The sequence below is a fragment of the Nymphalis io genome, chromosome 1 (genome assembly GCF_905147045.1).
Source record: "Nymphalis io chromosome 1, ilAglIoxx1.1, whole genome shotgun sequence".
Taxonomy (NCBI): Eukaryota; Metazoa; Arthropoda; class Insecta; order Lepidoptera; family Nymphalidae; genus Nymphalis; species Nymphalis io.
This window is the reverse complement of record NC_065888.1, coordinates 7857244-8070066: the sequence shown is the minus strand read 5'-3', so window position 1 is coordinate 8070066 and position 212823 is coordinate 7857244. Positions and strand designations below refer to the sequence as shown.

At 32.2% G+C, this 212823-nt stretch overlaps 12 protein-coding genes across 28 annotated transcripts; 6 read left to right on the top strand and 6 right to left on the bottom strand.

Moving 5' to 3' along the window:
* Window positions 1-5009: 5009 nt before the first annotated feature.
* On the top strand, window positions 5010-16849 carry LOC126780262 (uncharacterized). Its single transcript, XM_050504612.1, has 4 exons — window positions 5010-5191; window positions 7229-7399; window positions 10243-10345; window positions 16551-16849. The coding sequence occupies exons 1-4, from the start codon at window positions 5074-5076 to the stop codon at window positions 16675-16677; spliced, it is 519 nt and encodes a 172-aa protein (XP_050360569.1). The 5' UTR covers window positions 5010-5073; the 3' UTR covers window positions 16678-16849.
* Window positions 16619-18000, bottom strand: LOC126780193 (uncharacterized). The gene is made up of 2 exons (XM_050504494.1): window positions 17716-18000; window positions 16619-17571 (listed from the first exon to the last, which is right to left on the bottom strand). Exons 1-2 carry the CDS (start codon window positions 17789-17791, stop codon window positions 17093-17095), a joined length of 555 nt encoding a protein of 184 aa, XP_050360451.1. The 5' UTR covers window positions 17792-18000; the 3' UTR covers window positions 16619-17092.
* An 8546-nt stretch (window positions 18001-26546) lies between these two features.
* On the bottom strand, window positions 26547-31110 carry LOC126778837 (mucin-4-like). The gene is made up of 3 exons (XM_050502582.1): window positions 30961-31110; window positions 27082-30240; window positions 26547-26733 (listed from the first exon to the last, which is right to left on the bottom strand). Exons 1-3 carry the CDS (start codon window positions 31052-31054, stop codon window positions 26720-26722), a joined length of 3267 nt encoding a protein of 1088 aa, XP_050358539.1. The 5' UTR covers window positions 31055-31110; the 3' UTR covers window positions 26547-26719.
* A 4175-nt stretch (window positions 31111-35285) lies between these two features.
* Window positions 35286-45639, bottom strand: LOC126779083 (serrate RNA effector molecule homolog). 3 transcript variants are annotated; one of them, XM_050503034.1, is made up of 16 exons: window positions 45350-45639; window positions 44592-44843; window positions 44235-44420; window positions 43368-43434; window positions 42945-43134; window positions 42689-42774; window positions 42449-42602; window positions 41452-41771; window positions 41133-41273; window positions 39442-39651; window positions 38946-39233; window positions 38693-38806; window positions 38464-38607; window positions 38260-38384; window positions 38086-38187; window positions 35286-36159 (listed from the first exon to the last, which is right to left on the bottom strand). In XM_050503034.1, the coding sequence occupies exons 1-16, from the start codon at window positions 45487-45489 to the stop codon at window positions 36084-36086; spliced, it is 2595 nt and encodes an 864-aa protein (XP_050358991.1). In that variant the 5' UTR covers window positions 45490-45639; the 3' UTR covers window positions 35286-36083. The 3 variants fall into 3 exon arrangements, with proteins under 3 accessions (XP_050358991.1, XP_050358910.1, XP_050359080.1); XM_050502953.1 differs by having other exon boundaries at window positions 35286-35562; XM_050503123.1 differs by lacking the exons at window positions 44592-44843; window positions 45350-45639 and adding an exon at window positions 43735-43903 and having other exon boundaries at window positions 35286-35562; window positions 44235-44354.
* Window positions 45640-46844: 1205 nt separating this feature from the next.
* Window positions 46845-62855, bottom strand: LOC126779735 (atrial natriuretic peptide-converting enzyme-like). Of its 4 annotated transcripts, none has more exons than XM_050503909.1 (5): window positions 62650-62855; window positions 48642-49748; window positions 47900-48100; window positions 47631-47750; window positions 46845-47176 (listed from the first exon to the last, which is right to left on the bottom strand). In XM_050503909.1, exons 2-5 carry the CDS (start codon window positions 49696-49698, stop codon window positions 46947-46949), a joined length of 1608 nt encoding a protein of 535 aa, XP_050359866.1. In that variant the 5' UTR covers window positions 49699-49748; window positions 62650-62855; the 3' UTR covers window positions 46845-46946. The 4 variants fall into 4 exon arrangements, with proteins under 4 accessions (XP_050359866.1, XP_050359958.1, XP_050359908.1 ...); XM_050504001.1 differs by lacking the exon at window positions 62650-62855 and adding an exon at window positions 52705-52870; XM_050503951.1 differs by lacking the exon at window positions 62650-62855 and adding an exon at window positions 51811-52171.
* Window positions 52965-76601, top strand: LOC126779417 (sphingomyelin phosphodiesterase). 4 transcript variants are annotated; one of them, XM_050503613.1, is made up of 13 exons: window positions 52965-53229; window positions 68737-68826; window positions 69071-69555; window positions 69657-69888; window positions 69964-70124; window positions 70453-70625; window positions 72383-72577; window positions 72937-73190; window positions 73265-73374; window positions 73489-73673; window positions 74660-74851; window positions 75505-75566; window positions 76269-76396. In XM_050503613.1, exons 2-12 carry the CDS (start codon window positions 68763-68765, stop codon window positions 75524-75526), a joined length of 2073 nt encoding a protein of 690 aa, XP_050359570.1. In that variant the 5' UTR covers window positions 52965-53229; window positions 68737-68762; the 3' UTR covers window positions 75527-75566; window positions 76269-76396. The 4 variants fall into 4 exon arrangements, with proteins under 4 accessions (XP_050359570.1, XP_050359308.1, XP_050359480.1 ...); XM_050503351.1 differs by lacking the exon at window positions 75505-75566 and adding an exon at window positions 75301-75387 and having other exon boundaries at window positions 76269-76378; XM_050503445.1 differs by lacking the exons at window positions 52965-53229; window positions 75505-75566 and adding exons at window positions 62340-62409; window positions 75301-75387 and having other exon boundaries at window positions 76269-76378.
* A 2602-nt stretch (window positions 76602-79203) lies between these two features.
* LOC126779960 (F-box only protein 43-like) lies at window positions 79204-81296 on the bottom strand. 2 transcript variants are annotated; one of them, XM_050504295.1, is made up of 3 exons: window positions 80973-81296; window positions 80044-80654; window positions 79204-79957 (listed from the first exon to the last, which is right to left on the bottom strand). In XM_050504295.1, the coding sequence occupies exons 1-3, from the start codon at window positions 81097-81099 to the stop codon at window positions 79682-79684; spliced, it is 1014 nt and encodes a 337-aa protein (XP_050360252.1). In that variant the 5' UTR covers window positions 81100-81296; the 3' UTR covers window positions 79204-79681. The 2 variants fall into 2 exon arrangements, with proteins under 2 accessions (XP_050360252.1, XP_050360172.1); XM_050504215.1 differs by having other exon boundaries at window positions 80044-81296.
* A 5295-nt stretch (window positions 81297-86591) lies between these two features.
* On the top strand, window positions 86592-91503 carry LOC126779582 (zinc finger protein 43-like). Of its 2 annotated transcripts, none has more exons than XM_050503817.1 (11): window positions 86592-86861; window positions 87088-87288; window positions 87513-87546; window positions 88007-88229; window positions 88485-88622; window positions 88701-88874; window positions 89210-89413; window positions 89839-90009; window positions 90216-90405; window positions 91084-91245; window positions 91359-91503. In XM_050503817.1, the coding sequence occupies exons 1-11, from the start codon at window positions 86733-86735 to the stop codon at window positions 91410-91412; spliced, it is 1680 nt and encodes a 559-aa protein (XP_050359774.1). In that variant the 5' UTR covers window positions 86592-86732; the 3' UTR covers window positions 91413-91503. The 2 variants fall into 2 exon arrangements, with proteins under 2 accessions (XP_050359774.1, XP_050359698.1); XM_050503741.1 differs by having other exon boundaries at window positions 86593-86861; window positions 88368-88622.
* A 3767-nt stretch (window positions 91504-95270) lies between these two features.
* Window positions 95271-108695, top strand: LOC126779271 (neurogenic locus Notch protein). Of its 2 annotated transcripts, none has more exons than XM_050503309.1 (12): window positions 95271-95433; window positions 96357-96953; window positions 98607-98797; window positions 99052-99224; window positions 99608-99726; window positions 99808-99961; window positions 100831-101085; window positions 104437-104579; window positions 105010-105132; window positions 105776-105878; window positions 106722-106900; window positions 107270-108695. In XM_050503309.1, exons 2-12 carry the CDS (start codon window positions 96453-96455, stop codon window positions 107477-107479), a joined length of 2151 nt encoding a protein of 716 aa, XP_050359266.1. In that variant the 5' UTR covers window positions 95271-95433; window positions 96357-96452; the 3' UTR covers window positions 107480-108695. The 2 variants fall into 2 exon arrangements, with proteins under 2 accessions (XP_050359266.1, XP_050359208.1); XM_050503251.1 differs by having other exon boundaries at window positions 95271-95466.
* A 272-nt stretch (window positions 108696-108967) lies between these two features.
* LOC126778908 (protein grainyhead) lies at window positions 108968-199009 on the bottom strand. 3 transcript variants are annotated; one of them, XM_050502695.1, is made up of 15 exons: window positions 198918-199009; window positions 196539-197167; window positions 146555-146758; window positions 137543-137705; window positions 136761-137177; window positions 133640-133797; window positions 128080-128242; window positions 118824-118935; window positions 115591-115685; window positions 114347-114403; window positions 113418-113516; window positions 112935-113269; window positions 112613-112814; window positions 112017-112081; window positions 108968-111653 (listed from the first exon to the last, which is right to left on the bottom strand). In XM_050502695.1, exons 2-15 carry the CDS (start codon window positions 197069-197071, stop codon window positions 111512-111514), a joined length of 2745 nt encoding a protein of 914 aa, XP_050358652.1. In that variant the 5' UTR covers window positions 197072-197167; window positions 198918-199009; the 3' UTR covers window positions 108968-111511. The 3 variants fall into 3 exon arrangements, with proteins under 3 accessions (XP_050358652.1, XP_050358709.1, XP_050358775.1); XM_050502752.1 differs by lacking the exon at window positions 112017-112081; XM_050502818.1 differs by lacking the exon at window positions 136761-137177.
* A 7296-nt stretch (window positions 199010-206305) lies between these two features.
* Window positions 206306-208553, top strand: LOC126771568 (probable elongation factor 1-delta). Of its 4 annotated transcripts, none has more exons than XM_050491526.1 (7): window positions 206309-206389; window positions 206869-206958; window positions 207226-207306; window positions 207438-207632; window positions 207820-207949; window positions 208044-208285; window positions 208473-208553. In XM_050491526.1, the coding sequence occupies exons 2-7, from the start codon at window positions 206872-206874 to the stop codon at window positions 208509-208511; spliced, it is 774 nt and encodes a 257-aa protein (XP_050347483.1). In that variant the 5' UTR covers window positions 206309-206389; window positions 206869-206871; the 3' UTR covers window positions 208512-208553. The 4 variants fall into 4 exon arrangements, with proteins under 4 accessions (XP_050347492.1, XP_050347483.1, XP_050347475.1 ...); XM_050491518.1 differs by having other exon boundaries at window positions 206359-206507; XM_050491535.1 differs by lacking the exon at window positions 207226-207306 and having other exon boundaries at window positions 206306-206389.
* A 1323-nt stretch (window positions 208554-209876) lies between these two features.
* LOC126769765 (cytoplasmic tRNA 2-thiolation protein 2) lies at window positions 209877-211574 on the top strand. Its single transcript, XM_050488687.1, has 4 exons — window positions 209877-209893; window positions 210447-210796; window positions 210980-211255; window positions 211328-211574. Exons 2-4 carry the CDS (start codon window positions 210575-210577, stop codon window positions 211559-211561), a joined length of 732 nt encoding a protein of 243 aa, XP_050344644.1. The 5' UTR covers window positions 209877-209893; window positions 210447-210574; the 3' UTR covers window positions 211562-211574.
* The last annotated feature ends 1249 nt before the right edge of the window (window positions 211575-212823 follow it).

The following is a 212823-nucleotide window of genomic DNA, read 5'->3' as shown; positions in this document are numbered from 1 at the left end:
GTTTCCTTCTGTTTTCTCTTTTGAGCAATGTCCTTAATGTATTATATAAGATATGTTCTGATGATAAAAATATCCCGCAATAATGAATTTAAAATAATGAAATGTCATTAACATAGAATTAGAGATCATATATGCACAAAAATTAAATTGCGTTCATAATCATCCCCTGCGAATCACCCGTTTTTAGCACACACCCAGAAAACTTATTCCCATTTATAAAATCTAGTTGAGTTCTTGACCCACGTATGGAGCAATTATATAAGAAGTTTTCTCTTAAAGATAATTTTGTTTTGGCTTATATAATACCTTCTCCTCAAAAAGAGGAGAGGAGGCCTTTAGCCCAGCAGTGGGACATTCAAAGGCTGTTACGGTACGGTAAGGTTATATAAAAGCGTTTCATGTGACATATATATTGCTTTAGATATATTACAAAATATACAAGTAGCAGTCTGAGATTTCTCCGATGGCTCGTGTACTTGTATGCCTAAGTAAGACAATTATGGTCGTTTTATGCAATTTAAGAACAAAATTCAAGGGAATTTTGTAAGAAGATAATATAAGTAAATTAAGATATTCTTATAAAAGACAAGATTAATTCTACAAATTCTTTTTAGTTATTTTTCTATTTACGAATTCATACTTCATTCATGCTTTTTTTAATACTTAAAACTATAAATTTGAAAGTAACTGTCTGTCTGTTATACTTTCACGGCTCAACCATTTTGATGAAATTTCCAATAAATAGAGATGAAACAATAAATCAAGGAAGTTTAATTTTTGAAAATAGTATTTGTAGATTTATTTATCAAGGTAACAAAACCTTTAAAGTGATTTAAAGGTTTTGTCTACTTTACTTATTCTTCGTTTTCAAAGATAAAAATGTATACCAGTAGGTACTTTTATTGTAACAATTTATAGATAAAGAAATTTTTTTTTCAATGCCACGATAGTAAGAATACTTAAATAAAAATAATAATATTGGCACTTCCTTATATTTTATTATAATTTATATTACAGGGAACATATAGGCACATATTATTACTGCTAGGTCTCTTCGAATGAAGAGAAAGACCACTTTTCGAAGTTAAGTCTTGCCTTCAATCCTATTCCATTACGGTGGCTTAGTGCTGAAAACTGGAATAAACAGAAACTGAGAAATGCCTGCCGTAGGGTCGAACTTATGCGTGTCAATCCAATAATGGCTACATTAGACTACTGTTATTTCTTAATAATTGAAATATTCTTATATCTACAATTTAAATATGCATTATTATAAGAAAATAATAATACGTTAAAGTTAAAATGACACGATTTTAGATTTTAACGTGACAAACTAAATTCCATATAGGGGAAAGCCGCGGTTTTGCTCATACTATAAGTATGGTTTGTACTAAACAACAAACCTTTCGAGCATTGGTGTTTTAATTTTGAACTGGCTTCATCAGGTGGTTTTAACCAATAAAACAACAAAGGGATTTATTTTTATAGATATAGTCTCGTCAAATACATATTATAATAAGGTTGAATGCCTCGACCGATCACCAATCGGTCTAGTAGCTTATAAGGCTACTGATCCCGACTCCAGTCCTGTTATAAGGTTTTTGCTGTCAATAAATTCTAAATTCATTAGCGGTCTGCAGTTTAGAATGGGCAGTGTATGCGTCTATGACTCGGAAAGACCTTCCTGCGTCTAAAATCTTTCTGGTCGTGTCGTCTCAACGTCCCTTCCGCTTTTGAGACCGAGGGAACATAGATTGATTGCGCACACGCTTGCGAGAATTTATTAAAGCTATTAAGATATACGAGAATTTATTTAAGCAACTAGCAAAGTTGGTAAACCAATTAAAAAATTAAAATCTTATCTTTAACAAAAACATAACTAAATAGGCGTATTACTCGATAAAAAATAATATAGATGATGAAAAACGTGAAGGTTATTACTTAATTTTCATGTAGGTTAAGTAATAATTTAGTTGTATTTAATTAACATAACTATTACATGTACTATTTAATTGGTGGTAGGGCTTTGTGCAAGCTCACCTGGGTGGTACCTCCCGCTCATCAGATATTCTACCACCAGACAGCAATACTTGGTATTGTTGTGTTCCGATTTGAAGGGTGAGTGAGCCAGTGTAATAACAGGCACAAGGGACATAACATCTTAGTTCCCAAGGTTGGTAGCCCATTGGCGATGTAAGCGATGGTTAATATTTCTTACAAGGCTAATGTCTATGGGCGTTGGCAACAACTTACCATCAGGTGGCCCATGTGCTCGTCCGCCTACATATAAAATAAAAAAATCAAAATTGTAATTAACTGTCAAAAAGTAGTAACTATTGATTTTCTCGCGGTTCTTCGCGGTAGAATCTATATTGCAAACCGATAACTAACGTACCTTCATATTTTTTTTAATGACCATTTAAAAATGCCTGTAAAAGTCTTCTCGAATAAAGAAGATTTAGTTTTTTTTGAAGGAATACACGGTTTTCCGCAATTTTGGATAATGCATTTAATTAAAACTTTATCAATTTACCCGTGCAATTGAGCATCTCTTGTGAAATGCTAAATCTATTGGTCTGTTACGCAATTGTAAGTATTGTAACGATTAGATCATGTTAATGAAAAGTGATTTAGGTACGTACCAATAAAATCTAGATATCACGATTTGACGGCATGAAAGGTGTCTTAGAATATATTGTATGAAGTATTTATAATACCTAATTTAAAGCAAATATGTTAGTCTGTGTTTACTCTGTGAAATATGTACTGAAATGCTTTACGAGACAAGTGACTTTATCTTTTACTTGTTAATTATTAGAAGTCACATGTTAATTATTAAATGTTACTGTTAGTTACTGTTTAATTTTATAGTTCATTGTTTTACAGTTATATTCAAGTTGATGTTTTTTACGTATTCATATAACGATACCCTATGTCTACTAAGTACATAAGTTTTTCCAGATAACTAAGAAAAATTTCATTACTTTTTGCAGAGAATAATTCGAGTTAATTTGGCTTTCTGGTTTCAGGCCTACTTAGTATATCTGTCGAGCTTTCATTGATTTAAAAACTAATCTTAAAAAAGAGGTATAGTTTGTTATTATTGCTACGTTTTGCTAAAAAAAAAACGAGTGCGCACTCGCATCGCGAGAGTGGCACGTATATGACGCACAAGCGAAATCTAAAATTATTGCTAGCTTTAAGCTCGCTCTACCTGTAATTTAAGCCAAATTTATAAATTAGGAATTTTATGTTTGAGAATATTTAAAATTACATTATAACCACGGTAAATGGAAAAGCAAATGACTCCACCCCACTAATGGTAAGTAATAGTGGAGTCTAAACGCGACGACGGCCAGTACAGTCGGGAAGAATGTTCTGCACTAGTCGCCCCCGCTTTGCTGGCCCGGAAGATGCCTCTTCACGCCTCGTTTGAAGGAACACAGGTTGTAAGAGGAGGAGAACACCTGTGCTGGTAAAGAATTCCATTTTTTAGTGGTGCGACAAAGAAAAGAGTTGACAAATTTCATCGTACGCGATGGAATTGATGTCACAGTTAGGCGGTGACGTAGAGAGCCAGCACGCGTAGGCTTGTGAAGGAAAGAGGAAGCAGGAATGAGGGAAAATAAATCCACAAGCGCACTCGCCTTGATATAGTCGATAAAAAGAGCTTAACGCTGCTATCTCTCGACGCAATTTTAAAGGGTCGAGGTCGATGTTTGCGACCTTTACGTCGCCAATAATGCGAATTGCACGTCCTTGCAATCGATCCAAGACCTCCAGTAGGTACTTAGTGGAGCCATCCCAAAGGTGCGAGCAATATATAAAGCAAGACCGCACCTGCGTTTTGTATATCAGGATATTGTTGAAGCGTGAAAAAATGCCGCACTTTGTTCAGAACCACGAGAGGTACCTACATCTACAATGTGTGTTTTTTGTAGCACTGTTTGTTTTAATATTATTAAAGCAATTAAAAAATAATAAATTATTAAAAAAAACAATCATAACGTTAATGCTTTTAATTTTTTTTATTTACTCGGAAGTAGAAGTTTATCTTTACTTAATCGAAAATAGCATGAAGTTTTTTATTGTTCTGATTGCTGCCGATTGTTAGTTTACACAATTATGCATAACATTTATAACATCTTTTTTATGTTTGATAAAGTCACTGTAAGTATCTTTTAGCGTTAAGTTTAATGAAGGGCTATACTGTTAAATATTTGAGTAAAATGAAAATTAATAACATAATTTCTATATCAAATGTAAATAAATACATATTAAAAAAGATATAGAATAAAATAAAGGATACATAAATGTATAGTACATATAAATATTACATTCCTATTCAAATACACACGACTTAGGATCATTTGCACAATTGACAATGAAACATACATTAATTATAAAGATAATTTTCTCGCATTTCTATCGCTCAAGATAATATATGTTCAGTTTTATTACATATAAACTAGTACTTTATTAACAGAGTAGTAAAATGTTTGTTTTATTACGTTTATGGCAAAATAAATTATTTCGTTAATAAATCTACAGCGTCATTTTGGTTTTATAAAATAAATAGGTATATCTGTTTTAATTATCCTCAGATTTATTATTATAATATTAAATAAAAATAAAAAGGTTCACACAAACCAACAAAAAAAATGATATCATAAATCCGTAATTGTATTTCAATATGCATTTATGTTAAATAGTTCCTTATTTTTCTATTTTCTTTTTATAGACAGACAGAAATTCGAAAAAAAATAATAATAATTTCAGTTACGATTTCAAAATGATTACTGATATTTTTTTTAAATACTGGAAACTACAAATAGTTATATACATATTTGTATTTAGTTTTATTGGCTTAATATGTTTTATATCATTAATATAATATCGAAGATATTTAATCTAACTGTAGAAATTTGTATACTAGTTAATTGACTATATTAAGCTCTAAATTTTTTATAAGTTACATTTTAATTCTTAGTGGCATGGACCGTTATCACGGGTACTTACGAAAATGTTCGCAGCCGCGCACATGACTTTAAAGTTGCTAGGTAAAGTATATAAATGCTAAGTATGGACTCGAAAAAGCCAGTTCTATCCCGGCATCTGTGGAAGTACAACGTCAACATGCAACGCATCACTCTGTTTGTGTTCGCAGCCATCGTGGCCATGGCTATGGCAGGTTAGTGCACCCCGGTTTTTTCTATCACTAAGGCTGATTCAACGGTTGTGTTTTCCTTTTTATTTGGAATTTATATGAGTAATATCCGATTTAGTTTAGCTAAGGCTATTGTTATCTTTGTATCCTTATTCATTATTTTTTTATTGAATAAATATTGAATTATCATGCTTGAGGTGTTACTTGACTTTAAGCTTAGCTGGTCTTAGATTACGAGTTCAGTATTTTCAGCGAAGTTCTACATTAATTTCTCAGTTTAGTAATTAAGTATGCATAGGCAAATGATAAGTATTATTAATGTAAATTCAAAATGAATCCATCAATAATTTTAAAGTAAATCTGTGTAAAAATTAGGTATTTTATTTTATTGAAAATGCAGACAAAGATTTTGATATTAGTGAGTTCAATGTCATTGATTTCGCGGGACAACGTCTGGGTGAGGCTCATTCATTTTTAGGAGGATATATTATTTGATGCAGTTATTTTATTGGTTGCTTCCGACGACGAAAAAAATGATAATTAAGATTGAAATGTTTAGGTATTAATTAAAATAGTTTGAGCGCTTACATATTGATATTCATTTTATTAAAAAGTTAAAGCTACTACTACCAATTATGCTAAAAAAACTTATTATATTTTCTTTTCTTTAAAAATGTTTGTTTTCCATCGTAAAAACAAATTTCTAAAAATTAAAACGTAACAAAACTCACATAATTATTTAGTCAATATATGTATTTATTAAATAGTGTTAACACTTTTCGAAAACGACACCTATCTAAAAGCTTCCACTGGTGACAGAAGGCCTAGTTAAATTTTCGCCCAGAGAATAGGAATTGAGATTTAACGTGGAAATGCTGTTAGTTTTCTTGCTACCGTTCCACGCGTTCTTGATGTGTAGAGTAGCTTTTTTAAGCTTAATATACTTATATTCTAATCACAGTCGTCATTATAAATATTTTTTTAAGCTAATAAATTGTTAAACTTCATTATAACTTGCTGTAATTTGTTCACTATATACTACATAAGCCAAATGAGCTTTGTTGTATAATACCATTTATACATTTAAACAACTTGGATTATGCATTAATTTAGTAAGAGGATTTGTATAAAAGTTACTAAATTTAAAAAAAATTGAATATTAAGGAAACTTGAGACTTAAAATTATTTTAATAATTAAATATAATTGGATATCGATTCGTCAGTGAAGTCATTATAGACTGAAGGTCGTAATATTGAACCTCACGAATAGTCTGTTGTTAAGTTAGTGATGATCTCAATGGCTTTGCTGATTGCCACATCCTTGGATGGGTATTTATGAAGATCTAAGTAATAAATTATGCCTACATTTTCTTTTGATAAATCATGTTTGTTATTTCTAAATTTGAGCATAATATCATATGTGACTGATTGTCAGTATAAAATGAATCACCGTGGCTCACGGTTGATAGGCATAATAAGAATTAGTTAAAGAATATTTATTGTTTAACAATTTCTTCTAATATATACATACAAATACGGTTCTTCAAGATATTTTCGTTTAGTGATGATTACGACCGTCAATTAAACAAATTAATCATGACCATAATTTAAGTACGGAGCCGTCGCATTCGGTAAAGATTTATGTGTTATTTCTACTGAGTTGACTCAACTCACGTTAGGTTCATTTATTTTATTTAATAGTCACCACATTTATTCGTTAAGATTAAATGAAGAATAATAACAATCATTATGATAGGTACGTAAAACCGTCAAGATAAAAGTCACAATAGAGAAAAACTAAAACTAAATAATCCTTAATTTTTTATGATAGGTATAGGTAGGTAAATTTAATTATTTGATTTCAAATAAGCTTAGGTTACCTATTATAATAACTATTATGATTTTCAAAATTGGTACATCTGTTAATAAAATACTTATTGTTATTTTATAATTCGATATATTTTTATAGATTATAATAGAGGAATGGTGTTTTATTTTTTAAAAGTATTAAAATCGGTGTGAATATGGAATTTGTTAATTTTTTCCATTTATGTATTACAGAAGGCCAGTACTATGTTCCTCGTGCGTACTACGTAATAGATGCTGAGGGTCACGCGTCTGCCCCGGTGCCCCTGCGCAGGCTACGTCGTTCCCTGAACCCCTACCCGTACCCCTACAATGGCGGTAGCAGTGCTAATGCAAACGCAAACGCTCGCGCTGACTCTAATGGCTGTAAGTATACGTTATATTTTTAAAACACATAATTTAAATTAGGAGTTTACCATTTAAAATAATTGCTTATAATGGTTGATAGTTTCATTTGAAGTGAACATATTTGAAACTGATTGTTTATTTAGCAATTAGCAGTCAGAACTTTTAAAACGAAAGTGAAAAAAATAAAACAAAATACATTAATTCATACTTAAATTGTATGCTTCTAGTATTCATCGCATATGATGTAATAATTTCTTACGGAATAAAACACAAAATATCTGGATTATATTATTAATACTTGCAACTTCATCTAACGAAAAATATTATTTACATATATTAATATCTATGCTTCTCTACTATATTTGCTCGCACAAAGGCCAAAGACCTATAGTATATGTGTATTATGCATGTTTGCAATCCACTCTACTACAAGTCATGTAGTACAGTGTCCATTCACTTTAGATTATCTTCCCGTTGGGTGTTAATAAGCTACAAGAATTCCAATGTCGGAACATGCAATAGTTTGATACGAATCAGAGATAAAATTGATTAATATCATAAAATGTTTTTGTTTATAATAACATTGAAAAAAATTAACTCATAGGAAATATATCTTACGGTATAAAAATCGCTTCATTACTCTTTTATTGAATATAGATGTATCTTAATTGTGATAAAACGTAAAATTGGATGCAGTAAGTGTTTCAGTGTTTGAAACATTATTTCTGAAACTAATTGATAATGGGTTTTTTTATGCATATATTTGTAATAATCGTGATACTAATAGCTTTTTTTACAATACACAACTTAATTTATAAATATATATTTATGTTCTTCCGTGTTTGTAATGGTACATCGCTTATCTGACTTTACTTGTGTTGTTTTACTTAAACAATGGTTTTCAAGTACAATCTTATTTCCGTTAAGTTTATTAACTACAGGAAATGATAAACGGAAAGCTTGATTAGTTTTTCTTCGATGGTGACTATTTTGTTTAATGGAAATTAACAAATTTGGATATATTAAAATATAATCAAGTTAATTAACAAACACGTTCAGTTTTTTCTTTAAAACTAATTACGCATACCACGCATGTCTCAGAACATGGCGTGAAGACAGCTTTTAAGTTTATATATAGAATGCAGTTGTTGCAATTCATGGTAAAGCATTCGTATTCGTGTTTGAATTGTCGCTTGAATTGCTGTGCGAGTATAATGGAGCAGTTCGAATAGAAATATGTACAGCAGAAATGTCATCAAGAATATTAATGCTGAATAAATGGAATTTAAACTATTAACATAAGTATTCAATAAATCAATTTGTTTGTAATGTAAAGTCGTAGTACAATAAGAACGGAAGAACTAGTATAGACCTAGATATTTTTCAATTGAATTTTTAATAACAAATTAGTTAAGAGCTGTGATGTTTATAATTGCATACAACTGCATATGACATTTCTGTTACACTCTATTCTGAGGTTACACTAACAGTAGAATAGAACGTGGAGAGCAAGTTCAATCGCCGCCGGCGACGACCGTCTCCGTTCAACTAACGGTTCAAAACCACCGGTCGCCGTCTATTAAATCTAAGGCCAGCATAAAAAGTGTTTGCTCTCGTTTAAAGTAGACCAACGTATTGATATCGTTGTTAATTTACTTCACATTCTATACCTATAAAAAAAAGGTTAATGACGTTGACAAAAAAGTCAAACTCGACAATTGTGTAGATTAGGTATAGTATATAATAGTAAATAGCTATAACATATACTTTTAGTAGCTGTCTAGTCTAGTTACTAACAAAATTAACGCAAGTGGAAAGAGTGGAACATCTTTTTTTTTTTTTTATAGAATAGGAAGGTGGACGAGCATATGGGCCACCTGATGGTAAGTGGTCACCAAACGCCCTTAGACATTGGCATTGCAAGAAATGTCAACCATCGCTTATAGCCAATGCGCCACCAACCTTGGGAACTAAGATTTTATGTCCCTTGTGCCTGTAATTACACTGGCTCACTCACCCTTCAAACCGGAACACAACAATATCAAGTATTGCCGTTTTGCGGTAGAATATCTGATGAGTGGGTGGTACCTACCCAGACGGGCTTGCACAAAGCCTTACCACCAGTAATTTATATTTCTTTATAAAAGTATTCGTTTTCAAAGTTGTGTGACTCTTTATATAATGACGCTGTATGAAAAATTAACATCGATAATTGCTATTATTTCTTATTGTATAGAATAATTTCGTAAAAAGGTGATGAAATGATAATACTACCCTTTCTTTTATTTACTCGAAAAAAAAACGTATTTTTAATTTGTAAGGATGTAACCATAAACTCATGATTTTTACTGTACACCCTGACTGGTCAGTAGTCATTGGGTGGGTTAAAACATTAAATACTAAATTTACTCCAAGAAACAAACACTTAAAACTAAACTTAAGTAACTTATAAATAAGTACGTCGAACTTAAATACTTATGTCGTTACTTCATTAATACAGGAAGATTGTTTCGAAGTAATTGAAGGCACGTGAACCAAGTAAAGTTTTAATGTGTTTTTTGTACTTAAAAAATAAACTAATAATTATAATATATAAAAAGTTTAAGTGTATTTAGAATTTGTAAGTTTTTGATAGTGTTCTTTAATTTGAACTGAAATATTTAAATTTCTGTTTGCTATTTCGTCTCTTAAACTGTAAGGTCGCTGATTGATTACGTACAACGTAATTCAATTATTCATTAGTTATACATCTTCTAGGTATATGTCCAATAAAGAATATATTTCTAAATTAAATTCAAGATTTGTTTTTATTAATAAATATTTATTTTTTATATTATTCAATTATTTTTATATATTTTCAGCGGGAGCTAACGCTAATGCCAATGCGAACGCTGACGCTCGCGCCAGTAGTGGATGGCAATTACCTACCTGGGCTTACGGCTCTGGAAATCCCAACGCTCTCAGGTTGTTTTTATATTTATTACTTTAAAAACTTTCTTTTATAAGCATATACGTTTTTCAGAAAAAAGAGCATATAAAAATATGTACAGCTCGTAAATGTCCCACGGCTGGGCAAAATTATCATCTCCAAAGATTTGGAACTAATTCCATCCTATCTTAGCATTTTGTTAAAATTTTTTAATGTCACATGTCGTATATATCGTAATTATATCTGCTTTTGAGTACTTAAGCAATTTTTAATCTGAAAATTACAATGCAATCATCTCTTGTAACGATTAAATACGATCATTTTTATGAGTAAATAATAAATGCATATATAAACAAATTTCATAAGTTTTGAGTTTAGTAACAGACCTCTACATTTTGTTTACCTTACTAACGTATTATTGTTTGACTTCCATAGGCACTAACTGAAAGCGTTATAAAGAACAAACTAACTACACGGTGTCGGCTCATCCATCCAGACGTATTTTCCACCAGTTGCAAGCGCGCGCCGCCTTTTCGCCTGCGCATCGCCGTGCAACTGCCGGAAGATCTATTTATTGTAATTAATATTCTGTACTAATAAAGGTGTTTTAACTGTTAAATGGCATTATTTATTTTCATCTAAATCGACTTTGAAGCAAATCATCAGCGCTTACTAGATATGCCTACCCAGGTCAGAGTAGTAACTAACATTTATGTAGGTAAGTAGTACATTCTTGTAGTAAAAAATTTTATTATTGTTTCTAATAAAGTTTTCATTGTTATTTTCTGTTTTCTCTTTTTCTTTTTTAATTTGTCAAAAATATGAGTGTTAAAGCGATACTGTTTAATTTGTAACTGCAGTTTGTGCGGCTGCCTATTATAATCGGGTAAGACTCACTAAGGAAAGTAAATTAAATAGAAAGAAAGTGCTTATGATAGTATGCAGGCATAATTTATTATAACATGTTAGATTTATAACAGCCATAAATGCTGGCTGGTTAAAGAATTGTAAATATACAATAGACCAGCTTACTCCCCCTGAGGAGAGCTCCGCCAAGCTACGAGCGGAGCAAAGCACGGAGAGGCTGCGGATGCGTTATATCAATACAATCCCTCAGCCTCTCCGATCCGCGCCGAGGACGGCCATAGCAGTGGTTTTAGTGGGTAAGAATCCCACATAACCTAGTTCCTCCCCCCCCATGGGAGCTGGGTACCTTTCTGAAGGTTTCCACTGCGTGAAAAAAAAGACCAGCTTACTATTAAGTAAACAAGGCTCCTCAGTTGTTCTAGTACACTTCTACTTGGCAATGCTCATTGACCTTCTTCACAACAGACCCTCTTATTTGTTCGGAATTTGGATAACTTTTTACAAGTGAAAAGTTTAATTCGATTAGGTGTTGAACATTATAAGATAAAAAATCGCAAAAAATATTCCTGGCTATATTTATATATTGCATTTAACCCATCAAAAACATAAATGTAAAATGAGAGCCAAGGTCAATATTGTTATATGTGCCTTGGTTGTTGACTTTAACGACAGAAGAAGTGAGATCTTAATGGGTGCCAAGTTCAATGGTCAGACATATTTTTATTAAAAAAAATTAAGGGTGGTATTCCACTCGTTATATATATATATATATATATTCACTTGAAGACCTTAAAATCCACATAAAGACCGACTGTCATCAATTTTAATTGCTGATTCTTATATTACATGTACTATGAGTAAGTGTTCCTAATAGAATCAATGAATTGAAAAATTATAATAAAATGATAAAAATTTACTACTTTCTGATTTATTCCTTTGTATTCATCCGTAAGTAACTTCCTATCTGGATGCCAAATTTGAACTTTCTAGGTTATCTGGAACTGGGTTAGAGTTTTGATTTATAGGTCAGTCAGTGATTAAAATGACGATTTTTGGACGATAATATCTAAATAACCGTTTGAGGTGTGTTTATGAAATTTAGATTTTTGTTTCTCACGGAGACGCAAATACTCCGCCCTGCCGACACCAGCTACCTTAACTATCCCGGCTACATGCTTGAAGAATCTTTTAAAGCGAAAGCCGGAGTATGCTTGTTCGTCAGGGCGGATGTTTGTTGTCACCGATTGCGCTGCTTGGAGGACCCCTCCTTCTCCATGTTGGTGGTACGTGTGGACCTGGTTCGTCAGAATCGAGTCTACGTGTGCCTCTACAGATCCCACAATGGTGACTTGGAGACAAGCCGATTATTCGACCATCTTAGTCGGGTGGCAGATGCTGCGCAAGAGCAGTTTCCTAACGCGGAATTGGTTTTTTTTGGGGGTTTTTAATGCTCATCATGAATCATGGTTGAAATCCCTCAAAACTGACCATGCTGGAAGAACTGCTCATGCTTTTGCTTTCACACACGACTTGACCCAACTGGTTGATCAGCCCACCAGGATCCCAGACATTGATGGGCAAGCGCCTTCTCTACTGGATCTTCTGCTGACTTCTCACCCGGTGGAATATCAGGTTGTGGTTCAAGCTCCACTTGGTTCTTCGGATCACGGCCTTATATCTACCAAAGTGCCACAGGCCAAGCTGCCGCCATCAGCGGTATGCAAACGTCGCGTTTGGCACTATAAGTCGGCAGATTGGGACGGTATGCGCGATTACTATGCGTCAGTCCCTTGGAAGGAACGTTGCTTCAGTGGGAATGACCCGACAGCTGGTGCCGCTGCTGTTGCTGATGAGATCATGTTAGGAATGGAATACTACATTCCTAGCTCAGATCTCATCAATAGGAGTACGCGTAACCGTTGGTTCACGCGTGAATGTGCCGACGCTGTATCATCTAAGCAGGCGGCATATCGCGCGTGGATCAACGGCTGCATTAGCGGGGCATCTAACATTGACTCACTGAAAGCAAACTACAATAAAAATTCCAAGTCCTGTAGGAAGGCATACACGAGAGCGGATGCACAGCGCATTGTACAGATTGGTCATGACCTTATTTCGCATCCTAGGGGCTCCCGTAGCTTCTGGCGTCTGACCAAGTCTGTGCAAAACAATTTCTGCCAACCTTCGCTGCCACCGCTCAGAAATCCGGACGGATCGCTAGCTCACAGTCCGCAGGAGAAAGCCGACCTCCTGGCTAAACTCTTTGCCGACAATTCTGTGATCGATGATTGTAGTGCGCAGCCACCAACAATACCTTCATGTGGCCACACGATGCCTGACATCAAAATCAGGCAACGTGATGTGCGTGCGGAGCTGCAATCACTCGATATACGGAAAGCTAGCGGTCCCGATGGAATACCAGCCATTGTGCTGAAGAAGTGCGCGGCGGAGCTGTCTCCTGTGTTAACGCGCCTGTTCCAACTTTCTCTCTCTTCGGGATGTGTGCCGGAGGCTTGGAGAAGAGCTAATGTGCAAGCGGTTCCCAAAAAAGGGGATCGGTCTGACCCGGCAAATTATCGGCCAATAGCTATCACCTCAGTACTTTGTAAGGTGATGGAACGGATTTTAAACAACCAACTGATCCATTACCTAGAAGATCACTGTCTAATTAATGATCGTCAGTACGGGTTTCGACCAAAACGGTCCACAGGTGATCTTCTAGCGTACGTAACGCACCTCTGGGGTGAAGCTATCGACAAGCATGGAGAATCGTTGGCTGTCAGCCTCGATATCTCCAAGGCTTTCGACAGGGTCTGGCACAGAAGTCTTCTCTCCAAGCTACCGGCATATGGTCTGCCTGCTCAGCTATGCACCTGGATTGCCAGCTTCCTACACAAGCGTAGCCTTCGTGTTTTAGTAGATGGTTGCGCTTCACAATTCTATGTAGTGAATGCTGGCGTCCCCCAGGGATCTGTGCTATCTCCCACACTCTTTCTTTTGCATATCAATGATATTCTCTCTTGGGAACATACATTGCTATGCAGATGATAGTACAGTGCATGGTGGATACCACGGACGCGCAGTGGCTGGGCGGGCGGAAACTGAGGAGAGGCGGGAGAATCTTGTTATTGAACTCGATAGGACATTAGAGCTCATCGCCAAATGGGGTTCTGATAATCTTGTTGAGTTTAATGCCAAGAAAACACAGGTGTGCGCTCTCACAGCGAAAAAGTCACCATTTTACCCTCATCCCTCCCTCTGTGGCATACCGCTGATGATACAAAGCAAAATCGCCATGCTGGGGATGGACGTTCGCTGCGACCTTAGTCCAAGGGATTACATCGAGGCTATTATAAAAACAGCTTCACGAAAACTCGGAGTTCTGAACAAGGTGCGGCGTTTTTTCACGCCACAACAACTGTGCCTGTTATACAAAACACAGGTACGGTCTTGCGTTGAATATTGCTCGCACCTTTGGGATGGCTCCGCTAAGTACCTAATGGAGGCCTTGGACCGGTTGCAGCGACGTGCAGTACGCATTATTGGCGACGTAAAGGTCACAAACACCCTTGAACCTTTACAATTGCGTCGCGAGATAGCAGCACTGAGCGCTTTCTATCGTCTGTATCACGGCGAGTGCTCTGAGGAATTATTCTCTCTAATTCCTACTTCCCTCTTCCTTCTTAAGTCCACGCGAGCTGGTTCTCGATGTCACCGCCTAACTGTGACATCAATTCCATCGCGCACAAAGAAATTTGGCAACTCCTTTCTTTGTCGCACTACCAAAAAATGGAATTCCTTACCAGCTCACGTGTTCCCCTCCTCTTACAACCCGGGTTCCTTCAAACGAGGCGTGAAGAGGCATCTTGCGGGCTGGCAAGGCGGGGACGGCTAGTACAGAACATTCTTCCCGACTGTACTGGCCGTCGTCGCGTTTGGACTCTACTACCACTTACCATCAAGTGGAGTAGTCATTTGCCATCCCGGGGCATATAAAAAAAAAAAAGAGCGCATATGTATTTCGCTAATCTCAATATATGAGTCAAATTTGACATGTTTATGTGAAATAGTTTTTGAGTATGAGGGGGTCAAAAGTAGCTCCAAATGGTTCGCGTAATATTACACACGGTGCGGTGCGGCTTGAGCTTGGCTTGACAGACTACCGCGTGTCTAGATATATTCGTGAAAAATAATATAGCAATTACACAACAAACAGTTCTTACGGTAAATATTTAGACAGTATGAAAAGGTCCATCCGGTGATGTAAAATAAAAATATAAATTCTTGTAAACACTAGAAAGTAAATAAAAAAATAAGAGTTTTTTAGACTTAACTTCCTGACGTCCGTCTATTTCGGGTATTATTTTTTATTCGTTTTGTTAAAAAAATATACTGGAATCTGGCGTCGCTATCCACCATATATGAAGAATACATGTTAAATTAGGTTCACTAAAATTTACAGGATGTTTTCATATAATTACTACCTAATTAAAACAAAAAGTTAAGTGAGTGTACTTGCAACTAACTAAGCCTTATCATTTACTAACTGTACTGCATAAAGAAAAAGCACAATTAATATTATTTAATATTACATAGATCTAGTGGATAAACTGATGATCGCACGGTTCTTATCTAAGTGCTTGCTTAGAAATGAACACTGAATATTTTTGATTATAAAGATAAATGTCGTGATAAAATCTGAATGTGCCGAATTGCATTTTTAAACCCTCAACCCATCATAGGAGCAGAGTGAGTGATAAAATAAGTACCAAACCTTTTCCTTGACAAGAGAGGAGACGTTTGCTCAGCAATAGCATATTTGTGGCTTATTGCTGTGCATGATTATTATTATATGATATGACATATCGTGTTAGCGTTGAATCAAGCGGAAATAAAAACTGTTTACTGTTTATTATCTCTTTTGTTCTAATTCTAAACAATAGTTTAGAATTAGAACGCCTTTTCAAAGCACAAAAAAATATAATGCAATTATTAAAAAAAATATAAGCTCTGATGCATTGAAAACGTTTTTTTTTTGTAAAATTATCTTTAATTGCCGTAACAAAAGCGTGGATTTGTAACTTGCTACTTTTACATACATTTTATTACTCGTGTAAAACTATTGATGAAAATTTAAAACAACTGATATCACATATTTTTTTCACAACATCATTCATTACATTTCACACAACACATTCATCATTCACCTTTCATGTGGACCAGAGGCGAAAAATAATCTTAAAATATGGAACCTTTTTCATGTCTAATATTAAAGATTATTTAATAATTACGTACAAAATTTTATCTAGATATTTAAAGTATGTATTTAAGATATAATCTTTAAAAATATTAATAACGGTACTTTTGTTGCAGCGCTGGAAAAACTCGACGGCAGTATGGTCCTATATTGAGCGGACGCTCAGTCAGTGCTAGCTCGTCTGTAGGTCTCGATTCATCTGGCAAAGGATATTATGACCAGTATGCGTCTGTTACCAACTAAAGGAATACTTTGTAATACATTATTTTAGGGTTCCTAAGACAACTGTGACTGTGCCGTTTAAAAGTTCGTATCTTTATGTACATTGTTTTTATCAATAATTTATGATTAATTATCTGTTATAAATATAAACTCTGGATGGATGTTATTTAGTGATTAAATAATACAAAAAATATTTTTATATTTATTTATTTATATTTTAATTAAAATTACAGTGCAACTAATACTGCTAAGAAAGCCTCTAAACCATACCCGTAATATATAAACAAAAATGACATACCTTTCTTATTGAACTGTCAGTATTGTTATGAGGTTGTGCTTTAACATGACGCAAAATATTGTTTCATATTAAATAATATTAATACAAAAGTACGCACGGGCGTTTAATTGGGTAGCATAACATATAATTAAAATAAAATTACTTGCGCGGTAATTCTAATCTGTACTGTGGCTTATTGTAACTGTATCCAGTTGAATGGTCAGGAGAAGGTTGTCCTACCGGCTGCGGGACAATGGGCACGTGAGGTGGAGTCACAATCACAGCATCGTCAGTAAAACCAATATCACGTCCAGAAGGCAACAATTGCTGATAGTATTGACCATTATAGAATTGTTGCTGATAATTGTCTGGAACTCCATATTGTTGTTGAAGATTTGGTACTCCGTATTGCGCTGGTAGCTTCATGCGTCCAAACATGTTTTCTAAAAATGGAAATTTATTAGTAATTTTGGACCACCAGCCGTTTCCACCGACTTGATTACTGCCACTTCCACTGCCCCAAAAAATTCGCTGCGATGGTTCCAATCCAAAATCGGGGTTCACATCCACAACGTATGGATCATTTGGTCCTGTATTGTAGACTAGTTCCCTCTGGACGTTGTAAGTTACAACAGTTCCTAAAATAAAAAATAAAAACATTATTTTAATTGTTATAATTGAACGTAAACAATAATATATAACGTAAACGTATAATCATAATAAAAGTTTTAATTAATTTCCAAACATTGCTTAATACAAATAATTCAGGCACGTGTACATACCCACGAGACTACAAAACAAAATGACGGCAGATGCATTCATTTTCGCACGAGTTTCTGAACCCCGACTGTGTGTCATTGTTGCCAGTGATGGCCTTTATACTGGCTCTGTTTACTCCTAAAAGAGGGCCTTGAAGAAAAATTCTCGTAACCCAATATTGAAAGTATGAGGTAATGCATGGTGAGGTAGCGGCTCACCCAGCGGCCGGCGGATGGCACGCCGTGGACAATAGGCGCGACATCTAGGTGACTCGTGCGCCTTCTGCATGCACAGGCTGTGACCAAAATACACTTTTCGTGATCGATACGCAGAAGCTGTCATGTACATAATAAAAACGGAGAGGACCAGTTTCGTAACTTACGTAACATTATATTTCAATACATATAGGTATGTTATATGTAGGTAACCTACAACATACTATTTTTTATGTGAATATATATGTGAAATTGATAAATTCTGAAATATAACGCTAAATAGATTTTTTCAGAATATTCAAAACTTGCATCGGAAAATATATTAATTAAATTAAAAATTAAACATATTTATATAAATCAACGTCAATTATAAATAAAATAATATAACTTACTTATAAACGTTTGCCGCACAGGCTGTATACGATAACTTGTGAAAAATTCACTCAAACGCGTTCGTGCGTGTTTACCCAACATTATCGACATTATTCATAAGATAACAAGTATTTGTCTTCGATAGCTGTCACGGTATTGTCTTACGTAGCACAGAAGCGTTTTGCAAAACGTTGCTTAATACCAGACCTTTATTCAAAGTAATCAATGGAAAAAGGTACTAATTAAAAATATTACGTATTAATTATTAATACTAATTACATACAAACAGTATTTAGCACAAAGAGTTATAAAAAATATGTAAGTAGGTATGGTAAGAAATTGTATTATATAGAGAAATTCATATTTATATTATTTACATATTTCAATATTATATTTGAATCCATTCAAAATTAATCAATCAGAATTTATCTTAATATCTAACTTAAAGTTCTACATTGATTAACAAATTAGGAAAATGCTCAATAGGTCAATCCACAGCTGGTTTAACGTCACATTACAACAAATTGAATACAAAAAAGTCCAGATGTTACTCATTAATTATTTATTTCAATATGACCTATTGCACCAATAATATTATTATTACAGTAGTGTCACATTAACATTAAAATTGACCCATGTTACCTTTAAGTGATTTTAAAAAAGAAAAAGTTGCAAAGTTATGAGACTAAAGATATTATTTTAATTAATATTTTGATGTCCTGTTTGTGTCATATTTTCACCTTAAATAATTTACTGGCTTACATAGTTTCAAGATAATTATTTTAATTGTAATTTATGCAGCTAATAAGCGGTAATCTTAATCAGGGTGTGTTTCCCAAAACTTCAGTATTACCATTATATTTAAATTTATTTCCATACAACTTATTAAAATTCATTACAGACTTTAAATAAATTAAAGCATTCAAGTACGTGATGCCCAAGCTTTGAAGTATTGCAGTGTCTTGCTTTTTGCTCGAAAGTTCAATGTTGTAAAATAATCTTCAATTAAGTATGAATTATTGCTTAATGTTACAATGATATTTAAAAAGCCGCATATGATAATAATTTTAGGTACTTTGTGTAATGTGGAAAATAAGCGAGTCTCAACTATGTAAGTTGCCAACTGCTTATTTATGAGTTATTAAATTCAGAAAATATTTGCAATATTTCAATTCGTTTCTCATTATGCAATAGTTGTTTTAATGTACATCTCCATGAGTTAAAAAACAGGTTCATGTCGTGAATAAATACACCATTTCGACAGGAGCAGTATAGCGGGTAAGTAACAAACTTTTCTTTCTTACGAATAAAAAAGTCATTAACTTTGATTAATAAGTAAGTATATAAGTATTTAGTGGTTTCGTAAATGGTTTTTATTTTTTTTAACCGACACCGCATCCGATTGCGGTAGTGTCGACCCTTTGAAGATGATTAGATTTCAAAGCAAATCTAAGACAATTACAAAAAACGTAGACAACCAAAACTGATTTGTATATTAGGCATATATGTTGGAGCGTTTTGTTTTTTTTCAAATAAGAATTTTGTTTATATCCAGACCATGACTGTTATATTTTGCTTATTCTTTTTTCGAGTGCAATTTAAATATTTCCGCACACGGTTAAGTAAAATATACTTTTATTTGTTGACTTTTTATAATTATATCTCAAAATTAGGTACTTATATGAAAAGTCAACTGGTTAAGTGGCCGTCTTATATGGCCGCAGTTAAAATTATCCTAGGTTCAAATCTTTGTCCGAACTAATAAAAAGTAAATGAATAATCTGCCTTGAGATTCTCAGTAGTAACTTGAAGTGAAAGAGTTGGCACAAGTGTTACACTCTGAAGTGAAGTCCGTGCCTCGGAAAGAACGTAAAATATTTTTTACCTCTTTTTTACTAGTGCGAAGCTGGGATGATCATCTAGTAATATTATACGAATGGAAAACGAAAACAAAATTATCTATATTTACTATATTATAAAGAGAAAAGATTAGATTTTTTGTAATGGATAAACTCAAAATCTTCTTCACCGATTTTGAAAAAAAATTTCACCTATAGAAAGCTACATTATCAGCAAGCAACAAAGGTTATATTTTATTTTCCAAAAAATGTTTGCCCTATAAAGTCATTACCTAAAGTAAAAAAGATATTTCAACGCGGACAAAGTCGGGGCGGGCCGCTAGTATAATTATATATAAAAATCTCATAAATAGCGATAGTGTACTTAATACCTAAGCGGTGACGAGTAATATCTGTAATGTTAAAATACGTGACATAAAGTATTTTAATAGTATAATTTAAACGGATACCAAGATGAGATGAGTATAGTGATTATATTTTAACGTAATTATACGTTAAAACCATTTTAATAATAAATGATACGAGAAATATTAATGAAAATATTTAAAAAAATGTTCACGTTTTAAAGTACACGGACATTCATATCACCTAAATTATCACAAGTTACGATAAAGTAAGTTTTAAATTCCTCATCGTTCAAATGCTTCTAAAAGTTTCCAGACAGATGTAATAATAACTTAAACAAGTTATTCCATGGCTGGAAAAGCTACAAAAAAATAAATGGTATAATAAAACTTTTTAGTTCCACCTGTTTGCTGTTTTTATATAGTTGCTGTTGATGTCATGTCTAATTTCAAAAACTAACTATATTTATATATACATATGCAACGATGTATTTAATGAACATAAACTACAAGATCTTGAAACAATAAGAGACTGGGCGTGACCTTTGATAGGAAACTGACGTTTATATAGGTACCACATTGATAAGATGAGCACACAAGTTTCTAAGATGTTAGGCTTTGTGATGAGAAATGCAAAACCATTTAAAAATGTTAAAACTAAAATGTTTCTCTACAACAGTATCGTCGGGCGACCCCACTATGCCACACATATTCTAAGATTAGAAAGAATACAAAAAATATTCTTATGGCATTTAGCTTTTAGTGAGTTTTAAAAAAGAACTTCCTACACAGACCGCCTAACACGTCACAAAATGACTTCGTTGAATAAACGCAGAGATCTGTTAGATCTGCTGTTTTATATAATATTATCAACCATATAATTGACTGTCCAAAATTACTCATAAAAATCCAACATAGAGTTCCTGCTAGATATCCTCAATCTCCGATAACACCCCTCTGCCCCCCCTTGCTAAGAACTGTTCTTGGTGCAATTTCACCGATTCCAAGACTGTGTAAACTTCTAAACCAGGTGTGTTCTTTTGTCGACATTCACGCGGATTCTATTCGAAACTTTAGGAAGTATGTAGACAGGTATTTGAATGATAAATAGTTATGAGTATCACTTATTGGATATATTTATAAAATTGTTTATTTTCTATTTTTGTATTCTGTTTCTTGTGATTTTTTAAGCTTATTCTTTTTGTATTTATGAAATGGTTTCCATTTTTCATTCGCATGTTGTGTTTATTTTTAATTAATCTCTATATTTAGATAATAAGTTTGTATTAATTGTTCTTTACATGTTTTAGTGTAAGTGATTGTAAGTAAACCTAATAAATAAAATAAAATAAAATGTATGCTAAAATGGCATACGATTTTTGCTATATTTGAATGTCTTTTGAAATATATGAACTCGATTTTGTTTGAATGATATATCCAGGTCATGTTTTTAAAAGTACGCGTTTATTGAAATTCCATGTTATTATTGATTGCTTTGTTTGTTTGGTGGCTAGATGTAAAGCGGACCCAGAGTTCCTATGTTCAAGTCCCAGGTCTGGCCAATAAAAAGTTGTTGGAGTTTTCTGTCGAAAATTCTCAGTAGCACACTCAGTACACACTCCCGTGCCTCAGAAAGAACAATAAAGCGTATACCGTACCGTAGGTCCTACGCCTGAAATCTTTCCGGAAAATGCACTGGAATATCATAAAAAGTACTTTGTGATTATATATAACTTGTTAATTATTTTCTTTGTAAATAGCCTGCCATTAACATGTCTAAATTATAATTATATATAGTCACGATAAATTACATCAGAGTTGAGTTTTAGTTTAACATCAACAAATATACAATTTAATTGAAATTAATTAAATATAATATTTAAATAAATATAACATTCATAATGAACTACAAAAAAGTAATATCAATGCAAGATACTGACAGTGGGATTTTACATGACGTAACTTGAAATGTATTTTAGTAGACAATGACAAATACATTAGTATTATTGAATTCAATGATCGCTTATCATGAATCATTAATCTCTCGGTAGAGAGTACTTATATACTTTGATAAATATATTGCATAACTAAATACTAACACCTATTAAGCGCATATTTTTGTAGTACATTCGAAATCCGGAACTAAAGGTTCAAAAACAGTCGTTATTAAAAGTCAGTGATGCAAAAAGCGATACGCCTCTAATTTAAAAATCCCGTAAAAACTCAATGACTGTATTTAGAAAAGCTACTAACAATATATTAGGATGAATACTCCTCGTATTATCATTAATAGTTGAATGTATTTCATATCGGACATCATTTTTAGCATTTACATAAATACAAGATAAGTATTTTATCCTTCAATAAAATAGATAATTATTTCTATAAAACTTGAACTAATGCCTATCTCAAATAAAACAAACGGCTAAAAGTAGGGTTAAACCTGTATGCCATTGAAGTAAATATTTATATGAAAAAAAAATGTACTAGTATCTCATACACAATACATCAGAAAACATAATTTCGACACTTCCTATTGTACGTGAATTTCGAGTTTACGTAATTGATCAATTAAGTATTCACAGACGAGAAGGCTTAAATAAGAAACGATGTACTTGTGTATGTGTGTGTAACAATACACTGCCATTCATAGCAAATGTCATGATGAGAAATATATTTGTAGGGCATGGTCAAGTTTAAACACCTAGCTTTTAAACTTGACTTTTGCCTAACAACAATCAAGGATATGTAAAAAAAAATTAAGACCATTTCTTTCTTTCTCATCGATATGATCTCTTAACTTTTGTAATAGGTATTTAATATTCTTAAGTCTAGCTGTTGTTGTAGATACAATGCGTAGGTGACGAGTTACATCATACTGGTACAACAATAGATGCGACGGGGCTAGAGGTGATGAATGATTTTATCTGCATATATTAACCGACCTGACTAATTTACGGATATGATTAGTGTGCAGGACAACATAGTTAAGTCCTTACTGGGATATTTCATGAATAATATTAGTAAATATTAAATTGCATTAAACTGTAAGTATATAACACTTTATAGACAAGGAAATCTCGAGACATTCATAAGATTTTTTAGATATAGTATAATCATAGATGAATTTAGTTGAATCATACGTTGAATTAAAGTATTTGTTGATTCGTGGTATGATATCGCCATCTGATTTACATAGACAATAACCTGTAACTCTGGTTATGCATACGAATGTGTTAGAATGGTAATTTTCGAATACAATTCAGATGACATATCACGCGTGTGCACTCTATTAAATATTCGAAAGCAAATACAAAAGTTTATTAAATACTAGTTGTGCCCGCGTTTTCACCCGCGCATAATTTTAAGAAATTACTTAGAGCAAACTTATAATATTTCAGTATATACAACATTTTTAATTTTATTTTCGTGGGATATTAGTATTTATTTGTTTTTGCCGCACCCAGGACAACAAACCATTGGCCACGAGAAAAAAGCATGCCTTTAAATCTATTCCGATATATTTAAAAGTCTTTTCCTGTGCTTCATTTAATGTGACTGCAAGCGATACCTTCATAAGAAATTGTGTCCTTTTAACACTAATAGGTAAATCTGTGTATTTAAAAAAGTATTTATTATCAACTAACCGACTTAGTATAAATTTAACAAAACAATGAGAAAAAAAGATAAGCTGCGACATACCTGTCTAAACTATAAACTTTAACTTACAAAGTTATTTACAAACCGAAAACAAATACTTAAGTATGATTATTGTCAAACAACCTACTTAACTACTTGTTGAAATATGTCAAAACTATAAAAGTAGGTACTGTAAAAGTACAAACTATAAAAAAAACTTTATTATTATTAATGACATGCTTATAAAAACGTAAGTATGGCGATGAAAAAAAACCGCTATAATATACTTTTTTTCTAATCAGAATGATACAACCATTACTTCTTTACCTATTACCTACAGCGAAGTCGCGGGCAATAGCTAGTTAAATATATAGTACAGAAAAACAAAAGAATTGTGTAGTATACAAAATTTTAAATATATGTATATAATGTATATTAGATTAGATTAATATATAATATAAAAAAAGATATGATTTTTCAAAATAAAATATAGCCTATGTTACTCACTGATAATTAACTTTCTGTAGGTGAAAGAATTTTTAAAATCAGATTAGTAGTTTTTGAGTTTATCCATTACAAACAAACATACAAACAATCAAATTTTACCTTTTTATAATATTAGTATAGAGAAATAATTATGTTTTGCTATAAGGTAGCCCTGTTCTTATTTGTAATTTCTGTTGAACTTTGTGTGTCCTTCTATATTATTCGATTCTATTACATTTTTTTCGACTTTTCGATGAAACCAAGCGAATTATTGTTATGTTATTATTGTATGAGAGTTATTATCGGTTGAGATCGATTGTGACCTCATTAAAATATAGACTGCACCAACTATGTTTTTTTTTTTAGTAATAACTATACACAACGACTGAACGACGTTCGTGTAAGTGCGGCGTTAGTTTCCTCAAAATCTGTTAATTTAACATTAGGTTCAAATAAATAAATATAGGTAAAATTAAATAACATGAGCTCCTCCTCCGGTAAAATGGAGCCTATATGTTATGTTAAACCTCTAACAATACATCGGTGAAACCGCATTCAATTTTGTGCAGTAGCTGTTGCGTGATGTGGGACAAAAGTAGATACAGGCAAACAAAAATTCAAAAAACTGATGTTTTGGCTTTTGTTGCTTTAATAAAGACCCCGTTTCTTATCTTTAATGTACAGTACAGTACATCGGCCTGTTACAATTTTATCATATGTATATTATATATTTATAATATACATATATAGTATGGTTTACATATATGTATATTTATAGTTGATTATTTCGTGTTTTAATCAGCAAATGAAATCACATCAATTTTATCTCGTGATTGAATGGTGTGAATAAAAAAAACTTAATAAAAATGCATGTAGGTTTGCAGGAGTAATAAAACAGGAGAAAAATGAATCCTATTTATGGTAGACATTGTTGACATTGAGTGGTGATTAGATACGGAACACGGATGTAAGCGACTCAGGTCCTTTACGGATCGAATAATTTATTTCATAGTTAACACAATGCTTGCTTACTTTAGCTGTATGTCTCAATAATATATTCGTTGTGCTATTTTATTGTGGAGGATTACTTAATAATGTTTAAGGTTTAGTTAATAGGTTTATTCAAAATATTTTCTTTCACTACAGATAATTTGTATGTAATGTGGTCTTTAAAACGAACTTAGTATATTTATAAAGCTATGTAGGTGTTTTTGGTTTAATAAAAATATAAATTATAATGCTATATTTCCTTAACTTAAAATGTTCAAGGTAACTTAGATCAAGATAAGGTTACAAGGTCATGATCAATTATGTACATTAGTGTGAAAAATCTGCTTCACATCTGATCTAATTACGTATTAAAATAACTTTCAATTAATATAATATTTAATACAGGTATTAGGGACTTAAGAGCGAAAAACGAAATCATTAGAAACATAATAATTAGAAAAATAATAATCAATCATAAAATTTGATCAGTCAGTCTCATATACATGACTTGAATGTTTGAAGGCTATTTGTTGATATATTTTGTTGATTTCAAAAGTAATCGTAGGCGACCTGACTTTGACCAATTATCATATATTTGAATTATATTAGAAGTATGAAAACGCTTTAATACTATGCAGTCGAAATGATCGAATGATATTCCTTCTGATGAGCTCATTCTGATTGACACGACATAAATATGCTAATTATATTATTCATATAAAAATCCCGAGAACGTTTTTTGATCCGTGAAATTTTAAGTTTCCTGAAGCTTTTAATATTTTTTATCAAATGCCGTGCTGTAACAATATATATTAAGAAAAAAAATTAAGTAAAATTAACGTTAATTAATTAAATTTTAGAATAAAATTTTATAAGTAAAACCCTTTTAAAGGTTCTCTTTATCTTTTATACATCATGGAAATTATTATTAGTATACTAAAAATAAATATCAAGTTATAAAAAAATAAAAATATATTTCTTTCATATTTATATTAACTTATTTTATTCACACACAAAAATATCACTAATAAGTAAATAATATTGCAGCAAAATTTCAAAGTCTTGTTTCGTTATAATAAAATATGTTTCGTTATTTCGTATAAGATTCATCTCGATAGAACTTCATCGTCCATAACCTGAAAGGAAGTAAATTCGAGTTAGTATACATATACCAATGTTTTCTTTTTACTACACAACTGATTTAAATATGTAATACGGTATATGTTTGTGCAAAACACTTATGCTTCGGAAATAACGTAAAGCTGTAATAATAAGCTCTCTCCGGATTTTTTTAAGTATATTTCATGCACAGATACTCTCCGTTTAGAAAAGCTACTGGCCGAAATCGGTGGTCAAGTTTAAAACAAGTTAAATGGCAAATAGTCAATTGTTTAAGTCTGTAATGGCATGCTTTATTTTACAATAAATATTATATAGTATATGTTTATAAACACTATATCATTTTATGAAAACTGAAAAAGTACCTCCTTTTATTGCAGCACCGGCGGATGAATGAGCTGCAGCTGAACTGCTGGCAAAACTATGACCTGCTCCGAACACCCCGGCCCCTGCACCAGCAATACTCTTTGCAGATGCTACAGCACCAGCACCATTATTATGTATATCGCGAAGGCCACCTGCTTGCGATATACCTAAACTCCTACTGTTGGCAAAACTGTGACCAGTACCAGGGTTATAGTTAGCTTCACAGCCGCTTTTGCAACCTGTTCCTGTGCCTTGATTTGCGCTAAATGTACCAGAGCTGGCAAAAGCATTGGCATTAGCTTGTGCTCCGGCAAAAGCTTGTGCTCCAGCAATAGCCTGGGCTCCAGCAATAGCCTGCGCACCAGAATTAGCGTTTGCTCCAGCGTTAGCCAGTGCACCGGTATTTCCTTGGTTGAAGTCACTTGTGTGATGGTAGGCCGATTGATCTTTTTTTTCATTTCCGTTATTTTCACTTTTTGAAGGCTTACCATCATCAAATGGTTTTAAGAATCCTGACGGGCCACCGAAACCTCCAGAGTAAGCAACGGCTTTAGCATCAGCCGAAGTACTTGATATACCAGACAATCCATTCGTCATTTGGTGAGCACCATTTACATTTGGCACGACTTTTGCATTACAATTACCAGATGTGCAAGAAGAAGGAGTATAATTGTTTGGAGGTATTTTTGGGACATCATATTCATTAGGTTTTAAAATTCCTGTTGGACCTCCGAACCCACCTGTATATTGAGGTAATTTTATTTTATCTATTGGCTTTGGTAAGCTTGCTGATCCCGTTTGCGAAACGGTATTTGGTCCATGTGATTCGACAAAGTTTCCAGGGCCTGTAGGAATATTTTGATTAGGAGGAACAAGACCACTACTTGGTTTGGATAGGCCATGTGAGTCAGGATATGAATTAGATCCAGAATTCGCTCCTGCTGAACCTGTTGATCCACTACCACTAGTATGAGGTAAGTCACTATTAGATGGTACGTTTTCATGGCTTGGTTTCGAGGCAAACTGTGTACCTGTGACAGTATCAAATGATCCTGGTGATCCACCGAATCCACCTGTATATTGAGGTTTGGTTTTATCGTCTACTGGTTTTGGTAAGTTAGTTGATCCCGTAGGCAAAACAGTAGATGATCCATGTGATTCAATAAAGTTTCCAGGGCCTGTTGGAATATTTTGATGAGGAGGAACAAGGCTACCACTTGGTTTTGCTAAACCATGTAAACCAGGATATGAATTCGATCCAGAATTCTCTTCTGGTGAACCAGTTGTAACACTATTATGAGGTAAATTACTAGATGGTGCTTTGTCATGAGTTGGTTTTGATGTAAAGTGTGTTCCAATAGTAGAGCCTGTGTCAAATGATCCCGGTGATCCACCAAAGCCACCGGTATATAAAGGAGTATTTTGAGTCGTAGAGCTTACATGAATATGTGGTTTAGATGGTCCAAGAGGTTCTAGTCCTGTAGGTTTGCTAAATCCTCCAGTATATGTAGGTTGATTTTGACTAGAGGTTTCAACGTTTATCTTAAATTTGTCATAATTTTTTGTATCATATGACCCCAGCTGTGATCCAGCGTTATAAGACCCTGTATTTGCTGTATAACCAGCACCATTAATTGGATGTACATTAGACATAATAGACACTGAACCAGGTTTTACTGGTACACCCTCATACCCAGGAAAGGTATTGGGATAATGAGTTAAATCAATTTTTGAAGCTGGTACTGGAGTTTTGAATGACTCAGATGGAGATTGTGCACCTGTGTAAGAAGGTTTTGTTGAATCAAAATTTGAAGGATATCCTGGAGCACTACTACCAACTGCAGGATAATAATCACAGTCAGGAGTTTTACAATTATTTGTTTGGACATGATTAGTGGGGATTTCAGAATCTGGTGCATTCGGTGTTTCACAATTAGGTCCAGTACAACTTGAAGCAGGTGCAACTGGTAATTGGGATGGATAATTTCCATGAGAGTAGGTTGATGGTTTTGAAGAAATTGACGCAGTATTTACTGGTAATGAACTATCAGTGGGACAACCGGCAGAACCACAATTGCTTTTTGAACCTTTTGGTAAATTATATAAATTTGCTGTGGGATTACTGTTTGTACCATGACCAGAATATGTTGTACTTGGGTTCGTACCAAGTATTGGGACGTTATAACTGGTTGGTAATTTGCCGTTAATTGAATCTGGACCGCTAGGGGCTATACTGCAACTGTGGCTTGAACATGCTGGGCCTAGATTAGGAGTAGTTAAATGTGTATCAGGCTTAGGATAAGTCGGTGTGGCTTCATTACCTGAAGGTGCGAGAGGAATAAAAATATCATGTTCACTTGATGGTGACGTCGCACTAGACGATGGACCGGACCCACATTTTCCTTGAGAACAGTCTGATTGTGTATGGCTGCTACCGCTGTTACTGTTAAAATTAGGTGAATCATCATTCAGTTCATACGTCGACTTTGGTTGTGTTTTACCAGTAGAGTCTACATCATAACCATAAGAGTTGCTGGCGGCGTCTGTGTGTTGTTGTGAAGTTGGAGAACAATTTCCCGAAATACATTTATTAGGTGACTCGTAACCATTTTGAGGCCTTCCATTTTGTAATTCTGTGTTACATTGTCCGGACGCGCAATTAGTGCCTGTATTATAATTAGCCTTAGAGGAAGGTAAACCATAAGACGCATCTTGTTGATTGCCAGTTATGCCATTACAATCGCCCGTCGAGCATTTATTGTTCGTAGTACTATGACCGTCACAGTGGTTTCCTATGCAAGGTGTACTACCACCATTATTTGAGTAAGGACTTACTCCGGCTCCGGCTCCATTTCCGTGTATAGCGATACCACCGTTGTTCTGAGCCGCATCATTGTCTGATGAACTGTGCAATGTAGTTGGCGCAGAATTTCCACCGTGTTTGCAATTGTTAGTTTGACAATCAAATCCTGCAATTCCGTTGGTACCACTACCACTAAAAGTATAAGAGCTTGAACTTGAGCTTGCACTTGAACTCGCCGAGGCAAAACTTGATGATGATGATTTGGAAAAACTACCCGAAAAACCACTACCACTGGGTATACTTAAAGGAATAGCTGGATGAACGCCGAATGTCCCTGCTGCAGCGTTTGCCTCAGCTGAAAGAAAAGATATGACTAAATTAATAACTAAAAAATTTGTAAAAGCGTATTAATTATTGAACAACTTGGGTACTTATTATAATAATTATTGTTGGTAGATAATTCTTATAATTCATAAGTAAATATTTTACAGGTTATTTTCGGTTGCAATTTTCAGTATTAGTATTATAATATACATAGTCTTGTATATATATTAATAGATTGATCTATACACTAACTTTGAATAAATATTTAAACTAACATAAAAGATAACATTATATCCATTTAGAAGATTCTAGGGACCAATATATGATATTGTATTTTAAATAGTTTTTTATCTATACGGCATTTCGCAGGATTTGGTTTGATTGATGAATTGACAATTTTCTAATGATGCATTAAAATTTTTTATACATTATTTCTGTAGCCGTCTTTCAATATTTAAAAGTGTTATAGGTATTAGTAAGTAATTTACTAATTATCATTCATCATTACTAAACTAAAATATAATAAGTTATGGATATGTTATATAAATAAACAATTTATTACCTACTAATTATAAAATAATAAATATTATATTATCCTAAAGAACATCTATTTCAATTTCTTGTTTTAATACTATTTTATAAATAACTTCTGTTGACTACAACAAAACTATTTTTTAATTATAAATATAAAGTTATATCATATCTATGTGAATAAGTAGTCTCTTTGATAATTATAATCTAAAATACTGACCTCTTGCCACTGCTCCACTTTTCACACCATATCCATGTGGTGTTCCTGTCACAAAGCTCACAAGGGCTAGCACGAAAACACCCGAGAGCTCCATCTCGGTGAAGCTTACCGGTCACAATGTTATTGTTTTGCCAACGCTTAGCCTTTATAAAGCGAAACACAAATAGACAGTTGTATATTAAACAAAAAACCTGTTGTCATTTACTGTGAATTTGAATTTGTGTTCATGTGACGATAGCTGTGTATGATAGCTGACGTTGTTTCTCGTACTCGTAATACAAGCGCTTTACAATTACTCACACACAGCAATGGACTAGGGAGCATGAGAAGAACAGCCAAAACTTATTACTCACACCTTTTAATATTCACTCGAGTTTTAGACGCTCATTGGAATATACTATGTCAGTTTCGAATATCCGGAATGGTATTTGCAGCGGTATTATTATTAATATTGAGGTATACATATATGATTGTTAAACTAATATAATCAATTTTTCACATTCCAAATTGGCTTTGTTGCCATGTCTTTGTGTTATTGTGTTGATAGGTATATTATATTTTACCGAAAACTTGATTCTAATTTCAGTTTCAAATTAATATTTTATTGCTTCGCGTTAACGACTGCTATAAATAACTCGTAGAAATTTACGCCCGGCCCGACTTTGGATGTGTATGCCTTAATCCTGATCTTTTTTATTTAACCTTTTAGAAATATCATAATAAAATAAGTATCCCATCATGTTTTATAATTCCCCTAACCAGCCAGCTTTATCATCCATTAAACAGAATATGGCATTTGCGTTTTACTCGTTTCTTTGTCTTTTTTTATTATTTGTATTGAAATATTCATCTCATTCATTATAATAAGTAGTACCTAATGGTATAAAGAAAGCGAAAGTCAGTGTTTATGGTAACTTACAAAAGAAATATTTTCATAACTTCGAAGAAAAATCATCTATCTGTTGGGTATTCTTTATTTTTCTAAGAGCATAGTAAAAAGTTATATAACTCAGTGAATTTAAATTTAGTAGGTAAATTGTATTGAACCCTAACGTCTTGCTTGAGTGATAAACTTTAATCAAATTATAGTTTTGAGGATATTATTAGTAAGATGGTTTATAAAAGGAAAAAAGTTATCCCTACCTAACAATATTTGGAGTGCGATTCTAAGGTTTTTTTTAGCTTTTAGGAAAACAAATTAATGTTACCGATTGTCCTGACCTATCGCTATAAATCGATTTAAAATAAATCTATGTTCGACTATGACTATTTTATTAATCGCCTTTTTTATTTATGAATTATAAATTACACCCAATTCCGAATCAAAAGCTTAAAGTCTATAATTCAACATGATTTATTATTAATATTGAGATGTGCTAATAAAATCGCGCAGATTCAATGCATTTTTTTCATACGTCTATTCGAATATCTTCTAATTTTTAAAACTTCCGACATAAATATTGTAGCGTTAATAGCATTTTAATATTTACTGTAAACACTTTATATTTATATTTTGATAACTATTAAAATTATCTACCGCAACCGCAACAGCCTGTGAATGTCCCACTGCTGGGCTAAAGGCCTCCTCTCCTCTTTTTGAGGAGAAGGTTTGGAGCTTATTCCATCACGCTGCTCCAATGCGGGTTGGTAGAATACACATGTGGCAGAATTTCAGTGAAATTAGACACATGCAGGTTTCCTCACGATGTTTTCCTTCACCGTAAAGCACGAGATGAATTATAATCACAAATTAAGCACATGAAAATTCAGTGGTGCTTGCCCGGGTTTGAACCCACGATCATCGGTTAAGATTCACGCGTTCTTACCACTGGCCCATCTCGGCTTTTTAAATTTTTTTATTTAAAATTATTTAATTAAAATTATCTAACAAATAAATAAATAAATAAATTGAGTTAATGTTATTTTCCCCTATTTTTTTTTTTTAATTAATATGGTCACAATACCTCATTTAGAAAAGATAGATCTGTAGAAATTTTAGAGACAGGCAAATATAAAAATACGTAAAAACTTTTTACTATATTTTAACTGTTTAAATTCTATCTGTTATAATTTTGGATAGCGATCGAAAATTCTGTCCGAATGCACTTAAAATATAAGTTAGATCTTTAAAAAAAGTTACCTATTCACAGGCATATAGTAGGTATGTTATAATATAGCTTGTCTGTCCTGGCAAAGTAACCTACAATAATGTCGGATCAGTAAATTTTACGTGAATCCATTAAAAAATATTAAATAGAAATAAATATGGAAGTAACCTTAAGTTGTTATAATTTTTGATAGACTCGACTGAAGAAATAATACTAAGCGGAACCTTAACCTTGAAATCTCCTTGTACTCTTTGAAGATTACCCCGTAGAAACACAGTCGGTCTGTTTGTCTGTGACATAAAGTAAGTTTGTTCTTGTTTAGGTAACTTTCAAATAGCTCTATTAATATAAACAAAAGGCAGTTATTTTAAAATCAATTTAATTTTATTTAGGTGTATATAATTATAGATTATGTGTAAATTTATTATAATTATCAGTTATAATTGAAAAATATAATATCTTATTCAGTCTATTTAAAAATACCAGCAATATAAAGCATGCTGAGGCGGATTTGATACCTTGGTTGCCATAGGCCTACAGACGATTGACTGCCTCGTTGGTCTAGTGGCAAGATGTAAGGCCGCAGACCCGGAGGTCCTGGGTTCAATTCCCAGAACGGGCCAATCTAAAGTTATTGGATTTTTCTGTCAGAAAATTCTCAGTAGCAGCCCGGAGTCTAGAAGTTGGAAGTATGTTGCACTCCCGTGCCTCGGAAAGCACGTAAACCGTTGGTCCTGCGCCTGATCTCTCTCCGGTCGTGTGATTGCCATCCCATCAGATAATGAGAGTTAAGGAATAGAGAGTGCACCTGCGTTTGCGCACACACTTGTGCACTATAATACCTCCTGCGCAGTGGGTTAATCTCTCTTGAGAAATCGCCGAAATCGGTCTGGAGGACATTATTATTATAAACGATTGCTGTTACCCTATTCCTTAAAAATTTATCGAAAATAATCGTTATCTCCATAAGAGTTTTTCTGCAAGATGCTGTGAACACATTTTTTAGTATTTAAACGTTGACGTGTGGATTACTAAAAAAAATCTCACCAAGTTATGCCACCCCCTAAATTTTATCACTTTCGGCCTATTAGGAAATCCACCCCTGGAAGTTATTTGGTAATAGAATAAGCTTCTTTTTCCAGAATAAAAATATTTTATCGATCGAGTATAATAAGGACGTGTCATTATGTATGCATAATGTAAATTTTAAACGGAAAACCATATTAACTATTAGATCCGATATTATTAGATGCGTGTGCATATATGTCGTGAGACCGCAATGTTTATAAAAAAAACACACTGGATGCATAAGTACCTACATCCGGGTAACACATCGCTTAAGTCTTCACATTCCATTATATAAGTGCTCAAAGAGATACATCATGAACTTGATATTCACTTAAACGGCTTGGACTATAAAATATTAACACAATTTTCCACTTTATATCATACCTGAGTGGTAGTTTAGTTAGGTAGGAAAATATATGACAAATTTATATCATCAATAATAACAATGATTGTGCGCAGACGGAACATAACTTAAGCTATACGTTCATTTTAGAGGTCAAGGATTCGTAACTACCTGCCTTGTATAGGACATGATATTATTTATGCAGTCATTTTAAAATATTTTATATTATTTCCTTCAGCAATTAATGATTATAACTTTGAGATCTTAAATTGACTCAGTAGGATGTAATAAACACAAAATTGTAGAAATGTTAGTAATAATATTTATCTCTATTTATTCCTAAAGATAAGTTCGGAGAACTCAGTACAAGGTTGTTTGTTACTCACTAATAGAAAGGATTGCACGATTCTAAAGTTATATGAAATTAATAACGTCCACGAATCAATAATTCGATGAACTTGTAAGTAAAAACCCTAGTGAAGACTGGCTACCAATAAAAGTAGTTTTTTCCTTACCCTAAATAAAGTGAAACTTGAATCAGACTTATTTTGTATATTTTAAAACATTTTTCTTTGTGGGCCGAAAATACCAAGTGCTTTTTTATTGATAAGGCAAATTCATTTAAAATACTTACACGTCCATGGTACACACATACACGTAATTTTTGTGGTAGTGTAGGTTTTTCGTAGCTTTTTTTATATTTTAACCTCAGCGATGTGTATTCGGCTGACATACACGTTCTTATATAAAAGGAAAAAATGTTAATTTAAAGTATTGTTAGAGTGTATTCGAAGTTAAACTACCAATGTAATCATAAATCTTTATTAAGAGATACTTCATAAAAAGTTACTAAAATATATATCGTTTCTAGCGGCTCGGAACCTAAATATTCTATAATTAAAACTAAGCAAAAAGTAAGGTTAGTCTAGAGACTATTTACAAGTTTCGTTTTCGTCTACTATGACAATAATAAGTACACTTCATCGGCAAGTTGCGAGTCCAGGTTAAACGAACTCGTCAGGTTCTCTCGGGGCGTCCAAGTCTCGGTAGTGTATGACCGGACGGAACTCGGCGCCGCCGCCCCTTTAACAATCAACACCCACGTTAGTGGCGACACTTCACAATGGGGCACTTACACTCGCCACGCACACGCCTTTACTATGGTAATTAATCTACGGATATAATCTCAGCTTCCCGGGAGACTTGTTCGTAGGGCTTTTATGAGGAAAATTGAAGAAAATTCGTATGTTCATTTTCGGACACTTTATTTGATAAATTATTATTCATACATTATGTATATATTGATTTCGGTTTCATATTAGCATGAAATATTTAATGGTTAGGTATAATTAATTTTATTCTTAGGTATACTTATTACAAGTGCAGACTGAACTTAATAAAAAAAAATACAATTTTAAATAATAAAATAAAATAATTTGTAACAATTCCTATTATATCAATAAAATCCATACTAATATATATATATACTATTATGTATTTGTAAATAACAATGATTCCAGCAATGTACTCATTTAACTATTATGTCCGAATGATTTATTTTACAATTGTTTTACAATGTAAATTATATCGTTACATATTATATCTTAAAAAATATCACCGCTATCCGGGAAGTCGAGATCGTTGTAAGCAATAATAGGCCGGGACCGATCCACGTTTTCCCTGTAAATTTTTTCCTTTAACTCAAAATTTCGTTTTCAATGTTTTTTAAATATTATTATTTTTTGTTTTTATAAATATCATAAATACTCGATATAATAAGCTAAGCAGCATAAATGGTACAGTGCATAAACAATACATCTGATCAAGCAAATGTTAAGGTCATGCGATACAAATAAGAATAAGCCGGTCGTTTGGAGCGGGTCACGAGAGTTGGGTGGGACTGGCTGACAACCGCGATGCAAAATATGCAAGTTATTACATAAAATGTATTTTGTCATTTATCTTATTGTCTTATTTTGTCGTTCCAATAAATTTCATCGTTAATTGAATTATTCTTTTATTTTTTAAACGATAAATTCTTTGTATATTGTGCACATAATATAATTAATGACTTTCCATATACAAATTAAATATTTATAGAATTTTCTATTATTTATTATTTTATTTTTTTTATAAACGAGTTCTATTACAAACAAGTGTATTTAATTAGATTCATATGTATATTTTTAATAACTAAAACAAACCAAAACCATAATTGAAAATTTGAGTATATAAAGAATGAATTTGCATTTTTCAAACATACTTTTAGAACTTTCATTTCCAAATATTTTTTCGTTTTTGTATTGATAACACTAAAAGCTCATAAATAACTTTTTACTTTTTTATCTTTGCCAATATATACATAGACAATAAATGTGAAATAGTGTATTAAAAATATGTAAAGGAACTCTTGTATGTAAAGAACGGCAAGAACGTGTAATATTATTATTATTTTGCCAGTTTGCCGCGACACAATGAGTTAAATATGCGTCATACATACTCGGCAGCGTTACTTACACCAAACGAGTTATCTTGTTAATACATTCTAATCATACAAAAGAGAAACAGGCATTGACATTTAATTATAAGTTCCGAGTTCAATTAAGTGTTATTCAACGCTTGTAATGTACATTGTTACTTTTTAAGCAACTAAGCAATTAAAAAATAATAATAAGCAAATAATAATATCCTGGGACATTTTTTACATGTGCTGTGGAAACAAGACAACTGATATACTACATATACTACTTTTCTTTTGTAAATACATACTTATATAGATAATTACACCCACAAACAGACATGTTCATGCACGGAAATGTCTGTCCTGGGTGGGAATCGAACCCACAACCTTCGGCGTGAAAGGGAAGTATCTACCAACCACGCCAACCGGCTCGTCAATATAATATGACCACTTAAAAAAATGTAAAACCTTTTGCATCGATATTAATGTTAAACATTTTACTATGTATTACTTTTATTTCTTTCATTTTATTATAATTTCATTCCCTTTGTTAGTGACACAAAATTGACTCCGTGGTAGTGAACAGCTAGCTTTTTATTTTATGATGGAACATTTATAATATCAAATGTATATGATTTATCGATGTAAAAGGAATAAGTATAAATAGTCATAAATGCATATACCTACTTATCGTATAATTAATTTAATTTAATTAAAATAAGACAAGAAAGCACATGCTTTGTGAAGCATATAAAAATAATATTATAAAGTATATATAGGTGACTTAAAAAGTGATAATAATTTAAAAAGCATATATATTTCTTTTCAACACTACTTATATGTTATATCGAGATTGTGGCGGCCGTAAGGGTTTTAGGGCTCGGGCATTACAAACCTTTTTTTGATTTGAATTTGAATATCATATTGCTTAGCACAAATGCGCTTATAATAAAGTTTTTTGTATTACAAGTTTAGAAACTGAGCAGTGTTCTCCAGGTATATGTGCAGCATGGTAAGTCCCTTGCGCTTAAGCCATAGTTATAGCTTATCAACATGCTTGTTTATTTATGACATTCATATTCAAATTAAAAAAGGAGCTCTCAACGCCTGCATCACCGTCACGGCCGTCAGGTTTCATGGGTCACCTGGGTCGCGAGAAGCGCGGGTGTCGTGGCGCGTAGGGCTGCGGCGGCGCCCACCCGCCCCATCCCCAGCCGCGCGCGCCTCCACCGCCCGAGCCGCCATACCTGCACACACGGACACAATACCATTAGAATGACGAGGAGGCTCCGACACGACACGAGCGCACGGACACGCACGGGTGCGGCGGCGGCGCGTGCGCGGCGGGGGGCGCGGCGCGCGCGGGTGGCTCGGGCTGCTGCGGGCGCCGCACGTCGCGCACGTACGCATTGAAGTACGACACCTCGTGGCGCACCTCGTCCACCTGACGGGTACGATAGACATCATTATGCTATAGCTATGGATTAAATAATAAATAAATATTTTAATAAAATAAAATTTACCTTTTCTCCGTGTTTATTAAAGATATGCTTTCTTATAAAATCTGGCCCCTTGAATTTCTTTCCACTGAGTGGGCAGAGCCATTTATCTTTAGATAGCTCTTGTGTATTAGCTTGTATGAATTTTTCTACCTCTGCATCTGGATCCTGTATAAGTGAAATAGGAAAATAATTAAATGTACACAATACTGATACAAACTATAAAATAATATTGTTTATTTGCTGCATTTACTTTGATACCAAGTTTTTGCAATTCATCTTCACTCAGTGGTTTGACGTCTTGGAGAAAAGCGGACATCTTCCCTTCGAAAGTCTTGATATAATCTTGAATTTCTTGCTGAGTGGGCTATGAAAAGAAGGATTTAGTATAATATATACATATCAAGTTTATAATGGCATCTTGAAAATAAAGACAATAATTTAAAGATTATATTTTTTTGCAGTGAAGTAGAACACTATATTCAGTAATAAAAATAAGATTGAACCTTATTAGCGGGTGGACCCGAACGTGCGTGCATAATACCGCAACGGTTTGGCATTTCATCTTCATATGGGTACTCGCAATGGTTATAATAATCCACCGAGTGTACAATACGCAGGTACAACACAAGGCGGTCTAATACACGAATCAACTCAGGGTCCTGTTGGTCCTGTGTTGTGGATTCAGAGGAAGCTTCCAAGCCGAGCAACTCTTCCTCTTCAGTGGAGGCTTCTTCTATCAAGTGTTCTGTGATTTTATGAAGTACTGGATTTTTGGAGTTGAGGCTAAAATTCTGCAAAATATGTTTTTTTTTTTAGATTTTTACATCAAAAGATAAAAATAAAAGATATTTTTTATTCCAACTGATAGGAATTGTTCTAGCGATATAGTTAAATACGAATTTAATGATATCGCTCGTGCGAAGGAAGGCGCACACTGTGACGCGGACTAATTTACTAATTGTGTATTGACTGCGATTGCTCAAGTGTAACGCTGAGTACCTGGTCGGAGCGGTCGGCGTCGGCGCGGGCGGCGTCGTCGAGGCGCGTGTCGTGCCACAGGCGCGTGCGCGTGTCGAGGTGGTGCGCCAGGCGCGCCGCCAGCCGCGCGTCGGCGCGCAGCACGGCGCGCTCCAGCGTCACGCCCGACACCGCGCGGATGCGACGCTGCAGGTCGCGGTTCACGATCGCGCCCAGCTCGCACTCGCGCAACTGGATAGTGCAACGTATATTGTTATAATCTATTCCAATCACAATAAGAATAGATAAAAACAAATCGTATTTTTAAATAAGTGATTTGCTGATGGCTCCGCTATATTTTGCACTACAAACAGTTCTTTATTAATATATCTTCATTTGTAATATAACAATATTCCACTTAACTACTTAATCTACCACTCTCTACTACTTAATCCATTTTAATTTTACTTCCAAGGTTCTGAAAACAGTTTTGCCGACAATCAAGACGCCATTATTCGATAAACTGACAATGAATATGGTCTCGACCAAGGACGTTCGCTAAACGAATGGAGAATGAATGAATTTATAAAGATAAAAAATATATTATTTTAATTTTGTCACAAATTTTAGATTTTTAAAACAGATATATATGTTTATTAATTTGTATATAATAAATAAATAACGTCCTCCACACCTATTTCGGCCACAGTGGCCAATCTCAAGAGAGATTAGGCAACTACGCAGGAGGTATTATAGTGCAGAAGTGTGTGCGCAAACACAAGTGCACTCTCTATTCCCTAACTCTCATAATCCGATGGTGACGGCAATCCGATGCGACCGAAAAGAGTTCAGGAGCAAAACCAACGACTTTACGTGCTTTCTGAGGCACCGGATTGTACACACTTCCAACTTCTAGAATCTGGGCCGCTACTGAGAATTTTCTGACAGAAAAACCCAATAACTTTTTATTGGACCGATCTGGGAATTGAACTCTGGACCTCCGGATCTGCGGCCTTACATCAAAAGTTTTAAAATCTCAAAATGTAGTTTTATGCATACTAACACTCAATTTATAATTTTCAAAATAATACAATTATTTTTAGATTATTTGGAATTAACAAAAGTTTTTTAATACGACCTGGCTTTGTGTAAGCGGAGTTTAATTAAAAGGGGTTTTTTTATTTATTTTTACCAGCAATCCATATAACATATATCTATTAAAATTAATATGAAATTACTTTTAAAACCAATAAAATATATCGTTTCATACTTTATCATTCATTCATTCATTAACCCACTCATTCAATAACCTTCTCTCACTAATCACTTAAATGTCATGCCAATTGAAGGTCAAAGTTGTTTATTTACCTTCTTTCCTACTTCTATTATAATTGATTATAGAGTACAAATGAGATTTTAACACCCAGATTCTATAATATATTCGTACTCCTAATAATGCAGTAGATAATTCCGGACCACTCAAGTTACAGTTATGTCTCTTAAACCACGCAATTTTTGTTTGCTTTAAACAACGCCTGGTCAAACTTTCGGTTCACTATTTTTAGTTTTGTTTTTTATATTTTATTGCAAGAACTAATTTAAAAAACCTAGATCGATTGAAAACCTGTATAAGGACTGTATAATTAATTAAGTATGGCGGAATGTTTTATTTACTTATTTTTATATAATTATGATATTAATACATTCGGTAGCGAAATTGTAGTAAACGTTACCCGTATATTATTGAGGTTCCAACATATGTCTTTGATGTTGACTTCTCTGCGGAAAGTGACCCAGCCGCGTCGGAACCAGCGTCGCTCGGGCAGCGGATCAGCCAACGCGACGCGAAGAAATCCTCCATAACGCTTGCACATCTATGGAGATAAATAAAAATACATAACTTATTAATATATAAATATTGCAATAAAATATACTTAAAAAAAATCTATTTCTCTATAAAATAGCACAAACGCTTTGTGTATATTTCGTGCCTTTGTTGTATTTATTTATTTCTATTATTTGGCTAGATTAGTAATTTATAGCAATACGTACAGCTTCTACTTCTGCTTTTGTTATAGTAGGTGCTAAATTTCTTAAGAAAATGGAAGTTGTTTTGTGTAGAGCTCGGGATTCTTTCTTCTCCACAACAACATCATTTGCTGCTTCAGATTTATCATTGCTTTCGTCTTTTTCCTTGTTATCATCAATTTTTTGAACTGGTGACTTTGAGCGTTCTTTTTGTTTTGGAGCTTTTTCAGGTGTTTTTGACTTCGATTTTGACTTTTGGCGCCGATTGGTTGTTTCACCTTCGTCTTCTGAGCTTGATGATGAAGAACTGGACGACGAGGAACTTGATGAAGATCCGGGTGGAGCTGTCGATTATTTAATAAATAAACCTCGGTACAGAGTACACAACCCAACTTATGAGCTGAGATGGCTTTATCTGATCTCAACTCTGCAGGAATTGCAGTTAATTGTAAATGTTTTATGAATATTGTAGATATTATATAATTTTTATCATTAATGTTATAATTCATATAGTTATCTATGCTATCAATCGAATTTATAATGAATTCGTTTAGAATAACTAATTATAGAGTTTATTATTTTAACTGTCTCGTTGGTCTAGTGGCTTAATGTAAGACCGTAGACCCGGAGATCCTGGGTTCAATTCCCAGGTTTTGGCCCAATAAAAAGATATTGGGTTTTTATGTCAAATAATTCTCAGTTGCAGCTGGAATCTGGAAGTTGCATGTGTGTACACTCCCGTGCCTCGGAAAGCACGTAAAGCCGTTGGTCCTGCGCCTGAACTCTTTCCGGTCGTGTCGGATTGCCGTCTCATCGGATTATAAGAGAGTGCTCCTATGTTTGCGTACACACTTGTGCACTATAATATCTCCTGTATAGTTGGCTAATCTCTCTTAAGATTGGCCGCCGTGGCCGATATCTGTCTTGAGGACATTCTTATTATTATAGAGTTTAACCAGCCAAAAACTTAGAACAAACAAAATTTGTAAATTTATATTTGAGATTATATTAATATCCTTACGAGGTTCTTTTTCTGGTACTTGTTGATCAGGTTCTGTTCCAGGAGCAGAGTTGTAACGACAAAACAATTTGGCTTGTTCTTGTAGTTGGCGGAGATGGGGGTCTATCTCCATAGTAAGTGGGGCTGTTGGCTTTGGAGACTCCGACTTTTGCTCCTAAATCAATTTGAAAGATTAATATGGCTTCCTTTATAAAGAAAATATCAAACCAACATTTATTAAAATCGAAGATGGATACTAACCTTGTCACTGGCGTGGTTCTCCTTTTCATCTTTGACTTTAATTTCATCAACGTCAATCACAAGAGCTTTGTCAGAATGGTTTTTATCTGAAATTAAATAATACATTTTGTATTAGATGATCTTTATTACATATAAAATTCTAGATATATATTAACATATGGCCATAACTAATGCTACATATGTATTATATACTTATTTATATATATATATATATAGTGTTAATTATTGAAAAGACTTAAATAGAAATTGAACTTGCCTTGCTTGTCATTAGTAATTTCTACAGGTGCAGGGTCATCAAGAACTTTTAAATCTTCGTCAGTTCCACCTTCTAGTTTTATGACCACAGTATCTAGTAATCGTATCAACTTTTCAGATTTGTCTACATCCACAGAGACCTTGTCTAGTTCACCTTGCTCTAAAAGCTCGAGAAAAACATTGAGACGATTCTGAAAATTATACAATATTAATTTTAAAGTAATATCAATAGTAATATTATAAAGATAAAAAGCAAATTTGTTTGAGCACATTAGTCTCAATTTGAAAAAAAATTATTGTATGAGATAGCCCATTGTATTGGGAACGGTTTTATTATATCAAGATACAGTCTCAGAGCAGTAACATTTAAAACTGGCGATACATGGATCACCTAGTAATATAATACAAAACAATATGATTTTACCTTTAATGCAGCCAATTGTTCTTCCTTACGCTTCACTGATTCTTCAGGGTGATATTTTATCTTGAACCTACATAACAAATTAAAATTTCCTAGTATTAATCTTACATAGCAATGAAGTATGTTCTAAGAACAATAATCCATGTAGGATAGACCAATTTCTACATAAAATATTAAATCAATTATTTGACATCTTTTTCTCTCCAACGGTAGAGCAATTATAATATATAGTTTCAAGTATTGATAAATATTGATGTCTTTATAATGATGTTCAGAATTTGGTCCAACATACCTGTCTAAATAAACCTGCCAAAATTGGTACAAAAATAAAAATTGCTTATGAAATATTTAAAAAGCTTCATAATCTCACCTGCTCCACATTTGTGGAATAATAAAACCCTACCCCTAACAGTAACGAAACCCGTAGCATTGCGCGCTACGGGTCAACGCGAAATTAACTAGCTACACACAGCATTTTAACATTTGCATAAAGTTTGAATATTTTCTTAACGACGTCCAGCAATTCCATACGCTGTAGACTGTAGGGAAAAAAGTTTTCTATTAAAATTTGCATATTTAAAAGATTCTAAGCATAGTCTACTATTAATAAGTTTCTGTGTTTGATATATTGATTAATTTAGTTTTTTTTTTATGGCATAGAATCTTTTAATTATTAGCAAATCATTGAAACTGTCTAGATGTTATAATATTACCATGAATATATTTGAACAAATCTAAACCTTGTTCTGTTATATTTATCGTTGTTTTGTTATATTTATAGTTGTTCAATTTCAATTGTATTTTACATAACATTATTTGCTTTTCGAAAAATAAATAATGAAATATAAAAGGAATTTAAATGTGTCTTACCACTCTTCTTCTTTATGAGCAACAAAAAATTCATTCAGTTGCTGCCTTCTGAACTCAAGTTTGTATTCATTATATTTCTGAATTGCATCATCAACAGTTATGGAGTCATCTTGAGCTGCTAAGAATGCCTTGAAGGTCATCATTGTAGGAGGACCATCTGTTGGACCCATTGGAAGCACTGCATCCCTAACATTATAAAAAGTTTTTATTTAAGAGCCCTTTATTTCTAGGTTCATATTTATTAATAATTACAAATTGATAGTTCTAGTTTTAAAAAAACCTGATAAAATCATACTATAAAACTATTGTATTAGGTAAAAAATATGTATGTTTTAATATGAAGGTAAAATATATTACCTTGCTGGTACTGGAGGCATTGGCTGACCATAGCCTTGGTGTGTTGGGTGAGGCCCGAAATGGTCATGCGCCCAACCATATGATCCATATGAATCATGTGGCATTCCTCCATATCTTCGGTCATCTACAGGCCAATCAGGCCTGATACGTTTGCTCGGTGGGCCTTCACCCCTAACTGGGGAATAGCCTCTGCTAGCACTGGCGCCTCCACGATAATCTCTGTAGTCGGGACCAGAACGACCTCCACGGGACCTTTCATTAGCAAAATTTGTAATGTTATATTAAAAAATATAAATGCATGATTGATGATGATGAAGTAAAAAATCTAAATAAGATAATACGTACAGATCTTCCAGACGCGTCTAAATGAAATATGTGAAGAACGTAAATAGTATAAAAACATATGTTAATTTTGCCAACTATAGTAATGAATAGTGTGTAGATAATTAATGAAACAATGAAGTGATATATAATGCAATATTTATTGATAAGTCTTTGAGATATCGGTAAAAGTTATATGCTTGAATTTCAAAATTAGGTACCTATTTTTAAAGCAATTTTGTACCTCGCGTTAAATGCAAATGAGCCTCGTTTCATATTTTTATTGACTTGGTTAGGAAATGTGGAAGATTCAAGGGGTTGAATATGGGATCTGTAAAAGGATTTTAGAAGCTGATTGAAAGGAATAGCAAGATATAGGTACATGCATTTCGTATCGCTATTTAACAAATTGCTTAAACTCAGGTCAAACAAAATACCTCTCAGACCATTCTTCTCGACCCCTACTTCTTTCTTCCCGCCTATCACTACTTCTGTAGCTGCTTCCTTCAGCAGCACCTCTCTCACCACGAAACTTGTCGCGCCTCTTGCGATCATATTCATCATCACTATCAGCCATTAGAATAAATTGATGGTTTGCCTTACTAATTTAATACAAAGACTTAGTAAGTTCCTATAAAAATGTATTATAATTTACCACAAGTAGGTAATATATAAAAGTAACGAGAATCGTTATTCGTCACGATAGGTACGCATACGTAGTACGTACGACACGAAAAAAAGTTATAATAGCAAAGACAAAACGTTTGATGCTGAATTGCTGAGATATTAGTGTCATAGACAATTGATGATGCTAAGTAAAAAGGAGTGGTTATATACTCTGTTATGTCAAGCAATATAAGAATTTTATACATTGTTGTACCGCAAAATAACTGAAAAATTAAGTACAGAGTATCGCTATTCTGATTCAGAAATCAGAATGCATTTGAACTTGATTTCTTTGTCTACGATTTACGTACAAATCGACAAACCGCAATAATGTGCGATCCATTTTATTATTTTAAATACGGAGTTAATCATGTATTATACTTTTACAAAAGGGTTCAAGTCAAATAAGGTCTTATATCTTCTCAAAAATATTTGCACAAAACCTTTTAAAATAATGTTTGCAACATATTCATTATTAATTTAACACATTAAATGTGTTAACCATTATTTATACTCTGCTTATTTATGTAACTGTACCTTTATATTGCTTGTAGTTTTTAAGATTAACATTTATGCGTTTATAAATTATTGAGATGTATGATTTTGTGGTTATCAAATTTATAAATCCCAGTAATTAATAAACGAATGTTTGAAAATAGCGCTCTTTGAGTAAGCGCTTGGCCTCTCTTTTTTATTTCGTAATTTAACTTTACCGATTATTAGAGTGTTCCTTCAAATTACGCCCTCCAGTAGCGCCATCTAGATTTCATTCATTTTGGTTGAACACTTTTTACACACAAAATTACTTCTTCTTATATTATCACTCCATAAGCTGTGTTTTGCTATTTACGCGCCTTTTACTATTCCCATCTCTAAGGCGGCAAGTTTTGAAACGAGGAAATACTAACATAAGCCAAGTAGTGTGACTGTTTGATATCCTAACTTGATTATAACAATATAATTATTATGTATATAGTTTTTTTATCTATGCAAAGGAAAATCATGACTAAAGATTTTATAAAATTTTATGAAAGCCAAGATATGTAATATACTGTATACTATAATACAATTCTTAAAGTTTTAGAAATTCTTCATTTTTTAAAATATTTATAAAATTACCATTAATTATTTTTAATGATTATGATTTGTTCATGTATACAGGTGTCTATGTACCTAATAGTTAAAGTCAAATTTAGCCGGTCTGCAACCTCAATACAACGATAAGTAATACCTATTGTGTAAATAAAAACATTGAAATTATTTAATTTCTTTTATTTTGAATATCAAAACTGTAATAAATATGAGAATTATCTTAGAAATAAATTCAGAATTAATGGTAATTAGCTAAAAATAAAAAACTTGTTCTTATCAAGAACAATGTATTTCGTCACTGTCATCTCCACAGTCGTCGCGGCCATCGCACTTAGCTCCAAGTGGTACACATCGTCGATTTTTACACTGCATTTCATGAGTTCTACAAGCAATATCGCAACCCTGTGGTTCATCGCTTTCATCGGCACAATCTGCTAACCCGTCACAAAACCTTGACGAAAGTATACACTGTCCGTCTGTACATGTAAATTGATCTTCCGGACATTCTGTAAAACAAAACAATATTTTTTTTATTTAGATATAATTTCCTTCAACGAAAGTGCCAAATTTTTTATAAATTTTAATAGGTATGCCTTATATTTCTATATTTATCAATTTTATAGGAAGTAGCAAATAAAAAGCCCCGTTAGGTGAGCGAGCACATTCGTAACCCAGTTTTGTGGGTTACTGAACGGTATTACAATGCTTTACATTACATGTTAAATTCAAGATTAAGAACCTTATATTTTATAATATATTAAATATTATATTTATTACAAATAATGTAATAAAAAGATAGATAGGCCTTTACAAATACATATTTATATCATCTTCTACAACTTAAATCATGCAACAAAACATTTTTTTTATCACAAAACTACTTTTTTGTTATTAACAACTATTTGACAATACTAAGCTAAAAACCTATTCGTCGTGTTAAGGAAATTAAATTGTTCGCACCCATAGTACAATTGAGTTCATCATATCCATCCCAGCAATCAATAAATCCGTCGCATTTTTTTTTCTTCGGAAAGCAAGATATGGAATGGCCACATCGGAATTGTTTGGTTAAATCACATTCTGGAAATGAAAACAAAACTTTATTGGTGTAAAATTACTTACTTATTTAAAATATTAGCGATAGAGAAAGATAATATTAATTGCATATACCGAGTTAAGATAAATGTAGTTTATAATTCATTAAAAATATATATGTATAGATTTTATACCACAATGCATTTCATCAGAACGGTCATAACACTGTATGGATCCATCGCATCGCGCTTCTGAAGGTACGCAAAAGCCATTCCGGCAACGCCAATCTTGAGACGAACATGACACTTGTGTTATTAAACGGCAAACACGTACTCCACGACTTTTATCAACGAGTTGGCAAGCTTCTGTTTCCATTGCACATAGTCCACCACAACCTAAAAAAATATATAAGTTAAAGCAAACATAACGTAAAGGAACTTATTAGTTTTATTAATCTTTAATTTATGTTTTATTTAATGTCTTAGTACCATCAACCAACCGGATCACCCTTCAAACCGAAACACAGTTATACAAATTATTAATTTTTGGTGTTCGAATTAACACTAAGTGCTATGGTACCAGACTCAGGCCTGAATAAAGTATGAATAAAGTGAAGTAATGAATATTTTTTTTTATTAATTAAAAAAATAAATAACGGTATCGTATTGTGAACACATTAGATTTTAGGCGCAGCAAAAAGTTTATTTTTTATAATATTTTCCCTGTAAAATAAATTATACAAACTTCCTTCCTTTTTCGTGTCATGGCCAAAAAAAGTGAGTAAATTAAGTACCTTGCGATAATACATATTTAAATGGCAATAAAATTGTCATTTATTACCTATTCGGATTTTGCGACATTTGATTATAATTGAATACATTGTTAAGACCTAAGATTTATATGATTACATAAATATTACCAATATCTTATTATTACCTGTTGGATCATCCATGTCAATAGCCTGTTTGCAAATCGATGTTCCACTTATCTCGTCTAACATACATACTTCATTTGTTTGGCACGAACAAAAACTATTTGATATATTTCTGTTTAAAATTTCTTTCTTACTACTTCTTTCTTTTATCTTTTGATAGTCCTTCGGATACATTTTAATATTTTTTCGTATTTTTAAAATGATATTGCTTATAATAGAATTATTTTTTGTTGTTGACCATAGGGACGCTTCAGTTGTGTATATTTCTTCGTTAGCTTCTGTATCGAGGGGTACAAATAAGTCTGTATAAAAATTCACAACAGCCGACGAATTTTCATTTTCATTAATATCTATAGTATCTCTTGGCACTAAAGTTGTACTGTTATCATTTTTCGCTTGGGAGAAATTTAATGTAGTAAAATTGACTAAAACCAAACTTATTATTACTATTGCTATTATCATCACAATAATTGAGCAGGCTTGTATTTGTGTCCGCCTTTTTTTTGTACTTTCAGTCAAAGACCAGTTAACTACACACCCAATGCCTTTCAGGCTCTTTCTCAGTCTTCTTTGATTTATATTTGTAGTTCTCATATCATGTTGAGCACTTCTATATTTATGGCGAAAACTACTATCGATTTGTCTAGATATTGTTGGAATATGTTGTATAAAATCATCACTGTTTATGCTTATGTCATTAATTGATGCCTTTATATTAGAACAGTTGCCTAAATTATTAGAATCATCTATATAACTCTTATAAATATTGTTTCTCTGTGTTTCTGACCTTGTTGGTTGTGCGTCTAATTTTGGTGTGGAATAATTATTTGGTAAGAAAATATTTTCTGGGGGCGTAATTCCATAACTTCTTATCTTGCCTCTACAAGTGTAACAATATTTTGCTATTTTATTATCCTTACAAGGTGCGTTTATAATGGCTTGTCTTAGATTGCTATTTGCCCAAAGATGCGAACAATATAGTGTATTCCAATTGGAAGATTCATCAAGCGCACAACTTGATTGAGCCGCGTTTTCGCCAAAGTTACTCGTTAATGTCATTGTATCAAAATAAATGGCATCATTTTTTCGCAAGATTTTCTACATGCCACCTGCAAAATAATTATTATGAATTACAAATACACACATACAAATATACACAGATCATTGGTGTATTTGATATTTTGAAATGTATTCAATTAAAAAAAGAAAAGAGTCGAAGACATGATTATATGAATTAATGTTGTACACGCTATTTCCTTTAAAAAAACATCACTCGAGTAATGCCTGTTTTTTCTCATTGCCAATATTTATATTTCCACTTCCAACTAGGCTTACAGCTTGGTCAAGTATAGGTCAAATGACCGGGGTCTTACATCGTTTGGGTCTTTAGGGTATTAGGGTGAGTATCTGTAAGCCTAGGATTAAAATCGTCATTTGAAAGTGATTATTTTGTTTTAAAATATGAAAAGATATTGAGTAATTATTTATACTTTTATTTTCAATAACAACTCAAATAGAATAATAATAGTCATAGCTTGTAGCAACACTTTTATCTAAGTATTTTAATAATATATCGTTTGATATATTTATCGCACGCGGCTACTTGATATCGTCTTCATAAAAGGTAAACGACCATTTGTTTCACTTTGCGTGTCCACTGTTCGTAATTCGATCTTTACAATTTCAATTAAATGCGTAAGTATTTATAAGTCTTTAAGTAATACTGCTCTAACCGAGCAAGATTCTTAAATATATTTTTACTTTTAAGTTTCAGAGAGATTAACATTTTAGAATTAGCTATTTACTCATATTAAAAATAAAAAAATAATTATAATAAAAGGGTTTTAATTGTAATGTTTTATTAATACAATGCTTTTTAAAGCTCAAATAATGTACCTACTGTTATTATGTTATGCTTCTATGCTAAATTCGTATGTACTACTTCTATGTTAATATTCGCTAAAAATACATAATAATAATAATAATGTCCTCCAGACTGATTTCGGCCACGGCGGCCAATCCCAAGAGAGATTAACCAACTACGCAGGAGATATTATAGTGCACAAGTGTGTGCGCAAACATAGGTTCACAATCTATTCCCTAACTCTCATAATCCGATGGGACGGCAATCCGACACGACCGGAAAGAGTTCAGGAGCAGGACCAACGGCTTTACGTGCTTTCCAAGGCATGGGAGTGTACACGCTTCCAACTTCCAGACTCCGGACTGCTACTGAGAATTTTCTGTCAGGAAATCCCAATAACTTTTTATTGGCCCGACCTGGGAATTGAACCCAGGACCTCCGGGTCTGCGGCCTTACATCAAGACACTAGACCAACGAGGCAGTCAAAAATACATAATAAAGATAAAAAAGTATGAATGTACCAGTTTCAAATTCTAAAAGGGTTATGTTTGTTTTTATAGTAATAAATGAGGGCAAGCGAATTATGCCATTATGGTATTGCACAAGAAACAGAAAATTATTTATAGATAATATTTCACACCATAAAAATACTTTTATGTTCATTAGCTTTTTGTTAAAAAACAAGTTGTTACTTACCTTCGTTAGGAGTAAACAAAAATTCAAAAGCTCTTAATATATTAAAAATAAATAAAAATCTATATGCCAGGGACTATTCGAACCTGACTAGCACTTTATTGATTAAGTTAATAAATGACAAAAAAAAGCAACAAAAAAGGTTACAAGAATATCTTCATGCAAATTTATCTATTTAATCAATTAATTAATTATATATGTAATAAGTTAAAAAAGTTTAGACTGATCTTACATTTCATATTTTTTCAATGATATACCAAATGTGAGGATAACAACGGTTGTTCCAAATAAACGGTGTTCATTTAAATAATGTTTTCCACTTAATGCTATTTACATTTGTTTTGTAAACTTTAATTTTATATTTTTTTTATAATTTATTTTTTATACTACGAACGAACGAGTGTCATTACTTTATGTTTAAATTAGGTAAAATTTATACTACAAATATAATAATCTACGTCGCTTCTGGTGATCGAGATAAGGACCCTAATTTATTTCAATACTAAAAAGCTTTCTAGGTCATTTAAAAATTTGGATATTTGAATATCTAATTTTTTAAATGTGGTTTCTGAAATTTGCATAATAATAATAATAATATTAATTTTATAACTTACTTGCATAGGGATGAATGGGGTCAATTCACAATATTGAACTCATATAAACGTCTTTACAGAAAGAATACTTTAAATACGATAAGGTGCTGTATAGCGGTGTGCCATGTATCGGACTACCGTTGCCGCTGACAACGTCTAAACAACTTTGAACCAACACCAGCACCCTGAGTACCGTAACCGATGTGTAAAAGAGACGTAAACATAATTCATTATTGGTTAGATAAAGAAAAATAATAGGGTTAGCAGCGTATGGTGCGCTCTAAGTCCTCCCGTGTTCACCCAAGAGTAACAGTCTGTAACTGAACGAACATCTGCTCCCTTCACAGCCCTTCTTAATGTTCTTACATACACAGGTATATAAAGTAGTTGCAAGATATAATGGACAAAAGTGTCTAACTAACACAACTCGTCCATAAAAAAAGATACATATATACTAGATAAAACATTACTATATATATACTAGATAACTTGAAAGAATATGTTTTTTTAAAGGAATAGTATAAAGCATATGTATTTTGATTACAACATTTGAAAACATAAATGTTTTTATATAACGCTCTAAAAATATTTATATGGATTCCAGAATTTTATATATACATAAATGTGAAGCCCTAATGCCTATTTAAATTGTTATGCTATATATTTTAATAAAAATATATTTTTTAAATGTGTCACTGAAGTAAATTATATACATAGTATTAGAAATAATAAGATATTATAAAATATGATAAAAACATTTTGTCTCTTAGTTTTATCTAAATCTGGAAGAATTATCTTTTGCTTTTGAGTACTAATTCAAATAAAAGAATATATATATGACGTTTTAATTCGTGTTAATTTTTAATATGCTTATGATTTTCTAACTACTAGATATATTATAGCTATATTACGTACTTAGACTTTTATGTATGATGAGCATTGGACACCGAGAAGTTGAATTATTTATCTAAGTATATCTGAATTCATTTGCGTGCCAAGCAGGCGTATCTTAGTTCGTTGTTGCCACGAGGTACCACCGTGGCACAGGTGCCTCTGCGTTATGCATCCCGTGGATGCAGCCGCAGTCTCCATCACTGTAATGCGACTGGTGCGTCGGTGTCTACGACACGTAACCGAAGGTAGGCACAACTCTCACTGCGCGCGCCGCGTGCGGTTGTGGACGCTCGCCCACACTTCGACAGTTTTACGCTTAATAAAGTCAGTGTTCTGGCACATAGCCATCCGTATGCGCGTAACTTCGTAAACCGCGCAAAATTTCTCTCGAAATTAGTATGTGAATGCGATTTTTTTAAATTGTTCTACACGAAAATCAGTGAAATGTTATTGTTGGCGTACTGATCAGCACGCTTATTACTTCTCTACGATTTCGAACAACCTTCATGAGGAGATAATTGGTTGTTTATAATTTGCTAAAGTGAGGTGAGCATAATAGATTTCATAAAGTAATTTGTAATTTCATTTAACTGAGTCTGCTGACAATTGTCGTGATCGTGACTGTCAAGATGCTTAGTGGTTAACATAACTTAATATAACATATCTATTTTCCAGGCAAGTTAAAGTTATTGTGTTGATTTTTTAGAGATCGTATTCGTTGTAACTTTCAATTAAATATAAAACACTATTTATGTTAAATACATGTATGTATATGAGCGATTTTTTTAATATATAAATACAACAGTAAATTTTATTAGGTTTTTAATATTAGTAGTAAAAATATGTTGCAGGTTTTTAAAAATAAAAAGTCATGTAATTACTTCCTGAAACAATAAATATGATTTTATTATGTAAATAGTACTAAACAAATAAGTAATTAAAATTTTAAGTATGTTTTATATTTTGTAAACCAAAAAAAATGTGAATTTATGATGGCAAAATTTAGGTTATTTTGATTTTAATATAATATTTTGTAAATATACTTTAAAAAAGTGTCATCAATGTGCGAGTAGGCCAGTAGAGTTATGTCCTACTTTTGATACTAATCGAAACGACATCAAGTGACGAAGTGAATGAAGGCTTTCCGTGTCGGTTTATTGCCTGATGTTTTTTTTTTTTATTTTGACGTTGAAGTAACAATTAATCCATAATGATTGTCATATATTATAATAGACTAGTTTACCATCACACTTTTAACGTTACGCATTTTAATTGTATACGCTTGGAGTTTTTTTTAATATGATTTATAAAAATTATATTGATTCTTTATATTTTTTACATATAAAGTCTTATTTATTTGACATATTTATTGAATGACATATTTAGATGAATGTAAAAAAGGTATAAATTAACTTTCAACCGCTTTATTCGAGTATATTTTGGAATTACTTAGAATATTTGATCATAACTAAAATTTTCTAACAGTAATGTAGTTTACTTTTAATGTGAAATTTAAACATACCTCCTTAGAGTATCGTAGTTTAAAGAATGTCATTATGACTGTCATTTTCATGAAGAAAAGTTTCGCTTATTCAGTATATAGTTAAAGTTAATAAATGAGTAAATAAATAAATAATAACAATACATCTTCGAGGCAAAAGATTCCACTATTTCCATTCACTTTTGAGGTCATGTATACAGTTGATTACATTGTTTAAAAAAAATGTAAATGTAAAAAGTTGTGTAAAATCATTTTCTTTACACAATCCGAATTTCCGAATCGTTTGCTATTTAATTAAAATCAAATCTTTATGTTATACATAACACATTACAATCTCTTCTAAAATATCCGTTATGTACCTTGCCGCAGCCAGGAACCTATTATCACTGATGTGTAGGTCCATGCATGCTCCTATGTAAATACCTAAACAATACATTACTGACCTTATTTTATTAGACTCTCTTTTAACGAAATCACACTGAGTGTATATCACGGTTCGTCGCCATATTTTGACTCTAACAACTTTGTTTATGACAAAAATTTGATTCCTCAATGAAGAGTAGGTATTCTTCACTTATCATAATCACAATTTAGATGAAAGCCTATAAATGTCTGCCAAGCTTCTCGATGATCTGTCTATTGTAGTAGACTTTTATAGGGCCAGGGGCATTAGAAGGGTCGCTATTCCGCATTAAATCTTTAACTTGAAGTTTTGGTGCCCAATGTTAATTGTCAAATTTTCAGAAACTTATTCCTCATCTTAGAATAAATCAAAAAGAGATTTCTCAGCACTGTGCTCGTAATAAACCACGTATAAGGTATAATTTATTTATTTATTTATTTATTTTTTATATAGAATAGGAAGGTGGACGAGCATATGAGCCACCTGATGGTAAGTGGTTACCAAACGCCCTTAGACATTCGCATTGTAAGAAATGTCAACCATCGCTTATAGCCAATGCGCCACCAACCTTGGGAACTAAGATTTTATGTCCCTTGTGCCTGTAATTACACTGGCTCACTCACCCTTCAAACCGGAACACAACAATATCAAGTATTGCTGTTTTGCGGTAGAATAGATGAGTGGGTGGTACCTACCCAGACGAGCTTGCACAAAGCTCTACCACCAGTAGATATAGTTTACATGAGCGAAATTAGGCTTAAAATTTCAAAGTAATTTTGGGCTTAAATAATGAAACTATGGTGATTTCTGAAATCACATATCTAAACGTCACATAATTTTAAATATAGTTTTCCTAGAATATAAATAATATTAAGAGAGTATTGAGAGTCATTAGTAACAGTAACAGCCTGTTAATGTCCTACTGCTGGACACATGCAGGTTTCCTCACGATGTTTTCCTTCACCGTCAAGCACGAGATGAATTATAAACACAAATTAAGCACATGAAAATTCAGTGGTGCTTGCCCGGGTTTGAACCCACGATCATCGGTTAAGATTCACGCGTTCTAACCACTAGGCTATCTCGATTTTTTCGTCATTAGTGAAAAACTAAAAAGGCTCCGAAAATTTTCATGATTTCGTATTTGGTTCTATAGTCAGAATATAATGCCAAATACGCTCAACTTTTTTGCATGCAAATTAATTAATTTTTTTTTCAATAATTAACTAGCCCATAAATCTTTTATTGTTTTAATATAATTTAAACTTGGGGGTCACTTATGATCGAAAGTTGCCTAACATTTTAAGCAAATATATGATTCAGTTATAAGTTTCGTACCCAGTATTTTATAATAATTAAGAAATAAAAGTATTAGTAAAAGTATAATATAAATTACCTTATTACACTTGCTTTGTAATATTAGTATAGAATCTATATTAATAAGTTTGGAAAAAATCGATTTGAATGAATCGTTTCGTTACATTTTAGCCTATTAGCCTATTTACTGAGAAAGGCTCTATAACATTACGCTGCAACCCACGGAGGCGGAGTAGGTTATTGAAAATGCAGGTCCACTGTTGATATTTTCGTATTAACAAATTATTATTTATTTATTTATTATTATTATTTATTAATAAATAGCATATTAGGTGCCATCATTCACTTGACCTTTTTCCATTTATTTGAAATACGTTTATGTTATTTTGGCCAGTTGCCTGCCTGACGCCACCCGTCCTTGGGAATGTTTTTTTTTTTTGGTTTATTTATTTCCCGCTATCATACATTGTTCAGTTGGATAAATGGCAAATACTTATTTTTATTGCGATGACGTGATGTGATTAATAAAAAAAATAGTTATTACTTGAATAATTAAAAATATGTCTAGCCTACTTCGTCAGTAGATAAGAATAGCAAAAATGTTAAATACACTTTACTACCAATTAATCATACATTAACCCAGATAAACGAATAAAGGGTATAATTAAATCAATTTAGAGCAGTTCTGATTTATTATAATTATCCTTACACAAACATGAATGCGGGCCACATGAAGCACGTGCATTTCAACAATAGAGTTTTTAAACAAAAATAACTAATAATTTTTCGCTTGTACCTTGACTGGTAGATGAAGCGCTAATGTAGCTGTTAAAATATTAAATTGTCTAAAAATAATTTACATTATAACTAAACAGAAAAAATATTCTTATATTTTTTTTATTATTTAACGCATTTTTTATTATCTATATAAGAGCTATACCGCTCAAAATTATTTTACTTTATAAAGGAAAAAGGTTAGAAAAGTAAATTTTGTATTATTCGCAGAATAAAATGTTGTGTAATTATTTTAAGTTATAAAGAGAAAAAAATACAATTTTAGGTAATAATGGAGGTAATTTTGTAGAATTGTTGTAGAATAGATGATAGTATGTGCGTTTGTCACACAAACTACCACCTATTTCACTGTAAACGGCCTTTTACTTATCAATTACGAATTATATGTTTTATTTTATCTTGTTTACGCTTTAAATAAAATATCGGAATCGAATGATACATTTTTTAGAATACAATTTGTGAATGCCTTTTTCTCTTAAAAATAGCAATGAATATACGAACGCTGACTAAAATATGAATTAAAATAAAGAAAACGACATAATGTCAATAAGTAATATAAAACAAATACGGGAATTTAATTTGTTTACGCTTATAAAGTAACAGTAGCAAAAAGGTTTAGCCCTTAAAAGAAACTGCTTTAATATATCTGTCTATTTATTTTTTTCCGGAGGCACTGAGAGAAATAAGGATGCCATTTATCAATAATTTGTTTTCTTTTGATATAACATTTATCTATATATTTAGCTCGTTTCTTTGGTAGTAACAAATAACTATTTTTTACTGAGATAAAATGTCAAGCTCGTTTGTTATTAATCGTAAAATAAAGGATCGATTGCTATTTAGTAAAAATTTACTAAAGTATCAGAATCGAAATTTAAAGTAATGATAACTTTGTTTTTTTTTTATATATGCAAGTCAAGTTGTTCTCATTCCGAAACCTGTAGCCAACAGTGAATGTCGAATGTGCTACTTCGACTCCGCATTCAAGTCCTCTAAATATATTATATAACATATTATATTTAATAATATGTTTTTTTTTTAAATTAACTTGCGTCAAAGAAGTCTAAAGTGTTTTTTTTATTGTGCCATCCTTAGGCGAACCTACTTTCTTTGGCAGAACAAAGGAGGTTAACGGCGATTTTCGATGACTACAGAATTTCAACTAGGAATTGACTTTTAGTTATACATATATATCGCATCAAATGGGTTAAGCACGTAGTACAAAGGATTTATTATTAAATTGTTTTATTTCTGTGTTTACACAATATGCTTTGAAGTACTGTTTGCGAGGACATTGAAATTAAAAATATACTGTTGACTATCCCTTGAGAAATTTTTAAGTAAATGTTTAAATTTTTGCTGGCGGTAGGGCTTTATTCAAGCTCATCTGGGTAGGTACCACTCACTCATCAGATATTCTACCGCAAAACAGCAGTACTTGGTATTGTTGCGTTCCGGTTTGAAGGGTGAGTGAGCCAGTGTAATTACATGCACAAGGGACATAACATCTTAGTTCCCAAGGTTGGTGGTGCATTGGCGATGTACGCGATGGTTACTATTGCTTACAAATTGCTGCAAATGGCGTTCCACCATCACGTGTCCCATATGCTCATCCGCCTACCTACTCTATAAAAAATGTCATTCTTTACGAATAATATCACCTATTACAAGGTCAATGTTATTAGTTGTTGCAATCGAATAGTAATAGTAGTTATTTTTTATTCGTATTCCGTCAGATAGTTCATTATTGTCCGGTCTCAGGACTTGTTATTGAAACCATTACGATTAATTATTTTGAAATGTATTATATATCAGCAGTTTCGCTAGCGTGGTACATCATATTTTCCTTACAATTATTATACTTTATCTAATGAAAATCGTATGTTAGACTTTAAGAATTCATTCTATTTAAAGGACGTCATCCACTATTCATACGAATTTGGCCCAATTGTTTATATATCATAGAGTAGTTAATGATATGTTTAAGACAAGAAATCTTATAAGCTTTCAATGTATGAATTATGTAAAATCAATAAATATTCTAAAATTCATTAAAGTAACAATAATCACGAACTTTATACTCGCCTCGGTGGATTTTAGTAGAATTCGTCATGGTTAAAAAAAGTCACAAAATTGTTTTTACATTTTTTTTATTTATACTTCTAATGTTGTAGGTTATTGAGTCAAAAATTGGATCATTAATTACATTTACAAATGACTCTAGTACTGACTTGGGATTTTTTGTAAAACACATGCATTTTTTTATAATGATATTAAGATTTTGGCGCTCACTACATTGTCTTTTCGCGAAAATTCACACTCATTGTCGTTGCGGCTACAACGACTACGGAAAAAATAATTAGACGGCGGTTTAATTATTTATTACCATATGATAATTAAAAGACCTAGATACCAGAAAAAACTGTACTGACGAGCCAGTTGGCGTGGTTGGTGAATGCTTGCCTTTCACGCCGAAGGTTGTGGCTTCGATTCCCATCCAGGACAGATATTTATGTGCATGAACATGTCTGTTTGTCCTGAGTCTGGGACAAACAGACATGTAATTATCTATATAAGTATGTATTTACAAAAGAAAAATAGTATATGTAGTTGTCTGGTTTCCATAATACAAGCTCCGTACAAGCTTAATTTGGGATCAGATGGCCGTGTGTGAAAAATGTCCCAGCGTATTCATATAGCGATCGCGCACCGAGAGGACCGTGTAAGGGACGAGCGGGTGAAATCTATTTTTTTTTTCTTGTTCTTTGTTTATTATTACAAGTTTTTATATATGAATTAGACTGAAAGTCATAATTTCATTTCATTTTAAGTTTATTTACTCAGGTAGATTTGAATTTCTGCTGTTCTGGGATTATGTTGTAAAATAGTATACTATAGTATACTTAGCACCACAATAAAATTACTGATTCTGCATACTCAAGTAATAGGCATAATAAATTTGTATTAGTTTCATATATCAATGTTATGTTCATTATTCATTTTTTCATTGAGTGATTCATATTTTTTCGAAAATTATACTGTAGATTAAGTTTTAAAAGCAGTATTAATAAAAAGGAAAATTGCAGATAAATTACTTTATATAAAATCTACTATGCAAATTCACGTGCTACGGTTCAATGTGATGTCCTCTTGACCGACTTCGGTCATGGCAATTGCGCAGGTGATATTATAGTGCCTGCAAAACTTGTCCCTGATTACTTCTTGATAGTAAAACCTAATATCCTTTTATCGGGGCTTGAACTCAAGACCTCGAGATATGTAGCTTTATAAGCTAGCCACTAGACCAACGAGTCAGCTTCAAATAGCTGACAGTAGTATAGTAACAGTAGACTGTTATAACAACACAGATATAGCTACTATTAGTTTATGATAATTTAAAACTATATATGCATTGAGACGTTAATATGTATATGGCCACATGATTGCACATATAAAACGTAATCGATCGTCATATAAGACGAACTGTGGAACATAAAAGGTTTCTTTAATAAGCTTATGTTATGTAACACATCGGCGGCAAAAGGAAAGCGTATCGGAGGTCAAGCGTTATTAAGATCACAAGTATATAATGTTGATGGTCGCGCACCATTAATACTGAAATCGGAGATCTATGCACTAATACGCTTTTATGAGAACTATCGAGTTAATCTTACTACATGAGGAAGTCGAAAGTTCAACTTATTTCAACACGTTTATTTTTCTTTGATACATAATTATATTTCATTGTTTTGTTACAATCTTCTATTGTTTGTAGAATCATTACAAGGTCTTAATTATAGTCGTACATATCTTGAAATAGTAAGAATAGCAATAGTTTCAAGAGATTTCTTATTGTTGTTTCTAAAAAGAAAGGAAAACTTACTGAGTAAACACATAAATTTTGTGTGGTTATTCATCACGCAATACTTTCAAGCGGATTTCGATCATATTTTCTCTATTGCACAACGAATTCAAAATTTTAATATTAATAATAGTTTTAATAAGTATACCGTTGTGTATATATTATAGATACTACCGATTAATAATATATTATTTAGAAAGAATATATGCAGTAATATTAAAAATATTAAATATTAAAAATATTACTGCATATATTTTTTCTCACAGGCTCAATATATTATCCAGGTCGTGACTGTAGCATGCGCAAGCTATCCCGAGGCGCCCGAACAGACGGAGAGGATACCGCTGGTTTTTTAGTGGGTATTCCGACGCCTTTAGCGCCGGTGAGCCCCATTTCTTGTGTGCGAAATGCGTAAATGCGATTTACCAGCGACAAAAAAAATTATATAGCTCAATATTATTGTTGTTTATTGTGTTTACTAAAAGTTTCCCATGAAGCCAAATAGAAAGATATATATTTTTGAACGGCTGGGTCCTTCCTGGCTTAATTTTTGTTATAATATTTATCTCACATAATCAATCATCATATTATATAATAAATGAATGTGATTAAAACTATTTTATTATTCAATATATAAATTAAATAAAACAGGTTTGGTACGGTAGAGCACTATATTTATTTATAACTTACCCATTTCATTTATAATATGGTATAATATTAATTTAATTTAAAAGAAAAACACATTATGATTTAAAATGGTAAATTTCAATTTGTTATATTTATAAATTAATTTACAGCCAAAACATGTAGAAGGAAAAAAGCAGCTACTTTATTATAGAAGGTTATGAAACAAAAAACAAATATTACTGAAACCTGTAAGGATCTCTAAAATTTACTCAATTTAATTAATAATAAACATGTAATGAATAAAATATTATAATATTATCAAGAAAATTCCTAGGTATGTTTTAGTAGGTAGCGAACGATTTTTATGTTTTAATTACAAGCCATTAATTATTGTTGACTATTACAATGTGCCTAAGCTATTTTTCTCGGTAATATAAATACTCATTCATAATCATTTGCAATTTCCTGTTATAAATCTTAGAACTTTATAATTTGTTCTTTGTACAATATTTTTATTTTTTTTCAACAATGGTATCAACTTGAAAAAAAAAATACAGAAACAGTAATTTATCGATTTACGCAATCAGTAGTATTATAAAATGTTATCTTAAAATTATAATGCTTTCGATTCTTACAAAAATACAAAACAATAAGTATTAATAAGTACTTTGTAGCATACCTCGGACAGTACTTAATGAGTACTAATAACTATGGAAAAATACTTAGATAATTAATTATTAATTCCACATAATATAGGTTAGTCAGCAGATTGATGTTTAATCCATTAAGAATGACATACATCTCTTTATAAATTGATTATATTAATCAAAAACATATTTTATTATATAATTAAATTTCAATAATAAGAATCATCACGACGTCGAAGTGACCTTATTTTAATCACATTTAAATTAATGTTATTATTAGAGCAAATAAAATAATAAGATTATTCGTATTTTTGTGAATGAATGCTTAGCTATAGCTTATAATTATTTCGAGGCCAATATTCTTTTATCAATTTTACAGGCCACTTGGGTCAATTATCGTCTCATGTTCTTAGAGCGTCATGAGTATTATTCAATTATTGCTCGTATTTATATGAGCGCGATTTTAACCATTATTTACGTAAGTGTAGTCGCTTATTATTTGTATGTTGTTTTGTGCTTATATAAATATTTACTTTAAATTAAAAAGTTATTTATAATAATTTCACAAGTTTAGGTAAGCATTTAGTAATTTTATTAGCTGATGTCTACATTTTCATATTTCGATGTTATAAGATTTGCTTAGTGAAAGTATTACATTTGAATATATTATACGTAGAAGTGAACATCAATTAATAATATCACGCTGTATATTGAATACAATACTTCGATCATAAAGGGAATGCGGCAGTGTTTGTTATTAGTTATTGTGCTTGAAGTGGATTCGTTATTCCTGATTTGATAAAGGACATCTTACCTTAACATTCGGATCATAGAATATTTGCATTAACACATCATTAATTCACTATTATCTCATATGCGGATAAAAAATATATGAAACTAAAATTTTCCTTGGCGTCCAGAGCGGGAACTAACACTATTAATACACGAGTGGCAAATGTTTTATAGATAGATTGCACAGACCGTCCTGAGCAGTGAATATCAAATGAGAAAATCTACGTACGTTCAGTGACCAGCCTTGCCCCTTACCAAGTCTATTAAGGCGTAGGTATTCTAAACAACTACAATATATCTATGCATTATGAGTAAAACACATCCAAGTACTCTATTTGTTAAGAATTAAGTAAATACTACTTTCTTACGCAGTATTATTTTTATACTATGAAGTTCAAATACTCATAAATCAAAAGAAAATATTTGTAAATGTTAAATCGGTATTTTTATGTCAGTATCAATCAGTAACCTATTTGTATATTATGACATTACTTTGGAAAGTTCATAGTATAGGAAAAAACGTACGTATGGTGAATGGTGTTTTGTGACGTTTTATATTCAATTACTTTATGAAATGTGGAAGCTGCTAACGAATATAATAGAAGTGCATTCCGATGAGAGCATACGACAATGGTTGTTTTGTAAGGAGGTGAAAGTGAGTTCGATGAACCAAACGAAAGTACATATATATCCAAGAAAGGAGACCTGGATTAGTAGCTATTCACATATTTTGGGATCACCGTAAAAACGTAGTTTCTTTGATCCCTAATTACGATTGTGGATGTTTATTTTATAATTTAATTTCGATCTTAATTCGTAGTATTCGTTTGTAATTAATGTAGGTAAGGTTTCCTAGAAAGCTTATTGGGCTACAAGGAAAATTTGCTATAAGGATATCCTACCCTCAATCATCATAATAAAAACCAACAATATAAAAGCTTTGCTATTAATTAAATATAAACAGACGGCAAACATGTGAAATTCTTTTATCATTAATACTGCCCGCGTTGTCAACAATATAATATATTTTATTCTAACGCAAAATAGCAGTACTTGGTATTGTTGTGTTCCGGTTTGAAATGTGAGTGAGCCAGTGTAATTACAGGCACAAGGGACATAACATCTTAGTCCCTAAGGTTGGTAGCGCATTAGCGATGTAAGCGATGGTTAACTTTTTTACAATGCCAATGTGTATTGGCGTTGGTGACCACTTACCACCGGGTCGCTTATAGGCTCGTCCGCCCTACCTATTCTATAACAAATAAAAGTTTGTTTATTTAAAGCCAAAATAAATAAATATTCGCAAATTTCGCATTATTTATCTCTCTGTCTTCATAATGATATTGCGCGAACGTGAACGCTTTATGTTTTGCAAAACATAAAATTTTGGTATATCATGAAATAAAATGTATGTAAGTCGAGTTGGTAAAAACTATGGCTCTTATATTTCTTTGAATTTCACATCCGTATTAAATATAAACATTAATGTAGCAATCATAAAGTAATTTTCTCATAATAAATACTATATGTAAATTGATACTGGAACTGACAAACTAGTTTCCCTAGGAAAAAGAAAGGGCTTAAATATATATTGACTTGTTTTAAAACAACAATAATAATAACAAAATTTCTTTACAATAAATGTTGAGCTGTTTTACACGGACCTCTGACTGGACATGACGCGTGCGATATGTAGGTACTAAATATGCACAGTATGGGCGAATAGATATCTTGGCTCGACAATACATATGAAATAATATTATGTTTATATGTCATTCATCATCATTATCATATCCAATCGCGGTCCTGGGCACTGGTACGGTACTGGGAATAGGTCTCTCCCAAGGTTCCCCGGCTTCCGCATCCAATTGGGTGTCATCGGTACAACTGGCTATAAGTCCATAAGTTTAACGCTGCATTTGCCGATCCGTGGTCTAAACTCTGCTTCATCGATCATCGGTTTTTCAATACACTGCCACTTCATTCCATAGTGACTCTAATTCTTCTCCAGATAATCTCATTTTGTATTTTATCCTTCAAAGATTCTTCAAGTATGGTCTATTCAGCTTCCTTAAATTAATGAATTAATGCAGCAGTTACCTGATGGCAGTTAAAATGCATTTGTTCAGGCACGACATTTCTGTGGAACAGGACCTCAGTCTTATTCAAATTCATACCGAAACGATAAAAGACTAAGTTTAGGCTACGCATGATGCCTATTCGGCTAGCTATCGCACATTAATCATCATAAAGACGTCCTCCAACGTGGTGATGAATAGTTTCAGGCATACGAGTACACGCCTTGGTTATACAGTCCTATATTTTAAATGTTATTCTTACGGCGTTATAAATATGTAAATTTGTGCTACCTGATGGTAAGTGGTCACCAACTCCCATAGGCATTGGCATTGTAAGAAATGTTAATCATCGTTAACATCACCAATGTGCCACCAACCTTGGGAACTAAGATGTTAAGTCCCTTGTGTCTGTAATTACACTGGCTCACTCACCCTTCAAACCGGAACATAACAATACCAAGTACTGCTGTTTTGCGGTAGAATATCTGATGAGTGGGTGGTACCTACCCAGACGAGCTTGCACAAAGCTCTACCACCAGTAATCTATATTATGTATTATATCTCATTATAAAGTAATATATCATAACTTAAAACTAATATTATGTACGCGTACGAAAACTAGAACCTAAAACTAATTATATAACGAGTCAAGTAACTAACAAAAATATCTGTTCCACAAAATAATTCCAAAATAAGGTTTAAAATAAAAGAGAAAACTGTAGTAAGTGTAATTTTATAGACTTAGGAATCAATTAATGGTCCAGCAATAATCGCAAGACTACAAAGTAAACAACTATTAAACGATAAAAAGTGTTAATTTTCTTGTAAGAATAATGAATAATATCTTGTAATAATAATAATAATTGTAATTTGTAATCACAAGCTTTATCCAAGATACGTGCTTCAAAGACGCATTCTGTTATTTTATTTCTTATCTATTTGTTTATTTCTTAGAACATATATTCAGTTACTTTTGTTCTAAGCAAATAACACTTAATATTGTTTTCAGCTCAATAATGAAACTTAGAGTTGTTATTTATTTATCAGCTACCTCAAGTCAGCATGAAGGCAAGCAAAGGTCTAGAAAAACACTCGTTGCAGCCTTGTCCGTTATTCTGCGAGTTGGCCCCTTTTACGGATGACTTACTTGACTTTGATCCTAAATATACCGTTCCTTAAGTGACAATATTGTTAAGTAAAACTTAACAAAATTATTAAAGTTGTAATGTATTGCTTCAATAACTAATGTATTTTTTGGCCTTAGAGCTTGACCTTATTATTGAATCATAAGTCTATTAACTTGATAAATATTATGACGCCGTATACGTACACGCACACGTAACAGCCTGTGAATGTCCCACTGCTGGGCTATGGCCTCCTCTCCCTTTTTGAGGAGAAGGTTTGGAGCTCATTCCACGCTGCTCCAATGCGAATATTATTATTAATATTTGGTCGAATACACATGTGGCAGAATATCAGTGAAATTAGACACGTGCAGGTTTCCTTACGATGTTTTCATTCACCGTAAAGCACGAGTTGAATTATAATTACAAATTAAGCATATGAAAATTCAGTGGTGGTGGTGGTCAAATTTTGATTAAGAGAATGTATGTATTAAATAGTTTGTCGCAGATTATGGCAATGGAAACATATGAATATCCGGTTAACTGTTTTTGTCTCAAAACTCGCCTATAAGTGATATTATTGCAAACCAGTTTTTGCTCAAGAACCTATTTTAGAAATCTAAACTAGAATAGGAAGCGAAAACATCGGGCCTCATTTCACTAGAAATCCGAATCATAGATAGTAGAAGGGAAGATAAGTAAAAAAGAATATCTCGTACTTTATGAATAATTTATATATAAACTAAAGAACCAAAAATAAATGATAAAATACAAACAAATCACTTGTGTAATAAACGTTAATGAACTAATATTTATCATAATATTAATGTTTTTTATCCATTATACGATACTCGAATGTAAAATTAATAGCGAATGATATCTCGGTAAATTATTAAAGTACAGGACAACGTGAAATCCAGTGAAAGTGGACGAGATGAAACGATTTGGTATCTTAGCTGGCAAGCTGCCGAATGAAAGTGGTTTGAATGAATACTTCTTTCTAGTTACCAATGTGATGTAAGTCTTTTGTAATCTTCTTTGTATCCGGTCATTTAAAATCAATCCATTTATAAATAAATGTATGTAGATTCCGTTTTAAAATATAACAAGTTCAAAAGTATATTTTATGCTATCGCCACAAAAAGGAAGTTATAAGTTAATATTGTAATGAAAGTCTTGATATATTTTTGATAGTAGATAGATAGATTAGTATTATTTACCATACAAGTTCAATGATTTATTAAATCATGAACACTGTAAGTCTATATTTTAATAGTATATATAAGATAATGTACTACATTAATTTGATTATATCTATTTTTATGCACAATACGAGTTATAACATATACCTATTACTTACCGTTTATGTCAAAACTAGTGAAAAATAAATAAGTTATATTAGGTACATATACCTAGACAGATCGAGTCATACTAATTATATAGAAATAAAAAAATCACAAATAAAAACTCTAAGATATGCTTAAAAAAGCAAAAGAAAAATTGGGGCGTGCGCTAAGACGCTAAGCCATTTTGCAGTGTAAACAAATTTCTAGATATTTAATGTATAAAAATATTCGTATTTAATTTTTTTTAATACCTCGAGCTAAGCCCTTTGTCGTAGTTATGCAAAGTCAGTACGGAAAGTTTTATACGGTAAAATATAGAGATTCGATATCATTTAATAGCATGAACGAGCATACGAAACGACTTCACACCATGATTATGCTTATTTTAAATATTGGCTGTATCAATTTTTGTGCACATATTTTACGAACTGCAAAACATGTGTGCGATACCACCGTCACTTTCTTTCCAGTAAAGTCAATGAAGCGAGGAGAAAGTGGCGACCTCCACGTCCGTGTACTCGCTGTATCTGTAAAAACCGCTGACTCACACTCCTTGTACGAAGTCGAAAGAAATGACTTCAAATAATACTAGGTATAAGATAGGAAATTAAATTATAAAATTCAACATCGCATATAATACAAACTTTAGAAAATCGGTTATATAGGCAATTTTTCGCTCTGCAATTTTGCGTTAGTATTCTAGCAATCGATTTGTAAATTATTTATGTGCTTGTACTTATGAAAAATATTTATACTATAATCATTGCAATAAAATAATAACATTATTTATTGATATTATCAAACAAAAAAACAAAGAAAGTAAAAAGTTTACCTTTACATTAGGTTCTTCTCATACCTAGTCTTTCAAATTGCAACACAGCAGCAATATCTTATTTTATACAATATTATATCATACATATGTAACATTAGGTACTTTATAAAAGAGAACGTATACCTACCGACAAAATTTTGCCTAATAATGTTGACATTAATCATATTTTTGTAGATAGATAAAATACCGATACAATTCCAAATAATTATTTTGTGACGATTCCGCTTAGATTCCATTTTAAATTGCGTTTTAATAACTTAAAAACTTCAACAAAAACCTATTTCCGTAGGTAGCTATTCCAAATAGGAAAACATCAAAATAACTCTCACCTCTGGTTATGTAGTATCGTTACTAGAGATGAAAATAAAACCTACAGTATTTTGTTTATGATTATCTTTTATGTCAACTATCATCATTTTGACCTACTTTCTCTAGGATTTTTGTTCTTGATGAATTCAATACTTTAAATGTCTCTACAAAAAAAAACTTTATGAGATTTTTATTACGTATCTTATGTGAAAGGCAATAAGTTTATGACGAACTTTATTATGGATAATATTTTAATGTGGACAGTATTGGACATTCTTGAAGTGAAAGATCATTATGTTGCATTAAACACAGTAAAACTTTTTATTTATAGTGTTGTATTTTGTTCGGAATAAAGGATTAACTTACACTAATAATTAACATAATATCATGTTTATTTTATAAATAATTTCTTCTTTACAGATCATCTTCCTTCATTAATTTCAGTGATGATATTAAGAATACCATGGCGTTTACAAATAGTAATCGTTTTTTCAATTACGACGATATCAGGTAAGTGGAAACTTTTTTACATGAACTAGAACTTTATTCTCGTTACTTCAATAAAAGTAAATTTACACATTATTTTGAAAGTAATTTAAGGACTAAACCTAATATTAAAAAAATATTTTTATTACTGAAATTGTATTAACGATGAGTCCTTTTATTTAAATCGTCAATATAAGAGATATAGAGTTATTAATTATCTTAGTTAATTTATTAAGATTATCGTTCAATATTATTTTAAATTCCGTAGGTAATCCGTTGTTTCTGCAGCAACAGTCAGGCAGAAATATTAAGCCTTACATAAAATGGAGACCACCTATGGATACTTGGAATTGGACCGAGACACCTCGTAATGAAGAACCATTTTTCAAGCCATCAAACTTCACCCACAAACTACCTCCATCTGCTAATGAAACAGAACTTATTGCCCATATGGCAGCCTTAAAACGAAATTACTCCCGACTTCTATGGGATAGTGACAAAAGTTCAAATTTACCCCTGTTTGTAGATAAAGCATTAAAATTGCTTAATTTGAAACAAGTTTACTATGAAGTTGAACATTCCGTTATGTCAAAAGTATCCTGCACTGCATGCAAAGCTGGCGCTGGCTTATTACAGCACTACATAAGACTCGGTAAAAGCAAAGAAGAAATAAATAAAATGATATATCAATTTTGTGTCTCATTAAATATTCAGTCTGCAAGAGTCTGTGAAGGAATCACAAGACTATTTGGGGTAAGGCATTGATAATGATGATTGTGAAATTAATATTATTATAAGTAATAATTTATTGAACGTTGTTTATTTACTATTAATAGTATTTTTCCTAAATTTAGAGTGAAGTAGTTTACGTGCTAAAAAGAATCACAATCGGTCCGGACGAAATATGCAGTTTTGTTATTGGAGATGCTTGTGGCGACGTTTATAATCCCTATCACGAATGGGAAGTGGCCTTTCCGCCAGTACCGAAGCCGGCAGTGCGTGCCCTCGAAGCACCTATTGAAAAGGCTCCAACCTTCAAAGTTCTGCAAATTTCTGACACTCATTTTGACCCATACTATGCTGAAGGTAATTTATTTAAAGTATGAGTGCAAGTGCTATGATTTTATCAAGAATTACATTATTTATTCCTAATTCTCGTAGGTGCAAATGCCGAATGCAACGAGCCACTTTGCTGTCGTGCGTCTAGCGGTCCCGCGTTGACTCCAGGAGGTGGAGCAGGCCGTTGGGGAGACTACCGCAAGTGTGACACACCTAAACGCACCATCGACCACATGTTAAAACACATAGCTGACACACATACCGTAAGCTAAACTCAATAACTTCGGTTACCATTTTTCTACTTTAAATCAAAAGTAATTTAAAGAAAAGTTTAAAGTGTTAAATTTTCCAATGTAATATTAAATTTGATAAGTCTAACTAACAAACTTGTTGTTGTTAGTTATAAATGTTTATGATTAATAAGTATTATTTGGGAAAATATATGTGACGATGTTTTAAATACGTTCATAATTTTTGTTGTTTGGATAAAGAATCGTTGTGATATTACCATCACTATCATATCAATATGTATCTGTTTACGTAAGTTATTTATTCGTTATGTAATTTAACATAAACACATTGTTACTTTAGGATATAGACTACATATTATGGACCGGAGATTTACCACCACACGACGTCTGGAACCAAACGAAGGAAGAAAATCTTAAAGTTCTTCAAGAAACAGTAGCTCAAATGTCAGATATGTTCCCTGGTGTACCGATATTTCCTGCCCTTGGTAATCACGAATCTTCACCGGTAAACAGGTATAATACAGTATTTTTTGATACGTTTTAAATAAATATGTTATTGTTTTAAATAAACTTAAATTTGTTAATAACACGACAATTGATATTGCGTATTTGAATCAAGATTAAAGTTACCTGAAACCTCATACTAAGAATTTCAGAATTAATAATAAAAAAAAATCATGTTTTTTTTCATTTTGCTGAATTAATTAAGGAATGCAAAAGTGTTTTTCGTTGTAAAACGTTATAAATCTGCAGATACAAAAATATTAAGTACCGGTTTGATTTTTTTACTTATTATTTATTACGCTATTAAGGTTAAATACGAATATACCTACAACAGCTGTAGTATTATTCGGTATTCCGTAAACAGCCGTATGAAGAATGAATCAGATTATTTAAAAAAAAATGCAACCTATAAATGTTGTTGTGCTAGGCAAATCCCTACTCTCCTCTCGAGGAAAAGGTTTAGAGCTTATTCCACCACGCTGTTCCAATAAGGTTCGCTGAATTCATTCGTCACATGTGTATCACACTACTCATAAATTTCGACATAAGCACGAGATGAATTACAAACACAAAATAAGTACTTGAAAAGTCAGAGGTGCTTGGCCGGGCTTGAACTCAAAATGTTTCATTAAGATTCATGTTTTCTGGCTACTGGGCCATATATAGAAGTAATATACATATTGTTTCATATTTATTGCTGAAATTAGACGAGCCGTTTGGCGTGGTTGGTAGATACCTGCTTTTCACGCCGAAGGTTGTGGGTTCGATTCCCATCCAGGACAGACATTTGTGTGCATGAACATGTCTGTTTGCCCTGAGTCTGGATGCAATTATCTAAATAAGTATGTATTTACAAAAGAAAAATAGTATATGTAGTATATCAGTTGTCTGGTTTCCACGGCACAAGCTCTGCTTAATTTGGGATCAGATGGCTGTGTGTGAATAAAGTCCCAGGATATTATTATTATTATTATTATAATTATTTAATACGTTCCGAAAAATTCAATTTCCTGACACGGGCAGTTCAACCAATAATATAATACTCGTAACAAAATAAATTTGTCTCGAATTAGAAATACTCCATATGACTAGAAATAAAGTAAATGAAGTCAATTCACGAACGATAACGAAAACACAATTGTTATAATATTTGTTACCCGCACAATGTTAGATTCCAATATAATTTACTAGTAAATGTTTTCATACAAAATGCGGGTAACAGTTTTTCATAAGTCAATTATTGATACCATAAGCCCACATTACGAGTAATTTGAGTAAGTACGTTGGGAAGTAGGTGGGTGGTAAATTTTATATGAATTCAAATCTACACAATTGTGTGAAATAACATGATTACTGCTGACTTTAGTATTCGTTGAATTTTGACAAGCAGAAACCACTAACAATATAAAAGTATAATATGTAGCCATTTTCTTAACCTACATTTTTTTCTCATATCATATACATTCCTAGGAATGGTTTTTGGAAGCCCAAGAAAGTAATTGACAAAAAATGCTTCATTGTCGTTCTAGGATATTTGCATAGGTGGAAACGAAAAATACATAATCGATAATTGGAATTTACTTATTTTAGATTTGTGTCCAACTACAACAACATAATTTTTTCCTTGCTCAGCCTATAGCTTACTATTCCCATGCGATAAGATTTAGTTTTGACTGTTTTTTAAAAAGTATTTACTCATCCAAAGAATACGAAGTTAAACAGATTAACATTTTTTTTAAATTAGTATGGAAATAATTATGTTCCAGTTTCCCCCCACCGTACATCTCGTCTTCCGAGTCGAACATCGCGTGGTTGTACAACGAGCTGGACGCGCAGTGGCGGCGCTGGCTACCCGCTGGCGTGTCCCATACCGTCCGTCGCGGAGCCTTCTATTCCGTGCTCGTCCGACCCGGCTTCCGCATTATATCGCTTAACATGAACTATTGCAATAACAAAAACTGGTAATTATTTAACAAAGAATACATTATCATACATCTGTAAATGTTCTACTGCTAGGTAAGGTCTTCGAAGTATATTCGCCTTCAAAGTATATTTTAAAGTTTATTTCACCACGCTACTTTACTAGCTGATGATTATTGGATATAAATTTGGCTAATTTTCTTTTACCAGACAGTTAGTTTCCTCATTACGCATTATTTGCCACCAAGCATGAGATGAATTACATATATATATATACATAAATTTAGTTGACATAAGACAATTTAAAACTATGAATCAAAATCTATGAAAGTAAACAGTGAATTGCCTCTCATATAGATATATAATGCCCTAATAATTTACTGCCCGTCTTTGATTTCAGGTGGCTGTTACTAAACAGTACAGACCCAGCAACAGAATTGCAGTGGTTTATTTATGAATTACAATCGGCTGAATTTAATGGTGAAAAGGTTCACATAATTGGCCACATCCCACCCGGACATTCCGATTGTCTTAAAGTTTGGAGCAGAAATTATTATGCTATAATTAATAGATATGAGTCAACAATAACCGCTCAGTTCTTTGGTCATACGCATTTCGATGAATTTGAAGTGTTTTACGATCCAAATGATTTAGGTGTGTATAATCTTGAAGTAATAAAATAATTTTGATAGTAAATAAAAACACATTAATATTTCCTATTATCGTAGGGAGAGCGACGAGTATAGCTTATGTTGGACCTTCTGTATCACCGTACTATGACTTAAACTTAGGATATAGAATATATTATGTCGACGGTGATCACGATGCTACAACTCGAGTAAGTATTAATAAAATTATATCAAGCTCAATAAATTTTTTTAGTTACGTTCTAACGAACACCTTTATTTAAAAAACCTAAAATGTAAGCAATTGACATATTTCTGTATTTCAGTTGGTAGTTGATCACGAAACCTGGATAATGAATTTAAAGGAAGCTAATCTGTTTGGTTATCCAATATGGTATAAATTATACTCAACGCGGTCAGCCTACATGATGCCATCACTTCGCCCACAGGATTGGGACAAGTTTATAGACGACATGACTTCTAAAGAAGACGTCTTTAACTTATATCACAAGTAAGTACTCATATTAGGTTAATTTTTATTTATATATTGTAGCTACCGATAGTAGTGACATATAAACTGAAATTATCATCGGTGCTATCTATTGCTGCGTGTTATGCGTCGCGTTGTCATCCATTATGTAGCTAAATTATTTAGTGCATATAACGTAAAAAAACAGGTTGACAATATTGTTACATATTTGTCGTTTTTGTACGTGTTGTTTTTGTTATATTATAATTTAATGTTTTCGTATTTATATTAAGACAATACATTTTATTACAACTTCTTACGTAAACTACTTTGCTTAATATATTTTTGAGAGAGAGTAAAGACATATTAAAGATAATAATAATTTATTATTAATCAAAATATAAACAACCTATATTACTAATTTTTAAAAGTAATATATTATTAATTTTATTTTGTTAGGTTCACTCAATCACTAAATCACTCAATTCGAATGGCTTAAAATGTCTCGTAATATATAAATATGTTACCTTTATTTTTATTTAAACTATTTAGTCAAACTTTTATAGCTTTTGAATAGTAAGTAGGTATAAGTTACTATCAAATGCCCATTAGTCTAGCATCATTCTCATTATGCTGCAGATCCCAAGGGTTCAAATCCTTGTTACAGCTTACTAAAAAGTTATTGGGATTTTTTATGGGTTTTATTTAAAGGATTTTTCAATAAGACCCTGGAATTCGGATGTATACCAACTCCCTTGCTTCGAAAAGTTTCCGAATTCTATAAGCTACAAAAATTCTGAAGAGAGTTATTTAAACCCGGGCCAATGACTTAATGTTTATTTCATATACAATGACAAAGAAATGCATGTATTTTGATTTTAATAAAAAATCATGAATTCTTATTATTTTTATATTTGATTTACTTATTATTCCTTATATGTGACCAGTAACATACAACACCAAGACATAAAATCTACAGCATTGCATATTTGAAATTATGGTATATAAAAGTTGCCTTTAACATTCAGACACTACTGGAAAAACAGTCCGCGGCGTGGGACATGCGACGGAGAATGTCGCAAGCGCCTGATTTGCGACGCGCGTTCCGGTCGGTCACACGACCGGCGCGCGCTCTGCGGACACATCGAAGCGCGAATCGACGGCGCCGTACCGACGCCACAGACGTGGCGCGCCTGGCTCTACAATGGCCTGTCCGTCTCGTGAGTTGCTAACGCTAACTCGCCAATCACATTAGCTTTCATTACATTATTATCAATTCATCAGCAGGCAAACAAAAATTGTCAATCTTCGTTAAAAACGTTGCCTTGCAGTTTAATTCGATCTTGAAATATTACCTCCTCTTCTATTTGTACCTTACATTGATTGGGGAAGTTATTGACTTAAGATGTTATTTATAAAACACTAGTATCTGCCCGCAGCTTCGCCCGCCTGTGAGTGTATTAGGTACCCTTTGTCATTTTCTATACCACTGACAAAGTGTATGTAAAATTTCATGAGGATCAGTTCAGTAGTTTAGACGTGAACGCGTAACAAACAATCAAATAAACAAACTTACTATTGTATTTATAATATTAGTAGGGACATGGACATCACATTTATTTTACTTTAAAAATAATAAAAAGTACTTAACTTATGCCTAACATTACAGTTTCTCTTCGCTTCTGGACTTCTGCATGACCATTTACCGTACTCTACTTATCACTCTCTGTTCGCTTCTTATGATTTAGATCTAATGGTACTTCAAAAGTGTTAGATTAATACAATTGTAAATAGTTTTACAATAGAAACGCTACTATGCTTATAACCGCTTTCAATATTCCTGCTATGTATTAATTCTTTTTATATCTCACAGACCTAGTGTACAGCAAGTTTAAAGGTGGTGGAACTATTTATATAGATCCTGCTTGGACAAAGGTTGGTGTGTCGAGGTTTTTTATAAAAATACATTTAGATACACATTTTTCATGTCTTATGGCAGGCTATTGTAATATAATAATCAAAATATTGATAGCTTTTTGTTTTTATTACCTACGTTCAGTAGCGTAGCTAGACGGATAAAGACCCCGGTGTAGCGTTACATTGATTGGTACAGATGTCGATAAAGTATAGAAATATTAGATGATCTTTTTTCTACTTGTAATGTAAATTATAATGAATTTGGAATAAGAATAAAATATAGTATTGCTAGTATGAAAATATAATCTGATAATAAAATTTCAAATGTAGCACCTAGGGGCCAGCGCACCGCACCGCTTTACCCTATGATTGCTACGCTACTGCCTGTCCTAAATCTTAAATGACTAACAAACTTCTGCTTTTCAAATTTGTCAAATAAACCTAAAAATACTCAATTGTACTCAACGATATAGTATAAACTTAATTACTGCTTATTTTGAAGCAAGTGCACGGTAAGTTACATCACCAGGTCGACCTCGCCAGTTGTGAAGCAACATGCTAGAATAATGTCTTTTATTTCTATGGTGATGATTGTTTTTCGAAATTATATTAATATAAAAATTTCATGTCATATTCATCATATGTCCCGTAAATATCCTATTGTTCAGCTTGTCTGTTTATTATCTTTAAAAAATTAACTTTTCCTTTTTTTTATTACAGAGTATCAATGTTGATGCAAATACCACAAGTCGCTTATCAAATACCAAAGTTTGTTATGGGTCTCGGTTGAAAATTAAGAAAAATATTATAAGGCTAATAGTATCCACGCCACGGGATTGTACTAGAACAAAGAATTTCAAGTACATATTTATTTTTATAAAAAACAAAAGTTAGTCTTGACCTAACCATACATTATTTTTAGTCTTTATTACTAGTTAATTTTGAAAAGTAAAATGTCATCGATAAGGTACTGTAAATATCTTCTGTAAATTGTGTAATTAAAATTTTATACGTAGGAACTTTTTATCTTCATAATAAATGATACAAATGAAACATTTCTTTTATTTTATTTTTAATTAATATTTATAAGAGAGCTTCTTAAGCAATTCATATTTAATTGCATTCAAATAAAATTAAATGTCATGTACAAACATTTTTAAGCAATTAAAATTAAAAAGAGATACATTTAAGAAAAATAATACAAATTTGAGGCAACATCAGTGATCATTATCTAATATAATTATCAAGAATAAATTAAAATACCCGGTCAATTACTACAATAAAAGTCGAACATTATGAGTGACCGAACGTTTCATTATAAACTTATTTCAAATTAAAAGTGCTGGTGACACATTTTAAAACATGTAAGCTGCTAATTATGAGGTGCCGTTTTAAAATTGCTATTGGCATCATTAAAATAAGTTTACATTAGCAGTTCGGTAGAAAAATAATATACCTAAATGAAACACGTCTTTAAAATTAAAATATTTGAATTTCGACAAGTAGACAAACGTTGCACATCTAAAACCTAAATTAGATTCTTTTAACAACAAAGGCACCAAAAATTCTCAAGGCATCATAATTGGAATGGACAAATAACATAAATTACTACAAAATGTTTCTATCGTGGTGTGTAAATTTTTCATGTATAAACATTTTTATCAAAATAAGCTATTAAACCACGATAAATTTTTTTTCATTATATGAAATATGACATTTAAAATCTCAATAATAAAAATATAAACTACCTAGAAAAATTGGTCCTAATACGTTTGCAAAACATTATATCTAGTTCAAAATAGATAGCATCAAAAGTGAAGATGCTAAACCAAAAGTTTTTAAATTGGGTACGTTAGGAGGTACCAACCCCTAATTGTAAATCCAAGTATTTGAAATGGAATGAGGGGAGCGAACTTTAACGGCCATCGTGAATAAAACAATTTCTCAAATATCTTACAAAAGGTGTCTTATGAAAAACAAGGACCTCGTGTCTTGGTCGGTTTGTGTATAAATTATATTTTCTACCTTTCTCGTTTTTGAAAGACGAAAAGTTATACTTTAAGGGGGCACCATATAAAATTCGAATTGAAAAATCGATTGTGAAGATTTTTGCTTCACGAAAGTCTTTATCTTGGACTTATCCCCTCCATCGAAGAAAATTGAACTGAACTAGATAATTACAACTACTTAAAATAATTACAATTAAAAACATTAAAACTACCTGTATTTAAAACTAAAACACTTCGAAAATTATCGTTATATATTTACGATGAGAACCATGCAATCGAACCGGTTTCGCGTGTATGATTATGAAATAAGAACTGAGAAGATAATGTGTTACTTTTTTAAGTTTTTTGCGTCTTTAAATAACTTATAACATTGCCTTGAACACCTTAATAATTTAATTCATATATTTGCGTCTCAAGAGATTTTTGTATTTAATTTATTGTAATATATTATAGTTTACACGAATAGTTACTGTTTGTAGCCTTCATTGAATTTGAAAAGTAATCGAATTAAATATTATGAACGTTTTTAAGTAATAGATAAATAAGAACACAACTATTTGAAAAGTAATATTGTGGAACAATTTATGATGTTCTATTTATTTTCGGTTAATAAGTTTTTTATTGCATTGTATTTATATGATTTAATTTTTGCTGTGCTGGTTAAGTATAGCCGTTTCAAGAACAGGTTTTGATCGTGATGAATATAAGTAACCAAGCTGGTTTCCCGCGCTACCGTTCTTAAAGCTTCAACGTATACCGAAGTTGTTAAAATTTGGCGAAAATATATTAAGATTCCAATAATATTTTAAAAAAATTAACTTATATTATGTCAAAGCGGCATTTAAATAATGATTACAATTTTAAAATGATAATTATTCATTTTGCAGTTACATTGGCAATAACTGATAAGATGTAAGACTAGAAAAAATTAAGAGTATTGTCAATTTTTTGTTTACTTTTGTATTAAAACGATATTTAATTATTGTATACAAATTTTTTTAGAAATATTTTTTACTATTACTTATACGATGTGATAAAATCGAAATACTAGCTAAATCTATTCATAAATGGTTTGGATGAGTACGGACATTAACTTATACTTAGAAATTTCTTATTTATTAAATTCTAATAAATGCAATTGCTGTGATGTCGCACTTAGTAGTACCATTGTTATTTCCTATGAGTAAATTAAACAAAATGTTTACAACTGTATCATGGCCTTATGACAATCTTATACATTTGAGAATGTAAAAAACCTAAAGATTATTTCAACATGCAAAAATATGGAAATTACTGAAATATTATATTTAATATCACAGTTGATGATTCTTTGTACTTATTTTAAACACTTCTTATTGATAATTAATAAGGTTCAGTTACTAGTAGATTTCAGATTAAAAAAATAATAATGAAAAACAGAAATTCGAGATTAAAACACTAAGCTCTCATTCATATTAAACATAACATGGACAACCTTATTTAAGCAATTTATTGCTATAAAATATCAGTCTGATACATTACTCTAACTTGAGTGCCATCAATAAACATAAAGTTAATTCTTAAACAATCAAGTTTACTGACTCAAAGTTAAATTCAAGAAATAATTTGGAGTTTTATCTATTGTTCTTGTGTATCTTAGTGTTACTTTACAATAACAGTAAACATTATTTATTTATAATGTAAACATTTGCATTATTAATTGTCAACAATGTTAATAATATTTATTTTATTCTACCAAAAATGCTGTATTTTGTAAAAGTTTTTGTCATATATTTGATGGTGTTAATAACCAGAATATAGAAAAATATAGTTACATAATAACTAAATGAACAAAACAAAGTAACCATTAAGTAACAGCAGACAGTTCTAAACATAATAATGATTTACAATACAAAAGTTACCATTTTAAAAATATTGTGACTTGATGAGGCATAAAATGAATTTTAATGCTATATATTATTTATTATAAATGGCACATTATCAGACCATAGTTTTTCTCAATTACTATAAATTTATATCATAGTAATCTCTCACGCAACGATTTCATAAATCATATCTTTGGATATGAAATGCTGACATTTTATTACTAGAATCACTGGTATAAAAGTTAGGTATCTAAGAATTTTAAGGGCACAAGAGTCTTTTTAAGTTTTTTCTGCTCTTTTTTGTACCAATGGAATAAATATTTTTCTGTCTTTTTGATGGACTTGGCCCATCCAGGTCATATTGAATACACTTCTTATCTGAATGTCTTTCCCCCATACAAAGCCTACAGAACTGGTGACAACAGGTAATACTTGTGCATTCAACCCACACCTCTCCCGAGCTTTCCTCTGTTACTTTGGCAGGTCGTTGACACTTAACGCAAGGTAACTGTTTACGTGAATCCAATGCAGCTGCCTAAAAACAAAGTGGTATCATTTATAAATTTGATTTTGATTTGAATAAAATCATAATTTAACACATAATTTTGTTTAAAAAATTACCTTAGCATATCTTTTGAACTTAATGGTTCTGGGTGTCCCTGGAGGGCTTTTGTGAGAACTGGCTTGTTGGTTATTATATTGAATATTATGAATCTCCATTAATGGCCTCATTTGATGTTTAAAACCATTTTTCGGTGTGGACATTTTATTTTCCTGGTTTTCCCTAGCATTTTTTAGAAAATGTACATATTCCCGTTTTATTGTTTTTACCCTACTAACATCTTCCCACACTTTTTGCCAAAGCTCACTGACCATAGTGAAATTATGAACATCTTCATGTGACAGATATTGAAATATTTTCATTATTGCAGGCATCACATTTGCATACTGGTATAACATCTTAATCATATCAAACTTCTCATTTGGTTTAAATTGAAACACATTTACTTTGTTACTGGTCACAAGAGATTTTGTTAATGGTTGCAGTTCTCGTGTTTCACAAGTAAGAGAATGTATTACGAAATTATCTCTATCTCTCCAAAGTCTTCTTGCATTGAATGGACTTAGTTTACAACTATTTCTGCATATCTTTTTCACTGGTGTTGTGGGGTATGTTAGATGTATGTGATCATTTATTGAGAGTAATTCTGCTTCTAAAATGTTTGTATGGCCTAAATTTACAGAAGAAACACTTACATTTAATGTATGGTTATCACTACATCTAAGCATACGTAATCCACCAGATATTATACTGGTAGGAGTTGGAACAGAGTTATGACTTGTTTCTGTGTTCTCTGTTTCGTCCTGATATACCCTCTTAATGCCTCTGCGGTTTTGGGGGGAATCATTATAACTTTCATTTGATCTTATTAAACCAGTGCTATACTTCAATCTCGGACTATAGTCTTTAGAAATATTTAAGCAATCAACTTGAAATTGGCCCGTAAAACTTAATTTATCATTAAAGATTGCATGATTAAAATTTTCACCTGATATTTCTGAGCTTTCTAATGATCCCGGGGTGTGATAACCACTATCTTCGGTCTTCCAATAGTTCATATTTTCGTATGATAGGCATGGCGTAACAGTTTCAACAATATCTGAGTGAAAATCCATTTTGTTAGTAACAAGCGCGAAACGAAATTCTTAATCAAATATATAATAGGTTTTGACAAAATAATTTTCTGTGTAGAGCCATATTAGAAACTCCATATCAAAATAAACTCATTATGTATCTGGGATTAAAAGAATAGCTTTTATAATATGTTTTTGATATTTTATAATTATTTACGTTACACTTTAGAAACATCAACTCAAGCTATGACAGTTGGAAGTTTGGAAACTTTGGAACGACGCAGATCAAATACACAGATTAAAGATAATATTACCTATACCTGGTAAAATATTTTGTTGCCGCTCGATTCAAAACTTGACTAACATTTTGATCTACGGACATGTTGGAAAAACATTATGTAAATAAATTCTAAATAAGGAATCGCACATTTATTCAAAATAAAATTTAGTAAGAGAAGTAGAATTTAGTAATTTACCTCTTAATAATATGCATATTAGAAATTTTGAAGATTTGACACATTTGTTCTTTTCCAGAGCATAAACTCATCATAACTTAATTTAATAATTTACTTTTAACTTATATATTGTAACGTCTCCATAAGGTTTTATAGTAGGAAAAATATCTACTTTTTTCATAAACAATATTAATGAAGTTTGTTTAACAAACGCAAAGAACAATTATTTAAAAAGTATAGACATTTTAATGTCAGCAAATGAAATAATTATTGAGGATTGCATTTGAAATTCGCATCTCGAATTTGGGGTTGATAAAGATTGTTTTTAAAGGGGTTGGTTGCTATTTTCAAACGACACCTCCCGAAACCTGCGGAGACGCGTAGTTCTTTTATTGCATGAGTTTGAAGTACGTGGAACGTCCTTTTGCGTTCACTTGTGCATTTTTAAAGTTCTAGATTACGATTATTTTGTTTTATAAATATTTATTGTTGTTTTAAAATAACTTATTGTTATTTTATAACAGTTCATTATTATTTTGTAAAATAAATATATCTTTTTTCTATTAAGTTCAAGACTAGTTTTAAATTTAACAAAACAGAATCATCAAATCGTCACATGTCAAATTCCAGGGCAAAGACATATAGGTCTAGAGCAAAGACATGTAGGGTTAGTTTTAACTTTTGACCACAATAAAGATGAGACGTACTATGTCGCAATACTATTGTGATCCTATCTTGAAGTCAGACTCGGAAACTTTATATTTAAATGAAATATATATATAACTAATTACAATACTAAAACCATTTTTAATCATAATCATGTATTAATTCATCAGATAACAAAGAGAACTAAGTCCACAATTGATTTCGTCTTTTTTACCTATGATGTTGATACATAAAAGACAAAACCAAAAGAAACTTGGCTTTTATTAACTTAAAGAATTGTACATAATAAGCTGACAATATGTAACATTTGACAGGATAAAAGAATAGTATAATTTCTTCATAAATTATACGTCATTCACCCCCTCTATCTTTTTCTAACACACAGCTGTAATCTTTTAAATAATATGGAGTTCTTCTTGTCCTTACGGATCTCCTAGTGCTTGGCGCTGTAGATTGTATATTGTCTAGATCCTTATCCGCCGAGCTCAGAACTCTATATTCAGTCATAAAAAACATCTAAGATGTCCTCTTGTTCTTTCTGACTTTTTGTATTTGAGTCATTTAATTCTTCTTCTATATTTTGATTCATAGAGTTTTCAACAGGAGAAGGAAGTGGAGCTAAATTTCGATTTGAAACTGTTGATTCGCGTCCATTTTTATGCTTTACAAAAGAGTAATAGGGGTTACTTTGTAATAGTTCAACCTCTTCAACATATGGATCATATTTATTACGGATATTTTTTTTCATTAACACAGGTCCAGGAACTAACCAAGAAGGTAAAGATTCTGCATTAGATGATCTGCGAGGATGATTAAATAGCCGTTCGTGAGGAGTTGTATTGATTGGTATACACAGAAGTGAACGAATTGCATGTTATGACATTGGCAGAACTTGCTCCCAGTTTTCAATTGGCATTTCTCTTGCGCGAAGAGCAAGTTGAAAAGTTTTCCACAAAGTACCATTGAGACGCTCGATTTGACCATTTCCACGTGGATTATAAGGTGTTGTTCTGCTACAAGCGATTCCCAAGGCACTTAAAAAATCTGTAAACTCTTTAGAAATAAAAGCAGATCCTCTATCGCTATGTATATAAAGAGGTGTTCCGAACATGTAAAATAAATCTTGTAAACATCTTATAACAGTTGACGTTGTCATTTCCTTACAGACATATGCGAAAGGAAATCTACTGTATTCATCAATTATTGTTAATAAGTACTTATTTGAAGTATTCGACGGTAAAGGTCCTTTGAAGTCAATGTTTAGTCGCTCAAACGGTGCTGTTGCTTTTATTAGTTGACCTTTAGATTGTATAAAGCGAGGTTTAACTTCGGCACATATTGGGCAAGACAGTGTAACAGACTTTATATCATTTACCGAATACGGTAAATTTTTCATACGAATCCAATGCATCATTCTTACAATGCCAGGGTGGCAGAGAGAGTTATGCAACTCACGTAATTTATCAGTATTCATGTGAGCACATACTCTTGATAAAGCATCAGCAACTGTGTTTTCTTTACTCGGACGATAACTTATGTCATATTTAAAACAAGATAATTCGAGACGCCATCGTTCAAGCTTTTCATTTTTTATTTTACTGCAATGATTTTGATTAAATATAAATGCAACAGAGCGTTGATCTGTTAAAAGTAAAAAGTGTTTACCAGCTAAGTAATGACGCCATTTGCGAAGACTCTACAATGGCACATGCTTCTTTTTCAATTGAAGGTTGTCGTTGTTATGAATTTGAAAGGGTTCTAGAGAAAAAAGCTATAGGACGCCCCTTTTGAGAAAGAGATGCAGCAATGGCAATTTCTGATGCGTCAGTCTCTACAATAAGAATCTCATTATCATCAATAACTGTCAAAGTAGATTTTCCTATTTCTGATTTCAATGACGCAAAGCAATGTTTTGCAGTATTATCGATGGGAAAAGACTTAATACCAACCAATGGATGTATTTTCTGTGAAAAATTATTTATCCATTTCGCGTAGTGAGCAAAAAAACCTAATAATCTTTTTAATTCAACGTTATTTGTAGGAATTGGCAGGTGTAACAGTGGTTTCAATCTATCAGAATCAGGTTTGACAGTATTGTCTTTTATATTGTATCCAAGCAGATTAATAGAATTGACACCAAAGATAGATTTTTGTTCATTAATTGTCAAATTGTACTTTTTGACAGCAGCCATAAAACAATTTAAGTTTTGATCATGATCATCTTTGTCCTTTCCACACGCAGTAAGATCATCTAAATAGCAAAATATACCTTTCAGGTGTTCTGTGTTAATTATAAAATATAAAGCTCGTTCAAATGCTGCTACTCCATTTGTGACTCCAAACGGTATTCTTGTAAATTGATATAGATTACCACAGGCTTCAAAAGCAGTTTAAAGTTTTTCTTTTTCTAGTATTGTAATCTGATGGTAGGCACTTTTTAAATCAATTTGACTGAAATAGTTATATTTTGCAACTTTAGATATTATATTTTCTATATTTGGTAAAGGATATGCATCTAAAAGTGTAAATCTGTTGATAGTTTGAGAATAATCTACTAATAAGCGTTTTCGGTGTACTCCTCCAGTAACAAGGACTTGAGCACGCCAAGGTGAAATGCTAGGTTCAATAACTCCATCTGCTAGAAGATTTGAAATTTCAGTATCTATAAAATCGCTATCTGCTTTACTATATCGTCTAGATTTTACCGCCACGGGCTTAATATCCAGTGCCAAGTTAGTAAATAAAGACACAGGCGGAATAGATGCATTTATAACATCGCATATTTTTAAAGGCTCTCTATTACCTCCAAATTTAAGTTCTAATGTCGAATGATCTTTCAGTATTTCATGGCCTATAATGACATCCGCACAAAGATTGTGAATTATTAAGAGTTGACGTTGTTCATAGACATGGCAATCTAGTTTAACCGAAGCATAGCACATACCTTCTACGAATGATACATGTGCCAACGATGCTAAAGTAATTAGTCTGTTTGCAGGGTCGTATTTTTAGTTTCATTATTTCCACTAAATTTTTGTCTATAAAACTAACAGAGCTTCCTGTGTCTATTAATGCATCAGCGCGTATATTATTTATAAAAACTGGTATAGTAGCTTTTAGTAAACTATTAGACGACGCAGCTAAGAATTTTTTGTTTAAATTATAATTTACGTCTGAGTCTGTAGTTAGAGCATTTGCAGTTTGTTGTTTATTGCTTCGACAGACCTTAGCAAAATGACCTTGTTTAGAACACAGTTGACATGTCACTTTAAAGGCAGGACATTTTATTCTTTGGTGTATATTTCCACCGCAAAAGAAGCAGCGTCTTCGCTGTAAAGTGGATACAGCCACATTTGGATTCAAATCAGTCACATTATTTGAGGAAGCATTTAGTTGTAATGAATTTGTATTCCCAGTAATTATTTCTGAGCTTCGTTCTGCAGTTTCTAGTGATATAGCTTGATTTAAAGCCTCATCCAAAGTAATTGTATTGTTCTCCAAAAGACGTTCTCGAATTTTCTGAGATGTAATGCCAGCAATAAATGCTCGTCTAATTGTCTGCTGTTCATGTTCTTCGGCAGTAACATTTCGAAAGATACAGTCATAAGCCAAGAGTTTCAATGCTCTTGAATATTCAGAAATAGATTCTTCCGGACGCTGTTTTCTAGAAATTAGTACGTGTCGTGCTAGAATTTCATTAGATTTTATGTATATATTATAAAGTATTTTTATTGCATCTTCGTAAAATTTACAATCTCGAATATATGAAAAAATAGTTGGAGCTAAATGATTTACCAATAGCACAGCTTCATAGAATCAGGAGTATTAATAGTAATTTCTTCGGATAAAAAATTTATAAACGTAAACCGCCAATGCGTCCATTTTAAATCAGAATTTTTAGAACTCGGTTCTACATCAAATCTGTCAGGTCGGAGATAGCGAGACATCGTGGCTTGAGAAAAAGAATGTGTAGTATCGACAAAATTATCTTGAGACATATTTTAAGTTAATAAAATTGATACATAAAAGACAAAACCAAAAGGAAACTTGGCTTTTATTAACTCAAAGAATTGTACATAATAAGCTGACAATATGTAACATTTGACAGGATAAAAGAATAGTATCATTTCTTCATAAATTATACGTCAGATGTCACATCTGCACATACATTGTAATCTATGTTTGGATATGTGTTTTGAAAGTAAAAATATTTTCTGTCTTTAAATAGAAATACACAAATAATTTTATGTATTTACGTGTGGTATGAGATTTTATGGTATGCATTTATGGCAGCATAGATTAAACACTATTAGTTTGAGTGTCAATAGCCTATAATCTATATCATATAAATGTATAATATTCTGTGATGTTTTTATTATCTGCAACCTGCATTAGTGCTTTAAAACATTTTACAAGTTACAAGTACCTATTGTATTATGTTATTTCTATTTTTTATGTATTAACTAGAAGTTGAATATTCTCATCTACTGATTTTTGTAATGTTATTTTATATTTTCGTTATTGCTCTGTGATCATGTATATTTATTGTGAATAATGAAAATGGCTCTGAACATAAAAGAATTGTGTCGATTATGTGGAAAAAAGGATGAGTTTTCTAAGGATTTAAAAGATGAAAATAATAAAAATATACGCAAAATGATACATGACTTTATGCAAATATCTGTAAGTGTGATTCTATAACTGTTTTTTAGTATATAGAAAAAAAATGTTATTAAAGTTCTAGGATAATCTACTTTGTTTTAAATCTAAACAATATTTTATAGATATAGAAGGCAATTTATTCATAAAGTTAATATAGATATGTATCAATTATATAAGAATCTGAATGGATACTTAAAAAAATGGATTTTGATAAAAACAATACTCAACAAGACATTTTTAATTTCAGGTTGCTGAACATGATTCTTTACCTACTAGAGTGTGTCTAAATTGTGAAGAAAAGATGGTTTCTTTTCAGCTCTTTGTTTTTGAATGTTTTAAAATGCAAGAAACATTAAGAAAAATGTATTTAGACACATGTGAAAAGTACACAATAAAACTTGAGGAAGATATTGGACTTGATTTTAATGTACAACCAATTAAGTCAGAGGTACTTTAAATTATTAATTTAATTAATAAGAGCATATTCTTCAAAGCTTTTAATGTACTTAATATTTTATTTGGCTTTGCTTATGACTGAATATTCATTAGACTTAGCTTAATTTAAGGAGAAATTTACAGCAATAAATATATGAAAATATAATTAATATTAAATAGGAAATAACAAACAAAAACAATAAAATATATAATAATTTCAATAACAATTTTTTACAGGTTAAACATGAATTAACTGCTGACGATTTAGTGAGTAAGTATAAATAATTTTGTGTATTATTGTTTATAAATTACATATATTTGAAATTATAAAATATTTAACTTTTACTGTTTTCATTTATACAAGTATGTTTTGTATTTTGTTCAAAATATCAAATCATAAACTATGTTACTTATAAAGTAATTCTGAAAAATTGATGGATTTGATAAAAGCTTATTCCTTTTCATTTATAAATGAAGTTGTTTGGGCTCGAAGGACCATTGTTGGATTTGATGGCTGTCATAGTGGTGGTAAAAATAACGAACTATTGTATTATACTAACTATTCAACTATTGTATTATAAATTACAAAACACATTAATTAATGTGTATCAAATACAATTTCAGATGACAAGTGACCAGTGAATGATAAGGAGCGCCACCCACAGCACTTAGCATTCACGGTGAAGCGAAGCCGCAACAAACATAATATAATTATGTGTTTAATTTTGTAGGTGCGATCAATAATGACGAATCTATGTCAGGTTTTGAAGCTGAAGATTATGATAATAAAAATGAAAGTGATGATGATGAGGATATGAGTGACGCTATGACACTTGCAACACTAAAAGAACTAAAGGCGAAAAAGAGTAAAAGAAAAGTATTAAGTGAAACAGAGGAAATTGAACTCAAAAAAATATTAAAGAAATCCAATCTAAACATTAGAGATTTTGTTAAGTAAGTAACTAGCAAGTAAGTTTTCTAAATATTTATTATAATAAGTTTTTTTTTATATTATGATTTGAATATGAATGAGTTGAAAAAATTATTAGTCTTATAATTTATAAATATGTTTAATAATAAATTACATTTAAGGTTAGAATGTAGTGTATGTGAAGAAGCTGTGAAAACGTGGAGTGGATTAAGAGTTCATTATGCCAAAATCCACAAAAGTAAACCAGTGTTGTTTTGTATATGTGGCTTTATCATCAGGTCGAAAAGTGTTCTTTACAAACATGTGTCGGACCACAGGATAGAAAGCAGAAAATTAAAAAAGGATACAGAAGAATCCGAATCAGATAAACAGAATGAAAATAAATATTCAAGTTTAAATGTAACAGATTTTGTAAAGTATGAAATATTTTTATATGCTTTAAGTATTATAATGTGTAATGCTATTGACAATAATACATATCCGATTGATTGCAGTTTCACATGTTCGACATGTCAAAAGCAATGTAAGAGTTGGTATAATTTAAAATCACACTCTGAACGGGAGCACAAGATAACACCCGTTGTCAATTGTATTTGTGGTATTACTCTTAAGTCTAAATCGGTTTTATATAAACATGTACAAGATCACAAGAATCCTAATGTTATCTGGTAAGTGAACAACAGTTATTTTATTTTTACAAAAATTTATAGTACATTTTACGTATTAGGTTATTACGTATTATAAATGTCCATTGGTGCAGATTCTGTAGTTGTGGGCAAGCAATACAAATCTGATTTGAATATAAATCAAGTTAGAATCTCAATTCATAGAATTTTACAAATAAATTTCATATTTATTATCATCCAGCTAAGTTTTTGATAAGATTTAACAATAGTTAGTAATTGTGATTTGAAAAAGCGAGATGCTTACTTCGCAAATGCATCATGGATTTCAAGGAATATAGAGAATTTGACCCAAGAGTTAATAACAGTTTTGTTTTCAGCTGTGACAAATGTCCACGAATAACAAAAACAATAGCCGCCATGAACAAACATAAAATGAGACATGTGCCAAAGTCAGAACGAAAGTTTTGTTGTTCTTCCTGTGATAAAATATTCACTTCAAAAGACTCATTAAAATCTCATATGCGTGTACATATACCTATAGAAGAGAGGAAAATATATAGCTGTGAAATATGTGAGCTAAAGTAAGCGTAAGACATATTTAATTATTATATAATATATTTAATTATATGTAGTATAATTAACTGTTAGAGTTTATTTAACTGTTCTGCCCCTATGTAATTTGATAAGTATGAGTGATCAGGTTGTCTTGGCTTTGTATTAATATAGTTTAATAATTATAAATAAATACAAACAATATATATTTTCAAAGGCAAAGTTTCTTACTCTTTAATTGCTCCGTATGAGAATCGATCTCATTTAACGGGCCCTTTCGGCTAACGCCGTATGGTACCGGTAGAATATAATAGACTTATATCATCTTTATCATGCTTGGGTCAGCCTGCCTTGTGTCAACCCGGCCGCCTGCCGCATCAAACTACGAATTCCTTTACATACAGCTTACACACAGCACCAACTCCAAATAAATATGATGATGACTTCGTGTCAGGTTCACGACCCCGTCTGCGGCCACGTCGCACAAGCGCGTGGTGCACGACAAGATCAAGAGCTACGTGTGCGACTTGTGCGGGTACGCGTGCGGCACCAACGGCGAGCTGCGCCAGCACCGCGCCATCCACAGCGACGACAAGCCCTTCGTCTGTCGGAAGTGCTCCAAGCCGTGAGTATGCTCTTTGTTAATAACCAGTCTGCGAGTAGTAAAATTCCCAAAGTGCGTCATGCGGTAACCGCTGAGCGTATTTTGATCGAAATGCTAGCTCATTCTTAGCCTAACTTTAATCATTTAACAATTATTTGTATCACGTCAGTTTTGTTTGCTGTTTATATTTTGAAACGACTAGTGCAAAAGTCTGAATTATCTCTTAGATTCAAAACGTATTCGAATCTGAAGACGCACATGGACACGCACGAGGACACGTCGTACGCGTGCTACGTGTGCAACCGCGTGCTCAACAGTCGGCGCACGCTGCGCAAGCACCTGCTCGTGCACGAGGACAAGTGTCGCCACGTGTGCTCCTACTGCAATAAGGCTTTCAAGCGCCGGCAGACGCTCAAGGTAAGCTCTCCCGGCTGCAGTAATACTGAAAGCTATTATGATATTTGTATGTTATTTGCTTTAAGTAATTTTTACCTTCGTGGATTTAAACGTAACGTAGGAAATTCTTCGTCACATGAATTGAATTTTATATTGTTAGTGAAAAACCATATTGTTTATATCAGAAATATAACACCACAAATAAAATTGAAAATAAGCATGAAATAATTCGTTGTTGAAAATCTATAAGTAAAAAAACTGGGCAAATTGCTCTTTTTTGTTTTCGTTAATGTTAGAACGACATAATGATTATTATAATCATTCATTATTAGAAAAACAAATCATGCGTGCTATATTGTTTAATTTACCTTATATTTTAATACGCAGTATATATTGTAGTACAAAATAATATAAATTGAAATCTTTTAAACTGAAATTATTTATCGATACCTTTTTTTTAGTATCATCGACACTAATATTATAAATGTGAAAGTAACCTGTCTATCTGTTACGCTTCCACGGTTAAACCACTGAACTGATTTTGATGCAATGTTATATAAAGCAAGCTTGATCCCCAAGGAGACCCCCCCAACATGCGGGCGAAGTTGCGAGCAAAACTAGTTTTATATAATTAGGATTGTGGTCACCCTACACTGGGCGTACCCTACACCCTACATTATACTAAATGATGCGTTGTAGGTTCACATGTACACGCACACGGGCGACAAGCCGCTCACCTGCAAGTGGTGCGACGAGCGCTTCTCGTACGCGTCCACGCTGCGCTCGCACCGCCTGCGCTGTCATCCCGACAAAATGACGGTCCAATACTGCTCCTACAACACACACGTCTCCATGCAAGAGGTGATTAAAGGTTTCCTACTTGTAATCCACTATACCCATATTTAACAAAAACGTACTGACACATTATATTTTTTAGTTCACAGATTATATATTTTATTAATCAAATGTTACAGGGTTATCTGAAAAATGATGCAGTTCCCGCCAAAGCTGACGTGGAAGCGCTTTAATATATGTTTAATGTATTTAAATTACATTTCATTATTAGAAAAATATCTTTTATTATTTAATTGTTATACATATTATGTTCAAAATCCAAATAAAAATTATTTGTAAATTTAACTGGTTTTTTTATTATGTCATTTTAAGTGAGTATTTTATGCATTTAAAAAGTTAATACGATTTATTTAAAACACTGTTTTATTGCCTTAAAGTATCGATCAACTAGTTTAAATTATTTATTTTAATCGAGGAAATAGTATGAAAAATTGTCATTAAAATGATTTCAAAAGAAATGTTTAAAACATAGCACAACATAGCTTAATTCCCAATTAGTACACGATAGATAGAAATTAATTATCTCCTGTTTATTAATTGAATGATATGTAATTGCAATTTTAAATAACAAATTTAGAGTTTAAGTTAGCTTATTGATACTATACGTAACCTAACATTATCAGAATGCAGAGAGTAAAACATCTTATCCATACTAACTTAGCATGTACTTTTTGTTATATAATACATTATTATTATATGTACAATATTAAAAAATGGTATGTTTTAGTTGTTGATTTCTACAATATTTGTGTATTTGGTTGATTGGTAAAATTCAGAATATAAATTAACGTGTAAAATAAATTCCAATAATTCGATATAAATGCAAAAGCTTTTATTTTCAGGTGTTTGTTTCATTTCGTTCATTTCTCATTACCTATCTAAATAGTTGCAACATTTTAAACTGAATATGACTACAACAAAGACCGAACTATAGAATAACTTAAGATATAAATCTACTTGTCGAAATAATTTCACCAAATACAATTTCATCTTTTTGATAATAACTTAAATTTCTCAGTTGCTTTTAAAAATCCAAATATAACAATAAACAAGTCGTGCAAATCACAACCTAACTGTGTAAGTGCAGAAACAAAATGGCGGTTCTAAGATTCAAACTCAAACTCCTTAATCCCATATAGAAGAATTGCACTTAGTTATTAATTGTCAAATTAAAAACTACTACTTTAACGCTTTTTTATCAACGCTGTTGTTGGGATAAAGAAATCTCCTGACTATAAGATAATAGGTGTCTTCAATACTTCAGTTGGTCAGTGGATTTAAATATTTAAATGACTTTAAAGTATTCGCTAGTATATTTTATCCGGATAGCGACGCTAATTTTTTGTTATAAATGAACGCGCTTGACGAATGACACATTTTCTATGCACTTTATGCGAAGCATATAAAAGGTCTAAATGAAAGACATTTTTTATACGTAAAGTAAAGCTATTCGTATGTACCTATATTTTATATTAATAGATGAACATTGATGAACTTTTTTAAATACAGTTTATTATTACATATATCTTAGGCCATCCTAGGCGATTCCTATGAAAGAGAAATTAAAATTATATAATTTTAATATTTACTATGCATGCATGCAAGAGGTGCACAATTTTTTTCATAGAATGTCATTAAAAAAGTGTTCAATTTCGAACGACGAAACGATACAGGGTTTTTTTTAATAACTATTAACTGCCGTTGGAGTACGTTTCCTTTTGAATTTCAATATTCGTAAGTTGTTTGAGTGTGTATGTCTACAATATTTACAATAAAAATATAATTGAATATATGAATTAAATGTATATATACTCTTTATATTAGGCTCTCCCAGCTTTGTGGAAGTCCGTCTGGGTAGGTACCACCCACTCATCAGATATTCTACTAAAAAGCAATACTTATTGTATTGTTGTATTCCGGTTCGGAGGGTGAGTGAGCCAGTGTTATTACAGACACAAGGGACATAATATCTTAGTTCCCAAGGCTGGTGGCGCATTGGCGATGTAAGGAATGATTAATATTTCTTACATCACTAATATCTATGGGAGGTGCTGGTGACCGTTTATAACATAAAAAATATATATAAATTATCTAACTATAATAAAATGCTTTACCTCCTAGTCTAGCTTTCGTAAACAATTCTTCCTAATGTTCAACTTACGTTAGTTTGCCGATTCAATATTTATATAAAAGAATACTTAGCAGAAACATTCAAGAGAACCACTTATTTTATTGGATACTAGTTTCTGCCCGCGTCTGAGGGAGAAGTATTAGGTAACCTATATTAATTTAAATAAAATTTTATGACGATCGGTTGAATAGTTAAAATGTGAAAGCGCAATAAACAAAAAAAAATGTATATAAACAAACTACCTCACTTTCGCATTTATAATTTTAGTTCGGATCTTTTATGGATTATGTATTTACATATCGATTGTTTCGCCACATTGTTTTTATTTTTGATACTTTATACTCTTATTTATAGTTGATCGGTTACTGAATTACTTAACAATAACCTGAAGATATAACTTCTCTCTTGAAATCATACTTGCATCATCAAAGGCTTTCACTTTTTGTTACAAGCGTACACTTGAATCAATGAAACTAGAACGCTAGACTATTCGCAATATATAGTTAACCACGTGAACGGGAGAGTGAACTGAATGAGAAACTTCAAGTAATGTGAAAGAATATTGGTGGTGGATCCATGCAGAGATAAGGGTAGTCGTTCGTCAGGGAGTTGGCGCTTAGCCAACATCCAACCGTGCCGCACCCCCAACCCTCCATTTAGCAAATTACATAACGCCGTAAAAACGATACATTACGTCATGAGTTTTATTCTATAGTTTTTTTCAAGCCCTAAATATGTACTGTGCCTAGTATTTTCGCTTATTACAAACAAATTAACTTCTTTGTTAAGAGTAGGTAAATGTATATTTTTTCGTCTTCTCTATAATCATTTTAATCAAAATAATGATAGATTTCTCACAGTTTTATAAAAATAAGTTTATATTAATAAAGCCATTAGGGCCTGATACATTCTTTAGAATAGATTACATTTAGTAACCACAATAATTATGCTAATTGTGTTTAATATTATCTAAGTACCTATCGTAATTCGTAAAAAATAAATTAAATAAACAATCTTAATAAGTATATTTTTTTTTAATTGTAGTTTTTTTTTATTTACTTAACTTTATTTTTAAAAAGATTATGCCCATATTTATTGTGTTATGTACAATAAATATGGGCAAATAATAATGTCAGCAACTGTAGGTAAGTAGATAATCTACGCGTTACTTAAAAATAATTAGAATAATAAAAAGAAAACATTTAAATTCAAACATAAAAATAAATGACTAAGAGTGCTCATTGTAAATTAATAATTGTAACAGGTACTGAATAGTTAATTTGGAAGAATCGCATACATTTGTATTTGGCAGATTGTCTTTTTTTTATTGGCGCCGCTCGTTTATCAGCTCGGCAAGATCGCGTCTCTTTATTGCTTCACGTGCCGAACAAATCTCTGGAGACTATTGTTAGCCTGATTTAAAAAAAAACGACTTAGAAAATATTAAAAGTAAATATTTAATAATATTATCTTTTATAAAAAATACTTTGAACGAAAAAGGTAGTCTTACAAATTATATTTTTAAATATATTTTTTTTATTATTTAAAGAATTTAGGTACTAGGACTAGATTAGGTACGTCTACAATATTATCTATTCAAGCTTCATCTTCCATATTACCTACGTATGCAATTGATTGACATTACAATAGTAAAAAATATAAAACGTTTATTCATAAGTTCACTATCTAACCTGTGTGGTATAACTTAGAAGAAAGAAACTTTAAGCCTAGAAAACTTAAACGTAACAGCCTGTGGCCTTGAGTCCAGTCACGTTAAAGAAATCGTTGATATTACGGGCATGGAGTAAAACTAAGTAAAGATAGAGGAGTAGCGGGGGCGCAAGGACGCGGCGGGGCGAGGCGCGGGCAATCCGCCCTCAGTGCCACGGAGGCTGCAGACTGCGACGCCGCCCGCCCTGTTCGCGTTTTCAACCTGTCATAACAATTCTACACTAACTCATTGTTTTCTTCTTACTGACTTTCTTTAATATAAAAACAAAATTTAATCAAAAATATAATATTAATAAGTGATGTGCAAAAAACGGTTGTTGGCGATTTATTCTGTAAGACTGGATGATATTACTATCATTTTAGATGTAAGCTCGATTTAAGTTACTTACATATGTATTTTTATATGATTACTTATTTTATTACTATTTTAATATTATAATACTTTTAATTTACAGAATTATATACCAGAGTTTTTTAAATATATGTGAATACATTAAATATTACCATTTATAATATTATCAATGTAGGCTATATCAAACTATAGCCTATATTTACCTAATTTTTATGTAAGGAAATTTGAATATAATTGATAATTATTTTATATGCTATTTATTATTTGTATGCTTATCGTATATTAAGCAGTATGTAGATTAACAAACAATAATTATATATGTTTACTAGGCTTCTATATATAAAAGCTTATTACAACATTAGGTTTTCGAGATCTCTTTTCGGCTTCCTCGCTTTGATTTGAAGAGGGTCACCACTCAGATGGAGACTACAGCTTTCCAATTATATATGTTTTGGTTTAGAATGGACACCTTTTAAATCCTCATTATAAGTATTTTTGATTAAGTACTACTCTGGTAAAACAAAAAAAAGTCTATATAATATAAAGTAAATAATAAACATTATATAAAGTAAAAGTAACAGCCTGTTCGTTTGACGAAAAGGTTTGGAGGTAATTCCACCAGGCTACTCCGATGCGAATGGTGGAATATAATAAGAATATACACATGGAAGATTTTCATCTGACACATGCAGGTTTCCATATGATGTTTTCCTGCCAAGCAATATTTGATTTATAAACACAAATTAAGCACGTTAAAATTCATTGTTTTTCGCCTGGGTTTAAATCCGCAATTATCGGTTAAGACTTCCTCCCTGTTCTAGCCTTTGGGCTATATCGACTAAATAATCATGACTTTTATTAATTTACCATAATATAATATAGGTAAATGGATTGTTTTGGCAGGTGATGCCGTCCACCGTTTACCGTTGAAGCAGTGCCAAACAAACCTTGGACATTGAAAATCTTGTAATGACCAATACGTGATTTAATTATACAGATATGATTTATACAATGAACGTTGTGCCAATCTTGTTATTATTCTTTTCGATTATTGGAACCTGTTTTGGTGAAACAAAAGTAAATTTGACAAATGAAATAAATTTAGTGTCTACATCACAAACACCGACCACATTGTTACCCTCCGAGCTTACGCACTCTACTAACGCAAGCGTAAAGCTATTACAGACTACACTCAGTCAGCCACTCAGTCTAGCTGCTCTGACAACAAAAGAAAACGTTAAAACAACGAACGTTACTACTGAGAGCCCAACCACGATTCGCAAAGTAACAACTCCAGTGTACGATAGCACAAAAGGCTTGCTGAAAAGTGCAAGAAGGCAAAAGTTAAACACTACATCTAGTGCTCTTGGGAGTTCAGTACATACTTCAACGCGGCTACAAGATCGCCTAGGGGCTTTAGACTGCGATCTACCGGTATTGCCAAGAGAGTCACGTTTGTGGCGAGGCAATGAGACACACGAGCTTAATTTACCAGTCACCGTAAGTTTTAAAGCTCTTTTTAATTGTTATTAATGTATAATGTTAACTGTTTATGTGTTAAATGGCTTATTTTATTTTATCGTTTTATAACTATCTTCGTTAATCCAAACTTTTTTGTATCATAGTTTTACGATATAAAAGTAGGATCATATATGTATATGTAAAATAGATACCATTAACACAATATATATAAAAGCTTTGTACATAATAATTAATTGACATATTTTTAATAGGTGATTCAACTATTACCATAAAGATTAATTAAAGTAGGAAGGAACGAGGACAATGGGCGTTCTGTTTGTAAGAGGTCACTACCGACCATAGAGTATTTGCACTGGAAGAAATGTTAACTAGGTATTCCTCATACCGTCATTGCGCCACAAGTGAAGGGAAATAAGTTGTTATGACATTCGTTCCTTTAATCATACTGGCTCATTAACCCTTCAAACTGAATCACAACAATACAAAGTTTTACTGTAGACCTGTACAAATAACTTATGCTTATAAGCATAAAACGCTACCAACTGTAAATATTATTGTCTCAACAAGACATCATACGAAAAAACAGTATAATTATATTTGTTTAGTTGACAAAATAAAATTAGGTAGGTTGAATTTTTAGGGTAGGTATATTTAGTAGTATTAAAATTTTAAAGCGAAATTTAGGTAAAAACGGTTTTCTACCTCAATAATTTTAGACTTTAAAAGGAAAATGTCATGTCCTCCTTTAAGTTCATAGTTCTAAATGTGGTCTTTTAAGCTTAAGTAAATGCGCAGAATTTTAAGATATGTTTACATATCATAAGATATGTTACATATATGTATATAAATTCAACATTCATGTAAATTTTAATAATGCTTAAAAAAGTATTAACAAGTAGTTTGCAAGGTATGGATACCTAATTTTTCTGTTATTGTCTTACGATATTTTGGGTATTTGCCTAATTTTTATAAAGCAATTTATAAAGAGCCCAGAAACTAATCGACATTAATTTTGTATTCATGTCGATTAGTTTCTGGACGTCTATTACATCACAGTTTTAAATTTGTCGCTGGACCGACTAACTAAAATAAAATGTGTGATTTCGCTTAGATATAAGTTATTTATTATCATATTCTAACTTTAACATAATAATGCTACAAACATTATTTACGCATTAGAAAAATGCGTCATGAATAAAAGTAATTAAAAATAATAATAACAAAAATTAAATGTCCTTTATGATACAGTATTAAAATATATTTATAATAAGTTCATTTAAATATCAATTATGTATGCACGAGAATTGAAATTGATTACCCGCTTTTAAACGATATAATAGATTTTTTTTCTATTTTATATGTAAGTGTACTCTTATTTATCTACACATTGATCCTTTATAACAAAGTTTAATAAAGTTATAATAAGTACGAGGATTTATAACAATTATGCGCTACAAAATGAAATTAACATTGAACTTTAACATTAGCCAGAGACGGAGTATAAATAACAATATTATGTTGCCCACGCTCCTATTTATAAAACAAAATTGCATAAACATTATAAAATATGTATTTATATGTATATTACTTATATATATGGCGTTTCTAATGTGTGGTTAACTTTATCATGACAATTAATATTTGTGTAATTTTGTCGTATGGATGTCGGAGGAATGTATGAGCGGTCGTGAACGCGAGGAGGAGTGTTCTCCAGTTATCGTGTCATGGGAGGGATCTGCTGACATTCAAAGTGGTGATATCCTTATCGTCCGCATCGCATACTTTACTCCAGTTGATACTTCAGTTCACACCGATGGTGCAAATGAAACTACTGACACGAACTCTTCACACAACGACGATAGGTGGGTTCATACATATTAATAGAATATCTGTAACTCGAACAGAGGATTAGTCAGTGACCCGTAGCTGTCGCATGACGCTTTAAAGATTTATAAATATATTTATGATAATGTAAGAAGTATATTTAAATTTATTTATTTCATATTTTGAAATATATTAAATTTTAAAATCTTATCTAATTTTAAAGTCTTAATATAAAAAAAATATAGAGTCATATCACTATCTTTTTCGTTGTTCAAAAATATGTTTTTTATAGATCACACCATACTATACTTCAACCTGCAGTGTATCAGGTAACGCGGCAAGGTCATGAACACTGCGATGTGTCGGATGGGATGTTGCTTGACATTACACCACTTGACGAGAAAGCTGCGAAAATTTTCACACTTTACGATAAGGATCTCACAGAAGGGGTGAATTTGTTAATAGGTAAGTAAGTTAGACGGTGTACCATGAAGTTATATTGTTTTGCACAACTTACATTTTCATATTATGCATAAGTTTCAAATTTCAGTGTGACAGGAATCTGAATTACAATTAAGCAACCATCTAAATTTTTATTTCAAAAATATAAATTGGCTTTATTAAATAATATTTATTGATATTGATAACTTATATTACTATTAATTAAAAAACTGATATTACTATTAATTTAAAAAATGTGTGAGAGTGTGAGTGTGTAGCTATCATCAGGCGATAGTAATACTTACTTACTTTAATACTTTTATTGTACATCACACCACAAAAAGAAAAATACAAAACATGTATATTGCCTAAATAAATATAGTATTAATAATAATATTTTTTTTTAGTTGTTTCCGAAAACTGGGGATCCCATTGCGTCCGATTAAAAGTAACCGTAAAATCTGATAACTGCGGCGAATCTCAGGACTGTTCTGGAAAAGGGGTTTGCTATACTAATGTTTCTATGGTAAGTTAATAAATCATCATGTGTTTCATGGGTCTTCATTTATCATAATACTATGAGAACATTTATAAATGTCTACTATAGGAAGGTTACGAGTGCCAGTGTTGCCTAGGATACGTTGGGCCGCATTGTGAAGACAGGGACGTGTGCTATCCTTCACCATGTTTGAATAATGGCATATGTGTCGACCTCACGCAACCTCTAAATGGCGCAAACTATCATTGTTTATGTCCATATGGTAAATATCCCTCGATAAAATATTTTTGAAGTTATACACACAGCTATATTGTATCGTAACATTCTTTAGACAGACAAATCTCGTAGCAAGGTTAAATTTTGCTTTTATAGATGGTCTTACTTCATAAAAGTTTATGTAAACGTTACTTTCCTAACCATCGTTATATTAACAAAAGCGTAGGAATTAACAAACTTTAAGGGCATCTGAGCACATTAAAAGCGATTGGGTGTAGCTGTAATTTTACCGATTGTAGCTTTTAGATACAAATTATTACCTTATAAAATGCTTTGGAATAGATGTAGGGTATACTTCAGATTGTTTTTAAATTGGTTTAAGAAATTGTATGTTTGATATAAATATTATTTCAAATGGTACATATGAATATAGTAGATGGAAGCAACAGTCATCGAACGTCCGTAGTTTTTCCATTTTCAATAGTTATATATATTTATAATTCTTCATTTGTATTGGAATTTGGAAAAATATTTTATTCAATTTAATAAAAAAAGCTATAAAATTTATTTAATAGTAAGTTAAAACTTTCAATTAATTAAAAATAATGTGACGTAATCAAAGAATTGTACACATAATGCGTTCTTGCATAATCGTACACCCAATTACCTACTCGGTACCCTTAAAAGGTTTACTTGTATTCGAATAGCACCAATAAATTTATTTTTGTCCATATTAAGCTGAACGTTAATTTTATCAATTCATTCTGGGATCGAATTATCTTTAATTAGAGCTTTTATTTTGTTTTCACTATGTTTTCGTATTAAATTACAAATTGAAATATCCAATTAAAATAATTTATTTTTGTTATAACACAATAAGAAAAAAAAATTGAATAAAAATATAATTTTATTTAGGTTTTACTGGAAGAAAATGCGAAAAAGATCCATGCTATTCAGGTCCTTGTATCAATGGTGGATCGTGTATGAGTATGGCGATGAATGGATCTACAACTTTCCACTGCGCATGCACTGAACAGTGGACAGGATCTAACTGCGAACTTCCCGTTACCGGAGGCGCATGCGCATCTAACCCGTGCAATAAGGGTATTTGTGTTGAACAAATTGATAATGAAATAAAGGAACAGAAATATCGCTGCTTCTGTAAGCCAGGTAAGTTGGATTATTTACAAAAAGTATTATTTTTTCCACGTCTATTTAATAATTAATTATTAAATTACTATATTAAGTAAAATTTAGTATCATTAAAAGAAATGCAATGTGTTTATTTAATCTGTTTTACTCAATCTAAAAATAATGTTGCATTCATATCGGTGTTAAGTATAGAAGCTGTTGGATGGATTAACAAATAATAGAACAGTTATGCTTATTATAACTTATTTACTAGGCTTTTACATTACATAAAACAAAACCCTTTTCGTCCGATTTGATTAGATAATACAATAGAGGTGATCTTAAAAAACAAGTACGGTATCTGACAATGGACGCGGGTAGATCTCATAACAAAGGTGGTTCCTTAGATATCTATTTGTGGAGCTCATAACCACCCATCCTTATCAGTCAGTCAGTAAGTCAGTAACAGCCTGTAAATGTCCCACTGCTGGGCTAAGGCCTCCTCTCACTTTTGAGGAGAAGGTTTGGAGCTTATTCCACCACGCTGCTCCAATGCGGATTGGTGGAATACACATGTGGCAGAATTTCGATGAAATTAGACACATGCAGGTTTCCTCACGATGTTTTCCTTCACCGAAAAGCACGAGATGAATTATAAACAGAAATTAAGCACATGAAAATTCAGAGGTGCTTGCCCGGGTTTGAACCCACGTTCATCGGTTAAGATTCACGCGTTCTTACCACTGGGCTATCTCGACTTTTTTTCCCATCCTTATAAAATTTATCAATTTTTCTCAAAGCGCATCCTTAAAATATATTTGTGCTAGAATAAATACGTCTTATGCTAAAGAATAGCTGCTGTTGTAGGAGATTTCCTGTATTATTATAATTATTTGCATTCATTTCATCGCTCCAATATTGTATCGTAATTTTAAAACTACTTAGTTTCTACGGAGGAGAGTTAAAAAATGGCAATATGCCAAAAACACAATAAGAAAGCTTCATATCGATTGAACGTGGAGGGTGAACAGAATATTGGACGGTGGAATTATGAACTTAAGAACAATTTGAATAATTGTCTATTAAAATTTTAAATAAACTCTGAATACTATGCATTTCCATTTTATATTTATTTCATTACAAGTACTTGAATAGTTAAAATACAAATATACGACATTCAAATGAAGACAATTTTAGGAAGATTGAAATCTTCACTACGAAATATATGGCTCCCTTATTTTCATTTAACTTCATCTATAAAAATTAGCATTTAATAATTTAATTAATAAAATAACTAAAACTGACACCCCATAAAATTCGCATAAAACAAAAAATAATACAACCAAATTGAGAACCTCCTCCTTTTTTTGAAGTCGGTTTATAAATAAGAGATTATATAAAATCTCTTTATATGCTTAAACGTATTTTACTTATAAACGTACTCATCCTTATTTACGTATTCATCCCAAAAAACTGTTTGCCCTCATTCTTCATAAATTTTCTTTGCTGGCGGAAAAACAACTGTCTTGATTAATTCACCCCAGTCTGTTTAGTAATGGTAAAAACATTTTTGCATATATATATTGTCGGAGGGTAAAACTGTATGTACGTACGGTACGGTGTTTCATACCTAAGATGACAACATCTATTCTAGCCGTTCATGAAACGATAATTAACACTTTAAAAAATCACTACAACTATCAAAACTTGCAGACTGATATTGGTAATCATGTTGTTATTTATAGGTAAATATATGTGTAGGTAAATAAGAAAGAAAGTATGTAAAATGTTTTGTGATATTTTTATTACTTTTGTTAATAAATTTGTCTAAAATGTTACTTTAAAAGACGTTTAATGAAGAGTTAAGCAGAAAGAGTTACTGGGCAACCTTCCAAAAGCGTTTCATATTAATCACGAAAATAATATTGCTCCCCGGATCTTTGTCGGTTTGACTGTAATTGACCAAGTTTGAACAATTTATTACACCGTCATATCCTGACCTTTTTGCTTTCCGTGGTCTTATTGTCCAATATTATTTTCAAATGATCACATACAAACAGTACTGGTTTGATTTGCACTGATATTGGGTTTCCTAAGATTAATATTTTGAAAGAGATTTAAAGGAGTAGTGGTTTAAGCTTAAAAAGGATTTCACATTCAGAATCCGTCCGTCAGCTTCTTATTTGGTCATCATGTTACGTGCAAAATATGGTGAAAAACACTTCAAACCAACCAACTAAGAAGTATTGTTAATAAAGTTAATCAATTTTAGTAGAAGTAGTAGTAAGTAAATATGTATAGGTACGGTAACTCTAATAATCATGACCAGTCCACAGTACCCGAAGACATAAATTTATATAAAACATACAACATGTAGGTATGTATACGATATGGTGAATTTATATATGTTATGTCTGTATGTGTGTAAGTGTACTTCGCTTTACTTGACGGTTTTCAAAACTATGCTCAAGTTAAAACTACAGACAAAAGTTGATAACACTTGGTATCTTTATACCCTCAATCTCTGTTTGTATTGTCTGTACATGCTTTACGCGGACTTCACTAAATGTATATCAATTAAACTTCGCGTGGAATACTCATCTATGGCGAAATGAAATGTTAAATTTTAATACGAATAAAGTCCTATTACTATCCAGTAATAGGTTTAGTTTTTTAGGACATGTGGACTGTAAAAAAAACATGATCTCAATTACGGCCAAGCTTTTAGTCTACCTTTTCCGCTTTTAGCTTTGCAATTCTAACATAATGTGTTTACATAGAGCGCTTTTATGGGCTTCTGTATTAAGCCGCGATACCCGAGCCTGAGATATCAAGTCTCATGGGTTTTATTTATGGCGTAGTTGCCTTAAATGTTATATTTTCGCTATAACTTCTAGGTTTTCCGTTTTTATAAACTTAACGACTAACTTATCTTTATATATAATAATAATATAAATATTTTTACTATATATATATATATATATATATATATATATATATATATATATATATATATATATATATATATATATATGTTATATACTCTTGTTCTTACGATAATAGATTTAAATATATGAATATGACCTTCTCAAAAAAGGGAGAGGAGGCCTTAGCCCAGCAGTGGGACATTAACAGGCTGTTACTGTATGAATATGATAAGTTAGCTAGGTATTAAAGTTAACCGATTAAAAATTGTTAAGATATATATTATTTATGAATTAATTTAAAACTGGCCGTTTAACATATTTGTTATATAATATAAAAAAAAACTTTTTCCAAGTTTTTACAGCTAAAACATTTCTTATTTAAAAAGTCTATATTTATCACTGGGATAGTAAAATATGAATGTGTATTATCTATTTACGAATAAAACCAGAACGTATTATTTAGGATATACAGGCGACCAATGCGAGTTGGAATACAATGAATGTGAATCGTCACCTTGTGTGAACGGCGGCACGTGCACCGACCGAGTCGGCGCATTTGAATGTTCATGTGGACGCGGTTATACAGGCGACACGTGCCAGTTGAAGGTAATTAAAACTCTAAATCTAATCTAAATATAAGGCGTGCTTTCTGGCATCCATTAATCTTCAAACTATTTTAAGTACACAGGTTAATTCTAAACGATGTTCAATTGTTTAAAGCTCATGTTATAAAACATTAAAAACCATAAATACTGAATGATTATTGAAAGTCTAGACATATATAATATTTGTGAGTTCATCTGACATATTAAAATCAATCAATCATATATTATAATAAAAATGGCTACGTAATATATGCATTTAAAAGTAAAACGATGACATTCAAAAGGGTATTTAGTATTAAAATAAGGTTTATTGCAAATACTCATTAATATAAATTAGAAGTAAAAATCTATCGCAGTTATATTAAAATAATGTAAGCTGAATTTAATGAACGCCTTATACACTTATTGTTTAGAAATATTTCTATATATAGGTTGATCTATGTTCTCCTAATCCGTGTCCTGCACAACGCTACTGCACGGACCATGGAAATAGTTATTCTTGCGAATGTCCCAGTGGTTTTGTTGGAGAAGAATGCCATATACCAGCTACATCGGTAAGGTTTACGTGAATTTTTTTACCGCGATACTTAATTGCATGGTAATTAAGAAAAATATTAATTTGTATGTCAAGAGTTTATTTTCACTAAAACTGTGTCGCATTGCCTATAACTGTTACAATTTTAATTTCATTTAACAACTCAACTCAAGCGCAATTCGCTTTTCGTTTTGCAAAATAATATTAGTTATAATTTTGCGAATTTATAAAATATTTCATGAGGAAATGAATGTTTAGCAAAGTTTTATTTCATTATGTACCAGTCCAATGTAATTAAACACAATATCATATATGTGTTTCTGTATTAGAATTGTTGTTTTACAATAACTCAAAATCAAAGCACGTTAGAAATCGAATACCCTTACGACTGAGAGTTCCACACGCCACAGCGCCCACGTTTAATATCATTATTGCTTACTTGATTGTCTATTAGTTAATAAGAGGGCTTTCACGCAATAATTCAGCGTATAAAGCTCTCTCAGAATACTGATATATAAACATGATTATTCCATACTTACAAATACTAATACATTTTACAGTCAATGTATTTTATAAAGATATCAAGTTTAGTAAAGCCAAATGTCTCTCACATTTGGCTTTACTATTCGGCATTAAACCATAACGTACTATTTACTACACAGGCTTGCGATAATAATCCTTGTGCTCATGGCGGTACGTGTTGGAGTGGCGTGGATTCCTTCTACTGTTCCTGCAGGCCAGGATATACTGGGAGACTTTGTGAAGGTTTAAATTACTTTATATATTTATTTTGTGTAATGATAATTCAAAACTAGTTTTCCCAAAGTGCGTATTGAATGCTCCTATTGTATTCCCTTTAACTTAACGGTCTCGGTAATTTAATAAGTTAGATTTAAAATGAAACACTTAAACCTTTCCGTAGTAATTATATAATAGTGTTGTTAAGAAGAGGCATCTTGCGGACCGGCAAGGCGTTGACGGCTAGTACAGAACATTCTTCCCGACTGTACTGGCCGTCGTCGCGTTTGGACTCTACTACCACTTACCATCAGGTGGAGTAGAGTCATTTGCCATCCCGGACATATATAAAAAAAAAGACTTAAGAAAATCGTTTCTAACAATAATAGATGAAAATTGTTCGAGTAGAAATATTTTCTATATTTCAGGTTTTTTTTTCATATATGAGTTTGCCAGAAATAAAATAGAATATAGAAAAAATTAAAAGCAACGTTCAGCAACTTAATCGCGTCTGTATTGAAATCGCATGACGTGTTTACTTTTTGTTATTTAGCTTAAGTGTTCTTGATATTAATATTATATTTTTATTAATATAATATTTTACAACTATTTGTAATTACAGGCACAAGGGGCATTATATCTTAGTTTACAAGGTTGGTGGCGCATTGGTGATGTAAGCGATGGTTAACATTTCTTACAATGCCAATGTCTATGGGCGTTGGTGACTACTTACCATCCGGTGGCCCATATGCTCAATACATTTCAATTTTTAAATTCAATGTAAAAATATCTTATATAAGCGACTACACCAGAAGTTATTAAACTTTCATATGAAACTGCAACAATAATAGCAATAACGGAAACTTTCAGAGGACTTCATTCTAGAATCGGTTGTGGATGGTGAGAGTGAGTTAGGAGCGGCCTCCCGCGGTAGCGGTGGTTCTGTGCGCGAACTGCACCTGCCGCTCGGTCTCTACCACGACCGTCTGCACAATGTCTACATCGCGGCGGGAACCCTCGGTGCGGCTATAGCTATTGTTGGTGTTGTGGTAAGAAGAACGGAAGATTATATTATAGATATACAAGAGTTATTTAGTGCAATCTTAAAATATTGCAATCAAGTTCTGAAATGCTAAAATGTATATTTTTTTATTCATGAATTAATATTTAATAGTATAGTTAGTTTGGTTGAAAAACTTGACAATACTAGTAGGTACTACTCTTCTAATATATTATTCATATTATTATGCTATTTTTAAGTAAGCCTTCAAATAATTATTAACATTTTTTTTTAATATTATTTAGCAGTTCTTCCGGCGAAAGTTAAACATGAATTTTCTCCTCGAACTGAAACGTATATTTTATGTATCGAATATTTTTTAGATGTTTAATTTTTCCTTGATATAATATCACTTCAGGTGACAGCATGTCACTGTCGAGTCAACAAGACATACTCACGTCTGCTATCCCGCTTGTCCCGCGCGTCGGAAGCGGGTCCGCCGCACCACTGGCTGCAGGACAAGCGCGCCCCATCTGCACCCTTTCACCCGCCCGCCGCGCTCGACACCACCGACATGTACTACACCCTCGACTTCAGTGATAGCCAGAGCTCCCCGCTTATACAATAGCCATCACTTGCGAACTGTTCCGACGGGGAACGGTTCAAAATACAAATATAAATGTCAAACGGTCGGAGAATTGGATTTGACGTTTCGACATAAAGCAATAATTCGATGGTCGTTTGGAATATTTTAATGTTTAAAATCATTCGAGCCATTAGATAGGCTCCATTCAATGTACAAGATGGAAATTCTAAAAACATGTTATAGATGTGAAATATTTTGAAGTCCTATAAATGTTAGTGCTGATATGTTTTTAAGAGCAATATCTACACGAACCTTTAAATGAACCGACAGTAAAGTTATTATTTTAGTCTGTGATTATAGTAATCATGCTACATAAAAGCTCAATAAATTGTTGCTTGAAATGCTTCTAGCGATGTAGCGAAGCCATTAATATGGAGTGAGCTTGTGTGTGAGTAGAGTGGAGCTTGAAAATATAAGGATAGAACGTTCTGACTTTGATGTAATTTTAGAATATTTAGCAAATTAATTTACGATTTAAATGAAAGTTCTTTTCAATATGTGTCGTGTTCGACTTTTACATATATTTTTAATGTAAAACACATAAGTATTTTAACATTTTTAAGTACAGGCTTCGACGTACGATAACAACCTTTAGTAATAGAGCTGCTTATGAGATTAAAATCAAAATTCCATAGAACTAATGAGTGCAAAGTTTAATAGTTTATTCTTGTGATTTGTAATAGAGAGGTGGAATATAATTAATAAGTAAAATACATGTCTAGTTCTGTTTTGTTTTTCTTATATTCGTTTATTATTAATGGACAATTGAAGTGCCTGCATAATACTGAAATATTTGGGCTTATCGCACCTAAATATTGTATGTGTTTATATACGTAGACGGTGGTACAGATATTTGTGTACATCTTAGTAACTGTCCACTAAGAACGCACAAAGTATATATTACATCGTAATATAATAGTTAAAAGATATTAAAGATTGATAATTTTTTATATTTTCTATGTAAAAATCGATTCATCTTTGAAAATGATTTCTTAGTGGATAGTAATCGAAACGAAATGACTGACCTTCAGCATAGATGCTTTTACTGAACTTATCTTAAAATCTTTTTCAGGTTTTCTTCTTAGTCTAGATTTAAGAAAATTCTACCTTTTTCTTTATTCACTCATAGATTCCAAAGAATAGATCAGATTTGTCAAATATCTTCATCTTTATGCTTTTGTGGACTAAAGCTTATTAAATTTGCGATAATTGTTGTTGTAAATCGTAATGAATAAAGTTTATTAAACGAAAAACTTTAGTATGATTAGTAGATATATTTTTTCATCCATAGTAAACTAATTAAAATAAACAATAGGCGCTCATGATAATTTTTACCTTATGATATATTTATTACCTATTTAATGACATTTAATGTAATTTAATCATTTTATTTTTTTATTCGATTATATCATGATTTACTTTTTAAGAATCATTTGTTTTTTGCAAAGGTAACCGAGAAAAAAAATACCATTTTATGTTTTGAAGAAAAACATTTTTATTTAGATTATAAACTTTGATAAAAATAATTATATTAATAATATTTTTATGACAACTTACAAATATTCATATAAAAGAATAACGTAACATCTATTCAATTTAAACTTAAGTAGATTAAAATTTTATAACGAAAATGTGCTACCACTTTCGGCATGTGTATAATAACTAGTGTGACTATCTCCACGAGGCGGCGGATCGTGCGCGTGCGCCGGCGCGCCCGCGTCCATTTACTAAACCGATTTACGCCATCGTCCACTCCAATATACACACGTTTTTATAGTTACTCTGATAAACTTAAGCATTGCACAACAACGCCGCGGCGCACCGGCGACGCCCCGAGAACACGCCCATTGAACTACTATACTGAATTACGTATTTTATTGCTACTGACGTTTGTGACTTATGACGAGATTCAGAATCACGATCTAACATCAATGTGAGTAAACATTAAAGCTGCACAATTTATAACCATAAGTACATAAATAAATATCATTATGACGATACGTATAAGTAAGTACAATATAACACAATGATAATCTTAGAGTCCGCCCCGCTCCAAACTAAATGCAGACTTTGAGCAATGAAATGCATAAACTTATAACATTTATAGAGATTCCAAATGTCTTAAAATAAAGTGGGAAGATATCAACAAGTGAGTAAAAATGTTAATATAATATGGAAGATATACAACATGCGTCGGACGGATGTTCCGAAACACCGAACGCGGTTCGTTTTAGAAAACAAAACAACACAATACATAAAATACGTAAATAGCGAAATACGTACCAAGTTTTAAACTAATAAAATTCGATTTTACTTGCAACATGCGTGAACAATAAAAGACCTACATTAAAATTCTTAACACTAAATCATCAAGTAATCTAAACTATGTCATAATATGGCAGTTATTCGAACCGTCCGCACTAGGCACAGCACTTAACATAATAACTATCTTGGGTGACTTTGTCTACGACCAATCCTTTTAAGGAACAGAACCTGGTTCTGAATTTTGAATTAATCGGTGGAGAAACCTAACGTATCCTCTGAGTTGTCAGATAATAAAATATATTTTCTCAAATCGATCATTTAAGCTATAGCTTTAGAATTCAAAGTCGGCGCGGATCGAAAATTAAAGTTCTGTACGTGATAAATCTTATAAATACCTAAGTCTTGAACGGTTATATTCTATTCACATTCTCAGTTGTCATGGCCCGATGACTTATGTATCGTAAAATAAAATATATCTATTATGAATAAAATTGTAACATTGTATGCAAACCACTCCCGCTTATAAATGTTAAAGTTGTTCTGATGGTCGACAATGAGACTGTAAATGACAAAATATTATATCTAGCGTTTATTATGCGAAGTAACAACATTGTCTCATTTAAAATTTTAATTTGCCTTTACTGTACATTTATTATTCTTATTAATCATTTTCCTTTTCGGATTTAAAGACAGTATTACAAGATCGACCTACATGACGCCAAATTAGATTGATTTAATATCATTGTACTCTATATTCACACCTTGAATATTTCATGCAGTACTTATAACATGTTCTAGTTATGATAATATTTTTAAAATGGAAACAACATTGTGACTGTTCTTACAACTAATATCAACTTTACTAAATGAATGAATTGAGCGAGCTTATAAAGCAAACTTATCCATATAAAACTTAACAAAGTGGATGGCATTTAATTTGACTTAACTCACTTACATTAAGATATAAAAATTAATTATGACAAAGGCACATTATTTTTCTTGTTTACTGTAGTAATCTACAATATTACATTTGTGACAAGAACTTTCCTACTTTATCATCATGGCAAGATTAAAGGTACCTGTTAAACGATAACTACATAAATCTAGAATGATAACCGATTGAATGGCACACACAATTTAATTCGAAAGCTGATCATTACATCCTTTAACAATTCGTTTACATATTTGTAACGATTATTTCCAAAAAGAAGCCAATGTTCACACTACCAAATAAAACAATCGTTTTTCTCGGCCATTACTATCTTTTAGAATGTTTCGTAAGGCACTAAGAGATAGACATATATATATATACAAAATGGTCCCATTGCCGTTTATGAAACGGTCAACCACTATTTGTGACATTCGTTTTCTTAAAATAAACGTATCGTTGTTTTGATGTTTTTTTTCCTTAATAGTAAATTTCAACCTGAGATCGACACTTTAGAGACAACCTTATTTATAAATAATGAGCACATAATACGGAATGTTATGACACTGAATTTTAACGTTCACCACATTTGACGTTACACTTCTAATTTTAAGACAAGATAAATTAAGAACACGGATAGTGGTGAACATTGTCCGATGCAGACGAATATGTTATTACTAGAAAAGGTCAGTTATAATCCAGAAGTATGCAATGATAATGTATTATAATTTGCACAGTATACTGTAAAAATTTTGTTTTGTAAATTTTCAATTCGTCTGCATAGGAATTGGGTAAAATTAAACGCGAATGCAGCACTAGCGTTAATGTTCTAGAGGCAACTCGACGAAGGTGATGTCGTAGAGAGGCTCGTCTTCACTGGAACTCGCCGGCCGCACTTCCAAGAGAAACAGGTCCTCGTTGCAATAATATGCCAACATCTCGTCATCAATTTTGGCCGTAATCCTACAATAATGTTTTTTAATAATTAGTCCTGAGAATACACACTTCAATAATCAAGATAATAAAGAATAATTCCATTACAAATTAGACAACTAGTTAAGATATTAATATTGTATTTATGTAAACATTATTAATAAAAGGAATATATTACTAATGCCACTGCAATAATTAGGGGGAATTAAGGTCAGCTTGGGAAACGGATGATGATATTTAATACTAAGCAAACATGAAGTCCTCAAGGGGTCTCTTTTATATTACAAGCAAGTGAAGTTAGTGGCGCGCCCTCTGATCAAGCGAGGCAATATTTAACGCGAGGCGGCCGGTATTTGTCAACAGAACGCTTAGAGGCCAATGAAAACCACTTACCCTTTCTTGTTCTTTCGATAAAGATTATTAATTGCCGAACTTGAAATTTTGTACTTATTCTCAATCTGAAAATGAGGAGAAAATAAAACAAATTACAATGGGCCTTCTGTTTTTAAACCGAGACGTCTCGTCTAACGGATCTAAAGATGGCTCGTAACCGGTCTAGTGGTTTCACAAGAACAAAAAAGTAAGTCGCGCGAGGAGTGCGGGATCCGGTACGGCGGCCGCGCGGGTGTTAATTACAACATGCAGTTATGATGATCGTGTGGATTGTATTAGACGGGGTTATGAAGCACCACATCGGTAAGAGCGCGTCGCGGGCGGCGGCCGCGCAGCCGTCGCCTGCGACGCGGACGAAGCGTCTCGATTCCTTTCGTTTACGTTATTGCGGAAGTTAAAAGTCTTCCTAAACGAATATCGAATTACGAGTAAACGAGAAAATTCAACATATCTCGTTTACTCGCGCTCTGCGGTTAGCCGACATCACCAAGGTTATTCTTGTGCTCACCGAGTCCTTGATACGTAACTTTGACTTAATTGTCTATCGGTCAATGTGACGTGTCAAGTGTTGTTGAGTGATATGCGGTGGAACTTACAGCGTGCAGAAGACCCTGCGTGGTGGGCGGCACCACGTGGAGCGGCGTGTACACATCGTCGGTGTCCTGACGGACATAGAGCATTACACGTTCGCTGAGCGGTGGTGTGGACGTGCGTGCGCGCTTTCCGAGCACGCCTTCCAATTCTAGAGAATCTTTTCTGTCGCTGTATGGTGATAGTCCGCCTACATCTGATCGGTACCTGCATTAGTAAAAACAAAATATCTCATGAAAACGTTCACAAATATTACTATCAAATAAGTCTCAACTTTTATTCTTGAATTAGTATTTTTTATTTTGTATATGGTTGTGGTATACTTACGCCGGTGCATCTGGCGGAAAGTGATTGTGAAATTTAAGCGCAGGTGCTTGAGGTTTTGCCGCGTGTAACAGGAAGGGGGAAGCACCTTTGAGATGAGCTTCGGCTAGAGCCGCTTCGTCGTGTCCATAGAATCCTTGTATGTCCATTCCTGTTAGCTTGTCAATGTCTTCAGCCGGACTAAACAACACTGGAGGTTTTGTTAAGTCAGCCATAGAGTAAAATTCGCTTCTTTCGGTCACCGGATGATAAATCTCATCCAACTTTTTTCTATTTGTAGCCGACATTTTTCTTTTCGCTGCTCTTCTTTCTTCGTCTCTTGTTTTTCTTTCAGCCCCCTTCAACGTACACATTAAATATGAAATGCTGATCATTACAATTAATTCAAAGTAAAATTAATTCGATGTAATAATATAATGGAAAAATAATTAAAATGTCATATTTATATGCAAAATACCAAAAGTGACATATTATAATGATTCTTACTTTGTCGCAAAAAACTTTGATTTGGCAATATCCTCTGTGATAAACTTGTGAATCTCGTGGATCTTCGAAAGTGTCGATCTGAATATGTAGTGGTAAGCCCTGTAACCAAGAAATATGTTTTTAAATAAAACGCCGTTATAATACGTTCTTTTGTACATTATAGTAAACAAATAACAAATGCTATTTCACGCTTAACATCTATGCCTTAGCATTGAAACAAAAAAACAGTTTTAATAAACGTACATAAGGGATAATTGCGTAAAATTCACGAATAAGGAAAAAATATGCACGTGTCTGAATCGAATCGCTTTAAGACGTCTTAATTGCGTTTCTTCGAGGTCGTCGTTACAGCGTCACCACACAATCACGCCAAGTCGAGAGATGACTAATATCATAGTGTGGTGAAAGCGGAAACAGGGGTAGAACAATATTAGCTATCGATTAACGAACGACATGAGTATTTTTGTGACGCTGATCACCTTACGTCACTTGCTAGTTATCGGGTAGTCGCAGGCGACAAAGCGGTTACCGACCCCGAGCCTTGATGGCGGCAACGACGTTTCGTTACGTTAATTTAAATACTTTCAGTGCCGCAAATTCAATTAAAATTCTGCTTTATAAAAAATGTTATTACATTTGTAGTATATACGTATATATAACTTGCAACATATTTAAGACAAATATTGCAAGTTTCGGAACCTAACATCGATTATATTTTAAGTTAAAATCTGTGAGCTCATTTTACTATGCAATTATGTTTGTATATGATTGTCTTCAATTTTATGCAAATGCGAACGATTATTTATTAAATTTATGTTCCTTCATAACATATATTACAAACTAGTAAGCATTTGCGTATATTTGACGTATAGTTTTTTATATTTGTTATAATATACTAAGTATGAAATATAAATAATAACAATACGAACCTTAACTCCCTTTTGGCTACTGAAGTCCGTACTTAAACACTGTACGGCAATATTAATCTGAAAATAAGCATAAAAATATGGTTATTCATATAGATTATATGGAATTAAACATAACATGATAGCTTGCAACATTCGCTATACCTAGAGGATATAACATCATATATGATAAGCACCTATAAACGAGTTTTCTACCTTATACACTTAGAATAAGGCGCATAATTAAAACTTTTTATGCGAAGGGCAGTAAAAAGCTTTAAGTGACAAGTTGATTTTAATGAAACTTATTGAAGGTTCGACGTAAGTGTGTAATAGCGTAGCAAGTCGACGCCGGGAGGCGGTAACCGAGGCTGAACCGAGGCAAACTCATTACTGTGGTCTATGCAAATGACCCATCGCGTTTTTCCTCGCCGCCGCCGCTGCTACCGATCACTGTCAGGGTGCATATTATATGTCGCAAACTACTTGCATCCGCTACGGCTATTCTCAGCAATCGTAAATAATTATGAATATCGATAACCGATTATTTATGCTTGAATAATGTGCCCGAGTAAAATCAAAACCAATTTTAGAAAACGGCTAGCAGCAACAACAAACACAATTTCCGTTTCGCGCCTTAAAGCTAAAAGGTACTAAATTAGCGTGTACTCATGTTGTTAATTTTGAAGCAAAATAAAGCTATTCCGCCTAAATACATTTAAATTAATTTTCAATTCAAGCCTTTGTCTTGTCTATGAAATGAATGAAAAACTCATATTTAAGAATTTATTCTTAGCCGTACAGTTTTAAATCAAGGTAAATCAATTATGATTAATGTATCACCGGCACATCTGGGTACAAACACGTTCATATAAATAAATGTGTCTGCTTATTAAAATTCAAATATATTAATTTTTGTTAGTTCAACACAAGACATTTGGCCATATATAAACAAAAATAATTAAAAAATGTATTTCGAAACCGGAGGCTATGTCACGTATATTCAAGAACGACAAAATTTTTTGCTTCATTTGCAGCAAACCCAAATAAGGTTGCAGGATTTTATTCTTTTTTCAATTAGTCCTTAATAAGTGTAATCAAATTGTGATCTGAATTTAAATTTCATAAAATAATGAGCTTTTTATAAATACGCGGTGTATTTTATGTCTATTTATGGTCTGTAAGTATTATAGAATTAATTATTCCATTTAGAGAAAGCACGTAAATGCCAAACAAAACATCGCATATTAATCCTCATGATTGTTTACCTTGGCTGCACTTTCAAGTGGGTTCCAGTAGACGGCAATAGCATTATGAGCTACCTCCTCGATGCAGCCGGCGAGTCCAATGCTGTTCTTCGTGTCTGTAACAAAACCACAAGTTGTCATTAATCTTGTCTTCAGGTAACTGTGTACTAATGCTTGCGGAGATTTCGATTAAGATATCAACGCACAATACGTCATCGGCGACGGAAATTTATTTGCGGGGCGTGAATAATCATGTGATAGGATCGTTTCATCGGCAATTGCTATGTTTTCATTTCTGTTAGTATGCAATTAGTATGCGCGGACCTAAATTCCAATCAGTCCCACCTAGCTAAACGACGATAAATCCACTTAATATGAGGGTTTAATTTTAAAATCAAATGAAAGTCTACATTTTCCAAAATGCTGTGATTTAAAATAAAATATGTCTTTATAATGTTTTTTGCGTTTAAATACTCCATAATCCATTAGTTCCACAATAGTAAGTTATCTTTAAGATTTGCAGGTGTTCAGGTAAATCAGCGCGCCGCCTTAAATAAGTCACAAGTAGATTTGTATTTTGTTACAGTTGTTTATTGCATTTTGGAGTACGAGGGCTGCATTAACAGACAGGCGGTGGTCGTTAGTGAGTAATCGTGGTGCGGCGCGGCGTGGCGTGGCGCGGCGGACGGCGCGTGGGCGCGCTATCAGTCGCTCTGCAATCTGTGCGGGCGCGCGCCCCGCTGACGTGTTTACGAGCAACGGGAGGACCGCCGCCCGCCCTCACGCACCATATTGTTTAACAGCTTCTTACAAATTTATGAGTTGAAATGACAATGTTCTTATAAGAATTTACGTCTCTCTGCAAACTGCATAATGGTCACTTAGAAATTTTGCGTCTGTAATTTATTGCTCATGATAGGAGAGGTAAAATTCCCTCTAATGGGAAAAGTCACAAAGGACTAAATTTTGTCTAACTAGTTATAAAGCAATAAGATTGTCTCAGTTGTAAAATTCTTTAATTTACTTTTAGGAGAGAGAAAGAACACAGTGTAGAATTTTTTTTAAATGTGATTAAATAAAAAAATATAATGTGGCACAACATTAATCAGCAATAGTAAAAAAAGATAAAGATCATGTGTCTTATGACATAATTTAAATAAAGTTTTACATGAAATGATTCACGTTTAGTTAGAGTAATTTATTACGTATTATGTTTAAAAAAAGCAATTGATCTTTATCTAATAGAATAAAATAGTTCCAGAAAAAGGCAGTCTGTTTTATTATTTTCAAAACAGTATGTCTAATCAGTAATCACTGAAGCGTAGTGTAATGAAAACTGACAAAAGAAATAAGTGGGTAAACCAAGGAGCTGCGCTGCACTGAAACGGCCAGTGGACACGCGATACAAGAAGACACGTACGTAATCGGAGAAGGTATTGTGTAGAGGCACAGTGCGTTGCGGCGCAGGACCTCTCCCCTCTTACCTCTCCCCTACGATTGCGAGTCTCCGCGCTTTCACACGCCTGCGCACAGGTGTCCAATATCGCCCTTGACGCTGCTTCCAAGTTCGTTGCATTTGTTAGACGTCTCCTCTAATGTAACATCATATAACTATTTCCATTGGATTTTAATAAAAATAATAAGCTTATTCAACTTTACGTGTTTTATTTACAAGTGATAACTAATTTTAAAATAAAAGCAATAAAGATAAAGTTACGTCAATGTTATTTTAATATATGCAAACAACCTAAGTATACTATGACGATATTTTCTATAAAAACTTTACTGACTACAGTAAACAAACATTTTAAGCTATGTGGATGCAAGTATATCCAAAAATGAACACGAAACAACAGAAATCCTACGAGTTTAGACATCATTATTCTATACAATAACACTACAAAGTAAAAAATAAAACTTGACTAACATCGAGATAAGCTAGAAACCTTGACATTAAACTTGGCCCGGCCGCGCGAATTAATGGCTTCCATGTTTTTATTTTCCTTGAGATTAAATTTATAGGCACTGCTTGTGGCCGCAGAGTCACTCATTACAAATGCTATGAGTCTCAGCTAAGTAATGTTAGATCGTATAAAGTGTCATATATCAGCGCTGTTTATTTCAATAAGCATGTCAGAAGATTAATAAGTCGCTTATTAATGCATGCTGTGTATTACGAAATATTTTACCTAACTACTTAGCTTGAAATTTAGGTCAATTTTCATTTAACTTCACAAGTTTATTTATTTACATCTATGATCACAATACACAATGCTCAAATTTCATTGAACATTTTACAAAATCTTAACATACTTATTTGCTTAGTGTAATACAAAATTATTATCATCGTAGCAAAATACGGTATGCGGGCGCGGGAGGAGGTTCGCCGCGCAATTAACATGCTAATGAACGCGCTCCTCGATATCATCGCGGTAATTACGTCCGCGCGCGTCTATATCGTACCCTTGCTTATATCTTGACTCTTCATTTTAGACAACTCAGCAGATATCATGCGATCAGTTGCCGACTGACGGCCTTAAAATGCTCGTTATATATTATATGTTTAAAGTTTATGTCGACTAATTCAATGGCCGCTTTAATGTCGTTACTAGAACAGCGATTTCTAACGATTTTTTACGATTTCCTGTTAGTCTTTTCTCGAGTTCATAAAGTCAGCTATCTATATTAAATATCGTTTTACTGAACCACACTACCGGGAAATGGGAATGCAATGTAATATTTTTAATTAGTTATTATGAAATGTCATTAAGAGAGTGCTACGTTAGAGAGTAATAGAGACGATGTTATTCGATACCAAACGCGGCGCCACTGGTTTTATTTTTAGACGTGAGAATTAATAGATCGTTGTGGGGTGTGGAGGATCCACTCGTTGTGCGTTATTTATGCAAATGGCCTAACGACATATAATGGTGGGTAGCGTGGTGCATTTGCGTCTCCGCGGCTATCTGCCTCGCAGCACGGTAATTAGGTCCTGCGTGGCGAGCAAGTGCCGCCGCCCGGGCAGCCGAGGCCACCGCACGCAACTTCTTCTACATGTTTCTATGTCGCCTCGAGCATAGCTATGTTTTTGTGTATATATATAGTAATTTGAGCCCTTATATTAGCTACCGTTTTAACATTTTACTCGCACACGAATCATTGTTTTCCAATTAAACTTTAAACATAAACTTAATGTAATTATTTAATCTCACGCAAAAATACTGTTGTAATGTTTATACATAGCTTAAACTTACCGGCATCTAGTATCCTCTGCTTGACTGAATGTTGTCTTCCATGCCAAAACTGCCAGGCTTTTATTTCATCTTCTGGTGATTTTTCTTCGCGGAACATAAGCATTACGACGCTCTATAATAAAAATAAAAATATATTAACATCAATAATTTAGTGCAAATAGGTAATATTTTAATTCGGTATGATTGTTTTTATATAAATAATATATACATTTGTCACAATTATGTAGTCCCTACGAATGTTTCACTAAAGCTGTCGATTGTGGACTGAACGCCGCAATCTTTCGCACATGTCATCATTTGTTAATCACATTACTATACTTTACATTAAGTGAATTAAATAAATATGACATGAACTTTGAATACTATTTACCTTTAGTCGGTAGGTGAAATATGCTGCTAAAGCGATTTCTATAGACAGGTTAGAAAATAAAGTGAAAAAGAAATGGCCTACGCCAGGCGTGGTGCCAGGCTGGCCATATAGGGCTAACGACGAGAAAGCACCTCCGATCGTCGCATTTGATTGATGGATCGGTACGTTGTTCGGCGACGGTCAGCCGCGCCCTGCACCTCTATGCCAGGAGGATTTACGTATGTACTAATAGTACTTATAAAATTATTATAAGTCGAAACCAGTTTGCTGAAAAATTTTAATCGCATAGGTATGTATATGTACGGGCAACAAATTGGATACAGAAATATTCAGAACTGGCGTTGAAATTGACTATTACCCAGGACCGCAATTAAATTACGCAAGGATACATGGTTACAGTGTTAGCAACGGGTAATAAACACAATGTTTTATTGTAGATAGATGAATTTATGAGTAATTTGCGCCGGCGAATAGCTCTGCGTTTCAATAAGGGGGACACGGGCTTTCTCCGTAGATCGAGCGCTGCGTAAACTCAACGGAACCGCGCATACTAATAGATACTCCACGTATAAAATTATAACGGTATATTCCGCCTCTACATAAGCACATCACATCGATATTAATAAATATAAATATTTACTACTTTATTAGAATTCCAAAGAGACATGAGTATTTTTGAAAATACATAATGCATGTTTAACTGTAAATGAGATTTAACTAGGCATATAATTCGTTCCAACGTTTTCAAAATGTCATTCAAATTTGGGTTTATTGCTTGTAATAAATATCTTGTTTATTTGTTTTGTTATCGTTATTCATTCTGTTATTTAAGATTTGTATAATAATATAAATATCGACCACGAATAAATGATTCATAACACTTAGCGACTAATTTAGAGGCCAACTGGTAATGCTTTACGTAATTTAGTGTCTATTTTAAAGTTGCGATTGATAATGAACAATGTAGCTATTGTCGCCCGACAGAGATACATTGCTGTAATCAACAATCTTAAATGTCTGAATTAGGTAACAATTTCAGGCAAGTCACCATTGAATTAAAATATTATCGGTATTTATTATTTCATTGCATATTATTGATATGGTAATGGCTTGTTATAATTAAATAATAATATTTTATTTACCAAAAGACATCTTGGCGTAGGTATTTTATGTTGATTAAGTAAACATGGGACCACATAACATATAAAAATACAACTACTATTAATTACACTTTTTTTGACATTTATAATCATTTAATGTTATAATATTATCTTTAATAAACAAATTTTTATTAAATTCTTACAAAAGGTGGGAAGCTACATATTGTACATATCTGCATCTTTATTATTATAAATGTTTTATTCTTAAAAGTTTTATCACTCATCGATCAAAGTTATATTGTATCCAAGAATTTATGTTCTTTAATATTAATTAAAAAAAACCTTCATTTAAATAATATCGTATTTTTTGTGTTTAATTTTTTTTTTTATTACTTTAACTTATATATAGGTATTTTTTATTAATAAAGGTTTCTTAAAACAATTCTGGAATAATGTACCATATTAACCGTATAAATTATGAATGTATTTGCTCTGTGACAAGAATGTCGTCTTGAACAAAAGTAAAGCAATACTGTCTTTGTTTTGTGATCTATTACCGTTTGTGTTAAACATATTTAAACATATAAACGATTTTTTATGAGATATATTTTGTGTACCTACATTCAAGCAATTCACATGTTTCACAACAGTTTTGCCTTTTCGGACCAGTTACTTCCAAGTTTTCGGACCGTCAATTAATTAATCGAGTGTATCGACATTCGACCCGATTTCAGGAGCCCGAGTTCGGTTGACAATCTGAGTTATCTGATTAAGCACGCTTTCTCTTGCGCCCGCGCCGTGTGTCGCACACGAGCGACCGCGTGCCCATGTCGCCCATTACGCTCTGACAACCCGAATTCATTTCATCACTCTACTTAAATAAATAAGCATTTGATACAAACATTTCTTATTTTAGCTACGTAACCGACTTGTTTTAAAACTATTACAAAACCTTTGGAATGACTTTGGTTTTCAGATTGTTAATGACATATAACAAACCTTGAAACTAAACTACCAGCAATTTAATGTGTAGCAAAAAATATTTTATTATTATTAATTGCTTTTAACATTCATGAATATGAAGTGTTTTTTTTTCTTACTAGCACTAGATATATATATGTATATTAGCTAAGCTGAATTCATATCCCATAAAATATTTTTGACAGTTAAACTAAATAAACGGCGCCAGTGAATTGTTTAAATATATATCATATCTTATGAAAATATATAATTTAAACAATGTTTTACTCTTGTACTAAATTCGGAGATAAGACTTGTTTAAGAATATGTTACGAATATCGTAATGGACATAAAAACATTAACATGTTTTTTAAAGTTTTAAATGATTATCGCCACAATTCAAAATATAGATATATAATAGTATTATTACGTTTCTTAAGTCGAGAAAGAGCAAAAAAGTTAGATTACAATAGCTTACAATTACATACAACTAAAAACTATTAAATACATGAATTATTTCTGTAATTTACTCATACCTATCGCGTTACGCATTCGTGCACCTTCGAATCTGTAATAACAAGCGTAATAACAATCGTAGCGGAACGTAGTTGTGTATCGCATCATCTGCTTATCAACTCGTTTATGCGCAATATACGCGTAAGTCATTAAATAATAAGTTACGATGCAATGTAAACAGTATTGTCGCTGATCGAGATTTCTTTGTGTTCGCTTTTTGTGGAGCAAAGCTTCCTCGTTAGCGCCGTCCGCCCATCTATCAGATCTATCTACTTTATGACAATTATTTATGTTTACTTCGTGGTAAAACTATTTCGCTTACAGTTGAGCTTTATCGATAGCGCTAAAGTAATGCTCTGCCGTCTCGATATGCTATATCTGATACGGATACGTCTGTTTGTTAAGTGAGCCAGTTGTTTGTGCTAGTTGTTTTAACGCCTAGGTTATTTGCTGCGAATGTTCTTTGCAGTGAATGTCGGTTTCGACATAAATTCTGAGCGGAACTGTGGGTGTAACTGCTGTGCAGTTGCCTACGGTACGTATAAAATACGTGTCGTTATTTATTTCGTTTCTATCCAATACATTATATCATTTTAAACAACTTCATTATAGTTCTACGCATCAATTTAATGGAGAAAAATCTTTTCTCAAAAGTATATTTCGTCAATTAACGTGTAATCTATAAATTGTAAATTTTTCCCGCGCACTTTGCCATGTAGGCAAAATGTGCATAAAAATTACATATCAATTTTACTTACTGATTTATTTTCCGCTTGCTAATAATTGACTTGTATTATAAATTTTAATAAGGGAATTCTACTAAATAAACTCAATTTATTTTTTATATTAATGAGTATAAAATATTTTCAGGTATATGTGCATCACTAAACCAATATTTTGTAGGACCTGATTGATTATTTTATTATTTCAAAACTTTAATAAAATTTATATTTCGTTAGTGGTTACTCACTCATTGATTTTGCTTTGGTATCCGGTAGCTACCTTAGTATTTATAAAAATATTATCTTCAACTCACTTATTAAGTAAAATTCAATAGCATTATCGGTGTCAGTCAGTGAACACTAAATCTCGATTAAATGGAGTGATTCTTGCGATCCATCCAGCGTCGGATTAACATCCGAAGTCACGCTGTAACGCTAATCTGCTTTAATGTCGAAAGGAAATGTCAGATTGTAAAGTGCAGGGCCTCGATGGAAGCGAGATGCGGCTTAGAGTCGTACCTACCACCTACAGCAGATACCTAAAAATAATATTATTATCAAAGAATTGTAACTGTTTTTATACTTGTAATAGTTATTTTAGGTCCCACGTTGCCAAGAACTTTGTACAAGATTTACTTAGAGTTGCACAATAGCATCGAGATCGCCGAATGTCGCTGATTACAGTTAGCTGTCTGCCGCCGATGCTATCGAAGATTGACGCTAAATACGCGTGCACTGTGACAGTTTCAATATCGAAACAATGACGAACTTTGCATTACGTAACGCCATTTGCGTCCACCTAGCTGTCACTCATTGATGGAATTAAACCAAAGTGAAAGTTAATTTAAATACGAGCATGAATTCAATTTTCAAATGATGAATACGCAGCGCGTGAGTGATCTTTAATGTAAATATGTTACAGGAGTGATTATAGTTTCATAATTAGTTTCAGCTGTTACGCTGATGTTACCGAATAATACGTAATATTTCGAAAGCGTAATAGTTATCGTATGGCGTTACGAACCTGAAATCGAACGTGGAAAATTCACGCTTCGTCGAGCGGCGCGGGCACGTACATATGCTTAAGTCATCTACATATATCATAACCCACTATAAAGATATATACATAAAAACGAACCATTGAAAATTGTAAAGAAAGAAATGAAAGTTCATTTTGGAAATATTTTTTCCCGAAACTGTATGATAAATTTTATAAAAAGTGACATTATCTTAATTTAAATTACTCCGAAAAGAAAAAGGAAAAAAGTACATTAGTCAGTTGCGAGCCGAGTACAGACCGCAATTTTTTACATAATATATGTCATATTAAGAATATGTAAATGATGAGCGACAATATAAATAATTTTATATTCGTTTACAACATTTAGTATGTTAATTAATGATTCGTTTGATAGATTTTAATTCCATTATTTAATAAATAACTTTACATAATTATGCCATCATAAATTCATTTAATCCGTCATCTCAGGATTTTTAACCATATCTATACTAGTATATGATTACATGTATATTAAGGCATATAAAAAAATATCTAAATAATTACAAAAATGTTTGAAAAGGATTATGAAGAATTCATATTTAATGTTAATAAAGAAACGCCGTTAGCAAAGACTTTCCGTTGTATAATTTCGCAATTTATAATCATTAGTGTTTTTCTGCGACAAGCCCAAGAGAGCGGTGCGATGCAGTGCGGACGAGGGTGCAGCTAAATTGAGACATCTCAACGTGTGATTGATTGCGAACATGATTGGCGTCTTCCAACTATCAACGGAGCGTATGCTAATTTTTATGTTCGATTTTTTTTAAATCCTTTATACTTATAAAAGTTTTGAAGCTGAATAAGAAAACCTTCCACGTGAACGCACCCTGTGAGAAATAATCAATCTGTCTCATATGACAGCCCTTCACTTGCCGGCGTCCGCGATGTCGGTCGAAAAGAACGCGGCGGTAGGGTCTACTCGCTCCGAACGAATGTCGACCGTTATAATCCCTCATCAAGCGTAACATGTTAAGTGTAAAAGGCATCATTAACGATTACCTTAAAAAGTTTAACCGGAGCAATCATTAAAATCGTAAAATATTGCAAAAAAAATAAAATAATACAACATGTCTCGTTACTCGAGTTTCCGTTGCTACGAAAGTGAACAACAGTGATGTCAGTACAGCGATAAAAACTAGAGTAAAAAGTGTTCTGAATAAGTGTGCGCTTTATTCGTTCAAGATACGGTTTAATAGAAGCGAATTGTATAATGATTAACACATTAAGTGTACAAAGAAATCGTTTCTTTGTTCCTGACGATATAACAATTACAAAGTGAATATACATTTCTTTTACAAATATATTTGTAGTTCTAAAAGTAAAATAACAAATATGATATATGATTATAATATAAGACAAGAAATTTATCGAATCCGTGAAAATTGTTAAGTCAACGGATATTAACTTTTAAGTAAACTAGTAGTAGGTATTTATAAGGTATGAAATGACATTCGTATTTAAATTACATCAATAACTCGCATGTAAATGTACCGTATTTCTTCATGTAGGTGGCATATTTATGGTATAAATTTAAATATAAGCTGTATACATACTTTTTCGACCCAACTTTTACAATTCTATTTTTAGACGACAATTAAGCAACAACTTGTTTCATGCAAATAAAAAAATAGCCTGCGTATTTGTTTATTAATCTTAAGATATTTTTTTAAACGGTTTTAACACAATACAAAATAGCATTGCAAGTTGTATTGCTACCCTTCAATACTGCGAAATATTTAAAATTCACTACCTGAACTCAATGAAGTTGATTAATTACTACAATATTTTGTGATTGATGTTTTGTAGAACATTATTTTTCATTCAGAGCCCTTAACAGGACATCCTTTCAACTGCACAAAGGGATCATCTTAATAATGTATTTGTCATTTTAGATTCAAATGCAAATATTTGATAACGTTGATATAGCGTGCGAACGTTATACGCGAATTTAGAGCGTCCTACATGCAGTACGTACCTACGTACGTACATATATACACCAAGATGGTTCTTAATTAGGTGCAAAATTTCCAGTATAGGTTGTGTGTGGACGGAAATCGGCTGATGATATCGCGAGATGCAAAGTTCTGCCGAAACAAGGCGGTACCATACGTAATTACAGTCGCGCCACGCACGTCTCTCACACCAAATCTCTCTTTTTACAAAATTTTCTCATATCCTCAACCGCTTTACGGCACGCAAAACATATTTGCATCGCGTGTGAATTTTAAACTGTCAGCTACGCTGTATAACAAATGATCATAATTGGTCGTATAGACATATCTGGTGAAGATTATTCAACATTTTTTAATAAACAACATTTTTTAAGTCTTACAATTCATTTTTATACAAATACAATTTTGTTTTATTTCCATAACGCTTGTTTTAAGTGTGTATATTACTAACTATTAAGCAATAATAGTTAGTAATATATTCTTAAACGTCAGATAAAATCCTTATCGTATATAATAATTATGTCTTCTCATACTTGTGTACCTAATATACATAGGAATGTGTTGATGTTTTTCTCCTCTCATTGAAAATTGCAAAACAGCTCGTTAAGGAAACACGATGTTTGCCGCATTGAAATTATTTTATCATAATACAGTAAGGTTATTGTTTAAAGAGAGCGATACTATCCGAGGAGCGGGCCGGGCTCCCGCGGCGGTCATTGTGTTCCTATATGGTGAATGTCAAAAGCGTCGTCTTAATTATCGGGCGCGGCTATACAATGCGGACTCGATTGCGGCGAGATAAGCGCTCTATATCTATCCGAGTGGTATTGAATGCGCCGGACTCGCGGCCCACTTACTGCCTTAATAATAACTTCAAACGTATGTCGCATTGTATTTCTGATTATTTCGATCTAAGCCCATTGAAAAGAGATAAGGCATGTTTTCATGTTAGCTATGCAAGTAAGACTAGTGAAATGTAAATAAGAAAATGTTAGTCATTTTAAAAGACTAATAGGAACTAGGTAGTTGCTGTAGTCAATTAAGTTTTTTTTAATTACGAAATGAAATCGATGTTTGTTAGGGATTTCCACCTCTAAACAATAACATTTATTTTCGTTATTAGCGAAACAGGATTAACCTGATTGACGAAGCTTGACTTTCTGGTTTTACAAGATATATTAACAAACTATAAAATTAATGCAATTTCATTGTACCGTAAACTTATTTATTATGTCATTTTCTCGGGAAGTAATAAAACAAGGGGATTTCCGATTTTTTTTAAATAATGTGTGACTAACAATCTATTATAATTTATCTTTTGTTATCTTTAAGTAATTGTTTTCTTAGAGGACGATAATATGTTTCCCATCACGCTAGATTTACGCTTCACTAACCGGTAACCGGTCTCATATGCTTCATTATTATTGCAAATAGTGAAAAAAATATAATTTTGTTATTTTTTAATATTGCTATTTTATAAAGCTGAAGCATAGAATACGTAGATCTTAACCGAGTTATATTCTAGCATAAGTCGAAAGCTAATACATGCATGCATCTACGATAGCAATGGACGCGCAAAAATTAAATTATACATCTACTTACTTATAATTGGCTATTGAATTACGACGACGTATATCGTTGTCCTATCTACAGTATTGTAAAAAAAGCATAATGAAAGTGAATGTTCCGAAGGTAAATAAGAAACCTTAACCGGGAGCCGTGTGAAATGAAATTGACACGAGGATTCTGCGGTCAGCAACTTGCTGAGAGCATGTAACTACACTAAAGTATTTCTACTAAAATGTAATCTTACGTCCTCCATCGCACTTATAATATACATATTGATTTCAATCCGCACTTAAAATAATCTTGGCTATTTTATTCGTACTGCGTATTAAACATAAATTAAACAGAGACATTACAAGAACATGCATATGCGACATGCGTGTGTGCGTGTTTTACGATTGCTCATACCTCTAAAGTACGTGGTTAAGCTTTCTAAGGTCCAAACGAAGTAAACATCCGGCCACTAACCGTTAACTGGCTACATGCTGCAGCTAAATCAAATATCTATGAATCCCTTGTGTTAATTACATATTAATATTTTTTCCATAATATGGTTGTACACATGTAGAAGCTTTTTATAAATTAAAAAACAATATTGAGTTGTTTTAATTTAATAGCAGAATAATATAAAATTAGTTTTGTATAAAATTACCACTTTTTTTAAAAATATTTCTATATTTTCAAATTTCGTTCGATATTTTATATAAATTGTGACCAATATTGATCGGATTGTAACAAATGAATGAAAAAACGTCAAAGATTGTTTTTTGTAATCTAAAGAGAAATTACTCTTAAAAAAGACAGCACAAGTCCTCAGCCATCTACCAATACTAATAAATTTTGTTTACATTGCTCAATAAGTCACGAATTTTAACATGAAATACAACATAACGATTATGGTAATAAGCAATGTTTGCATTCTTACATACTATATGTATATAAATCTTCGGGTTTAATTACATTAATCACATAGACGTAAATATTACAAATGCATCCGGTTGTTTACTTACCTTAACGGTTTGGTTCTTAAGTGGTTTGTCTGGATCATGGATGTATTCCAATGTAATGCCATAAAACTGGCCCTTATTGATGTAAGTAATACGGTCATCTTCACGGCGTTGCGAACTGCTACTCGCCGTCTCCAGATGATACTTGAACCCATATGGAGAGAACCTGTCAGAACACACCAAACATTAGGTAAATGTATGTATATAATATACTCGGTTTCAAAGTACGTAACAAAAAGAAAATGCCATTTTATTTTTAGTTTAAGTAGTCATATCAGATTTCTAACAGTGGAGTAAGAAAGTCATTGCCGTTAAAATTTGGTAGAGACGTATAAACTGCACTGTAATCTTGTTTTTTAAGCATTTCGAAAGAATGAGATTTCTTCTTTGATGTTATCTACAGATACATACTCTCGACAATAAAGTTTCCATGAAGTAAAGTAATAAAGTACGCAAAAAGTGGAAATCTTAATTGCACAGCCGGTAGAGCTTGTCACCAGCGTCGTTACATAAAGGCGTGGAGATCCAGTTCGTTGCGCGCAATGAAAAACTGCGTTTTCTCGCGATTTCCTGCGCGTGGGATCAACGGAAGGAAAACCCCGCTAATTTAACTGCATGCATCGCGTGCTGTGGCTCGTTAACGGCGACGCTCGTCGTCTTGCGACATCGCGACACGACTCTACGTGCCTCTCCGTCTTGTCGCCGCCGATCTCTACCCACGCCCGGACAAATTCACGCACCCTCACTATTCAGCCGGACCAGGAAATAGCAAACGTCATTATCAAAGCACTCCATTGTACCACACCTCTACTTTGAGTCATTTACTTATGTAACTAGATAAAAAGCTATAAATTGTTACAGAATATTTAATCCACCAATAAATCTCTACGTGGAATGTAAATAGCGAGTTAGGGTCGGCTCAATAGTTGACTTGCGGTCGGACCATTACTTTAAGCTTATTGAAAACAATTTGGTAAACAGTCCTGCTGATGTTAGCGATTTAAAGCGAGCACAAGCAGATAAAGGCCGTGTAATGCAAACGCAACCGACATTGACGGATCGGCCGCAGCGGTTCTCGCCTATCTGATTCTCTCCGAGTTATTTCAAAAGTAATTTCCATTTGTGACGTGACTTGGTATTGTCATTTCAACAATTCTGATATGCTTTGTTAGATAGTGCACAATTACATCTACCAAAGTTAGATACTAACAGTAACAGGATTGTGATATTTTTCCGAAAATTACACAAGTAATTTTAAATATAGCAATATTATCGCCACCTTTAAATTTATGGAAAGCTTGAGATAAAAACCTACAAAAACAATAGTCTGTCGTTGCTCTTTATATTTGTTACTTTTTTTAAAATGCGAGGAAATTAAATATATTTTCAAACGTATTATTAATAACAGATAAGTTGAGTACCAACATATATATACAATTTTAGTTTATTACATAAAATTTATTTCTTACAGAAAAAATATTTTATATATTGGCAAGAAACAAGCAGATATTTTATCACCTGGGAATATACGGTCGAACCGTACTCAATAATAAACTACGCATTGTTTTCGAATGAGCTTCATTACAAATTTCAGCAGCGCAGCATCCGAAAAAAGTCACTTCCTGCGTGAAGACGAAGGCCTTTCATGAATAAATCAATCGGTGAGGCGCGGAAATTGATGAGTGCACAAAAAGCTTCGGATCGTAGCGACAACAAAGTGCTTGCAATAAAAACGCATGCCGCGATAAGAGTCCGCTGGCAACGAGCGACGTCCCGCGGAGCCCGCGCTGCACCGCCAAATTAGATGCGCATAAATCTGACCCTTTTATACTTACAATACTATTACTGACCACGATGCTTTGTGTTACGAACACCTTGTTAAGGGAGTATATGTTAATAGTCGGCTATTGTCATACATTATTTAAAGTAGGAATCTACTTCGTCTTGTCTATTATACTTATTTAATAACATTTAATGAAAGTATTATAACTTTATATATATTTTATTACTACACCTACTTTTAAGAAGCAGTTCGTTAAATATAGAATAATAAATTTTCGGCAAAAATATATTAATTAAATTATATTGTATTATCCATTAATTTCGAAATTAAAATGCTCCTAGCAACTTCTATTAGTTTATCAATTTAAACAAATGTAGTCTCGCGTCCACATTGTATTTTGATTGAAAATAAATTGTTATGTCGCTATATACGGAGAAAAGTGCGTGCATGTCCATCGTATCAATCGCTGATGTAAATTGAAGGACCATTGTGCGCCTGAGACGAATGCCAAGACTGATGAAGCGTTCTGTGTAGTCAGAAGACCGTAAAAGTAAAATATATTTGTGTTGGATATTTTGTATTATAACACTACTTCAATCCTATATACTTAGTTTTTAAATTAACGTTAAAGATATTTCATTATTTTTTTCTTCTTACTTTAAGATTTTACAAAACATACCAGTAATTATGATAATTAATAGTAATTAATTTGGATCTGTTCTAAGAAAGTTATGTATCACGATATGTGGTTGCGGTGTTAGTGAGGACGTTCAGGTGCTGTTATATAATAGCAGGGAACAGACAGCCGATTGCGACCGACGCGACGCCCGACACTCATCGTCAATCGTCACACTTGACACTGTACTATTATTTGATATAAACATTCTATTTAATGAGTCATGGAAGTGTTTTCCGCAGTACATTATTTACTGCAATATATTCAGATTCAATGAATTAAACATCGTATAAGTTAAGACAACCAAAGCCATTTAAAAAACAATGTTAATAACATTATATTACTAAACGTTGCGTATTTAATAATGACTAATAATACGTAACTAAAATAATTCTTAGAAATTAACAACGATTTTGAACTAACTGAGACTTGTCTCGACTTAGTACTGCTTAAACTTTTCTGATGATATTATTTAATGTACATAGGTGTTATTTAATAATGTAGGTACAGCTATATATCTGCGCTCATACACCGTATCACTGTTTCTTCGCTTATTTTACTTTTGTCTTCTTATCATTAATGTTTTATCATTTATAAATACTGCTAAAAAAACAAAGCTAAAACAATGAGAAATTGAAATACCGGTGAATACATTTTCGGTATTTGTTACCATTAGCAAATTGTAGTTAATGGTAAACAAAAAATGTAAATTGAGTTTTTCTAAGTGTTTTTTAAACCGAACCAAAAAATAATCTAATAATTTTCTATACAATCTATTAGTCATATTTATATGTTATTCGTAAATGTCATCAGATAATTTGTAATTATATCGTTAATATCACTTAGGTACGAAATTAAGTATTAACACTATAAAAATCTAAACAAATGTTAAAATAGCGTGTTAACAGATATTCTACTAAATTCTACAAGGTATAACTTTTGCACTTAGAATGTGTCATGGATAAACGTACAAATTACCTAACAGATTAAGGCCACTAGGTACATGTACATTACCTGCATTTATAGCTTAGATATCCGACGATGTTTAAATTTGAACTAATACGAAACACAGTAAAAGTAATGTAGATACCCCATTACTACAGTGATATAGCTCTTTGAAGTGATAATCATAAATGTATACATTAGCTGATTAGGCTACAAGTTGTAAACTGTTCGATCCTGTGTTGAACATGTAAATAAAGTGGATATCGGGGGCATCCAATAACCAAGTGAATATTCGTCGGCTACAAATGCTTGATAAATAGTAGTTCAAACATTTGAGAAGAAATTCTGATGCGTCAAAACAAAGTTGAGAACCAGTAATTGACTACGAGTTAATATAACTCAAGACCATAAAAAGACGTAGAAACGATCGAATTTTTAGGCCAAATGCAAGCAAGTAATTATCGAGATAATAATGCTAATGCACTTATCAAGTTGACGACTGTTTCCGTCGCAACATACAAGCTATTCGAATAACGATTTTGGAAGTTCGAATTTAACTCGCTTGATGAAGATTTGTTTTATTCTACAAATATTGATTTGTTTAACCTAAAGCAATAAACTGGAACCGGGATGCGGTACTAAGTAATGTTACTTCGCAGGGCTGGATTCGCAGTTGTCAATACATAAGCGCAAAATAGTTATAATACGTTATATAAGAATAAGAATAACATTAGATGTAAATACACACGTACAAAATATATTTGAGATTAACAGAGCGAAACAAAAAAAAACAAATATATAGAAATATGGCAAGGACACAAAAGTCAACAAAGATATAATGTAATATAAAATTAATTATTTCTTTAATAATAAATAGGAATGTTGTCAAAGTATAAACGTAATGTAAACTTAAAGTAATTTAGTCTAAATACGATACTCACATTTCTTATAACGCCTTCCAAGCATGAGGCGGCGTGGAAATAAAATAATTTTCATTATTCAATAGTTACCTAATAAGGTGCGTGCAAAACGGTTCATTACTGGATTCCAGTAGTAGAGTAAATCACTAGTTAGTAATATTTCTTATAAATTACGGGAGTTTCTACTTTATATTAGCTTTACGTAACGTATCTATTAAAATATCATATTGATAAAATTAATATTATATCATATTGTTTCGAAGGAAATCAGGAATCCATATAAAAAGTGTTTAATCTATACAAAATTTCTACTGATAAAGCAGTTATACTATATTTAATGACTGCGAATGAGGATTTCTAAGTACCTATAGAATTAATTAAGTCGTATAAGTAAATAAGTGAAACGTATACATATAAATGAATCAGAAGAAGGAATTTGAAAAGCGTTTCTAGCTCTATACGGAACGTTGTAAATAGTTTTCAATAATTAAACCGATGTCAAATGTATTTTTTTATCATTCAGCTTTCTGTTGATACCGAACAAAAGATGGTGAGGTTCTTAAACCTTATCTCACTTTAACAAAATTAACTTGTTACGAGACAATTAACTTCAAAAAAATAGGAAATTGACAATTAACACTCACTTTCTGTTGCATTCAACAATCACGAAGTTTAACTTAGCACCTAGCATAATCAAACAAGTTACAAGATGTGCGTACAATGATCCTGCCTTTACCTCTAAATTGTACGCATATCTACTATTATTGAAATTGATACTACGATAAAAACTTCAGATTTACTCAAATTTGGTTTTAAATATTATGTTGCAATAATTCAGGTGTATGCATTATTTTAGTATTAATATTATTTTTACCGTTGATTAAAATTTTACATGTGTTTCGAGAAAGGGCCGCTTTATCACAAATTCGAGAAGTGCGAAGTGGTAGGTCAATATAGTTTCACGGGATGTTTGTTGTTTTCATCTATTCACACTAGAGACACGCACGTAGGTAGGAAAGTATACGGTAATAAAATCATTTTTACAATTTACACTAGCCATTAGACTTATTATTTCTAAGGCAGCAAAAAAACACATTTTTTCCTACCGTTAATAATCACTAAATGCACCTACAACGCAGCAATTCTTTATTTCAAACAGTTTGCTATTCTTTATGCGGTTGCAGAATATGATCTTATTAACATTAATAAGAACAATAATTACTAAACGAAATTACTTACAACTTAGCGATTTGGATCTTGTCAGCGTCATTTTGCCGTCCGAAGTCGTGCCAGGGGCGCGTGCGGGGCGGTTGCGCAGGCGAGTGGTGCGCTGCGGGGGTGCCACGGCCGTCTTCTCCCACGCCGGGCTGCTGGCAGATTACCGTGTACTCGAACGACTGTATGGATCACAAAAAGTCACACATACAATCTTATAAATACACATATGTAAATCTTCCTTTTTTTGCTTACAACTAATATTTTTGAATTTGAAACTGTATACACAAATAAATAAAAATTGTTTTTAACAGAAAGAGTTCATTTTGGATTTTAAGCGTCAATGATCTAATTGAAATAGAAAAACTATATAGTCTTAAAATTAATAATTTAAACTCAACATTTTTTTATATATTTAAGTACCTACACCTAAATAATGATTGCATCAATTATTAAATTACAACTTTGTTCAACGTACTTGTTTGCTTTTCTTACTTTTTTATTATTTTACGTAATATTCATTTGAATAGTCTTGGCTATCCAAAGAAAAAAGGACAACTGTTAGAAAGTATTTTTAAGTTTTATAAAAAACTCTCCAAATTGTTTTCGTTGCCAGTAACATTCCAGTAGCATAGAATTATAATAATTCCAAAAGTCTGTAATGATTCCGATCATTACAGACTTTTGCAAGCAGTAATTCTCAAATACTAATATGATAAACAAACAACTAGGTATCCTAAGCTTAAAATTCAGACCAACTATACATTTGCTTAAAATAATAGTATAAACATACGTTTTAATAAATAATAATAATTATATCATACGGAGAAAGGAACAATCAGGCTACTTATGTAAACATAGATAATAATAAAAAAATGTCTAATGTAGGCTAATAAAAAACGATTTTACTAAAAACAGGTGATCATTATTTGAACATTCTCCACATAAATAGTTAGGTTATCCATTCATTTTCGAAATAATTTATAAAAGTTTTCAGATTTTTGTACTAAGACAACGAGTTCTAATTGGTACTTAATTTGAAAATTGATTAGATTAGGTAATGATTATAATTTAAAGCGTATTTCCCCAATAAATATATAAATAAAAATAATTAAATCATACCACTACTACATATCAATGTAAACCATTTAGAGTAAATCGTTCTTTTGATTGTTCGAGGTCACCGCTGCTACACGTGTATCCAAATTTAGCATAAATAATACAATATTTGTTAATGTATCTCCGTTCCGCAAAGACTTAGGAAGCGAAACAATCAAAGTTTACTTTTTAACCATTACGTATTATGGCCATAAATTAATAAAACTTCTTGAATCTATAATGAATTACATACAAAATAAACAACATCAAAAATGTTACACTTACGCGATTACAATGATGATGGTCAATCACTTGCGATGTTCTATTTCAATTATGTTCGTTGTTCTATGCAATGTTTGTTGCACAGATCATAATGAATGAATTGATACGCTTTTGTTTTGTATTGTTTTGCATTTTTTTTTTTGTTTTATCGTACAATACTTTTTGCGGAAATCTCATTCAGCAATTGGTAATCAGTTACTAATAAAGTTCAAATCATTGCGTCTTATTAGATTTTTTAAATGTTAATTTTGTTTCGTTTGTTTCTAACTTGTTTGTGATCTATATTTATACCATTTTATTTTCACAAAAACGTATCATGGCTGCATATATTACGAAATGAATATGAATAAATACATGTGTTTGATTTCAGTTAGTTCAACTTGAAATAAAAAATAAAAACTAAACAACAAAACATTATTTATTACACGATTAAATGTAAACGAAGTTGCGGAAAAAAATATGATGTAGGTATTGGAACTGTTATTTTGATGAATGTGATACCTGCTAAAGTGTTGTCATAAGAATTTTATAGTTTTATACAACATAAATAAAACTATAAATTGCCTTTAATATATGTAAATTGTTTTAGGAGATTTAATAAAAGACGCTTAATTTAAAGTTTACCTACGTTTTGATTAGATTTAAAATAATAATAGGTATATTTTAACAAGACTGTTGCTATCCAATTACATAGTTCTCTTAGATATTTTCCATGTTTGTGTGCAGCACAATACAGATAAAATAATTAGATTGACACAGTGGCCAGCTCGTGAGCGCCACACCTAGGAATGACAAGTCCTTCAAACGCACTTAGTTCTGAGACTGATTATACAGTAGGAGTCATGTCAATTTGTTATTTGAATTATTCTAACTTATAAATTTTAAGACAAAACATAAGCTGTTCCTAGTCATGTCGTCTGACGTTGCGTCACGACCGTTGTTTCCAAGTACTAACAATTAATAAAGATAAGTTCATTTATTATTGAACAATCTCTGTTTAAAACACTTTACAAAAAAACCGTTACAGAGGCCTAACTGACATTAGTAGATTAGTTTTAGAACTTGTTACATTAATGTAATTTACTGAATCTAATTAAATAAATTCGTTTAAGTTTAACCTAGTTTAATTGTTATTAATTACCCCAAATGATTTAATTTAACAAAATTCAGTTTTATCTACATAAATGTTTCAAATGTAAGTTTTAGTTATACTTAATATTTATTTTTGGTGTAGTCCATACATCATAGGCACAGAAAATTAAATTTTATTATATTTTATCAATATGATATGAATAATATAATTAAAACATTTTTGAGGCTGTAATTAATCAAACACATTCCTAATCGGAAGGAGTACAGGCAAGAATAAGTATTACATATTAGATAATTAAAAGATAAAGAGCGCGGGAGGGCTTCTGTGATAGTACTGTCTTAATTTAAGAGTAAATTAATCATGAGTCCCAAGCTGATATAGGTTCTCTGTTGCTATACATGTTCAGAAGCCTAATTGTTATTGAATAATAGTTCATACAAAATTGTATAAGCATTTACAAAATCAATGTTTATAACAAGTCCATGTCCATTCCTTAAATGAAATGAATATTTCCACATGCATGAAATGAATGAATGAAGTGTTCTAATAAGACTGAATAAATCAAATGTGAAAATGGATATTTTGAAGCAAGTGTGTAGTGTAAAAATGTGCGTTAGTAAGTATCTAGTGAGAAGCCCGCCAGCCCGCGCCCTTTTCTCTCGTTGAACCGACCTGCTGGACAGTAGTGTGATCACGAGGTGTGACGGCATCTGCACCGATGCCGCTGTCTGGTGATGGCAGATCCACAGTAAGGCCTGCGGCAGCGATCACGCTCTTGCTATGGTAGCGAGGCGCTGAGTATCGATCACCAAAAGCCGATGCTGATGCAGACTCAGTGTCACTGTAGGGTGGAGCAGCCCTTTGTTGGTAGCCTTCGCCGACAAAGTATTCTCGATAGTAGGGCTCGCCAGCAAAAGATGCTGTTTGCCGTGGATACTGGTCTCCATACGGTGTCGGACTTGGCGTGCCTGGAGGTGCAAACATTTGCGCTGCATACATTGCCGCGTCAGGCAAAAGCGAGCCAGCTGAAGAGGCCCGTGACGGTACCGGAGACGGCGATGCTGCTTCGCCAGGCTCGCCGACCGCCACCTGCGGACACACGCGTCTGTTACACGCGTTCTCCCACGACAATTGTCCGCTCCGTAAAGTCGACGCGTACATACCGCGTCGACACAGTCACTGCTTCACGTACACTAGATTTGTTCGTTTACAACACAGTCACGATATTAAATCCCGATATATTTATGTGGTCCTATGGTTCACCTAAAACTACATGCACAGGGCGGGCAGCGCTGGCCGGCCGTTTTAGGGCGCGGGCGGGCGCGGTTATTGTGACTCGAGCGAGATGCTCGGCACATCGTACGCTAACTGCGATAAATTATACATGAATAACCGGTAAGGAAAGTGTGTGAGTGCGTGCGCGCGCGGCGGCGGCGTGCGAACGTGTGACGCACCTTATGTCGCGGCGGCTTGAGCGCGTGCGGCTCGGGCTCGTCGACCACCTTGCGGCTGAGATCCTCGGGCTCGCGCTTCACGAGGCCCGCGTGAAGCAGGCCCGAGAGCTCGCCCAGCTCCGCCCCGTGCGCGCCATTGGCCGCCTTCAGAGCTCCGCCGGCCCTGCGGAGGGGAGACAGGCGTGATTGGCGATAATGCGCGCGCGCCACTATTTCTACGGCCGACCTCGATGTGCGCGCGTATTATCGCTACACTATCATTTTGCTCTATGTGCTACTATATACAAACAAACAAATAATTTTAAGACGTACATACTATAGTTTTATTTTTTTCATTCATATTAAAATGTATGAAGTGTTGAATTTATTGAACATTAAATTAAGTTTTCCTTATAAATCACAAAAAATCACAACAATCCAATTGCCTATCTGTATAAAACAAATCCTGAAAACTAATTACATATAAATGTTTAAAAATTGACAGTTATTTAATCTAAAATATGTGTAACTTTTTATATTATCTACTTGTTAAAATATAATATTATTATGTTGAACATACCCAATATAAAATATAATACCTACCTAACTTAAATATTTACTGATTGTGGTGCATAATTATAATTATTCATAAGCATTCTGTCGCCTTGAAGTATTATGTCATAGGTTACCTATTTGCGAAAATATAAATTTAAATAAAAGTTTTTATTTATAATATTTAATATTTTTCTTGTTTATATTCAAACATGGTCTAATCATCATCGAAAGCCTCGATAGGTATATAAGCATATATAAGGTAACACAAACTCAATATTTATTTTAAAAAAAATACCTCGTCGTTATAAACACATATTCCTAATTTTCTGCTCCTTTAATTAAACAAATCTTTTGCGTTCATAATAAACCTTTTTTAAAACAATATTTGTATTTAAGTCGTGTACATAGAGGAGGTACCTTTAAAACTAATTAAAATTTAGTAAGCTAGTGCAAAATTTCATCTCAAACGCTCGAGTAGAAAGAAGTTTTAAAATCTTATTTTATTAAGTATGACTAATCCACTCGTACACATACACCTACTTACCTAAAATATAGATACCAAGGACCTGCTAATAGCTGAAGTTAAATAAAAGTATAGTTTTTTATTTCTTTGCACACATTTTAAAATCAATTAAGAAGTTTAAATGAATGTATTTTAATTAAACATATCAAACAGCAACTCTACCGATTTATAATCATACAATAATTTATTTACTCATTTTAATTAATTAAAAATGTTTAAAAAATGTTTATTATTAGTAATAATAAATAATATAAGTTATTGTAATAATTTAGATACAAAAAAGTATAAAAAATTCGTATATAACAATGAAGGTAAATAGATACCTAATATGTAAACAAATTTGGTGTCGAAATATATTTAAAATAATCTATGGAGAATTCACTACCGTTTTTTCGATGATCCTTTATTATAAAATCTCAAATGAAAGCAAATTAGACTATTTATTTTCGCGAAATACCTATACCAATTAAGGTACATTCCATGGTCGAATATGACCTGAACCGGCATATAGGCCCTTCAATCAAACAGTATAATATGTAGGTACCTAAAAAGCAACATATTTATTGTGTAGATCAGGGTCCCAACTGCTCGAATCCGTAAACCACATCCCGTTTTTTTTTGTTGTAATAGATACTTATAAAATATTGTTTTCTTTTGTAAATTCATTAACTTAAATGTGTTTAAGTAACACTTTGCACCCATACCTTAAAACCTTAGTAAGGTTAGTATGGGTGCAAAGCTCACATTTGGGTAGAGTTCATTATTTAATTCAGTTTAAAAATGTATTAATATTATCAACACAATATAATCTGGTTGGTGCGTATTATACAACAGTTTTTAATGTTTGTATGTCTATCATGGGTGGAAAAGTATCTGCTCCGTTTGGTATTATATAGTTAACGACATAAATAAAATTGATCATAACATTGAACATAATCCAAAAGTTTGGGAACAATCTGTTTAACCTTCTCTTTTATATTTGTTTGGGACTGCATTTATATTTCAAGCACTCACACTATTGTTTACATGGACGACCTTGTCACCTCATATGCTAAAGGATCACATTTGAAATGACTGGTGATAAAGCACAGAGATAGAGGATACAGCGTATCCAATCGAACTACACTCGCTGCTCCCTCAGCGCACCTGCAGGTTCTTTAAATTTCGTTAAAAAAATATATCACTGCACATAAAAAAAATTGAAAACGTTGTTTTCAGATTCGGGTTTTTTATATGTGATGTTGTATAACTTTTTCACAAGAGTAGACACTCAATTCATGTACCTAAGTTTTTAATTAAACTTAAGAAATAAGCGGTATACCATTGCATTGCCTAATCCTTAATTAAAGGTAAGTCTATCTAGACTTACTCTAAAACGTTATTTTGAAGAAATAAGTGGTGATAATATTATTTTTACAACGACTTGTTTATTTTTCTTAGTCAAAAAAGGTCTTAATGTCCATGTAAATATGCGAATCATTCATTCATCGTATTTAAATAACGGAGATATTATTATAATACTCATTAACCCTTATATGCCCATGTGGTCGTTTCCGTCCCACTGAAAACGTACAAATTACTATTACACGCCATATTATTAGTCTTTTAATAAAAAAGTGTCTTGTTTTAAAAATATATATTTTTAACTTTTTAGCTTATTTTATGATGTTCAATGAATAACATTTGTTTGATAATTTTAAAATTATAAAAAATGTGTTAAAAATTCATGGGTTAATGAATAACATTTTTAACGATGTAATGAAAACTCTACAAAAGATATCCTGCATCTGCTTCTAAAAGCCCATTAATAATAATAAAATTAATCTATTTTTATAGGTTTCAAACTTTGAAAATTTTTATTGATCTCACAGTGTAACAATAAAGATAAGTGATGATAATTTATTATGTTTTTATTTATTTCATTATTACGAATTGTTTATTGTTATTTTATTTTATATGTTACCTAATAAATAAATATTCAAAAACGCCTCGAGCAAAAATCTAAATTAAAAAAAAATGGCGTAAATATATTGTCAGTATTCCTGCTTTTGACAAAAACATCCGGAACAGAAAACATCCAGATCCGAACATTGAGATTGTAATCAGTCTTTCTCTAACAAGAATCATTTTTTTGATCAATTAATGCAGTTTCTTTGTCAAAAATGTTACTATACCACGCATCATACTGTGAAAATAACCAAAGTATACTTCGAGAAGTGTCAGTTAATCTAAGATTACTGGTTAGTAATCTTAGATTGTTAGCTGGTTAACTAACTAACGTAAATATTACTGAGCTGAGTCTAATTAGATTTGCACTGACTTTTTCAGTGTAAAGTATTTTCTAAAATACTATGGTATCATTTACTAACATTTGCTCAATATCTTGTTGTTTTTTACTGCTTGTGCACAACAAATTTAGTTCGTCTGGGGCTTAAAATTAATCAGTTTGACACAAATATAAATTGATATTATCGGTTACATAACAACGCTTTGCTTGTTTTTGGTAAATTTTGTTGAAAAAGTAATCAGAGGATAAATTGCCCAATACATTCGCATTGAATTCACCGTATGTGAGGTGTTACAGAAAACAATAAAAGCTAAACTGTTAAAGTTCGGTAATGCACTGTCTAGTCAACTCCACACCTGTCAAGGCAAAGATTTGAAACTTATTCCAAAACGCTTTTCTTAGCGACTTAGTACGAGTCTACTAAATATTTTATAGAATTTAATTTAACGCATAATTTATTAGTATTTGAACGGACTTAAGATTGAGATCGTCGGGTAAGATCAATATTTTTGATCCACAAGACCATCTCGAGTGGTACTGTGAGTAACGTAAGTGAAAACTGCTTTCATTAAATACATTTATGATTCGGACTGAGTTAAATAAAGTCAGCAGTGCACACCTACTCTTATTCGGAATTTACGCGTTGTCGCAACATTCCTAATTTAAATTTCAAATTAAGCAATTAATTATTCTTGATTTATTTTTATTTACTTTATAAAAATAAATAACAAGGTTAGCACAACAATAAGCAACTTAACTATAGTTAAGTTGTCCCTACTTATTCAGTTTTAATTTAAATAGACACGGAAAGCTAAATCGTAAACTTTTACCAGTAGTTCGTAATTATAAATCTTAAGATTTAATTATCATTAGAAGATATTCGTTATGGCTATTTATATGTACCTCGGAGACAGCAACATTAAATTCGTTTGATTTGTTCGAATGTAGTGAACACAGCCACCTCCGCAAGTGGCGCGGGGCGCGGCTTTCGTCGGCCGGTGTCAGTGCGCGCCGATTTATGATAATTGAAGACATGTTTCATTGGCGCTCAGATGTTTATTTTAGATAAGAGTCTCTCATGGCACTATTTCATGCGTCCGAATTGGCCGGGATGCGCGACCTCCCGTGAGCTTTGAGCTGCGTCCGCGTCCGATTGCGATACTCGTATTATTTTTACAACACGATTTTAAAACGCAATTTTAAAAAGATCGCAATAAGTGCAAAATTTTAAAACAGATGAGATTTAAGTTCAATACTATTTATATTTTGTCCAATATTGCTTGTCGATGCTTGTTTACGGTATATTTTGGCAAGCACAAATAATTTTACGGTTTGTTATGACATTGAAATTTATGCCAGTGGAGTTTTAGACGGCATGCAAATTGAGTTTGCACTAATCCGAGCACGGTGTGCCGGAGGCGAGGTTGAGTAGATATCGTTATTCATGTGCTCTGAGCACAATGACTTGTTTACTTGTCGACATTCTTTGTATGTGCCCAAAGCGTTACGATGAAAAGCACGTTATACTAACAGCTGAGCTGTTTAAAATTCTTAGGTGAAATAGCTTGTAAAATAGAAAAATTTTTACATGTTATAGTTTATACTAATATTAAATAACACTTAATAAATGGTGGATATTAACAATCAAGTCAATATTATCAAGACTTTCTCTTTTTTGCACCTTTATATTATAATTCCATTTTCACTGTGGTAAAGTAAATGACATTACCAGATTTATTCAATTAAAATACCTATTTTTCAAAACAAAATAAAATATATTGTTACACAATTTGATCAAATAATTTAATAAAATTAGTGATACAAGGTATAACCAGATGTCTAAAAATACGTTAAATATATCAAACTTACTTTCTCAAGCATCTATAATCTGATATTGGTGTCATGCTGCCTCGAATTAGCATAATACTGTCAGTAATAGTGATAAAAACGAACTCCATTCTTAGAATCCGAGCCAGGTTTCGTGTGCAGATATAAATTTGAATTAATACACATTCGAATGTACCTTCTCGTATATCACTCATATGCAATCGGTTCTATAATTATTTGCAATGTTTACTTAACACCCTTTCACACATGACGAGACAACCATAATGCAAAGCTTAGAGGGTAAGCTACCCTCGTTGAAATGATACCACGGATCAAGAAATTATCAACATTTTTCATAACAACTTTAAGTTAGTAATAAAAGTTTATGCATATAAAATGTTTATTTTTTATTAAAATAAATTGAGGTTAATAGATACTGACGCAAGGCAATAAAAATAATTTTCTTAATAATTTATACACAACATTACTTGTTGATCGTTGTCTTATACAGTTATATTAAAGACTTAAGTACTAGGCACTACCTACTCGTGAACGTTATAGGTTAAATGTCTGAATACTTAATTAAAGCTAATATTAGTTGAAGCATATATATACCATGTCTGTTATCGTAGATTGATAAAATCTGATATAAATAATTATTTCTTATTCTACGGAATCATGAAATAGGCAGTTTAACTTGGGTTGCGCTATCACGATTAAAATCAGAGGCGACGACAGTTTATACATCGTTTGACGAATAGATTAAAATCTATCGGGGCATTAAAGCGAGATGAAGAAGGCGCATGCAGCGGATGTGAGAAACGTTATTCCATTCTATTTGAATATATCATCCTACCAAATGTAGGTTTATTGCTACTTTTCTCACGGAACTAATACATTATCAAAAACTTTAATTGAAAACGATTTCGCCATTTGTCTCAGCCATTAAATGTTAAACGTCTGATTGCGTACATCGTCTATAACAAATAGCTAATAAGTTATCAGATCGCTTTAAGCCGTATGTAGTCGCCATACACTTATGCATGTAGTAATAATATTTTAAGCCACAGCTGTAGGTAACAATTCGCAACGGATACTATAACGGTATTAATTGTAAATTTAACTTGTCGTCATTTGAATAGGATACGTGCGTTGATAAAGACTGGTCAAGAAGAATGGTCAAGCCCCGTTTTGATATTTCGCTATACGATGGGTGATGGCGAAGACTGTCAGGGACATAACGATGTTTCTGTCTTTTCATGCATTATTTTTATAAGAGGGTCGGATGTATACTGGGGAAATGAATAGTATTAACTGTTGTGGCATTAACAATGCAGATATATCTTCAAGAGGAAACCGGTTTAACTCCTAAATGGGTCACACGGTTCCTTTCTCGACTTTTTGCTAAGCAACCGCTACCATGTAGAGTTACCTGCCTAAATTTGCTTATATCATTTAAACATGCAAAAACATTAGAACAAAAAAATGTATATTAAAATAAATTATGTATTTGATTGTTCTGTTTGTCATAGCACTACGCTCAAACATGATTCTAACAAAGACTGGTAGCGTTATCTGCTGATTAGAATCACTTTATATGTAATAACTTATCAAATATTAATAAATAAAGAGTTTAATGAAATAATGGTAATTAAATATTGTATAGATATTAGAAGATTGTTTAGTTACATGTATAACAAATAAAGTAAAATGTTATACCGTTACTAGTGAGCTTGGACAGTGACAGGGTCGCGAGGTCGAGGCCCTCCCGGAGCCATCCTAGCGCGTTTCTATGCTAATCTTAGTGTTAGCATTAGAGAGACGCCGACAACTATTAATGGTTATGGCCAACGATTTCACTCAATATGCCTATAATTTCCGTCCTCTCTGGTCCTGAATATACATACATAGGTGGCGAGTTGCGTTCGCGCTCCACGCAATGCGTTTACGAAACATGTCTACGCCTACGGATTGGAAGTAACATAATATACAAACCAAACTAGTTAATTTCTACATCTATCGTGCATTCAATTCAAATATTATGAGCGATTTAGACAACAAATACAGCGTACCGAAACTGACGATGCTATGGCACTGAACTATATATCGGATTAGCATACAAACGCGAGCGGCGACACTGCGCTCACGGATGGGTGCGGGCGAGTTGGAGCATTCGTTATAATTTTGAATGTATGAATGAGAAATAGCAGCGCACGTCGCAGTGGGCGCGTGGGACGCGTGCCGACAATGCGCCGAGACAAGTCCTGGGCGTCCTTGTCAATGTGAGCCGCTTCCAGCCACATCCGTCTATTGTCATTATTTGTGTTTGTGCACTCCCGTAAACATTGACAAGGATGATAAGGCAAAATCTCTTAAGCGCCCGATGGCAGAGCAATTGCAGGAATACAGATATAATTATTTTATCTAAAAATGTAATATACTTATACAGATATGAATTATGAAGAATAGTAAAAACGTATTCTATTATAAAATTAAATGTCATGACAATAAAGCGTTGGCGTCCTTTTATGCTGAAGTTTTTCACTCAGATCTGTCGTAAAACGCTATGGCCTGATATAATTAAGCGTATCTATCTAACGTAAAAGTTATAAGCCAATGAATATATTTAATATTTTCGAGTATTAAATGTTTTGTTTGTGGAACATAATAAAATAAATAATAAATGTTCATAAAAGAATACCATAGTAGCGTAGAGTGTGAAGTTAATATTATGTATTCTTTACAAAAATGTGACACGGCGTTTGCTCATTTTTGTGCCATTACACAAAGGATGCTGTTAACAACCTCTTTTAAAGAGCGAGCATAATTTGATCGGGGTCGCATTTCTATGGGAATACTGGTGAATGCGACAACTATCAACTCTTTTTACAGAATAAAGAAGATAAACGTTAAGAACATTGCATATTATTTTATTTCGTTTTTTATAAGAAAATAGTAAACTATTTTTTTTACAAATAAATGAATCTATGTAATTATTTTTAATTTACATTTTGTTTCTTATCCAGTGCCTAACTCACTTTATACTTATAATAAATTTAAATATTTTATTGAAAAATATATACCTACTTATTCATTTAATCGATAATTCAATCGAAAACATAGGTTTTAAACTTTTTTTATAAAAAGTCGAGTTGTTTGTGAGCAAAATGCAAAAAATATGCAAATTTTAATATGATATATACAGAGGTTGTAGGATAAGGGGACAAGATGTTCATTGCAGTAGCGAACTCTTATTTCGATAATCCCGCCATACGTATTCAAATGAGCGCCTATGATTTATTGAGTGGAACATTAACATTTTTATTATTTGTTATTCTTACACCTTTCTTTGGGGCGGAAGCCACGCGGGTACTGTCTCTGGGTACTCGGCCGTGAGACTCGGCAACATTGCACCCTGTCTGAAACTGTACTCGTAAAAAATAAAAGATCCAATATTATCATAGTTTACATATAAATTTTACGCGAATTCATTTCGTATTCACTGCGCTTCGATATTCGTCGATTATAATGATAATTGCCTCTATACACGAACATCGACGTAATATACGGCCGTGAGAATCGATGATTGATTTTCCGGAATCGACTGCGGTTCAGTCAGACGAAGATCATAAACGTTTAATATTGATTTTTCGACTTTGATATAATTATTTTTTCCGCATTGATTTAACATTTATAAAAACCAATTTATTTTTACAATTTTGTTTATTGAGTAGAAGTTAGCTACTCCGCGATATTTCTTGGTGTCATAACATTATCATCCGAAATATGTATTGTCATAATAATGATAAACAGCAATAATAATTATACAGATTATACTTACGACCAGACTTCCTTGTGAATACTGAGGTGTGTCTCTTGCGCTAGCGGAGGCAGCTTGTAGTATTCAGTGACGAGGGGCTGAGGTTGTGAGTCGTCTGCCACGCCGAGGACCGCAGAAGTAGCAGCACTCAGTGGATGTTCTGCTCCCCCAGTATAATAAGCGCGCCAAGATTCACCACTGACTTCCATCATTTCTTTGCGTCTTCTGTGAACAAAAGAAATATTACTATTAAAACTGTATTTCACTTATATCTTAGGAATATAGGAATAGGAAATTAACTAACGAGTTTTACAAAGTGTTTAGTCAAGAGTTTATAAATATTTAAATTTTGCAATAACCTCAAACATACCTTTCGCAAACATTTGTGTTAGTGAATGTATATGGTTTAGATTAAGTCTATTAACTTAAAAAAAAACTTGTAATGGGCAAACCTAAGTCAACTATTGACGTCACACATGAAACGACAGACCAATTTTCATTGAGTGTGTCGTATCAATGAAGTAAACGTAAAATACTGGTATCCCAAGCCTGTAGTTTTACAACTGGATCGACTACATCTGACGAACCAGTTATTAGGCGTGACCATTTTGGTACGGATACTGACCTTTGATGGATACATCAGCGGGCGTCATCGCATAATACAACTATATAATACGTACGCTAATTGTTGCACACAATCGTGAGTCAGCGACCCGGGTGTCCGGTTCAAACAAGCTTATTATCAGAAAGTAATCTGGCTCAACAACCTCTCGATCTAACGAAGAGCCTAATTCGGAATTTCGCCATGTTTCAGCAACAATTTGAATGGATGGCCATACGTCACACGGGTCGGGTCGCTCTCTGCTGCACAACCTGAATGTAGAACAGGTCCAAACCACTTGCAGAACCGGAAGGATACAAGGCAAATCCCTGTTCCTTCGCCAACCAGTTTAGGTTGTCTGACGTCACAACCAGCGGTATCCGACGATGCAGACAAATAAATAAAAAATGTTGGAAGCACGCGTTGGACGAGTTTGACCGGATAGTAGTTCTACTCTACCAGATTCCTGTTCCTGGTGGTTTGTTGATATCACGGGAGTTCAATACTTATTGTTAATTTTATAAATAAAACTAATCAACTATGATTTAATAACAAGACCACACCGTTCGAAATCATGTTACGTTTTCTGTACTTTATAAATGCAGTACTTACAAAGTGATCTCAGATAAATTGTCAAACTCCATCAAAACTAGCTATTTCTTACAAATCGAGGTCATTTCGTTAGTCACTAAACCGAGTTGATAATAAATATCTATATTTGCGATATTGTTGAGTTATTTATATGCTGAAATCAATTCACCGCTGGCTATTTACTAAATTTTGTAAAGTATAATTGCAATTACAAAATAGTGTAATTAAATTTACATTTACTTATACTGATTTTATTTCCCACTAATCATTTCATAAAATAGAAACAAAACATTGATAAAAATTGTAAACAAACACTAGGTAGGTCTTCACATAATTATATATTCATAGGCTACTTAAGAATTTACGTTAGTGTTAAAATGGAATAGAAATATGCGAATTGGTTCAGAAAACTGGAAAAGCTAGCTTCTGGCATTTAACCGGCCAAAGCGTGAGTCATTTGACGAGTTAACTGGCAGGCGGGCGCTACGGGGCGCGGGCGGCGCGGCTGCACCACGTGAATGAGATTCCGGTAGGTGCGCACGTAAAAATCGTGCAACGAATCTAACAGGTTTGCTGGGGTCCTTGCGAGGCCATCGGGACTGGTCTAACCTGCCCTGCGCACATGAACCTCCAATTTCCGATCGTTTCCTATCACTTTTGCTTGCAACTGATAAGAAAACTAAGTAATGTAAAATAATCAATCAAACTACTTACTCGCATGTATATCTATTTCAGTATCAATAAATAATTAAATGATCAATCTTTTGTCAATTGTTCATGCCATTTATGTTTCGTAATTCGCCTTCTTGTGTATTTGTTTGGGTTCACTATTGAATGGAGCGATTAGAAAGTATCACGCGCAGCTGTCACCAAGACGTGACGTATGCTAGAGCGGAACGGATAGCTCCGAGAAAAGGGTTGAAGGAAACATGCCGTAATGCAAACAAAACATTCGATACGGCCATTCATCTTCGAACGTAGGTCTCTCAGACATCTGACATAACCTTGGTTAAAAATCATTCCAACATCTCATCATTTTATTTTATTCAAGATCTGTCGATTTCGCATCTGCTTTAAGGTCAAATGTCATGATCGCTAGTTTTATATTTAAGCATTAGCACTGATCATGACATCCATCAATGTCAATTTATATTATATAGCATTCGTATTGCAAATACTTTAATGGTATCTAAATTAATATTCATTAAGACATGACTAGGTTAAAAATTTAAAAACTATTTAATGTGAGATAGCTTAATCGATTTCTTACTTTTATTAATAATAAAAACAATAATTTTCGAATGAAATGAAGCATGAGTCATTTTTATCTGTGGTCGCAACGAGTTGTGAACGAAGTGTCGGCACTCCACGGCGGTGTTTCGAAAGGCGCTCGTCCACGTCGACGTCCGGTGTCGCGTCCAGCTATCGATCATTCGGTTCGTTAATAAATAACACGTTGGCGTCGTTCGTCGCTTATCTCGGCTGTTCGGGCATGTGGAAAAATTTGGTGTAGGTGTCGTAACGGAGCGACACGCATGTCTCGTAGGGTTGCGTGCGCCCGCCTGGCGTGCTTATCCTCTCCGGTCGTTGCCTCGCAACTCGATTGCTTCATTATTAATCTTTTAATTAAAACAACCACAGCCTCGATATAGACTTAAGTATCAAGAAAACAGTTTTTAATTACTCAAGCCCCTTTATTCTGTTAAAAACGACATTTTTTTAAATAAGAAGATTAAATAAAACTTTCTTTAGTAAATAAAAGTACAAGTACCAACTACAGAAGAAATAACATATTTTATTTCAGAAACTACATAAATACAGAAACAGGGTTGTTGTATATTATATTCATTAAAGTAAAGAATTGCATTGCGATATTGCAGTTAGTTGAGTTGAATTACGCATTAGCCAGGGAACTAGCTTTGCAGCTACAACTCGCTCGGCCGACAGTAAGGCGGCAGGTGCAGCGGGCGCGAGGGAAAGTGCAGGGAGCGGCTAAATCTACGCACGTTTTATCATCTATGATAAGAGAAACCGGCGTCGATCCCGCTAATGACTCATTAAGCCGAACCGACATTAAAACTTCTAATGCTCTAAAAGACTATTATTATTCTCAGCGGATATCGTAAATATCATTACATGATTACATAAACGGATTGGATATTTATTAAATTCGTTTATAGCGTTTGATTTTAATGAAGTAATAGAATTTAAGCATAGTTAATTTTCAATAGAACAACTTCATAGTTACATTTCTAAATATTCTCGGTAAACATTAACAGAATCTAATTAGATACGATAGTACGCAAAATGAATATAGAACTATATTCATTTTGCGATGTTGACATTGTGTCATTATTAATGCATTTTATATTCCCACATTGAAGCTATCGATCCGAGATGGAATGTAGTATAACTGCATTTTGTCAATTAAAGAATTCGCTCTTTCGAATTGTGGCTGTATTGGACGCACGCTGTTATGGTACTACAAAAAATTGAATTCTTCATACCGGGATAAATAAATAAGGGATGAGTACCTACTGCTTGCGAGCTGCATCGAGCACAGGACAAACCAAATGAGAATCATTTTCGACAAACCTTTTTTTGCGCAATGACGAGGAACGCATATGCGATGATTCATTTACGGAGTTCTTCACCGTATATGTATGGCTAACATTATTACTTCTGTTTTCTTGGCAGTATTATGTACGGACAACAAGAAATGTTTTCTTGGAAATATGCGCCCACGCAGATTAAAGATGGAAACGCAACATGGGCACTAAATAAGTCATGTCTCCCGTCCGCGTAACTAGTAGATCTTAAGGATTTTAAATGTTATAAATAAATACAAGTGAGTAATTACGAATGATCACATTAAGATTTTTTGTAAAGGTTATTGTTCTAAGCTAAATACGTGTCTACTTTATGGAAATATCGTTCCAAATTTAATAATAAAAATTAGAAAGAAATTAATCAAATAATACAAAAATCAAAACCTGATTGTAATCCCCTGAGTCCTTAAAATCTTCGATGATTTTTTTGTATTGATCATTATTTTAATATTGTATATATAATATAATATATATATACAAACTTATTAGTTAAATAAATGAACACATCGGCACGTTTGTATGTTTTAACATAGGTAAATATATTGATCTAGATTTTACATTAAAATTAGTAAACTATCGTAACTATCGGGAATGTTCCCAATTTTAGTGTATGTAATTATTATTATTATTATATTAATTTATAATAAACAATAATATATTATTTAAAAAAAATTGCTAACAAAATGCACATATTAAAAATTAACATAACACATTTTGAAGTTACTTTTGAATTACATTTATATAAAACCGTTGACCATTGATTGACATCATTCACGAATTTGACGTCACGTCAACGACTATTTTGAGGATTATTCGAGGAATTTTATACAAGATTCCGTTTTATTCGCTCTGCGTACTCTAAACCAGAGACGTGGTCGCGGTTGCTTAAATCTGAATAGCCACTTCACTTCAAAGGTTTTATTATCATAAAAATCTTTGTAAACTTACAAAACGAATGACAAAAGATTAACTTATTCAAGAGGAATATTTTTTTGAATGTAATACTGAATTAAGTAACTATTGAAATCACTTGGATTTGAATTCGACTTCAAGCCTAAGGAAGTTTTTATAGCAAAATATAAAGCTATCCAATGATTGATATCTTGTATGTTATGATATTCAAGTTAGTAAAAGAGTAAATATTTTTTGCGATTATTTATAATAACAATGAATTAAAACGAGGAAATACAATTAGTATCGAAGGTCGTCAGTGCCTCGTTGTCTATTGATCGAAGTTGAATGGCTCAACGCACCCGCTCCGCTCTTTGTACTTGCAATTACTCCAACGAGTAAACTAGACAAAAACTACCAGACGTTTATCGCAGATCAATTTAAAACGACTTATCTTAAGCTGCCGTTAATTCTACTGAATAAAAAACTTACACGATGGAATTTAATTTTTATTGCAACTACTGTACTGTCTCAAATATAAAGTTATCAGTTGATCTTTAAAAATAAAATAAACTTTATGAATAGTAGTCCTTTCAAAAGTTATTATCGTATTTACGAATGAAACTTGAAACGTAACTTCTTGGTTACAAATCAAAATAAAATATTTGATCGATGTTATGAGCACTAAGCTTTAGTATACCTATATATTTTGGCTCGCGTAAAGTGTCTTATTAAATGAATTACGGGCTTAGAAAGAAGGAACGCCCGTGGCGCACGCTACTTACCGAAAACTATAATAAATGCATCATTTCCGTTTAGATAGACTTTTCTAATTCTATTGCTTGCGTGTGGTCCATGTTTTACATAATCGCATTACTTAATAGCTTGTTTTTATGTATACGTTAATATTATCACTGTTCCTGTATAAAAATACGCTAATATTTTAAGCTTTTTGAAATTGAAATCTAAAAATATTACTATTATTTGACCATACTAAAATATATTGAAAGAAAACAGCATTTACCTAAATGAATATTTAGAATGTATGTTTATGTATGATAAATTATTTGAGAACTAGGAGCTACCTACGCTATGATACGCTTACCTAAATTGCTTTAGCGAATATCTCAACATTCAACATTAGGTAGGCAGCATTTAAGTAAAATGTTACAGGATAGGCCATTTTATTATTTATATATTTAATTTTCATAAGCAACATTTAATTCTAAAAGCACCATTTTACTTATTTTAGAAAAAAAATTTTGGGCAGAACCATTTAGTCACAATTTTTTATTAAACACATTTACACGGTCTAAATAATATATGTAAATCATGTTTCTATTAAAATATATATCTATAATAATTCCTATCTATGATTAATTAAAAAGAATTTAAACAAAAATGTAAAGCTTAAGTTATCATACATTTTATGTATACTTTACTTTACCTTTAAAGAGAGAAAGTCTCCTTTTACTTGGATATAAGTAGCATATTTATATTCAATCGAGACCCATTGTATAGAAACGATTCAATAGAAATGTTAATATTTTCAATTTTGTGTAAAATGATAATATACGTACAACGAATAAAAGTCCTTCGAACAATGGAATGATTCTTAATCTATAAATTTTATAAATAATAAAATGTACAGATAACAATGTAAACGGATTCACGACCTTTTAAAGGGTGACTATTAAAAAAAATAAAGCAGTTCGGATGCTGTCTGAAAATGAGCATGAAGGTATAAATTAGGAGCGACATGGTCTGCACAATGCGGAGCGCGGCCGCGGCATGCATTGTGCCGTGCGAATTGAAACAGGTTGTGTCTGACAGGTATCTATATAATTTGATTTATGAGCGATTATGCTGAACTCCAGCCACTATAATTAAATCGCGAAGCTATTAGGTATGCCCGAAAGATCGGCGACACTGCCCACGGATACAAACCGAAAGTGATTTAATGCTCCCAGCTGTGATATCGCTTTGTTTAACTACAGAATTTTAGATAAACCGTCGAAACTGTTGAGAAAATGCAATAATTTAAACCGCTTGAAAATTTACGATTGTACTCAAGGATAAGAATAGAAATTATTTGCGAAACAACTAGCCTGAATTTATCAAAATCTTTCCTTCGGAATTTATATACCGTTAGATAAATACATTACTATCTCACAAACCGTTCTGACAACAAAGTTAAAAAGTGCAAAACGATTATAAAATACCTCAAAAAGTAAACAAAAAGTCAACAAACTACAAGGCAATATAAATACTTGTCGCATTAAGATAATTTATAGGAAACTGCCTTATGAAAAACGAATGAGTAAAATAAAAAGGATTTCATTTACAAACAAGTATCTGGTATCTCGGACAGAAGACGGCGCCTTACGACAACACGAATTTTTTAATACTGTAAACTTGCAAACAACTCGTCAACAGACTGACAATTGTGAGAACGCGATCAATTATCCCTTTGCAAATAGTAATTGTCAACAATAAATACAGTATGAATTAACGACTCGGGAACGTTTTCATTATCGATTTGCAGTTAAAATAGTATGTCAATCATTTTACGAAGCAATCAGCGATGTAGCGATGGCGAGGTTGCGATGGCAGGGCGAGAGATAAGTTTTAATTACGTCCGACGCCTATTTACATACTGTGGGAGATATTGACGGATATCTCGCAATTAAGGGCGTATGCGTCTTCCTTTTATGCATCGATGTTAGGTCGTTCATTCGTTGCAACAGATAACATCTGTTTGACGGTACGATTAAACGGACTAACTGAAATATTTTATTAAATATTCGCACACCTCGTCTTTTACCGCTTCCGTTTAATAATATTTAGTAACATAATATCGACACCACTTAACATTGATTATAACTTAAAATATGCCTATCTTCACCATAAAATTTGCATGTCAACATTTAACTTGTAAATTAGTAACTTTATACGACTAGGTACTAGCTTATTTGCCAGTTTATATGGATATGTATAAATAACTGTCTTGAAAATTCCACAATTTATAAATTAAATTTTATAGAGTTTCAAGTTATTGTAAATATTATGTAACCGATATTATTTCTCTGTTTTAAAGGATATTTGAATCTATGAATCTATAGCAACCAGATGTATAATGCGCCAAATCGGCGCCTGCTAATTGCGGAGGTCGATAATTTACGAGCAACCTGAATAGCTGCGCACCGCCATCAGCCTTCCGCCGCGCGCCTCGCGCCTCGCGCCGCCACTACCTAGTGCCTGCAACCCTAGACGAATTGCTATGCTATAAATTAGACTTAACCGAGATGTATAGCTTGATACAATCTGTAATACAGAGTACTATTGTAATTACGGCAAATAAATTATAATAAAGAACAATTATAAGCATTATGCACTGTCATAACTAATGGCCATTGTTAGAACAATTTTTATATTTACAATGCACTATGGTGTTCATTGTTTGTTAATTTATTCTCAATCGTTACTTATAGAATATGTCAATTAACTATTCGTTTTATCTTTATATTTTTAGAAACTTAAACTATTCAAAAACATATCTTCGGTCAATTTAATTGAAACTTCTAGTGATTAAATTTACATGCAGTAGGGTAAATTACGACGATGACGGACGTTCCGCCCGCACCTTCCGATACGTTATCTAAATGCAAATCGAATAGTTCAGTCATCAATGGGTATCCACAATAAATCAGCGCCATTCGCAACCGTTACACGGTCCACCACAGAAAGCCCCGAGGCCTTCTGAGCTTACACTACCTCTACATTTCATATTAATTTAATTTTACGAAATGCTCCCAAAATAATCACCTCGATATTATAATTCAGTATATGTGCGGTATAGCAATAGTTTTATGTAATAGTTAAAATCAATCAATAGTAATAAGTATTTGTAATATATAAATAGATAAATTAAAAAATACAAATATAGATGTTAAATAGTAATTTTAAAAAAAGTCCGATATTGTTTGATTCCGACCGTTGTGCAGTAAACATCGAAAAGAATGATGATGATGAATTATATGCTATGAAAATAAATAAGTACTACACTTTTTACTGGACTCGAAGGGCAAGAGTTCCTTGGAGTTCCTTGGAAACACGAGAGCATGGTGTAGGTTTCGCGGTTCGAAACCATCTCATCAACGCCATAGAGACACCTGTAGGCGTTTCCGAGCGGATTATGGTCTTGCGTCTAAACACAAAAAGCGGCTTTGTCACGCTAATTTCCGCTTACGCACCGACGCTTAGTTCAAAACCTGAGACCAAGGATCAATTCTACGGCCAGCTCGATGAGACAGTGCGCAGGGTGAATCCAACTGACAGACTGCATATTTTGGGTGACTTTAATGCCCGCGTCGGTCACATCAGCCTGGCCTGAATGCCTCGGTGCACACGGCATAGGCAAGCTTAACGATAAAGGACAACGACTGTTGGAGTTTTGCTCAAGGCACCAGCTGTGTGTTACCAACACCTTTTTTAAAGGCAAAATGATGCGGAAAGTCTTGTGGATGCACCCTCGATCTAAACACTGGCACCAATTAGACCTTGCTCTTACAAGAAGGAGGGATCTATGGGAAACGCTCCACACGCGGGCGTTTCACAGTGCCGATTGCGACACCAATCACAGCCTCGTTGCTACTAAAGTCCGACTTGTCCCTAGAAAAGTCCATTCTTCCAAGCCATTCGGTCGAAAAAAGATAAATCTTTTCAAGACTCGTGACATGGAAGTAGTGGAGTCATTTGGGGAACTCGTCCGCGAAGAAGTTGCAACTTGGGACAGTACGGCATCAGCGCGAGTCGAATATGAAAAAATTCAAGTCTCTTCTCACTGACACTGCAGGCAAGAGTTTTGGCTATCAAAAGGCAAAATCTTACGACTGGTTTCAAGAAAACGAGGAGCACTTACTTCCCTTGATTGACTCGAAACGCCAAGCCGCTTTAAATTTTCGCCTTAACCCTTGCGATGCGACGCGTAAAGATCTCACGAAGGCAAAAGCCTCACTCCAGCGTAGCACGCGCTTCTTTGTAAATGCGTATTGGACAGAGATTTGCCAAAGCATCCAAGCGTGCGCAAACGCGGGGGATATTGGCGGGGTGTACGCGGGCATCAAAAGAGCTCTTGGACCTACTCCAAAAAAGATGGCACCTCTCAAGGAAACCGACGGTTCTGTTATAACAGACAGCACCCGTCAGATGGCAAGATGGGTAGAATACTACAAGGGGCTCTACTCGTACCCAGTGGATATTCAGCCAGAAGCAATGGAGCTTGGGACAAGCTCTGGCAACTTGGCATGAGCTAGACATTGCACCCACAGTAGAGGAACTTTATCTGGCCGTCAAGAAGCTCAAATGCGGAAAGAGCCCCGGAAAAGACGATGTTGTCACCGAAGTCGTCAAGCTTGAGTGCTCCTTGCCCATCCTTCATAACCACCTGGCTAAGTGCTGGGAAGAAAACTACGTCCCTCAGGATATGTGAGATGCTAACATCGTCACTCTTTATAAAGGCAAAGGCGATCGTGGCGACTGCAACTGTTACCGCGGAATATCTCTTCTTAGCATCGTCGGTAAAGCCTTTGCCAGGGCCATTTTAGGCAAACTACAAAGGCTTGCCGACCGCGTATACCCCGAGGCACAATGTGGTTTTAGGTCCCAACGGTCAACTGTCGACATGATATTTTCACTCAGACAGCTACAAGAAAAGTGTAGGGAGCAACATACCCCCCTAGTCATTGCATTTGTAGACCTAAATAAGGCTTTTGACTCCGTGAGCAGAGAGGGGTTGTACTCGGTTCTTGTCAGAATTGGATGCCCCCCAAAACTCCTAAGGATAGTGCAATCGTTCCACGAAGGTATGGAAGTCACCGTCCTGCACAATGGCAACGCATCCACGCCATTCGACATACGCCGTGGTGTTCGTCAAGGTTGTGCACTGGCCCCCACCTTGTTCGGAATATTCTTCTCGGTGCTTCTGAAGTTTGCTTTTGGAGATGAACAGCAAGGCGTCCACTTACACACGCGAACCGATGGTAGGCTGTACAAAATCTCAATGCTCAAGTCCAAACGCTACAGGGAGGACCTATTTGTAGATAGTCTCCTCTTCGCTGACGACGCTGCCTTCGTTGCTCATGACCAAGCTCAACTCCAGAGTCTAATGGACAAATTTGCCAGAGCGTGCGACCTCTTTTCAATGTCCATAAACTGCAAGAAGACCGTTATTTTAGCGCAAGGATGTTTAGAGCAACCAGTCATCTTGCTTAACGGCACACCTTTACAGGTGGTTAACAAATTCTGCTACCTTGGGTCGCATTTGTCGAGCAATCTCTCGCTTGATGCAGAGATCGACTTCCGCATCGGCAAAGCAGCCTCTACGTTCGGGAGGCTCTGTTCAAGGGCTTGGGATAACAGACACCTTACGGTAAAAACGAAAATGCTTGTTTACCAATCATGTGTCCTAAGCACACTCTTGTATGGAGCAGAAACGTGGACAACGTACGCAAAACACGAACGCCAACTAAACACATTTCACTTGCGCTGTCTTCGGAACATTCTGGGCATCACATGGCAAGATCGCGTGACAAACGAGACTGTTCTAGGCGAGGCACAGCTCCCTAGTATCATGGCCATTCTCAAAAAAAAACGGTTACGGTGGCTGGGACACGTGCATCGAATGGAGCAGACTCGTCTTCCAAGGCAAATACTACTGGGAGAGGTTGTGGATGCAAAGAGGTCTGTTGGGCGGCCTATGCTCCGTTACAAAGATTGCGCTAAGCGTGATATGGTTGCGTTTAACATCCCTAGCAATCGATGGGAGGAACTGGCAGAAGACCGTGCCAAGTGGCGACGCCTTATTCACGAAGGTCAATCAAAGCATGACAATGACTGGTTTAAACTACTAAAAGAAAAACGCACTAGGCGTCATGAGCGGGCTTCAAACCCCCGCCCATCTGTGGGCGCATACACTTGTCGGAAATGCGGCCGAAGGATCCTCTCTCGCATTGGTGTTTTCAGTCATGAACGCAAGTGCCTTCGCGATGCCGCTTAAATCATCTGTCGAAGATGCAGAGGCCTATATATATATATAAATAAATAAACATAAATGTTAGGATATATTTATTCAAATAAAGGCAGTGGGACATTCACAGGCTGTTACAATAATTCTAAAGTCTAATTCTCTGAAAATTAAAATTAAAATAATCTAATCTTATAAGACTTAGATAATGTTATCTTATAAGAAAAAATCACATTGAATAATTATGTCATAATAATTATCCTAGAATAGTTATGACGCGAAAATAATTAGTATTTTTAAAATTAAACTGTTTTTGAAGCCTTTACATTTTTAAAATTAAACTGTTTTTGAAGCCTTTACATTAACAGAAATGATAAAAAATCATTTCCTATCCAAAAACTTTTGTAAAAGCAAAACTACTTTTGTTACTATAAATTTTAAAGTATAAAGTTAACTATTTGCCTTAGAACTTCTTTTATAAAAAAAAAAAAACTTTTACCAAAACAAGAATAACTACATCTACCGGAGTGCTATGTACTCAACCAAACTGAAGTGAATAATTCGATTAAAAATGTACATACATGTTAAATCTATTTTTTAAAGAATTTCATTTTATATATTTTATAATGAACTACTTAGAATCTAATTAGATAAGATCCGTTAAATAAATGAGTATCTATTTTTTTTAATTAAACCTAATTAGAATCGTCGCAAATATTAAATACTACTTAAGAAAACATTAATATCATTTAGAAACTTTAATGTTAAAGAATTAATAAGACATCAGTTGTATTTGTGAGAGGGAATGTCATTCACATATGGAATTTCCGTTCTTCTTTTAAGGTTCTTATGCGTAAGATTATAACCTGAAGGTTGTCTGTCAGTTGTATGTTCTATGGATTATTACGTTACTTAGTATAATCGATACGAATAGAATCACGTTTGCATATTCTCGTTTAATATAGAACGAACCTTCGTTAATGATTCTATACATTTATTTACATCTTAATTTTGCTTAATATAAATATTCATTCGAATTACTAGCTTTATCTTTGTGCCAATAACGGTGAAACTGATGTATATATATTTGAATTACCAGAATTGCTTGTTAATTTTAAAATATTCTGTTCAATAGTATATTTTTATTTATATGCGTGTCTGAATTTCGTTTATACATTATTTTAAACATAGAATATTTAGACCTTGTACCACTTCTAACACGGATAATTTCTCGATAGCAATTATTACTTTCTGAAGTTTAAATAAAAAATATCACAAAAAAGGTATGTTTATATTACTTTAGTGTAAAAAAGTTTTGTTACATTTTATATTAGTTTAGTTCTTAGAACAATGGTATTTAATTTTATAATGTTTTCAAACGTCCACTGCCCTTTACGCGATTTCAAAAAAAAATGTTTCTTAGGTGCTTGAGGACATAAAGACTAATTTCAGACGGATAAATAGACGAAAATTATCAAAGCTGTTGCCTTGGTTTCTACTCAAACATAAATATTTACTTCCAAAATTTTTTTAGAAGTTTTAATATAAAACATTATGTTTTTTTATAATAATATAATAAGTTGAAATCGTATAAATTTTATTTAAAACAATACTCCTACTTACACTGTTATTTATGAGAGAAAACGTAAGCCATGAGGTGTAAGTATAAGAGGTCAAAGTGGTCGGTGAGACGGTAGACATTATTCATCTTATCTTTTAAATGCCTAAGGCAATTCCTATTACTTCTATTTAATATAAGAGGATGTGCAATTGTTTCCGTTTTCTTGTAAACAAAATGTTTAAATATAAGCTTCCTTTTACTGAATAAATTATTTATGATTTATTCAAAAGTCAAAGCAATCCTTAGAATTCTTTAACATTTCGAAGATAATTTTAAATAGAACGTACTGATTTATACCCAAGTTTGTAGATTTACAGAAAAGTGTACAAATTATTATATATTATACTATATTTTACTTTATATTATAGTTACTATCGTAAGAGTACATATAAAATATTTTTAGAATTTGCGTGATATGTTGATACTTTTAATAAAAGCGACTTATTATTTTTAAAACACATCACAACTATAATTATGTAGATTTAATCTGTCTATAGGCATTAATTATGAGTTAATATTTATTCTCTATTATGTATTAAATTTAGTTGAAAAACTTTAAAAGGTTTATACAAAGGCGTTCTAAGATTGTTTGTAACTTAACTGCAAAGATCAAATAAGATTTATGTACAAAAATATATTTACGAGTATGTCAGTAATTTAAGTAAACATTATACTTGTCATTACAAGTTTCTCAAAGAACAGAGAATCTTTAATGAAATCGATTTCACGGCGTTTAAATATAGAAGAATCATAAAAAAATCAGCAATTTTATGTAGATATAGACACTTAGTGGCAACAATTATGCAAATATCCAACGTCGATTATGGCCTAGTAACCACAGACTAGTTACAAGAATTTATAGTTTTACTTATTCTACGCACTGGCTTGGGCTGAATGTCCTCAACTAGCGACTGCTAATTACTTATGCCATTTAAAAAATATAATGAATTGCCTCTAGATAATCATAGACATCCATACCTATAATTACAATGTAATTCATAATAAAAAAATGTCAACATGAATTTGATACGTAATTGTTAAAAAATCTGTAATTAAATTTATGAACATATGAAAAAAAATTAACCTCTCAACACACATTACAAAGTAATAATGACTTTTATTTTTCTTAATTTTTTGTTTATGTTGAATCTATATATAAAAAACAGTAAACCCAAAATGTTTTTTAGAAAAATTTTGTAAGTTATTTTCATATAAATAGGTATATAAGAATATTTTTTAAATATATATTAATCTTATTTTATAAAATGAATCCTTAAAACTAAAGTCATATGCAAGCAAGCGAATTACGCCAAAAGTATGTACTTAATAATTTTCACGAAATTCTTTGTATATGCAATTATAAGTGCATTTTGTCGGTGTGTCTGTCATTAACTTAAACGTACGATGTTATTTTAAGGGCCGTAATGGCCGCTCCAGCAAGTCTCCGCATTTTTTTTTCGGAGCGCTCACGGAAAGCTATGCATTTAAACGCTTGAATTATGAAATTACAGTATTGAGGGCAAACATGGGCTGATAGGAGGCTAAACGTGCGATTAAGTCAGTTCCATTAAGCTGATGCTTTTTGTGTAAATATTTTTATATTGCGTAATTAGTCTTTATTTTAAAATTGACTTCACATAAATAAAACGTTACACAATAAACAATACAGAATCTCTAACAAAAGCGAGGGTATATATTTCTTATTGTTTGCAATCATATCCCAATACGTTGTGTAAGTTCGACACTCAGAAACAATGGCTGCCTATAGATCAAATCACTGTATTGATTCACAATGCGTAAATTCATTCTGTTATGACAGGCGAGCATAAATTCGCGGCAGGACCCTCGGAGGCTGCAAGACAATACGTATCCCTATTGAAGCTGTGAAACATTATCATAGGTCGGTATAACGCTTATGGACACAGGCCGAAGAAAGGGTGAAGATACAACAAAAGGGATGAGGGTTGCAATTTCTTAATTATTATTTATAAGATAAAATGGTCAAGTGTGAGCAGTCTACAAACCGTGTGAAATAATTTGTGAAATTCTATGAGCGAATATAATATTGTATTTACAATTATTAAATATTTTATTAAATTAATATGTGTTTTATATTATATTGATTTCGTGAGAACAAAATAGTAACATACTAATATAGAAACACACCCATGAACATACTCAAAGTGAAAAGCTACATTAACGGGAACGTGTAGGATATTGGACTTAACCCATAAATTCACGTTTTACGCTTTTAAAAAACATTAAATGGTATTAAAACATCAAGGTGAGCTGTAGTAAGTAATAAACACCTGCAAACGACCGCAAAATTATAGACTCTTGGGCACAGCTCCCAGCGGGCTAGCTCGTGCACTCTCGCTACTTACAATACATTTGAAGTTTGTTTGTGAATGATTGCCAAATTATAGGTTAAAGCGTTATAATTACAGGTTTGGGATAGGTCTGTGTTAATTATTATTTAATATACCGCAATAAGAAAGCGTTTAATAATTGGATAGAATATTTACATATTATGTTATGATACCAAATAACAATTTGCAAATGTAGATTTTGAAAAAACCTTTCCCTCTTATACCTAATTCCAATTTGACATTAGTGTTTATTAATTTAATATTAAAAAATAACATTATTCACAAATAAATAATAAAGTTTCATATATACATACTTAATTTAAAATTTATTAATACAGTTTATTATGTCTGTATTAGTCTATTTATGACTGACAAAAATCAAACGAAATTCAATCCGCCTGCGGTAAAAATATAATTATAAATATTCGTTAATGACAACATACGTCGGTTGCACAAAAACCCTTAAGCACTGCGGACCCTAATAAAGGGTTGCGCATAAGAAAGAGGCAAAAAATTAAGAATCGCCCCGATGAGCCATTATCTTCGCATGTTAAAAATAATATGGTCATAGGGTTGCACATTCATGCGAGTCGCGTCCAGGAGCGCATTTGAATACGCTTTTGTAAAGGGCCCCTGCCTGCGCCGGACTTCACACGCTCCCGAAACCCGGCAGGTACCGCGCGGGGTACTCCCCTGGCCGCACTCGCCCCGGAGCTTTATACTACAATTACTACCACGATATATAATTTTGACTATTGAACAATAAAAAGAAGTAATTTTTATAGTGTCTTAACATTTATTACGCATACATACCACTAACTTATATATGTAATTTATTATACATAATATTAACGAAATCTCATGGAACTAATAAAATATTTAATGGTATATATGTACATAATATGGTTATTAATGATAATTATTTCAATTATATTTAAACTAGATATTGGATAATAGAAAAAAATATTACACCCCATCTTATTGCCTTTACTGGTCCTGTCACCAGGAGGTTCATCTTTCGCCCAGAGATTCGGAAGTGCAAAAGGGGAAATGCTGCTACCATTCTTACCACAATTCCGTGCGGTCACGATTTATACAGTAACTATTTTATAATTTATATTTGAATTTATTTGAGGCTTTAATGCTAAATTGAATAAAAATATATTAGATATATTATTATATTTAAAAAATATATATAAATGTCATCACAACATACAATAACAAATCTAAACCACGATCTGATTTATTATTCTTTCGAGAACTTGAGTTATGAAATCTTATTAAATATCAGATGTCCATAGATTAGTAAGATAACTTAGCGCACGTTAGAAAAAAAGTTATTTAACGGTATCATATTTTATTCTACTTTGACTTTGTCACGACGCATCAAATTAGCTAATGTCAGAAAGGCAAATGTCAAGATTTGTTTATTCCACTATGTGACGAACATAGTACGCTATGCACAGTGCGAGCGCGACAATCGGTAATAATATGATTATTATTAGTTACCTTTTTTTGTGAATAGCCCAAATTGACGACTAATTTCTATAAACGAATAGTATGAATAGTAACGACAGATTGCAATTTGCAATAATACGTGTACTTACATTCAACATAATCCCTTCTTTGTTATTTGCTTAACGAAGCGTTTATAATCATCGTTAATATAACTTTACTTATTATATCTACTTAAAAAGTAAAAATTTATTACCTATACATACATTAGCCTTGCTTATACTCATTGTTCTTAACAAAAAATAATTACAAAAGAATACTACTAATTTTACGAGCGTCTGTGTGGAGATTTATTTATACCGTTAATTAATCGACGCCTGTAATCCAATGGTTAGCCGTGTGTTAGAGCAAGATGGAGGTGCAACAACGTTAAGGTCAGGCATATGTTAGAGGGCCCGCTTAAAACCGACGTCGTGTTTCGGAATTGAAAGCCATTTAGAAAAGTTAACAGAACGCCATAAATTTACATTCCGAGCTGTTGCACAACCTTCATCTGCGATTAAGATAAAATAATCTTTTACTATATAAATTTTTTATTTCATTGTGGTATCGTTTTTTGGATGTTAGGTATATTATTGATGTTAATATTTTTTCTTAATTTTCAAGACCTAAAGAAAATAAAGAACAACATTAATTGATACTTTATATTATATAAAAATATTATGTTGTTCAAGATTGTATTTATTTTCTTAAACTTGTTAGGCACTGCATAAAAAGTAAAAAGTCATAATTTAGTCTAATTTAGCTCTTATAATACCAAATTGTGATATCTTGAAAGAAACTAAATAACAAAATACATAGAGTGCTGTCACATTCGTATGTACTAGGCCTTAACCAAAGACCGAGCCTTAGAAAGCTTGCGCACCAATAAATACTCGTCCGATTATGATCTACGGCGCGTAGCCCGTAGCTACAATGCATTCAGTAAGTATGAATCAGCCTTTACTTCTTTACTCTGATGATATTTACCAGTAGTTCATCCTTACTTCATAAATCTGCCGATTCAATACGTGATTACCAAGATTTATAAAGCTTACAGACGATTCACAGCAACTCGTTTGATGAGATTGAAATATTAGAATTCAATCTAATTAGTAATGTATATATAAAATAGCTAGTTTCGTTTGATTGCGTCCATGGTAGAGCACAGGCTCCTGGAGGCCGGGCCGCATTCCTGCTGAACTCACGCGCATACCTAGAAAAACATCACTGGGCGTGCATTGGATTCTCGGAAACTCGCTAAGTACACAAAAACTTGGTACTATGTAAGGATACAATGAAAGTCAACATACATAATTACTTTACTAAATATTTTATATGTTTTGTTGAGAATTATATTGTAATAAATTTAAATAATTTAAAGTGTAAGCAAAGAGTACCTACATTAAAGCTTAGAATTAACATGCATATGCATATCACTATGTATTTTCACTTCTAAATAGAATGGTTATATAATTACAAAACCCTAATTAATATTCAAGATAGTGAAATTATTAATAATTTGTACATGTATCGTAACATTTACACAGAATTATTTGGTCAAAGAGAACATACACGAGGACCGTAAGTCGACTACTTTCACGCGAGTTGGGCACACCCATATTAATTGCTCCCGTTCTTCGGCAAAGCTTTATTTATTGCCCTCACTCGTGATTGTAAAAATATTTTAATTTACATTAGCATTCAATTATATCTCTCGTGTATAAAGTATCCATGACATACATAGACATGACATTATGTATCTCTAGACAATGATGATATACAGAATCTTATCCTAAAGTATATTTTGATGGGTATGAACAAACTTGAAAATATTTTATGTTAGTTTCATAATAAAATATTCCAGAATTACTTTATATTAATACCGCTATCTGTAGAGCTACACTAAGTAGTGAAAAATCAATTATTATTTTTAACTAAACAAAAACGTGAGTGGTCGCGCGCCGATGTCAACGTTTTTAGGGGAATAAACATTACTTGTTTGCACAAAGATCGCCGCCATAACTAATATTTGATATTCGAAAATACTATTCTAATGTATGTCGTTGTACACCAACCTATACCACATCTACCTGCCACGTCCTCACTCCATGCTTTTGACACTTTGGCGGTTCTTTTGGTCTCTTCAAATTTAGTTTTATTATCACTACTTGATTTACTTTCTACCCATTTTTTACTCTTTCGACGTTTCTTAGAGATGTTTTCGATCATGTAAGGTTTTATTGATAAGTGAATGTTCCTATATTATATTTGGTATTTATTAAATCAATCAATAAAATTGTCGTCAGTGCTGACGTCATCACTTCGATATTTTTAAACCTTATCATATTAATTACATTTAAATCATATGTTTAGCCGAGGTTTCTCATTAAAGATAAAATGCGAACAAAATTTGATACATATTCATCAAACACCTAATAAACGATAGTATTTATGTACGATTTTTTAAGTTTTGACATAGATGCCGGCTCTCAACATTAACTTCGATTTTTTATAATCAAATTTTAATAAATAACACATTAAGCAAAAAAACAGCTACGCTTCAGGTCTCACGGTCAAACTCGCAATAAATTTGTTAACGAGCGCGGACTGAGCCACAATGCGGAAACGTAACGTTAGGCCTACCTTATTTTTAACCGTAATAACATGTAATAAGGAATTAAAAAATATTGTCGATTTATGGATAAATTAATAGCAACCTTAAATCAATAATCTGTCTTGTCTAAGAATACCTAAATAAATTAGACATTAAGCAAAATATTTTTCTCTAAATGTTTCTCCAACTTGTGATAGTGTTAGTTTAAGGCAAAATATTCCTCTTTTATATTACTTAACGCATAATTTGCCTTTTATATGTAAAGTGTAATAAAGTATTGTGTCATTTTAACAGCCCATGACCGAAAAACAATATCCATTCAAACAATATAACCAAAATATTAAATTTAGATTTTAAACAAATCAAATACAATAATTTAATAAACTAACAAAACCCTTGAACTTTTAAATCTTAGAAAAACCTGACTATTAACATAAGAATCCAATGACCTTAAAATTGAAATAAAGTTAATGTTAATGGAAAATTCATTCGCACGACCACCTGGTATCTGTGATATAACTTAAAATAAGAAATATTCAAATGAATACGATAGATATATTCATTTCTTTAAGCAATCTTAAAGTCATAGAAATAAAGTTTGCAATACATTAACGAATTTACTACTATGGACGACTGTTACGTTTTTAGGCAATGGTCAAAGAACAGGTCAGACAAACAATAATAATCAATAATACCTGCAAAACGGGTTGAAAACGTGTCACGGAGGGGGCAGCTCGGCCACCCCGAATTAGCGTTCGAGGGCGTTTTGCATGATGCCGTTGGACACCGGTCAGTCGACTAGGCAATATGATAAGGGTCACACGTAAACAATGCGATGACCGGTCCTCCCTATTGTCCGAGGGTCAGAATCGAGACTAGTTACAAATCTGTTCGTCACGCGGTCCGTCAGTGCATGGCCGGCGGCGGTGCGGTCCGGGTGCGGCGTAACTCGCTACTGCCCGCAGCTTGCTACTGCATTACTCGGCGAGCGCTGAGCGGGCTCGGAGAAGGGTGACATTGCAGCTCATCCTCTTTGTTTAATATTAAAGGGTTGAAATCATAAAATAAATAGAACTTTTGTGTACAGACGTAATGCATCTCAACATTTCGTCTTGTTTAAATGGTTTGGTAGACATTCATTATTGTCTTAAAATAAGTTTCTATTAAATTGTATTTCTCATGCAAATCAATCAAAACACTAACAATTACATAAAGACATCACCGTTTGCAGTATTTTTTTTTTCTATTATTTTATACAAAAAAATCTTAGTACTTTCGTGAATAACTTTTAGGAACACTTTTTGTCCATATAAATTATAACGTAAGTGAAAGTTAATCATGCAAGTTTTACAAGTTTTATCAAATTAATAATGCAATGTAATTAATTTTAATAAATATTATTTTTATATTAATTATATAATCATATTTTTGGTATTAATGTTAAAACTTAGCAGAATTTTTTTATAATATAATATGTTTTTTTTATAAAAAAATAATACTAATAAAGTAATACGATAAGAAAAAACTTATAATTATTAGATTAATTACAAAAACATATTTTGGTGTCCATAGAATATCTAACGACTAAGCTTAAACATCCGGTACCTGATGACGAAGTGTGTTTGTACACAAACAGTCATATAAGACTAAATCTAAAAGACTCTATTATTAAATTAGATTTAACCTTGTTCGTGACTTAAACCTAGGAAGTTACTCATTACCTTTGTTTTTGATCTACCGCTATACTATCAAGATTATAAATTTGAATATACTTACTTCTAACATCGGTGTAATTTAGTTGTGATACCGCGTGAGAACAGTTCGAGTACGCAAGAATTAATTAAACTAATGGGCAAAAGAAGCATAAAACGCCGACAGTGGCTGTTTAATTAGAAATTTAAGGTCAGCGCAGACACGAGTCAAAATATCAAGAGAAATATCAGAATTATTAATTTATAAATTTTTAGTTTTTACATTTGAATCTTCGTATCTCTTATTGGATAAAAAAATAAAGTACAGTGTGAAATTCCCATTGCTAATGGCTAAGACTTCTTCTTTTTGAGAAGAAGGTTCGGTGCTTACTCCACCAGACAGCTCCAAAGCGGATTGGTGGATAAGATACACGAGCTTGTACGTGTTGAACTCGGAATCATTAGTCAAGATTTACATCTTTTAACTCAATCAACATCTAAGCTCTTGTAAGATACCAATTTTCATTTAGTTTCGCATAAAAACATATTCTGACATTAACGGTCAATATATGAAGACGAACGAAGCTCAGAACAACTAAGCCCACTATTGGCAGCGCAATCAAAGTGTCAAGTATTTATAAAGCAAGCAATGATACTTAGTTTAATAGAAAGAAGAGTCCATTCATTGTACGCTGGAGTAGAAACGCTTACGGCTTGCCTGAATCGTAAAAGTAATACTTAAATATTTGATTTGCATAAACCACATTTTAGTAGGTAGATTACAATTTTGTATGACTGTATAATGTGTGATTAACTCTTTTCTACAATAACCTCTACATGACAAATTGCTTAAATAACAATAAAATCTAAAGAATCCCAATTAAATATACTGTATTATATATATATAACGTCGAGTAAATAGACAAGAATTAAATTTGAGGATGAAAAATGTACATAGGCCCATTAAAAAAAATATCAATTTACTAAATTCGATTTCGAGATAAGTGAAAGACAGTCATCTAGAATTAAATTTATATTATTTTTTGTAATATTTAAGATCAAAATTCATTAAATACCAGTTTATTTAACTTAACTCAGTAATTCTTTCTTTGTGTAAATTTAATAAACATTAATTACACTAATTATGTTCTTTCAAATATTAATTACATAAGGTAATGAAAATTGCACACATAAATAACTATATATTAATTTATATTGTAGCTTTCTTTTGCGACAGTTGCAAGTTTCCAATTAGTAACAAGGCAAATTTTAGAATCAAAAGTGTCTGTCAAAATATTCTAACAACTAATTCAATATTATATATATTTTTTATAGAATGGGCAGATGCGAGTCATAAGTCGTTCATATCCTTGATTTTGGGCAATGTAAACTAATATTAAAATCTAGCATTAATTGTAGATACCATAAAATATAAAGTAGAACACTAATGTCGATTGATTAGTTGAAATCAGTTTAAAAGATTTGCCGTCTTCAAGTTTATTATAACAGCCATTAACATGTATTGCGTTACAGATAGCAAACAATTTGGACTTGTTTTTTTTACCGTTTTACATAATTACAAAATTATGCCTTATATTGACGAGAATACGCAGCAGCACGCAGTCGGTGATAGGGCTGTTCAATAAATACTTATTTGATTAACAAATTTTATTTGTCTGCTTATTATCTTAACATTGTAACTAATTTTATAAATTAAAACCTTTAAAATATTATACATAAAATATAAATAGAAAGAAATCTAGAAAGTGTTATAATTAAAATAAATACGAATTTTTATCTAAAAAAATCTAAAACCATTAATGATCAAAATCATATAAAATCGATACGACCCATCTTTTTAACATTTTCCTTTTTTATTTTAAATACTATATGAACACAATATTTTATGTATATATCATATATAGTAATAAAAATAATGATTTACAAAGGTTTTTTTTATATATTTTTTTATTATACATATTTATTTGACAACCCTACTCGCAACCGCGCCCACTCACAAGCGGCTAATAAGAAAATCAGAGAAGCGCATTTGACCGAGATGGATTGTCATAGATAATGTGTCATGTTATTTTTTAAGTAGGCAAATATATTATTGTTGCAGTCAAAAAAATGTCTAATGGAATATTTTACATCGAATCTATTATATATTATATGTACTGAGTTTCTTGAATGACGAAATATATAAAAAATCCTGAACCTCTTTCAAAAGATATTATTAATTCAGATCAAAAATAATTCATGTTAACAAGGATGTAATGTAAGTAGGTACTTATAAAAATTGATCTCGCGCAAGTAGTGACTGTATGATTGGCATAACGAGCACAGATACCGATTTTGGTCAATAATAACCATAAGTATAGTGAGTACTTTCGCGTACCGAATGAAATAATAATTGGAGGGTCCGATTTATCACATCACTGTTCTCCGAAATGCCTGAACAGTTCTTGTGCAAGCCCTTCACGTCGTGCGCACGAAAATATCTCGAGTCCATGCCGAGTGCACTTAATTATAGGTAGAAAAATAAATTCATGGGAAGCTTGCCGGAGCAGATTTTTATCTTTGTTATTTTACCTAACCGTTGGCGATGCAAAAAAAGACAAATGATTAAGCTACTGTAGTTCTATAGTGTAAGTTGACCCCTTTCTCAACAATAAAGAGAATCTATAATATTAGAAAGGAAGGGTCAAGCTTTTTCAAAATGTTTTCTTCCCACACTGGTCAGTTATCCCTAGTACTGGTCATTGGTGGTCATCAAATGTTTTGTTCGCATATTGTCTCCCATATAAAAAGAGCCCCTTTATCTTTTGATATAATTTCAAAGACAGTACTTAGGTGTATGACACCCCTTTGAATAGAGCCAAACGGCTATTCTTCGTGTGAGCTGTACCCACAGGTGTGTCTATAGGGGTATTATTAAACGAAGATCCTATAAATAACGATCGTATTTTTATTGAAAATATAATAAAAAGAGTTATAAATTGTACTTATATGGAAAATACTTAAAGCTTTTTTTCAAAGCCCGTTATATTTAGTAAGAGTAAGTATCAAAAGTGTTTTAGCAATAATGTTGACCCTTACGTCGACATTCTGATATAAACTCGGCTTCCCGATTATCATTGAAATATATGTAGGTATATCCTTTTGGCGTGATTCGTGTAAAGACACAAATTTTATGTATTTTAGGATTATTTTTTTTAGTCTTGCTTATAACGAATAAACTTTACTGAATACACATATCTCAAGACAGGTTTGTGTTTTGTTCATAATTTATATATACATAACGATAACAAAGAAATACTTATTATTATTTATTTTAATACGTTTTGAAAGGTATTGGTTGCGTAATTATATGAATAACAAATATATGTATGACTTTGTCATTCAATATGAAAACTGAAGCAATAAAAATAATATTTTATTACCTGTGGCTGCGGATACTTCGAAAGTTTGTTTACATTAAGAGCAACAAAGTTATAAATGAAATACTAAGTTCAGAACTGGCGTTAAATTTTTATGTATAGATTTATACAATTTTATTGCAATCAAAATAATATAAAGTATATCTTTTGGTAAACATATAACATATGACGTAATCACACGAAATAACATATTTGAATTAAAATATTTAAAAAAATAAGTATTTTTAAAGATAAGATTCTGATAATAACAGATTTATGATTTTTATAAAAAAAATATATTGAAGCTAAATTTTAGTGTCATTATCATTTCCGTTGCGAAATATAACTTAAATATAATATTCTGCAATAGTAGAAACAGTGAGGGTAAGGCTTTTACATTTATATCATAACAGTTATTTTATCCTTTACAATTTGCGCGTTACAAAGAACGTGATGCTAAAACTCGAGGCAGAGAGGGTTTATCGACATCAGAGAAAGTAGACATGATCATGATCATGATAAGCCACTCCCTGACGATAAATTTATGCGCCCTTTGTTTCTTTTCAACGATTTATCAAAAAACTCTCTTTTATGAACACATGACGTTAATATTCATATCTGAAACGTCATAGTGAGGTCAACTGGTCATGTTGCATTGTTTTTGGATACAACTATTATATTAGTGTCGTAACGGTTTTCGTCACCATATTTTTTTTTCTATGTAGTCATAAAATTGGTTTGATAGAAAATCTTTTTCATTATTAAATAATGAACATGGCGTCAGATGATAATACGGCAAAATAATAACAAAACCCGTAATGCATGTGCCGTAAATTGCTTATTTTGTTCACAGGCCTCGGGCGGATCAATTTGACCCTTATCGAGAAAATAACCAATAAAAGCGAAGTCCTATTACGTGCACCAAGAAAAAATTAATTGTTCGTTATTATGGATTGCAGATAATAATTGATTGTTGTCGAGAATGGTATATGTCGCTATCGTCCTGCTTACGTGCAAAATTACCTCAGCTACTTATAAAGAGGCACCATGATATTAAATTAGTAACGACGTTTGCCATTTCTTACAATTCAAAATCAAATGACTACCTTAGTACATCTTCTGAGACGGCTTAACAATCGTAAAAGGAAACTTGAAGCTGATAGGTTAATAGAAAACAAAGATAAAACGTATGTCTTAATAGGATTTAGTCTTTTTTTTTATCGAGACGATTATATATCAATTCTTACGCAATTTTTACAATTTCGTAAATTGTAAACTATAAATTAGTGATAGTAAGGTATTTACTGCAAAGTAAAAACATTTAACGTTAGATGGTGATCATTGAACCTGCGCATTGATTGGACCCTTACAAAAATCCGTAAACGATTAATTTTATAAATATCTTCCCAATATCTATATATAAAAATCTTTTAAAATATATTCTTTTACAACATTACCAAAGCGTCGTTAATGGTAGGTCAATTAGGGCTCCTAATTGAGCCGTCTTTAATCTAAGTTAACGACTTTCATAATTATACTAATTAATAATATGAGTTTATTAAATAGCACTATAACTCCTGGAATGATGAAATTGGCGTTTGTAACACTTTACACGCAAGCGAGTAGATTTGAACGAAGCAAACAATTTAAATAAAAAGTCAAAAGTGATGAAACTGCACTATATTAGTTGCTATGAAACCAACTTATTAAAAGTTATAGGCAGTTTATCAATTTATCAATTAAAACTGTGATTTATAAAACAGCACATAAAATACTTAAATAGTTTTTTTATAATGCATCCGTGTGTATATAAAGAGACATACCGTAACCGTAACCGTAATAGCCTGTGAATATCCCACTGCTGGGCTAAAGGCCTCCTCTGCTCTTTTTGAGGAGAAGGTTTAGAGCTTATTCCACCACGCTGCTCCAATGCGGGTTGGTGGATGACACATGATAAGATAAAGAGACATAGCAGCTAGAATGTACCGTAAAGGTATCAAATTCAATTTGTCTAGGTCCAGACACGGCAATTTTATCAAGATTAGGTAATTATTTAGTTTATTTTTATGTGATATCATAAACGTTCAATAATAATAACTGAAATTACAGTTAGATACGCCTACTTCTACAATCATCCTTTTTGGCTAAATATTCAAGTTTTTGTAACTGTTTGATAATTTAGTAATTCAATATATCACCCTTACTCGAGAGCGTTTTTGAAGAGTTTTGATAATATATAATATTGGGTTAAAGTGAAACTGCATAATTATATTTTCCTTTTTTTTAAATTTAATGTTGAAATTCGGAACAACTATTATTTTTTTAAGTGTTCGTCATTTGTTTCGAAAATATCTTTGAATAACTACGTTTTTTATCTCTTTAGTTATATGTGTAGATACGCATGCTTCAGCTAAAAGTACCTATCGCCACTCCCAATGGGCAACATATTTTTATACGCAGCCTCTCGCACACGAGCATACCGCAGTAAATCATGTCATTTGACAAGCATTGATAAATTGACCCGATGCCGATGCACCTAGCGAAAATGACATACATCTATTTGTAGTAAGTATAAATTTAACTTGTATTTCAACAATGTAAAAAATCCGAGATTATCTAGCAGTACCCATACAAATATGTGATACTATCTTACTTACACACTTTAAAATTTGTACATATGTATTTTTATTTTGAGAAATAAAAAGTTACGATGCAGGAAAGGTTACCTTTCAGATGATGTTCTCCATAAACCTGTTGGGCTTATTGAGCCAGCAATCCTTTGATAGCTTTCAAATCGCAATTCATAAGTAACTTAAAAGTAATTTGACTCAAAATGGGATTACAACGATAAGTAAGAGCATTGGTTCACGTTCGATTCATGAGCAAGCCTACATTTGTTATATCTCATGTTCTATAACTATTAGTTTCAAGAAAAATATCTTCTGCATAAAAACATTTAAGTTATTTCACCGTGCACTGATGTTAGTAATATTCAAAGAAATCATAAACTTTAATTGCACATTAATAGTATCATGAATTCTTAACTAGCTTCCTAACGGACACCGTCGATAAATAGGCGCGCATTTATGACAAAGTAATCGAAGTTGAATTGTTAATTGCGTACGTCGCATGAATTTAAAAATGCATGGCATTTAAATGCCAGCTCAGTCGCCATTTTAGCGCTACACGAAAGAGAGAGACTACCACCTTGAACATGATTTAAATCTGACAATCTCCAATGCCACTCTCGCTCAAACCAATTATAATTAAAATGTAGCTTAGTTTTGTGACAATTTTCATATTTGATTTCGTATATCGAACTCGGAATATCATTATCTATCGAGGTTTACGAATTGTGCAATGTTTAATAATATATTATTATTAGTTAAAAAATAATTATTATTTGTACAACATATTTTTATAAATACGCTCCATTAATTTATTAATTATTAATTGTAAATAATGACAATGGAAATGTCACTTTTAACCTGTTAAAAATTTACTTACTAAACATAATAGTTATTTATTTTTCCCAACAATAATCATTCAGGCCTTTTTAAAACGACTTAAGTTTATCATACGTTTTATAAAAATAACTATAACCTTTGCTTCTTAAACAAATAAAGCATTGATACTTTGAAGTACTGTTATTGTACATGACAAATTAATTCTTATTTTTAATATATATTTTTTTGTTTTATATATGTAAAAAGAAATTTGGTATTACAGTTAGTGACACATATTACATGATAAAACAGATAAGTTTTCACTACACCTTAACAAGAAAAAAGAAGTGACGATATTGCAGCTTTATGGTTCATTCATCTAGAGATAGTTATCATTTCTTTCCTAGTACCGCTAAATTACATTTCTAGTAGCTGTGTAACACGTTTACGAGGTAGTTTGACGATGGCATGGTATATCCGTAATGGCTATCACAGGATTATATGGACAGATGCTAGAGTGATATAAACGTATTCTGTACTGTGTAATTTATATCTGTAAAAGATAATGTGACCGAGGTTAAAGAAATTATTTGTAATGTACAATGTGTAGAGTTTGACTAATATCAGAGATCTAACTATTCTTGGTAACTAAGACCCCACAGTTTTAGACAAACATATACAACGTAACTTACGTTTTACAACTGAAGTAAAGACAAATAAAATTATAAAATTAACATGAAGTAAATATAAAAACAATCAGCAATTAATTAAAATTAGTAGTATCCAAATTATAAAAACATGTTATTCATTTATCAACGATTTTTTGTACAGCTTGAATAAAATTGCCATTTAAAAAAACAAGTAGGTACGAATCGATGCTCCATAAATTCTTTTTGGCTTCAAGAAAGCAATCAAAAGCTTAGGAAACTTCATTAATATTTCGTAACTCATAGAAGATTCGGAAATTTGTAATCGATGTCAACAACCTAACAACAGATTCATGTATATCTATACCTAACAACTAACGACTCGATATCGCTATAAAATTTATGGAGGCTCTATTTAAAACTGAATTAAAAATGTGATGATCATTAAAAAGTTGGACCGTGAGAGAGTGATAAAACCTATAAGTAATTAGAAATTTAAAATTGCCGGCAATTATAGTCGTCGTCCTTTAATATAGTCTTTTTTTAATAATTTAATTAATTTATAAACTAAACTAATCATATTCCAAATGTAGATAATTTATTTTATGTACATTTTTTGTTATAATTTTTATAAAAGTTTATTGATCTAATAATGTTCCAGGATTCAATTTTCTTGTTCATGGTTTTAAAGAAGCAAAATATGAGTATTGATCTGACTTGTCGTTGACGTAGCACTAAATTTTCTTTACCTTTCCCGAGATGAAACGAATTCTGCGCATAGCGCCCGAAACGAAGCAATCGCTTTAATTTATCACGCTATTCAGGTCCCTATATTAAATTTACGCACGATCGATTTCGAGTTAAAAAGAGACCAGCCAGGATATATGTATATATATAATATATGTATACATGGTAACTTAGAACGCTTAATCCTCCGCTCGTGGTTATTGCACAGTAAAACTGTTAAATAACTCATACTTTTTTGTTAATACAGCAATAGCAAATTATTATATATAACCTTGACTACGTATCACTTTCAAAATATAAAAAATAGCAAATTTATCTCACAAAATCCTTTGATTAAATTTTTATTACCAGTAAATCAATTCATGTGTTGCTTAAATTAATAAATAAATAGTGTGACTATATATAAAACTACCTAGTATCATTCTTGCTTTCATTTGAATAAAATCAAAACATTATTTTATATGTATAGTGTTCAAATATTAATATTACAAATTAAATATTTTAACTTATCTATGGGTAAAGAAGCGAATGTGTATATGAAAAATGTATTTTAATAGCTGTTACTATTAAAATACATTTTTATATAATCTACTAGCCAATGCCTGGTATCCGTAAATTTTTGTTTGTTAACAATTATCCAATACGACTTGCGGAAAAATTTATTTCGAAATATCTAGCGGTGACAATTATGTGGATGTATGAAAAATATTTATATATCTGCCAACTTTCACAGTAATCGTCCAAACGATGTCGCAGTCTATCAATATTATATATAAGATAATACTACAACTAGCAGTCTCTTGCAAACATAACTTAAACTATAAGAAATGGAAACTAGAAATTAAAAGGAGACCATCGCTTCGTGATGTAGACATGCACTAAGAGAGGATTGTGCGATATTATGATTTTAAGGGGGTCATCCAATCGATTCGCACAAAGTGTTATTATCTTTAGCACACCAAAGCAAATTAATAAAATGATCTTAAGCTATATAGTATTTTTGAAAGACATTGCATCACAATCTCAATTATTCAATGCAAGTCCATAATAAACTTAGTATCGTGTCGAATTACAACTGAGAGAAATAAATTTGCTTAATGAGGCGTCTAAGTGGTGCGTTTAGTGCATTGTAATAACCGAATCACGTTCGTTTTTCAGATGGCAGTCGGACAACGGTGACGAATGGCGACAAGGTACGGTAAACGTGAAGCGAGATTTATGCTCAACTAAATTAGCACGAAGGGCGGAGCAAGAATATGTAAAATGTATAGAAAAACATTGCACGCGTGCTCGTATTGACCTATCACTCCGTCGATCTACTTGATACGCAACATGCGCCAGCGCATGCACTTTATGTTTAACGTTACAAATGGAACCTCCCACAATGCCATATTATTGAAGCCGTGGTTGTGTACCGATAGTGATCAAATAACCCTCAATATAAACAACTCATTTGAAAATGTATGTAATTTGCAAACTTGCCGATTATGTTCTGACGGGTGACATGTATTATAGTTAGTACACAATATATTTATTGTGTCTATTGTTTGGAATTTTAAAGACACATAGGTAATATTCTGATAGATTTGCTTACTATTTGTCTATAAAAATAATTAATTTCCATTTTTATTATATTTACTTTTATCAAACTAAACCTAAAATATGTTGTTTTAAAATTAAATTATGACCAAATTACCGCTTGGATGGTTGTTACGCGTTAAAGTAATTAGCTGTAAATCTCGACATACGTGAAACTAATTCGCCCGCAGGCAGCGTCACCGACCCACTGGCTGTGCTGCAGTTAATAAAATGTTGTGAATATATTACAAACATTACGTAATATGTTTTAACAACAGAATCCTTTTAACAATATTATATATACAGTGATGTAATTTTATGTGGTGATCTAAATAGGAATCTAAGGTGTAATTTACATAGCTATTTATGAGACACATATTTGTTGGGAATACCGACTGCTAATTTATTGAAAGTTTATTAAATTCACTAACTTTATAAGGCTTTTCTCAATTTAAAACAGTAAACTTAATTTTCAAAGGCTTGCATGTTGTTGTTTTACGCATTATTTACTATTATTAATCTGACAATCTGAATATTGACAATAGTATTCATTCAATATCTATTATTTTTATTACACATAAATCACCCGTAGTAGAGCAGATTGATCGAATAAGCTTTCTTTTTAGACCTTACTCGAAATATAAATTTATGGGCTTATTAGTTTTCTCCCACGTGCTGGGAGGGGTGTTCAAGCGTTAGGTATAAAAAAATCTAAGTCCTTCCTTTGGCTTCAAGCTTGCTTCATACCAAATTTCATCTAAATCGGTTCAAAAGTTTACCCTGAAAGCGTAACAGACATACAGACAGACCGGGTTACTTAGACATTTATAATATTAGGATAGATATTTACACAATATTGAAGAGAAAATAGATTTATTGAAAATATTCTATTATATTGATATTTAGTAAACTTGATGAAAATACATTGTTTTCCATATAGAATAATAAAAATTATTTTTAAATTTTATATTTCGCTTATATATGAAAGTAAAACTTAAGTCAACCTTTCAGTAAAAAGAAAATGTAACAACCAGTAAATGTACCGCAGCACCGCTAATCCTTGAGAAGGTTTGAAGATTATTTCACCACGCTACTACTTTTTATAACACGATAAGAATATACGTCTACATTATGTTTATTTTCAATCATAAAATGTATGTCAATTCAGAGAAATTCATTATTTTTTATTGTTAAAACAATCAATAATGCTACATTACAAATAGAGTAAAGCCATTGTCTTTTGTATTATTTATTATTAAGTATCTAAAGCTCGAGTTGTTCATAATAACTTTAAAACAGCAAAAACATTACTCTGAGAATTTATGAGCCCTAATTAAGCTTCTTGTTTCGCGAATCAACTCCATAGGCACTGAAACTAATTATTAGTTCTCTGTGAACTTTTTATCAGCCGCTTGAACAATGGGAACGTGACCGCACTAGCGATCTGCCTCGCTTTATTATTAAAGCGTCTCGCAATGTCCACTACCGCTCTCAGTAAAGACCAGATACATTGCCTTCTCCTTATCTCGAACGCATAGGACCCTTCATGACGATAAGTAAATGGCAAAGTCATATATATGTAAATTAACTTAAACAAGTATCAAATCAGAACGGTATTCAATGAAACTATAAAAACAACAATATTACAAATTCAACGCATTATTGTATATACAGCTGTGATTACATCGGCGTCGAATGCTTATCGTAATACCTATCCTCGGTTTATTTTCGTCTCGAAACGCATAATCATACGCTTTCGCAATAATCGTAATGAATAAATTATAACAAATTGGTTGTTAGGTCTTTATTTAAATGTTATAAATTAAATTGGTTTTGCGCAATTTAAATATTAACCAAATTTAAGATTAAATAAAATAAATCAGCGTTATACACTTGATCCCCAGCTGCGTTAATATGATACATGTGCTTTATCCTTCCACTCCGCGTTTATATGTGCATTGTATAACGAATTCTTACCCCTTACACGAATAACAACCTGTTTTTATTACGAAACATGTAAAAAGATTTCATATTTTTTATACACTGCCATTATGATTGACAAATAACTCATGATATACAATCATGAATGATTTGTTAATCATAATCTTAATGTGATATATATAATATCACATAATAAATATTCTCAAGGTATTATGGCTTTGTGCAAGCTCGTTTAGGTAGTTACCACCCAATCATCAGATATTCTACCGCCAAACAGCAATACTTAGTCAATGCTGATCAATCTGCAGCATTCTGCGTTCCGCTTTTAAAGGTTAGTGAGCCATTGTAACTACAGGCACAAGGCATATAACATCTTAGTTCCTAAGGTTGGTAGCGCATTGGCGACACAAGGAATGCTTATTATTTCTTGCATCGCCAATGTCTTACGATCAGGTGGCCCATTTGCCCATCCAACTACCTATATATACTTCCAACTACATATATAACATTAAAAAAAAACAAGCATTTATTATCATATGATTATTGTGTCTATTTTATGCCAGTACATATTGAAGCCAAGTACATACAATACAATATTTATATTTAAAAAAATGTACTAATATTCTAGCGTAATAGCGTATTGAAAGTCAATTATTATGGTAACAAAAAACCAACTCAATTTACATGCTTATTATTAACACTTTTATGGCTGTGTATAAGTACTACATAACCATTTATTATAAAGATTAGGGTCAATAACGCGGGGGATATAATAACTAAATACTAAATAAATGCAGAAAACCTACTCGCAACTTTGGTTTATACGTCATATATATAGATTACGTTATAACCGTGATTTCAATATTTTTAGCAGTGTTATTTTAAAACACTATATATAAATATGCAACTCATTTAAAACAACATTTTTGTAATCCTAAATTATCAAATAATAATGTACTTACTGTACTTCTTTTATTTTAAATTTGATTTGATCGTATTTCTTTTTAAAGAAGCAAACGCCACCTATTAGCAACAAACCAAATTATTTAGCGGCTGGCTTTGTTATCAGAGACATCTAGTGGTAGAGACTAAAATCCAAACTTTTCGGCACTACGAGTATACAAATAGAATAATAAATTCATTAAATTTCAACGCGTTTCAAGTTCATATTTGCAATATCATTTCTATATTTTATGTAGATACTTAACTTTATATTTAAATCTTTAATTTAGTCATAATCCAAACATAAATGTTTCGCATCACGGTTTTATGCACTGTTAGAATAAATATCATGTTTTAAACAAAATAAATAATAATAATACATACAAACGGTGATTTTTAAAGTACACCATTGATTGGCGAGGGAGACATGTCTGTCGCAGGCGCAGCCGCCCGCGCCGTTGTATGCCAGGCACGTCCGCTATTGTTTTAAATAAAATGCAATCCAGGTATAATGAAACGTAGGCACTGACATGGATCTCTGCGGCCTCGTTAGCTGAGGGGTTTTCTCGCGTCCATGTGACATCCCTCAAGATTGATTTTACCGTTTGTTTTAACTTCCACAATTGTATTAAAAAAGTTAGGATTTTATTACGAATATTTATTTTATTTCTTTTTTTTTTTCAAATTCATACAAGAAATTTAAATCCGATTAATAAGAAACTTTGACATTATGATGTTATAGTTTCAGAATAGACAAGCTAATCTATGTGTTATAAGCTTTATTACAAAATAAAACAATGAATGAATGTATGGGGATAAGCCTTATAATTCCATTGCTCACTATTACATTAAAAAAAGATGTATTCAATATTGGTCACACTGAATTAAATTTAACAATATAAAAAAAAATTGTCGCTTACATTACACTTTGGATAATATTATTATAGTATTAGAGATTTACTAGGTCTATATGAAGGATAAGATAGAAAATAAATACGTCGCATATTGGCGACGCAAACACAGTATGAAAAAAAAATGTAGAAATGTCATGCAGTAAAGTTTAAAACTTTAATTTTAACTGCACGAATTTAAGACGAGTAGCAGGGTTAGTAGCCAGTAATATAAAAAATCGGACATTAGTAATTTATTATTGATCTTCCGGTCGTGCGCAACTACCGACTCACGATAAAAGTGTCGGTATTGTGGTAGAGATCCCTACATTTCATTTTCTATCATGGGAGATAATTTCACATATCGATTATGTTTTGTTTTGGTTTACAAATATTGGCTTTATATAAAGGAATTTAAGTCACATTATTCCTTCGTAGGTACTTTAATAAGTTTAATGAAGCAACATACATTATTAATGAATGCCAATACCTTAACAGTACAGATAAAATAAACGCTTTTACAGATTTACTTGATAGCATAAGCAAAAAAGCAATATACCATTTAAAAACGCATTTTAAATGGTATATTAAATGTTTATTAATAAAAAATATATTTATAAGTTCATTTTTTATATATGCTTTGTAAATTTGTTTTTATTGATAGAATTATAATTAATATCTTTGTTTTTAAATCGACATAATTTTGATATATTTTTTATGTTTATATCATAAAGGAAACAAAAACATTTTTATTTGTCTAAATTACTTTGTTTAGAATTTAAATATACATTATGAACAAATCATTACGGCAGAATAATATATTATCTTCGCAAAAGCCAGGAAACGAAATTATAAATTATCATAACATAAATTCATCGTGTATGGCATCATAGTGAAAATAATAAATAATTTATATTACTTTTGCAGACTAAAAAATTATAATTAAATAATTAATAAAGTGTAAGTATTCATAAACACTTACAAATGGGAATTCGACATAGCCACGTATAGTGGCATCTACGCCACGAATGAACATAATAGATGATCGTATTTGACATACATAACCTTTAACATATGGCTTGATCTTATATCTAACTGTTTAGACCGAAGATGGATTATTATAGATTTTTTAAATACACAATCTGCTTATATTAATCTGATTTTTTAGTACCGATGGATATTTTATCTTAATTTGAGATTAGCTACCAATATTTCCGAAGCCTATAACCTAAAGCCGTCTGCTTGCAATATTATTAGTATAGGTTAATTTCTGTCGCAAATTATATCTGTTTAAATAGAGTTTTGAATAAGATTTTCTAAATAATCATAAACGTAAATATACGACAATATGTGCTGGACATAAATTGGTAAGGTAACTTATACTAGTCTCAAATTCATGTTAAAAATTGTGTATCAGTTCAAACTTTTTAAATTTTTTTATATATTTTATCCGGTATATTTGATCTGTTTTTTTATTTAATCAGTTCTGTTAAATATTTAATTATTTTTATTGTTATACAAAAAAAAATTTAAAAGAATGTTACTTGTGTTAAGCGCTCAAGTTATTTAATGTATTAAAATTGGTTTATTCTTTTAAAAGTTGTTATGAAAAGTATTCCGAGTACGTGGGCATTGCAAAAGTCAACTATTAAATGCAATTATACGACCGCTTAAACAAAGTACTTCTCTGCTTAAACCCCAATTACTCTTACCAGGTTTTAATATTGTACATTATGCCAAGGAAACGACAAGATATCTGTAAAATTAACTATCTTTAAAGATTGATAGACAGAAATTTTGGAATGACATACATTTTTTTCTTTATACTTTTCAAAGAGCAAATCAAAATCATTTAAATAAAAATATTTATAATTAAATTCGGCTCTTTATAATTAAATTCATGGCGATGTTAATTAAATACAATTAAATTATCTATGCTCAACGCTTTTATAAACAATATATATCAAGTAATAGACCTTATTTATTAATGTTTTTAACACGAGATTTATAGGAAAACTCTTATTACATCTACCGATAGATTTCTTTAGATTGTCCTTATTTAGATAACAAGTAACATGATAGTTGTCATGATAAAAACTAACATGACAACTATAAACCTAGGTTAATGCCTCTAAAAATACTATCCTTTATTACACATGAATTATTGAAATAAAGATTTGTTCCTTTAATTGGGCAATTAAACTATAAACGAAATAAAATTAATCTTAAAAGGAAGTAAGTCTAATTATGAATAATATACATTCGATTTGGCAGCAAATCATCATTTAGAATGTTTATCAATGAGATCGTTCCAAAGAGTTATAAACGCGACCGTTATTTCTCCGAAGGAGTTTGCGGTTATTAATAGAAATAATATTATAGATATTGATCATATCGAACATGTATAATACACATACATTTAACAATTTAGTATCAATAACTTGACATCAACATTAAGATTTGTTATTACATATTTTGCTGATCAACAGTATCCAAATAGCTTTTTTGTGATACAAAAATTCCGCCTTTAGTCAAAGCAAATGTTAATCAATACACGTGGATATTAACCGAACATCATTTGTTAAGATAGGCGAGAACATACAGAGTTTTCTAATGCTAATTTTGTTTTATAATTCATTTCGTGCTCAGCGGTAAAAGAAAATATCGTGAGGAAATTTGAATGTATCAGATGAAACACTGCTGCCACCCAAAAGCTGCTTAGTGAACAAAGCGTTTACAGCGTTAGGATTTTTTTTTCAAAGAAAATGGAAACAAGAGAAGTCGCAGAATGTGTAATACCATCTACATAGTAACTAATAAAATATAAAGTTAGTAAAAAACTCACCTTACGTTCTAAGGACTTCACAACTCACATAAAAATATAAAAGAACGGAAGAATAATTTAGTTTCAAAGCTTAACATAATAATAATCTATTATAGACATCATAACAAATTAAATCAATTGGTTTTTTTTCCAAAATATATTCAGTTTAGTTGATGTATCAATAATATATCAATAATGGCAGCTTATCATAATTTTATATATTTTAATTTTAAAATTTATTTATATTTATATATAATTAAATATTTTAATACAACAGATACAAGGGATATAACATCTTAGTTCCTAAGGTTGATAGCGTATTGCCGATTTAAGGTATGGTTAATATTTTTTATTGTAACAACAGTTATGGACGGTAGTGACCACTAACTCTCAGGTTGCTCTTTATCAGACTACATACCTATGTGAAATAAAAAAAAAACTTCTGAGTATATTTAAAACCAAAGAAAATAATACATTTGTTTCAAACAGACTACAGTACAATATTGAATATATGAATGTACACAAAAAATATTACACTGAGTTAGTATAATAAGAAGACCGTACCTTTAACTTTAATGTATTTTGTGTTATTAAAATTTTCACGGCCACTTTTATTAAGGTCAATGATCTGATACCATCTTTAATTATATTTACTAACCGCTGTTACGCGACCCATTCGAAGTTTACGTTTAATATCGGGAATATGTTTGCCGGTTTATTACAAAATGCATTAATGAAATGCTTAAAACATTATTATAAGATGATGCTATATCAAAACGGTAAGGTAAACTATTGGATTTAATATGAGAAATATAAAATATATAACTAAATTAATATTCTCTAAAATGTTATATTTTTTAATGAACGCGACTGCCAGAAATTGATTTAATAACCAAACAGTATTTTTCCATTGAACAGAGGATTATCATTTTATTTTACCATCATCAATAAAAGTTTGCAAATGATGTATTTCTCTATTCAATATCTTTTATATATATTTTTTCTTTATTTATTAATATTAGAAATACTATGGGTGTATTCAATCAAAAATGGTAGGAAAACATTAGGCTAGTCCAGTATGGTAGGCACAATCATCGTTTTAGTTAAAACAGATTTAAGCCAAAAGCCAAGCCATTTTGTATTTTTTTTATCTAATTCAATATATTTGTTACCTACATCTTGTTAACGTACAAAATGTAAATTGCATGACCACACAAATAATTTTGGTTTATTCGCACAGCTACTGAACCCTATCTTAATTATTTACCGACAAGCACTTATTTGTTTTTTTTATTAAGATTAAAGATACAAATTGAAGTTCCATTGAGTATGTAATGAGGAACATTAGCATGAGCAAGTGGTGATCTTGCTGCGAATTCTTACCATCTTCGGGGGATATTATTATCCAAGTACGGGCTTGAGTACTGAGAACTTTTTCACGATTTAATGTTACCTACCATTTTTAAAACATTTAATAAAAGAACAAATAAATCGATTGGCAGCGAAAAGTAGCAGAAGCATTTGACATATATATATCAGAGCATTGTTACACTTCACAAACTGTGTTTGCTAAATTTTTATTACGTAATCGGCTTGACTTTTATTATTTAAAGGCTTGGCTGAGATTACTTGCACCCGTGCCTCAGAGCGAGTCTTGTCAAGAGAAAGTTAGCAACGCCCTGTTATGGCGGCATTTCTCATTCCTCAGAACCTTTTCTCCTTATTACATTAGTAAGTCCTTTGTAATTAATTCGAAACTAATAATTTGTTTATCGTATTAAATTAAGTTTATCTGTTATATTCAAAAATACTTTCTACAAATTACCTTTTATATTCATACAAAACAAAGAATCACCAAAGGAGAAAAAAAGACCTATTAATCAATAAAAATAACTGTTTACTGAATAAAGATTTTCTTCTAGTGTTACATTTAATATTATTATAAATAAGTATAATAAATTTAAGATTAAAAGTTTGAATTTGATTTATTTGTATTTGAAAATTGAATGTCTACATAGCTGATGTATGTTATTTACAATAAATATACGAGTGGATACAATGCTTAAATAAATTAAATCTAGTCTTTTTATTTTGCAAAACTTGTTAAGCTTTCTAAAATCCTTAATAACATAAACTAGTACAAATTATTACTCAACATATAAATTGTTTGTTGATGGTAGATATGATCACTAACAACAGTTAATTGTTCAATCAACTATTCGTCAATTGTTTATTCTTACATAGCAGTAATTATTTAAATTCGTATTCATTTGATTCTTAAAAAAAAAACATGAGAATTAAAAAACAAACTTTATTAATTTTTCAGTCCTCTAAATGTTACGCATGCGTGTTACACATACGTGAAATATGTAAATATAATTTTAGTATTATAATATAACGCTTACTAAAGTGAATTTTATCATTGTGTTAAATATGGTAAATATAAGTATACTATACTATTTTATTGTCATTAAATAATTATTAACATCGCATATTGTTTATATGTGTAAATTAGGACAAATATATTAATTGTTAAACGGAAAAAAACAAGTAATAATTCCATTTATAAGACCAATGCCCGTTAAATGTCCCTCTAGCATTTTTTATCATCAATTTGGTATTCTTATAACAACTTTGAATCATTTGAACAGTATAAACAATACTTCCTAACAAAAATAATTTTAACAATAGCAATAAAAAAGCATTTTTCTGCGACAAAACAGGGAAATATTTGACTGGGTATAACAGCTTTAAATTTTAATAAAGCTTTCATTAACGCGCATTTTAAGTCGTAAACAGATATGGCTAAGCAGTTTCTACTTCAGCTAAATTTCAATGTTAGTTTTACTTAGCGAATCGCTCTTTGCATAGAGCAAGAAAATATAATAAAGAAATGCATACATGGTATATGTATCAGAAAACGAAGTCTAGTCTAAGTATTTTTACTAAAAATTTTTACTGTCCTAAAAATAAAGTATACTGTTTTAATTAATATCAGAAAAGAGTATAATGCGAATTAAAGTCTAGCTAAGACAAAAACAATTTCGTCTAATACACGGGCGCATGCGCATCATCACTAGAGTGTGACCTCTCCTCGGCGCGCGAAGCAAGGTCACGAACGCGCGTGCGACTCAATCGTGACCCGCTCGCGCACAACACTTCACTACAATACCAATTTCACACCACACAAACTGAGCGTAGAGTTCATTATCATTTGTTAACTCCTTTGACACTGCTTTATTCTACGTAACATCGTCGTTCAACGTCTTAGTTCTAACATTTATACGAAGCGATTTGATTTTATGCGAACAGAACCTAACTGAGTTTAATAAGGCTCTCAAGTCACAGTATATCTATTTTAGTTTTAAAACGTAAAGTTGCTCGTTCATATCAAATAGCTACACGCTGAGATCATAGACTGATTTGTAAATTTTAACGGCCTTTTATATGTGTGCCTAAATATAAGAAATGAGTTAGCAGTGAAATCTAGAGCTTAATAGTTTATACGTAGCACTTATATTGCTAAATTAACTCGTGCCTTGAACTATTAAATGATTCATAGCTTACAAATTGACAAAGTAACATATTATTTTTTGTAATCATTTTAAAATGTGATTTTAATATTTATCGAACATTATCAAAATAGAAACGAATTGAACTATTATTATACTATTAAATTTTATATTAAGTGTATTTTTCTAAATTTGCTATAAATATTTTATTTATACTGTAAACATTTTGTGGAATATTTTACTAACGATTTAGAATGTTGTATAATTAATACTAATGGTCATCCCCATATACTATGTACTACATTTTTTTACAAACGTAATATTTAAACATATTTTAATATTTACATGTACAATAAAATTAATCTAACCGTATAATAAAACCATATAAGAGGTATGTCTGTATATAAAGAAAGATTAGGTTGTTATGATTTTATCATACTTAAGTTTGAAAACATACAAAGTCTATTTGCTAAACGTCAAATATTAAAGTACTTTAAAAAAATAAAAAGGAAATATAATAAATTAAGAATAACTTATATACTTAGTCAGTATATTAGAATTTTATCACAGATAATAAAGGCATTATCGAAAAACTGCAAGTCCGACGTAAACACGAACGATCTGACGAAAATGGTAGGTATAACGTTATATTCCCTTATAATTAGCACAGTGATATTTATTGAATATTTATAAACAAATAATTGTACAACATTATTTATGTAATAGTAATTGTAAGTTTAAATATTTTTTGAATATTTATTGAACTGGATACATTATTAAATAACGCTTAACAAAAATAAAAATTAATTACCGAAGCGGTATTTATTTTTTAAATTCAGAATGATGATAGTTAATGGTATATTAATAATTGGACATACAACGGCTTTGGCAATTAACGTACTTCTTTGCGAGTTTATGTAGATAGAAAGCGGTTGGAAGTAACGGTTAATTGCCTTGTACCTTATATGATTGTAGAAGAGTTGACCAAGAATGGGATACATTATTCAAGGGGATCATTTACATCGCAGTGCAGCGGAGACGTGGCGGATTGCGACTCCTTGTATGTAGTCGGTGGCGCGCACGGCACTCACTGTGACACGCAAAAAAACAGACCATATCGTCCGAGTTTTTCTTTTTAATATAAGTATAAACAGTAAATTCTTCGACTGAGTTCTAAAAGAAACTGTCCTTGCATAGCATTGAATAAAAAATATAAGACACTTATAAGATGCCGAGATATAATTTATCCCACGTACTCCAAAATCCTTCACTCCAAACAGTAAAGTATGAAGTATATGTAATTTTTTTGCGTGGTTTCATAAACCTGACCATCTAGGTTACCGTCGAGAACTTATTAAGAATGTAACTATTGTGCGTCGCTTAATGAAGTAAATAAAAATTCATTAGTCTGTTGCGGTAATGAAAAAATGCATTCGTAGTCGATTCTCGATTTAAAAATAATTAAAGCATTAATTAAAGTATTGTTATTGCAATTGCAGTAGCTGATATCGATTAAGTGCAATAATTACATCGGCATCCGAAAACATTGGTGCGACGTGAGTGAGAGGCGCGCCCTTGTGGCAGCAGTGGTCCTTGCCGCAATGTCGTCGTTTCGGCCCCCATACACGCACCCTGCACGATTGCTACCTTGTGCTTTATAACCTACTTTTTAATACTAATTATTCATTTTAAAATATGAACTAATGTCTCTCCAATAAATCAATAATGTTTTTATGAAAACTATATAGAGTGTGAGACACAAACTCAGAGTAAGTACTGTAAATACATAATTCTTAATTTGTGCGTCCGATGTCATATAACATTATGATACCTAATTCTAAAAAATATATTCTATAACGCGGGCCGAAACAAGCAATCGTTGTTTATCTTCATCATAAACTTTACCAACTTCAAAATTTGAATTTCAAATTAAGCCGCCATCAATTCAAACCATATTAAACAAAAAACGCGATGCAAAGGCTAATATTGCTTAATCGCCAAGAAACCAATCTCTTCTGGCGACTCGATATGAATCACCCACGTCTTATCTCGCCATTCCCTACTTTGTTATCGTCATTAATATTCAAGTAATAAATTGAATTAACGAAATGATATCGACTCAAATTATGTTGAAAATGTCAAAAATAATTATGTTATTGAAAACATATGTGTTCAAAATAAAAGTTAGCTAATGCTTAAAAATTTGGTCAGTTGATAATCATATAATTTTAAATACGCAATGCATACATTCCTTACAATATTAAAATATCGTACACTATAACGAATCAAGTTTATAAAATTGTACATTCATATACTTATATGGCAAAGCTAGCCTTGTTGACGACTGTTTCTCTCAGTCGCACAGATCACCTCTCTGTTCTCCGTCTTTATCCTACTAATAAGTACGACACAAACACACACTTACCCACACACACACGAGTAAAGTCCGTGTTTTATACACGTATACGATGTCAGTGCGATGAATAAACAGTTTCTCCGATTTTACGATTCAATGATTACAGATACCTATCTATGTAAAGTTGGTTAATGATTTTAAAATATGAAATTGCTCTTACGTTGGCTATATTTGTGTAAGGTACATAAAATTTATTCTAAAATAAAACTTAAAAACAAAATGTATTCTGAATTTAAATAAATATTGATTTAAACAAATATACATATTCTTATAATATTATATATAATTACATTAAGATTTATTTAGTCATAATAAATCATTATTAAACTCTAATTCCAAACTGAACGAAAAATCCTTTCGTTTACATAATTTAAAATTATATTTATTTTTGTGCACCTAAAAATAATTTCCGTAACTTTTACATTTTAGCACATAACTCATACATATTTTATTTTCAATTTATTTTTTATTGTACATTTGTTTTTTTTAAATAATCAAATACAAGTGTAATAAGTATAAATAAACAACAAACTCACTTGTTTTCTAAACCTTCACAGCACCATACTCACTTTTTTTATGAATACATTATAGAAATTAAAAAGTAAGTGGTACTTTATTAGGCAAATAACGGATAACGAATGATACCTATTAGTTTTAATCAAACCATCTATTACTTGCTAATGTTTTTTTTTTATCAAAAGTATTTGAAAATTCGGATGTTATCAATTATGATAATCACTCAAACAATATATTAATATTAACTCGTGAGAAGATTTTTTATATAACACCCAATGCCAAAAGCTGGACATTGACGAATCAGCAACTTGACTACAAAATGGTGAAATCGACTTTAATAATACACATTTTTTTAAGTAAAAAAAAAGGAATTAAAATCTAAGTAAGCGCCGATTATGAAATTCTGACCACAAAGGGATCCCCGTACTTTTAAAAAGGTTGCATATCTCTATGAATAATTAATATGGGCTTGTCAATACCAATACCATTTCAGTCGTATTTACTTGTCAATAAGAATGAATTTTAAGCGACCTTTTCAAAGAACTTCCTCTATAAAATGCTGATGTCTACAATCCGAACTCTCGATATAAGATAATGAAACACTATAATGGATGGGCTGCTGTTCGTTTGTGTTCAGCAATAGCATGTTGCTATTCAAAAATGAACTCTCCTCTTATTATATTTAGGACTAAGCTTGAATATAATAAAGGATAAGGAGATTACTGTAATCCTATATACGTATATTGAAGTTTTGATATACATAAAAATATATGAGTAATATAAAAATCTTAACATGTTAAACCCATTATATTTTACAAAATATTCCAATAATCAAACCCATACTATTCTTTCTACCGAAAGAAATTTTATCCCCCGTCGAGATTTCTGTCGGACGCTGCCGCTTCGTTGCCTACAATATTGTCGATCCTACACGTGTGTGTGGTATGAGTATGTGTGCGTGCCTATCTACAACCTCCATGTGATGGGAAGTGAACCCTTTACGTGAGGGAAACCGTTTTTTATTTGCACTCGGACAGCGGCATCAGGTAGAAAGGATGATCGTTAATTTTTAAAGGACACACTGAACTTTGTATTTATCCACACAGTCAATTTGAACCGCAACTTGCTTTAAAGTATTTTTCTCTTTAAAAGAGTTTATTATTCCTACATTTTGAACGCGAAGCGTTGATAGACTTCTTAATAGAACAAAAGCGATATGATGTCATAGTGAAACGCTTCCCGCGCATTTCAGGGAGAATTAATAGGAGCTCGTTGATGTCTTTTGTTACAATGATTTAACGCTTGGCTCAACCACATTCGTGGGTGATTTTGTTTTTACTATGTTATTATTACTAAATATTTTAATAATTTCGTTTCATCATTAATAATATTTTTTCTTAATAATTTAATATGTGTCATAATGTTATAGTTTTATAGAATAGTAGAGAAAATGACTAAACAACAAGGCATTCTGATAGGAAACCCCTTTATCAATTAATTGGACTGGTGGCTTTTATTCAGATTTTAAAGTTTTCTCTGAAGTGTATTGTATTTGTATATATGTATGTATTGTAAAGGTATTTTAAGCAATACGTAGCATTTTCATTAAAGTAAATCAATTGAAATTAGATGGTAGGTAATTCAATTCAATTTATATTTGATAAAATTTATTAGGTATCTCTATTTATTAGGTATCTAGGACTCTAGATCATAAAAATTATAAATAGTTTGATGAAACGTATTTTGTAATATGACAGTAAAATATTTATAAACAACAATCTCATCAATTAAATTTGTACAAATTCAAATCGGGATCTAGAGCTCAAAATTATAAAGAATATCTATTTTTTGTTTAAAAGTAGATTCCGACCAAATAATTACATTAAATAATGATCTGGGCGAGAACCCGAGCGATGGTAAACTCATCTCGAGGGCTCGCCACAGCGAGTGCGAGGCAATAAAATAAGACTGTGCCGGGAAGCGGGGCTGTCGCCTGACCGTGGTTCAAACCTTCGACAATAGCGGAATTGTATGAAAATACTAAACTACTTACTATTAAAAATAAAAAAAAATCCAGACATGTACTATATTTTCAATAACCAAGAATACAAATAGAATACAAAAAAATTAAGGTATAGGCTCTCGACAACTTTGCTTATTATATATAATCTATATTGTCTGCTCGCTGCGCTCGCGTGACAGAGACCGCATATCGACAAAAAGTCATCATTAAAGTCTCAGAGGCGCGGCGGGTGAGGCAGCGCAGCCTCTCGCTCCACGTCCTAAACGATTCAGTCGACTTTTTATCACTTACCTACCAATCCATATCGAGTTTATTTATACATTTTTACTAAGAGCGTTTTTTATTTTATACATGCTTATCATTAATACCTGCGCGCCGTATAATACTATTAGTTGGATGCCAATTATGACTGCAGTAATCTGAATTTGGCTTCAGCATTAAGGCTTCGATCTATCTCAATGGCATAGGTTTCTACATGGTATTTCAATTATATTAAAAATACGTATAGAAAAGTATTTATTCACTTAAAAAATTTGAATACACTGCCGCTTCGAAATAATGGGTACCCGCTTGTATCGTTCACACGTATATATGTTTACGTATAAATTATTATTTGATCGAGGAACAATGTGGAACCAATTATTTTCTTTATGCATTCAATGAAATCAGAGTTTAATTAATGTTTATATTTTCACAAAGATTTTATTGTAAAAAAAATAAAAATATTTTAAGTGTTTTTTATATTCTTTAAAAACATTTCGAGCTACTTTAGCCTATTCATGACTTTGAGATTCATGTTTCTTTTAACATCTATGCTATAATTAATCCCCTGCGTAAATATTTGACACGATGTCGTCAATAGAAGCCTCTCTTTATTAGGCTAATATAAATTTGACGAGAAAATGTAGGCAATATATTTATTTCCTTGAAAAAAAGTTACAAATGAAGTTGATTTAAATAATTAATAAAGTATTCATAATATATGCATATAACATAATTATACAAATGCCACGAATAATGTGCTTACACTAAGATTTACACTATTTTCATACAGCAAACAACGGAACATTATTACGTATTTACATAGCGTAGACGTAAGTGATATTAACCTCAAATTATGAATGACAAGCACGTGGCATCTTTAGCACGGATTACGTTCTGTGGCTTTAAAATATTATTATGTATGCGCTATAAATGCTGTCAAGAAATTGTACAGTATGAGTATTTTGTATAGTACGAGTTTTTTGTACTACATTAATATAAAAAACAAAATAAATCTTTATATTGTTTTACCTTTGATGAAAAAATAACGTATGCCTACTATCAATTTTAAAATATTATTATATGAATTAAAGCCACAATATAGTTTTAATCAATTTCTATTGAAAATATTTGTAATTAGGTCAAAGAGAGAAGCAAAAAGTCAAAACAATATGATTCTTTTTAACAATTACCTTTTGTTAACAAAAAAATCTTCGCACCTAGACAATGTCACAGGCAGTAACATCACAATAGGACGCCTTGTGCCGGTATAATGGCCTTTGTGTTTGTTGTATTAAATAATAACGAGATAGTAATTGTATTTATAGATTCATATTTTTTCTTCAAAATATAATATTTGTTATATTTTAATTATGCTTCCGTAAAAGCAACTATTGTTATAATATGTAATAAATGGCCTGTAATAAAAATTTACATTTCAATCAAAGATAAATGTGGTTTTCATTATAGTGACAAGCTTTTAAGGAAAAATATATAAATAATTAAAAATATGAATGCAATAGATGTATTAATTGTAACGAATTCATCAAATATGTATACTGTAGTATATTTTACTTATTATTTGGAAGTATACTTTTTAGATGATAAAATTGATGTAAACATTTATTTAATATTCTGTTCAATCTGAAAGAATATACCTTCACATTGTTTTAAGCTGTCAATATTCTTAAATATTATGAAAAATTTGAAGAGAAAAAAATATCGTTTTAAAAATGACTTTTATTAATACATTGCCTCGCAAGAATCCACAACGACCATATTCCTAACAGAGTATAAAATTACACGTTTCTTATAAATTGCTCAACATTTTAAATAAATGTTCAAATGTCCTAAGATTTTCCTTGTATCCATTTCGAATCTTTTTAGTTTGTTATATGAATAACTTTATTGATCAATAAAAAAACGTGTTAGCTATATATTAATTAAATGCAAGAATATCTTGTCAGTTATGTGTAATATATGATTCTCCAAACTTGCTATGTTTTACCTTTAACTTTTAAATATATATATATATATATATGTATCTTTATATAATTAAATGAATACATATCTTAATATTAATAAAGCTTTTTAAGGTATTTTAGTTTTAATACATTATATTGGTTTTATGAGTAATAACTTATATATATTACTTAATAACTTAAAACACTTAATGAGTTAGATTCGAAAACAAATTTCGATTTATAGTTATAATGATGACTGTAAAAGTTACAATATCGTAAACCATCAAATGTGATCGCACTGTGCGAGCTGCGGAGTAAGTTTGAGTCGGACACGGCTCTCGCGGCAAGTTCAAGGTGAGCACGTCGCTCCACCCACACGCGCCGCTCCTAGCGAGCCCGCAACCGTTACACCGAACACCACGGTCGACGGTGGACCTCCGACACAAATTACTAAACACATACTCGTGCACCACTCACTTCCACAAACACTCATTTGTTTATAATTCAAACATCTTTGAGGTGCCAACACGAGAACAATTTCTGTTTAGTTTCTCATAATTAATACGGCTCATAATTAATACTACTCTTGCCATGAGCAAGAAATTTATAGTAGTAATTTAAGCCATATATTCATCTAGTTGATGTGCGTGATTGTGTAATGTAAACATTTTGATTTTGTAAAACAAAGTCTATATTAATGTACTAGCTTACTGTGAAGCTTACAAGGATGTAATTCTAGGAAATAATACTTAACGGCAAACTAGAGAAAAGTAATTATTTTTAACAAACTGATAATATTTTTTTTACACTTTGGTTAATTATATGACTGTTTATCATAATTGTCATGATGCTCAACGCTCAATTTTCAACCAACATCTGGATTTTTGGACCTACATTTATCAACCATTACAAAAACATTTGGTAATTAATTTTTTGAGTATTTCTTAAAAAAAAATTATGTCCATTAATAGGTAGACAAGGTATGCTTCCAGTATAGCGAATCTGTAGCTGTTCGTCACATCCATTTTTCAATCACAGAAACCATTTATCAAGCATAACTTTTAGTTAAATTATTCAAGAAGATAAATATATAATAATAAAGAGATGTGACATACATTATATTATAGGTGCCATATCGCATAATAGATATATTGTTCCATTTTTATCTGGTCTTGTGTAAGAGAAAATGTATTATTACTACATTTCTACATCAGAATATAAATTCGATATAGTACTAGAGGCCATTTAGGCCACAACGTTATATTGGTGGTTTAAGATAACATTAATGACAAAGCTAAAGGTTAACATTGAAACTTAATTTAAACCTGATCGACGAAGAATTAATATTTAATAATATAGTTAAATAATTACCTGGGTATTGTGATAACTTGTCCTAATTCATCAGCAAGTACGAGAACGGTTCCTTGCCCGGGTGCTCCAACTACCACCGATACACCACCATCCACCAACTGACCGGCTCCACTGACTAATTGCCCATCCTCTAGTTGGCCACTTATCATTTCTACTCGCTTCTGATCCGGAGTCGTTGTATATATTACAGTTTCTTTATCATCTTCATAAATAAGATCTATGGGTGTCTTTTCGTCGATAGACTCCATACCTTGATCATATACATCAGGTTGTACAGGTACTTTACTATCAGGAGCGTATGCTGCGAGTTCATGAGGTGAATGACGATAAGAATGTGCTTCAGGTGGATAGCCGTCATCAGAGTCCATCTCTACCTTGTGTGGATAGTAATCATGTGCAGGTTGAACAGGGGTCATAGTAGCAAGGACGGCGTGCGCAGGCGCAGGCGAACGTGGTGCGGAAGGTGGCGACGCAGCAGCTCTAGGAGTGCGTGCTCGCTCCTCACAAGTGACCGGCTGAGGCGACGCGGACATGACGCCGCGTTGCTCTCCCACAGTGACGTTTTCTGGCGGGCGGAGGCGCCACTCTAGAGCGCCCCGCACTACGCTTGAATGCCCCAAATCTGATAGCTGAAATACACATTTTTCATAACATTCCTAAAAATGATACTGCATAATCCAAAAAAAATCAGTGGTATGACGTGCTCATTTAGATTGTTTAAATTATTTATTATCTTATATTAACAATACTTTCTCATATCGATTCTAAGGATTACTAATCTGGTATTGTCCATTTTACCAATAATATAACTATTTAATGACTCTACTTCGACTTATGAGGAAGACTCAACGTGATAATGATCAAATTTATATACCTACAAGGAAATCAGAATAAAAACAATAATACGTTCATTTTTGCAAATACTCTTAGATAACAACAAAGGCATCAGCTGATCCAAGTCCAGTTAGAACAGAACAAGTATCAAGTGGCACCTGATTGGCGAGAAGTGCCCGAACTCGTTCAAGAACTGCACTGCCCTGGCGCGGGCACACTGAAAGCACCATCGAACGGTACAAACTGGATACATTGTCCGACTCACGTGCCTTTTTAACTTGTTAACTAAAATGCCGTGGTCACATTATATAACCATTATGAAGTTTATTCTATAAATATCATTACAATTTACCAATTCTGATTGACAATAATTACAAAAAAATACATTTTAAGAAGCATAGTATATGCGTTCACAATTCATAATGACAAAAATGCAATGAATTTTTGAAAATCATATAACAAGATTGTTTTGAAATGGTCCTGTCATACTTCTAAAGCTTTCACGAAGTGTTTTAAGTTGCGGAGGCTGCGAGGGCCGCGTAACAGAGACAGGAAAATGAAAGCCTGTGCCAAGTATAGAAATGTACAAGTTAAAGCGGGACAGATACAGTCCAGATCGTACAAGAATTCGATACCTTCCAAGATACCTACTTACTTTATATAAAGATCTTTGTTTCAAGAATAATATACTAAAAAAAATTGAAGGCTTATGCAATTTGGACCAGTATTTTTAGAAAAATTAATCAAACGAAATAAAAAATCACATGATTGAATATGAATTGTACTAATTAGAATAACGACGGCTGTGTTTGTTATCCTATGACAATTTCTTAATCAACGGAAAATTTATGAAACGCTAATCAAATTATCCCCAAAATTATAAATAACAATGTATAGTAAAAGATAATATTTTTGATAATAACTCTTTGTAATTATATACACCAAAGCCTTATTTCTAAAAGTAAACTGGGAAAATAAAATGACAAAAAGGCTCCGCCGCGATGCTGGAACCTCAGTGTATGCTCGCACACATTGACATATGAAGCTCGCTGAACACTTCGATACAACAAGAAATAAACACACGTAATTCACTCACACAGAAACTTTAATATGATTCGTGTGCTGTCGAAGAATTCGTGTGGAAGAATACTTCTTAAACTTTGTGATATTTCACTAACATACGAAAGGAAACAAGACGTTAATGAACAAAGGAAGACACGATTTATTATGTATTTGAAATATGATTACTTATTAGATTTATTTATAATCACAGTTATCGAAATGGTATTCATCTTCACTTCCTAAAAAAGGTAAACGAGCACGTCATTGCACTGGAACTAAGGTCGGGGGCGGCAGCGGCACGTCTCGGGCGTCCTGGCGCAGGCCGTCACGCACGCGCGTCAAACTAGTCTCGTGACGTCACGGCCTGCCCGGCAAAATTACAAAACCGGCCAAGCAGCTCAAGCGAGTGCGCCAAGAAGCGGCGCGTCGCAGTGACGAACGCGCAGCCGACCGACCCCGACGCGCCACTGGGATATCACATACCGTGGGCGGCGTCACGACGCTGCAGGCGGCGCGGGCCGGTGCGCGGGCGCGGGTACACGAGCACGCGGCGAACGGCGCTACGGAGCGCGGGCGCAGGTGCTCTGAGCGCAACAGCCTCCGCGCGCCGGCGCCGCCGCCCTCCGCGCTCCCCCGCACCGCCCGCGCCTCGCTCTCGCACGCACCAAAACGACGAATTTATCTTCCGTGCATGCTGACCCTCCTACCCGAGGACGTTGCCCAGGGTGCCTTCGCATCCTGATCAAAACTCATTTATAAGCGATGATTTCTGACAAAGATATCGAATCTTTAATCCATATTTAATAGCATAAAGAATTATTTATTTGCATTATATATATTTTTATGATGTAGGTATTTAATGTTAGTATTTTTATCTTAAATTATTAATTTAGCTAATTCTTATATGTGAAGCCGTGTCACGTCCAGACAAAGATAATTTAGGTGGATGAGTGCCAGCGGCAGTGCTCGAGGCTACGCACACCGTCGTAACTTGCAAGTAACCGTTTCCACATAGCACTTATAACAGCAATTTCAAAATCTTCGATTAAACTCTTTAATTTTGGAATTTTGGTCAACGCGAGCTAATATGCAAAATCATTATTTTTACTTCAATTGTCTATTAGGGTAGTAATTAAATATTAAATGGCTGTGTAAATGAATGACGCTATGTACAATCATATAATTTATGATTGATTAAATTATGGTACGCTTCAACGTACAATCATTTATACAAAGATAATTTTCATTAATTTCTTCTATGTTATTAATTTGTATTGCTAAGAAGAATCAATGATAATTAATAATATCATCACTTCATCAGTCACTTCTTTTTCTGTTAAATAGTACATTTATTGAGCAGTATCCATAAACGTCAACCGACCTGGCAAAATATATGAAACGGCCTTATGTACTTGTATGTAACAGGAGGGCACAGGATCAGTGTTTATACATACAGTATCGTAAAAATATCAACAGTTATTCGGGGAAATAGCTTCATTGTTTTTTTTTTTAACATTTGGATGAATTACTCTTTAAAACTATTTAACAACTGTACAACTAATGAGACTTATGAAAACCTAAAAATTAACAAATACGTGAGTATTTTATAAAGACATAAAAATTGCTTTTACTATTACTAATTCAAACCAAATGGAGTTACTTACTATATTCATCAATTAAGTGTGATTGTCATTATTGACTAATGACCAATAATGACAACCACATTTAATACGACATGCAATCGATACAGGCGTGAAGTCGAGACTACAAATTATAACATATTTTTTAGAGTTGTTCCAAGCTGTTCCAAATATTCAAAAGATATTATGAAATTGGTTTAAAATATTGCCTCTATGTTTATACAATGAAGGATTAAGAACATCAGCATGCAGGAATATGTTTATAATCCTGCCTTAGTTGTAAACTTATTTTCTGCTGTGTTTTTGGTTTATTTTTTATCTACATTTATCGTACATAACCCATGATATATCACCTAACCAAATAAAACTCGTATTCGTTTAGTTCATCCAAAATTAAAACATTATTCAATTAAGATTGTGTACCTCAAAATACAAATACGTTCAGGTAGTACGTATTCGTATTTTGAGGTTAAATCATGCTGATTACGGTTTGAATTGAGGTTTTGATTTTAATAAATGAATACAGAAAAAAATATAGAAAAATAATTTCACATAATGGACCCAAAAATGTCCGAAATTAACATTTTAAATTAAATTATTTTATGCTGTACATTAGTACAGCATAAAATAATTCCTTAATTTTTTGGCTATGTATAAATTTACTTTGGGTATTACACGTCATAATAACATGACAAAAATAAAACTCAAAAAAGGCACGGATGCATGGATGAAATCCAAATATATTGAAAAGCTTTTTATAAAGCTGGTTTAAGCTTTTCTTGACCTATTAGCTTGCGCTTGCCTTGCTCAAAGACTAAGCCTAGCAATTTGGAAAGGTATTCACGCTAGGATTTTTTAAGGTACAATACCATGGTAAAATCGTTTAGCAATTTGTGTATTTCTGTTTAGCTTATTTTTATAGAGGTAAGACTAACTCGTATGTCGTGACGGCAAAAGGTATGACGCTTTCGTATGCCGTAATGACCGTTCTACACCACCGCTCTCTGCTTCCTTGCGTAGAATGCTTCGTTATATATCACTATAATAATAAGAAAAATATAATCATTGTATCAATAAAACTCGATGTTTTTGCTATTTTTTGCCACAAATTGTTTCAATAGCCATCTATTTTTATATATCATTGCATCTGCTGGGCGTTCTGTCCCCGGGGCGGCCACATTTTTTCCTATATTTTTATTTTAGAATCAAAATATAACTTAATATATTTAATTACAAACTGTCCTGAACTTACCGAGATTTAATTTAAATAATTATGCTTCATGTGATGAAGTTTTTAATAAAAAAATAAAAAACATTTAATTAAAATCTTATCAATTCTATTAAATAAGTAAATAACACTTCCTCAGTTATAAGCCTTACTTAAGGTTTTTTATTATTTTATAATAAATGAACTGTTCATTGCATTTAGTGTTCTTTTTCAAAGTATTTCGTGAATAATGTAAAATATCTTCGTAGATAGTGCAATAGTTTCTGTTAATTATATTAAATACAAGAAAAATATGTTATTATTGGGATTATATAAGAATTACTTTTCGTCCTTCTGCACATCGCATTATCAAATAACGGTAGAACAATGAACAAGTGGAACAAGCAGTTACTCTTCCCAATAGAAAACTGCCTACGATAATTTTAGTGTAAAAATTATAATTTGTAATTTCGTATCCACTTTGCTATTAATAATATCAAGATAATGAATTTTAAGTGAAACTTCACAAAAACGTTTTTAATAGTATACGACACTTATATTCATGAGCAGATATCAGGTATAAGATAAAATATATGTATTTTGTTGTTAATAAGAAATTATTTTTTTAACTTCATTTTAATTGGCCTTTTTTCAAACATGGAGATTGCTAATTGTAAATGTAAGCTGTGTTTTTTATATAAGTTAATAAGACAAATGTGAGTTACAGTTACAATATTTTTTATTTTATTTTATATTAGTTCCATTCAATAACCTAAGTATTTATCAGCTTCATACCTAGTGATCATTATCAACAAGTATTTAACAATCTCAACTTACTTCTACCGTAAATATATTTTTTTATAATTCTTAATTGAGCAAGAGTAATTTTATATAGCAAAGTATCTTAACTTTATTTGTAAAACATCATTTTAATTTTTTTTTATCTCTACCCGACGCAAAGCTGCCCATAACACAGGCCGCCTTTCTACGCTGAACGGCAAGGGAAAACCTTTACGCCAAATAAGACCCGAAGCGACAATCAAATCCACATAAACATAATTAATTTAATTATCTAGAGATAAATATTTTTATGAAATTGGATTTAATTTTTCGTAAAAGCAAATTACTAACTCTATCATGAGTTATTACAGCGCTACGTTCTAAACGAAACTGATGATGATGTCCTCTTGAACGATTTACGCCAAGGCGACCAATATATAGAGAGACATACTCGAATAGTTATAGTGCACAAGTGTGTGCGCGAACATACATGCAGTCTCTAATCCCCTTACTCTAATAATCCGATGGGAAGACAAAAACCAAAAGACCGGAGTGAGTTTAGGAGCACAACAAACGGCTTTACGTACTTTCTTAGTTAAGGCAGTGTACTGGCAATTTTCAGATTCCGGACTGCTACTGAGAATTTCTCAACAGAAAAACCCAATAGATTTTTAACAGATTTTAACCCAGGACCTCCAAATATGTAGCGTTGTAGTTAGCCACTATAAACACAACGCATTCAACTTCTTCAAATTTACTTCCACAGCAGAGTTATAAACTTGAAATTTAAGTAAAGAAAAAAGTTTAAGGTCACTATATTGATTCTTGTTTAGAAAATTGCCTATCAGTATCATTTTTACTAATTTTTTTAAGCCTGATGAGTATTTTTTTTGCGTTAAAACATTGCTGAGCAACTCTTTTTTATACAAAATTCTCACAATACTTATAAATATTAAAATGTTTTTTAAACGCGAATATGTGTAAAACAATAATTATTTTATCTTTGACTATTAAGCTAGTAAATTACTCAAAAATTGTTTTAAAACAAAACAGCTATTTCCTTCCTGCTTCCCATTCCTTCTTAAGTATACGCGAGCTGGTTCTCGATGTCACCGCCTAACTGTGACATCAATTCCATCGCGCACAAAGAAATTTGGCAACTCCTTTCTTTGTCGCACTTCCAAAAAATGGAATTCCTTACCAGCTCACGTGTTCCCCTCCTCTTACAACCCGGGTTCCTTCAAACGAGGCGTGAAGAGGCATCTTGCGGGCCGGCAAGGCGAAGGCGGCTAGTGCAGAACGTTCTTCCTGTCTGTACTGGCCGTCGTCGCGTTTGGACTCTACTACCACTTACCATCAGGTGGAGTAGTCATATCCCTCCCGGCGAATATAAAAAAAAAAGCTAAACATCACGACCATCATTTGTAAGAGCAAACCAACGACAGTATTTCTTTTGAATTAGTAAGCAGTTTTCTAGTAAAAAAAAGAATAGTTTAATTTATAGTGATATTTCTCTATTTCTTTTTTTTTTAAATCGGAAATCGCGAAATTTTTAAAGAGGTTTCTTTTTTTAATTCTCACATAAGAATAATATTTCACTACATATTATCAAACAGCCGCATCGATCCGTCTGTTTGAACGCGATAAATACCAAATGCCTAATATTACGGGTTTCACCAATGAACGAAATGATTCAAAGTTTTAGAAGAACCTTTATGTTATTATGACGATGATTGTCGAAGATCCCGAAAAAAACATGGCGTTCGGGGGCTTTACTGGAGTGCACCGTTAGCTACTCTATAGTATAAAGAATATAAGGAACATCATATTAAAGCAAATAAGACAAAAATGGTCTATATTTTACATCTATGTAGTTTTATTTATTTAGAAAATATACTAATGAAATAAACTTATTTTTATATATTTATATATATTTTATATATATATATTATCTGCAATGTTTGAAGTCGAAAGTTTTCAACCAATGCGCTGTTGATGATGGTGCATATTTGGTGCCGAAACGAAGACATTAAGCATGGCTATATAGAAGCATGGCTAGTCCACAAATTCAAGTAGCTCAGCTTACTATGGCGCTCCATAGTAAGCTATATCTAAAGTATACACTTTAGATAGGTCTTATGGAGAAATTTAGGTATCGATACAAATAATAATAATGTCCTCCACACCGATTTTATCCTTGGCGGCCAATCTCAAGAGAGATTAGCCAACGTAAGACATATTATAGTGCATAAGTATGTGCGCAGACACAGATGCCCTCTCTATTCCCTAACTCTCATAATCCGACGGCGATCCAACATGCCCGGAAATAGTTCAGACGCAGGACCAACGGCTTTAGGTGCTTTCCGAAGCATGGGAGTTTACATACTTCCTACTTCCAGACTGTGGGCTGCTACTGAAAATTTTCGACAGGAAAATCAATAACTTTTTATTGGCCCGACCTAGGTTTTGAATCTGGCCACTAGACTAACGAGGCAGTCAATACAATAATAAAGTTGATGCAATAATAACCTAATTGGATGGAATAATTATTCGTAATAATCGTTCTGAATGAATAACCCATCTAATTGTGGCGGGTGTCCCGTCCCCACTGCAAAACAAAAGAGAAATAAAATATAAGGAAATTAATGCGCAGTATTACCTACCTGGGTATATAACTGAGTATTTTCAGTATATCAAACAAAACGGAATTGTAATAATCAAGACGATAATAAAGGTTGGGTAGCTAATCAGTTCAGATCAAATTTGTAGCATATTATCTTTAAAAAAAAAGAGGTTTCAAAATAAAGAAGTAAAATTAACTGTACCTATGGCGGTTCATTTATCTGCACTTTAATGATGAATGTTCTGATAATATGTTTATTTAAAAAAACAGACTGATAAATGGGCCACCTAGTAAGAAATAATATTAAAAAACAACCTCTCTCTAGTACAAATGTTAAGAGCATACTACATAAGTAGGACGAATGCTTTTAGCTTGTAGGTAGATCTATTTGTGTTTATTTTCGTCGACATTATTATATGTAATATTATATGTGTATACCAGGAACCGCAAGTACAAGATGAAATATCTGGGTTTGATCCTGGACAGAAGATGGATCATCAACTTAAAAGGCTTAAAAGATAGGAGGTAACCCCGGGGCCGTGGATACATGATGTGGGATTCAGGCCCAGGCCACGGCCTCACTATCCTATATCAGACGGCTCTGAGATGGACGGCAGCAGGGATGGCCTCACGCTGCCGCACGCACTAGCGAGGATTGCCCCCCCCCCCTCTCCGTGCTAGATTACCTTCGCACCCTGAGGAGAGCTCCACCAAGCCACGAGCGGAGCACAGCAAGGGATGAGCCGAGGATGCGTTATATCGACACGATCCCGCAGCCTTTCCGAGTCATCCGTCCGATTCGCATAATTAAATTTTTATTTATTCATAAAATATTTAAAATAATATGTTTTTTATTTGAATTCGCTCTTCCTCTCTAACAAAAACTTTTCAAACAAGAGTGATAGGACCTTACTCGTTAGTGACGCCATCTGGTGTCAACAGAAACGATATCCCTCATTATATAAACAGTATAAACTCACACACAATTTTAATTGAAAAAGAGCAACACAAAGTATGATGAACTGGAATATTTACCCACAAAAGCTTACCTACAATACAGCAGATATACCAATATTATAAGTATTAAGTCCAAATAGTGAATTATTTTAATTTATCATATTTCAAAATAGCAATAATATTTAATTTTAAATAATATTTCAAAAAAATATCTCATTTTTATATTTTTTAATCTATATATTTACTATTATATGTTTTTTAACATACTGCGTTTGATATTTTATGTCAATTTATGGTATATACAAAATAACATAAAAATTATAGTGGCTTTATTTAGTTACATTACATATAGTTATTTTTAATTATTTATTATCATATTGTTTGCATATTTTTTAATGTATAATAATTAGTATTATCAATTCTATATAACCTGATAGAATACCAGTATCCGTAGACAGAGAAACTAAGTATTTAGTTTCTCTGTCTACGCCAGTACCAAACTAACTACAATAAAATCTATGTAATAAAGTAAAACTTTTATTCTTGTAAATATAAACTATTATTATGCGTTTCGAAATAAAATTTTCATTTCAAATACTTATTGATGCTTTTATATACAAAATAAAATCTTAAAACTCAGAAAGTTTAAGCCATCTATCTGTCAGTTTGACATCCAACTAAGCATCTACGTGGTAAAAAAGGTAGGCAACTTGATATCTCTTTTACTCATTGGTTCCTCGATTTAAAGGTGAATTTGAAATTTTTTCCGAGAAACTTTGTTTGTTTCCCTTACAATTTTAGAACTATTTTAAGTTACTATAACATATTATAAGCTTTTATTTACACTTTAAACAGTTATATTATTCGTAAGTAGTTATAGTAAACTTTTATTCAACCGAATTCCTAACCTAAGTAAATAATGTTTAAATTTTTTAAAGGTTATCGGTTAAAATATATGTCTTCAGGTTGTTTTTGAATAGCTTACCAAACGTTTTACAGGAATACTTTTTATTCCTGAATATAATTACTTTAAACATAATATTGCTACCATCATAATATTCCTATATTGCTAAAACTTTTAAAAGTTTTTGGTAGTTAGGATTATTTTATTATTATGTTATATAATCCATGCTTAATTATTGACATTATGATATCAAAATTTAAAATGTTTGTATTAATAAAACTTGTTTTCTTAAAAATTATCACGTAAAAATTCGTACTTTTCAGAAAATGTCTGCTTTAATTAATGAAAAAGTTTGGCTCGACAAAACAATCTACACAGATGCTGAACGAAACTACTATGAATCATTGTCAAAAGTAAGTAATTTTATAAAAGTAGGTGATTGCTAAAGCTAAATCATTCACATAAATATGTTCCTTTTCTTAATCTACCTTGTCTTTCTGACGGTGAAAACATGATATTAAACAAAAGTTTTGTTTTCCTAATTTAAGAATAATGCTTATGTACCTGTAAATAGCAACAGTAAAGTCTCCACGTGGTTGTATTTTATTTTTCTAAAGATGGTTATTCAATTTGTAACTCGTTAATTTTAAAACTTAAATATTTCATTTTAAATTAATTAGGGCCAAGTTTCTACAAGTGGATCATCTTTAGCTAGTGAAGTGGCTAAAGCTAGACAGCACATTAAAAATTCACTAGAATGTGTAAGTAATGTTTATACATACACTTATTTATCATAGGAAGACATTAATGAAAAATTAATAAACAATTATTATCAGCTTAATTAACAAAATTCAAAACGCTGGTCTTATTCTAATTTTCGCTATTTCTGCAGATGGACAGTGTTGCTGCCTTAGCTGGAGTTCCTAACACTGAAATTAACAACAAGCTAAATAATCTGGAAAAAGAAAATTCAGAATTAAAGAAGGCTATAGATGACTTGCGTAAACTAGTTATCAGTCTACAAGTAAGAGTTGAATCAATAGAGTCAGTTGGCTCTTCAAGCAACATTCAAGTTGAAACAACAAAAGTTAGTATAAGTTATAATTATTATAATTGAGTTAAGACTTACATTAATATGGAAATTTCAATATAATCTTAGAAAATAACATTTATTTTGCATTCTAACGTGGTTTTCAAAACTAAACTATGATATTACTAATTATTATATTATGATATATTTATAATAGATTACATATTTGTATAATTATGTCCAGAAAGCCACACCTCAAGAAGATTCAGATGATGGTGTTGATTTGTTTGGATCTGACGATGAAGAAGAAAGTGTTGAAGCAGCAAAAATAAGAGAAGAGAGACTTGCTGCATACAATGCAAAGAAATCTAAAAGTCAGTATTAGTTTTTCCAATATAATATAGATTAAACACATATTATATAGTAATGTTTACTAGAATTTAATTAAATGTTAATATTTAATTTCAGAACCTGTGCTCATTGCAAAATCAAACATAATATTGGATGTTAAGCCATGGGATGATGAAACCGACATGAAAGCTATGGAAGAAGCAGTAAGATCTATCAGCAATGATGGCCTTTTGTGGGGTGCTGCAAAACTTGTGCCTCTTGCATTTGGCATTCAAAAGTTGCAAATATCATGTGTAGTTGAAGATGAAAAAATATCAGTTGATTGGCTAACTGAAGAAATAGAAAAGTTTGAAGATCTTGTAAGTTTTAGAAAATTTTAACTTATTCATTAAAAAAATATTTTTTTTAAAAATTAAATAAAGATATTTTAGCAAGGAATTCCATACCTATGCAACACATTACAAAACCAATTGTCAAAGAACTGAAAACATTCATAAAAAGTAAAAGTTATTAGAAGACAAGTAATAGTGTAATTTTTTCTTTCAGGTACAAAGTGTGGATATTGCTGCTTTTAATAAAGTTTAAAATGTAAAAAATTGCTGTTATTAAATGGACATATTTCATTTATGTTTTATCTTTGTTATTTCCTTATTGAAAGAAATTGTTAAAATTCTCTTACTAGCATAGTTTAATGTAAAAGTGGCAGACTTAATACCTATTAACGCATTTAAAAGGGACCGGTCTATGTAAATTAACTAACAAAAAACTGCAAATGAAAAGAGTATTGTGATTCTATTCGAACTTTTCTATTTTCTTCTCTAATTCGCAAGGAAGACTAGCCAATTGGCTAGTCTAGGTTAACTACACAGGACATATTAATGTGGTCCACTATACTTTAACTCTGATAGGATTAGGATTAGAAGTCCAAGAGTTCAGGCGCTTGATCAACATCTTAATGCACATTAGAGCTATTTCCTAAGCAATGCAGTAGTAAACACTTCTAACTAAAGGCAGCTTCGGAAACAAAATGTTTTTAATGTCCAGATCTGAGAATATAACCCTGGATCTCAGAATGTGCAGCAAGGTAAGGTAGCCACTATATAAATAAGTAAAAACTTAAGTAGTTTAAGTTTATATAATATTCTCTTAAATTATCATTATAGAATGGATTAGAACAACCTTTTATTTTTAACGCCAAAAAATCGCAGTAAGCTTTTCCCCCACGGGAACAGTGAGAAGGTATGTGGGGCTCGCCGGTGTCCAAGGCGCCGAGTGTGCCCCGAACATCGGAATACCTATTAAAGTCCAGCGGTACCCTTTCCGTCTTAACGAGGAGCGCCACGGGATCGATTGCGCATGCTACCGTGACGTCCGGTTAGTACCTGCGTCAACCTGAACGAGAGAGTGCCTTGTTTCCTTTTGACCCAGAGACTCAAGTGTACGTGACGTACTGCCTCCACTGTCGTCAGGCCCAGGTTCTCCCATCGGGTGATCAGGGCTTGCTGGACTAGAGCCCTGATCCGCCCGACCTCCGACGACCCTGGACGGTCGCCCTGTTCCCAGGGCAGATTGCCTGCGAGATTAGACCAGTCTTACTCAACCTTTTCTTTATAGGAGCCACACGTGATAGTCATGGTATCGGTAGCCGCAAACTATACAAAATATTTAGGTAATTATTTCTTAAGATTAATTTCTCTAAGACAAAGCTGCATTTTTTAGCAACCACCTAAGTATTAATACCTAAATTAACCGTTAAAGTTTGTGGTATGTATAATATCTTATATGATTTAATTACAAATTACCACCGAAAACGTGGTTGTATATCTGTGAAAGGACAAACCTATTATACCTTTGCCTATTCCACGAGGAAAAAAAAAGACAGGTGTCGCATGTCATATCAATTTCTCTGTCTACGCAACATTGTCATTTGTCATCGATTTATTGTTGTTATCGTCAATCTCTCTTTGGTTATTAATTATTATTGATATTACTAATTGGTCATGATATGAGACAGTTTTCAATAAAGATATATATTATTTAATTCATTTCAAAACCCTATTTACAACTCTTGACGTGTTACGTTTCACATAGTTCGTCAATGATAACCTACAAATTTAAACATGATTTGTCGAAAGTGTAGCGGTCCCGGGTCACTTATAATTAGAAATGAGTATTGTTATTGTAATGACTGCTTCATTACCTATGTAAACCACAAATTTCGAGCATGTATTGGTAAAAATAAAACATTGTCGCCTAATGAGAAAGTCTTGATCTGTTTGTCTGGAGATGCAAGTTCTACAGTTTTATTGGATTTGATAAACGTTGGCATTTCTTTGGATAACCATAAAAAATTAAGAGTAATACCATATTTTTTGCATATTATAGGTATTGGTTTAGTTTATTTTTTATTAATAAAACAATGAAAAATAACAGCAAATACTAAATGTTATGTTACTTCCTTAAATAATGCTGTAACATTATTTAAATATTTCGTAATATTTATTTTAGTTTTTCTTTCAGAAAGAGATTTGGAAAGTAATGAAATATCTAAAGCGATAGTTGAACAATGTAAAAATTATAACTTTAACATTACTGTAGTGAATATTGAGGAATACTTTAATAAAAGTATTTTATGTAATAGTGACACAATGATAAACTATGCATCATCAATTTCAAAAAATATTTTATCGAACATACCCCCCTCCATCAGTGAAGATGTTTTAATGAAGATGAAACAAAACATTTTTATAAAGATTTCAAAAGAATTAAAATGTAGAATAGTTTTTACATCTGAAACAACTACTTTATTAGCCACACGATTGCTATCTAATATAGCAATTGGTCGAGGATCACAAATTGAAAATGATATTGTAAGTTTACTTTATGAATAATATAATTACTCACTTTGATTGTTGCATTGCCTTGAAAAGATGCTCTAAATAATTGAACATTTACAAATGTGATTTTGTAATCGCAATATTTTTTTGTGCCTGTGGTTAATTTAATCTAATGAAAAGCAAAAATTGACAATTTTAAATGAAAAATCATTTTAGGGGTTTGCTGATAGAAGAGAAGAGAATGTGAAAATATTAAGGCCAATGAGAGACATTACTAATGAGGAAATTGAACACTATTTAAGAATAAAAGAACTAAAACCTGCAACTAATATAATGGGTAAAGTATATGGAAATAGTTTACAATCAGTTATAAGAAGTTTTGTTTTGGATCTACAAGAAAACTATCCAGCCACTGTGTCAACAATATGTAAAACAGCAGACAAAATTAGTTCTGTAACCAATAATGATAATAAAAAGTGCACAATTTGTCAGGTGACTAATAAATTTCTAATACTTAAATTTTTTTTATGAAATTTAAATGCTTAATAATTAATTGTTTTTCAGAGTAACTTGGATTGTAATAACTTAAATCTGACAGCAATGGATGCTACTATGTTTTCAAGAAAAGTTTCTTCTAAAGTAACAAATTGTAATGAAAATTTACAACATATAGAGGAAGGGAATAATTTATTGTTTCCATTTATTTATGAAAAATTATGTTATTGTTGTAGTAGAAATATTTCTCATTTAAACGATCCAATGCTACAAACATTAATTTGTAGAAATGATGACAAATAAAGTCAAAAATAACATTATAAAATGGTTTTAATTTTACCTACATTTATAATTTACACATGCCAAAACAACATACTTACATTTATTTCTTTAACTAAGAGCTAAGCTTTTTCATTCTTTTATGTGTATTAATTGTTTATGTAATTGGTTGCAAGATTTAAGTAAGATTTAAGCCGAGATGGCCCTGTGGTAAGAACGCGTGAATCTTAACCGATGATCGTGGGTTCAAACCCGGGCAAGCACCACTGAATTTTCATGTGCTTAATTTGTGATTATAATTCATCTCGTGCTTTACGGTGAAGGAAAACATCGTGAGGAAACCTCCTGCATGTGTCTAATTTCACTGAAATTCTGCCACATGTGAATTCTACCAACCCGCATTGGAGCAGCGTGGTGGAATAAGCTCCAAACCTTCTCCTCAAAAAAGAGGAGAGGAGGCCTTTAGCCCAGCAGTGGGACATTCACAGGCTGTTACGGTTACGGTTTAAGTAAAAGTTACAGCCTGAAATATTCCACTGCTATACAACAGATTATCTTGGCCACTTTAGGTTGTATATAAAAATTAAATGTTTTTTATAAATTACTAGCGACTCAACCCGGTTAGTGTTCAGACCTTTCAATAGAAATATAATAACATATTATCTTATAGCAGCACAGGCCCTGGAAGCATAAGAACATTGGGGGGCAAGGCTTTTTACTAGCTTTACCGAAAACTATCGTCATAAATTAGCTCAATTACACAAAGTTCTAAAATGAGGTGCCCAAGCCTTCATGAGAATCAGATCAGTCTGTTTATTAGCGAAAACTGGACTAAGTACTCATCAATCAAGCAATCAATCTAAGCCTAGCTCAATCATAAAGACATATGTACAACTTTAAATATATATTATTATTTCTACAGTAGATTTAATGAATTTTTATATAAATCTGTAACATATTGGCCAAAATGGCCCAGTGATTAGAACACGTGACTCTTAACCTCTCCTGTTTCAAGTTCAAACCCAGACAAGCAGATCTGACCATCCAGATCCATGTGATTAATTTGTTTACAATTTTCATATCGTGTTCGGTGATGAATGAAAACATCGTAAAGAAACCTGTGTAGGATGAAAATCTGCCACAAGAGTCGACAACCGTATTGCAAAATTTACAGGTTTTTCTTTTTATATATTGGCGTTATATGAACGAATTGGCCAAAAATATTAAAATTTTCTGCAAATAAATCATGTACATAAAATTAATATACATACATATATGGCTGCGTT

Excerpts from the sequence above, each read along its gene's own strand:
- LOC126779417 (XM_050503351.1), top strand. The coding sequence starts at position 68,763 with ATGATATTAAGAATACCATGGCGTTTACAAATAGTAATCGTTTTTTCA. Across the intron at positions 69,889-69,963 it reads TGACCCATACTATGCTGAAG|GTGCAAATGCCGAATGCAAC; the intron begins GTAATTTATTTA and ends TAATTCTCGTAG. Across the intron at positions 73,674-74,659 it reads GTCTTTAACTTATATCACAA|ACACTACTGGAAAAACAGTC; the intron begins GTAAGTACTCAT and ends TTTAACATTCAG.
- LOC126780262 (XM_050504612.1), top strand. The coding sequence starts at position 5,074 with ATGCTAAGTATGGACTCGAAAAAGCCAGTTCTATCCCGGCATCTGTGG. Across the intron at positions 5,192-7,228 it reads CGTGGCCATGGCTATGGCAG|AAGGCCAGTACTATGTTCCT; the intron begins GTTAGTGCACCC and ends TATGTATTACAG. Across the intron at positions 10,346-16,550 it reads GGAAATCCCAACGCTCTCAG|CGCTGGAAAAACTCGACGGC; the intron begins GTTGTTTTTATA and ends CTTTTGTTGCAG.
- LOC126779083 (XM_050502953.1), bottom strand. The coding sequence starts at position 45,489 with ATGGCTGATAGTGATGATGAATATGATCGCAAGAGGCGCGACAAGTTT. Across the intron at positions 41,772-42,448 it reads AGTACCAGAAAAAGAACCTC|CTCCACCCGGATCTTCATCA; the intron begins GTAAGGATATTA and ends AATAATCGACAG. Across the intron at positions 35,563-38,085 it reads CCGCGCTTCTCGCGACCCAG|GGGCGGCGGCGCCGAGTTCC; the intron begins GTGACCCATGAA and ends TGATTGTTAAAG.
- LOC126771568 (XM_050491526.1), top strand. The coding sequence starts at position 206,872 with ATGTCTGCTTTAATTAATGAAAAAGTTTGGCTCGACAAAACAATCTAC. Across the intron at positions 207,307-207,437 it reads TTAAAAATTCACTAGAATGT|ATGGACAGTGTTGCTGCCTT; the intron begins GTAAGTAATGTT and ends CTATTTCTGCAG. Across the intron at positions 207,633-207,819 it reads TTCAAGTTGAAACAACAAAA|AAAGCCACACCTCAAGAAGA; the intron begins GTTAGTATAAGT and ends AATTATGTCCAG.
- LOC126779582 (XM_050503741.1), top strand. The coding sequence starts at position 86,733 with ATGAAAATGGCTCTGAACATAAAAGAATTGTGTCGATTATGTGGAAAA. Across the intron at positions 88,875-89,209 it reads AAGAATCCTAATGTTATCTG|CTGTGACAAATGTCCACGAA; the intron begins GTAAGTGAACAA and ends TTTTGTTTTCAG. Across the intron at positions 91,246-91,358 it reads CACACGTCTCCATGCAAGAG|GGTTATCTGAAAAATGATGC; the intron begins GTGATTAAAGGT and ends CAAATGTTACAG.
- LOC126778837 (XM_050502582.1), bottom strand. The coding sequence starts at position 31,054 with ATGGAGCTCTCGGGTGTTTTCGTGCTAGCCCTTGTGAGCTTTGTGACA. Across the intron at positions 30,241-30,960 it reads AAGTGGAGCAGTGGCAAGAG|CTGAGGCAAACGCTGCAGCA; the intron begins GTCAGTATTTTA and ends CTTTTCTTTCAG.
- LOC126778908 (XM_050502695.1), bottom strand. The coding sequence starts at position 197,071 with ATGTCCGCGTCGCCTCAGCCGGTCACTTGTGAGGAGCGAGCACGCACT. Across the intron at positions 137,706-146,554 it reads ATTCACAAGGAAGTCTGGTC|GGCCGGCGGAGCTCTGAAGG; the intron begins GTAAGTATAATC and ends TCCCCTCCGCAG. Across the intron at positions 128,243-133,639 it reads AAGATCCAAATCGCTAAGTT|GTTCTCTCCATATGGGTTCA; the intron begins GTAAGTAATTTC and ends GTGTTCTGACAG.
- LOC126780193 (XM_050504494.1), bottom strand. The coding sequence starts at position 17,791 with ATGACACACAGTCGGGGTTCAGAAACTCGTGCGAAAATGAATGCATCT. Across the intron at positions 17,572-17,715 it reads TTTGTTTTGTAGTCTCGTGG|GAACTGTTGTAACTTACAAC; the intron begins GTATGTACACGT and ends TTTTTATTTTAG.
- LOC126779960 (XM_050504215.1), bottom strand. The coding sequence starts at position 81,099 with ATGGATTTTCACTCAGATATTGTTGAAACTGTTACGCCATGCCTATCA. Across the intron at positions 79,958-80,043 it reads AGTTCAAAAGATATGCTAAG|GCAGCTGCATTGGATTCACG; the intron begins GTAATTTTTTAA and ends CTTTGTTTTTAG.
- LOC126779271 (XM_050503309.1), top strand. The coding sequence starts at position 96,453 with ATGATTTATACAATGAACGTTGTGCCAATCTTGTTATTATTCTTTTCG. Across the intron at positions 96,954-98,606 it reads AGCTTAATTTACCAGTCACC|GAATGTATGAGCGGTCGTGA; the intron begins GTAAGTTTTAAA and ends TGGATGTCGGAG. Across the intron at positions 104,580-105,009 it reads GCGACACGTGCCAGTTGAAG|GTTGATCTATGTTCTCCTAA; the intron begins GTAATTAAAACT and ends TTCTATATATAG.
- LOC126779735 (XM_050503909.1), bottom strand. The coding sequence starts at position 49,698 with ATGACATTAACGAGTAACTTTGGCGAAAACGCGGCTCAATCAAGTTGT. Across the intron at positions 47,751-47,899 it reads TTCTGATGAAATGCATTGTG|AATGTGATTTAACCAAACAA; the intron begins GTATAAAATCTA and ends TTTCATTTCCAG. Across the intron at positions 47,177-47,630 it reads TGAACTCAATTGTACTATGG|AATGTCCGGAAGATCAATTT; the intron begins GTGCGAACAATT and ends TTTGTTTTACAG.
- LOC126769765 (XM_050488687.1), top strand. The coding sequence starts at position 210,575 with ATGATAAACTATGCATCATCAATTTCAAAAAATATTTTATCGAACATA. Across the intron at positions 210,797-210,979 it reads CACAAATTGAAAATGATATT|GGGTTTGCTGATAGAAGAGA; the intron begins GTAAGTTTACTT and ends AAATCATTTTAG. Across the intron at positions 211,256-211,327 it reads AAAAGTGCACAATTTGTCAG|AGTAACTTGGATTGTAATAA; the intron begins GTGACTAATAAA and ends ATTGTTTTTCAG.